This window comes from Hippichthys cyanospilos, chromosome 9, assembly GCF_059441005.1.
Source record: "Hippichthys cyanospilos isolate Australia breed blue-spotted pipefish chromosome 9, RoL_Hcya_1.0, whole genome shotgun sequence".
Lineage (NCBI taxonomy): Eukaryota > Metazoa > Chordata > Actinopteri > Syngnathiformes > Syngnathidae > Hippichthys > Hippichthys cyanospilos.
Genome location: NC_142377.1, coordinates 12,295,921 through 12,528,790, shown reverse-complemented (window position 1 = coordinate 12,528,790; position 232,870 = coordinate 12,295,921). Strand labels below are relative to the sequence as shown.

Genomic DNA, 232,870 nt, shown 5'->3' with positions numbered 1-232,870 from the left:
ACTCTTTTGCCCATTATAAGCCTAATGTTTATTTTTAATTCTCATATTTCATTTGAAAGGAAATTCAAACTACGCTTTCAATATACAGTACTGTACAGTATAAAATAAAATGGGACTGCAAAGCTATTACAATTCATTGCTGCTGTGTTCGACTGCCCTCTGCAGGTAAGAATCTATCACGAAGTGGCGCAGGGGACCTCACTTGCGAGAAGATGCTGTTCCACTACTGTATATATGTGACGCAAGACCATGACCCTCGATTGAAAATCTGGCATGTATGTTTTTTTTTTTTAAATCAGAAAGGCAGTGTTGTATTGACTCTAATGTCCAGTGTATACTGTAGATCAATTGCACAAGTAAGATAAGTCCAAGCTGATGACACTGGTCCTACAGAAAATGAGTTTATTTGTGATACAGCAGGAAGTGATTTGTCTCCATGCATTCAGCACTGAAACATGGTCGTCTACATGTGTAACTAGAACGGTACAGAATGAATCCTGGGGTTCTTCACTTTTCACATTCGCTTTACTGACATGGTCACATTTTTTTTTATTGTACACCCCATCCCCAATAATTCTTACAAATAAGACCTACCACTAAATATGGATCAAGTATACAGGCAAAACAGAAGCTACAGCAAGACAAACCTTCGTCTAATCATCTCAAACTACAGTGCACAAACCTGTTTTGACAGCGTAAGAGAGAAAAATAATCAATACATTATTTCTTATAAATATTCAGAAGCAAAAGATCAAATAAACGTCAGCCGTCACTACATATAAGGCCACAAAAACCAAATGATCAAACTCATGGTTGAACATAGAATCGATGCACGGATACACTTAAGCGTTTTCATTGTCGGCACAGACAAAAACCGTTTTAGAAGACTCAAGCCTGCTGGTATCAGTCGTTTGCTTATGCCCACATTTGATCAGCTTTACCCTGCTTTCGTTCCTATACTGACACATCACCTGTGTAAATAAATGACTTTGTGTAAAATAAATATACTGTACCTAACTGCCTTTTCTAAAGCCACACATAATATTCACATTCAGTAAACACAATTATGAGGTTGGAATGAACATAACATTTCTACCAATTGGACAAACAACAAGATTGACGATTTATTTCGAGACAAGTCTTTTTCAATATTCCCGCCCAAAAAAGGCCTTGTGTGACGAGAATGTGCTCATCTTGTACCTGATTGTATACATATAACTCAGAATGGTGTGTGATACTCCAAGCCGCCTGTGGTTGTATGTGGAAACACGTTTGAGGACTTATTTGATATACTTGATATTTAGCTTCGAAGTACAAGTACTCCTATGCTTTTTGTCTTCACCAGTTAAGGTGGTTTCTTTTCCGCTTCCGTATGATATTTCTGAAACTTTGGTACACCAGTCATAAGTCACCAGTGAGGTCAAACTGGACACTAGTTGACATCTGTGCATTACTAGTACAAGTGAAGCACTAAATGTAAATTAGAAGTATTTCATGCCACTAGCACTACTAGTACCGCACAGCTGTCCACAGCACTTTTTGCCTTGCTAGTAATATGTATTTGTCATGCTAGTACAATGTTGGTCTTGCTCATAAAAAATCAATAATTATGTTAATTGTTGTTGTAAATAGCATGCACATTAGCATAAGACGGTATGCATACGGACCATAAAACATGGTGCTGAGAAGGAATTATAAATCTGGTTTATCCATAAAAACTCCATTCAACCATGTTTGTTTTGCTGGTTGTATTGAAGCAAGCTGAAAACAGCTCTAGACAATTATTTGTTGCGATAACGTGCACACAGTCACGCTTCATGTTTTCGAAGAGAGGGTGCGGACATGACCTGGCCATGTTGACAGCCGACTTTCCGTCCATTTGTTACCATTCAATGTGTGTCATTTTCCTCTGCGCGCTGTGACCAATTTGAGTAAATCTCACAATTTTCCTCTGTCAATACTGAAAAAAAGGTCCTTCAATCCATCAGTGTTGTCTAGAAAGTTGTGAGACTTCATTATATTAGCCACTATCTAGGCAAGAAAATTACTTGCACTGAATGGGAGACGAAAGGAAGGAAAGACAGCCGTCAACGAGTCGTGTCACACGTCTACCCCCTCCAGGCAAATAAGGCTGTGTGCAGGTTGTCGACAAATGAGCTAATTTAACCTAGCTTTAATGCAACCGGTGAAACACAAAACACGTTTGGATGTAATATTTACTGATAAATCATTTATATTTTTTCTTCAGAGCACCAAAGGTACACTTTAAGATGGATATCGAATAAAATGCTCAAAGGGCTTGCCTTATTGGTTGTTGCTCTTAAACATGGTTTTGTCAGCTCATGGGTAAAGGTGAAACAAGACGACAATGAGCCTTATTGGGAAAACAAACAAGAATCAGCCTCTCTGCTGTGGTGGAGTCACGAGACCCAACAAACATACAGTACAGTACAGTACAGTACACTGCACGGAAAGACAAGAGGTGGACACAAGAAAAGCACATGCCAGAGTGATTTTTTATGGTTTGTGTGAGTGTGTTGTTGAAACTGGGCTCAGACAATGACAGAGTGAAAATGAAAGCCTTAAATCTCCAAATTCTTCGATCCCGGGCCCTCAGTCTCCAATGATATGAAGAATTAAAAAAAAAAAAAAAAAAAGTTGGACGGCTGTGACTGCCGGATGTTTGCTGTTTCCTACTTTTTGTTCTTGAGCTGATTGGCCAGCCAATCGAGGCCCTCATAGAGGCCGTCGCCGCTGGTGGCGCAGGTGGCCTGGATGTACCAGTTGCGATGGCGCAGGGAGTGTAAACCCAACTTGTCTGTGATCTCGGCGGCATTCATGGCGTTCGGCAAGTCCTAGAAAAGGCAATGGTTTACTAAGTGTATTATTGCTTGCAGTAAGTACCCCTGAGGGAGACAACATACATACTTTGAAACCCTTACAGTGGAAACACAATACATTAAAGGGGAAGTAATAATAATAATGTGTTTTATGCAGACCCACTTGTCTAAACTTGACAACCTGATTAATATGACCTTTTTTGGTATATGAATTAAGTACCAAAATCCACCAGCTTTCATTTATCTCGGTTTATAAACTTCAAGTCAGCAGCTGATCACTTATCACATTAAATCAATAACAATGTTGATAATAACATTGTTTAATTGATAATTGTCCAATTTCATATTCTCTTACTGTTATCTTTGTGTTGAATCAAAATAAAACACTTGCACACATTTGTTTTTACTTTGGAAAACGAATATCTATTTTTTTTGCCATTTGTTATGTTATGTCATGTTATGAATGAAAGCAGTAAGTAAATCTTAATTCCTTAATGTTTTGCATTTTCTGCATTGTCAATTTGAAATAATATCCAGTTTTTTTTTAATAAATGTGTCAATATTAAGATTTGCAATTAATCGATTAATTGACAAAATATTCAACAGATGAATCAATCATTAAAATAATTTTTACTTGCACTATATAATTGGTTATAATAAATAATTGACTGAACTGCCGTTCGCCATTAATTTAATGGCCACTGAGAAAATATTGTGAAGGCAGTGGGGGAAAAAAATTAACACAGTTTTTTTGTCGTGCAGGAAGAATTGTTGACAGAGCTCATGCGATGGACATGGTCAAAATGTGCAATTCGTGTTTCTTGCCTGTTTATTAGCAAACACAAGGAGCACTGCGTCTCTCAGCTCATCCTCAGCCAGCATCCTCATCAGCTCCTCTCGCGCCTCGTTAACACGCTCCCTGTCATTGCTGTCCACCACAAAGATTAAACCTAGGAGGAGGGGGGGTTAAATAAATAGAATTAAACATTCAAGATCATGGTGTATTGCTGGATTCAGCTTACCCTGTGTGTTTTGAAAGTAGTGTCTCCAGAGTGGTCGGATCTTGTCCTGCCCACCCACATCCCACACAGTGAAGCTGATGTTCTTGTACTCCACTGTCTCCACATTAAAGCCTGAAAACGAGTGCCCACAAGAGGTCATACAACAGCTACACTGCACATGGTGGGCTGTTATGATTCTAAGGACAGTGTGCTCATACCGATGGTTGGGATTGTGGTGACTATTTCGCCTAGTTTAAGCTTGTAAAGAATTGTAGTTTTTCCTGCAGCGTCGAGGCCCACCATCAGGATCCTCATCTCCTTCTTTCCTATGAGACTCTTCAACAGATTCCCAAAAATGTTCCCCATGATTCAGAGAAGCTTCGTAACGACTCTAGATGCCTTTGTGCAGCGTCTCCAGCAAGGAATTCGTTACAGAGGGCTAAATATGAGGAAAAAAAAAACAATATTCACTTACCACAGCTTTAGCTACACTTACATAAACTAATGAAACACACACAGGGGAACTGAGAGAATGTAGTAGGCAAAATACAGAGGAATCACCACTTAATACATTTTAGATTGTTTTTTTTGTTGTTTTTTTTACTTAAACTGTGATTGACATATTCTTTCTGACGTGTACACTAATAAAAAGGTATCTGGGGATAGAAAAAAAGGCCTCAGGCATTTTTTCTGAACCAAGATCCTCAAATTACTTTTGATTCATTTTAGCCCCTTTTTTGGTACAGCTCTTCTATTTGATTTCATTAAAATTGGGAAAATGCACCTCACAGCTTTTCAAAAAGTTGCAGTGGGTATAGGAATCGTAGCAATTGCATGAAATGGCATCCCAGCGGTTCATTACACAACTATCTACAGATTCAAATGGCATTTAGCAACTTTTCCAAACGTGACAAGCCAGTGTTGGGCCGACTGTCAACTATATGTTAATAATATGTGTTATATATGTGTGTGTCTATAGATTACACTGATTACAATGTATTGGAGTTGTTTGGGAATAGTTTTCATTTCTCTGGCACGTTTTATGGTCTATGGGATATATAGTCCTAGTGGTATTCCTTGGTGGAAATGGAAGAAGGATTTTTTTTTAAAACTCATTTTCCATGTATCCTAGACTTATAAACAAGTAATATATGCCAGAAGTTTTATTTAAAAAAAATAAATAAAAAAAATTGGTAGTGAACGAGTTAAAGGCATATTTAAGCATATTTAGCTATTTTCAGGAGTAAAAATCTAATATTTGTCTATAATTAATTTGATAGCCAAATTATTTGTCATGTACTCTATCTCTTTCAAAGACCAGCAGTTAGGCAGGTGGAATTTCCACTATTTTTTCTAAGCATTCCATGCAAACAATGAGAAATGTGCAAGCTCTATTCATCGCCCGCAGTGAGTGGAACAGAACAGAGGCATGTCAGCATTGTGGCTTCAGGCTGAGGAGCAATCTGTTTTTTCTCCCTCAAACATTCGCTTGAATGAATGCCCTAACTGAATGTCCTATATTCTCAAGGCTGTCGAGAAACCCTAACATTTAAAAAGGCTCATTTGAGCCACAATAAAAACTAAAACGGCTCCTCTGGGCTACGAATAAGGCTGTTCCTCAAAAACAAAGATTCATCCAGAATGACTGAAAAAATAGATATATACTATATTTGGGCCCTCTCACCTGACCCATTTGCAACCTTCGGTACTCCCGCACAATTAATGAATTTGCTCTTTGAATGTATACATTTATTGGATTTTTTCATTTTGTTTCTGTGATATACTAATACCATCCAACTGTCTTCTATATTTTGTATTATCAACCATCCATGCATTTTCTAGTTACGCTTATCCTCACAACGGTCGCAGGCTTTCTGGTTCATATCCCAGCTGACTTCGGGCAGTAGGTGGGGGGCACCCTGAACTGATTGCCAGCCAATTGTAGGGCACACAGAGATGAACAACCATTCACGCACCCAATCACACTTAAAAATAAATTAGCATGTGCAATATACCTGCCATGCATGTTTTTTGTTGTGTGGGAGGAAGCCAGAGTGCTAGGAGAGAACCTACACAGGCTCGGGAAGAACATTCAATCTCTACAAAGGAAGGCCGGAACGAGGTGGATTTGAACTCAGGTCCCTTTAACTGTGAAGCGGATGTCCTATTTACTGCACCACCAAGCTGTTTTTAAACTTCTAATTTGGTAAACCTTTGATTTTACTTTTGTACAATTTTAATGGATCATGATTTAAGGTTACTATTTTCCATATGGTACCATAAAGTACAGTGTTGAAACTGTGCATAAAATAGCAGTGGCTCACTAGTTTCAAATGAGCTTTTTAGGAATAAAACATCTGACTTGCTTTTGATGAAAACTTGAGGAGAGGACTACTGCCCTTTTGGCGCTGATAGTGGAATGTAATGTTTAAGTTTCCCTCTGTGTACTACTATGCTTCAGACTCAGTGATTTAGAGCATTCAGCACGTGTTACTCTCATGTTTTTTATGTAATGTGGGAGGTCAGAGCACATAGAGAAAATCCACACAAGCCCAGGAACAATCACATTTGAACTACGAGTGCATCATGTTGATTAATATAATCCTGAAGTTGTTAACGTATCTTCATATCAGTCATTTTCATTCATTGTCCAACATGATTGAAATACTTAGGTATTACACTAAACATTAATACTATTTAAAAATAAATAAATAAATAAATAGGAAGGAAGGAAGGAAGGAAGGAAGGAAGGAAGGAAGGAAGGAAGGAAGGAAGGAAGGAAGGAAGGAAGGAAGGAAGGAAGGAAGGAAGGAAGGAAGGAAGGAAGGAAGGAAGGAAGGAAGGAAGGAAGGAAGGAAGGAAGGAAGGAAGGAAGGAAGGAAGGAAGGAAGGAAGGAAGGAAGGAAGGAAGGAAGGAAGGAAGGAAGGAAGGAAGGAAGGAAGGAAGGAAGGAAGGAAGGAAGGAAGGAAGGAAGGAAGGAAGGAAGGAAGGAAGGAAGGAAGGAAGGAAGGAAGGAAGGAAGGAAGGAAGGAAGGAAGGAAGGAAGGAAGGAAGGAAGGAAGGAAGGAAGGAAGGAAGGAAGGAAGGAAGGAAGGAAGGAAGGAAGGAAGGAAGGAAGGAAGGAAGGAAGGAAGGAAGGAAGGAAGGAAGGAAGGAAGGAAGGAAGGAAGGAAGGAAGGAAGGAGGAAGGAAGGAAGGAAGGAAGGAAGGAAGGAAGGAAGGAAGGAAGGAAGGAAGGAAGGAAGGAAGGAAGGAAGGAAGGAAGGAAGGAAGGAAGGAAGGAAGGAAGGAAGGAAGGAAGGAAGGAAGGAAGGAAGGAAGGAAGGAAGGAAGGAAGGAAGGAAGGAAGGAAGGAAGGAAGGAAGGAAGGAAGGAAGGAAGGAAGGAAGGAAGGAAGGAAGGAAGGAAGGAAGGAAGGAAGGAAGGAAGGAAGGAAGGAAGGAAGGAAGGAAGGAAGGAAGGAAGGAAGGAAGGAAGGAAGGAAGGAAGGAAGGAAGGAAGGAAGGAAGGAAGGAAGGAAGGAAGGAAGGAAGGAAGGAAGGAAGGAAGGAAGGAAGGAAATGTGTAAAAATAAATAAGAATAAAGCCAGCAAGAGCCCTGTCCAAGGTCCTGAATCAAAGCCACATCGCACTTTTACTAAAAGATACATTGTCGTTCATAACCATAACTATTTGAAAACACACATACAGGGGTAGTTGCCAGCAGGGCCTCAGTAAGCCGGTGGGTCACATGATAGGAATGCGGCCAGGGTGACCCACGTTAGCTAGCCACCGATGCTACATGGTTAACATCCCAGCTAACTTCTCACAATTAACCCATTTACGTTGATCCCGCTTGCAACGACAATGTACCGAGAAAGTCGCTGCTTATTTCGCCATCCGCGCAAGAACACGCTCGTAATTTTGCGCTGTATTATACAACAATAAATCAAGTTGCGGAATCTATGAGACGTGTCGGCGTTAGCAAGTATCTCTTTCCACCCCATCCCTCCATTCATTCGCTCTTCTCATCCACCTCCACCGCAAGCATCTTGCTGTCACGGAGCCGTCTACAGCAAATGCTTTCCGGCCAAGAGTAACGCCGAACACACGCTACAAACCGGCAACTCGACACGAGGTTATATAACCAACAGCTAGTACTTACTTTGTCGGATTTTTGTAAACGTCGGCGGGTGCCAGTTAGTATGAAGGAGCCACTACTTACCTAGCTCGCTTAGAAGTCTCGCGATAATCCATCACGCGTAGGGGGTCTAACAAGACAAGGTCTCGCGAGAGTATAGATGACTCAATCGACGGTGGCGAGCCCCCAAAAGATGAGAGCCTTTGATGGGAATGAGGTCAACGAACTAGCTTTGGGTTGTATTTTAGCTCAATTCACAATGAGTTTTATAGAATTTTGTAAATACTTTGGTTAAATCATGCTCATTGGTGGTGATTCTAGTTATTTAGCTACATTTTGCATATGCAAAATGGAAGAAGTCAAGTAAAAAAGATCTTTGGTACACTATGTTCTATGCAGCCACACCAGTCCAAACAGTGTTCTGATTAATATTGGGTTTGAAGGAAATGAATTAAATCCACCCCTTTTGCCACTTGCTGTCAACTGAAAAGGACATCATATTTGCTCAGCGAATGGCCAACTGCGGCACAGCTGCCAAATCTCAAAAGACCACACTCAGAAGAAAGTGATTTTAATTAATTACATAAGAAAGTCAAATTACTGTGGTACCTTGACGACGTGCTCCAATTTTTTTATTAATTTACAATATGTTTTCATTGTGCTGTGAGCCAAACCATGGGTCCGATTCACCATCTGCCACTTGTCAAGTGACACTAAAAAATTGTGCAGCAGTCATTTAGCAACATACAGGGGTGAAAACGAGAATGGAATGATTTCAAAGCATGAGTACCATATTTACAGAGGTTTAGTACCGCTACACTACATTCGTGTAGTTTTTCTCCTTCAGGTATACATAGCAGACATTTGGCGGCAAAACATGTCAGCCCCCGTAGACGTGGTGTGAGGATTAGGGTTAGGGTGTTATATTACTACTGAGTACTAGAACTACGATCATGTAAAAAAAAATAAATAAAAGTAGGTTGATATGATAGAGCATAATCTTTTGCACATTATTGAAATTTGTAGTGGCCTTTTTAAATAAATGAAATTAATGAAATTAAATTGTACACATAATACCATTAAGCAGTGTTTTGCAAAGCCCCCTAGGAGAGAGAAAACATTACACCCTCTCATTCGCCGCAGTGACTAAAAATAAGATCATTATCTTTAAAAAAGTGTAAGTACACCTAAAATTGTATCTTTTTTTAACATTAACAGAAGAAAAAAAGCAACATAGTTCAACGTATAACAAATTCTTACGTTCTACAATTATATGGGTTAGTTTCAAACTGAAAAAAACTTAAAGAGCAAAGTTCCTGAAATGGAAAGTAAAAAAAAAAAAAAAAAAATGTCAATCGAGATTAAAAATTTTTGACCGTTTTATAAAAAAAATAAAATAAAATAAATAATAATGAATGTAAACTAATCTGGAAATTCAACAAAGGAGCCCCAATATCTTAAACGTCTTAACCTGAAGAAAAAAAGGTAAAAAAAATTGTGCTGATTGTTTTCGAAATCATATCAATCATTAAAACTCATGATTGACTTGAAAACGACAAAAGTGGATTCAGTTCAATCATCCTCATCATTTTGGAATGATCCATGCAGGAATCCATGCTAATGGGGATGGCTGACAAGCTACGTGGCAGGCCTCAAATACCACAGCGCCCCCCAGCGTACATAGGGAGCAGCGCCTTTCCTGCTAACGTGCAGATGTGGGATGTTAGCCGAAGGTCTAAGGCGGGCTCGTCCCACTGAGCCAAGTGTTGGGGGCCAACGTCCACGGGCTGCTCGGGCTTATCTCTGCACGCTTTTGAACACATCAGCATTAGCCGGAACACAGACACTATTCACCTGAGGGTCCAAGCAAACGAATTGGCGCGCGGCTGCCACGGAAATCTGCTTTCACAACGTCTGCTTTTTCTCCACCCTGCAGAAGTTCACAATGCAGGGTAGCTTTGTTTTGTTGCTGCTTGCAGCTTTCACATTCACGGGGGGACTCGTGCAGGGCGACGACAATGGAGCCGAGGAGGTGCAGGTGGAGACCTTGGTGAGTGGAAAACGATGATCCGTGCAATATAAACAATGCATCGAACAATAGCAGTACTAACGATCAACTATTTCGCCCGTAGCTGAAACCCGAAACTTGCTCCGTACTCTCCACAATGGGGGACACGTTGCAGATCCACTACACGGTAAGACGCAACCAGAAGCACTAGGATTCATTTTCAACACAATTCTAGCCAAATATGCTATATGCGTGAGTTTTGTGCTGCAACCAAGCCTCAGTATTGCGATAAGCGGGTCGACTGCCGTTGTGTGGCGTGAGAATGTGGGGGGGCCTTGTGTGCAACACGTCAGCAATAACACTAGAACAGATCATCCATCCACGCGTTCACATTGCCAGGCTGGCTATCTGACTAGCTGCCCCCAACACCGCATTTGTGTAGTCACACAAATGCAGTCCGCTAGTTATGTCGATATTTTTAAGAAATCGTCAGATTGCATTCATTCATTCTCTTTATAGATTAGTTGAACAGAGTAGTGATTTTCTTGCTGTTTTCCACTTAGACAAACAATCTTTCACTCACATTCACACCTAATGGCTTTTAAGAGTCTTTAATGAACCTAACATGTATGTTAGAAAAATAAAGAAAAGAAAGGACAGAGCCGTGATTTAAACCCAGAACCTCAGAGCCACTTCTAGCTCTATGTGTTGCTCCAGTTTAGTAGTCATTCTTTGTTTGATTAGTGGCATTTGTCAGCAGTTGTTACTACACTTTAGACGAGATCCAAGTGCTTCAAGATACGCTTGGCTGGTTTTATTCCTTTTTTTATTATTTCTTTTTTGTAAACCTAGTTTAAGGCAAGACATGTAAGTAATGTCAATGATGGTGGTGAACACCACAATAAGCAGAAGATAGTTTAGTGCTACCAAAACATAAAGCAAAGACAACTGCACATTATGTATTTAAGCAAACAACACAAACCTTACCTTACATACGTCTACTAGCGAAATACTAATAATAGATATAATAGATAACTGGAAGACATATAGACGGGCTAATGAAACTAGCATTGGTAATACAGCAGTTCAGAACAAACAACTTTTTATTACAAATGGTAACCAGACAAGAAGACAAGTGCAAACTCATGAATATATTTTTTATCCTCTGCAAAAGAAGTACCATTGCACTACAGCCTAGTTGCAATGGGCTTCTGGGTTTCATCATCATAAGTACATGTAGTATGTCTGCATGTACAGTGTAATACTCCCCCCTGGTGGCTAGGGTGCAATCCAGAAGGAGGCTAACAGTAAAATTAAAGCACAATATCAAGATTTCAAGCATGGAACAAATCACACTCATAAATCAAGGCATCACTGTACTATATTTCTTTAACGTTAGACATCCATTTTACTGTGCCCCTAATTACTCATCCATTAGATGAAAAAAAAATGCAACACCTCAAATAGATACGTACCTTTCTTTATATATACATTGAGTGGTAGCACCATGAGTCGCAGTGGGAGTCCCCCAGATCCAGAGCAGACATTTTTTGTCATACAGTATTTGTTGCCATATCTATTCTGTGATATTGTAATCAGCATTGTCGCCTGACAACATCATCTGTTAGCTTTCTCAGCGGGCTATGGAAACCTTTTCCTACAGGGACTGTTTCCATTCTTACTGTGGAGTAGGCTTACACTAAAGCAATGAAAAACTATGGGCTATTGAACAAATATGAGTTACTACATAGTATATTATGAACGCCTGTGGGTTAATTTCCTCTGAGATTTGTTTTTAGAATTAGGAATTACTGTAGTTATTTTGAAGCAGTAAAAATGTTCTCCTGCTTACTAGGGTAAACTAATGGACGGTAAGGTCATTGACTCATCACTTTCTCGAGACCCTCTAGTTGTGGAGTTGGGGAAAAGGACAGTCATTTCTGGTAGGTTAAGAGCTCGACTAGATTTGATCGCCGTGGAACACATAATAAATCAATAATGGTAAAAGAATGCAATGTGTCAATTGACTTTTTGTCCTTTGTTTGATATTCACTCTCAGGTCTGGAACAAAGCTTGATCGGCGTGTGCGAAGGGTAAGTAAAAAATGATTTAGCAATAAAAGGGTGATGATAACGTAATAGGGTTCATATTGCTTCATGGTGGAATCGACAAAATGCATACTCAGCTTTTATGATTTGTTTCCGTTTCGCTCTCTCGCAGGCAAAAGATCAAAGCCACTATTCCATCTCACCTCGCCTATGGAAAAAAAGGGTATCCTCCTACGATTCCAGGTAGAGAACACACAAAGCACTTACATTTTATCAGGAAAAAAAACAGTAAATTTGTATGTTATGAAAAAAAAAAAACTGAGTCCATAAAATGTGTTTGCTCTTATTTATTCACAATGACCTAATTCAAGCTTACGTACCGTGATAATAAATTTCAATATTTATGTATATGGACTTAATTCTTGTAGCATTACTACGTGCTCATAAGTTTTAATTTTTCAAGTGTGGTTCAAATTTGTCTCAGCAGCTTATTCATGTCATTCTCCAAGTATTACTTTTTAGTTGTACAAAATATGATTTTTTAGTTGCTCGTACTTAGAAAAAAATTAAATGAAGCAATTTTTTTTAACTTTGCATAATGTTAATTGTGCCTTTAATATTTGTTAAGCACAGTTCAGTTGTATATTTACATTTGAGTACAAAAAACCTTTCAAACTTTGACAAAAACCTTTGTGCAATAAATTTGAATTGAATTCTTATGTAAGTAAAAACATTTCCGTATTGTTCAGCATAGTATCCATGTTCAAAATTGCAATAATATTAAACAAGGTTTTTAGAACTAAAACCTCTGCCTCATTGTGATGAACACTTGGGTCTTACTACCTTACTGTATTTTAATGTTGGTCATTTTAGTGTAGAGCTGGGCAATATGGCCCAAAAAATAAAATCTCAAATTTCTTCAGTCACGATGAATGATTGAGATATGTACTGATTTTATTTGAACATACCAAACAAACACTTATTTAAGTTCGATTTGTTCCACTAGTCTAAATTCTGTGAGACTTTTCAGAAGCATTTTTATTTTATGATTATCACTCACTGTTTTGCTGTCATCTATTCATTTAAAGCAACTGTACATATAGTAACAAATGTCACTCTTGATGTGCACTAGGCGACGCTTCCCTTGAGTTTGAAGTGGAAGTGATCTCGCTGACGCAGCAAACGCCTTGGCAGAAGATGGTGAATGATGTTTTCCCCCTTGTGTGTTTGGCGCTGGTGCCCACTCTGCTCGGCTTAGTCGGCCTCTACCTCTACAACAAGGCCAAAGATCCAAAACCCAGCAAAAAGAAGGCAAAGGACAAGAAGAGCAAGAAGAAATAAGGACGGAACAAAGAACTATTTAAATAAATTTTTAAAAATGTGTTTTCTTTGTGTTGGTTTTGTAAAACATTCCTTTGTGAAGGTATGCTTAGAATTAACATCTCATCCCAGCTTTGTTGGCAGTGATGTTTTACACTGCCTGTAGATGTTGCATCTCTGACAGATTTTGAGCCTTCATGAGCTTGAATGAACTACGCAACACATCTAAAATTCAACAGACAGATAACACATCTTCCATTCCAAGAATTATTGTTTTATTGGACTGCATGTCAATGTTATGATCTGTTATATTGATTTGAAATTTGTTCTCCCAACAATTTACAATTCGTCCTTTTAGACTGTTTTACACTTTGCCGACCCCATTCTAAGACTTTTCTCAGCCAATCCCTTACCAGATGGGGAAAATTAAAAATTTGTTGTCATGAAACCCTCCACTGTGAGCGTCTTGGTCTTTGTTGGTGTTTTCCTTTCAAGCTGCCCATCACACGCGTCAAATTTATATTTAAAAGAAAAAAAAAGTAACATACTACCATGGAGTGGCCGCTTGAAAGCCATGATGCTTCAAAATACAGATTTTACTATCTCTGTTACTGAAGGTGCTCAAAATCAAACAATCTGATGTTAAATTAGTTTTGTGTCGGCATTCCATGATGGGCCACACATTTTTCATCTTTACATTATTAATATTAGTGAGGGAAAAACGCCCATTACACGGAGTAAAACATGTTTAATTTACTAAAACTGCATATTGATACACCTCTACTCCATATCAAAGAATTTGCCCCACAGTTCTGAGTATGTTTTTCCCTCTTTTGGTTTTTATACTTAAAAGTATGATCATGCCTAAAATCAATCTGATATTCCAGCTGTGTTATAGCCGCCTGCAACCCAGCCTATTCACTTGTGTTCACTGGAGTGGACTTTTTTGTGTCTACATCTTTTGACACGTTTGAGATTCTCAATTAGAGTCTATTGAGTCCTTGTGTGCTCAGTAGAGGAAATCCTGACCTTTCCAATGAAGTCTCAATCATGTGTTTGGCCTGCAATAAACTGTGCTGTCTAGCTGAGACAAAAATGAAAAACGCAAGAACACATATACATAGGCTGGGTTTCAGGAATATATGTGTTTTAAACGCTAAAATGTGTTAATCGTCACTGTGGGCAATTGAGCATCGGCACTATTTTATGTCGAGTGGATAAAGCTGTGGATAAGGCATGCACGCCTTATATCCTTCCGCATCTTCAAATTTGACATTTGATTTTTAATGTAAAATATTACCAAATAAAATGAATTAAAACAATATATTATCAATACAATAAAACATTGTGACCAATTTATATTTGTTTTAGTTTTAGGAAACAATAATTTGGTGCGCAGAGCAGAACGGAAATGCACCACGGCGCGGTGCAACCTTTTCCGGCCCTCTTTCCAGCTTCCCGTGCAACATGGTGAGATGACGATAATAGTAGTCGTTTGGCAAAACAAGAAATAAATAGATTTATTCCTCGAGTAACGACTCCGATTTGGATTTTTCTCATTAATAAAAACACAACGATCATCCGAGTTGCATTATATTGCCGTTTAAAGAGCGTTTAAACGTTTTTAAATGTGCTTGGGCCTACATACTAGCGGTTAGCGAGCTAACATTGGCGTGCATGTGTTCTCGTAGCGATCGGAGTACAGAGCATATCTTTCGAGACGAATACAAGTAACATCCAGGCTATGAAAAAACTATTGTATAAGGCTTTATTTATTTATTTTTAAAATTATTTGTCTTCTGTCCCACCAATATACACTACGATATTTTGAATAGACACCTGTAGTGTGTCACTCGTGTTTGGTTTAGTGTTGGCGTCGGGAACTAAAAGGAGTCATCATGTCTTAATGTATTGTACGTTTATGGGAATTGGTAACTATGTGTGCTCAAACTGTTAAATGGTATAGATATCCATATGTACGCATATGTATGCACTTTGAAAGTAATCTAAATTTTATTTTACTTTTTAGACCAAGAAGAGAAGGAATAACGGTCGTGCCAAGAAGGGCCGTGGGCATGTGCAGCCCATCCGCTGCACCAACTGCGCCCGTTGCGTCCCCAAGGACAAGGCCATCAAGAAGTTTGTCATCAGGAACATTGTGGAGGCTGCAGCCGTGAGAGACATCTCTGAGGCCAGTGTCTTTGATTGTAAGTGTATTTTCATGTCCGTATCACAAATGACAGTGCGTGGGCTACTGTTAATGTGCTTTTTCCCTACAGCTTATGTTCTGCCCAAGCTCTACGTGAAGCTGCACTACTGTGTCAGCTGCGCCATCCACAGTAAAGTGGTGAGGAACCGCTCCTGTGAGGCCAGGAAAGACCGCACACCGCCGCCTAGATTCAGGCCCAATGTGAGGAACCGCCACGAATAAATATTTCTCATTTTTTGAAAACGCCTAAACAATTTTGTTTTGTGTTTTAGGCTGGTGCACCAAGAGCTCCTCCAAAGCCCATGTAATTGACATGCTTTACACCTGAAGAATAAAAGTCATCACAAAGACTTCTAAGTTGTTGAGTGTATTTATGACTTGTTTAATCAGTCGACAAGAGAGGGTTTGACGGTTTTATTTAGAGTAAATCCTTACAGTACAAAACTGACAGTAGTTAAGTTCAAAGTAGTGAAATGCATAATTGATCACGTTTAAAAGTTCATTATTTTTAAGCGATAACAGGTCATTTACAGGAGGTGAGAGGCTTACAAAAACATTGGAGCGTTTCAAGAACCATACATTAAACATGGAGTAGTTGTAGGCTTAGAATTGGTAGCACATGCATCAGAGTCTGAAGCCACAATTAGGTCTAGAGTTGTACAATTACACCACCCACAATGAAGCCAAACAAGGATAGGTGATAGCCAGTAGCTCACTGAAATATGCGCAATATCAGATGCTTTTTTTTTTTTTCAATGATATTTTCACACAGCCAGCAAAAGTTTCTTGCCTGCAGGGAGTTTTCTTTGGCTGTTAGCAGCAGCATTATAGCCTATGGGCATGTGGTAGTAAAGTGTAAATTGGTTCTAGCAAGGGAAAAGCTGGTGCTGAGCATGTCACAAAGCTAGACTTTTACAGCACAGGGGTGAATAGTTCCCAAACTACTAGAATGAAGGCACATAATCAAAAGTACAAGATACAGGAAGCAAACCAGCGCAAGTTACTCATGGGCCTCTCCCATTAGTTACATCAAAACGTATGTTAAGCAGGAAACTTTATATTTAAAACACATAAAAGCAACAGTCTGTTCATTTTAACGTAAGGCAAGATAGCATTACTGGTAAAATGACTGATGGTGATCATTTCTGTTTGGAGTTGTGCTTGATCTCTGCACTTGTGCAATCATTTCTAGGATCTTTAAATTGTCCACAAATGACCTCCTAAAATGCTGAACTAGCCTTAGGATTAAAACAAGTGAGCAAAAAAGTTTTTCCTGCAGTTTGGTCAACATTGTATATTTACAAACATCAAATCTCACCGTAACTGCAAAACGTCTTTTTCATTGGCGCTACTCACGGAGCTTCTATTTTAGCCATTATAGGGTATTGGTTACTGTTCAAAAGGGTGAGGGAAAAAATACATAGGGCATGTTAATCCACCTAATCTTTGAGATTTCTATTTTAAGCAATCTTCTGATTTCTTGTGCAAAGTATAGCTTGAAAGTTGTGGGAACAGTCAAAATCCATTTAATCTCATAAAAATAATTCACCGCTACTTTCATATGGGAAGGCCCTATTCAAGAGGGACAAAGGCCTGAAAAAAAAAAAGTCGCCATCCACATTCAATCCTTTAAATTTTTGCTCGTGTCAGTATGTAGAAATCCTACCCATATGCATGTTAGACAACCTAATATTCTTTGGTAACTCGTTTGAACACAAATTTGTATGTTTGAGAACAAGTGTGTTAGTTCCTAGCTTTAATTCTAATTGAATTTCACTTATGATGAGGGAAGGCACAATACAAAAGTGATAGCAAAATTGTAACTGAATTTGTTTGATTTCTTCTGCAGATTTGACATAAAATCATAAATATGTCCCATTCTCAGGGCAGTGATATTTCTCATATTTTGAGATAAATGTGCAGCTCGTGAATGTATTCTATAAAACAGTTTAATATAATCAGAATATTCTGGCAAGTATCAGTGCAACAGAAGCAGTTATAGAACAAACAATTAAAAACAGACACGAAACACTAACAAGTCAAATCATTTGTGTCAAGGTCTTCATTGTACACGTTCTACTTCCAGAAAAAAAAGGGTGTCTCACATACACTTACTTTCATCACTTCACCACTTGATACAAAACAAAAAGTGCATTTATGATTCACAGACAACTTTTAAAACATTTGTGGACTTAGACCTGGCTCTTCCGTTTGGTCTGCACTTAAACCAAGGATTTCAAAACTTGATAGTGAATGTTACTGTGAGGTTTTTAAGCGATCTTCCAAGAGGCGGATGTCTGACTGATGTTTGCCTTTTTTGGGGGGGGTGAAGAATCTGTTAAAGTGCTCAAGGATTTTCAGGTCGGATTGATCAACCACAGTATGTGCATCAGGTGGGATTCCTGAATTTGGGCGCAAGGCACATGTGTGGATGGGAAAGTGCGTGTTCAAAGATGTTTTCAAAGTGCATTATGAAAAATAAAATGTTTCTTTTGTGCTGTGCAGACCAAAACCAAGCCAGGCCGAGCTCATCGAGACGGTTCCTCAGTCCAGGATGTGCTCTCCACGGACGATGTGAGAAGAAAATTCGTAGCGGTCTTGGCTCCGGTGGCCGCAGATGTTACACTCGAAAGGCTGGCGAAATCCGTGGCAGCCCATGTGGATGGTAAACATGACGTGGTCCAGAAAGAGCACACGGCAGTGGTCGCATCGGAAGCAGCGCACCGTTCGCCCTTCGCCGTCTACCACTCGCAGGGTCTCCCTCGAGGTAGACGACGGCGCCGTTGGTGAGCTGGGCATCGGGGGGAGGCCGGATGGAGGGGGCGCGTGGAGACTCCCGTCCTCTTTTTTCACCTCCCTGTCTTTGGCGTGGCTGGGGCTGTGTCCATCCCAAATCTTGTACTGCGGCGGAGGAGCCGCGTTGTGGAGATGATGCCCGTTGTTCCGATGCAAGGCTGGACCGGGAGCGGTGCTGTTGCACGTATCGTCCGGCATGCTTTCTGTGTCCGTAGAGTCCTGGCAACCGTTGCTAGGGGAGGTGGCCTGACTCCGACCCACGGGCAGATCTTCGTGACCTTCTCCCATCTCCCTTCTTTCCACAGTGGCGGCCCCCAGCCCCGCCCCCATGCAGTCCAGTCTCAGGCCGAGAGCGCCCGGTGCGAAAGCCGCGCCATGCATCGATCGGAGTTCGGATATGCATGAAGGGTGAGCGGTGGGGAGATGAATAGGTTGCAGGGTGTCGGCCATCCCCCCTCCGCCTCCTCCTGCTACACCTGAATACTCTCCTCCAGGGACACGTAGGCCTTCCATCTCTCCTGGATGGTTGTCCCCATCTTTGTCCAAAGCAGTATTAAGCTCATAAGGTGCAGTTCCACGATGTATGTGCTTCTGTCCTGCAATTATAAAACACAATCCTATTACATTGAAACACGTAATATTGGCATTGTCCCAAAATGCATTATTAGAAAAAGGTATGGCTCAGTTGAAATTTTCGGATGAATCCCAAGTGCGATGCAACCTTTAATCCCTCTTTAAAACCCCATTCTATATCTAAACTAAAATACATTTTTTCAATTTGTTTTTTTTTCTGCTATCAAACTTATTTGTAGATGTTTACTGACACTTCATTTCTTCTCTAGTGGAGGCCTAAAGGTTTTGTACTAAAATTGTTTTATATTTTGAACCTTTCATTATTCCCTTGTCTAAGCTAATTTCCCAAACCTCACAAAGCTGAGGCCAAATTCTCACCTACAAATTTTTGTGGCATGGATCTCTTGCGTTTGGTGACGGCGCCGGCGAGCCGAAGTGTCATCTTGTCTGACGAGGCGTGAAGCGGGGAGTCTGGTATGTACTCCATCTCCTTAATCTCCTCTCCTAAAAAACACAGAAAAAATAACATTAGCTCTAGTCACAGATCCTATTGCTAGATTTTCAAACCAAATGGTTATTTGCATGTTATAAAGTGGCTGAAAATAAGATGTGATTATTGGATGTAGATAATGCTTATGATGTTAGCCAAAATGTAAAACCCCCAAATCTTCATCTCTCGAAATTGGAATATTACATAATGTGTGTGTGTGTGTGACAATGGACTTATTAAATTTGATCAATTTATCAATTAACTTCAACGACACAATGTGCAGAATTTAGAGTTGCCTTTTGCCAATGTTACATGAATGCAGCCCGCACACTATGATGTCACAGAGAGACCATACTTTGGTGGCATACTCCAAGCAAGCGAACACAAATACAATTCGCCATTGGTTTCAGTGCATAACACGGCGGGATGCACAAAACCTGGGCAAATACATCAACACCGGTTAGGTACTCTAGGCTTCCACAGACATAAAGAAAATGAAAACAAAACTCTTATCAATCAAGTAGAATGCAAGAAACGACCAAGGCGCACCAAGATTAACAAGAGGCAACATCACAAACGCATGCAGCGGCCATCCGCAATAGAAGGAAGCCACAGGATAAGGTAAATTCTTGTTGTATCGTGATGTCTTTGCTGGTATTTGCTTTTGTGTTTGGTGGGTGAACTCAAACGTGTAGAGTAACTTAGTCATCCTAACTCCCAAACCGATCGTCGTGCACTGTCATGTAACTTGTTCTGCATGGAGTGGGTGCCTGGGCCCCCCTTTTCCTTCTTTTATCCACGATTGGCAAAAAAAAAAACCCATCAATTTCCTTTTTGGTTTTATTCGCGATTGACATACAAACCAGAAACTCGCTCAGCTGCACACAAGACACAAACTGACATCCAAAACGTGGTTTGAGTTACCTTAACAAAAGTTTTCCTCCTTCGCATTCCGTAGCTAAAAAAACATGACTGCCTCCATTTGAGTGGCATTCCCCATGTAATAGAAATAGCGATTACTAGACCTACGATTGTATACAAAACATATGTTGGCTGGACAGAACATTTATTTACACCTTATTGAAATTTCTAGTGGGTTTTCAAAATGAATAACTGTCTAAATATTACACATTGTCACTTTAATGGAACGCACAACAACAAAGAAGGCATTTGAGAAATGTGGTGTCGGAAGCTGACCACTAGGTGGTGCCTTTTAAACAATACGTAAAGAAGCAATATGAACGAAGTCTGGTGGCTATGAATAGGATGTTGTGTTACATAATTCTTTGCTCTAACTACATAATGTAGCTAATAAAAACAAATGCACGACTACTTTTTGAAAATAATGAAACTCACAAAATGAAAGTGACATACTGTATTGTGATTCAGATGAACCATGCTTACCTAGATGCTGTGCATTATTAGGCTGTTTTGACTCCACGCTCTGTAAATAGTTGTAGCAGCGCTCAAGATGCTCCTCTAAGGTGCTCTGTTGCTTGTAACTGCGACCACAGTAACTGCATTTATATGGCTTCCCTACAGTTGGAGAGGATACTGGAGACAAAGAGGAAGAAGGGCATTACTTTTGTCACCATATAAAAGAAAATGGCAGGGGGCAAGGCTGCACATTTTATATAGCCTAAATATGTACTACCGGCATGAGTGCGAAGATGGCCGGTAAGGGCGTCTCTTCTTCTACAAGCGTAACTGCACAAAGGACATTTAAAGGGCTTCTCTCCAGAGTGCAGCTTGATGTGACGGAGCAGGTTTCCTTTTTGAGTGAAGGAGGCACCACATTGATTACACTGAAACGGCCGCTCTCCTGCACCAAGATCAAATTGTTAGTAATGGCACCAACCTTAGATACTTTTCTAACAATTAACATTCAAAGCAAAATCATAGCATATCAGGTGTGCTATCACAAGTAGAATAATATAAATATGAAACATTTCTTCACCTGTGTGGCTACGTTTGTGCACCATGAGAACATTGGGACCGATGCAGATCATTCCACAGATGTCACACTTCAGCTTCCCACTGGGCAGTCTGATGTTGTCCTGATTGACAAGCTCCCTATAAACAGGTGGCTCCGTTGCCTGATCCACACCTCCATCCTCCACACGTTCCACTCTCTCGTCATCGTTGCTAGGTCCGGGGTCTTCATCACTGTATAACTCAACTTTAATGGAATTTGCTACAAAGGTAGAAAACAAGTCCTCTGTGAGTTTACAGAAACAAGGAAGACAAATTGTCGCATATTTAACACTCACCACTGAGCGAACGATGAGGTGAAGTTTCCTTGCTATTTGGAGTGCTTACTGTCGGACCACTGAGGCCCCCTGTAAACTCTCTTTCCATTGAAGAATCTCCACTATTAACTGTTAATACAAAAAAACATTAAACACACGTTTACTTATTGACTCAAATGATACAGTGGCTACACAACAATAAATAAATAACTGACCTGACAAGTAAGACTGGCCATTGCAGTCGTCAACATCCATACTAGACTCTGGCCCAATTCTGAAATGACAGTTTGGTCTCATGCGATATATGAAATTAAAATGGTTGCATATGAAAAGCTGGAGAAGATCGCAATGAGTCGAACAATGACACCGAACCGTTCAATTAGCTCCCAAAGATTTTAATGCATTAAAAACATGTTGTACATTGCATGCGTTAATAATGTGGACTTAATCACCCGGAATTTCTGTAGCTTTACTAGCAGCTACAAGACAGCTAACTTTTAACAATAAAGGCTACAGATCAGCTGATTGACTCACTCGCAATGACACCACTGCCAAACTTACCGAATGCTCATGTGCCACCAATAGGTCTTCCGTTCACATTATACACATTCAAATTTTTACATGCGTGTTCGTAATTCACTGCTTTATTCGTGTGAATTTACAGCTAAATCATCCAGTCGGCCTTGGCGGCTAAGGCTGGGCTAAGCTTTTCGTGTGCAAACATGACGCCGAGGAAGCTCAAACCAATGATAACGTTGCTATTTGTCGCGCTCGGTCTCTGAAAATCGCGGCTTAAATATTACGCAGCTAACGGTGCAATTCGAATTGTTGACATGCGTGACAAGTTATCGGGCTGGCAGATGCTATATTTAGCCCGCTATATGCTAACCACGGCGACCAGTGTTTCCTAAATGGTTGCTATGGCACCCGCAGCCTCGCTGAATGCCGTGACCAGCCAGCAACACAATTAACTAAATAATAACAATATCTCCACGTGTAACGGAACAACTGGAGGCATTTTAACGAGCCCACTCCCCGTATATGTATACAATGATGTTACCTTTGCCTGGAGAAGACGACAAGTGAGGTTATTCGTTTTTTTGCATCTGCTTGTTTGACTTTACAACGACGACATTCGAGGCAGCACAACCCCGCGCGTTGAATTACTTCCGGTTACGATTTCTCGTTCCACATTCACTCAGCATTAATTAATATGCACACAAATATCATCGCATGCATTACTGTGTTACACTGATGGTGTAAAAGTCGGTAATTGTGTCAAAATTGACCTGGAACCTACTACTTTTCTCGCATGGAAAATGAGCCGCGTGTGACAGCGTGTGAGTATTTTTGACACGTCTGACAGTTTGTTCTGGTATTTACGTTATCTGGAAAGGTCGAGTTGAACGTCGTTCCAAAACCCATGCCATTGGGTTGAAAGGCGCCGACAGCGACCCCCGGTGCCGTGCAGTAGTTTTGCAGCATCTGTGACGTAATAGCTGCTTTTACGACGGTGTGCTTACACAATGACACTTTCCGTTACCTTAGCTTTCGAGTTGTAAGCGCGTTGGAAAAAAGGGAGGCTTATTCTCTAAAATGTTCAAGTTCGGAAATTCGTTTTGAGTTTTAGATTCATCGATCGGCATCGTTGGCTTCACTGGATTAAGAACAAGCATTTTCTTCGAAAAAGTACAAGGCGTACTTCCTGTGGTAAAATTGCTTCGAGCTCGTACAGGCCCAGTCAGCAGAGAGCTCCCAGAAAGTTTGTTGTTGTCACGTGACGTGAGCCGAATGTGGCGATAAAAGTTAGATTAGAGCGTCAAACTAGCTTCGTGTACAGTTGAAAGGTAATCGACGCCGTCTCCGCCACAATGCCCCAACCCAAGTACAGAAAGATCGCCGTGATCGGATACAGATCGGTTGGTAAGTAAAGCTCCCGAGCTCGTTGCCGTGCTAGCTTCCTAGCTACCTTGGCTATCAGGCTAAAGTCCTGGCTTTGTTTCCCTTGTGTCAGGCTGACCTCAGCAACACGATCTCTGCTTTGACGTTGTTTCATTACACATGTGTTGTTCCCACTCTCAAAACTAATAATTGAACGCTTGGCTAGACGTAATGTTGTACTCCTGTTTACGATGAAAGCTACGTTTATTTCCTGTTTGGTTAAACTGAGCCACAATTATTTCCGAGGCGAGACATGTGTTACACAAAGTAAAATGTTAATTGTCTTGTAATTCGATAACAGCGTTTAAGGGAACGTCAAGTAATACATTATTTTTTAATGATTTCTTTTATGCGCCACCACTAGTCTAAACATGGTGTCCTGATCAATATTGTGTTTTTTTTTTTTTTTTTTTTACATCTGAGTCAAGTAGCAAAATCCACCTATTTTAATCAATCTCAAGGGATGTCGTTATTTTGTTATTTCTGTCGACTGAAAATGACATCACAGTTACTTCGGATGCGACCAATCGCAGCCTTTGGTCATGTGACAGTCGTAAAATGAGACAAATATTAGAGTAAGATTCGAATTTTTTGGTCCATGTCATCGAGTCTTACACATCAATGCTCCTTATTTACTGCAATATTCAACAGCTTTACATCATAAACATTCAACACTTTTTAGATGATATATTTTGTGCTGTTTGACTGTAGATCCAAAAGTGTATTTCTAATGTGTGTGTTAAAATCTGACATTCTAGGACATGTTAAATCATGTCAATTTTCCATCTGCAGGAAAGTCATCTCTCACAATACAGTTTGTGGAAGGACAGTTTGTTGACTCCTATGATCCCACAATTGAAAACAGTAAGTTTCACCCTGCATTTTAGAATTTATGTGCAGTGCAGTTTAAAATTACTAAACGCACAATTGAGTGGCTAGGTTGTTCAATCATCCTAGAAGTGTTTTCCCACCTTTTTTAGCCAAGGCACAAATTTTATATTACAAACATCTAAAAAAAAAAAAAACACCTACTTTCTTAATTCACCTATTGGTGAAAAAAAAGGGGTTATTTTGGACCCAGCGTATGACTTACCTAATCATAAATTGATGCATGAAGCTGATTAATTTGGAGATCAGTTTATGAAGAAAATTGGTATTGTTTTATGAATGTATTACCTGTATGATTCTCTTTCCCAGCCTTCAACAAAATGGTCAGTGTCAATTGTCAAGACTTCAACCTCCAGCTGGTTGATACAGCTGGACAAGTGAGTTCAATCAGTGCCATATTAACATACTGATTTATACTCTATCAATATTCAAGTTTTTAGTGATTATTAAAACTTGCAAATACAATGTCCTGTGACGGAGACTAACGGTATCCTATCATTTGCAGGACGAATACTCAATTTTTCCACAGTCCCACTCAATGGACATTCACGGCTATGTCCTCGTTTATTCTGTGACATCCATGAAAAGGTATGAAGTTTCATACTTACGAAGCTGTAATATGTAAATTAAAAAATGTTTATAATATGGATGTGTCTATTCTTTTTAATTAATGAGCTGTGCGTATTATTTTTTTAGTTTTGAGGTCGTTCAGGTTCTACATGACAAGCTGCTGGATATGGTTGGAAAAATCCAGTAGGTTATCTTAACTTTTCTGAAATTTAATACTAAAGATTGTCCCACCATATTTTTGTAATGTTTTAAAATGAATATTTTATTTTTAGAGTTCCAACTGTTCTTGTTGGGAACAAAAAAGATCTCCACATGGAAAGGTATTACTTGAACATTTCTGCTTATTTGAAAAATGTTTTTGCTTAATCCACTCATGAAAATCTGATGCTCAACTAGTTGCTATTGTAATTTCACAACCGGTGTTTTCACTGTCTTGTTTCTCAGGGTCATAAAGCCAGAGGAAGGAAAGAAGCTTGCTGATTCCTGGGGTGCTGCTTTCATGGAGTCTTCAGCCAAGGAGAATGAAGTAATCCCAAGCCCCGCCTCCTATTTCTATTTTTTTTTTCCACACTGACACTGTTAGCGTATTTTGACTGTCTACGTGCCTCTTCGTGCGTTACAGACCGCCGTAGAGGTTTTCAAGAGAATCATATTGGAGATGGAAAAAGCAGATGGGAATGCCCCGCCAGAGGAGAAAAAGTGTGCTGTGATGTAAGAGTGTCTTGAGGACATGGGAAAAGTCACTTGCTGAAGACAGGAGGTGCAGCTCCACCAGCATACCAACGAGAACCTCACCAACAAGATCGGGCAGTGCTGCCATCTTCAATTCACATTCAACTATTCCACCAAAAGAAGCTCAGGCAGAGAAGCACCTTCATTGGACATTTGCTTTAAATAGTTCTATCCTAATCTAAACTATGGATTTAACATTCGCTGTCAAGACACTTGAGATGCAATTTCTGCATTTAGTTTTTCTTGGCCCCTTGTTGCCTTAAAATACACTTGTCTGTGGACTATAATCACATATTCATCTTTTTCATCATGTAGTTTGTTATTTTTTTTATCAAGTGCTTTGCAGAATTAAGTAATTCTACAATGGACAGAGGCAGGTCATGCTGTGTCTTGTGCCTTACACATTTTCAAAACTCATCCATCTGGTTACCTTCATGACCAAAGGTGCTTTTACAGGGTTTCTTTTTCCGTCTGTTAACTTAATCTCATGGGTATTGATAGTGGTGGTGATGATGGCGTGCACAACATGGACGCTGATATGCCGATGACTGTCAGCGTTCATGCAAAACCTTGCTGTAAACAGTTTGTATATAAAATCTGTTACTCATTTGATGTGTGTTTTTGTCTCATCTTTTATTTAGGTACCCCCTATAAATGGAGACAAATATTATTCTACAATACACTTAACAAGGAAAATGATACCGTCTGTTCTGTTACACTGCCAAGTTGTTATAATAAAAAAAATGCTTCCACTTAGAAATAAGCCAAAAAGCACACCTTTACTGGTCCTTCCTGAAGTTAACCTCTAATTAATATGGTGACCTTCTGGTGGGATCATAAAAAAAGACTACATTCACACAAAGTTGTGTGCATTTACAATCATTCATAATACACAAACATAGCTTTTTTAGTATTTTCGAGTAATTTTCACCTTTAAAGTCCACTTGTACTGAACAGTTTGTCATAAAACTACCGTGCTACGTAAAGCTATACTGTATAAATTCTTGGCGTGGGGCCCAACTGAACCGTAAATCCCCGTGTTATTTATAGCGTAATTTGGCCAAACGCTTGCGACCACACATTTTGCTGCGCGAACTATACATTTATTACGGTAGTAACCTGCCAGGATGCTCTGGTTTGTCACGTAGCCGATGCACCGGATTTGCGAACCTTTGGCTGAAATTGTCGCACAAACGGAGCGGCCGCGGACGAGACCTGACACGAATGGAATATGGAGTGTGTAAGTTCCATGACTGATATTTTCCAGTTTGACTATTTCACAGTTTGCTCGGCTTCAGCTTCTGCGCCAGTATGAAACATGCTAACAGTAGCAAGCGATGCTAACCAAGTATTTTCGAAGTAGCTAGCTGGATATGCTTGGCATTATTGTGACATCTCTTTTGCATATACTTTCTGAAATAACGAGTTTAGTTAGTGATCCGAATACTTCTAGTTATGTTGAGCGACTTGAGTCACCTTGTAATGGTGATTTATTACCAACAGGCTTTGACTGGTCACTGCTAACGTCATTAGCTTGGAGTTGGAAGCAGAGTTTAGTAAAGCAACGAGTTTCATTATATTTCCCCAGTTGCTCAACATTGCCTTTTCAAAGCGATGTATGTACCTGTAAACACGCAATAATGTGAATTAAATCGCCGTTTAACTGTTATTTTATTGTGCAACTTGGAACAATTGGCTACACATGTTAATTGTGTTAATTACCAAGGGCAATAATCTTATTAAAAAGTGACAAAGAGGTCATGTTCAAACCATATTCTTTAGATGACGAGGTATACAACTACCTTGCACTCTTGCCACATGCCTTGTCTGAAAACAAATGCAGTGTAGCTCAGTTTCTGCCTAGTAGATTGATTAAAAAACAACTAATTTCCCTGCCTCTCCTTGACTTCAGATAGGTACAGAACTAAACCAAGTACTGTTGTTATTTTCATAGCATAACTGTCAATATTACAAACAGTTACTAATACACTTGCCTACTTGCTGCATTTACTGAAGAGTGGATCTCCTTACCCAAAAGAAGACTTAACCGGTAGCTGTTAAATGAAGAATAATTTCGTTCCTGTTTACTCAAGACAAGCAGTTTTTGTTTCTTGTGAGCTTAATCCATTGAGCCCACAGTAAAATATTATCTGAAAATAAATTATAAAGTAAAAAAAAAAAAAAGAATAATGCCTGTATTGTTTTCAGAAAGAGTGAAATTAAACTCAGTCTCAGTGTATGTCAATACAGAAAGTGTGCATAAGAAACACACTGCCAGTTCATTGTAATCAACCTTACTAGGGCCACAGGACACAATAAAGACCTTTGGGCAAAATGTTATGTTATTAAATGATCTGCATATTAGCCTGTTTTTAAAAACCTGTCTTGGCATGTTTTTTTCTCCCTTCAGATTCCGGCAACTGTTGAAGATCTAGAAAGTAAAAAGGATCCTCTCGTTGAGGGTAGGAGGCGAAATCACATAATGATGACATTTAAAATGACTTCTCACCCCTGTCTCACTTTTCCCTTTCAGACCCTGAGTACAATGTATACACCAGGTTCATGAAGTCCCATCGCTGTTATGATCTCGTACCCACCAGCTCCAAATTAGTTGTTTTCGACACCTCCCTCCAGGTTAGATAGTATCTATCATTCTTGAAGTTAAATTTGTTCTTATTTTGAACTGACACATACTGAATGATAATTTTTCTGGGAAAAAAACACAGTATTTGTCTTTTTTTTTTCATATATCACAGGTCAAGAAGGCATTTTTTGCCCTTGTTTCCAATGGGGTGAGAGCAGCCCCCCTATGGGACAGTAACAAGCAGTGCTTTGTTGGTAAGATTTAGTTTTTTTCATAACTACAGTAGAGTTTGTTCAAAACAAAACAGAATTGACCTAATGCTCTCTGCAGGTATGCTAACTATTACAGACTTCATTAACATCCTTCATCGCTACTATAAGTCTCCTTTGGTAAGTTAATGAATATACAGGTGTGGTGGTTTCCTGAGAAAGCGGACATTTAATCACAGATTTTTGTTGTTGTGAACTGTTTTTCAGGTTCAGATTTATGAGTTGGAAGAGCACAAAATAGAAACATGGAGAGGTGTGTATTTTATTTTATTTTTTTAAATTAACCTAAGTCCTTTAAGTCTTTCATGTGCCGGTAACTATTTTTAATTTAATGTGTTATTAAACGTGTTTTTTATGTATGCTTTCAATTTAACAGAGCTGTATCTTCAAGACTCTTTCAAGCCCTTAGTTAGCATATCACCCAATGCCAGGTTTGTATGTTTATTGTTTTTTGTGTTTGATTACATCTAGCCTCTTTAAGACCTTGCCCACTCCAGTTTGAACACGTAAAACCACGCCACTATATATATTGTTGGTAAAGACTGCATAACGTCTTGGATAATACAGCCTCAGAGTTTGGGAAACTCTTCTTTATTTTGGCATGATATGTATGCTAATATTTTATGAAGTCGGCTAATCACTAAATTAGTGTTTTTAAGCATACAAGCATCTGCTATTCGGCCACTAGGTGGTGGACCAGGACAAGCGATGGGGCTGTATGACACCATGGCTCTGGCGTAGCTTCTGCGGATGTTTTAGTCAACCTATTTTCAGTCAGCTTACCCAATTTGGTCAACTTTTGTTCTTAGCCCGAGTTATTTTGTTGAGAGTAGACAAAATCATTCCGATTTGTCAAGGTTGGTAACAACACTCTTCTCTGTTGTCAAATACAGGAAATTTATTTTCACTTCCCTTGAAGTTATTTTAATTGTAAGTGCCAAACAAAATCCCTTTCTCAATTTTGTTTCCAGCTTGTACGATGCCGTATCTTCACTGCTCAAGAACAAAATCCACAGACTGCCGGTGATCGACCCCTTGACTGGAAACACGCTCTACATCCTCACACACAAGCGGATCCTGAAGTTCTTGAAGCTCTTTGTACGTTTCTTTTGGCCTCACTTCTACCAAATAAGATACAGGACGATCAAAGCGGAACACCCTAGAAGTAGCACAATACCAACATTTTCTGAAAAAAAATATACCTCAAACGTCAAACAAAACTTGGCGCTTTGGGGGAATGAGTTTGAAACGAGAAGAACTCAGGCTTGTACAAACGTGCCTGCAAGCGAAGGACAATCTGTAACTGTTTTCAGATATCGGAGATGCCAAAACCGACGTTCCTGAGTCAAACTTTGGAGGAGCTGAACATCGGAACATTCCAGAACATTGCGGTGGTCCGCACAGACACACCGTTGTACACGGCGCTGGGTATTTTTGTAGAGCAACGAGTGTCTGCGCTCCCCGTGGTGGACGACAAAGGTTGGTGGGTTTACAAAGTGTATTTATTTTTATTTTTTGCAAATACCTGTTAGTTTCAGTTTCATCTATTGTCAACACTTTCTGGCATCTACGCAGCTGGATTGACATGATACAATGACAGCTACTCATACAAATAATAGCACTTACCTCTCATCACCATTGCACATAAATCGAGTGCATTATTATCATACTTTTCATTTTATTACTGATGCCTTCTCTGTTGTGCAGGTCGAGTGGTGGACATTTACTCCAAGTTTGATGTCATTGTAAGTTTATGTATACTTTACATTTATGTGTGTATTTATTCGGGTAAATTTGCAGTAGGGCTTCATCTAACGATTATTAGAATAATTCATCATTGTTTTGCCAATTAATTGGTGAATTGGATTTTTTTTGTTCAACTTCTTTTCATTTCTGACCATTTATTAAAAGCAGTATTTTTCTTTTTTAAATCGTTGATACAAAACCCCTTTTTTTTTTTTTTTATTAATGATTTGGTTGCCGGTGTCTATCAGAAAATTATCAGAAAAATTTATTTTCCCCCTATGCAGATGCTTGCAAATATTTTTATTTAATTTCAACACAATTTTATCAGTCTGCTCTCATATAGGGCTAAAGAAGTCTGTTAATAATTCCAGTTGAGCTCTTAATCTTAAGCATTCAGACACTTTTAGATCTCAAAACGATTATTCGGCCGCCAAGAATAATTTTCAATTGTCGAGTTATTTCCCGTTTAGAAGTAACATAGAACTAGTACATAGTACTAATACTTCCTCCAATTTTTAGATCAGTTTAGTGCATTTCACCCGAGTGCAATATCCATTTCATTACTTCACAGTGTAAAATGTTAATCTGTTCCAAATTAATCCGCACTCACTTAAAATTTTTCACAAAGCAAATGCAAAATGCTCTTAGTATTTTTATTATTATGAAACATTGTTGAGATTCCTTCATCCATGGAAGCAGCAGGGGAGATTAGTTAATGCTGTGTAATCTGGGTTGTGGAAAGAGCCTTTTAACGTAATTAGTTGAGGTGGATGGATACAAACGATTCAACCATGTGCACCTTGCTCCATATTACCATTCCAAAGACATGGTGTGGCCATGAGGCAATTTAAAGTGGTGAAAACATGAATGTGCTCCTTCCAGAACCTGGCAGCTGAGAAGACTTACAATAACCTTGATTTGACCGTGACCAAAGCCTTGCAGCACCGCTCTCAGTACTTCGAAGGGGTGCTGACCTGCAATCGCCACGAGACACTGGAGGCCATCATCAACAGACTGGTTGAAGCTGAGGTAAGGTCAGCGGAGGATTTTTGCCATGGATGAGCTGTTACCGTTATTTTGATACAAACTAGATGAAGCAATTTATGAAGAACTTGAGTGTGGGGAAAACTGAGAAATCAAAGGAAGAATGTCGAAGGCTTTGGAATCATGGAATATAATAGAATGATTTTGAATTATAGTATATGGAAAGATGTCATTGAGTCAGAGGTTCACGTAGAGTGATGATGTTTGTGTCATCCAGGTGCACAGGTTGGTGGTTGTGGACGAGCGGGATGTGGTAAAGGGTATCGTCTCCCTCTCGGATATCCTCCAGGCACTGGTGCTCACCGATCGAGATGAGGGTAAGCCGAGCGTTTGGCCGCACGGTAAGTCGCGCTCAACTCGATAAGTATAAGTTTGATTTTTCTGCCCATAGGCACCGCTTGATGCGAACGGTATCCACGTGGGAGGTGAGGCCCGAGCTAAGGGAGAAAAACGTGACATGAGGGAAGGAAGCGGGTGGGGGATTTTGACAGCAAATGAATGAGCTCGTCTTTCCTATTCACGACTTCATCTGTGCAAAAATACTTTGATGTTCACCAAGTTTTACAAAGTGAGCAAAACAGCACGTAGCACATTGAGCCAAATTTTACATCACAAGGGAGCCAAGATGCTCATTTTAATAATTAGTAATGGTCAGCTACCAGCAAAAGGAAAACATTCTTGGATTGATAAGATTTCTTCTCATTTGTGGTGAGGCAGTTATTCCATCCAACCACGCGCTAGTTAGATATTTTAATTGTCAACTAGGTTCATTTGATACTCCCCACACTCACATTTTATTTTATGGAAATACACTAAGACGTGATGTTGAGTTGAATTTGTCGTTACAACTAAAGTTGAGGTTTTATGGAGTAAGAATAAATTGAACTGACAGGTTCAGATTGTCAAGTGTTTAGTAGCAAATGAAGAACCTTGTAATCTGCCATATTAACTACTAACTGCATCCATAGACTCACTAAAGATGATTATAACATTTGTTGTATCCGTTTTTAAAAGATTTGACGTTTAAAATCCAAGACTACAACTATTACCTGTTTTTGTTACACAAACTATAAATTAAAAGGGATTTGTATTACTCATGAACGTGCTGTGTCATTGTTCTATTTGGAGAGTGGGCCAACACTGTAATAGAACTGGTCAAGCATAACCATTATTTCTTTGGGTATTTGTCATTTGAAACAACAACAACAAAAATATATTTCTACATTTCTGCTTTTATTTATGTTCCAAACGTGTATGTTTGAAACGTGTATAGAAATGCAATTGTTGTATAAACTGCAGCCAATTGTAAGGAGCAATAAATGTTCTTTGAGAATTTGTGTGTCATATATTCCTGTTCAGGTTCCTTGCGGTGAAGAAATACAAACCAAACCAAACCTGATCGAATGTTAATTTGGCTCATGGTTGGTTTCCCAAGGGGGCATGTATTTACATTGAATGTAAGACAAGTACAATTGGACAAAACAGCTTTCATTATTGCCTTTAATGTCCAAAGCTAGGTTCACACTGCAACCTGAAATGACCCAATTTGAATTCCAGTGTGAAGGACACAGATCAGGTTGTTTTTTTTTGGTCCCAAATACAACCCAGGCCACTTGGGTATGTGGTCCTAAATCCCATCCATATCCAATCTTTTGTCATGCCACTTGAGTCTGAACAGCCAGGTCGCATTCATCCAATTCGCTTGTAACAAACAAGCGACAAATGTCACAATCTTTGTATGATATCATACAGTATGTCCCCAATGTGCATGTGGGACAGTTTATGGCCATTGAGCATTCACAAGGTTAAATACAGCCTACATTTATACATAAATGTGAACAAACTCACAAAAAAAAAAAAAATTGGAATTGAGCATTGAGCCCTGCAGTGTGAACTAGCCTAAACACATAACCTGACAAGCCTTTACAGTGCATGTGACAACAAATATACATTGACAGTGGGTACAGTGGTCAGTTTCAGCATTTCCTCTCACCATTGTGAATTCAGTCATGTTAAAAACACATAAGTTACAGACAAGTGTGAGTCATGCAGCGAGGTCAGTAGTAATACACGTGAGGCCTTCTCTGGGCGGTCCAATCGCAAACAAATATAAATAAATATTGTTACAGCAAAAGACAAAAGTGCATCTGTTCCCTGAAACAAACATTTCTGAGAATTAGTTAAGTAGCACTCCTTACAAATATGCACAAAACAAGCTTTAATTTAATTTTAAATGACAGTGTCTGGGATGGAGATCCATTTTATTTTAAAACCTAAAGACAAACTTAGAGAATAATGTACGTGTGTGAGTCATTGGCATTGTTTTTTTTTTTTTTATACAAGCCTTTTAAAAAAGTTAGCAACGATAGGAAAACGCATCCCCACCCCTAAACTATGCTGTCAAAATGTTGGAACCAGTGGTGTCCTGTAAGATGCTGAGATGACATTTAAAACCAAAAAAAAAAAAGATGCGATCTGTGATTTGAGTGCATGTCTGACTACTGTGAGAAACCAACTACGACAGCAACACAAATCTGTGGGCAGTGCATACACTGCAACAGTCCATCCTTTACTGAAGCAATGAAGGGGGTTGTGCAGTTGCATTTGCACCCACGGGACCAGATGCGTTATTTTCCACTGAGGATCACTGAAACTCCCCATCACCTTCGTTATTATACATTCACTGTCACCGATTGCTTCCAAGTGCAGGGAAAGTCCCAGGATACTTTTAGTGGTGTGGAGAAGGGGAGTCCAGTCCGTCAGGTTTCTGGGTAGGCGAGGTAGGATTTGTCAGATATCAAGTGCCTTAAAAACTCCCAAAGCTACTTACTGTCTTTGCAGTCATCAATAAAGTGGTCACATATTCTTAGGGTGTCTGAGGAAGGCAAAATTGAAGATGTGACACTTCCATGAGCTGATTTCCACTGTTTGTCCGCCTGCAGAGATGATCAGATTTTAAAGTCTTCTTTGACAGTAAGCTGGGACAAGCTCTTTTTGATGCGCAGGGCAGTCAAGCGGGCAGCGCCATTGGCGTACCAACACTCTCTCATTATTTTGCCCATAACGCGCAAAGCCTGGAACAGAAGGAAAAGCAGAAATGAATTTTTGTTTTCAAATTAAGAGCAAATTAGTTGAAGCAACATGTTGTTGACTTCTGTTTTACTGATTTCTTTGCAAAATGTATGCCTTTATTTTGTTAACGTTTATACAGATGAACATTTTCGTGAGTGACCAAATTGTACAGCAGATGAACTAGAAATAAAACAGCTGATGTTGCATTATCTATTGGATTGCAAAAAAAAACCCACCTATTGATACCACGACAAATGTAGTTCCAAGGTTTCATAAAATAGACACATGGCTCAGCATTGGTTTTTAGTCTTTTAAGTGCCTGATCAATATAGATTTTTGGAGGCAATGGCATTTGGCAGAAAAAAAACAAACATTACAGCGTAATCTGCTCAAACCATTAGGTGTTGGTGTAGATATCCATTTTCTTTTGATGGATTTTCATTATTCACAGGTTAGACTGGTACCTATTCCCCGCCAGGGAGGTTTATGATTCTGCGAGTTCGATGAATTGTTATACGGTGGTAGAAAATATTCCATATGTTATTACCTCATGGCTCTGCCACCAATTTGAGATGTTGGGCCGTGTCTTTTGGTCACACACCACCTTTTTCATGTCTTCTACCGAAGGATCCGATGGCACCAGATCGTAGTAGGGCAGCTGATATTCTTCATGGATACCTGCCAGCACAGCACAACACAAAGTTAAGAGCTGCACTGCATGCACAGGGCTTGAATAACCCGAGTGAAAACAGATCGTGCGTCACCTCCGCTGTTACAGCGGCGCGCAATCTCCCAGTAGACCAGCCCCAAAGCGTAGATATCGGCACATTTGAACGAGTCAAAGTGTCTGGTGTTGATCGTCTCATCCAGGACTTCCGGAGCCATGTACCTGGAAGGAATATGTTTACCGATGGCCAGAAGTCAAGAGGAAAAACATGTTCTCCGAGCGACCCACCTCTTGGTTCCCACTCTTTGGTTGGGAGCGATGTCGATGGTGTCAGTGACAGAGTCGTGACGGACGGCTAAGCCCAGATCGGCGATGGCGCAGGTGCCGTTCTTCTTCACGAGTATGTTCTTGGACTTCAGATCACGGTGGGCGATGCCGGGCTTTCCTACAAAGTTTGAGAAGATGAGAATTGTTAATGTTAGAAGTACTACTTCCCCCCCCTAGTGGCCTACAGCAGTCAGTGCATTTTGTCCAAGGGGGTGCACCTTGCGTTCCGAGTATCTCCATGTGCAGATGTGCCAGGCCACTGGCAGCAGTCAAAGCCAATTTGATCATCCCTTCTGCCGTAACAGAGTAGCGGTTCAGGTAGTCGAACAGGGACCCGTACTCGTGGTAGTCTGACACCAACCACAGCTGAGTCCAAGTGCCATTGTCTGAATACCAAGACAGACAATAATTGCTCATTGATTTGTGTTTAGTTAAGTATCGATGTGTTGAAAAGTTAATGATGAGGAGGGTATGAAAGGCAGGTCACAGATGTGCCTCACATGAAACAAAAAGAAACATGTCCTCTTTTTCTAAAAAGACGGGCAAGATGTGCACCTTTGTTGTCGGCTGCAATGAAGCCAAGGATGTTCTCGTGGCGTATCATGATGGTCTGATAGATTTCCGCCTCGCGGAACCAGGAGCGCTCTTCTCTGGAGGAGAAGATTTTCACCGCCACGTCGCCGCCCCGCCAACGTCCTCGCCACACCTCTCCAAAGCGTCCCTTTCCGATGACTTCTTGGAGAACGATTGTTCTGGCTACCGTCCTCTGGACAAACAGAGGCAGGCCTGAACAGAACAACGAGAGGGAACGATGTGAACGGCGGACATGAAAGTTGACGTGCGGTCCGGGAATTACATTTTGCCCCTACCTGAGCCGGAACCAGACGTGGATAGATCGTAAATGAAGTCCTGCAGGCTCCTGTCGTTGGGCATGTAAAGGTGGTCGCAGGAGGGGTCTTCCACCTCGAGTCTCTGTCTGTGGCCACAGGCCCGCCGCTGGTATTGGCACACGAGAACTCCGAGCAGCAGCAGCAGACAAAGCAGGAGTAGCGGCCCTACTATCACGGCGACCAATTCCAGCAGCCCCCATGTCTCCCCTGGCCACAAACCGACATCGGGGCCGGACTGGGTGGTCACTGAAGAAAGTGAACTGGGTATTAGTTTAAATGGAATGCAAAACCTAACCAAGCCAAGAACTAGTCCTGCTTACTAATGTGCTTGTGGTTTTCTAAATAGGCAACTATGATGAATAAAAAAGATTTTTTCCAAGCAAAACTGGTTTCCTCCATTTTCTGCTCTGTATCAAGGTCCAAATTATGAAATGTCACAAATAATTCCCAAAATAACGGCTCAAATAATTATAATCTTATGACAGACTCCCCGTTTTGGTTCTAAATTAGATGTGGGATTCAGTTGCTGTTCAGCAGTTTTTTTAGAGTCTCTGGCTCTGTCTCTGGTATTCACTTCTTTAATACGTGAACTGAACTTCAAACTGAACAATTTTTGCGATTCCACAATATCCAAATCTGTAGAGCACTAGCTGCAATCCAAACAAAGAAAACAAACAAACCAACACTGATGAAATCATCCCATCCTTGGCAGAAGTAATTACATAATCCAGCAGACTGCAGTGAATATGTGTGGGTTGAGTTGGGTGAGGACACTGTGTCTCTATTTTCTGTGAGTCCACTGAACATGCAAACTTGGTCGTCACATAACATGTTGAAATGTGTCTTTCTCAGACTCCAAATGAATAATGTTGTACACTTCAGAAGTGGGTACAAGTTACATAAATAAATGATTCAAAGTATTTTAATTTAACAGTTTGTGCAATATTGCTTTAATTCAGTTTGTTCTGCTGCTCCTTTTGTTGTGCCTGCCTAAGCCATTGGAGCAGTATCATATATACTCTTGTCCTGCAGTACTCAAATTGTTGCTGTAGTGGTTTTCATTCTCACCAGATGGCACTTTGACGTCAATGCTGTTGCAGTAGTCAGTGTAGCAGCAGTAGATGTTGACTAGACCTTCTGCACTCAGACAGTAGAAAGGCTGTCCAGGAGGTTCAAGTTTGTCTCTGGTGATGCAAGTCCGAACGTGCTGATCTTGACCATCAATGAGGGACGTGGAGGCCATGCAGGCTCCATCCGTCTCGCACCAGAAGCCTGTCGTCCTCTCACATTCCGCAGTGGTGCAGTTGCACAGAAGAGCTGTGGGGATACAAAAGGCATGATTAAAGGCAGTAGCGCCTGAGACAGTCACAAGCTATGCCTGAAAAATCAAACAGATTTCATTTGAGAGTTTAAAGCATCATCATGCGTGACAACACAAGAGATGTCAGTAAGTCTCATGAGACTGGTTAGTTGCATATTTATAGGACCGCTGCAGAAGTGTATCAGTGAAGGAAATAAGGACAAAAAACGTTTATGCAAGGATCTTTTCCTCATAATGGATTCCACTTTTTGGTCCACAACAAGCTTTGTGTTTCTGTCAATAAGCATTTATTTTGAGCAGCACTCTGTGTTGCTTTTAAAGTACAAAACGTGCTTTGTGAAGCATATTATTCTGAAGATAAAAAGTTCCGGCTGGCAAACACTGAGGTGTCCCAGAATGCCTCTGTACAATATTTGCCTTGAAAGGTGTAACCTGTTTTTGCCTGGTCAACTGGGATAGAGATGAAAATGAGTCTTGCTTGGGATTTTAAGTGAATTGTCCCAGAATGCTTCTTACAATCTGATCCAGATGACTAGTCATATAAATTTATTTACTAGTTATCATTTAGACTTGAAAAATGTTGGGCACAGTCCCAGCTCACAGGTCAACTAGAATAGGGATGAAAATGAGACATGCTTGAGACATGAAGTGGATTTCCCTAGAATGTTTTTTATAATCTGACTAGTAATTCAAATCTATTTTCAATCATCATATACACTTGACAAAATGTTGGGGACCGTGCAGTGCCACCAAATATATAATATATTCAAGAAAAACATCTCTGCAAGAGATGATTTACTTGATGATTTACTACTTGTTTACTTCACTGTAAACAAGCGTTCATGACTTCTATTAGGTGAGATGAGTTCAGTTGTCACAACGTTACGAACGGAAACGTCATACAAGTTACCTGGTTTGAAAACAGCTCTACGTTAGCAGAACGAATGCACGCTCAGTCATGGGTTTATTGTAATTTTAAAAAACAACAGAACAAACAAACAAAAAAAGCGAGAGCCAACCTTGTGACAAGGCTAGCTCAACTAGCATATTGATGCTAGCGTCGAACGCCACAATGATTCGCCTTGTTGGTTCGGAGGGAAACAAAAACAAGATGCGACTCACCTTCACAGCGTCTGTACAGGACCAGAGAGCTAACGAACACCACAGAAACCCATATATTCGCCATAATGAACAAAAAAAAAAAAATACAAACGCGGCGTTTCACGACATCGTAGCAGGTTTTTGCTAACTAAGTTAGTTTGCTAACGTGAGATGAGGCGAGGACACATGACACGAAATTCTCCTCCTACAGGCAAGTACAACTCACACTGACTGTTTAGAAGCAATAGCATAACAAATGACATCATCTATCTATCTATCTATCTATCTATCTATCTATCTATCTATCTATCTATCTATCTATCTATCTATCTATCTATCTATCTATCTAATACAGTAGGCATAATGATTAAAACAAATTCTATACATTTGAGGACTACTGTGGAATCCTCTATTTTAATGTGTTTGCTACATATTTACAATATTTACATGTTTTGCATTGTTCAACAAATATACATTTGAAAAACAGCCAGCAAAATATATGTACACAATAATACAGATTCATATTACAGTAGGTCCATCCATTTATTTTCTGTAGCAGCTGAATCCTCATTAGGGTTGCAGGCCTGCTGGTGCCTATCCCAGCTGTTAGGCGGGGGTCACCCCAAACTGGTTGCCAGCCAATTGAGAGTTTATTGAAAAGACTTTGCACTCACGGGTTTTAGAGTCATAGTCAGAAGAAGAAAAAAACAAACACCCACAAATTTTGTTCATAGTCACAAGAAAATGATTCAAAGCCTCACATTTTAGACTCATACCATACATACAAGCTGTAACTTTTACTGATACGAATGGTTAAACTGCACATACGAATAATTAAACATACATATGTCTTTTTGACAGCAATCTTACTCCATAGAACTGGAGCTCAATTTTCAATTTCCAGGAGTTCACATGCACCTTGCACACCACTCGTGTGCACCCCTGTCTGTTATAACATGATTGTGTAGTACAGAGATTGACTGTAGATGGGAAAAAAAGTGGACCACATATTATACGAATGGCTGGGCCATCAATAAGGTTAAAAAAAAAAAGTTAAAATTGAATGTAAGACTAGTTTGTATATGTGAAGGTAATAATTCATACTGATTTTAACTATATTCATAATTTATTTTATACATTAATGAAAGGTATTTAATTGAAAATGCATAGTTAGAATTGTTTTATATGTATTTTTGTAACAATTGTAAAATACATAATTCAATATAATGAATAATTTAACATTGTTTTAGGAGATAAATGAATAAAAATACATTTTTAACTAACCTAATTTTTCCCTTCCCTGTTGTAGTCCCATCTGTGCCTTTTGAACTCATGAGGTAGATAGAGTAGATGCATAAAACAGAACTAATAAAACAGTACCAGTAATGATAACGATGATGGATGACATTAAAATGTGGACCCTGAGTTTTTGTAATCAAGCCTTTACAAATGCTCTGATTGAAACCTATACATAATGCAAATCCTATATAAAATGCTCTACCCACCCCAAAAATGAAGAAAAATGTACTTTAGTTAAACATACAAAAAACTGTGTGAAATAAATGCAAATGTCAATTCTAGAGATCAATTCTATGCCCTGAGATGGAAAATGACCTTGAAGAATGAGAATATCCACAACTGTTTTCAACTTTATGATAACTGGGACAAAAGTGGCGAAAAAAACACGTCAAATACTAAACTGTGCAAAAACCCACATGCCCAAAAAGTGACAATTTGCAGCTCAATAATTTTACTGGTTTGCAGCCGTGAGTGGTGATTGTAAAAAACAGCAAGTTTGTTTGGATGACGCTTTAGGAATCATGTTATTTTTTGGTCTTTGTGCTGTCCCTGTCTCTTTTTTTCTCATTTTTCTCTTTCTCCTTTTTCTCCTTCTCCTTTTTCTCCTTCTTCTTCTCATCCTTGATCTCCTTATATTTCCACTTTGGTGGTTCCAGGTAGCCTTTTTCCATCTTCTTCTTCTTCTTTTCTTTCTTTGGCGTGGCTTCTGTGGGTCTGTTGATATTGATCTGGGGGATGCATCCCGAGGGGAACACGCTGTTCCTCCGGGCCATGCTTCGGGGGATGAACTTGGAGGCCACCTTGGTAGAGGCCAGTGAGAGGATGCTGCCTCTCCTCTCGGGGTCAGCGCAGCAGGTCGTAGCAATGGAGTCTGCTGAGTGGATGGAGGGAATGATGTGTGACACGGAGCCGTTGCTGTGGCAAACGGAACTTTCCTCCAGTTCCTTCTCGGAGTGTTTCTCCATCAGCTCCGGTACGGCGAGGCGCCTTTTGCCCACCTCGGGTGGACTGGTGGGGCAGAATGGACGACAGCCTGTGGAAATGAGTGGACTGTGGATACTAGTGGTCATGCGCACCATATGGTCCATAACTCCATTGTCCTCGGGGTCACGAGGAAACCGGAATCCGAATGTGCTTTTAATGTGATGGGTAATCCTTTCCCGGGTGCTTTTTTCCGCCATGGCCTTTGCGACCCTCTCTTTGAGCTCGGGCCACTCCGGGATGTAACTTTCACAAAACTGCTCAGCTTTTGGCCTCATTTTGAGGCAGCGCAGACGATGCAGTGTCTCATAGCGACCTGTTTTTAGTGCCCAGTCTTGAGCGCACTTTCCTCTTGAGGTGTCTGTCACGTGTATGTCAGCACCTACACAAAGAAAGGGATGGAGCATAAAAGTAAGCATTACTGTGCAAAATGACTTCAGTAGGTACCACGATTCAACAATAAGAATCAATGAATTGATAATCAAATTAATTGATGATAGAGGTTTCATAATTCGTCGGTTAATCGACAAGTAATTGATTATCAAATTATTCAAAACTTATTTGAATAATCCAATAATTATGTAGAGCTTTTCTGATCACTGATTACCGGTGGCTCTTTTTTAGTGTGATAATATGTTCGGAATGATCCCTTAAACCGGTCTGGCTCTGGCGTCATACTGTGGCGGACAAAGTTAGCTGGCTTAAAATATGGACAGCTCAACAGCCTGGCCAGCTATTCTGGAACCGAACGTTTGGAAGTTAAAGGGATAATGGCCGGCTTTCAAAAAAAAGATCTGTGTCATCATAGTAGAGCAGCTACTGTATGAGTGAATGGTGTTGTAACTGCCGACCCAACTTAATCATCTTCATCAATAAATTTTGTTACGTACCTGCCATAACAAGCGCAGCAACCACATCATCGCGGCCAGTCATTGCAGCTTTGATGAGGGCTGTGAAGCCACGGCAGTCTTTTATTTCGGTGTCTATTCCGGGATAATAATTCAGGAGGTACATGACTGTGTTGACATGACCTGGAGATCAAAAAGAGGTACTTACAGACAAATTTCATAGATAATAGTGGAGGTTGTTGGGATGACAAATGGATGCATCTGTATTGTAGAGTTTAGTTCTGACCCACCTGCTTGGGATGCAATCATCAGGGCTGTGTTGCCTTCATTGTCCTGATGATTAATGTCGATAAAGGGACAGGTGTTAAGACTGTAGACAATGTCTACGAATCCTTTGCAGCAAGCCACCATCAAGCCATTCTGAAGAAAATAGTTCACAAAATACAAGGAAATGATGGACATTTGTAGCACCTCTTGAATGTGTGTACAATCTAGGCTGGTTTAAATAATTTTGAAATAATCTGGTGTAAATCTTTTTTTTTTTATGTTTGATTTTGTAAATCCTCTACTTTGTTGGTCTCAAACTCAAGGTATGGGGACCAGATCTGGCCATTTTATGTGGCCCATGAAAGCAAATCAAGCATGTTTACAATTACGTTTCTTGACTTCTGATGCCCAATAAAATATATATTAATATTTATCTGTATAGATAATAATATGACCAGATGATGATACATTAGTATGGGTTCACAGTCATAACGGCCTTCCGGGGGAAACTATAAGTACAACGTGACAAAAATGTTTAGGTTAATTTCTGGGGAGGTATTTTAAACTGCCCACCTCATTACTGTATATACCGTATATCGAAAGGTCTATGTGTGCGTCTTGGGTTTAACTAAACAACTGAATTAATCGACAACTATTTTTATCAAATTCATCTCTGTTTCTTGTTAATTGATTAATCGCTTCAAATACTTCATCTAAATCAACATTTCTCAAATTCTACAATTTTCAGCTTCTCAACAGTAAATAGCAGGAAAAACATGTGACCCTTACCCAATTATTGATGTCCAAGTCCATGACCTCCTCTCTTGTCACCCCTCTCTCCAGAACCCTTCGCAGAGAGACCGGGTCATTGCGAGCACATGCTTGGTATAATGTGGATGCCGCTCGCCCATCGGATGTCTCCGGCGTGTAGTCCGGCAGCACAGAGTCATCGGACAAAATGCTGTCGGAATCCCACCCTGACTGAGAGCTGTCCTCCTCCTCATCGGGGCCTGCGCCCAAGTGAGGGTCCTCTGCTGCAGTGGCCATATTCCCAACAGCGGTCAGGTGAGATGATGCTCTATCCTCTGGCTACATATACCAGAGAGTCAGAGACGAGATGGAATAATGTAGCCGAGGTGGAGACAATCATTACAATCCGGCAGTGAGGCCTAAAACACTCATACAATGGTTTGTTGTTGGAGAAAGTCGGTAGCAAGAGTCCACCTGTCAAGGATTATGGCTGTATTACCTGGCTGTCATGGGGTGGGGGTAGCCACGTGAAGGCCTTCACAGTTAAGTAACTGGATCAGGAATTAAAAGCCTTGCTGAGCGCACATGCCTACTAAATTAGGAATAACCCTTCACCAGAATAGCCTCAGTCACGGGTAGCGTCTGTCAACAGCAGTTCTATCTATCTATCTATCTATCTATCTATCTATCTATCTATCTATCTATCTATCTATCTATCTATCTATCTATCTGTCTGTCTGTCTGTCTGTCTGTCTGTCTGTCTGTCTGTCTGTCTGTCTGTCTGTCTGTCTGTCTGTCTGTATCCATCCATCCATCCATCCATCCATCCATCTATCATGCACATGAATGCATGTTTGGTATCTTCCAAATGCATGCATGTTGGGAATCTTCAACTGTCTGCTTAATTCGATTCAGATTTTTGAGTCTAAGGTTCTATTCAGAATCAACTCCATCCCTAATCAGCGATTAAATGCATTTTTTTTATTTTTTTTATTGACGGTGTGTGAAATAAAAATTGAATCACAAGGAGGAATAAAAGTTAGCTGGCAGCATCCACTGCTGCAAAGGCCATTCTCAAAATAAAAGTACCATTGCATTTATGACTGTGTTTTATTCTGTGTGTTTATTTTGAAGTTAGCCTTCACAGCACTCCATTGGCGTGTCACATAATGTTATTGTTTCTTCCTTTCTTCCTTGAAAGTACACGCTGTGTAGTTACAAAAAGTGTACAAAAGGGTGGATATGCTCAATTATTTACCTTTTTCCATCCAGTGGGAGAGCATATAACTGTTCTGCCTGCCATTACGTGTCACAGGCATATATTGTTAAACCAGATCCGGAAATTTATAAATTAAACAATATAGTATCATAATAGATATACTAAATAGTAAAGAATTCCTAATAATAATTCTGTGTCTTTGCATTTAACTTTTGTCCAAATGCTGCCACAAAGTTTCCTAAAACTTGTGAAAACTATATGATCAAGCAAGACCAGCAAAGTCTCATGCATTTACTCTGACGCACAATATTAATCCCACCAGTGAGAACCATGTTCCCAACAGATTGTTATGTTACTAAAATCACAAGTGCAAACAAACAACGGAATGTGTTTGTGTGCTGTGTGACGTTGAGGTTGACCACGAGATGGCGCCCTGTTTTTCATTGCCACACGCACAGACTCCTTACTGTGTGTTTTGGATTGTGATAAACATCTCAGCCTTGCCTTGTAGCATTAAGGAAGTAATGAAATAAATCAATTCGGAATTAAAAAAAAATATATATATATATATATATATATATATATATATATATATATATATATATATATATATATATATATATATATATATATATATATATATACACACACACACACACACACACACACACACATATGTGTGTGTACAAACAAGTCTTCATGGTCTGTGAGTCGAAGAACTTTTGAGGAGAATAACTTCGCAACCAAGGGTTGTTGTTTTTTTTTATTTTTTATATAAGACTGTAATAAATTGATTGATTGCATCACATTTAGGAATGTTAAAGTGTTACATAAACCAGTAAAGTTAATAAAGATAAAAACGACAACTAATGGCTTTTTCATATCTTATTTTCATTGGTAAGGTTTGTTGTGAAATCCAAGTTAAAGGTTACTGTGTACAAGGAAAATGAGTCTTTTCCGGCTTTTCTTTGAAAAATTAGAATGCTCTCGGGTCATTGCCTCATCTGACCTCTCTTGGACTTAAGAGGTGTTACCTGAACCCTTTATCCTCCTTTCTTGCCCTCCTCCTTTTGAAAAGGTAAAAACAAGTACCTCTAACCTATGCTAATCAAACATTAATGCTCCAAAGTGTCCAAATGCAGAAATGCATTTTCAGAGTCAATTACTGGAAGTATGTGTTTGCTTTTATGTACACTGTAGGTTTGTGCTTTTTGAAAATGTTAATTCAAACATGAGGACTCTGTGAAATCACTCCAGAAAGTATAAGCTGTCTAAACTGTCAGCTTGACATTTAACAATGGATGTTGATAATGATAGTTATTGGGGTTTACTGAGACAGTTCAAAAGCCGTCTGTGGAACAGAACCCGTGGGACTTGTGGGACGTGGCTGTGGGCCTGTCTGGACACATCAAACCCCCTCCCTCCTCTCCTAACTTGAGGGGAGATCTTTCTGCATCTGACCAGCTGTCCTCATGTGCCCAGGAGTAGAAAACGTTGCTTCTTTTGTTCTCCTGGAGTGAAAGTCAAACACGATGACTGACATGTTTGTCTAACTCTTCCTCAGTCTATTCAAAGAAGGTGCAAGCATTGAAGAAGATCTGGAGATGAACAGCAGACATTGATTTATGAGGAAAGGAGCAAGAGGTAAACAATAAAGACTTTGGCCGACGAACAAGTGAGGATTGACCAACCAAGGAGACAACACTGATTGAGTGAGTAGTCTTTGTCATGGAAATTATGCAAAATTTAAATCTTCAAAGTATTACTCCCGCAAATGCATTCATAATTTTGATTTGGAAGTTTTGTTTAGCAAATCTGGCCTTCCACCCATTTCAGTGATATTTAACGTATGTTTATTTAGTTAGTGCTAAGCTTTTAATTTGTCAGGAAGTTGCTCTGTTGTCTTGTCTCATAGTTCTTTTGGAAATCATGCTTATTTACCATTCAGCTTGTCTCACTTATGCTGTTAAGGTTAGAATGGTCAGAGACTTTCTGCTGATAAAATAAGAAGACAAAATTAGCAGAGCAAAAAAGTGCAATGAGAGATTGAACTACATTGAATGTGACATTTTTTAGCCCCATCGCCACACCATTTATACATCAAATGACTCCAAATGTCTCAAAGTATAAATGTAAACAAAATCATTTGTACATGTTTTCAGGAGAAAAGGGAATTTGTGTGTTCATTGAAATTTCTTGAGACACATTTTTTGTGACATTAAGGACTGCAGCAGAGAACCTGTTGACTGATGACAACAATTAACACACCAAGATGGAGTTCAAGTGGGCCAGGAGGTCCAGCGTGACTGGAGTACGCAATGGTAATAATCATAACGATAATACGGACTCCCACAGACAGTTATGTTGTGTTTTGTTGATCACAAAGCATGGAATTGTTGTTGATGTTTATTTCTTACAGCAAATTGAGTATCATTTCAAAATTGACAAATAGTCATGACCAAATATAAACACTGTTGTAGGGAATACAAATAGCAAATTTCAGATAACAATATTTTCTGACGAGATAAAAAGAAACACGAAGTACAATAGATCTTGATTTGCTTGAGTGGGCCACAAAAATCATTTGTTTGCCAAGGGTAAAATACATTTGAACTCGTATTTAACTACGAAATCAGAATGTAAGAAAATAGATGTGTTTAAAATATAATTTGGTTAACATGGCTAGCAAAGGGAAGAAAATTATTCCATGAGATTTTACACAGGTCACTTTATGATCAAGGTAGGAGTCAACTCTCATCTTTGACTGAATGATTAAATATTAAATGGTTAGACTTATTCAAATAGTATCTGATGGAAGTGAAGCCAACACTCTTCATTTACTTTCACATTGTGCTGATCAAACGTACACAATAATCAAGATGTTACATAATCCATGATGAATAAAAAGCTTACGCTTGTCCTTCACTGACTATTTCCATGTTTTGGTTCGTGCAAGTTTATTTGCATTTGAATCGCCCTAGCAGTCACCACATGACTGGACAGCTGTACTCAGAAGATCATCTAGTCATGAATACTTAATCTTGCTTTCGAGATTAAATCTGCCCTCCACCATCCTTACAGCTCATATCACTGCTGATATTTCCACTTGTTGCTCTTTCCACTAACTGTGGTCACAAAAGCAAGTAAGAGTAGATCTTATTATTCGGACATGTTGATTGGATGTGTTTTAAGGACTTTGTAAAATGTGGTTAAGATATGATTAAGAAGAATGCAAAAAGAAAAAGATTAAACAACTTCTGTATCTCGACCACTGTGGGGCACTAATACTAGTCATGGAGACGAATTAAAAAGACTTTACAATTACGTACTGTGACAATAAACGACTATGATTTAAATTAGTGTTTGTTGTATTGCCGGTCTCCATGTCTTCCTGCGGGTTGATGTACATTTGGGAATAGTTCATTTTTGCAATACCATAGTTGTATAGTTGTCCTATTTTTTTGTCTTTTTGGTAGATGCAGTTTCTATTCTTAAACAAACTGTTTATCAAAACAGAAGTCCAAAATCATAGTAGGGAAGCAAAGGAGGGTGATCAGGGGGAGGCAAGAGAGTGAGAGGAGGCGGAGCTAAGCTTTCCTTGTTGGCTCAGCCATGTCAGCGTGTTATCCCACCCTCATCACATATCCCACCACTCTCCTTCCCTTTCTTGCATCCCCTCAACTTCATATAGTCCTTCTCATCAAATCTTCTCTTACTATCTGAAAGATAGTGTTTCGGGCATTTTTGTCTGCATTTTTTTTTTTTTTCTGGAAAATGACGAGGGGACACTCTTTATGCCTTTTCCGCTGGGGATTACCACCGGAGTAGTGTACGACTTTGTCAGTGTTTATCCACCGCCATGCTTTTAATGGATGTGACTCTTGAATGTGCCAGTGGCAAAGGGTGGTCATGAAAGGGGGTCACCGGCAACGGGGATGCGGGTGTCAGCACCTGTTTCGAAAACTGCTCCCTAAATGTGGATGCTGCTTTGTCCAAGTGAGAGGTACAGTCGTTAGTTGCTTGTCTGAAAAACTCTACTAGATGTTTTCTAGTCTGTTTTCTCACGTTCTTTTATGTGACTAGTTTTATCTGTAATTTTAGTCTTAATCTGATTTTACATACCAGCTGTAAAATGTGTTATTTGGACTTAATAGACGTTTATCACGAATAGTCTTGATTGTAAATTGAAAGAAACTGAAAATCTGCAGATCAAGTTTGAAACATTTAAATTTGAATGAGTTATCCATATTTTACAAATAACAGTGATTTCTAAGCATAGTTCATTTAATTGTAGGACTGAGCAATATGGCTCCCCCAAAAGTGATACATTTTCTTCAATCATTCTGGATTATTATGGTTTTAATTCAAGAAATAAAGCCAACAAACATTTATTTAAAATTTATGATTTTTAAAATTGAATTCATTCCATTCATTGCCCAGCCCTACTTAATTGCTCTGAAAACTGTTTGCTTACTACAAATAATGTGTCTTTGTTCATCTATCAACATCAAGCAGGGACAAGCAAAACTTTGAAAAAAATTTCTACGACAGTAAATTCAATTGCGTACCCACTTTTGGTAACATTTTTGTTTAGTAATTTCCCATGAGATTTAGTCCCATTTATAAAATATGTGCCTTGGTTTCTATAATATAAAAATCTGAACATGAAATATCAAATATTCAGATAAAAAAGGGTTTTGTTTTGATCAACCAACATCACTATGCAAAAGAGGAATACTGCATCAATATTTAGTAGTAGGATTAATGTACAGTACATTATCTGGTGTTTAGTCCTCCAGTATAACATTGGTAATTTTGTATACACTGTGTGTGTGGTAATCAAAATTAATACTCATGACACTGTAGCACTGGTTGGAGCCAAAGCAACTAAACACAAAGAAAGAAACACACTAAGATGCACATGCACACACACACACACACATGCATTTTATAATCATCAATGTATTGACCCTTAAATCCTGTGTTTTTCCAGTTACTCACAAAGTGATTACAGATTACCTTTATGGATGGATGCTGAGAATGGATGTGCAACTTGTGAAAATAAGCCGAGCAGGAGAGGTTTTTTTTATGTATGGTTATAAAACAAGGAACAAAAAGAATTCGTGGAGAACCAACCACTAGGTCAGCTACTCAGAAAAAGAGCGTCTAATATCCCTAAAAAAAGAACAAACTCCAATGACGATTTGCTAAAGCAAAAGGCATTAAATAGTCTTAAGATTCATTATTCACCTTCATATTTAGATTTTTTTTTTCTAAACTGCTGCTGAAGTCTTGGAAAAAGACACATGGCTGCAGTCATAAAGCACTGCTTGCCAGATCTATGAATGGACAGGGGAAGTCAAGCAGGGACAAAGAGGCAAAAGAGGGAACTTACTCCAAAAAAAACGTCTGTAAGGATAATGTGACAAATATCACAATGAAACCTCTACTCTTCTTTTCACTAGGAATTATTTAAAATGAAGCTTCAGTACCATACAGTATCACACCAAGGGTCCTATTTTTGTGACGACTGTAAATGGCTGGCTGTCAAAATAGATGTCTGATTGTTATCCTTTTGAAGTTGAAGTCGAGCACACAACCAATTTAAAAGCAAGAGGTGATAAACCTACCTGGTGAGCAAAAATATGACTAATTCCATATCGCTTTTGTATCCTTTCAGTTGTCTGAAGTCCCTTCACTCTGTTTGCTAGTCTTATTTATGCGTAGTTCGTGGCAAAAAGGGAATTGCCTTTTTTTTAATCTACTGGTCTGCAGCATCTGTCAATTGGATTTGCATTCAAACTTCATTGCCCATGCAGAGTTGTTTATTTGTGGACCATTCAAACAAACCGACATGCGTCACACATTGCATTGTAACAGGATGAAATTTCTCAAAGGATTTTTTTTTTTTTACTATACTTTCATCTGGGGATTTGCTCCTATGTTGCAAAATAAGCAAGCAGCACAAACTACATCCAGAGCAAATCAAATGTCATTAGTTCTTGGCAGAGCGCTTCACTGAGTGCAAATCTGCGATGTGTTATATTTAACCATCCATTTCACCCCCCTGCAAATACTCAACAGGAAGGCTGTGAAAGGATTTAGTTTTAATGAGGATTTCATCAGCAAAATATGAAGCAGCAGTCGGTCATCAGCTTCCCGGCACACGTGACTCACAAATGACATGCGTACCAAATGCAATGCTTGTATCACACACTCAGTGAGGTTTTTCACTCGTTTGCTGCCGCTGACATCTATAAACGTCAAAGGTCCATTATTACTGGGATGACTGTGAATAGATTAACAAATTCACTCCCATTAAAAGCCATATAAGTACAAAAAATAAATTTAACTAGGCTGATAGAGAATGAGTTTATAAAATGCTGTACATCCTATAATGACCATTTATAGTCTTGTTGGGGTGTGTCTTTGAATCACAGTCAGCAATCTAACAAAACATTTTGATAATATACAGTAAATAGGTCACAGAACCTGCTAAATTTCTCTCATCGGAGCCAGATAAATTATGAAGTGAATGTTACAACACATTCTCAGATGTTCATGCATGCATAAATAGTGTATATTATTCCCAACTATTAAGTATGTATATATGCGGAATCTCTGCCAATTGTCAAATAAAATTCCTTAGAGCAAATTGCTGTTGTCAAATTCACAGACTAAGATTTCTATCAGAGAATTTGTGTCCTTGCTAATGTTTCTCCTGGCCACCTTTAATCCACCACAACATGTATCAACTGACCCGAGTCCCTAACAACTCTCACAAATCAGCTTTCGTTTTCTGGGGAAAGACTTAATATTACTGCTTCTGCCTATGTAGCCTGCATGCAAGGTTGAAATCCCTACAGTGGTGAATGCGTGCACTGCTGACACCCTCGGGTCCGGATGGACATCCAGCTGTTGCTCTGTGGGAAAATGACCCATTACATAAGCTCCTCAAACAAACACTGACTTGCACCTCAGCAGTGATTTGGACATTGCACTGACCATCACCCAAAATTTAGGACAGAAGTTTTGCTCCATAGCTTCGCATACTGTTGGTAAAGATGTGCTAAGCAGTTCTATATTGTTCTAGTTATTTAAAAAAAAAAAAAACAGCCAGGAGATAAATGTTCATGTGTAAAAGAATGAGAGAATGCAGACAGCAGACTGACGAGATAAAGAAAGGAACCAAGATATATTTGCTCTGGTCAGGCTTACTTTTTATGAGAGCCAGTAGGAGAATAACTGATACTATCAAAAACTCAAGGAGAAAGAATTTGTTTTTATTAGTGTTGAAGGTGAATCCATGCCGCTTTAAAGGACCTGTTGTTTGATGTTCAGATGAAGGTTTTGAACAAAAGCTTGGCAAATACTTGCAGACCTTCAACCAAACGTTTCTAAATCAAGAATTATGACAGTTAAGTAATTTTTCAAAAGGTGGGACGCTATTTTCCTTTCAAGTTTTCACCAGTAAATTAGATGCTTATGCAGCGGAACATGGCTGGCTAATGCATCTGCATTTGTACTTTCCTGTTCGTATGGTTTCTTGCTCATTGACTGTATGGTAGTTTGGACCAAAGCCCAGCCTATATTTTCACTGGCTTTTTGCAGGCTTGTCATTGTGATTAAAGCTTATATAAATGTGCTGACAGGGAGTAATGGCTTATGGCAATATAGTCCCAGGCAACTAAAATGAATGGATGACATGTTAATGTTAGGGTGGTTGATGGAAACACTGTGAGTGAAGAATGGATGACACAATGTGTAAGCTAAAAGGTGGAAAAGGAAAATCCAGCCGGCGTATGCATGACCGGATCATACAGTATATTGATTAATGAAATACTTGAGCGGAGATGTGACTGTCTTGAAATTTTTAATTTGTCTTGTGACCTTTTCATTAACATTGTCAATAGACTGGATAAAACTATTCAAAACCAAAGATGAAAGTAAAATTAATTTATAGGTCCATTGCCATTTTGCTTACCAGTCCAAACATGTTTAATTTCATTTTACTGTTTTAATCTTATGCTTAAACAAGTAATTAAATTTTTAGATGTTTCGTGACTTGAAGAATATTACAGCTTTTGTATATTATTGCAGTTTCAGGAACAGTAAAATAAAAAAAGGTATCTGCTGCATAAATTTACCATGATAATTGCACGTCTAAAACAAATATATACAGTCAAAATAACAGGTAGAATTTCCACCTGAATTTGTAGATGTTCCTCAGTAGAGCAAATCTGTATTTGTAATTATAATGTTGTACCGATGGGTACAGCAGTTGCAGTGACTTGAGTTTCAGTTAGGGCTCAGCACAGGAAATTGAACATTTTTGTGCAGAAATCTGTCTGAAGCTTGTGACTCGACAATTACCCTCTCTCTTCCCTGCAGCGGAGTCCTACTCTGTGGCGACTGTCGACGGTACCCTTAACCCGGTGCTGGGCCCACCGCCACACCAGGCCTCAGGCAGCTCCAGCCCCAGCTCTGGAGGATCAAGGCACCCCGTCAGCGCTTTGAAGAAGTGGCTCACCAGTCCGGTCCGCAAGTTAAACTCCGATGCCAGAGGAGGAGCCGGGCGGGTCGACAAGCAGATGTGCAGGTCGGACAGGAGGCAGCAGCCGTCGTTCCTCCCCCACAGCGGAACGCCGCCGAGGCCTTCGGACCTGCAAGATAGCAACTTCACCATCCTCTCCTCTGCGGATGCGGTGAGGTTTCAATTCCATTAATGTGTTTATTTATTTAGATGAAAGGTTTGAAGAAAATGCTTATGTTTTCTTCACAGATATGGAAAGATGGGCTCATGAGTTGCGAAGCTTCCTCTCCTGTGCAGACTTCCCATCAGGGTGAATTGTTGGACCTCCTTCAAGGCGGAGACGCACAAAGTTTTGTAATGTCTCTATTATAAAGTTATAGAAAATCACACGCATATAGAATAATACCACAAACGTAGTGCATAAAGCATCAATCATGCTAGATCACGTAGGAAGTGTTGTATCAGTAGCAGGATGTAATGCCAGAATTCGTTAACGTTAACTCCATCTTCATCTTTTATGAAGAATCATTCCCATGTGCTCCTTGATTGAACAGGCGCCACAGATTTATCCAATCACATTCAGACATCGATCAATTCATGTCCAGATGTCATCATAGCCTTACACAGTCAAAAATTGTAGAACTCCTACACCAATCCATTTATGTCTATTGCATATTTCATGCTTAAGGTAACTTTTTGAGCTCCACATTACCAAAGGCACAACACATAAAAGCGTTTATAGACATATCAGCCCAGGGCATTTTAAGGGAAAGCAAATTAGCTTTAAACACATTCACAAATAAGACATTTAAATGCAGATCAAATAAAAAGTTGCTTTCTAAAATAACTAAAAGATCATAAAATTAGTCTTAAAATTGGGGAAAGTGGGGCTCTAGGATACAGTACAGTCTAAAACTTTAGCTATGTATCTACTGTTAAATTAAGCAAACCTACTTTGGTGTTACATAGATTGTACCTCCATTTTGATATACAAAGACCTAAAAACAGTTGAGCCTTCTCTCCAATATTTTCAATAGGCCAAAGCTTTGATGGACTCTTGTGGCATTTTAAGGGTTGTTACAGAAGGGGCACAGTCTAGATGGTAATTATGGTAATAGCCTTTTATAATGCTATACTGTAAATGCCTACACCTTTGACAACTATGAATGTGTCACATCTGACTTTCAGCTCAAATTCCTAACTCTCTGTTTTTTAAATTAAATGGTGCCTTTCTTCAGCGATTAAATCCCTTAGTTATTCAGGTTTCATGTCTTAATGATGATTTATCTTAACACATACAAGCAAATAACAAGCACGCTCAGGCTATGAATCACCAAACATGCAAACACTGAGCTGTATTTGCATGTGAACAGCTTCATATTTGCACACATAATGCGCCTTTCCCTAATTGTGCCAAATGCACATTTCACCTCTGTCTGTCTGGTAACCTTAAACTGTACTGAGAGCTTTATGGGAGTCGAATCAAGCCGGCTGGCTTTTCCCTACAGCATCTGGATGTAATCAAGCAGCCAGTAGAAGAGCCGGTATTGAGAAGTGGGGGTGAGGGGTTTAAGTCCAAGTTAGAGCCTAGAGGCAAGGTGAGATGCAGGTCGATGGACATTTGTGGAGTTTGTCCCCGCATTTTCAGCAGTTTTTCTCTCAGAAAATCATGCATTTGTTTGAGGTCAGCGGTCAGTAACAATATGTTTTAGCTTGTTGCAATAATGCTGGATGGGATTCAAGTCCAGGGCTTTCCACACCAAATACATACAAGCATACCGTTGTGGACCTTGCTACAGTATTTCCACGAGGGAACATGTGCCAGAACAGAAAATGGTCTTCTCCAAACTGTTAAAAGTGTCTACATGTCTCATCTTACTAAAATTGTCTCCATGCCTCACTAAGATAAGAAGTTAAGATTCATGGGCAACAAAAAGAATCTAGGTCAACCCCTGATCAATTCATTATATTGATTTAGAGGTGCTTTTAAATTATGCTGACATACACAGCTGCATTTCTGTTTACTTTAGCATTTTATTCGTTGTTGCTCCTGCCCACGCCACAAACATCTCCTTTCCCCTTTGATATTAATCACGATAAAATTACCAATAATTATTGAACATGACTTTAGCTAAAAAAAAAAAAATAACACAAAAAAACATGCACATTACAATAGTGTACTGTATCAAACATACAGAATCAATATAAAGAAGTAGAATGATTTTTTGGAACATGATTATAAGGGGTGGGAATCTTTGACTGACACGATTCCATTTTGGGGTCTACGATTCATTCAGAATAGATTCTTGATTCAAAGCGATTTTAGATTCAAAATGAATGAATTCAAAATGATTTCTTAAATCTATAGATGTGCAAAGAATCGTCACAATCAACTCCAATCAGCTCTGCAATACAGAATGACAAATGGAGACATTAAAGTGACCTTTTTTTTTTTAACATTTATTTAGTTTTGACTTGGAAAAGTGCATTTTCTCACAAAAAAACGGTGTATTTTGATTCATTGAAATACCTATAACTGGAATGGAAGACAGAAGCCTTGTTATTTGATTAGGTATTGTAAACATAAATGGCTTGATGGACCCCTTACTGTAATTAGGTAAAATATCAAAGTAATTTAACACCCATCATTCTGCCTTAAACATGCCAGCTTTATAAATTTATAGAAAGTAATTGTTTAGATATTTGCAGTAATTAATATTAAATGCATAGATGGACCTTTTTTTTCGAATTGCAAATGTCCAACTGCATTTGACTGCACCATGGATTTAGGGGTTAGCGCTAAAACTGGAGACTTGTGCCATATTGCACAATGATGTCGTAATTGACTTGGTTTCTTAACATTCTTAATCAGCGTTTGAATATGATTTTTTTCAATTGCATTTTGTTCATGTTGCCAATCAACGGAGTCGCAAGGAGGAGTAAAGCTAGCTAGGAGCAACCACCGCTGTGAAGCCCATCTTCAAAATAAAAACAGATAACAGCATTTAGAAGGACAGTTGAGCTCAACTTGGCTGTTTAAATAGCAAAAAGCAGGAGATCAAACAGCAAAGTGCAAACTTGACCTACATAGTGTCTTAACAGAGGGATTACGAAGCGGTGTTCAGAGATAGAGAACAGAATGTAGTGAGACTGCAGTATGTCAAGAGGATTACAGTCAAATTCACATTAGATTAGACCGCTTTTAGGTGAAGAGGGACATTGGTTATATAATAGCTCTCTATGCCGTTACTCTCGCCAACCCCATCCACACCGCATTTTGACAAATCACCACCATCCGTCAGACCCCGGGCTACTTTTCTACATTTCTTTTATCCAAAAACCTCTCTCAGTAGCTATGAGATCCATCAGAAAGTGCTTTATACTCTCAGGTTTCCTGGGATTTGGTTATGACTTTCCAAAAGGATCAGCAAAAGCGCTGATAGCGGGTTAAAGTTGCACACGTAGTCAGTCGGTATTTTATCATCAATAGAAAAGAAGGGCCAAGTTAAGAAAAAAATCACAAATTAAGTTCCCCTTTAAAATTTATTGTGCATTTTAAGTTCCACTCAAAAGCTGAATATTCTCAACTTTTTGCAAGTAGTGTACATTTACCATATTGCTGACCAAAATGGTTAAATTTTAATTTTAGAGCCACAAATCCAGTGTGACTACTCTTCAAGATGAGGACAATAGTTGCAATGTGACTGAAGATGCTGGGAGCCAGTTATCTGTGGTTGTGGATAGCGAGGAAGAGAGAAACATCGCCTTTGAGAAGAGCTTGTAAGTATCTCCCCATACAAATTAGTGGGTAACATAACACTCGATGTTTTGGCTTAAACTTCATGTGTAAAGTTGGCTTTTGTTATTGAGAATACAGCCTCCCTTGTTTCCATGACAACTCCATGTCATCAACTTGAATGATCGTATTAGGAGTAGGTTTGTTGGACTAGCCTGGGCAAGTCTCATCTTGTCTTAGTTGGAGCTTCACTGCTCAAACATACTTTGAAGCACAGTAAAAATAATAATGTTTTCAAGTAAACAAACAGGTTTTGTGTTGGTATTCATTGGTTTCTTTAGCTTTTTATGCTATTGGTTGGTGTATAAAGGTTCCCGACATCTTTTTTTTTTTTTTTTTTTTTTAAACCTAGTCCTGCAAGCCAATTGTTTGAGCCATGGGTATTTTTAGTCCAGCAAGCCAATTGTTTGGCTCATGCGTATGTCAGTTACACACTTGTCATCGCAAACATACGATAAACCAATAACAGGAAAAATGAATTTAAACGTGGCAGAACATTGGTACCAAACATAAAAAGTTAGCTCATAGTGAGTATATTGGCCAATTTAGCGCTGTTAAACTGTCATCATAGCATTTCGCATTCACTAAAGTAATAACCACTGGTCATCAGATTGACTAGCGATTTTTCGATGCTGATAACCTTGAAAACAAAGCTTAATGCTAAGCTACGCTAACCTTTTTCTGCATGAGGCTTATATGCAGTAACGGATTTAAGTGATTTTGTTTATCTTGAATTCTTATCATTTGCTCACAATGTCATTTTCTCCTAGGTATGTGCTAACAGAACTCATAGAAACTGAAAGGTTGTATGTGGAAGATCTTGGACTTATTGTACAGGTAGAACTTTCATATCACATTGACATGTACCAACATCACAACACCTTACAATTTGTGGCGCACAGTTGCACTATACCACAAGCTTGTGAAACTACTGTACCTCACCAATAACCACTTGAATCTATTAATTGACTTTGTTCGACTTTCTTCACATTATGGTGGAATACAAAAAATTACTTACTCTCGCATAATACTTGGTGTTCCTTCATAAAATGACCCTGTGCGTATATATGCTTATGTGTAGGGCTATATGGCAACCATGACCAATCAGGGCGTTCCAGAAGAACTTAAAGGGAAAGACAGGATTGTCTTTGGAAACATCCATCAGATCTACGACTGGCATAAGAGGTGCCTGTTTGCATCTTTATCAGCTTTCAATTACTTTAGGGGGTTTGTTTCAAATGCTTGACTGACCTTTCCCTCTTTTGTGTTCCTCAGTTATTTCCTGGGTGAGCTGGAAAAATGTGTGGCTGATCCAGACTCCTTGGCCCAGCTCTTCATCAAGCATGTGAGCCTGTGCCTTCTCAATCTTTTCTCTTTTCAGTTTGTCTGGCGCTTGGAGGGTCTCAGATACTTTACAGCCATCCAGTTTTCCATTCATCATCAAATATAGCTAAACGCCCAATACTTTAAATCAATTGCTCAACCATCCAATCAACCAACAACTCCATCCAATTTACTACTGAGCAGTATTTGTAATATTTGACTTCATGTTACTAAATTAGGCCTCCAAATTATATTAAAAAATGAGCACTTCTTATCATGCAGCAGAAGAGCTGGGCAATATTCAATTACTTCAAAAATGGACATTTTGAAAATTTGCTAAATTTTTAAATCGAGGTTTTGCAAAAGTGGGGGAGGGCTGGATGGGTGGTAAACAAGACATGCTTACAATAGGTAGTAAAAGATGAATTGTGACATACAAAGGGATAGTCGTCCAGAATGACTGATTCCACTATTGCCACTTGCTGTCAACTGAAAACATGAGAACATGTTCTCAGGGCTCAGTAAATCACCAATCACGGCTCAACTTGTCAACATCACATGACCAAACCCAGCCCCACACTTTGATATTGTTTTAAATGATTGCAAACGATTCAAAGCTGTGATGGTGCATTTGCAGAGTTAATTATTACTTCTGTCTGTCTATATTTACTCCTAGGAGCGCCGTCTTCACATGTATGTGGTTTATTGTCAGAACAAACCCAAATCGGAGCATGTCGTCTCTGAGTACATTGAGTCTTTCTTTGAGGTGAGAACTTCATTCCATCGAGAACCGAGCTAGGCAATGCATAGTCACCATTGTACGCTGTCACCTGCCAGGATCTCAGGCAGCAGTTGGGTCACAGGTTACAGCTGAATGACCTCCTGATCAAACCCGTCCAAAGGATCATGAAGTATCAACTTCTGCTCAAGGTCTGCACCTTCTATTCACTGTACCTTCATGGGGCTTCTCTTAGAACTGTACAGGGGTAAAATTCTGCTACAGAAATTCTGTTTTGCCATCCTTAGGACTTCCTAAAGTATTACAGGAAAGCAGGACGTGATGTAGAGCAACTCCAGGTATTATTGTATTTACGCAGATATTTCTTGTTTGTGTTTATATGTGGACCATCTCTTTATTTGTTCCCTCCCAGAGGGCGGTGGAAGTAACGTGTTTTGTGCCTAAACGATGCAACGACATGATGAACGTGGGCAGGCTGCAAGGATTCGAGGTAAGGTTAAAACCTGCACACGTCCATGTAGGATCAGGATGTGAACATTGTGGTGATAACTGCAATGAATGGACTTGTTTCAGGGGAAAATCACAGCACAGGGAAAGCTCCTTCAACAGGATACCTTCTCTGTGAGCGAGCAGGAAGGCTGCGTCCTGTCCAGATCCAAGGAGAGGAGGGTCTTCCTCTTTGAGCAGCTGGTCATCTTCAGTGAGCCAATTGATAAGAAAAAGGGCTTTTCTTTACCCGGCTATACATTCAAAAACAGCATAAAGGTAAACATTGGCCAGGTCTAGTTATATACAATTGATTTTTAAATATGTTTGCTACACACCAGCAAAATTACAATAATGCCTCTTATTGTTTTGGAATCTGTACTATTGCCTCTTGAAAATTTTGTATAATTGCAGAGATAATTTTTTAGTAAGAAATCTTGGTATAATTTAGTGTTGTTCAACCATAGGAAGCATCTGACTTTAAATTGAATAATTACAGTAATGCAATACCTACAAAAATGTGGGGGACATTGGTTTTTCGGGTAACACTTCAGGATGAATCAAAAAAATGCTATTATAAATCTTAACAGGTGATGTCTGATACCTATGTTTCAGTACTTTTTGATCAATATACTTCCTAGTTCAATTAGAATTTGGATTTCAAAAGATTTTTTTCATCATGATCACATTTTGACACCAGTATCTTGCAACGCTTTCACCAATATATCCTCAGAGGGAAATTGTCACAAAGTGTCTCACCAGTTGTAATATAGCTATACATAGACATAAAAGTGGACCTCTTGGAATTGTTTATGCTGAGACAACGGCCCATCGCCTGTTGGGGATTTTTCTGAGCGCAAATAAGGTTCATTTTGAAATTCACCCTTAACTTTTTTATTAGCGTGTATGCAAACTGCCGGGACACCACTTTCTTCCACGGGCTTGCGTGAAGGCAAGGGCTGTGTGCCGCAGGTCAGCTGCTTGGGTGTGGAGCAGAATTCCGGCGAGGACCCGTGCGCTCTCATCCTGACGTCCCGCGGGACAAACGGCAGCGTGACTCGCTTCATCATGCAGGCATCCTCTCCGGAAATACAGCAAGCTTGGTTCGGTGACGTGGTGCAGATTTTGGAGACTCAAAAGAACTTCCTTAATGGTACCAAGCGGTTCATATTTTGACAGTAAAATGATCAGAAGTGGCCTGTTTGAAATTGTGATTTGCGGTTTTCACCCTAGCTCTTCAGTCTCCAATCGAGTATCAACGAAGGGAGGGCAAATCACACAGCCTCGGTAGGAACATGAAGTCTCAGAGTGGCCTGCAGCCTTACTTGTCGGCATCTATGGACCGCCAGCAGCAGCTCGGCCTGCTGACTTACAACACCTCCCTTCCGTCCCTGCATCCGCCCCACCATCACCCAGCTGCAAAAGCGGTAGGTGCAAAAATGACCTATTTTCCCCTCTCTGGTTGAGAACATAGTTATATGTTGTCGCTTTTTAATATGTGTAACTCAGGTTTCTAACCCTTGGGCGATGACTCATCAAGCGCCCCACCTTCAGCTCGCTTTGAGTTCTGAAGTAGGAAGTGGCCACGGGACGGCCATTTGTGTGTCTCCCCACAGCCAGCACAGTACGCAGGTACACTGACCCCGCCAAATTATGTTTATTATCTTGTGTACCTGTGGTTCTGAAAAGGAAACACATTTGAGGGGGCCACTTGTTTAAAATGCAAATTTTACAAAAGAGGGATAAACAGTCAAGGCTTCTTGGGGACACACCAAGAAGCTACGTTGAAGATCATTGTTTTCAACTTTTAGGAAAAAAAACATCTTTAAGTAAAGATAACCCTTCAATCAGAACATTACAGAAAACAACAGAATAGAAATGTATAGATCAATAAATACATAACTAAATTTAAAAAAGCTATAAGATTCTTGAAACATTGCAGTGCTTCACCTGAATGTCAATTCATTGTTAATCTATCCAAAAATTGTTGTTATTGTTCATATGTGTTGTGCACATGTATCATCTAGTAACTACACTAAGTCATTCAGATATTTGAAGATGTCTGTCTGCCATCTTGTAATCATAGCGGGAGAGGAAATGACACTCTTGCTTGCCTTAGCGAAATATCCTCTTATCTTCGAACCTTGTCATTCATTCGTGGCAAGCCGCCTGCCTTATCGTTTTATCACATTCCCTTGGACTTTTAAATTGTGCACAAATCCCAAGAGCCAATGGCATCTTCTGACTTTTGGATCGTTGAGATTCAGTTTTAGCTGCTTTTTTTTTTAACTCCAAATTTAATTTTGGTTGACCTTAGGAAGACATTGTTCAGAGAAATAATTTCAATGATTCCACTCATTTCATGTTTTGCATTTTTACTTTGTTTACAAACACTGTCTTCAACTGTGCATTTTCACCTTCTTTTAGGTTGTGACTACTTCTGTCCAGGCAACAAAACTTCCTGACAGTGAACATTAAGTGCATCAGCCAAAAACAGTGGCAGTTGAACACATCTGGATGAAGGGAAAGTTCTTGTTATTACGCATTGTACCTTGAATGCCAATCAGACTTTTTGGTTTGCTGCATACACATGCCAGCATTCATGGAATGTTTAGATGATAACTATTATTAAAATGCATCTTTTTGTATAGGCTTTCTGCTTTTTCCAGGGAAATATCCTCTTTTTGTTATTTTTGTAATGCATTATTTTTCACTGGTGATCAATTCTACTTCATTCCTCTAAAGAAGTGACTCCTTAAGTTTCCATTCTCAGTTGCATTAACTCTTTATTTGTACTTTGCTGTGTAGAATGGCCTAGCTGTATTTACGCTTTGCTGGCACTTGTGAGGACAAGCGCTTAAGGAAATGGATGGATGGATAGGGTGGTTTGAGCACAGTCATTTCAGCCTGATATCTGAACTAAACACATTTCTGCTTCTCACTGAGCACAAAGAAGAGAAAGGGTACAGAGAAAGCGATGCTCATCCATACGCCTGATGTATCGTGCAAGCTCAAAGTTATATATGCAGTTAGTTGTTGCTTTCTGTCCTTGGCTTTGTGCTTTAAATACAATTCAGCATCCTAAAGAAATATTTCTCATTATCAGTGTGCATTGGATAGTAGGAAACAGGTCGAAATACCTCTGTTCTGCCTGTGGTAAGTCGACAATAATAAACGGATGCAATGTCCATCAGTCGGTGAGTACCTTGATTTAATTTGACGGTGATAATACAACATGCGTATCTATAAATGTTCAAAATGGTGAGCCACTCCCCTCTCACAGAGTTTTAAATTATTCTTTCATTTAATGACAATTGACAATTGTATTTATGTTCGATATACAGTTGCAAACGTTTTTGGATGGTGAACGCTTGGCAAAAATTACGGTACAGTATTTCTAATTGAATTTACAAGGTCTCACGTATTACATTGCCAGGGCTGACACGAGCGTACAGTGCCCTCTCGTGGGGAAAAATTCTAATTACAAAATGTTGAAAATATAGCCCTTCAATATTTTCAGTTACTGTATATGCTTTTACTTTTTTAACGTTAAAGGAGGACAGTTCAACAAAAACTTCCTCAGCACTCACGTTTTAATACTGATTCCCGTCTGAATACGTACGTAAAATATTTGTAATAATGATCCAGTTTGTATGGTACAAAGGAGAATTAATTCAGTGAAAAAAGTGGTAAATTGCAAGAATTAAGTCAGGTTATGACAAGTAGTAATATCGCAAAAACAAATCACTTATAAAAACTGAAAATATTGCAGTCTTAGGGCACAAAGGAAAAAAAAATATGATTATGCACTCGATAGCTCAGCTACCGACACTAGTGTTTTTAGTAACAAAAAAAAAATGATGAACACAATGAAAAATGGTTGTGACCAAAGAATTTTCTTCATGGTGCACGTATGCCCTATGTCATACTGCTGTACTCTAGTGCTAACTACTGGTGATGAAGATTCACAGACTTTTTTTTTTTTTTTTTGCCTTATGTATCAAGGCTGATATCCGCGACCTTCATAAGAACCCGATGCAAATACCTAGAATAAATATTAAGCCCATTCCTAATAAGTGCTAAGCCCACCTCTAATATTTCTAAATAAATGCATTAGAATTAACCAATTAATAATTGTGAATGCCCAGAGGGGCAGACCTCTGATTCAAAATTTGGATCTTAGAATTTTCCTTTTTGTTCACTGTGCCATTAAAACTCCTTAATACTCCTTTGTAGTATCAAACCTGCATTTCTTTGAGTACTGTTCTCAACATAAATCTCTTCAACAAATAAATAGGATTGTAAACAGCTGAGTTCTGCTTCGTCAACCACTACAAAGTCAGTCATTTCTGCAGGTATAAAAACAAAAACACAATTACAGTCAGTGTTTCTTGGCAGAAAAAAAAATACAAAAAATAGTCACTGGCTAATATGACTTATGGATGGATATCCACTCATGCACCACATTAGATGCAATTTGATCCTTAAAATTTCCTTGAGTCTTTAACACGTGTGTGGTATTCCGTCCATCCTGTGATCTTTACATCAAAGACATTTCATATCAAGTGAGAGAATTGAAAAAAAAAAAGAATATGAAGCTGAAATTTCACCCAGATGGTGACAACATGTCAAAGTTAAATATGGCAAGACCACTTAGTTATCACACTACCTGGAGTATGCCATCTCTTGGCTAAAATACTGTGAGAATGATGTTGAAGAAAATGACCCAAAATGGTCAAAATACCACACAAGGATTAAAAATGCACTTTGGTCCGTCATTTGTCTGAGGCAGCAGTGATATGAGAGGCCATCAGGGAGATCATTTGGGTTTATACCTCAAACACTGCTGAAATGTTCTCAGATACACTGCAGTTTTTTTTTACGTGCATACATTACTGACATTCTTTCACGCAGCATACTTGAAATGTGTGCATAGAAAATGTGTTTTTGTAGTGTGCTTGACAATGTTTGAATAACGTGAACGTAAAAAATTCCAATTGTGTGTATTAGTGTTTCACTGGTGTACATTATGTAAAAGCATTTCACTTTCCTACTGTACTGTATGGTGGGTGGGGGTCAGTTAGGTATACAAGATTAGTTTAGTAGCTTCTGTATGAGAACTTTTTACTAGTGGATATCTTGCTGAGAACCAACCTATTCATTTGTGTCCACTAGAGGCTGACATTTTATCATAGAAACGTCACATCAAAGAAACATCTCCCTTGAGAATATGAGTGTATTTCAGCAGTGTGTGTACTGAATTATGCCCACAATGGCCTCTCATAATTTGAAGACACTCACGCACACATCCCACAGAGGCAGGCTTGATGATGTATGACAACTTCTTAAGCTCTTTAGGACATTTTACCAATTTACAGGATTGTCACTTTGTGAGCAGTGTCCCCTTTGGCCAGCCATAATGATTATATGGAGCGCCTGGGTTTGGTGTTGAAATTCAAAAATGGCCAAGCCTCATGTTGGTCTTTGTAAACAAAAAAGTGTTTATACTGTTTGGTTTGTACTATGTCGGTATTGTAAATACTAGTTGTATCTTTTCCATGGCACAAAAAAATGGTGGCAAAAGCATCCCAGTGTCCTCTTTGGCAAGTCGGGATGTGTGGAAAAAGCAAACTAATTACCCTGAGTCAAACACTGAAATCTGTTCTTGAAAAAGAGTAGGCCAAGTTTGCTTTGCGAGGCGTCAGAGGAGGCCGCCGGGTAACGGAATTTAGCGTAGGCCTTGTCGCTTTCTGATTGGCTGTTCCAGGGGAACTTGATTTTGCTGGCGTGGTTGACGATGACGTCGTCGCACGAGCCCACATGGAGAGATCCCAGACCATCGATGAAAAACTCTGCAAACACAACTTCAAAGGTAAATGGCTTTGAAGTCAACCCCAAGATTTTCTTTACAATATGTTCTATACAGTGGTAAGTAGCAGTTTTTACTTGCAATTGCAAGTCTCAAAAATGAATCCTAATTAACTCATTCAATCCCAAAGACGTATATTTAATGTTTTTCAGTTCAGTTCCTACAGTAAACCAATACTTGAATACATTTAGTGCCTAATGTACTTGATTACTTTAGGTACTACAGATACTTTAGGTACGGGTACTTTAGTACTTGAGTGCCTAGGTAATTGGTTACTTTAGTACATATTACCTAAAATTAGTTACCTAAAGTAATTGATCACATTTGTATCTTAGTGCCTATAGTAATCAATTACTGTAGTACTTATTGCACCTATACCTATAGCACCCTAACCCGATAATACTTAAGTACCTAAAGAAATCCAATACTTTATATCTAATTAATTAATGACTTGATTATTAATTCACCAGTATTTTTTAAACTCACCTTTTAAAAACACTTGGGTTTTTTTTTTTTTTTGTTTGTTTTTTTAATCAAGTTCCTTGAAGTGAATGTTGTGGAAACAGTAATAATATGTTTTGGGGATTGAATGAGTTAAAATTGGGTAAGCGTAATCCTGATGTGCATCTTTTTGGAGGAGGGTACTCACCCAGGTGAGCTACTCTATTGAGGCGCGGGTCAAAGCCGACCTGTTGGACTTTGTCAGTCCGAGCCAGGAAGAAGTTAACCACCCCGTCAGTCACCACGCAGTTGGGGAAGCCTTCAATGACATGATGGAATCCTCTCCTCAAGTGCAAACAGTCGCCATCCTCCTCCCCGGCCTCGATGGATATAGTCTGCCTGTAGGTGGTGCTATACCCCGTTACTTCCCGGACTGCACCGCCCACCTGGACACAAACACGTCCTCAGGTGGGCCGCTACCATCACTGGTAAAAGTGAGAGTGCACGAAGTACTTGTGTATAAACACTCATACAGAGACTCCAGCATCAGCCATATTAAATGTGGCAGATCTGCTCCAGCGCCATTGCAAGTACTGTATGGTAATTCATACATGAGTACATTTTCATGTTCGCGTTAAGGATTAGCTAAGGGTTTAAGTGCTCGTGAAGGTCTTTGTATGAGTGACATTTATACTTGTGTGTGCCTCACCAGGTCCAAAGTGGTCCTCTCTAAAACATCCACAAATTTCTCCAACTTGGTCTTGCTGGTGAAGATGAAGTCATCATCCACCCACAGCACATACTTGGTAGTCACCTGTGAAATGGCCAAGTTTCGACCAGCAAACCAGCCCTGCAGGACACACCGCACCAGGTTTGTCCCAGAATTCAAATTCTAACTTACATTGGCACCTTGAGAAATATATTAAGTGACCTTATTTACAGTCGCTCTCATGTTAATGCTTTCACATGCAAGCAAATGAGATAGGAGCGCTGTATCGTGACGGGCCGGTGAATCGACTCGTTTGACAACGAGCAGCACCCAGGCACATTGAATTTGTTGTATATTGCCACTCCCAGTTGACGTTTACCGTCTTACCTTTCCAAAAGGCATGATGTAATGTTCAATATATGGCCCGGAGATGCTTTGGGGATTTTGACTATCATCGGCGATAATAATGGTGATGGTTGGGTAGTATTTCCTCACGCTGTCAATGAGGTTTTGAAGCTTGTCGTAGCGCAGGAAAGTCTTGGTTGCTACGGTAACCAGAGCGCTCATGTTGTACTCTGAAGGGAGAGAAAATTATATAATTCTGTGCCATAATAGAAATAATAATGATGATGATAGTAATGATCCATTATTTTATTTCGAGACGACTTTGCGAGTACTCAGGGTCACTTTGCGACGCAGATAAAAACATACCCGTTTTCGTTTCTTTGTTTGTTTCTAAAGTTCCTGTGTTGTACAGTTTGGGTGTTACACCATGACGGATCTTGACGATGAAGTTGGCTTGATGACCCTCGGTCTCAAAGTGCACTGAAAACAACACAATACAAGGCGCGTTTGAAAAAACAAAAATTGATGACAATGAAATCTCAACTTCCTGTCTGAAAGTCAGGCCAAAACCTCACCTGTGTCTGCTGTGTTGGGGTGGAACAGCGTGTTGGTGTACGTGACAAACTGCAGCTGTCGGTTCAGTTTTGCCAGAAGGCCGCTTGACAAGGTCATGCGCATCTCGCCGTCACCTTGGATTTTAACCCCGTCCACTTCTGCGGCGACATTCAGCGTCCCCAGCGTGGCAGTGAGATTTATCTGCAGCAAATTGAATTCATCAAAAAATGTCTCCAATCTCATAAAATGACAACTTAATACTCACTGAGTAGTGGTCTCTGGGAAGCTCCTGCAAAGCCAATCCTGAAATAATCATTGAATGAAGATGTACTTTGACGGTTCCGGTGAACGATTCGGGTTTTTGCTGATACATACCTGGGATGACAATTGTTTTTAGAGGCCGCACCTCGACGCCCTGCGTTGGATATTGTAACGGATTGTTTGCCTCTGCAATAATGAGCATATCTGCAGATGTCTGCAGCCTGTCGACACAAAATATACAACAGCGTCATCTTGAAAACACAATTTAAAAGGAGTTAAGAGCAGAGTATATAGGAACCTCAAACAAGTTTTAGTTTCAATGTCAAGTGTCAAGAACAGCTTTAAAAAGAATCAAAAAAAAGAAAAAGAAAAACACGTCAGGGGATACATATTATATACTGAAATAATATAGATGTAACAATCATTTTTTATGACACCAGTTTATGTAACTGCTGAAAATGTTTAGGCAGTAGTGATGGGTAAATGAGGCCTTGTGAAGCGTATCGACACATAAGCAAACTGTATTGGTACTGTGTTGGCACAGTTAAATCAATTAAACTATTACATGCTTTTATTGTATGTTATCCAGTATTTGTATTTATGTTTTCGACTAAAAAATGGGCAGCAAACTTTTTGACGTGCAATTTGCAATTTTTATTGTCCAAACTTTAGTATAGCTGAAAAATAAAAAATATACTTGTTGTCAAATTGAACATGTTGCTGAATAAAAGGGCACTTATGTTTGGCTTAAATATATTTTTTTTTTGTTCTGTTTCCGCAAACATTTGCAAAAGGGGCTCCTTGGAAAATTTGCTTTCTAAAAGGGGTCCCTGAATCCAAAAGGTTTGAGAGCCCCTGGCTTAAGAGTACATAAGGTACAAAGTTGAAATAATCGGAAAATATCAGACAATTGGCCGATTATTTTGGCTGAGGTTTGAATCGTCTGATATAATCATCGGGCCCCGATTAAAAAACCTTTGTGATTCCGCTGTTTTGCTACAAAACATGAGATGATAATGATGACATACTCTATTTTTTGGTGTTTATTCATTACGGCGCTTCCCACCTTTTCTGAAGGCTTTTGAACTCCTTGTCTCGTCTCTTCTTCACCTCCTCCAGCTCGCTGGCCTGGAAAGCCGTGTGCAGCGGGTGAGCTGACACCCGTGATGTTAAGATTTGGAAAAAGGGCAAAGTCACCCCTTCGCTCTCACACACACAACCGTTCCGCGCCAATAAGCTGCCAAAGTCAGGACAGAGACTCAAAAGAAGCACTTGTATCATTTGTTGGGGGGGTGTGGGTTAGTCCTCCGCTTACCTTGCCACGCTCTCGCGTACATGAAAAGGGATAGCGCTCAACTGGGGATGCGCTTCTGGGAGCCGGTCCTCCAGTTGCCTCTCTAGCAGGAGGCCCGGTCGCTGCCGGACGTCTATCGTTGTGTAGGCCCGGGTAGGCCATGTGTGGATGAGAGCCAGAACCAGAACCACTGACACCAGGATGCCCAACAACACTGTCTTTCTCAGGATGCGCATCCTGATACCTACAAAATCAGGCGTGTCGCAGAGATTAGCTTTGAGTTATTGACAAAAGCGCTCATTTTGGACAGATGGACAAAAGAAAAATTCACAGTTTTTCGAATGACCAAAAATAACCTCCCTCAGATCACCAATTTTCATATTGACATTTATTTTGACTGGGTCTTTTAAAGGGATACTAAACTTATTTATCCAGTTTCAGCAGTAAATATTCATTAGTCTATAATTAATTTGTTATTATTTCTCATGTACAAGTAATATGTTTAAATGGATAGTGTCATTTTTCACGTGCAACTAATACATTTAAAGCAATGTTGTGGCAGAAACACCTTGCACACATCTTAATAATAAACATCCAAACAAACTACCAAAAAATTAAACCTCCTAACCCTACTAAAAAGTAAAAATAAATCTCTGAAAAAAAACACTGTTGAGCAGTCCTCTCTACAGCTTTCCCCTAAACAAAAAACAAAAGCTAAACTTTATAGTCTTCACTTCAATCATCCATCCATCCATTGATCTTAAGCCAAATTAAACTAATCGCACACCACGATGCCTATTGTGTACTCCCTCTGCATGAGACATAAACAAAGGCAATAAAAAAGTAAAGTCCACTCGGGAGCATACACACCAAACAGCATGTAGCATGTGTGCAACGGGTCATTCAAACCCGCCTTCAAACAACTTGCCTGCTTGGTGAGAGACATAGTCAAAATACAATATTCCCCGTATTTAGATATTTTCAGCAATAAAACATTATTATTTTGTTTAAAGTTAATTGCACAAGGACATGCGCAAGGAAGGCTCAGGTAACAACCAATCATGACTCACTTGTTTTCTGGGGTTGGTCTTATGACATTCACATACTGAGTCGTGATTGGTCATTGCCTTCAGCACATGTGATGTCATTTTGAGTTGACAGCAAGTGGAAAATTAGTTTTCAAAGGTATTACATGTACAAGAAAAATGATTTAGGGAGCATATAAATTGAAAAGGAGTTTGGCACTTTTTATTGCGAAAAATGGCTGAACACAAATGTCAATACAGTATATTATATTTTAAAGGTGTTTGAACTTAAATGATTGTTTTCTGCCCCCAAAAATACAAGTCATGTGTGTGTGTGTGTTTTACAGTTTCTGAATAATCAACATTTTACCTTTACAATACAAAGCAAAACTTGAGTAAAGTGGTATTTTTTGACGTGCAATGCCATATATGTATATTTAGGTCTTGTAGTGCTTGGACAATGACCATTTGGATTCATTTTGATGCTGTTAAATCCGAACCTTGTAAAATGTTACAAGGCCCTTGGTAATTTATTGCCAGAGGTAGTGGAAACAATGTGAAACGATAGTATTTGTGTGGCTTTGACTAGATCGATTAAACAGACAAACAACAGTTCGTGCAGCAGGGAATAAACACGAGCGGGTTACTTGGACAATGCAGATTTAAGTTGTGTAAAGGAACTAAATCAAATACAAGTATGTTTTCTTCCCGCTTCCACTGCTTCCTTTCTATGAGGATCAGAATCTTTCCAAGCAAGTAAAAACATTTTCAAGCTTTCCTCCTACCTTCCAGCAGTAAAACCCCTTGAAATGTATTTCCGCTGTAAGAAATATGTGTTGTGGGGGCTCCACGATGAAACCAATGTAAACTATGACCAGATGAATCATCGCAATGCCCTAAAACTGAAATGTTCTCCCTGGCAGAAACAACACGTTTTTCTGACAATCTGTCAGGAAAAGAGCTTTGTACAAATCTGCATTCCCAGGAAGCGTGGAGCCAGCACTTTCCACTTCTGGGAAAAAGAAAGAATGAAGTAGTCACCAAACATTTATGCACGCTTCTTGCGCCATTAAAAGTTGTTGCATCACATTAATACTTGCAGCTGCCTGGAAGGCGTTCCCAGAGGAAAACTACACAATATTAAACTGTAAATGACTACCGCTTCCTGTCGTCACAAGAAAGAGCCACAAATCTTTTCACGTAAGCTGAATAGATCCTAGGGAAAATCAGACAAAATAGTAACTAAGACAAAACACTTGTATGTAGTATTGTTGTATATTTTAAAAAATAAAACAGACTGCTCCCTTTATTTCATGTAAAATACAGTGAAAATGCAGTGGCAAAAACAACACTGCTGGCAATATTTTCATAATCAGCGTAAATCCTGCGCAACACACACTGCATTTGGCACTGCCACCACCACGGGGACAGCCGCGCTCATTGTCCACCAGACTTTTGACATATCAAAGTGGTTGAATATTCTTGGAATGTATTTCCTTTATTTTATACCATTTCTTTCATTTGGAATTTTGACATTTCTCAATCACTGCTCTGCAAAGTATAGTGTGCGTGAAGTGGTTAAATTACACTAAATTTAAAATATATGTAAGTTGTTGTTTTTTTTTTTTACATAACAAGCTATTTTCTAAAACAAGTTATTTTGTTGACATACAGTCAGTATGATGGGGGATGAATCAGGACCAGATCAATGGCTACTAATGAAAAAAATTACATGACTTGTCTTTAAATGTTTTTATTCTGTAGGATGACTTCATTCGTTCTTGGTATCTAAAGGGTTAAAGTGGAAGTCAAACTTTAAAAAAAAAAAACTGCCCCTTGAGACTAATATTGTTTGTGAAACATGATTGAACAGATTTACTGCCATCCAGTTGTTGTTGTTTTTTTTTGGTGGTTTTTTTTTTAATGTAGATGTCAACATCTATAACCGTCAATGCCAGTAAATCAGTTAGCAAAATCCAGTTTTTATCCATCTCAGGGAGTGTCCATTTTGCCACTAGCTTCTGAACAAAAATGGCGTTACATTTGCCTAGGCCACAGATCATGACCAATCACACCTCTGTGCAAACATCGGCATTACCAAACTCAGAAAATAGGGCTACCATTATCAACTGGAGTAACTAACATTTTCTCTCTTCTGTTTCTTGATTCATTCTAACAGACAACAAAGCTATTATTGTGGTTTTATGTTGTTCCAATTCAAACACCACCCATTATAAGCACATTACTTACAGTAAGTATGACACTACGCAATTTGATTATTTAAAAGTATGACAACATTTGTTTTTAAAGACAATAGGTCTACATATGCTATTCTTTAATCTATGTTTAAAGGATATTTTTTCACGTATTGTTCATCCATTTTTTGTCCTCATGATAATGATCTAGTGAGCTGGATTCTATCCCAGTTGACTTTGGACAGAGGTGGGTTACACCCTGCACGGTTGCCAGCCAATCACTGTACACACTCAGACGAGCAGCCTCTCTCCTTTACAGTCACACATTTGGACAACTACTGTATTCAATAATCATTGTGTATGTTTTGCAAATGTGAGAAAACATGCAAACTCAACACAGGAAGGCCTGAGCCCAGATTCAAACCTGCCATTGGACACTATGCTTATCAATGTTTGTTGTTTTGTATGCAGTTTGCAGCATTTTTTTTTAATCTGAGAGCTATTTCTAACGTCATCACTTGGTTTGATTGCAGGTGTAAAGTGGCAATAATAATAAACCGAAATGTGCGAACGCTGAGAGTCGCTAACCAAGAACAAATCGTGGCACACAGACACTGTGTGTTTATAGCGGAGGCTGTTTTAATTAAGCGAGCAAACATGGAGCAGAAACAGGCGGCGAACATACTGTCCATATATGGACACAATAGAGGCCACTTTGAGATGTTCTTCCTTCCAAGAGAATATAATACTGATACCTTTGCATCTTGCAAGCCATGTTATTATTTGAGGTGTTAACATTAAGAACGACGACACCGGGCCTGTTTGCTACACGCCAGAATAGGGTTGAAAAAAAAAAGAAAAAAAAACACTTTCTTAAATGACAAGTTGGTTAATTGCATGACATCAAGAAAGGGCAATGCCCCTCTTAGTTTGTATGAAAACGCTCTTACCTCAATTTAAAGGCCCATCGCAGCGGGTTCTCCTGTAGGCTGTCTGCAAGGAGGTCGCTCCTCTTAATGGACCCGCCTCCTCCTCAGTGCTCCGGTAAATGGATGCGGACGCCGAGGAGCGGCGCGCCGTATGTGCACCCATGCTGCTTATTGGCGCAGAACGACCCGAGCACAATTCACGCACTTGACTGGGAGACAATAGTGTCATGCTTATCCATACTTCTGCCGAATTAATCCAATGCGGCTTATTATCGCACACGTGTGCACTGGGGGAAAAAAATGCTAGAACGTAAGGAAGACACCCTGTGGGGAAATAAAGAGGTCCATTTGAAAAGACCATTTGATATTGATGTGATTTCAAATGAATCCCAAACACCTTCTAATATTTACGTCACTCATTTTTCATTTTTCAGACATCCACACCCGCAAGAAAACGCTTGATCAAAAACAAAATATCATGTAAGACTGACATGCAAGTCGGCCTTTCGCAGAAAACCACATCCACCCTTTCGACCAATCCGCTCTCAGAATTTTGCATTACCCACCCCACTGAGATCACTCGTTGTTAAGGTTTAATTTTTCCCCTTACGTTATTATATTGTCACGTGGTAATTGGTAAAAATACAATCACAATATTATATCATACAAACACACATCAAGCACTGAATGCGGCTACGTCATGCAACAAAGGGAATCGCCATCAATGACCACGTTTGATTCGATTTCGAAGCGTAGAAGAAGAACGACAACTCGACGAAGAAGAAGAGGATGAGGAAGAGAGGTGGGGGTGTGAGGCAATCATGGCTACTCACCTAATACGGTGGCGAAACAGATTATACGTTTTTTTGTTGTGTCCAGTATATGTCTTTTCTTTCTTAAACTTGGAAGAACTGAATGAGATGAAATATGAAATTCAGATTCTACCCGATCCGATCATCATGGGACAGGTGAGAGACCATTTACAGTAAGCTAATGGTTTCGCTAAGCTATCTTTTGATAACGACTATTTACGTTATTTAGGCTTTTACGAAATAGGTTAACATGCGTCGTGCTGTTTCCTATTTGCTTTGCTCTATTTTTGTTGGTGTAATGTGCAAGAAGCTTTTTAAACGTGCTTCAAAACGCAGCAGCTTCCTGACAGATGTCACAACAGAACTTCCAACAAACAAAGTGCCAATGAGCATAGATTTAATGATGTATCATTTGTTTCCCCGTAGACTAAGACAGATGAAGTCATGATGGTGTCTAGCAAGTACAAACAACAATATGAGTGTCGACTTCCAGCCCAGGCAGTCCGCTTTCACCAGGACCCAGTTTCAGATCCTGACTCACAAGGATACACAGGGCCGGACATCCCTGATCTACTCAGTCCCATGCGAGAGTCGCCTTGTTTAGTGTTGGTTGGTGTACACTGCTCTCTTATAATACATTGGAATAGATCTTATTAATTACAATACTTTGAAATAGATCTTAAAGTGTTGCTTCAAGTGTGGTATAAACAACAACAGCCTCCTAATTTTAAACATGATTGATCCCAGAAAATCTAGTACTGTGCAAAGGTTCCGGATCAACATTAAGCTTTTTGTTTTATCAACAATGTTGAAGAAAATTGTCAGAAAGTGGTGCTCCGCCAAGACTGAATGCTTAGAAGGATCCTTCTTTGTTATTCCCACTTAAATTGAAATCCATAGCCTATTTATTCGAGCCTATTTAAACCTCTTTGGAACATTACTGTCATGCAAAAAAAAAAAGAGGACACCAAATACACACTATCATTGTTCTCTTTGATCAGCCATTCTAGGGTTTCGTTTATATTGCATTGTTGTGTGTTTATCTTTAAACATTTGCATTTTATTTTTCCCTCAGACAAAAGACTGGTGGACGTATGAGTTTTGCCATGGTCAGCATATCAGACAGTACCACCTCGAAGGTAAGAGATTTGTTGTCCACATTGTTTTCTCAAGGCTGTTCCGTAGAAGGATTTTTGTCATTTTTCAGACTCAGAAATCAAAGGGGACATTCTCTACCTGGGATACTATGAGTCTGAATTTGACTGGAACAATGAAACCGCAAAGGTAATGATTATCATTTGACTTTTCTTTGTGACTATTGAAATTGTACAACAAACTCGTGTGTTAAATTATGTTGTCATTATGTTGCAGGCCTCCAAACAGCACAAACTGAAACGCTTCCACAGTCAGACTTATGTAAATGGATCGAAGTGTGACATCAATGGGAATCCCAGAGAGGCAGAAGTTCGGGTGAGACTTTTGAAACGACATTCAGAAGACAATTCGTTTGATACTCCAGCACCATACAATGAGATAATTAGATGGGAGATATAAATTCAGAACAAGAATATAAAAAAAACGTTGTTGGCTACCGGTCCAAGTTGTATCCCACTTTTCCTCCAGTCAGTTGAGCTAAGCTTACATATGGCCCCAATGAGAACAAACGTTATACAAAATGAATGGATTGACAGTACAATGTTCCACATGATATGGGTAATGAGTGGACTTTATCTTTTTTTTTTCTCTCACTTCCTCAGTTTGTGTGTGAAGATGGCTCGGGTGACTACATCGCTCGAGTGGATGAGCCACAATCATGCCGCTACGTGCTGACCATCCATACCAGTCGCACGTGCCAGCATCCCTTACTGCGACCTCCGTCCACGGCCAAACCCCATGGGATCATATGCCAGCCGGCACTAAGCGCACAACAGTATATGGACTATGTCAAAGCTCAAGTCTGTGAGTTGCCATAAATCTTCAAAATCGTCACGGTGATGCAGCATCGTGAACGCATATTGCATTTACAATTTGAAAGCAGCGGGGACCTGGAGTGCTACTGAATTAGTAATGAATAGTATTCAAAAGATGAAGATCAAAGACGATGTCCGCTTGAAATGTTTTATATACATAAATGCTTGTTTCATTTATCAATACCTATGTGGAATATTTTCTTAAATGATTTATATCCTGATTTAAAAGGCTTTTCTTCCACTTGTCCCTGATTTGTGTTTGTTTGCTTGATTTCCAGCGGACACAAAGCGTAAAGTGGAGCAAATCTCAGAGGAGCTGAGAAATTTGGATGAGATGTTGGCTGGTAACGAGGAAGAAAAGCCACCTATTCAAGGTGGAACAACAGAAGAAACCTCGCCAGATCCCAGCCAGTCAGATCAAAAAGGTCCGTCTTAATTAATTCAAGAGCAAATAACTTGTATCTTGCCCTCTTTTTCTCTCTTTGAATGTATTTCTTGTCCGGTCTTTACCAGATAATGCTGACATGTCTGAGGCTGCAGAATCAGAAGACCCAGAGGATTCTGAATTTTGGGAAGGAATTACGAAACCAGCGAGTTCAAAAACAAGCTCTTCTCATGAAGAGAATGAGGTACCCATTTTATTGTGCAATTTGACATCATTTATTCATTTAACGCGTGCAATCATGTTATGTCCTTAGCAAAGTGACAAAACTATCACACACTCCTTCGACAAACATTGTTATCCCTATTTTTGCTGTACCTATTTTGTGGCAGCAGGGTGAGCTAGTGAATACGATATCTGCCTTTGAGTAGTGAGATGACTAGTGGCTGTAAAGGCGTGAATTGAGCACGATAAAGGTGTTGCAAAAATCCTCTGCAGAAAAAAAAAATAAGATTACTAAAGTACAGGACTGATTCTATTTTCTATGCTGCTCTTATACATGTTTTCTTCACTCTTAGCAGCATCTCATAGTGAATTATGAGTGCAATAATTGAAGCATGCACACTACAGTGTCTCAGAAAGAGACAACGCCGTGAAGGCTCATGCTTTAGAGCAAGACCCATCATTTTGTTAATTATGATGATTCTTTGTGGAAACGTATTTGTACTGGCTCGTTAAAATTAGTAAATGAACGTTCATGTACCGCTAGAGGGCGTGATTTGACTTTCCTTGATCTGATTGTTTTCTCAAAAGACAGTTGACGATCGTTCCAACTCACAGTCAGACAATGAAGTCACAGATGATGGAAATGAAGGTAACAATTCACTGCTGACTCAAATTTCCCTGCTGTTGATTTCATGTTTGTATTGAAGCATGAAATATTTTTTTATTAAATTTGTGAAATGTGTTTCAGCCGAAACCTTCAACTTTAAAATCATCACTGACCCATCAGACCTGATTAAATTTGTCCAGCATCTCAGGGAGAGTAATAGAAAGGTTGGCTCTTAAACGTCACAACAGCGTCGGTTTCCATCTTTGCGGTGCCTGTATATTCCATTCCTGTGTGGTGTTTGTTTCTCTGCAGAAAGCACAAAACCGGGCAGAGGAACAAGCAAGGAAAAGCGAATCCGTTAAGCGCCGGAAAGACGGCGGAGAGGATGAAGATGGTGATTATGATGATGAAGAAGAACGTCTGTTTCAGGAGCTGGAGGATGAGATGGCAGACGTCTCTGTGCCGGCTGATAAGACTAACGAGATAAAGGAAACGATGCAAAAAGAGTTCGACAACATCATAGATGAGGTATCAGACAAACAAATTATTCCCTTAGGAAACCATGTGACTAGCAGAACTGTATTTTTTTTTTTCTCGATCAAACTTTTGTCACCATAAAACTTTTACTACTATATGTGGCAGCAATTTAATTGTATTTCCCAAAACTTTGTGAATCCTACTCCTTTTAAGTTATAAACAAACATGGGTCACCAAAAGGCTTCGACTTTTTTTCCTCCTTAAGGCACAGCAGGAATTGGAGACCGAGGGGCTGAAAGGAGAGTTTGATCGCACTCAGGCCACGCAAGCACTCGAGACAACGCTCGATAAGCTTCTTGACCACTTGGAGGAGAAAGACGAGCAAGACCCAGAGCATCAAAGTACAGGCGCTCAAAGAGCCAACGATCCGACCCGGGGCAGCCCCAGCTTGGCTCCAAACCAGCCCGGTAACCTGGCCTGGCGTAGTCTGACGTCTCTTTGTTACCCCGTCTCCATCGTTATCGCCTTCGTCTCGTGTGGACGTCAGATGTGGTTGTTATCCATCCCATAAAGGCACACACATGGATTTGATGAGGCAATGAATCCCCCAATGATAAAATGATAAGCAGGGGACACATCTGGATCTTTAAGCCCTTTTTTTAGGATTGCTAACACTCCATGTACAGAATCGGTCCAATGTTTGGAAACACCTCGAAATTTAAGGAATCCATTTTAGTCACGCTTTGAAAATGCACATCCTCGAACTGAATGCGCAAAGGCTGTCATCTTAGCAAAAGTTGCCGACTTTGAAGAAATTAAAATGTAAAACATGTTTCGGTGACATTTTTGACTTTGAAAATGGTAATGGTTGCTGCATAGTCGGGATGACTTGAGTATGAGTTGGCAAAATCAGGGCAATCAAAACATGACTTTTTGAAGGCGTTACTAAACTTTTGACTGGTACTGTATGATGAGGCAAAAATCAGAAGATACCAGTTTAGTGCTCTCTTTAAAAAGATTTCAAAAATACAAACATGTTTTTGAAGTTTAGTTTTACTAACATTTAAATTCAATTGATATATATTAACAAATATCTTAAGGAGCTTTCCAACATTTCAAATATCAAGATTAATGCGCTTTTGACTTTGGAAATTACTTCAAATATTACAAAAACATTGCAAACCTTGAAAACATCTCATATCTAGATTGCATTTTTGTCATTTTTAGACTGCAAAATATCTCGTGAGACAAGTTTTGCTTCTTGCATTGTGTCCAGCAACAGGATAAACATGTCGCTTTCCAATTGTCTACAGCACAATCTGGCTGGAAAGAACGCAGTTGACTCCAAATGTGACTTTAGCGTTAAACGGGTTTCTGCACTATAGAAGGGAAATCACACTTTTGCTGACTTAAACCGTCTCAATCATCATTATTTGTGAACACCACATTAGATCAAGATCTGTCTGTCTCCGTGAGGATTCTTGTCTCTGACAGCCAGTTTGTTTGTCCCTCTTTTGTCTCGTTACCCACCAGACCAAGATGCCGATGACCATGTTAAGATCAAAATAACTAAGTATAAGGCAGGCAGCAACTCTGATGGGGAGTTCAAAGTACAGGAGTTGGGCAAAGGAGATCCCCAATGGCAGCACATAAAGGACGTGGTTAAAGAACAGCTAGAGAAAGCGGGACTGAAGGCCGAAGGTATGATTGGGGAGTGCTAACATACTCGTCAACTTTATGGCGTCCCCCTCCATCTGTCTCTTGTTTCTTTAACCTACTTTAGCCACCATAAATGATAAGTCATATGACTCAGGTGTTTCTCTCTCTCCCCTTTCCCTATTTTAATTGGGCGAATATTTTGTGAATTTGGTGATGACACTGAAATACTGTTGCATTAATTAGACTTTGAAAACCAGGCCACAGTGGCTTGAAGTGAAAGTTATCCATGTGTGTGCTTTGGCAGGTGTCCATTCTTCATTCCAGACATGCTGGGCATTTTTAAGGGGTTGTTTATATTTAATAGGAGACATCCCCACACCCTCCTGTTTTCTTCTCTAGGTAAAATCGAGGTGAAGATCTTGACGCGAAAAAATGCAGACGAAGCAGGTGATCAGTGGCTGACCGAAGAAGACACTAAGTCATTTCGGGAGCTCCTCATAAACCTGCTGGTAAAATATTTGAAGCTGTTATACCGTCTAGGCTTTTGTTTTACTGCCATTGGTGAACCTGAATGGATACAACTGTGCTTGTGTTTCTTTTCAAAAGAGGATGGGACAATACAACATTTTTTGCATGGCTAAGATGTTCTCGTTTTACACTATCATTTTCGGACCGCAAAATTGTGTACTCCTGTTGCAAACATGAGATGGTAGCGTGCCAATGTAAAGTATTTTTTCAAGTATTTGACGAATTTGGTTTGAGGCTAATTTGTGACAATAAGCACTAAAAGTTCAGTCAAATTTAGTGCGTGGGAATAACACTTGAGTAATTTTTTTATAGGTCATAGTAATGTTTGATAAATGTATGTATAGCCATTTTAAGCTACTACAGTAACTACTACCTGAAAGCAAATCCCCACCCCGCCCTTTTTTTTTTTTCTTAATTATCGGAAATAAATTCAGGCTTCAAGGCGTTAAACGTTAGAGAAAAGCAGTAACACTTTGTTCTTTTCGGTGACAAGACTGGAGGCTCGGAGGAAGTCCACAAAGAGCAAAAGCGACAGGAAGAGTTGGAGAACAACTATAGGTTTGTGTGGGGCGAGAACCAAGAGGAGTCCAAATCTTCCAACTCAGACTCAGATGACGTGGATTTGTGAAGCCGCCACTGAGACGCTGCACTTCGGGTGGTGATGAGCGACGCTGGCAGACTCTGAAGCGCATCCCCCAATTCACAAAATGATTAATTTATTGCTGTTAAAAGCCAGCAGGTGATAAGACCTCACATTTGCACCTTTGAAAAGCTTGTATGGAGTCTGCGATGCATAGGGGGCACATAGGTTTATGTTGTATGACAGAATCACTGTCAGCTCTACTTGAATGAGTTATGCATTTTCCATTCTTTTCCTAAATGGTTCACAAAAAACGATGAACAATGACAACCTTATTTCTATCCATTTTTTTCATGCTGCCTATTTTGCATGGCAGTCATCCATGTTGTCATTCACTGAGGTCCCCGGCAGTGTTCTACTCAGTCGATGTGTACATTGCACATGCTGTGGCACTTTGGGATTTTTGGACAAACACCACCAATGGGCTTCTTTTGTGTTATCATTTGTAAGAGAAACTCTGAAAACTTAGTACGTTTGTTGTTTGAGTTTGTTCTGTCATTAAGTTATTTAAATTACTAGTAATTGCTCATGAAATATTGTGTACCAAAAATTGGTGTAGATTCTCAGCCAACTAAATCATGGTAAGCCGCAAAAGCTAAATTGAGGTAACTGTATTCTTGATTGTTAAAGGTGTTCCACATTTAATCCAAAAACAGCTTCTTCTTTAGTTATGAATGCCAGATGGTGAGTCGTCCTTTTAATAACACGCTACCACTCCTGGCAAAAAAAAAAAAAAAAAAAAAAAACAACCTTTGAGACTACACCCTGGAAAACCATTCACTTTCTTGAGCCGCTTCTCCTCACAAGGGTCACAGGCTTGCCAGTACCAATCCCAGCTGACTCCCAGTAGGCGGGGGACACCCTGACCTAGAAGGGAAGCCTTTCACATTAACTGTGAACCATCTTAATGAATAACACTGACCAAGCCGCCTCAATTCAACTTTTGTGGCGTATCAAAAATCAAACAAAAATTCTGCCCATCTTTGTGGTGCATCTAAAGGGCTGAATTGTGGACCTGTACATAATTATGGCTTGACCTGTATATAGTTTCTGAGTAATTTTTGGTTAGGTTTATGTTAAGTGTTAGCACAAACACAAGAGGTTGCTTCAAGCTGAGTAATGAGTGCAATTTTGATGCAAGTCAGTGTCAATACATTTTGAGCAAATAATAGAACACCTTCCTACTCTATGAGAGAAAAACTGAAAGGTGTGTATATTTTGGTAGTGTTCATGGGTCTGTATTTCACCTCTTGGCTTCAGGAGCTAAAGAAAAAATGTGATCCACCTGAACTACTTTGTATGAAATCTTAAAAATAAAAGTACCTCTGAAGTCAGGTTGATTTACACCGCTTTAATGTTGAATTATTCTGTTCATGCAAGGGTGTCCAAACTCGGTCCTCAAGAGTCAGTGTTCTATATACAGTACAGTATTTTTCAGATTTCTTCCTCCAACACACCTGATTCAAATGATCAGGATGGTTGTCACGCTTCTGCTGAGCTTGTTGCAGAATACCCACCCCGAAGACCGAGTTTGGACACCCCAATGTTAATGGGTATTATTATTTGAACGGCTTGTTGGAAATTCCGTTTCCGGTCTTTGGGAGACACGTTTTACCAGGATTTTTTTTTTTTTTTTTTTTTGCGTTATAGCAGGATTCTGCAGACCTTGCCGATCGTATGACGTCACAAAAGGTGCAAAGTACGAAGGAAAGGTAGACTTATTTTGGAACAATGTACGGGCATTGCTTTTAATATTATTATTATTCCTGTATCGTATCATTTGACAGAACTACCTTGTTAGTTTTTGTACTTAAATGATATAAACCCACCTCCTCCCGCCCAAATCGACGTGACGCACTCTCGTTTGCTCGTTCCGGGTTAACACAACAAGCAATCTCATTGGATACCAAGCTGTCAATCAATTTGCTTTAACAAGCTCTGATTGGCTATCTTTGTGGCACATTCGTGACCGTGTGCAGAACTGAGCGCGTGCAGAGGATAACTCCTGCGAGCAAGAGCTCGATGTTGAGCAAGGGAGGGAGGAGTATCGCGAGCTAGAGCGAGATGTTGAGCGAGAAAGGGATATCGCGAGCGAGCAAAAAGGAACTTTATTTCCGTGCTCAAAATCCATCGGCGCTCGCTCGAACTCTTGTCATTGCGCGCTCTATAGTTTTCTTCTCCGTTCAAAATCTGATTTCGCTCGCTCGGTTTTATTTTCTGCGTTCATTCTTTTCCGCGCTCGCGATTGTGGCACAAATATAACGCCGTACTACGCTACCTGGGATATAATGTCTCTTCTGGGTGGTCGCGCTATTACGTGGCCGTGAAGGCAACGGCTGCTATGGTGTCTACGGTCCGTTCGGCTTGTAAGTACAATAAACCACACCTTTCCAACTGGAAGTTGACAACCCTCCTCTGACGTCGGCATATAAGTTTTTCGAGGCCTTCCGCTGACTTGTGTACTTTCCCCTTAAGCTCTTGGCTGACGGCGACGGCGACACACCAGCATGAAGTCCCCAGTGTCCAGAGTCTCCTTCTGTCTGGGTTTCCTGGTTGGATTCTTCATGCTCTACCTATTTCTACGACAAGTGGGCCTCGAAGACGCTTTCTCTGTGTACCCCATCCACACATCCGTTGAACACCATCAGCACCAGCAGAATGAAAAAGAAGAGGAAGAAGACCAGAGGTGGAAGATAGAGAGGTCTGCCCTCTTCAATCTCAAACACCCTCATCATTCAGGTAAACGCTCCTCTTTCCAACAACAGCAAGCAGAGGTAGGGAGTAGCCAAGAATTGTACTCAATGAAGGCGAAAGTTACTTTAAAACCCACAGGGTTCAGCCGAGGTTGATGCCGTGTGTTTGCCATGTATATTATACTCTTTCTTACTTTGTGTTGTAAATCTGTGGTCCCCAACCTTTTTGATCACCGCATATTACTGTCACATCATCTTTCTCACTATGTATGTAATATCAACAGAGGCGGCGGCAAAAAACAAAAGATCAAGGACAAACGTATAAACTGTTGTGCTACGTGCACGCCGAATCGTTCGCCGAAGTTTTCTGTCGCTGTTGAACTTTTTGTCCACTTTTCTGTCGGGAGAGGAGAGGGGAGGGGAGTGGAGCGAGCTTGATGTGCACTTTACGGTAGATCCGGAAAGAAGAGCATTGCTGAGAACTTTCACTTTTCTGGGATGTGACAGAGCCAATATTTTCTCCGACAGCACCTTTATTATTCTTTTTTTCACAATACTCGCCTGTCAAAAAAGAAAAGTTTCAATGTCGCAATCGAGTGGTTCTCCTTGTACAATTATGGTACAAACTACACGGCATTGTTCTGAAATCGCGTTGAATGGCAAATCAGGATGCTAACAAAAGACTTATTTATGCTGACATTGACACTAACGTATGACACCAGTGTTGATAGTAAACAGATAATAAATGTGGTTCAATACTACCCACCTTTTAACAGTAACTTTAGGATGCTAATTTGAATCAACGGTATTGTTAATTGCATATTTTCATATTACTGTCACATTCACACAATCAATTACCGGAGGGAGGGTTGACAATAACATTATTTGTGACCAACCCAACCTGCCGAACCTGCTTTGTGTTTCCCAGCTTTTATTTGTACAAAGGCACATTCGTGGTAACTTTAAGTGATGGTAACTTTTAATAATAGAATCTTAATTCGTTCGGTGACCCAGCTCATAGAGGTGAATAGTGCACGGGTGGTACGGATCAACTAGCTCCCAGATTATCCTGGACAACCAAAATCCCCTAATCATCTTCTCTGTATCCGCAGATTCATCCCTGCTTCATACCACTGTGTCTGAAGTTGTTGGACTCTTAAAATAGTCCTCAGGGTTAGGGCTTATGGATCTATTCCCTCCGTAGTTATGAATACAGCAGTAGGTGAACAAATGAGATTACTTGGGCTGGTGATGATTTCGGAGTTCTGAGAAAGGGTAATTAACAGTGTTCTAAAAAGGCTGTTTTTTGTGTCTGTTGATTAAAGATTGATCAATTGTCAAGATTTGTACACGTCAGTTCAAAACGACTAATTTGCAAACCTTGTTCAAATTTTGAATTATATACCACAAGTAGCGTGGGCGGCTCAGTGGAAAAGTGGTTAGCACGCCCTGATTTTATGTCAAGATAGTGTGAAGCAAATACATATGTGTTTGTAAGCGTTTGTAATCTTTTGGTTTCAAATATACGGCTTTGCTGTATCTTATGGGGGACTACTGGTAAATGTGCACTTTAAAAAAGAGAAAAATGCTGTTCTTTGTTTTTTTCAGATGAGGATAGCAAATTGGCAGATGAACTGTACAAAAAAGTACGCATTCTTTGCTGGGTGGTGACCGCACCTAAAAACCTGGAGTCGAAGGCTCGTCTCGTGAAGGACACGTGGAGTCGGCACTGCAACGTTATTGTCTTTGTGAGCTCCGTAAGCGATCCCGACTTCCCGACCGTGGGTGTGCATACAAAAGAGGGCCGAGACCAGCTTTACTGGAAAACCATCCGGGCCTTCCATTACGTCTACGAGCAGTACGGCAACGACGCCGACTGGTTCCTCAAGGCGGACGACGACACGTACGTAATAGTGGACAACCTTCGGTGGGTGCTCGCAAACCACACCCCGGACGAGCCCGTTTATTTCGGTCGAAGGTTCAAGCCCTACACCAAGCAGGGCTACATGAGCGGCGGCGCGGGCTACGTCCTGAGCAAAGAAGCTCTTCGACGATTTGTACAAGGATTTCAAAACAAAGTGTGCACTCACACCAGCTCGGTGGAGGACCTCGCATTGGGTCAGTGTCTGGAGAAAGTCGGGGTGCTGGCAGGAGACTCCAGGGACACTTTCCAGCGGGAGACATTTCATCCCTTCATCCCTGAGCAGCACCTCACTGCGGAGTTCCCCAAGAGCTTCTGGTATTGGAGCTACTGCTACTACCCCATCTCAATGGCAAGTAAAGGAATTAATCACGTGAGATAAAATGCTCTGAATCACAGGCGTCGAACTCCAGTCCTCGAAGGCCGGCGTCCTGCATGTTTTCGAACCTTCTCTTTCAAACGCATCTGATTCAAATGATTAGGCTTATTTTCAAGCTCCTTCAGAACTTGCTCATGCGCTAATTAGTTGAATCGGGTGCGTTGGGAAGAGAAAACCGGAAAACATCTCTAAATCACTTTTTCTGTAAAAATAATTGAGACAAGATTTTCCGGTTCAGTGAACGGGAGAGATGGGTGCTTGCTTAACGTGTTCCATATTTGCAATTCAGCACGATTAGACACTTTATGTAGTCGTAAAAAACAAGTTCAAAGAAAACACGTTCCCTTTTACGATCACAAAGAAAAACATCTTGCTCCGCTTGTCCAGTGCCCTAATTTAAGATTCAAGATTTTATCTTTGCGAGTAGCAAAGATTTTCAAAGATGAGCGCATGAAAAATGGAATAATGAACATGAACGCGGTTACACAGATGAAAGCAAAGAGCACCATCATTTAGTCTGCCATAGTTTTTTTTTTTTTTCTTTTTACACTGTATCGTAACAACCTTTTTATATATATATATGTTTCCTCCCTAGGGTCCAAACTGCTGCTCAGACCTGTCTGTGTCTTTCCACTATGTGCACGGCAGCAACATGTATCTGTTGGAGTACTACGCCTATCACCTGCGTGCCTTTGGCTACAAATACCGTTATCAGCCTCCCACCCCGCTCAGCTACTCTTCTGAGTTGACAAACTCCAAGGAAGCTGCTGCTGTTGAGGTCGCTGACAAAAAGAACAAAGAGGATTCTCAGGAAAAGAAGCAAAAGGAAGAAGTCAACAATGAAAAGAAAGCAGATGATTCTCTGCCTCCAGTCGCCAAACAGTAGGAAACAAAACAATCGGATGAACAATGAAGAATCTGTTGGCTTCTATATTTTAACGGCGCGTTGAAAAAATTACCGAAAATGTGAAACATCAATGTTTTTCTAGTTTGGCAAGTCATGCCGGCGCAGACTAAATCAGCCGCATTCTTTTTGAAACGTAAAAACAGCACCTTTTCTATCTCTGTGAATGCCAGCTCGAGTTGTGCCATTGTTCAAAACATTTCTTGAGATAACAAACCCGGTCGCATCTCGTCCCTACATTTGTTATCGTCGCCGCTACACACCCTGAACAAACCAAACAACCGTTGCGCCAACTGCAGCAGGTGTCACGTAGAATGAATGACCAACAATTGTTCACACACTTTATCATGGCCCTTTATCCATTCGGCTTTCAACAAGTTCTGCTTAGGGATGGGCCTTTTGGGAGCAAAGAATCTGGACACGGTCTAGCTAACAACCCTTTAACTCATTCACTGCCAACCCAGTTAAATAGATTTGATGTCTATTGCTGTCAGTGGTGGCGAATGATTAAATGTATTCATTGTAATCCCAGTCAAAACCTTGAACCTTTGACATCTATTGTCGTCATTGGCAGTTAACTTATTCATCGCCAGCCCAGTAAATGTAGAGCTTTGATGTCTATAGCTGTCAATGGCAGTGAATGAGATAAACACTCATTGTTTAGTTTGTAGATGAAAGGCAAACACTGTAGTTAAGGTTTTTACAAAAGGTCACCGACATGCGTAGCACCCAGAGTGAGTAGCCCATAGAATTGGCTCATCTGTGTTGGGAAATGTTGACTGCCTAGGAAAGTTGTAGAAGTGGATCGTAAATTTTTGCCTAATGGGATTTATCCATTTCCTGCATTATGATAATTGTGAAAAATACACACATCTTCACATAGATCATTATTAATAGTTTATTCTAAAATGTAATTGAAGCAAATTTACGGTATTATTTCAGGAGTATTTCTCAAACTGCTACCCAAAAAGTATCTTTTTTTCCAAAAGGGTTGGAGACCCCGAGTTTATTCTGTGTTACAACAGAAAATGCCTGGTAAAGACTTGACTTATTCCAAGCTTCTTTTCTTTCATTTCATTTTCTTCAAGGTTGAGGAGATCTGACATTTTGTTGCCTTTTACACAGAACCAAGTGATGGATTTTGTCACATAGCCACACACAAGAAACCGAAGTTACAATTAGGACACTTTGGAAATGGTAATTACATTTCAAACAATTAAGAAGTATATCATCCAGACACTTTGATTATCAAAAATGAACAAATGTATTTATTATAGCCACCTCAAGTTGCACTTTGCTTGCTGAATTCTGTCAAGTTTCCGTCCAAACCACACAAAGATTTACACCATCCATCAGAACGTCTTGTTTGTCCGACCAGGCGAAAAAAACGGAACGTTCTCGCTCGACTGCACTCTTTCAGGATGTTGATCCGTCTCTTAAGGTTAAGCAAACCTTTCCACTGGTGCGTTCTTCCAAAAAAAGGAGGCCTCAATGAAACCTGTCGTGTCACATACTCACTCGGCTTGCACCACTTGTGAAAAACGACTAACTTGGACTAAGCACGAGTCGTGTCCGTGGGTGCGTGAGTCGGCACGTATCGGCCACGTGCGGGAATCTGCGCTGTAACATCACCTTGGGGGTAATAGTGGATGAATTCAAGCCTTCCAATGATCGCACGGCCTTTGCACGCCTGTGCTTAACTTCACCTTGTGAGCATTTCAATAAGGAGGGCATGTTTTTTTCTGTAATGGATCTTTAAAATGTGGTTGACTTTATTATATTTATTTTGTATTTTTTTTTGCTTGTGCAATTTAGATAAGTTGTCATGTATTTTCCAAAAGAACCCACTCAATGTATTCTAGCCACTAACTATGTATTCTCCTCACTGAAATAGAACGTATTGCTATCTAACAGGGATGGAACGAGACACAAATGCCACAAGATGAGTTGTCTCATGAGACTTGAGTTCACCAAAACAATAAGTTGTTTTTTTTTTGCAAAATGTGTATACAATATTGCCTAATATAAATTTTCCAGTCTTTGAAACTTTTTCTTTTTATTGACCAGAAAACAAAAATTGTTCAAATGTTCAGTGTTTTTGGTGTTTGGATAAAGAAGAAAAAAAAAATATATCCACAGAAGACCAAATAAGCCATTTACACTTACCTAAATGACCAACTTTTCTTTTCTTTTTTTTTTTTTTTTTACATAAATATTCAACTGGGGTTTGAGACAGTCTAAAACTCTAAAATTCTCTCAAAACACTCAAAAACTAAAATATTCAACGTTTGAGTCTGCCTTTTGTGTTCAAAAGTTATCAGTAGGAACTGCAACTCTGTGAAGCTGTTAGAATCAAAGGCAGTAGTGACGTCTATTCATCTGCCTAATAAAATCAAATAATGCATCCTCTCTGATCCAGCGCACTTAAGTACTGCTAATTTTTCCCTAGATGCTGCGCTAAACGCTGGCAACAGGTGACGTACAATTGAAGGTCAGCCTAATTTAGTCCGTTTTATAGTCCTGAATTGGCAATTGAACATAATTTCAGAACAACTTTGCGTTTATGTCTGGAGTCGCGCCTCATTCAAAGTCAAGTCGGCAGCTGTTGCAACACCTTGGACCAATTTCAAAATGAAACCTTTGTGTCCATATATTGTTTGAGATGGTATTGTTTCATATTTTCAATTTGGCTGGCCTTCTTATCATGTTTGCCGGTGTGTTTTTTACTGTCATACAGAGCAGTAACAAATGTGCAAAGCATCTGTGTACCCCATTGCAAAAACAAGAGCCAAAACAAAGGAAAACGTGCTCTGCAGGAATGAGAAATCTTGTGGTGTTCAAAATCTCGCGAGATCTCATCCCATCCCTTGTATCTGATCAAACGCCTTTAAGAAACTGTACCCGCACTTAATTTTGTCCAGCAGCACACATCGCCAACTGGATTTCTGTATGTTGAGAGAGCTTGTATTCATCTCGCCGAGGAAGCAACCTTTGTACAAATGCAGTCATTTGGAAAGCTTTTTTTTTTCCTTGCTTTCTAAAGCAAACATAAAACGGATAAGAGCATGACCATTGGAACAATGAGGCTGCAGTACGGACACATGTAAGACTGCATTTAAGCAGTTTGTAATTGTTGCAATTTACTATTCAAATTCTTTTGTAACCGTTTGTTTATCACTTTCCAAAGTTTATCTTTAAAGTACCTGCACCTTCCCTTGATGTTTCTATTTTGAACAAGCATTTCAGATTTATTTAAAATGTTGTTTTTTGTGACAATCTTCGCCCGATGAAAATTGCTCTCAAGGGAAAGGTGTACAGTAATGAGGTTTTCAATGTATTTATGACTGTAATGATGTTTTGAATTGAGTATTTTTTTAAGTGTGTGAGTGAGTGTGTGTCGTCAAGCAATTTGCAGTGACTGGTACTTTAATCACTATAAATAAATTGTATTTCATTGTACATATCTTTTATGTTGACGTTTTTTGATTGCAAACGCAAGTAAGCATTTACAGGTTTTCATGTATTGACATTGAAGGTTATAAAATATATTACTGCAACTTCAAATTTGAGATTTTCAGAGCTGGAATGAATAACTTTGATGAAAATTAAGTTGTCAATTATTTTTTGTCATTTAATTGGTTTTATTTTGTTTTTTCCATAATTTGTTTGCCAGTTTTGTCGATAATACGTCGGAAAATCGTCAAAAATTTAAATCGCTTTTCCAAAGTAAATGGAAATTTTTGGGTCTTGAAATTATTAATCAATTAGCACAAATTTATGGTTGAATTTGGTAATCGATTAACTGTTGCACCTTTAGAGATATTCCTGCGCATGTTCTACAGCTTTCTAGTTCTGAAGATGGGATGTAGCACTTTGATGAAGACAAAAGCAGTAGGCAAAAGTAGGCATAAGCCACGAAAGCGATTTTCTACAATAAACGAAAGAACAGACGGTCAAAATAAGATGAGCGGACGTATTCAATATGGGGGTCTTCACCTCAGTTGGCCTCCGTTTGCCTCAATTCCCTTTCAAACCGCGGGGGATAAATTAGCTGGCGGCACGAAGGGAGCGTGCTTTCAAGTATTTGGGTCAAAAACAAAACTGGTGAGAGGATGAGAGGCAAGCGTGACAGACAAACAAAACGGCCTTAGCAAAATGTGGACTTTTCCCCACGTGAATCAATATTCCTGACCTTGTCTCCCTTGTGAGCCACGGGGCCAGAAAGAAGAGCGAGCTGAAAAGACATATGAGGTGGAAAGAGGAGGGCTATGGGATGTCTTTTAAAGGAAGGGTCTCTCATTGGTGATCCAGGAAGACATTCATTGCATGGAATTTGAAGCAAACCCGTGGAGAGGAAAAAAAGCAGAATCCTATCATCGGCTGTCTTTTCAGTCATACTCCAGTTTGCTCTGTGGACTCTCCTTCTATAACCGAGGTAGGTAAATACTTATGGTAGGACTCGCACTATATTTTGTATATAGCACAGTTCCTGTAGACTGATCCCAGATCTGCCAAAAGTATTTCAGTTGAAGTTGCCTATGTTTTCTTCCTTTACTTTAGTATCGTCTATAAAACTGAAATGATGGCCTCCAAGTTGAAGTGGATGATTATGGTCTTGCTCCTGCTAAATGAACAAGCTCTATGTAAGGCGCAACCCTCTCCGTGGTCACCAGCCAGTGGCATTCCTGGAGCTGGAGAGACAGCCACACTAGATCCTCAAATTCAGCCACAGTTTGCTCCCCCGGCTGCACAATCCGAATCAACGCTTAGATCTTCAGAGAAGAACCTAAATTACGCCAAACGCATTGTATCCGTACTCATGGAAAAACTACAAGAGAAGATACCAGATCTCCACAATGAAAGGAATATAAGCTGCGGGGAGCTACTGTCTGTCAGTGGTCTGGACGACCCTTTATCCTCCAGGTTCCCACAGGAGCTTCTGGGTCTGTCTTTGGTTCCGGTGTTGGCGGTGGCCGGCTGCCCACGGGAGGCGCACGTCCTTGTGGTCAAGTTGTACGGCCTGCTGGGGGTCGCCGATACCGACGAACTCCTCCTGGAAGTGGAAGGCACGATCGAGAGGACGAAGTCACCAAGTCCACCTGCGTCATCCACTCGGAGCGAGCGAGCGGAGCGTCGTCTCGATGCTATCATGTTCAACATTCAGCAGATGGCTACCTTGGGAAAGGGTTCGGGACAAGCGAAGACGAGGCAAAATTGCCACGGTTGGACTCGGGTTAATGGTACCATGCTGCTTGGAGCGGTTGTCCAGGAGACCGATGGTGGGCTGGAGGAGGCTATGGACACCTGTGAGAGGATGGGGGTCATGTGCGCTGGGGTCACAAGCGGTGGACTCCCTGGAAGATATCAGGCGGTGTTCAAGAAAGGAAGTGGGATCCTACCATCTCAAGCCACCGATAGTTGGATCAAGCAGTGTAGCGCAGAGATTTCATTCTCCAGCCCTTCAAGCCGACGGCTAAGACGTGACCTCCAGAGGTCCTGCATCAACCAAAATGAGGAACGCGTGTACAGAGTGATGGAGTGGATCCCTGCAGTCAGCACCCTCTACAACTTGGGCACAGCCGTGTATTACGTGTCGGTCAACTGCTCGGAAACGGCAAAAGAAAGAGCCGTGCTTACTGCCGTGGATCTCGGCACGGACGCCCTGATGATCGCCACGGGCGGCACTGCCGGCGTGGCCGGTTACGCTCTCGGGGCCGGGCTCAAGACGGGCGTCAAGGCTGGGGTCAAGTACCTACTCGGCTCATTGAAGAAGGAAGATGATGTGTTGGTCAACCAGTCCAGATGGGAGGACGGTGTCTTTACAGTAAACTAAATGAGCCGTGACAACTATCCCTACTGTGATGTCCTACGTAATACTACATAATCTTCTCGTGTCTTCTTCTCTACAATGTTTTTAAGATTTCTCAATAGTAGCGGTCCTCGAATGGGTGAGTACCTGGGGGTACACTTCAGGGGCTAATTGAGATTTTAGCAGGATTTCTGCAGTATCAGGAAATCCAACATAATGCTTTGTAATTTCATGATAGAACATTGTAGTTTCTTTTCAAATTTTTTCTGCATACCCCCTGCATGGACGGATCCCTGTTTGGGAAAGATTACATTAGGGAGTGCAATCTCATCATAAGAGCTAGCCCCTCTGTGTTGAAAAAATAGTGTTTGCATAAAAGCAAAGCCTTCTGTTTAATATGTTCTTTTAGAATTTACCAAAATAATTGATGTTTTGCCAGCTGCTGCCTGTTACAGACTGTTCATGTTACAGTAAACTAGGGAACCAGTTCAGGGTGTATCCCGCCTCATGCCCAAAGACAAATTGAATTGGCTACAGCACATCCACGTCACTTGTGAGAATAAGATATCAAAAGCAGAAGCAAAAAGGTCATACTGGACCTACACAAGAAAGTGTGTGACCAAATCTTGTGCGGTGTGAGCATCTTAAAAGGCTAGCGCAAACATTTTTGTTGATCCCTGCATATAATTCATTTCCATCTGTTTTACATTTTGGTAGAATTTTATTCCAGTCTATAGATTCACATTTGTTCTTAGAGAATGAATTCTCAAATAGCAATAAAAGTACTCCTGCGGGAACATAAAGGCACTTCACGGGTTACAAGTGATTTTAACAAGGTTTCTGCAGGTATTAGGACATGGAATTTCATGCTTTTTTGAGAAATAAAATCGACATCAAACCTGAAAATGTTGCGCCCATGTGGTTATTTTTTGACTAAATTAAATTATTGAATAGAAGTGCTAATCGTATTTCATTAAAACTAAATTAGAGACATATTGGGACATGCATACTGTACCTCTCTGTTGGTGAATATTGTTTTTGTTTCTGACCAAAACGAACAGGTGGGCAACGTCTGTCAGAGAAGTCAAAACAAAATGATAGTTTGTTGTTGTTGTTTTTTTTTTTTGTGTGTATATCGAATCGGTATTTTTAGTGAGACTAATGAATCCAAAAATAGCAATGAATGCATTTTAGTCCTCCACCTTTTGGGTGGGAAACGTCACACGATATTTAACCATGTAAAACTCATGCGATGGATTAAGAACCAAGATTCTAGGTCCAAGAAAATGTGGACCATTCATCTGTTCACACGATGACGTTTGAGTGGAAAAAAGGGAAATCCTGACATCTAGCGGTTAAAATTTTCCGAGTAAATTTTTGGGAGACCAACCCAAATTAAATGGTTGTATTAACGTATACAGTTAATAAGTGGAAAAGTGATACATGAAATAGTTTGATTAATTTATAAAACTGCTCGAAATTACTTTTTACAATATCATGAAACAAACGATTGAGGTTGTAGGGTTAGGTTCGTAGCGTTTAAACCGGACGAGAAAAAAAACTGCCACATGTAATATGGCGGCCGCGCTGACGTATCGTAAATTGTATTGCATGTTATCGTACCGTTAAATTAAGAGGAGCGTTTACCCACATTTTGGCGGGGTTTGTCGTCATCGTGACGTTGAACGTCCGTTTCGGGTGGGAGTGGCTTAGGGGGCGGACTGGGTCCGGTGTGGCGGCAACCGGGTTGAGTGGGTGAGAGGCGGCTAGTCGACAGAAACCGGAGCGGAGCCGCCGAGATTTGTGTCACGTTGCGCTCGATTTGCAACTCCCAACTCTGTCGATATGTCCGACGACGAGCAGGAGCAGACCATTGCCGAGGACCTTGTGGTCACCAAGTACAAGATGGGAGGCGACATAGCCAACCGTAAGTGTCCGCCTTACGAGCCTCATTTCATGTTGGCCTGTTCTTGTGCAGCCATGTGCTTTACGTGCCAAGCACACGTATGCTACGCCAGCTAGCCCGTAGCATGCTAAGCAGTTGGCTAGCAGGTGCAGGCAAAGCTCCTCAAGCCTCGTGCAATCTCTGTGCTTTTTTTGGATTTGACGCCAAATGGAGGCAAACGTGCTAAAATAACATGATACGAATTGAGTGCTAATGGAAAGTTAGCTTCTTCATTCAAGCAACGCGCTACACCTAAATGTACAACCCCAACATGCTCTTGCACTTTCACAACGAACTCAATTTTTTTTTGACAACTTTTACCTAGAGGAAGCAATGTTAGTCTTGAGAATTTCAAATGTGGAATTGTTTCATGCTTGTCCGAATTAGCATTTGTACATGCTTGAATGTATAAGGTCGAGTGTAACGGAGATCATTTAGTGGATTAAAGCAGTTTTACTATTTTAAATTGGGTTCATCGATGATTCTATGTTATCTTCAGTTGTCTGTTGATCAGTCTTAAAATGTTCTGCGTGTCATATGTCGCATAGATTGATCAACAAATATGCATGATTAGTTCGTAATAAACTGCTGAAACAGCTCACTTGAATTCAGCCAGAAGTTGTTGACAATGACATCAACAAATGCATTTTAGTCTACAGACTCTGCAGCTCTTCATTTTTATTCCGTGTGTTCCTCTTTTCAAAGCTTCTTACTTTATTTCTCTCCCCGCTCAGAGGCTCTGCGTCTGGTTGTGGATGCAGCCAAGCCTGGCGTGTCTGTGCTCAGTTTGTGTGAGAAAGGTGACGCCTACATCATGGCTGAAACTGGAAAGGTGTTCAAGAAGGAAAAGGACATAAAGAAAGGTACGCCGATCATATAGCAAGATGTTTGACGTCCTGTATGATTCTCAAACGAATTTTCTTGATGCGTTTTTTTTTTTTAGGCATCGCTTTTCCGACAAGCGTCTCAGTAAATAACTGCGTTTGCCACTTCTCCCCCCTGAAGAGTGACCCAGACTATACACTGAAAGATGGAGACCTGGTAAAAATGTAAGCACCGTGTCACTCACACTTTCACTTTAATGGATGGCTTAAAGGAAAATGTATAGTGACTTTTTGCACACGTCTGCGTTTGAATAAAAATGATCTTTTATCTTTGCTTTTCCAGTGACCTGGGTGTTCATGTAGATGGTTTCATTGCCAACGTTGCTCACAGCTTTGTGGTGGGAGCTTCTAAGGTGAGGGCACTCTGACTTTAAACATAGTGTCCTAATTATTCTGACCTTGTGAACTTTATTGACTTCCCTGCAGGAGAACCCTGTGACAGGACGCAAAGCAGACGTCATTAAAGCAGCCCATCTGTGCGCCGAAGCCGCCCTGCGCCTTGTTAAACCTGGTAACCAGGTACGCCTGCATCAGAAGTATTCTGCGGTCACCAAAGAATTCCATAATATTGACCGATTTTGCTCAAATGCAGAACACGCAGGTGACGGAGGCCTGGGGGAAGATCTCCCAGTCGTTTAAATGCTCACCTATTGAGGGTGAGGACCCCTAAAAATTTCAGCTTTTTAATTTGATCTTGAAGCTTGCTGGTATATCTTGATATATCTGTATTCAATATTGACGCATAAAGTCTTTTGTGTTTTGAAGGTATGTTGTCTCATCAGTTAAAGCAGCATGTCATTGATGGAGAGAAGACCATCATTCAAAACCCAACAGACCAGCAAAGGTGATTTTCTTTTTCAATTAAAATATTTTGCCATTCACATCATTCATAGTGAGTGGAAGCGTGGTTAGCACATCTGCCTTCCTGTGTGGAGTTTGCATGTTCTCCCCGAGCCTCTTTGGGTTTTCTCTGGGCACTCCGGCTTCTTTCCACGCTTCAAAAACATGCGTGGCAGGTGTATTAAGCACTTAATATTTCCCTTAGGTGGGGTTGAGTGTGAATGGTTGTTTGTCTCTGAGACAGCTGGATAGGCACCAGCAAGCCTGTGACCCAAGTGAGAATAAGCGGCTATAGAAAATGGACGGATGGATCACTCCTGTTATTTTTCTCATGTTTTGTACGCTCATTTGTATATGGGGGCTGGCACACCAACAATATAAACATACTAAATGAATTGGTTGTGTTTGCGTTCACGCTTTGCTGCTGGCAGGAAAGATCACGAGAAGGCAGAGTTTGAGGTGCACGAAGTTTACGCTGTGGACGTCTTGGTCAGCACAGGAGAAGGGAAGGTCAGTGACACTTAACGCTGCAATGAAGCCAATCTTCCACGTAGCATGATTGCCTCAGTTCATATTCTTATTTTTTTGGGAAAACAAAAATAAAAGCATGTGTAATTTCCTCTGATACTATATCAGATCAAAACGATTACTGTAGGCTCCATCATATCGAAAGTGAAATAGTTGTGTCACGACACTCGTAGTAACTGTGTATTGTGTTAATGCATACATGTGTCAACTGATACACTGTGCTCCCTTAAGAAAACTAAAATGCTCTTCGCATCTCCTGTCAGGCCCGAGATGGTGGTCTGAGGACCACCATATACAAGAGGGACCCCAGTAAACAGTACGGTCTGAAGATGAAGACTTCGCGTACCTTCTTCAGTGAGGTTGAACGTCGATTTGATGCCATGCCCTTCACTCTTAGGTAAGAAAACAACCGCCTGTTTTAAATACAAAAATAATTCCTGCTAAGGGAGCATGTGTAATTTTTCGCATGCGCCTGTGAGGGCTTTATGAGGCATTACGGTAAATGTAGCAACACCCCTCCCCCCTTTTTTTTAAAATATAATTTAATGATAACTAGAACTGCGATTATATTGAAAACATACTGTTGGTCGTTAACTCATTTATTTGCAAAGTTTTGAAATGTATGATTATTGAATTTATTCATTTCTAATGAAAATGGTCTAACTCTTACACATTGTCACTTCCATGGATACCGATAGGTTACAAAGATCCATTCATACTGGGATCCATTTATACTGGGCTGGCAATGAATACGTTTACTCGTTCACTGTCATTGACAGCTATGTATATCTCCCTAAAACGCATTTGTGTCCATTGTTGAAGGCTCATATCATTTGACTCATTCAAGCTACCTTACTAAGTCCTTGTGTGCTCACTAGAGGACATTTGGAATTCCCAATGGTGTCTCATCCATTCGGGATGCATGCAATTAACTTTACTTGCCTTACTGAGACAAAATGGACGCAATAACAAACACAAAAAGATAGCCCATGGTTCTGGAGGCTGCAAGTCAAAAGATAAGTTAAGATAGTTAAGACCAGATACATTTGCCTTGTTTGACTCAGAGCTTTTGAGGATGAGGCCAAAGCCCGGCTCGGAGTTGTGGAATGTGCCAAGCATGAATTACTGCAGCCCTTCAGCGTGCTCCACGAGAAAGAAGGCAAGGGTTTTTTATTTATTTATGTATTTATTTTTAAAATGTGTTGTTTGATTCTGCAGCAATTGGTTGAACTTCTCACTGCTCTCATCCACTTGTCTTTGTCACAGGAGAATTTGTAGCTCAGTTTAAGTTCACGGTGCTGCTGATGGCCAACGGACCTCACAGGATCACCAACGGGCTCTTTGAGCCAGAGTTATACAAGTCAGAGCATGAAGTCCAGGACGCAGATCTACGGGTACGAACGGGTTACATACACATGAGTTTTGGTGTCTGGCATCCGTTACACTAGTATGCCTGTAAAATATAGGAATGATCTTAGACTAACACTTGCCTGTTTTCCAGACTTTACTACAGAGCTCTGCAAGCAGGAAAACACAAAAGAAAAAGAAAAAGAAGGTATTGTCTTAATTGAATTGGACTTTTACGCGCCATTTTTTTGCCCCATCAAGCTAGTGTACTTGACTTTTTGTTTTGTTTTTTCTTGCTGTCGCTTCCTTCAGGCCTCAAAGACAGCAGAAAATGCAGCAGGGCAGCCAAGTGAGGAAACGGAGGCAGCGGAATAAATGACCTGCCTTGATGCCCATGCAAGAAAAGCCCAAAGAGAAGCAAGAAAACTAGCCTGCTTGTCCTACAAGTCATTCTCGAGCCGATTTCACAATTTTTCAAATTTATAAAAGCAAGCGCTGGAAGTGAAAGTGAATATTTCATAAGCGACGTTGTTTCTTGAACTCACGGATGCCTAACCCTTTACTGCATTACAGAAGAGGATATAAAAGAAATAAACGAGTGTGTTTGTTCCTAAAAACGAATCCCCCTCACCATACTAGTTAGAGCTGAAATCCACCATCTCAAACTTCTCAGTTACATTGGGCATTAATGGGACTAACAGTTTATATTTTTGATGTCCAAACCTGATTAAAGAATTACTGGAGCTTTTGCTCTCGGCACATATCCAATTGGCCTGATGAACTAAATGAATGAACAACTTGTTAATAACATGTCATTTCCGTTATTCTGCGGGTCATCTGCAATTTGTTCAATGGACATACAGTAAAGGGTTATATTTGGTGCTCGTCACTCCTGAAAATGGACAATGTTAGAATAATTCCACAATTTTAGAATGTAATTGACAGTATTTACAAGGTTTGTAGTGTCATAAATGTGATATTCTGGTTAGATCATATTTTTTCAAATAATGTTCCCACGTTTAGAAGTTAAAGGGAAAACAGGTGTTGGGGAGCAAATGCTAAAATAACTGCCATTAAATTGTGATGGAAAAAGCTATGCAGGTTTTATGCTTCTGAAGAGACCATCTCAGATTTGAGTGGAGACCTGGATCCAGATTTGTCCCAATGTGCAGTCCTGCAGTGTACCTCATTCAGTGGGCAAACGGACTTTTCAAATAACTACAATAAACCTTTTCATATTTGTTTGTTTTCAATAAAGGCGCATTTATGCCTAACATTTACTATCATTTATTGTGGTGTGCATTTCTACGCATTTCCAATGGTCATAAATGGTTGCATAAGCACAACATGCTCTAGAAATAGCATAGAATGTAAAATTAAACATACTATAGAAATAGCATAGATTGTAAAACACATTTTTGTGACCTTTTTAATCACCGCAATTTTATATTCTGAATCTTAAATCTTTAAGCGCCAAAGCAGAAAAAAATGCACTAAGCAACATTTATAGTGTTTCTTTATCTCTAACCGATATCAAGCTATAACTATTACAAATAGTGATATAAAAAAAATCCAAAACAATTCTGACGTCCAGAGGTTAAATATAAGCTACCCGGCCACATCAATGTCGTTCACGGTGAACATTTACGTCACATATCATTTCCTGTCAGAGGTACGCGCGTAAACTGCAAAACTACAACTCCCGTCATGCTAACGATGGCACACAATAAACGGCGCATAAACATGACGTCACCGATTGTATAAATATGTCCTTCATCTGTCGTCACATCCTCTTTCCATTGCCCTTCTCGCTGTGAGGTATTGTATCAATTTTCCTCACGTTACAATCTAATCGAATCCTTTAAGTTTTCCCATCATCTATGAGAACTAACAGTGTTGTATTTATCTTTTGAACAGACTTTTCTCCACACGATGAGAGCTAAGGTAAGATCGTTTTGTTTACCGCCATCGTTGAGAACCGCTAACAAAAAAAATGCTATCTTAGTTGCTACGTTTTGGTTTCGGTAAATATGAGCGGTCGCCACTTTTGAATTGCTTGCATTTTGTTTCTAGTCGGTATGCAACACGTATAATTGCGAACAAATTAATTGTGGAGCAAACCCAAGTGAAAATAATTGCGGAAATGCTCATGCTACACGCGGGCCCAATTGTGTCGTATGCCTGTAATGGAGAACAAGTGAGCAGTTTATTTGCCGTGTATCCAGTCATGCGTCATGAAGGAAACTATAGTAATCTTGACAATATTGAGTTCGGTTTTGCGACTCGTAGATGTTCTCGAACAGGCATAATCAGCAGCACATGTAATACACGTGTTGGTGTACAATAACCATTTCTTTTCTTACAGTGGAGGAAGAAGCGCATGCGCAGGTAAACACAATCTGTTTTTTAATTGCAGTTGTTAAGTATCTTGCGTTTCACTGTTATGCCAAGGTCTTGTGGGCTATAGTTCAAAGTGCATACTTGCCTATGGTGTCAGCTTCTTACAATGCATTGGATTGTCCAAAATGACTTAATACGGTTAAAAGTGTATTTAATTAATGATTCTATGATTCATATGTGTGTATGTGTTTTTAAAAGATGACTATAAACTTGAAAATGTGCATACCTTGGAACTGTGATTACCTTGTATCCAACACTTAGAATGTTCCCCCCTCCCTTCTCAGGCTGAAGCGTAAAAGGAGAAAGATGAGGCAGAGGTCCAAGTAAAGCCATAATCGTGCCGGCTGCAGCCCATTGGACTTTCTTGTATGACTGAATTGGATGCATGGGCCAACTCCAACTTGGTTTTTTTGACAACCACACGGCTTCATCCACCTACCTGGACAGTCTTCAAGAAGGCACCGACTTGGCGTGAGACATCAGATGCAGCCGTTTATGTTCATGGACCATGAAACGTCTTTTATCTGGCAACTGTCATTGGTGTATTGAACAATAAATGAACACTGTTCCAAACTTTGCTACAATTCAGTCTTAATTGGTCAAATTGTGATTGAACCTGTAAAGGTTACAATAATGTCATCTTCATGCTAGTCAAAGTGGTGGTCTAAACACGATAAAATTAAATTGATTAGTTATGCCTGAATAGGTTTGTGACCTTAAAGGGGGTAACAAAACAATGCATGGGTCCGTTTTGGACAATGGACAAATTGGTGGTTGGCGTTTCCTGGGAACAGCACAACCAAATTTTAAAGGTTATTACAGGAGCTGTTTGCCGCGTGTTTCAATAATGCAGTATTGCATAGAAAACAAATTAAGAGACTTTTTTTTTTTTTCAAATAGAACTTGAATATAAAACCACTCATTTGCTATGTAAGAAGATTTTAAACCCCAGACACATTGGTATTTAAATAATGTTTTGGCTAAGAAGCTCTAAAAATGATTGGTACTGTATGATTTATTTAATCTCAGTTAAGTACCAAAGTAATGTTATTTTTAGGAAATACTAATCTATTGGGTAAATACTGAAGTATTTTCTTAAGAATTTGATTATACAAATCAATAGCACGTAATGACCAGTACTGAAGTACTAATCAGTAATAAATTACTTAGGTACCTAATTTATTTATTACCAGCTATTTTTAGAGTACTTCAGCTAAACGTGTGAAAGAAAACAAAAACATTTTAAAAATGAAAATACCTTGGATTGAATGTCTCATTTTTTTATAGTTCACTGCAAGCGTTCTTTTTCATTATGCCGTTTGTCTGTTTTGGGTGTCATCTCGACAGAGGGCGCTCATGCCGCGTCGCACAGCCTCATTCCGTAGAAGAAGAATGCCATTGTCATTTGTAAACAAGGCTATGGCTGACGACAGGGGTGGAGGCGAAGACAACATAAACGAAAACATGGGCAATCATCTTCAGCTCTTTCCGGGTAAGCTGTCAATTTGCCAGCTCGGGGGAGGGATTCTCAGATCGGAATCTCCCTGGAGAAAAGAGTTTCCAACGAACAGATAGGCTGGTTTTATCGCAATAACACAGGCCACGTTCGGTCACAACACACTCGCTTCAGCTGCTTTCTCCCATCTCGCAGTATAGTTTCATTTTCTCTCTTGGGCGACATATACCTTGTTCACAGGCCACGTAGAGGAGGAAGACGAGGAGGAAGATGACATGGAGACTGAAGACCGAGACAATGAGGAGGCAACGAAGCTCAGCATGATCACCTTCGACCCTAGTCTACCTACGTCACACGCCGTGAGTGACTTAACAGCATTCACTTTTCTTTTTTACCAAACTCATTTGGTAACAATGTTGCGTTGACAGTACCTGGGCTCGGACATGGAGGAGTTTCACGGTCGCACCGTCCACGACGATGACAGCTGTCAGACCATCCCTGTGCTGCCACACACGCTGACGCTGGTGCCTGGGCAGACCCTCCCCCTGCAGCTCAGTAGGCCGCAGGAGGTCAGCATGGTGAAGAGTATCATTCAGAGAGATCGAACCTTTGCCGTGCTTGCACACAGGTACGTAACTGGCATCCTCCTTGGTGAGGCAGGTGTGCTCAAAGTGTACATAAAAACACACACACACACACAAAAACTCTTTGGTATGCAAATAATCATGTAACACACTTGAATCTGGTGAATAACTCACGTTACTTCATATTTGTGGAAAAATAATGTGTCATTGGGCGCAGGGTCTAATGTCGCAATTTTTCACCGTCTGCCTCCCATTTATCTGTTAAGAAACGAATAACAATTGAATCTGTACTACAATAAACTTTCGGATTTACCTCCTATTTTTTGGGGGGTGATGCTTTCGCTAAACTAGAGGTAAATTAACCAATTAATATGAAAGACAGCTTTTCTGCTTCAGTTTGAGTTGTCAAATACTAAACAGTTTTGACTTGGTGTCTTTTCAGCATTCACTATGACACCCTCACAAAATTATAACAGATAAGGATAATATAATTCTAAATTGCTATGCTATAAGTCAGATCACATCAGTAGTTAAAAAAACTGACGGGTAGTTCAACTTTTTGTATTTCACAAAAAAAATCTGTAATTGTAAATGTGTGTACTGTAATTCTTAAGCATTAGACCCTGCTTTATAGCTGGAAAGATGTGTGTGTGACAAGGGATGGTCATAGCTTGAATGGGACCTTATTTAACCCCCCACCCCACCATACCCCACCCCTGCCAGCTGCCAATTTACTTTTAATTTATCATGTTTTTTATCATAATTTTCCATCTTGTGTGAATCTTATTTTCTATTTACAAAATCAGACAAGGTATCTCTAAAAACAACCTTATTAAGGTCTCTATTTTAATTTCCCAGCAGAACACAACTTTTTCCCAGCAACACAAAAGTTCAAATTGTTGTAAAACTTAATGAAAATAAGACATTTATAGCCAATGTTAATGTGTGTTTTTAGCTAACCTCGAGCAAGCGTTCTAGTCCAAGCAGCCTGCTACAAATTAACCCGGCCGGAGTTCCTCGCTCCAGAAGTCATTCAAATATGATTTATATGAATTGACATCACAACCAATAAAAGTGGAAAACACCATAATGTGCAGCACAACATCAAACAGAAGCCAGAGTGAATGATGGAGATACGTACTACTGAATATTTATACGACATAAGTGTACAGTACCTGCCCTTTCATGCGCATCCACTAGTCTAAACACAGTTTCAGTTATCCGCAAGTGACAAATGGCCGCTCGCTGTGATGAAACATTTTCATCTTAATTCATGTCCGACAAACACAATACGTATTCATCAGAATGTCATGTTGTAAACTAATAGCGGCGCATAGAACACATTATCGTCAAGGAAATCTTTGGGTTTACTCCCTTCTGACTTTCCCCATGCACAGCATGATTACTTTCAGTTAGTTTGTGATCATAAAGATTTTTTTTTTTACAGTGTTGAGACACTAAAATATTAAGCACCTTTAGTAGCTCAATCATAACAATAAAATATTATGACATTCATCACACTGCTAATCTTGACTCATTTTATTTCAACTTTCTCGTAAAGGGAAAAAAGCATTCATAAAAAGTGCCCAATTACCACACCACAACAATATTGAGACATCAGGTGCATTCTATTTAATAAATATGAAAAAATACTCTTGCCTCCAAACATAATGAATGTATAAAAAAAATAATTGTATGTATATTTCTTTTTGTAGTGATGCAGAAGAGCTGGAGCCCGAGTTCGGAACCACTGCAGAAATTTACGCATACCGCGTCGAGCAGGAGTACGGCATAGAGACGGTCAAAGTGAAAGCTGTGGGTAGACAGAGATTCAAAGTTCATGAAATAAGAACTCAAGCAGATGGGTAAGTTTGAATAACCTCAGAAATCATACATCACAAATTGCATGTGTACAGGTGGATTTCAAATTGGGCTTGGATATATGGCCCTAAAATAAAATCTCAATTTTCTTCAATCATTTTTGAACCATTATGATTTTAGTTTATTTTAATGGTAGAAATAAAACCCCCAAAACTTTAATTATTTAATAAATATCCCGTGGAAAATATTCAGAAAAAATTAAAAATCTGGATTTAAAATGAGTTTGAACATAACGTTACCATCGTAGTTTGTGCTTTATTTTCTTAAAGGGATAGTCCATTTATCTAGCCTTTTTTAGCTGTGAAAAGTTAATACATTGTCTTAATAACTAAAGTATTTTTAATGTAGTTAAAACCTCTAATTACATTTTAACGTATTGAAACCCTTTAGATACATATTTTCTCTTATTCTTTTATGAAGTAAAAGTAAAAGTGTTTTATTTTGATTGAACAAAAGATTCTGCTTTCATTGAGGATGACAAAAATCTGAGAATATTGTTGAACGGCTGGAATTTCGAAGATTTCATAATGAAATCCATACAAAACACCACTAGGTGGCAGTATTGTGTTACAAAAATAGTCATTTTCTTCTCCATTTAACTGTCAGGTTCTTTAGTTTTACTTAATTTTATTGTCTTTCATTCATTTCATTTTTATTTTCTTTATACTTTGATGATATTTAAGTGTTGAAACATACTTCAAAACATTGCCAGTACGATCAAAGGTTTTATTTTGCTGACAGTTTGAGCCTGGAAAAAACCCTCCACAATTTTCAATGTGGAATTTTGATTGAGCATTACAACAGCCAGCTCATGCTGTACATACGAATGTCCGCTATATTTCTGTTAACACACAAAGTTAGGAAAAGAAAAAAATAGCAGTTTAACGAATAGTAATGAGTATAGCTTATTAAGACTGGGAAGGACATGGACAGCTCAAGTGCTACTATTGTGGAATTGGCGGCTATTGAACAGAGACACGTTAATACAAAAGTATGAATGCATTTTGTGTTGCTTCTGTGAAAATGTACATGTTGTGCATCATGTAAGAACACTTAGCGGATAGCGTTCTTCAAAAATATTGTACAAAGGTCAGTCTTTGCAGTGATTTTGTTGTAATTATCCTCTTTGCTTCCTGATGCACTGTATACCATCAATGAGGAAAAAAAACTGTACTTGTTGTCATCATCATGTCTATTCTAAGTACAAATGTTATAGGAAGTCAGGAAAGATCATAAAGACATATTTCTGCTATTTGCGAGTGGCGCCTATACTGCTCACAAATGAGCCTGTCCCAAGATATCCCGTGGACCCTTCGTCATACTGCAAGTGGCTCCAGTGTGACGATAAAGCTGTCATTCACTTCCTGTACAAATTTCTTAAATGGAATTAGCTGATATGCACTCACGGCGAGGTGAAGTTTTCATAATGTTTTATGAGTTTTTTTGTTTTTTTTTAACGTTGTTATGACATCCGAATGCAATCACTGGTATTATAAACGGGTTGTTTTTTTCCCCCACAGGATTCGACAGGCCAAAGTCCAGATCCTTCCAGAACGAATTCTTCCCGATCCTCTATCTGCTGTTCAGCTAACGCCTCTCTCCAGGCTCAACGTGCCCCCTTCCTCCAGGCCCCCAACGCAGAGCTCCAAACAGGTCAAATCCTTGGGGAATAATTATCAACAGGTCAAATTTATGTTTCATTTGTTTTAATTACGCAGTCAGAACTCAATTTATTAAGGATTTATTTATTCATTCATTTATTTTTTTAACAGATTTCAGGGAGACTTTGGGAAATTGGGATTCATATCTCTTTTCCCGAATATGAATTTGGCCGCAAAATCCAACCATTTTTGTATATCTCGGGGAGGAATGTTTTAGGATTTGTATTTTATATCGAAACGGATGACTTAAAACAAAACAAAAATTCCCACAATAACTTCTCTATTTGCACACATACAGTCATGGTTGATATTTTCAACTTAATGGCCGTCTGTTGTTGATCTCAGAGGAAGTTTCACTGCGCCAGTTTGACTCCATGGCCACCGTGGGTCTACGCCCTCTACGACTCTGTAAGCGGCTCACAGTCATTTATCAAGTCAAGATCGGCAATCGGGGCGTGAACATCAATCGCGTGGTCTCCTCCCACTCTGCAGGTGTTGCTCATGAACCGAGTGAAGAAGCACCTCCACGAGTGGGACGAGAATCTGTATGAAGGCTCTCTGCCTAAGAACGCCATAGGTCCGCCCCCAGCACTGTTTATTGCACAAAAAGTACACTTGCAATTCGTCTCTTTGTTTATGTTCTCTCTCCTTCTCCTGTCTGGTTCCAATCAGACTTCTCCTACAGAGTGGCGGCCTGTCTGCCCATAGACGACACGCTCAGGCTTCAGCTGCTGAAGATCGGCAGTGCTATTCAGAGGCTTCGCTGTGAGCTGGACATCATGGATCGGGTAAAACAAAAATTCAAAATTATCACCTTTGAAGTTTCTCTTGAGAGATTATTGTCCCAAATGAACATTTTAATAAGTATCCGACAATGTTAATATTTCTTCAAACATCAGAAGGCATCACTTAAGATGGCCACCTTCAAAGAAATCTCACCAAATAATAAATGGTCAATTTAATGACTTTAGTTAGCTTTTACTTTGAAGTTGAAGTTTGTTTTGGTACAAGCAGAGCGGCTAGCTTGACTCGTCCTCCCAGCATCAACATAGCACCATAAAAAAAATAAACAAATCATATTGAATTCAAAACAAAACAAAACAAAAAAAGCTCTTCAATGTCATTGTATAAGGCACGAGTCTTCAGTGTTTTACCACAAAAAACTGGAGCACTTTTAAATTAGTTCCCTTGACAGGCATTCAAACACTGAACAAAAATAATGTTCTGAGCCATGGTATGTCATTTTTTTCTCCATCAGTCATCCGAGGTTTAATGTGTTTCTACATATTCTCTGCAATGTGCTTATGTACCCCTGGTTTGGAAAGACTGCATTGGATGGCCTAATCTCATTATAACAGCTGGTCCACAATAATGTTCAAAGCCTTTTTTTTCCCAATGTCTTCATTCAAACCTATATAAAATAATGACCTATTTTGCAAGCTGCTGCTTTTTGCAGACATGTCAATTGTTATAGTGAAATGTTTTACAAATATATCTTTAGTCACCGTCAATCTTTACATCATATACAATTGCAAGAACTCCTCCACAGTAAGCTGATTTTAGCTTGTTCCGTTCGCAAAGCTTGACATTTTACATACTTGCATAGTTGCTTCGGTTTTACTTGCCAAAATAAGTTTGTTGTGCTGCTGCCTTTTTTGCAACGGGCTTCGAACAAATGTTCCAGCTGTACTTGCTCCACGTCTGTCGCCGCAAACCCAAATCACTTCCAAACAACTGACTGTATAACTCCCGTGTTTCATAAACAAATGGGTCTCTTTATTTAGCCGTAGCTGTGTTACACGAGTGTTTCGTTTGGCATGAGTCTGAAGGAAACGAAAGAAATTTCGGGAGCTACATAACCTCATGAGGACTAACCGCACTGCAGCAAATGCGGGGAAAATACTTTTGTTTTTAAAATCATAACAGAAAATTCAAATTACTGGTAATTAAAAAAAAAAATTGTATATATATATATATATATATATATATATATATATATATATATATATATATATATATATATATATACACACACACACACACATATGCCAATTGACAGATACACACATTTGTTTACTGGTGGCTTGCAAAAAAAAAAAACATGCACATTAGCCGCACTAGACTATAAGCAGCAGGGCTCAAATCATGAGAAAAAAGTTGCGTCTTTCAGTCCGAAAAATACGGTAATTGAATGTCTTATGTGTATTTATTTTCAAACATTATCCTTATATTGTATGAAATATTGATGGGATTTGCATCATTATATCAGAATACAACTGTGTTTAAAGGACATTTAGTTTGGCCGTGGCTTGTTTTAAAATGAGAACATCAATGTTTTATTAGTATTATGCAAGATTAATCGAGTAGTATGCAGCTCAAATTCAGCTTCTTCTGCTCCCTTCGTGTATCCCCACTTTCATATAAATCAAGCAACCAACATTTTTTCGCTATGGTGTTACTAGAACCTTTGCTTTTTTTTTTTACTTTTTTTTTTTTTTTAGTTCAGCAGTTTCAACTGCTTTTGTTACTTTGTGATTGAAGGTAATATGCCTTAATGGGAACATATTATGCTCACCTTCACCTCCCCGCTGGCTATTCTTAGACTCTTGTAGAGGTGTGTGATGCGCACGCAAACGTCAATCAAAAGCTGAAAAACCTCTCAAATTCCATGGACTTGAGAGTTTTTTTCCCCATTAAGACCATTTTTCTTAGATGGTAATTGTATAGCCGTGCACCTATTTACTGTTCTGACTTTGAATTATTTTTTTTAAATTACCCATGCTGTATCATCCTCAGTGCACATCACTATGCTGCAAGCATTGCCTGGACACGGAAATCACCACCAAAGATGAGCTCTTCAGGTGAGCCAATGTGCTTTACGGGTTATTGAAATCTCTTAACACAGTGTTTATGTGATTAGATTTCACAAGATGTTATTCATCGCCTGAAGTCATAAGCTGGGCTAATAGTACCAGAGAAGCAGACCTCCTACTGGAAGTCTTTTTAATTCACTTATTATTTTGATAATAAATGGCAACTGTTGAATGGCAGTTGTGCATGTACAATTAAAATGTTGAATGAAATGACCAAACCCAGAAAACAGCCCTGATTGGCCGTTACCTGACACTTAAAAACATGTGATGTTAATTTCAGTTGACAGCAAGTGGCAAAATGTGCTTTTTAAAGGTAAAGTCAACCCAAAAACTTTCTTTCCAATAAAATGTTCATTTAATGACCATTTAATTAATAAAGTAACATTCAGTGTTCAAAGGCGATACCCTGATCAATAATTGTTTTTATTTATGTTATATTGTAGTTATGTTGTGCGGTGTCAACTTGTAGCTGTTTTCATTTTGGTGCTTTTTATTATTATTGCATTTGTGTTGTTTTCAAAATTTGTCATTGTTGTGATTGCATCTCTTTGCAATGTGTTTATTTAAATGTGTTACATTTTTTGTTTGCGGCTTTTTTAATCCCGGTGTGGCTTTTTTTTTGTGCATTTATTTTGTTGTAAGTTTGCATCCATTCCCTGTTTGTGATTTACAATTTTTTTTTCTCATATTTCCTTTTTGCGTTCGTAGCGTTCCGTGGGTCGCAGTGCCTTTGCCCCCATCGGCCACTGTAAAATGCCAACCGGGCAGCAGACAGTTGAAAGAATACTGACGAGAAAAAAAACATGGCATTTTCTGTATATTAATAACATGATTTTCCACAGTCTATGTGCTGAAAACCACGTTGTCGACATTGTAACCGCACTTGTCAGATGGGGTCATTTCTCTTAAATATCTGCTAATGGTCAGTTTGCACCAGCCTTAACTGTGTTCCTTTGTCACTTCCATCTTGCCAAAGGACATGGCTGTAATCAGGCAAATTACAGCGACATCAGAAGTCATTAGTTTCCTGGGAAGCTGAAGTTATATTCATAACGCGATCCGACCTTATGTAACAGAGATGTGACACTTCATTTGTGTCACGCGCTTGAAAATGTCCAGACACACACTGCGGCCAAACTTCATGAACTTGAATCCATCTGGAATAATTACATTCAATGGCTGCTTATGCATATGCATTTTTTTTTTTTCAGGAAACTTTTGAATTTGATTCATTCTTTCAGATAATCATTGTTTTCCTCCTCATGATTGTTTGTGTCCAGCTTGTCTCTGTACGGCCCCATGGCTGCTTATGTCAATCCGCACGGTTACGTCCACGAGACTCTGACTGTCCACAAAGCCAACAACCTCAACCTGGTCGGAAGGCCGTCCACGCTCCACAGCTGGTTTCCAGGGTAACTTGCTCTTTGTAGCGCATGCACCCCGCTGCGTCCTGTTAATTCAAAAACTCAAATATGGCACCTGGCTTTGAACTGCGGCACCTTGCAAGTAGCCGCACGCCGTTTTTGAACATTTGAAAGCCACCATATCTGCCCCTCAATTCACATATATAGCATGGACTGTTAGGTTTGCTTGTAGGTTTTTATCCTTCGAGCCATAAAATTGTGTCCGAATGTTACAGAGTTCCTCGTCTTGAAGGTCCTTTCATAAATCATTCATATAAATTGACAATAGTAGAAGTCCACATGTAATTGCCGTCTATTGTTACGCATTGGGCGGAAACAAAAGCTGTTGTTTTCCTTTATTTATTTATTTTTAATCATTTGCCCAAGTAATCAGTATTTTTTCTGTGAAAAATTGGCCTCAAAACATCAAAATCGGTCAGGCCCTAGCAATAGATAAATATAACACTTGATGATGACGTTAGCAAGCTGAGCCATGATTGGTTCAAGCCCTGATTACATGTGACGTCATTTTCAGTCAACAGCAAGTTGCAAAATGCGTTTCGAAGGTATTAACCCTTGAGTGGGCACGGCGGCCGCTTTCGGTCTAACAGGCAAAATGGCCGAAAGCGCCCGTTCTAACCTAGCCCTAAATTTCTCTAAAATCCTGAAAATTTTTGCCTGACTTAAAAAAAAAATGTGCCTAACGAAGGCCATTTTTGCCTGTTTAGACTATCAGCCAAAAGCGGCCGCTGTATCCCGTAAAGGCTTAATTTTACATGAAAAAATAATTTAGTTATCAAATTAATTATCAATAAAAATGTTTACTTTTTACTTCTGATCATTTAAATCAATTTGGCATTCCTTTCAACAAATCTTGACAAAAGAAAGAACCAAAGCTCTGTAGTGGCTTAGCTCCCTTCAGAACGGTCTTTTTCATATGTTTGTACAAGGCTGGAATAGCTATATGGAAAACCGTTTTGGTTTTTCATTTAGGCACTTCATACTGCGTAAATCCTGACCTTTTTTTAACACTGATCTCATTTAGTCTAAAGGACGTAATGCTTTTAGTCAGGTGTTCTAATTGCCGGCTGTCAGGAAATGGATCGCGTCCAACGTCCTGCTGTGTTTTTTTAATTCCCAGCTGAAGAAACTGATGACTGTGTTTGAGGTTTTGCTTTCTGCATACGGTTGCGTCAGCGCTTGATAGCGGGCTTTGCTTCTTCATCTGGTTTGAATCCAAAATGTTCGCACACCGCTGCAGCATTAGGATTTGGAAAAAAAATTCCATTTGTCACTCAACTTTCTGTGATTGCACCACCGCAAAATTATCTTCAAGGATGGGGGAGCGCTGAACGGATTCTGAACTTGTGCTCAGGTACGCTTGGACAATCGCCCAATGCCGAAGCTGCGGCTCTCACATCGGTTGGAAGTTCACCGCCACCGAGAAGAACTTGTGTCCGCCTCGTTTTTGGGGTCTGACCCGCTCGGCCCTGTTCCCCCGTATCCCCTCGGACGAGGGCGACAACGGGCGGGACGGCGCTCGCCTCTTCCGCCTGTGACATCTCCCATCCTCCTCGCGTAAAAAAAAAAACAAAACAAAAAAAAAACTCCTGCCTGGTTGCATTGCCTCCAAGTTATCACGACATCACACGCTGTCTGTCACCCTTGGCAGTAAATCCATCATATTAGCAGAAAGGTCACCCAACCTTTACCTGGCACATATGCTATAGCGGGAAGGCGGATTGTTCTTTAAGCTTCTCTATATGCGGATGCGCTCGTGAAGACAAGAAACGTGCTTCCACTTTGAGGTCGTTTAAGGTCATTTGAGCATGGGCATCTGTCCAGCTGGGAGCGGGCACACTGACAGAAAAGCAAAATGAGTGTCAAGCTTTGGGGGTTTTGGCGCCGGAGCAAACTCTGAACATTTTTTTGCTTTATGTCTAATTGAGTCTGCGCAAGCTGTCTTTGTTGATATTTTTGAAACACGGAAGGAACGCGGTTGTATTTTTGTACGCAGAAAAGTTGGCGATGACTGTGAATATTCCGAGAACCTTTTGTGTGCTCTGCGCTCTAATGGTGGTAATGACCCATTTTAAAGGTCAGAGCTCATTTGGACTAAGTGGGAGAAGAGCATTTAGCCATCATTCAGAATGTTCCGGCGGATGAACCATTTTCTGAACGTTAAAATGTACAGTATGTTCATAAATGGAAAAATGACCCTTTCCGAGTCTATGAAAGGATGGCGTTATCTTGAGGTTGTGAAGCTCCTGTTTCCAGCATTGGCGGAATCGGCTGCTAGATGCTGGTTCATGTTCATAAATGATCTCAATTAAAATTGCACTGAAAACAATATGCCGTTGCTTAGAGTGTGAATAATATTTTGGCATGATCTGACCTTTTTTGTTGTTGTTTTTTAAGCTCCAATGATTCACCAAACTGCGCTGCAATAATATATTAGTTTGAGCCTTGTTACTGGATACACACCTGCTGCAAACATACACACATATGTATAGACATACAGTTTATGGCTACAAAGACTGCTTTAGCTGCAGCATTGTGTTTGGCATTTATATATATGTTTTTTTCAAAATAACACAAGTTTAGCCCATCAATTGGTTTTCAGTAGCATGCATCAACTGCTTCATTATTATTTGTATACATTTTTTTAAGGATCTCAAAAACATTTATTCCAAAATCTCATCATTAAAATAATATACTGGTTAAAAACAGCATTTTTGTGGTCCACAACCAGTATTTTTTTTTTTTAATGGGGAATCATAAGGAGCCTGAATCGAATTTAAAATAAAGTCACGTCAATAGTGAATAATGGTTGAGCAAACCAATATTTTTACCTTTTGATTTCAAAACTAGCACATCACTTTGTTGTGCATTGTATACATAATAATATGGGGAAATGATTAAACATGTATATGACTTCATAGTCATAACGGCCCTCCAAGGGAAAGTAACTACAATGTGGCCTGCGACAAAATTAGTTTGACACCCCTGATATAAGCTTTTAAAACAAAAGAGTGATCTCTTGTCCATTCTGTTCATAAGCAACCACAAATACTTCTCATCTAAACGTTGAGGAATAATTTACCCCCCCAATATGAAGTGTTTGTGGTTTTGGGTGACAAGCATCCAACAGAAAGAAAAAAAAAAAACACACGAGGATGGCTGCTGTTTTCATGCCCTTGATCCAGTTTTCTGTCTGGCTTGGTTATCATGCAGCCAGTTGATCAACATACAGATTGGATATTCATTTTAATTCAGTGTACGGGTGGAACCTTGAAGGTAGAACACGCTGTTCCCGGTTCAGTTTTAAAACATTTTTTCCCATAGGAAATAATCCGACTGTCGTAGACATAAAATCTTTATTAGCTCTGTGAAATTGAAAGCAAATTTGTAAATTTTCCCTGCGAGGATACATGATGTTTTCTGAATGTAAAAGCAATTAAAGACTTAGCTTGCAAAACAAGTTACGTATATGATAAAATTGTAGTCTTACTTATTTCTTTGAATAGCACGCCGCTTCCTTCTTATTTTCCAAAGTATTTTCTTCCTCTTTTCGTTCGGCTTCAGAGGTTCACCTCCACTCGTCTGTTTTGGTGGGGTTGTTTTGACGTCGGTTTTTTGAGATCTCCCAATTTTTAAATGCCACTGAGTTGATATTTACAGTTAAACTCAACATAAAACACGGAGAATTACGTCTGTTTTAAAACAATTACTTCGCAAAATCTCAAAGTCCATTTAGCTAAAAGGTAACAAACAATACAAAAGACCATAAGTCATCATCTCCCAAAGAACACCATAACTATAAATAGCTGGAACAGAGGCCAGAGACAAGGTGTAAGGAATTATAAACAGTTCCAAATAGGGATGGGATTGCAATACTTAATTCTGAACACAGCCAAATCCCAGTTAACATGGGGTATGTACACTTATGCAACTTTTTTCCTTACCCCCTATTTTTTTATCAGTTGAGTTTAATTCATTCACATTAAAGTTGGAAAGAAATTATAATAAAAACCTAGCATTTGAACAGTGGTATAAACAATTTTTGTATCCATTGTCGCTCCATAGCTGAGACTAGATGACCAATATTGTGGCAAAATTATGTTTGAGTGTATATTGGTATTTGAACGACTGAAAAATAAATCATAACAATGTAGAAAAAAAAGACAAAGCAACAATATATTCTTTTTTGAGGCAAGTTTATTTGTACATGTTCATTTCATTGTTCAACCACATATTTATTACATTTTTTTATACATTCAATACGGAATATATTAAATATCCACAAAATCATGCTAGGCTCACCTTTCGAGACATTTAATGAGGTTTAATAATCAGATTTTTTTTTTTCAAGATAATACTGCTCATGCTTGATTGATTGTGCCTTGGAATAACTGTACAGGACAATGGTGCCTCGAGATACAAGTTTTGTTTTTTTTAAATCTCATTTGCCCCCCTGACTTTTTGGATTGACTCTGACAGTTAATGCTTCATTTTGGGCTAACTCATTTATATTGGGTGTAATTCCCATATCGACCACTAGATTGCAACACATTTATTTAATTCATCCATCCATCCATTTTTTACAGTCGCTTATTCTTACTACCCAGCTGTCTCCTGGGACTAGGCAGGGTACACCCTGAACCGGGTACCAGCCAATTGCAGTGCACACAGAGACAAACAACCATTCACACTTACAAACACATCTAAGGGCAATTTGGAGTGCCCAATAAACCTACCATGCAAGTTTGTGGGATTGCGAGAGGAAACCGAAATACCCAGAGAAAACCTTATGCAGGCACAGGGAGAACATGCAAACTTCACACAGAAAGGCTGGAGCCGGAATCAAACCCACAACCTCCACTTGGGAGACGGACGTGCTAACCAGTGTTAGACTGTACGACTCAAACCAGAAGTAGTCTTCCACTCTACAAATAAAACAGGAAGTAATCTTTCAGCGCACTCGTTTTTCTTGAACTTTAATTTTAAGTTATTTGCTGTATTCTTGCGTTTTACACTTATGAAATGTGACGGGTAAAAGTTAATTTTATAGTGTACATCTTTGCACATATTTCTTGATATATATTGTTAAATGTTAAGTTTGTTCATTTGTCAAATATGAGCTTAATTTGGTGTAAATACGTTGAAGGATCGATATTTACACACTGTACAATAATTTGTCTCATATTTAAATGTGTTTGTATTGTGTAATCCCTGCAATGGGGGGTATTACTGTCATGCCATTTGCATTCAATTGAAAGGGGAAAAATGTTTAAAAATGGGCGATTTGAGTTAAGAACAAGGTCTGGGAATTAGTTAAACTTGTATCTCTGGGCACCACTGTATTTGTTCTTCATCATACAGGTGGCTGCTGAATGTTCTGCTACCCAAGTGACACTATAAAAAAGGAACAGAACATGGTTGTTCACGGAGACTGTTTGTCTTTTCTGGCACCTCACTCGGGCACGGTTGCCCTCATCTTGTGTTCGTCCAACATCCTGCTTCTGGAACACACATTCCCATTCAGGCCACCCACTTCTGCTTGACGGAGAGATGTAGTATTCAAAATATCACATGTCAGTGACAAATGCTATTTTTCCAGTTGGGAGAGACGGCAGAGGATTAGCATCAGCACGGCATGCTGCAGCCAACCCCGACATGCTTTCTTCACTTGTCATTGGTGAGTTTTAAAATGACTGTAAAAGGTGCTGACCAGCGTGGTTTCGTCATGCGTGGAGTCCTTGGCGAAGGAGCGCCGCTGGCACACGGGCGTCAGGAGCCTCCAAGGAAGAGGACCGCTGAAGATGAGGTAGACAATGGGGTTGGCGCAGCTGTTGAGACTGGCTAGCAGCATCAGGATGGTGAAAGTGGCGGCTGTGACCACAAAAGCTCACGACATTAGGTACTTCTTTATGGAATGTGACACTTCTGTGATTTTGAAAATCTAAAATGCACAATCAAAAAAAATGGATGCATTCATCCATTTTCTGTACATCTCATGCTCCTGAGGGTCGCGAGTATCCAAAAATATATGCCAAATTGTTCAGAGAGCTGATTTGCAAGTCGAACAGTTGGGTCGTATGGTCAGCAACACGGTTTACCTGGCTCAAAGATGGCCGCTGTTATAATTTTATATCAGGGATTGAGCGCTCTTGTTTTTCTTTTATGAAATTAATAGCGCATTAGTTGCCGACCCAAATGTTATGTAATTTTGCCAAGGAGTACAATGTTCTTGCTGTCTCATGTTTTTTTTTTTTTTTTCTGGTGCATTTTTTTTTTGCCTTCCTTTTATGACAGTTTTATTTTAAAACAAAAGAGAAAAGAATGTGGAAAATATAAATATCTGTGCCTGTTTGAGAACATAATGTATTAAGTGCATAATGAGGGGTTTAACAAGCCCAAAGCTTATATTATAAATGAAAAAAAATGAAGACATAGTATAATAAATGACAACAAAGTCAAAAGGGGGAAAAAATCCAATCTATAGACCTACTTCACATTCACTATAACTGCGGGTATTTGTTGAACCCATTGCCCGCGATAAACGAGGGAATACTGTAGTCCCCAACGCAGAAAACTTACGTCACCTACTGTCCGAAAACGGTGATCAACGGTCACTTAAGATTATTTTGATAGTTCTACTTGTGTTTACTTTACCCTCGGAAAATATTTGAACTGTCAGACAAAATCCATACCGCTGATAAACAACATTCGTTTTTGCAATCCAGAATTGGCAACATAACAGTCGCGCACCTGTGTGTAGCCTTGTTTTTTTCTGTACATGCGGGGACCAAATAGCCGCTATTTAATAGCGGGTTTTACTGTCTATGTGGGCACCACGTATAGTTTTACCACTATGTTTTATTCAACTTGATTTGGATGGAGCGGAGCTTACTTTCTTTGGGTGCGTTGGGGTCCCACGCGGACCACAGCTGGACGGTGAAGAAGGGGGACCAGCACACCACGTAGGCCAGCACAATGACCACGGTCATCTTGAGGGTCTTCACCCTGGCTTTGGACATGCCGGCCGCTCCGCTGGCCCTGGGGGGCAGCGGGCCGGCAAGGCCGCGCCTCGCCTTCCGGCGCAGGTTCTGCTGGATGGCCCGGCAGATGCGCACTTGGCAGAAGACGAGCGTGACGACGGGCACCACGAAGATGACCGCGGTGGTCCACGTGATGTAGGTCTTGAGCCCCCACGGCTGGACGAACTTGGCCCAGCAGTCGAAGACGCCGGGCGCCACCTCCACCCGGGAGAAGATGAACACCTGCGGCAGGCTCCCCACCAGCGACACCCCCCACGCCGCGCACACGGCCGCGTTCATGCGCCGCTGCGTCCGCTGGAACTTCACCATGGGGTTGCACACCGCCTGGTACCGGTCCACCGTCATGGCCACGATCATGTAGGTGGACGAGAACATGCCCAGAACTTGCAGGTACTTCACCAGGCGGCACACCAGGTCCGGCCCGATGAACCTGTCCGTGATATCCCACATGAGCTGCGGGCACACCTGGAAAAAAGTGACCACCAGGTCGGCCAGCGCCAGGTGGAAGACGAAGACGCGCATCCGGCTCATGTGCTTGCGCTGCCGCCACAGGACCAGCAGCAGGACGCCGTTCAGGACGGCGGCGCTGGAGAAGATGATGGCCAGCAAGGTGATCTCCACCCTGGCCAGGGTCTCGTCCCTTGGGTCCGCCTGTTCGCTGTCGTTGATCGCCGGCGACATCCTCTCTGCTCGACGTGCGGCCGCAGATGCTCCGCTGAGTAAGTCCACTACACTAGTGCGTGGCTGCCTTTGCACTACTTCCAAAATCGAGAGGTGCAGAATGTGAGTGAGCTCGGGCTGAAATCATCAAGTGTGTGCGCCGCTGCTTGATGTGACGCTGACATAAGGGTGGAGCTTTCATCCACCTTCTTCCTTGGACAAATGAACATAATCGGCAGCAACACATTCAAATAAAACATGTTTGTGTGTTTCTTTTATTTTGGAAAAACCTGTTGACCTGTTGTGTGCTTTTTACACATTTAACTTAGCTAATGAGTACAGTGAGTGCTACATGAGTGCAGTGCGTTTAAACATCACTTGACATTTCAAGTTTACTGGGTTATGGTGTTGCGATACATAAAATACTGTGTAAGGAATCATTTGCTAAAGTTATGAATAGTATTCAAACTAGCCCAGTGCTGCTCAATTATATTTTGCATACCCCCCCAGGGGAGAGAAAATATTTCACACACCCCACATTTGCCACGCCGACCATGAACAAGATTATTGTATATAAAAAATTTTAATTGTTTAAGTATACCTTAAAATGGGATCTTTTTTAATATCGACACAAGGAAAAAGCAATAACAAACACTTTCAACGTCTTTTAACTCCTCCTTTTAACTAACTGCATTTATGTAGGTGAATATATATATATAATATATATATATATATATATATATATATATATATATATATATATATATATATATATATATATATATATATATATATATATATATATAAGTATATTTAGGTGAAATGTTTGCGAAAATCTTGTTATCAAACATACGGCCTGGGGGCCAGTTCTGGCCGAGCAAATGGGTTTAATCTGGTCCGTGAGATTATTTTATAAAGTATAAAAATTAACTGATTTTTTTTATCATTTTTTTTTATCATTATTAGTGATGTTGTGTTTTTACTTATTTGGACAGTAATTAAAAATACTAATACATTTGAAGTTTTTGTTTTAAAGTTATAATAATATACACCATGATTTGTCGGGTTTGCCTCTTTTGGGAATAGAATTTCCTCCATGAGGACCATGCATCCCTGTTCTGAGCATAAAAAAAAGCCCAGATGTATCAAAGTGCCTGATAAAAAAAGGCACTTACACTTTACATAGCAAAAACAAATATAATCTAGCACAATTTGAATGATTTTTTTTTTCAAAATCCGACTGAGGTTTCAACCTTAAAAGCTGTCTTTTGAAAAGGGGTTTGTAGTCTTTTTTTTTTTTTAATGCCCATTGCATCTCCAGACAGACAGATGCATACAGACATTTACATCCATTCACAATCAGAACTATGCAGTTGCAGAAATAAGCTCATCCACGGTGTTTGAAAAGCTGTATTTGCATATTTTTAGTTCTGTGGAGGATGTTGAATAAGACATCGAACAAGTCTGTTCCCACGTATTTTGATTGAACTGTCTTTGATCCCAGCTCCAGTTTATGAATCATCCTTCTGAAATGCCGCCACTAATTTAGTGTTTTGATGTCTGTGACGTGAGTGTTACCTCAGGGACTGGTTTAAAATCTCACGCAGTGTAGTTAGGTGCGTTGAGATAAGGTTGTATTATTCACAACATCCCCATACACGGCAGATATCTTTGTATGATTTGTTAGTCAAATAATGTTGTGCAGACAGTTTAATTTATATTGTTCAATTAAATCTAATCATTGGTTTACAACTTGCGCTTCTAGACAATTGACTCCACACAGGAAAACCGAGATTTGAAACTGTTGGAACTGGTGTGTCACGATACATTTATTTACAATGAATAATGTTTGTTGATCTACCTATGCCAATGTATTGTGACGGGGAAAACATGTAAAAATGTTACATAAAAATACTTAAAAAACTGTATTGTTTAACTTCGTTACAAAGCACATTTAAATTTCCACATTTTTTCCAATTAATTTGGAGCAATGAATGTGGTATTTTGATAAAAGCATTAATAAATTTAATAAATAAATAGAATCCTTTTTTCTGGATTATTTTCAACAAATAAAACAAAATATTCTACCAGGCAATCCTGACATCCTTTTCAAAAGTATTGTAAACAAAATCACCTAATTTCTGCCATAATAAATTTACAGACAGACAATACCAAAATAAATGAACAGTTTCTGGCGATTTATGACAAACACTACAGCTCACATCTATGTTTTTTTTTCTTTTACTTAAATAACATTTAGTTGGGTAGAATTTATATACTGTACTCAAATTACAGGGTATGGGGCTGTCAGGTTCCAATCTGACGTCACGTTCCACTCGCCCACTCAAGAACATGACTTTCGTCACGTGACTTCTAACCGGATGTGTGGAATTTGTAAACATACAAATTGAGGCGGAAGGTGGCTACATTTTCTTGTTTTATCGTGTTTTTACTTTCGTTTAAATCTACGTTTTAAATGATACAACTTATTTGGTGTACTTGAGGAACAGGCGTATGATTTTCCCTCCCGATAGTGTGTTGAGGAAAGTTAGCGTTTGCTAGACGCGGCTTGCCGTAGTCCTACAACAAGTTAGCATTAGCGCTCATTCGCCAGCATTACCGATGTCGCAAGATGGAGATGCGTCTCTACCCTTAGTACGCTCCCTACACACTCGCATTCCAATGAGTCTTGTGTTCTGCAACCGGAGTCCGCGAGTGGTCCAGCCTCTGTGGATTGATTTCCGCGGGGAGCCACGACCCTACAACGAGTTACAGCCTAGAACGGGACGAATAATGAACACCTACGTTGGTAAGTTTTTAAATCTTTTGTTTTTAAAGCAAATAAGGTGACAGTCAAATCGATCATTTTTTCTGACAAATTAAGTACAATGATAATATTTCCCAGCATACCCATTGAGTTTTATTACCTAGTGGTTAGAAATCACTGCTTTTATTTAAGAATGTTGTTGATGTATGCATACGAATATGTCCCCCCATCCTTAGGCCACCCGTGGATGTTCAAAGATGTAGGAAGTGATGATCTATTGAGGGTAAACGGCAAAGAGCTCTTTCTGCCTGCTTTGGCCGATGGTGGAAGTGCTGCATTTGTAAATATCACCCTGCCAGGTAAGTTTACGCACACACTGTTGTCCACTTATAAGAATAAGGGTTTTGAGTGCCATTTGGCCAAACCCCACCTTAATACCAATGTTTCAAGTTGTAGCAGTGCCCGACCTAATAGTTGAAACTCATGAAAATATTGCTGTCAGGACAAATGAAAAGTTCCTAGAAATGGGGGCTAACCTAGGAGGTGGATGTCAGTTAGCTTTTAGCAGCCAGTGCCTGTTGCCGCTAACAGCAGCTCATGTTAGCTGAGGTGGTTACATCATTATTTTCAATATAAGAAGAGAGCAGACTGAACCAATGTCCAAGTCCACCCTTCTTCAAACACAGAAATATTACTAAAACAGAGAAAATCATGTAAAAGTTATGATGTCTCCATTTGATTTAATTAAGAAAGATTTTCCATTTGGCTCATTTATTAATTGTGGTTTCTGGCATGTACACAAAACAGTCATAAACTTGGTGGAATACAGATGGTGCGGGTATTTATGGCAAAAAGAACTGATTTTAAGGTTTCGCTTTGGAGCTATATCGCCCAGCCTAAACTAGAAATATGTATGCAAATTATTACAGTTCCAAGCAGGTATTTAATTTTCTTGTTTACACAGTTTACAGCCTCAAGGAGAGGGCCCTTCAGGTGATCCGACGCTTAGTACGGCCGGAGGACTATCGCAGTTTGGAAATAGCTCGATGCCTCATCGAGGAGCTAGAAGACCCGCCCACTTTTTCCAAAAGCCTGCAGAGACTGAATCAGCGAGTAGAGCGCCATCTACTGGACAGAATTCAAGGCCAGGGGGAGTGATTAAGATTTCTCCTGGGCTAGAGGATTTTTGCTCAGCAACATGGCAAGCAGACAAAGACTGAAATTGTCATTATCGGACCGTTTCAACAGGTGCTACAGAAAGGGCTTCCTTTTATTATGGCAAAAGATACCACAACAGTAAAATGTTGGTATTTTTCAGCTTGATTTCCTCTCAGTTAGAGGAGTGTGGGCTGTTCGAGATTAAAAAAAAAAGAAGAAAAAAAATATATATATGTATCTATATCTTCTGTGAAGCTGCATTTTAATTGGTCCATTTAACACGGGCAACCTGTCGCCTTCATGAAAGGTGCTTCACCAATAGGATGAACACATTTAAGAATAACAGATTCATATCCGATGCCAAAATGCTCTCTTTTTTTTAAATATTACAGTATGGTCTTTGCTGATGACGTCGTAGACTTTGAGACAACTCTATTAACATGCAGTAATCTACATCAGTGTCTAGCCCATGCTATCCAAACGGGATCATTTTATATTATTAAACGTTCTTCATAATTATGATTAGTTTTAAAACATCAACATTTCTTCATTCACAGATAGAGGATACTATAGACTTGGTGCCTACAAGATGGCTCTGGGATTACCCAGTCTGAGAGGATTTTTAATTTCCCAAACCTGTGCCTTGTGTTTAACGAGTTTAATAAAAAAAAAATCCACATAATTTCGTTATTGCAAGTTTGACCTTGCAATAGATTGTTTCCATTATTTGCAAAGGAAAAGCTAGTCTTAAAGTATGAACAGAATATTTCTCACAATGTTTCTCTTGTGTGTTTGAACGAGATTTTTGACAATACTGTATATTGTTTGGATGCACCTGTATGTGACGACAATTTAGTGGATCTGTTTGGTAAAATTCAATGCTGGCTTGTTGTTGATAACATTTTGCCCCTCACTTGTGAGATGCGTAAATTACCCAGCATGTCCAACTCGAATGTTACTTTGAGTGACTGTATATTTCTTTTACAATGGGATGTCTCTGAAATCCTTTAAAGGAATTACACTCTAGTGTGATTGTTTTGTTATCCAATGTTTGTGAAAAGTTTGTTAATTTTCTTTCCAGTTGGCCATTATTGTTCATGCTTCATTTATTTCTTTCCAAAAAGTATCAAACTGCATAGTAAATTCTCATGGCCTGGCTTACTTGAGATTGCAGTAACTGTAACATTTGTACTACTGGCTTTATATTATGTGAGCTTTGTCTGTGTGTGTGTGCGCTCGCTCATGTGTGCATGTGTTTCTTTATTTATTTCAGACAGGGTGGGTCACCATTTTACAGAAAAGCTGTGTTCCCAAGGAGACTTTCCAGTGTAAAAATTGTAGGAATTAATGGAATAAATACCACATTTTTTTAAAATATATTTTCTAACATTGTCCAATACATATTTTTCCCTTAGGGATGGGAAAGGTACTAATAGCCAGGAATAAATCAAATCCAGTGCTATGTCTTTATGAGAAACTCTTTAATAGCATAAATCTACTGTTTAATTGACGTTCCAAAGAAATGTGCGCACCTGTTCTCTCGGTCAAATCTCGCGAGACTGTTCCCATCCAGTGTTAAAAACACGTTATAGTCAAAAGAAATAAAACGTCTGTCTTGTTAATTTATCGTCTCCCTAAAATCTTTCTGATTGACAGCGACTCACTGAAACGAAGTGGACACAGATCATACAAATCTACCGTATTCACAAATCTTCTGACTTCTGAGCCTTAAAAACAAAAATCACCAGAAGGTAACTTTCGTCGCCTAATATGACATTTTTCTTAATTGTTTTTTTTTTTTTTACCCACGCTTTGTCTTTCATTTACATACCTACTGAATTTACGACCATAAACGTAGGTTAATTTTTTTTCTGTTTTTTTTTGTTTTTTGTAAAAAAAAAAAAAAAGTCACGTTTGTTGTGTGTACATGTAGCGGGAAAAGATGACGATGTTGAGCTAGCTGCTTAGCTAGGCTAACGTGAGACTTACCTGGATATTAAAAGTTTCACTGGAACTTAACAAGTTCAGTTTCTTGGTCTGTTTTACACTTCCACACAGTAAAATAATAATAATAACAATAATTGATTTGTTCCTTCGTTTAACGGCTTGTGCTTCGTAGAACCTGTCTGTTCAATTTTGTAGAATGGCATTGCAACATTTACTCATCCATCAATCTAAGAAACGTGTATGTTCAGTTTTATCTATCTTTCTGTCTGTCTGTGTGTGTGTGTCTAGGCTAGGCTATATAACATGGACAGCAACAGGAATAAGGTGGCTTTTAAGATAGCAAAGCTTCAAAGAGTTTCCTCCCCAACTCGATGTCTCCGTCAAAGACATGCAACAACTACGCCCAGCAAAGTGTTGCCTGAAGCAGATTTGCCCCTCAGCGTCTCGCCAGGACCTATGGGCTTGGGCAAGCTGAGTCTCAACACTCCAAAGAGGAAAACCAAGGCGCCCCCCGATGCTGGTGACTCTCAAAGCAAAGCTGAGTTCAGGAAGCGCACTAGGAAACATTTTGAAGCATTACCATTCCTGGTAAATTGTGCAGAGTGTCATTCTGATGAATAAAATTGTTCTTTTTTCAGTTCATTTTTAGTAACAGAAAATGGAAGATGGGGAGAAGTGCTGTGTATGATGTGACATGGAAATTCTGTGACTTAAAAGATTTGACTTTTGTTTATGGTCTTCTCACAGGACACAAATCAGCAGGAGTCGGCACAGGGCAAAATATCCCCTCCTCCATCTCACGTTTTTGCCAAGAAAAAGGACAAGACGCCAAAAAAAGGCTTCAAGTTAATCCACAACAGGGCATTATCTACAGCTATGAGTAGCAGGGAATTGATGAGGCTCCCTACAAAAAATAGCCCTGACACCGACTGCCTGTCTCTGCCACCTGCAAGCCCCCATGTGAAGACAGAAGAACACAGCCAAGTTTCACTGATAACTGCTTACAGGTCGCCACAGCTGAATTTCAGTGAAGAGAAGTGCTCACTTTCTCAGGCTGATGTGGCTTCAGTTGGCCAACTGGATGATGCCATGTCACAAGTGGACAAAAGGGTAAGTCCCAAATGACCCATCGAAACAATACTTGTCATAAATGAGCACATTACAACAGATTGCTTGGAGATCTTTGAGTGCCATTTCTGAGTTCTGAGTGTGCACCCTCTGCCCATATACTCGTATCAGCTGAAAACAAGATATTTGCAGGACAGCCTTTGATGTTTTTACAGTAAATGACAGCAAAACAAATGCTGGCTTTTATTAACAGTGGCTTTTATAGAAAGTGTAAACAAACAAATTAGTGATACAGGGTGAAGCAGTGGGCAGCGTTCCACTGCTTTGGGAGCAGTTTTGTAAATTGGTTGCTCAAGGGCACCTCTGCCATTGTGGGAAGGGAATACAGCGGCTCATTTACTCCACAAGCCCATATGGTCAGGCAAATTTGGATTCAGGAGTCTTAGGATTGGTTGAATAATTTGAGTTTGAATGCAATCTGTTAACCTTTGAAGTAGGAATAATCAATTCTGTTTAGCCTGGCAAAGCATTTATCAACGGTACTGACAGACACTTTTGAAATGTCCAATGTATCCAGTTTTATTTGTTCAAAGTGTACATTATATCATTTGTGAAGAAAAAACATTCCCACATTCATATTTGCCAGGAGGCCCATTCAGCTAAATTAATCAGCTAGCCGATTAAATCACTGAGTGTGGTCTTTCAAACGTTGCCCAAAAATAATAAGCCAAACGATCAATATTTGTTTACTGTTTCAACTTTTTACCTTTATGCACCCTAACCCTTTTAGAGCAGTTGTGTAGACGTAACAGTGATGTCATTACTTTACACATACATCTGTACAATAAGGGTGGAGCAGTGGTTAGCACGTACGCCTCACTCACAGTTCCGGGACCAGAGTTCAAATCCACCTTGCTCTAGCCTCCCTGTGTGGAATTCCTGTGTTCTGTACATGTTCTGTAAATGTTAGTGACATTTTATTGCGGTTTCATTACTGTTGCATTTCAGGACATTATTATGCTGGAGGAATTTTCCAAAGGTCGTTATTACCTCAAAGACAACAAGTGCGCCTCAAAATCTGAACCTCAAGCTCAGGAGGCTGAATCTTCATTACCTCTTTTTGAGTATTTTGATGATTCCCCGTCTTGCTGTGTGAATCCTCAGGATGAGCCCTCTGATGGCTGGAAATGCCTGAGCCCGCCATTGGATTCCAGTTTTTGTGCGACATCCTCCTTTTCATCGCCGAGAAAATGCAGTGAGAATTTCAAGAGTTTAAAAATGACTTCCGCGATGTCACAAAGTACAGTTTTTTCCCCGGACAATCAGCAAGTACAAAGAATTACTACAGCAGTGCCCAGAGTGGATTGCACATCTCAAAACCCAAAGACTCTAGATTTCCCAGACCCTTATAGTCTGCCGTTGTATTCGAGTTCCGGATATTCTTCCACAGCCGCACGCAGACACTCCTATTCCGGCTCTTCCATCCATTCCCCCCGTTACACATTTCAGCATGATAGCGCACCTAATCCCAGACGGTCCATGGGTGCGCCTCAACACCAATGGTCAAGTTACCCCCACGGCGCTGGCGGCTTCATCGACTCGCACTGTCATCTTGACATGCTCTACGGCAAACTGCGCTTCTGTGGCTCCTTCCGCAGTTTCCAAAGCAAATACCACAACAGCTTCCCAACGGAGTTTCAAGGTTGCATTGCGGACTTCTGCAACCCGCGGCTCATGTCCAAAGAAGCCCTGTGGGAGGGTCTCTTAAGTGAGGATATGGTCTGGGGGGGTTTTGGGTGCCACCCGCACTTTGCTGACGAGTACTCCAGAGTCCATGAACACGACATACTGAAAGCCATGAGGCATCCAAAAGCCGTGGCATTCGGTGAGATGGGGTTGGACTACTCCCATAAAAACTCCACACCCCACTACAAGCAAAAAGAGGTTGAGTCTGAATTTTTTTTTTATCTTGCACCGGAATTCAAAGAAGCTTGAGTGTCCTTACAGGTTTTTTTTTTGTTTTTTTTGTCTTGATTTGAAGGTATTTGAGCGACAGCTGCGATTGGCTGTGACCATGAACAAGCCTCTGCTCATCCACTGCAGGGATGCTGATGATGACTTGATGACCATCTTGAAGAAATGCGTCCCCAGAGATTACAAAATTCACAGGTTGGTATTCAGATGGTCTCGTTGGCTCTTGACATTCTCTTGACTTCAGCTCTGTTCAAAATCCAGTCCTTGCACAATTGGCAGCTTTCTGCACACGTTTATTTATTTATTTATTTTTAACTCTTTACTGGGCACAGCGGCCGCCTGTCCGATAGGGCAAAAACGGCCTTTAATAGGCACATTTTTTTTTTTTTAATTTTTGAGTCCTAAACAGGCAAGATTTTAGAAAATTTTAGAATTTAAGCAATGGCTGTTATGGACACTTTCGGACGTTTTGCCTGTTTAGACTAGAAAGTGGCCACTGTGCCCAGTAAGGGGTTAAATGAATTGAATAATCGATGAGACCACACTATTTTGTTACATTACCTCATTTAGTCCCAAAGACATATTTTTACATGTTTTTTAAGAGTCCAGGCATCTGTTGTAAAGTGTCTTTGAGAGTCTACTGTCCAGAAACACAGTATATAAAACTGATGAATTATTATTATTATTAAATCCCAGGTACATATTTAATTTTTTTTTTATGTGTTTTGCAAAACAAGAGTATAAATGCTGGTGCTAAATCAATGAAGAGCTAAAGTAATAACTACATTAGGAAATTCATCGCCAAAGTAATAAATTACTTTAGGTAATGAAGTACTAAAGTAATCAATAGCAATTTAGTGCTAAAATATTCTATCATTTTTGGTACTTACAATAAAGTGGTCGATTGCTTGACGTAATTAAGTAGTGATCCATTGCTTTTGGTATTTTAGTCCCTTCATCCATCCATCCATCTTAGCCACTTATCCTCACTATTGGCCGCTGGCTTGCCAGTGCCTATCACAGCTGTATATGGGCAGTAGGCGGCGTACACTGTGAACTGGTTTCAGCCAATACAGGGCAAGTATAAGTATATGGAACATGGCATTCCTGATTAATATTGTGTTTGTACAATGTACTGTAAATCAAGCAGCAAAATCCACTCCTTTTGATCCAGATAAGATGGGTGGCCAATCACAGTTCAACAATCGTCTGTGTTTTGTTCATGTGACATACTGAGCCATGACGAGTTTTTCCCTCAGTACTTGTGATGTCATTTTTAGCGACAGACAGCAAGTTACAAAATGGCCACCCCCTGAAATTAGTTAGAGCAAGTGGGTTTTGCTATTTAATTAATACTCTGCAAAAGCAATATTAATCACATTGCCATGTTTAGACTAGTGGGGATGCATGTCAACTTTCAGTATATTTAAATGAAATTAGCTCACTGCAAAACACTTTGAAATAGCCTTGAACTACACCAACAAATTCCTATCCTACCTTTTTTGTCTTTGACTGTATGGATTGATTTATTTTGGGTTGCAGGCACTGTTTTACAAACAAATACAAAGTGATCCAACCCTTCCTGGAAGAGTTCCCCAACCTGTATGTGGGCTTCACGGCTTTGATCACCTATTCCAGTGCCAAGGACGCCCGAAATGCTGTCTGCCACGTCCCTCTAGACCGCATTGTGCTGGAGACAGATGCCCCGTATTTCCTACCAAGAATGGTATGTTCAAATTTACAACCGCTAATATGTTTTGTAATGACAAACTAAGCATAGTTCCTCATCAATGTTCAAGTATACCAAAATAATGACATTCATTAAAGAAGCCAAGTTAAAAAAATAAATAAATAAACGTTCACAATAATATATTTTTAGCAACGTGAAATTCTGGTTAATAATGCAATTCTGTAATATCAGTAGCGCACCAAATTCTACTCCGTTTTTATCCATGTCTGGCGGCGGTAATTTTTCCTTTTTCTAGTCGCAAGGATTTATTTGTTGTTTAAATATTATCCATTCACAGTTGCTTTATCACAGCACCCTAAACAAATTGCCTAGTTTTACCTTTACTCTGTCTGGAGGTCACATTCTTAATTACATTTTTTCCAATGTGATAGGTGGACAAAAAGCTCTGCAAATTTTCCCATCCAGGACTAGGCATCCATGTCCTGCAGGAGTTGAGTTTACTAAAGAGGGAAGATATGCCCACTGTGCTCAACACCATCCGAAACAACACCACCCGGCTTTATGGCATCTGAGGCTTTAAAGGTTACCAACTTAAATGTTCAGCTTTGTTGATGCTTTTCTTTGTGGCTTTTGACTAATATTTTCAGTTTTATATGTGCATTGTGAGGTGCATGCTGTTATGGTATAAGTAGTTATCTTTTTCTGGTTTTATTGATTCACCGTGTTTTATGTGGTCTGTTCTGCCTTGCTTTCAAAGCATGTCAATTAAATGAAATCCCTCAATTCTTGTGGTTTTGTTTTTTGACCGAGCAGTGGCCACTAGAAAACATAGCATACTCTTAAGATGTGGAAGCGTAACATTCAAGGCACATCACTGATTGGGAGAATGAAGTAGCTCTGAAGGACGAGCACATTTCCACTAAGATGTTCAATTTGAGTGCTTTTTTATTTTGAGGCAGGGGAGGTCTTGAAGCGACATTGATGTGTCTTACGGCAAACACGTGGGGATTGCTGTTCCCACTTTGGCAATAAAAACAATCCCAACAAGTAGGTCAGAGCACACTTTGTTCCGGATGCAGCAAATGTGCCCAGTGCATGCGGTAACACAGCTTCCACATCTCATCTGACCCACCTGCTCCAGGTGAAAAAGTGTTATGTAGCGAATCTCTACATGCTTGCTTTTTTTTTTTTTTTTGTTGAAGTAATTGATTTTCATACAGTGAAGAATGCAAGTGAGTGCAAGTCCAGTGGAATGGAACATGTCACAAAGAATCAAAGCAACACGCAAATGCTGTTAACATTTAAATTATCATTTATTCTTAAAAGCAGTCTACAAATGAAACTTATCACTTCTTTAAAATAATTACCTAAGCTATTTCATACTTTTTTTTTTTTTGCCTCAATCATCTTGATGTCGGCCAGTGGCCACCCCTTGTAAAATTACCTACAGATAGTGCCATTCTTGCTCTTTAATAACCTTGCCTTTGTTAAGAGTGTGACTTAAGCAGTTTTATTATGCTTAACTGTTTTGCCAATAGTAAGTTACATAAGTAACCTATGACATATATTACAATTTTACAAGCTTTTCAAATGGCAACTGACATTTCCTTCATTCCTCCCATGTTAGTAGATGAATGTATTTACTATGAAATATGATGGGGTATAAATATTGCACAATATTTGATCTTTTCTGTCTTTGTAGTAAACATTTCAGTTTAGTAATTTATAGCTAAAAAGTACAAAAATGAACAGAAATTTGTTTTACAAGTGAAGAGCTGTTAACCTATGTCTTGTCAAACTATTAGAAGTAACAGTATCGTTTTTGTCTAATTTTATCCACTTTGCATCATCTGTTTAGAAAGATTTCAATACCATATGGTAATCTACTGTCTAGATTCGGAAAGGAATAGCAAAGGACCGTTTTTTTCTGTTCTTTTCGCCAATCACGACAGTTATAACAGCAGTTGCCTATTTATATACAAACAAGTTCAGTCTAACATGGAACATGAGAGAATGAAATGACCTAGGCACATTTTTGAACATGCCTTTGTAATTTAGGCAATTTTAAAATCTTATCTGTCAAAAATAAAGCATAACTAACAAAACATAATGCTTGAGGAAGTATGTGCGTTTATTTGCTTTTCCTTCCAGCTTTCCCTTGCTGGGTTCTTGGCTGATGCCTGTTAGTGTGGCAAAATGTCAGAGTGATGTCACTCGACAGGCTTGATGGATTTCATCGACTGGAGGTCCTGGAACTTTCTTCCTCCGGAAAACATGAAAACTAATGGAAACCAAAGGAACGTTTTGTCTTTCTAGGTAACTATTCTGCTGTAGTGTGATTCAACACTTGGCAGGTCCCGCAACCAATTCATAATGAAATCAGGGTCAACCTTTATCTGCTTTTCGCTCTTAGGTTCAGAATTTGACTGAGCCTCTGTATGTTTTACAGGGTTTAGCCATTTTGTAAAGGATCTTTCAATGTAGTGGGGGAAAATAGTACCTTGAACACACATATAAGCTTGTTCCATCTTCAAGCTTCAGTTGATAGGACAATTATAAATTGACAGACCCTTCAGCAATTTTATTTTGATTTATGTTAATTTTGGTGACCAAAGGGGTGACGTATATCCGACTTTCTTTCCAAATGAAGGCGTCCAAATGTTATTTTTAGTTAAAGAATTCTAAAAGGGTAGTCTTTAGGCTAAAAAGCAGGTGCAGTTGATAAAAGTGACCGCCAGTTGGCGGTATTATACCATTTTTCAGCTAGCAAAACTGCAGAGGAAGCTTTGAGCTGATTTGTGTCCTCTGACGATAGACGTCTCAAAAGTTTACGGAGAAAATCTTTTAAAATGGACAAAAGGAAGAAACCGTTTGACGTGACTGCCTCTTCGGTAACTTGTCTTTTTTGTGAGCATACTATCGACGTCGTGCGACCGTAAATGTCGCGAGAAATTCAGATAACGTTAACTAACATGCTACATTGCTAGCATTAGCTCATGTTCATTTACTCAGCCTCAGATGTTGTATCAAGTTGACTATTGAACACCCTATGCTTTCTTATAGCTGGTAGACCTTAAAGCTGAGCTGTACAGAAAGCAAGAGCAATTCAAACAGCAGAGACTTGGACAAGAAAGTGCTGGCGCTGGACATAAACCAAAACCTAAAGTTAAGGTATGTTAAATGTGAATTTTAATTTGAACTTTTCTTTAATCGAGCTTTCTACTTACATTTCCGATTCATCTACTGAGTAGAAACCAAATGTCTGGGTCAAGCAAAACTCAGGAGTTTCGGCAAGAGCCGAGAAAGATGCCGAGCAGCTGGCTGAGGAGCAGAGAAGCCTGGATACTTCTCGGTAAGTTGTCAATTCTGAGAGGTCTAAAACATCTCTCCAATGAATACATGTTCAAATTTGTTTTATCAGGAGCAAGTTGGAGGAGAAAGCCAAACTTTACGAACAGATGACAAAAGGAAATTTTCCGGGTCAGCTATGAATAACACCACCACCGCTGTATATGTGATTTTAAATGGTGCCTTTCCTAAAATGATATTTTTTACCTTATCGGCAGATGAAGAAACAGAGGGATTGTACCTCGTGGATTTTGCTCAGAAGATTATTGATAAAAGAAAGGAAACACAAATACAGAAGGATGCTGCTGACAGTGATGAAGAGGAAACAACCAGATTATCCCCTCCTCCTCCTCCTCAGAACCCAGATGAAGAATGGTAATATTTATTCTCACTTGTTTGATGAGTTCATGATTGATTGTCGCGTTGACCATTTAAGTCATCAAAAGTTAACTGTCTTATCTTTTTTTTGTTGCAGGGTGGACTTTGTGGATTCTTTGGGACGATCGCGAAGATGTATGAAGAAAGACTTGCCGGATTTTATGAAAATGGATCACAACTTCACCGGAAATGCGTAATCTAATGCAATTCACTTTGAAATAAATTAGGCAATGCGTGGTGACCTGAACATGCGTTTGATCCTTGTAGAAAAATCCCCACTGACCTGCTGTCAGAGGACATGCGCAGAGAGCTGCAGAGGCAAGAGTGGGAGCGAGAAGAAGAGGAAGCCATGAAGAAACCCGTTGGACCTGTCCACTATGAGAACATTAGGGCTCAAGGTTAGCTTTTGTCGGGCCTCCACTGGGAATGCAACTGGGAACGGAAAGTTTGCCTTCATGAACTGATTTTGTGTAATCTCGCAGAGGCTCGGGAGCTTGGCGTGGGTTATTTTGCCTTCTCTCACAATGAGGAGAGCCGCAGAAAACAGAGGGAGACTCTGGACATGCTCAGGGACCAGGTGAGCTGCTCATTTTGAAACTCATTCTTTTCATATACTGTTGATAGACTGTAGTAGTATATTACAAAATATTACAGTGCCCTAATATATTTTTTTTTAATCCTGTACAATACACATTTTGGGTTAGGTGCTTTTCAGTTGTACTGTACTTAACTTGATTGTACAATAAAGTTGCGTTTGAACCCTTTAGAAAACTAATATTGATGTAGTTGCCTGATGTTTTTAGTTTACTTTCTACTGGAAAACCTTGAGGCCTTACCTTAGAAGGTCAAAATGGGATCATTTTTGGTTGTCGTGAAATGCAAATAAAATAGATCAAAAGACTGTCAATAAATTGCTAATATTTCTTCTAATCATGGCTCAAATAGATTCCCCAGTTAGTCAATTGTTGTCCAAGTCAATAAACTCAGAACCTCAAATGGACGCCGCTTTATTTTTCCTTTGGAAACTGTATTCTCTTTGTTCACTTTACACTTGCTGATTGTATACCCCTTCATTACATCATTTTTTTGTCATTACATTCTACATTCTATGCTTTTACAAAATAGTAGTTAGTAGTAATTAGACTTGACACAACTGAATAATATATGGCACAATATGTATATTTAAATAACTTGGTTATTTAATGCTTATAAACCGGTATGCTGTTTTAAAGTGTAAACCAAAATGTGTACCCAAATATTTATAAAATTAAGCATTTTTGCCACGGTTTAATGATAGTTGTGATGGCCAAAACTGACAAAGATGCACAGGAAAGAAAATATATCATTGACCTCTGGAAGGCATTAAAAAACTGTCCAGATGTGAAAAAGTTCAGTTAGGTAGAACAAAAGCAACTTGAGACAGAAATAGTGGATGCAACTTTCTGTAATTAAATTATTGTATTGGAATAACATTTCCTCTGCATCAAATAGCAAACAACAGTCGCACTGTTACAAATAAAAAGCATAATGTTGCTCTGTATTAGATTCATACAACATATAATTTGCAGAACAAATCAACGGCATCATTGATCACTCGGCAAGTTGACGTTACAGCCGATCGCTTTGCTTAAAATGACAAATATCGGCCAATCACAATGAAGCTCACTCAGATCGTTGTAAAGATTAGTAGGAATATTCATTGCCAAAACAACCCTCACCCCTCCTGAAAAAAAAGACGGCACCTTGGTTTTTTTCCAGACTACTGACCAGCGGAGCAAGAGAGAGCGACTGAAAGAGAAAAAGAAGGCCATCCTGCAGGCACGGCTGGCCAAAATAAAGCAGAGGAAGCTGAAGGCCAAGGGAGGAGTTGAAGAAGAAGAGCAGCCTGAGCAGGAGAATGAAGGTTAAATTCCATCACAATGTTCAATTCTGGTTTGTTTGTTTCATATGCTCAAAAATTCTTGTGTGGTCTACGTTGCTTTGCAGATGAGGACGTGAAGGCACCGTCACCTTCTCCTCAGGATCCACCAGAGGTCAGCATAGTAAAGAAAGTGGAAGTGGAGATTCAGGAAAGGAGGGACACCAAACCTGGAGTTCCTCATGTGCGAGAGTGGGACAGAGGCAAAGGTACAGTTGTGTATTACTTATGTTATTTCAGCATAAAAACAAACTCAACCTCCAGCTGTCACAAGGCATCAAATGTCTTTAGTTGTGTGACACTGGTGAGAAAACAGAGGGCTACAATGCTGTCAAAATACACCGTCACCAACAGTGAAATAGCAAAAGAGTCACAGAAATCTTTTTATGGTGGTAAACATGCTGTAACAAAACATTATGTAAAAAAAACGTATTTCTTATATGAAATGGTCTCCAACACATCAAGAAGTCAAGCTATCTAAAACTAATGAACTTTTGATAATGCACAGCTGTTAACTGAAAGTCATTGCGGCTCGTAAAGCATCACCCACATCATAAAACTGACTGAGAAACTGCCAAGATTTGCTAAGATGTTCACTGCACAAAAGCTGACTATTTTCAAGATAAATTATGAAATAAATTATGAAACAGTCACTTCTGATTAACAAGTGTGATTAAACTAATAATTCATCAATATTTTCTTATTGTCAATGAAAAAAGATAAACTGTTAACTTGTGGTTAAGAAGCTCGCAAGCTGTAAAAAATGGGGGGGGGGGGGGGGGTCGGGGGGGAGCAAATTGTCATCAGATACATTCATATATTCAACACACGTGACATTCTGAATTTTTACTGTTTTTTTTTTCTCTTCAAATTCAAGAGTCCATGTTTAGTGAGTGGAAAAGTCGTCGGCAGTCTGAGAGAGATTCCGAGTTTGCGCCTCCCTCCATGTACTTTACTGACCAGAAGCGCCCGAAACTTGCAAAGCCACAAATGTCAGAGAAGAAAATGTTCCCATGGTCATTTCCTCCGACACGAGACCCAAGTGGGAGCACTGAGAACCAGGATGAAAATCCACACCCCCCACCTGCAGCTGCCCCCTCACATCCACCGCCTCCACAAAATCCCCCAACCCAGCCACAGCCTGCGCCCCCACGTCCCCCTCCAGCACCTCCCGCCAATCTTCGGTACCCGCTTCCTCCTTTTTACCCTCCGTTTGCTCCGCCACATGTCTGCCCGCCTTACCCATTTCCTCAGTTCCCTGCACGCTATCCAAACCAATTTCCCCCTCAGTGTCCGCCCCCGATGCCAAGCCAATTACAGCCCCAGGTGCACCCCCAACCCGCTGTGCCCCACCTGCCACCCAAACCCACAGAGCCCAACCAGCCTCAGGCACCTCAGCAACCAACAGAACCCGAACAGCCTCAGCAGTCACCTCAAGTCCCCTCTCAAAGTCTGGATGACATGTTGGCCTTCTACAGGAACGCCACCTGATTACTGTGTGTAGAAAAAGATGAAAAAAGGTAATTTTATGCATCGAACTTACACCTGTGGTATGCATGAGGAGCATGCTGTCACAATTTAGCCCTCTGGCCATTTATGGCCATTGTGAAATACAGTAATACTCTTCTGTGGTTTAAATATTTAATAAATAGACGGATTTGACAAAATTGTGACTTGGTTCATTTTGAAGAATTCCAATACAGGAAGACTTCGAATATGGTCTGTGCACCACTTTAGGAGGTACACACCCTGTCCAGTGAACTCTTAATACAAGAGCATTCTCGTGACATACAACCAATAAGGCAAAAGTGTTGAACATGACTTCAAAATCAAAAATGAAATCAATACGTCAGAACTTAGCTTCTTCGTTTTTTTGTTTGTAGGTGTCCTGCGATTGACTGAAGTTAGCTAGGCGGAGCTCTGGCTCCACAACCCAAATGAGGACAAGCGCCATAGAAGTAAACCGGTGGATGTGGATGCCAGTACTGTATTCCTGACAAATTCATGACTATTTAAACCAACAACCACTAGATGTCGCTGCTATCAAATTGTTTATCGCGCTGGAGTTAGTTACAAAGGGGCATGACTCTGCCTTTTAGTATTATGACATGATCATCAGAGACGTCACCACTAAAAGGTGCCTTCTGTGAGGCAGACGTTCGAACCAATCTACCACTTTGCCACCCTCTACAGAAAATACATGATAAAATTATTATTATTTAGTTTGTGAGAAGTTGTAACAGTAAAAATAAAATGCAAATTAAGTATTATTTCATCACATTTGTAACAAGCGTGTATGAGCATTTTGGACTTATCAAAATCATGTACGTTTGATGGAAAAAAAAATCACATTTTAAGAGACATACTGGTTTGTTGGTTCTTATAAAAAGACTTCAGACTTTAGTTATTTTGCTGCGTGTTCATTATGACTGGTTGATAATGACGCCAAACGCACTTTAGCTTTGATGATAATTCAATGCCAACCAAAGAACTCTGATAGCCCATGTGATGCTCATAGCAGCTTTATATTGCTAAGAGAATTGTCTGAAATACAAGTTTTAGCACACAAAAGAAATGGCACTCCGCAGCCATTACGCTCTTCTCCACTAATGAACTAATACAGATGTGACAGTCCACCATGTGCTCAAGTGGGGACCTGCTGACTGGCCATTTTCGTGCATGGAATCACTCATGCTGGGGCAGGTGTTGTAGCGACCGATCCCCTCCGCACCCTGCCTCTCATAACGCCTCCATATTGAGAAATTATGTCAGCGCACGGATGTGTCACTTAAATCCAACCAAGCCTTCCTGCTGTTTTCATAATGGGGGAAAAAAATGATGGTCAGCATGCAGGCGTCCATCGGGACTGGATGTCCATTGGTGTTTGTTCTATGATCATTTTTACAGTGTTAATTTAATCATGTTTTAGCATCTCTATGTGAGTTGGCGCCTGTCGTATTAACACTGTTTTGATGACTATTTAAAATTAAAATAGTGAGGATGTGTTAGCATCACATATTTTCCCGTGACATTTTGAGGAAATGGACTTGACTAAAGTATGCTAAAGACTCCGCTTATGACTTTATTAAGGCCTCACAAACATCCTCAAACCTGATGTTAAACCTATCGGCTTTCTTTCAAATACCATCTCTTAATATCCCGAGGCGCTTTTGTAAATGTGTTTGTTGCCTCAATATGCTTGATTTAACCAGTTGAGTCTTAATGACCTATTATCCCTAATGGTACTTTCCGTATACACTCCACTTGTTTTTATGTTCATGGCTTGCAATTCAACGAGGAATCCTAAATTGTTCCAAAAAGCTCATAATGTATTTTTGTCTTCAATTGGCCGCTTTGTAAAATTGTGTTTGTTGTTCAGGTTGACACATTCGTGCCCTTGCCGCTCAGGGAACTTTGCAGAGGTGAGCAATTTATAGCTTTGATGTGCACTTTCACTTTGTTAAGTTCACTTTCTGGCCGGGCCATTAAAGTGCGGCGTCGTAAAAGTGCCCTCAGGCTTAATTAAAAACCCTTCACCGTTGAGGACCTTGTTTGAGCTTGAACCATGACCAAAGTGTCACTAAAACTAGTCAAACAAAACACTTTGAACAGGTTATGTGTGATGAGCCATGTACGTTAGTCTCCCATAGTGACATTTAACATTTACATTGACACCCTTTTTTGATTGCTCTACATTACAATATAGCAGCTGTTTATGACCATTTATAGATCAAACCTCAAGGGTTATTGAACTCAATTGTCAAACGGCACAATGGGGATTCATCAAAGCTATTGAGTCAGTCAGTTCATGTACAAATGAACACAAATAAATGCAACAAACAAGTTGTACAAATTATCAGCCAAAGCTGTAACTATTAATGCAAAAGACTAACATGCTCAATCACTTTCACTGGTCTGTACTCGTGGCCTCCGACAAGGTGCGAAAGTACAAACTAGCCAGTGCTTCTAGTGTAAAAGAAATACGTGGCGGTGCACCCCTTATTTGGCTGTTGTCAGGTAAATTAGGCGGTGGGTAACACAGTACACCATATGATTAAGCCAATTATTTAAATTATAGGCAAATCCATAATAAACACTCCAGTTAGCGGGTAGCTGCTAATGGGCTACCATGATGGTGTGATTACCTTGCGTTTGATCTTTTTTTTTTTTTTTTTTTTTTAACTTGAGTTACTGAAGGAGTCCGTGAGTATCGCAAAGTACAAGGGAGACATGTGACTAGACCTGGTACTATGTGGACTTACGTGAAGCCCCTTACATCGTAAAAAGTCCCGATAAACTAATGGCTGAAATTGAAAAGTGCTGGTACGCTGCACTGCTGTGTATCGGTCCACTTGAAGCACTGCAACTGGCGCAAAACCTTCAGGTTTTTGCTATAATGCAAAAATATGCCAGAAAAGCCTACTAGAACATCTGATTTTTTGGGGGGGCTTAATCAAAAGCACTTGCAATGGTGCTCGGTGTGTGCTTTTTTTTATTGTAACACGAGTTGAAATATCCCCAGTTATAAGAGAAGATGCATAATATGTGGGTTTAAATAGCCCTGATTAAGTGTAGACAAGGCCTAAAACTTGGCTTTGTAATCTGATATGAACTTATTGTCCCAAAAATATGGTAAACAAGCAAAATCCATGCATTTTGTTATATCCTCCAAAAGAATTTATTTGAAAAGAATGTTACTGAAGAACTTTTGAAGTGTTCAAAATGCTTTCGCATTTATCATGTCTATGGCGAGCGATGTGAAGCTCCATGTGCAATCCTCACAGTGGCGTACGTGTACAACATTAGCCGGCCACTGTTACCATCCTAACGGCTTCATCAATAGCGCTCTTGAGCAAAGTAAAGCCGAAGCAAAAAGGAATTAAAGTGACTTGGTGTTGTGTGCCCAGCATGCTGGCTGCCTGCTGTGAACAGATGCAGCAATGAGTCCGCCAAGCATTCTTTGACATTAAGCCTGATGCCGCTCGTCGGACCTCTGGGGGTCCTTTCTTTTATATGCTAATTACTCACGCAATACTGGTCTTGAAACTTCTCGCTTTTTGGACACTTGTGGGAGGTGGGCGGGGATGGGGCAATCATCTCATAGTGCAATGCTGCAGTTACAGACTGAAGCCTTAATTTTAGTCAGATTAACTCTTGTTCAGTATTTTGTACAATTCTGGACATTAAAGGTGTCGTTCTCTGCAACAATTTTAAGAATTAACTCCCAAGTGACTTCAGACGAGATCTGGGGTACACTCTGGACTGGTTCTCAGCCACTTGCTGTGCGGAAACATTCACGCTCCGATTCCCACCCTTTGGTAATTTAAAGTCTTCTGGGAACATTAAAATGAATGATTTTGGAAATGTTTTGCATCGGGGGAGGCCGTATTTGGAGATTTACCTTACCTTATCTTACCTTACCTTAGATTTACCTTATCATAAATAGGTAGCCCACCATCTAAAAATACAGTAGATGCTATTTATTGTGCAAGTGTATGCAACATGTTTTTGTGGTATTATTATATTTTGATAACTACTGTCCGTACACAGTGACTAAATTCTTGGACTAATGTTGATTGACTATGATGTGCATGCTTACACTTAACACTTGGTGCCTGTAATGATTGAAAACCTTTTTCTACTATTCTTGGAGTTTTACGCACAAACACTCACTCCTTTTTTTGTTTTTGCACTTTTCCTTTGTAAGAAGACATGTCATTGTGCACATGACCTGATAGGGCACAAAACAATCTCCCAGCTGTGTTTTTCCTATGTGAAGGCCGACTAAATTTAGACTACTTATTGTCAACAATATTTCAGTAAACAGTTCTTTCAAAGAATAGACACCTGCGATTATGTGTGGCGCTTTCTTACTTCCAGCTAAGTTAAAAGACATAAGCACTTTTTAGTCAAAAATAAAAAGTCACTCTGAAGCCTGTTCTGTTGCAAAAGTTAAAAAAAAAATAAAAAACTACCAACAAATGTGATGTTATAAGATTCATGTGACCCATTTCAAAAGGTTTTCAAAGTTTGAGATAGGTAGCTCAAAGCTAACAACGCATCAGCACGTAAGAAACTGATATTTGTTATATATATAGTTATACATATATATATATATATATATATATATATATATATATATATATATATATATGTTATATATATAGTTTTGACTGCCTACGTTTACATTCTTACATTGGCATTATACCACCCCCAGGTGGCCAATATGTGTACATCAGAAGGAGCCACACAATCTTCAGTTAAGTGAAGCAAAATGTGTTTGGAAAACTGTAATTCTTTACATTTTATTTAATTATGCCATGATGATTACTTTTTTTAATAGTACAATTCTTGACAGTGCTCTTTTTCGAATGAACAAAAAAACGTTCTTCAAAGACAATTAATATTAATAACAATTAATAATGACTTCCTCACAGATATTTTCCAAAGGCTTCCATAGAAATTTCCCACTTAATGAAAGTTAATGTAAGACCACAGGGGTCCATTTTCATCTTTTAAGGTAGATGACCACTGCTTCCTCCACTCTCTCTGCTCCAGTTTGAGTGAAAAACAGCAAAACAGTAACAGGAAGGAGTATATCAAGATGGAGTTCCTTTTTTAAGCCTTTCTTATTGTTTCACCTCCGAGGAGCCAGGAGGAGGAGACACGCTCCTTCCGCGCATGCAAGACACACACATAAGACACACGGACAGAGACGGACTACCTTTTATATATTCCTCTGAATGTCACTTTTTTTTTTTTTTTGTAAAAGCAAGTTTTCAGAAGCTGTAATGCCATAAAAATGACCAAGATAAAAACCCCTGGGTGGTTATTTTATAGTAGCCATAAATTTTTACCTGCAAAAAAGGCAAAAATTGTGACAGACCACTCTTGGTCTCAGTGCCTCAATTGTCTAAAATGGCTTTGAGAGGTTTCGGAAGCATTTTTAGACAATGTTAGCACCCCTTATTGCTATGGTTTGTACAACTAATAACTCCATGGAAGGAGTTGAGCTTTATTTCCGCCTTATTTTGCTAAATTATCTATCCTACTTTTTTCAACGAGGAAACACAACCCGTCGGACTGAACAATTTTGCGATATAATCTACTGCACTTGCCGTTCTGCCTCTCCTCCCCCTTAATATTGTGACTGATTACAGTATATTCTGTACAATAATGATGACTTCACTGGTGGGCTTGCACTTGTTCAGCTACCGCAGGAAGTACATCCTCTTTTTTTTTTTCTACTCCTGTTCCTCCTCGAAGTAAAGGCTGTTCCCATGAAGGGTGTGTTGTGTTTTCACTCTTCTTCTTAAAGAATCACTGCTATATATATATATATATATATATATATATATATATATATATATATATATATATATATATATATATATATATATATATATATATATATATATATAGTGTAGCTTATAATAACCAGAATACACAATATAACAAATTGAGTGTATTATACAGGCTAAGTAAAAAAAAAAAAAAAATCAAAACAATATGGATGACTTCACTGCTGGTGAGGCACAACTGCACTACAGGCTGTTTACATGTGAACGTCATGTCTGAAGGGATGTGAGGTTTACTTGTTCAGGAAACAGGGAGGGCAGCTTCCTGTTATGTGGATGGTTGTTTGCTAATCCAACTGTCAGATGTGTCTATAGGTTTCTGTGGGAAAATAGGATGGATTAGCGAATCATGTTATCCGAACACAAATGGTCTACTGGTCTAGCATATATGAATGTAGGCTGACTTTATTAGACTTTTTTAGATTGTTTTCCACTTTCACATGATGATTTGTTCCAGACTTTCTCAACATTAATGTTCCTTGCTGGAAATAAAACACAGAGTTGTAAAATTAGGCAGACAATAAAACGAGAATAAGTTCTTTTGTGCACAAGTCTGAGAGTGGCTGCTGGCTTTGCTAAACTAAGAAGGTTTAAAATGACAAATTTTGTGATCATACAGTGATATTTCTCTCACACATACACACACACGCATACACACGCACACACACGCGCGCGCGCACACACACACCTACACACACCTACACACAAACACACACACACACACACACACACACAAGTAATATTAACAGGTTAATTCTCCCGACCTTTCACCACAAGCGTCTGACTCCTAGGAGAGTTTGTCGTTTAAATGTACTGTATAAAGAAGTGATACTAATAGTGCAAGGGGCCATATAGGGTTACTGCCGTAGAAAGCAGGGACACCATGTGACCTTTCCTAGCCAATCAGTGATTTAAAAAGGCATAATTATGATTACAAGTTGGAAATCCTTTTATATTAATGTATATGTAACGTATAAATTATTCATCTTTTTAAAAAATAAAAGTGACCAAGCCAAAATCAGTCTTATAATGATAATGAATTCACGGATTTTCTCAAACGAATAATGATGTCAATTTATAATTACAAATTCTCTTCATTACTATCTCAATCGTCGTGTTGTGTAAATGTCAAATGTGTTATTTAACATTATGTTGAATTTTTAAATTGAGCGGTCAACTCACACTCAACGCCGACACACACGCACACACGAGTCGCACGCGTGTGTTTGCGCGCGCGCGTGCGTGTGTGGCCATGAGAACAGCGGCGACTCTTAAATAGTGAGGACACAGCGAGCACCAACTGAGTTTCTTTTCCCACTGTGCATGCGACATTTGCACACTTTATTTATTCTTTTAATGATGTTCAACATTTGTCTCGTCTAAATCTGCTCCGTGGACGACATGTGGAATACATTAGCTGCGTCAAAATGAACACAGGTAAGTACAATATTTAATTGACGTTCTTGGAAATGATACATTCAGAATGAATTTCTAATTATAGAGTTTTCCTTTTGTTTTTCAGCACTGTAGATAAGTACACTCAAATTTAGCAAGATTTAATAACTCATTAATTTCTGTCGATTAACTTTCCAACAGCACGAATCCATTTGACACAGTAAGTAGCCTTTTGAGTTGTTTTTTTTTCAAATGGAAATTAAGAATGCCATTTTAGTGCCCTCTCCTGAGAGTGTTCATGTTTTCTAAATGAAACACATTTATCACATTTACACTGCTCTCCATTTGTCACTGTCTATACAGTACAGTGCATTCTAAATGCATGAGCAGTTGCTTTAAGGGGCTTTGAATCACAGGAAGCCACTCAGGGAAATCCCTTCCATCATTGTTCCTCCAAAGGGTGGACAAGCCTTTTCCAAATATACCTTAAGGACCAAATGGAGACTGAAACTTTTCAGTCACACATTTTGATAAGGACTGTCATTAATATGCACACACAAGTTACAATTTGACATTTCAGGGACACCCCTCGTGAACTGTAATCTATTTAAGGCACATCAACTTACCGTTTCCTTTTCCTGTTGTTCCTTCAGACTGCGCCAACAAGCCCTGTGTCGCTCCAAAGTCAACACTTGTTTGTCCCGCCCGTGTGACACTAATGTCCTCCGTCAGGGGTCCCAAACCTTCCGTTGCCCCTAAACCTGTCCTGAAACCCAATTCAAGGGATCGCCGCCTATCAGGTATCCCAGAAAGATACATTAACGGTGATCTCAGTCGAGAGACAGGTCTCAGCAAGGAGGTTTCTGAGTTAGATAATGTGTTGTCACAAGGACGAACTGTAAGTAAAAAAGAGCAGGATCAGGAAGAAGAGATGGTCCCAAGGATGGACGAGGACTGGAGACTAACGGACAGTGCCCTCACGGAGGAAGTGGACTCCTTGGAAGCGCTATGGACCAGTGATGACCGGCTCACCACTGACTCGGAGGACGCAGTGGAGATGATTGACACCACAGACGTGACGGAGGACATGGACGAGGATGCGGGCGAGGCGCTCGCCGACACGGATGGCCTCTCGATGGGAGACATTTCCGTTAACAGCTTAGATGAGGAAAAAGGAGCTGGGATGGAGAAGATGCTGCCAAGACAGAAAGACTTAGAAGGCACAGAGGAGTCTCTAACTGGTGATTTCCTGAGTAAACCTAGCCACCAAGCATCCCCTCCTAAAGATGGATTCCCTAATTGCCTTAAGGAGGACCTCAGTTCATTTGAAGAAGATCGGAAGAGTTCAACTGATGACCAGAAGTGGATCTGTCATGAAGTTAAGAGGCACATCGCCTCGGAAGACGGTCAAATCCACGAGCCCTATTATGTGTCTCCAGAGGACATTATCAAGAAAGAGATGATTCCTAATCAGAATAAAGCTTGTGGTGTTCCAGGCAGTCCACTCTCATCGAGGCAAGGTGGCGTCTTAGCAGGAAAATATCATTGGAGTCACGACCAAAAAGGTCCTGTCGGATACCAGAGAAGCAAATCCGTTACAAGTGAAGAGCATCGACGAGATGCCTTCTTGAATCGTTTGTATTGCCAACCCAAATTCCATCTACTCTGCAACTCCGATACCTTGTTGACGTCTTTCACGGGAAACCAACTGATCGTACCAGGAAAGTCGGAGTTCTTTAAGCACGCTTTGGGCGATGACGTCACCGACTCGGACGTCGGCGAAGACCACCTTTACGAAGATCCGGGAGATGATAGCTCGGAGGGGGAAAATGTGTTTCCTTTGAGCAGGAGCACATCAGGAATACGCTCTCGCTCACTGTCACATCACATTGACAGCGAGGCAGGAGGACACCTCGTACATGGACCCAGGTTCAGTCAGAAAGGACCCGTCATGAGCAGTAGCCCCATGTTGAAGGGTTATCCCAAACCTCTCTATCTACCCCTGTACCCTGCATCCTCCACGTCCACGCCTGGTTGTGCTCACAGAAACCCTGAAGCCTCTCCTTGCGGACGATTCTCTAGATGTCCACCTCTGTCCAGCGGTTTGTCTACACCCACATCTGTGGTGGACATTCCGCCACCTTTTGAGCTAGCCTACATCACCAAGCGACCCATTGCCAAGAGTTCACCTTCGCTCCACATTGACGTGGACTCCTCTGAGAAAAATCGAAAGAAGAAATCCTCTATTAAGCGCTTCCTGATGCTGAAGTTCAGGCGGAAAGCGGAGAGCAAGCCTTGTAACGTGTCTTCATCTGAATCCTCATCAGAGTCCAGCCACTTGACACCCAGCAGATTCCCAGATTCGAATCGACATAGCGTTGCCAGTTCTCCGCGCCTCCTCAATCGCTTTGCTTGCCAGCCTCAGGCATCACCTGAGACGGCGCCTTCATTCTTGTTCTATCCGGACTCCACAAGGACAGGAAGCTCGGTGGCCTTCCTTAATCGCAGCGTGGTGCGGGTGGAGTCTTTTGAGGAGCGCACCCGTGTACCTTTCTCACCGCTTCCCCTCACCAAGCCTCGCTCCATCTCCTTCCCCAATGCTGATACCTCAGACTATGAAAATGTTCCTCCTGTTAACTCGGACTACGAGAACGTTCACGTCTCGCAGTGGAGAGCCGTGCGACCGCGTCCTTTGGGAGACTTCTTTGAGCGTCCCGCGCGGATGCTGTCGTCTGCCAATGAGACGGATGGTTACGTTGACATGAGTAGCCTCCCTGGCTTTGACGTCAAGGCTAAGTCGTCTGAAGAGGAAGCCGAGAGGTAAGTAATGAACTCCATCCTTTTGTGAACATCAAATTAGATGAGATTCCAATGTAATGTACTGTGTGTACCACTAGTATAACTAAAAACAAAACTTCCACAATATCCCCAAAACATTTTTTAAGCTCTTGTGAGGTAGTTTTTCAGACATGTTGAAAAAGAATTATTTCGCAAAAGTGTAAATAGAAACGCTTTGTTTTGGATTACGTCTGATCAGTACTTGTGTGACTTTCATTTTATGTACCGTACTTCTTTAATAATGCCAAGGGTTGTCATAATGGCCTGTAATTCATAGACTAGCAAGAAGCTCATTACATTAAGATACATATGTAAATCACATGTCCAGTCAGTGACTAGTTCATCCTTGTTCATCCAAATACAGAATATTCATTTTATTGGACATTCATGATTTTGATGAGATTTATTTCTTTTGAAAAAATATAATATTTGTCATACTTGAAATAATTTCCTTTGCTAAACCTTCTATGAAAACCCTGTAAATTTGCAATCTAAATGTTTACTGGTCATCAATTCCACAACATATGTACATTCTCACCTTTTTGGAATGGAAATACCTGGTCTTTGGGTAAACGTTGTCGTTCATAAATCACTTATATGAGACAGCTGAAAGAGCATTTATTGGTATGATCAGCAATGCTGCACTGACATTAACACCCACCACCACCCCCACCCTTTCTCGCATTTTCGTTGGTTACGCCCATGCAGTCATACAATCCACTCAGAATGATTAATAGCCAGAGCATTTTGGTTCTATCGCTCTTCTTAGTCCATTCAGGAACACAAGATTGTATCTTCTCTGCATTCTTCTGTGTTCTGGCTAGCATGATTTGTTTGCTCTAGGAAAGCAAGTCTAAGGCTTTCAATTTAGTAGTACAGGCACATCAATTGAATGTTAGGGTTGATGCTTGACAGTTTGTCTTGTATTTGAGTTCTTGCACTTTACGCTAATACTTCAAGTAAATGTAAAATGATTAAAGTAGCTCTCCTTTCTTTGTTTTACATCTGTCCATCAAATTTCTGTAGAACTTTGTCCTCAAGTATTCACATTCCAATTTACACCTTTGGACAATTTAGAACAGGGATATTCAAAGTATGGCCCAGGGGCGATTCGCCGCCCTCTGTCCATATATTAGTGGCCCACGGTAAATAGTACAAGTACCTTTTGACATGATCACATTACAATTTTGCAAAGTAATGAAGAGGTTTGGGGGTATGCGGCATTATAAGTGGAAAAAAAAATCCCAAGTTATCTCATCATCTTTAACAGAAAGACTTGGCGTTTTCAGTTTATTTAAACACCTGCATTAGAAAATGTTTTGCTTGTTTTTTTTTTTTTTATAATGTTTGGATGGTCCTTATGTTATTCTATTTTTCTGTATTTGGCCTTCAAAGGAAAAAGTTTGGGCGCTCATGAGTTAGAGACTTAGGTCAAGTTAATTATTTTGTACATGTACAGTATGTACAGTATGTTTGTAAATCTGGAGAAAATCCGCACAAGCATTGGGAGAACATGCTCCCTCCAAATATCTGCTACTTAAAGGATCAAAACATGACCGGGATCAATGCTATTTGTTAGCCCTACTTTTAGTGCTTTGAATTGTATGCTAGTGTTAAGCTAGTAGACTTTCCTAAATCAAAGTTATGCGGTTGTTTTAAACGCACACCATCTAATTCTGTCTGTTTTATCTTCAGTTTAACGGTAAACTGCAATTTAGCGTGATAGCAAGCAGCTTGAATTCTTTTTTTCACCTAGAATTATACACTATTTGGCAAAATGCTGTTTACTGTGGCTTGTGTTGAGTTGGTTTTGCCGTCAACATCTCGTGCTCCTGTCTAGGGTTGCAAATTTTACTCGTATACAGTATTCAAAGCCTAAAATCCTTCAATTTTCTCAGAAGCTAACAGATCCAAACAGTCTTTTAATGTAATCTAGTGGTTTAAAAAAAAAAAAAAAACAGCTGTTTACTCATTTTTGGAGTTAACCGACTTGTGACAACGCAGGTTTACATTCTCTTAATCAAGCTCCATCTAGTGGATGAAAAACGCGACCTCAGCCATTACTGTAGCTTCTATTCTATGCGCCTTATAATGCGGCGCGCCTTACATACTGTAAGAAAATGGTTTTAAAACGTCATTTGTTGAATGTGCGCCATATAATCGGGTGCCCCTTATAGTGTGGAAAATACAATGGCATAGTTCGTGAGGCGCCTTGAAAAGCTCTGTGCAAAGGATTAGCTGCGCAACAGCCTGAAATCAAACTATTAGCATCTGTTTTAAGCTATCAATGTAGCTAACACACTCAGCCATGAACTCCAGGCAGACGGAAAATGAATAGTTTGTCTCTCCTTAAAGATTGTATGGCAGTATGTTTTCCTTTGTGTCTGCATTTAAGAAGGTTCAAGATCAGCAATAGACTATTCCAAAAATATAGATAACGTCCTCATGTTGTTTGAGGTTCGCGCAACCTTTGGTGTCTCATTCAAAGATTCGATCTGGTAGTCAGTAATGAGCCGTGGCGCTGTAATGATGCTCACATATGTCGTTCATATGTTGCTCATTTGCATCTCAGTGGGGTTGAAATCCATTGATACTTGCCGTGATCATTATTGCATCACAGCTCTAATGTAAAGAGGCATTTCATTTGCATACGGCGTACACTTCCTGTCGAGCTGCAGCCAGTCAGCACGTACATCGAGGGCTCCCCGTAGAGGACCAACAGAATTTGCTTGAGTCGGTTGTCACTCCACGCCTTGCTGGGGCCGCTTTATTGGTCACAGTAAAGCTGCAACGTTTCAACTATTCACGCTCGCTACTCGCACTCAAAATGTTTATTGTGGTGATATTTCAACATGGGGGAATCACAAAGGCCTTGTGTGGCTTGTAAAAATGATCTGATTTATTGTCAAATTAGAACATCTTACTTCATTAGGCACACCTGCACAATTTATTGCAATCAGTAAAAGTATTATGGCCAAATTATAGCAAGATTCTGCCATTACATTACAAATACTATTGTTGTGGTTATAGCTCAACTCAGCATTCAGGTTAGAGTAAAAATGTTTCAACACGTTCCAATATGAGCCATTTCAGTTTTATACAGTAATAAATGAGAACCTCAACATGAATACCTCTGGATGAGTAAGTAGATGTATCTAATGTTAAGGTTAATTTTGGTGATCTTTATGAATAATTCATGTATCATCCACCCGACTCAAAAGTAAAAAATGGATGACTGGATGGACGGATCGATAGAAAATTAAGTCTTGCTTAATTTGACATTATTAAGGTATACCTGTGTTACAGTCTTGTTAATATTAATCAGTAAAGATTTTTTACCTTGAAATGCCTCAAAAATAAATAAAATAAATAATCCTTCTCTGTCATCAGTCTTCATTTTCTCCATTTATTTTAGATTATTAGATTGGCTTCAATTTTGCCACCATCAAGGCTTGATGTGTCACAAGTACAAGGCAGCAAAATGCAAAGTGCATCTAATTCAAATTGCATAAGCAGTATTGACCGTCTTAATGATCACTATCGCAAGCTTACATTTATATTACCGTAGTTCAGTATTTTGACCTTGTGAGATGAATGCTGTCTTGGGCTGCAAAATAAATCAATCTCGGACTTAAAACAAAATATATAAGCATCACTCTATCTTTGCAGTGCCTATACGGAAGCCTATAAAGTGTGTTCACTAGCTTCTGGTCCACCAAGTGGTCCGGGTAGTATTGTCAACGGAACCACAACAGCTGATGAAGATGCCGGACGCACATCAGAGGAGGAAGATGCTTGTGGCGAAAGCAACTATGATCGACAGGTACATTTGGACATTTTTTTTTTTTAAATAATGACTTCTTGGTGGAGTTCACTATAGTATATGCTGTGGAATTTGCCTAGAACTGTGAGTGTCTTTTTAAGAGATTGAGAGATGGCATAAGTCCCTGAACCTTAAAAAAAAAAAAAAAAGTTATGATATATACAATATGTGCACCCAGTTTCGAGTTGCTGCATGAAACTGGTGTTGAAATCCATAATAGCAATTTTTTTCAAACTTTGCACAGCATTTGCAAAAAATGTGAGTTTTTAGGCAAAATGAGGCCCTTAAAAATGACTCATAATGTTCCTGCAACAAAAGCCAAAGGCCGGCAACAAAGCTGTTATTACGAAGTATTTACATTTTTTGGAAACTGATGGACTCAAATTGCAACACTTAAATTTGACATTTCGTATTACAATCTCTTTCCAGATAGACGGTCGATCCCGAGCTTTTTACATTGCAGTGGATCTACTGGACACTGAGAGGCTGTAAGTTATCTCAATTATTCAAATCTAAGTGTGTTCTTGCTCTGATCATTTTGTATTTTTTCTTTTATAATAATTCTAATTATTTTTTGTTTATAGACATGTGAAAGCACTCAAGCTTCTCCAGGAAGTAAGTGATGGATCAGTTCATTTTTTTCTTTTCTCTTGATTTGACCCAAGCATGAAGTCCCCTCAAAATGCTTAAAAAGCTAAAAATAACAGACGTATTATGTTGACAGATGTCCAGATGCCAACATGCAGTACATACTTTATCTTTTATTTTTAGTTTGTTGTCATTTAGGGACATTAGAAGAGACTCATTACCAACGTTAGCTTCATTTTCTTAATGAGAGCTTAACAAGTGACTTTGTTTCTCTTCCTTTTAATTCTGCTAGTTAGCTTAATGAACCGGACCTCCTGTATTGCAGCAGACAAAAGAAGTGAATACACGCAAAAGAAAATTGTGCCTTAATTGGGCATTTCTTAATGAATAGTTTGCACATTTTTAAAAATAAGCCACCCCCCGTGTCGCAGGACTTTCGGGAAGCAGTTGGGACCGCAGTGACGGATGACGGAGAACCAGTTTTGGATGAAAAAAGACTTTGTGAGATTCTGAATGAGCTGCCTGATGTTTACCTCCTGCACCGCACAATCCTTGCCGAGCTAGAGAATCGGACTCGGCAGTGGTGAGTTGTGCAACGGTTTGAATTACACTCACATTACACGTGTAGTACTAATGTACCTCGGAAAGCATTCCATGTACATTTCTTGGTCTGTTTACAATGTAGGGAAACTTGCCAGAAGATAGCAGACATCTTCCTCTCCAGAAAGGCAGAGTTCTTGCTGTTTACCAACTACATCGGGCACTACGACCGGAATATGAAGCTGCTGGAGGAGAGCTGTCAAAACTCAGACGCCTTTGCTGCCATTGTCCACAAATTTGAGGTCAGCGCATTCCCGGCACGTACGACACAAGTGCTACGTGTTAGCATGCTTCTATCAAACATATTGTACCGGTCAAAGGTTTGGGAACTCTTTGAAATTCAAATGCTATTAAAGACATCCAAAGATCAGGAAATTCACACGGTTAACTTTTAAAAATGCAAAGCTGTGAAATGAATGTCATTCCAGGTGATGAACCAGCATCCACATGCGCAAACCCCTGCTACATGAGCTGCCCTATATGAACAATAGGTTGATATTTTAAAATCGTACACTTTCTATTTTGTCCATTTTTTTATGTAGACAAATGGATCAGTTCATTTGTAAGATCCCTGATCCCATCATTAAAAAAAAAACAAACAAAAAAACACAATTCTGTGGACTTCACCTAACATGTATCTGGCTGTAAAAGGGCAAAGATTATATGAGGAGAAAATGTTTTTATAATATTAATATTATTTTTTTACGTTTACTATTTTTATAATAGAGCACATCTATTAACCAACTGTAAAAACGAAAAAAAAAATCATTTTAATTGCATTTTAGGGGACATGGTTTGTTGGTTTCATTTATGCAACTAATCTTTATTTACTTTACTTATTTAGCTGTTATCAGCAGTAAGTGTTTTCTATTATACAACTATATATATTCATGTTTTTTGACACATTTTACAACTTGGCATGCTCAGGGCTCAGGTAACAACCAATCATGGCTCAGCTTGCCGATGTCACATGACCAAAGCCAGAAATAATTGATTGTCACTTGATCCCTGAACAACTGCGATGTCCTTTTCAGTCGAGATCAAGTGGCAAATGCCTTTCCAGAGGTATTAACTGCACGTGAAAAATAGTGAAAAGTTATAGAAACTTTTTGCTGCTGAAAATGTCTAAAGAAATAAAGTGCTTCTTTAACAGGACGGAGCTGGATTAAGCATATAGATTGGGTCATTTGTGGCCTCGAGGGCATACATTGCCCACCTCTGGAGTAGCGCCTACATAAAAATACAAAGTTCATTCCTCCTCGGTACACAAAAAAGCTTAAATTGAATTTCCTCCAGACCGTCAAAGGGCACCACTCAATAGTTATTCACTAACAGCTTGTTGCTTTTAATGCAGTTGACATTTCAACATCCACGTGCATACTGACTTTTTTTTCCTTTGTTGTAAAGGTCTTTTAACCATGAAGAATGGTGTGTCTCTTCCTTGCTGCCTTTTTCTCTGCACCAGACCTTTACTTTGTATTATTAGGCAAAAAACACACTCTGCAAGAAATACAGTTTTGCTTTTTTATTTTGTGCAAAAATGTGTAAGCAAATGCAAATATAAATGAGTCTCAATGAGAAGATGTTTCCAAAAAGAAAAACAAAACAAATGGATGGAAGTCATTTTGTAACATTGGGCCGTCCATTTATTTCTATCATGCTGAAATATTATGTTGTGGTAAATTTTGTGTGAAAAGTTTCTCTTTGTTTTTGCTATCCATTTTTGCACATTGAGCAAGCAAACGGTCTCAAACTGTTTTTATTGACCACACTTAATGTGATATTCTTATGTAACTGCAATGCTATAGAGAGGATGTTTTGTGTTCAAAGCAGCAGAATCCATCTGGCCAAATAGTTTCTCTCAAGCAACAACTCCTGCAGGTGATCGTGCGCGTGGCTCAGTACCGCATGATTCTTACAGGTGACTACACTCATATATAGAAATTAAGTTTGCTTTTTTTCATTTTTAAAAGATTTGTCTCTCTGCCTTCAGATTACTTGAACAACCTCTCCCCCGATTCACAAGAATACGAGGACACCCAAGGTACAATAAACATGCTGAATAAAGCCAGTATGGACACAAGCTGTTACTCACAAGGGAGACTTCGCGGCCTGTATTTGTTTGTTGTTGTCCATGATTTTATGGGGAGGTGGCCTTGAGAGAGCCAATTTAGATGACTTTACTGGAAAGAAGGTGAACCACCAGTGGTCATTTTTGCAATGACGCGAAATCATCGCAGTGGCAGAAAACAAGTAAACAAGGTGCTTCATGCATAAAAGAATCCGTGTGGAAAAGCCAAGCCATCGGTTTGTTATAGCGGTCGTAGTTTGCAGCAGTGTGGCACTGCACTGCGTAGTAATGAGAGCAATTTCTAATAATTTGGTTGTTTTTGATAAAGTTTGGTTTTGCAGTTCATCAACCCCTTACACTACAACCACAATATTACACTAGGACAAATCTAATGTAATGCTTTTTAATGCAGCGGCAGGAACTATTTACTCTTCTTTTCAAATTAGGAACAAATTAATTGGAACACAAGTTACTTATCATTAGTAGTCAGAAATAAAGCAGACGATGTTACATGATCGGGCTGAACACATTTAGTGAATTACATTCATCCACCAAAATACTATATAACATAAAGTGTACATGTGTACACTGTACGTGAAATATGGCAAAGACCCACACAGCTGAAAGAAAGAATGAGTCATGGGATGGCCAACCCCAACCCCCCATCAGACAATCAAGCGTAACCTTTAGCTTTATTCCCCAGTGGCTAAAAAAATGTTTAATGCAGACATGACATGTATTGTTCTCACCCTCCCTCCTCCCTTTTTTTTTTGTGCTTGACTTGATTCAGCTGCTGTCGTGATTGTGGCAGACATTGCAGACCAGGCAAATGACAGTCTAAGACATGGGGTGAGTGATAAGTCTTTTTTTTTTTTTTTTCCCATCAGTCTGATTGACCGATTATTGGCCAGATATTATGTTCTGGCGCTCACAATATGGTTTATTTTTTGCCCTGTTCTTCATTTAGGTTTTTACATTAATTTAACACCTCAGTGTAAAAAATGACCGCACTCATAGATTTTTTTTTTTTTTTTTGCTTTAAAGCGTTTGACTTATTTATTGCATATTTGTTGGCCGACGACATTGAGCGAGCGGGATGCTGCACCCAGAGTTACCTCTCCAACAATACACCACTGCTATGAGATGACACATTCACAGCTCTTTTCTCTGCTTGACTTTCCCATGTGAGCTGCTCTTTTGTTCCCAGTCGAGAAGCAAGCCAAAAAAATCCTCGCATTTGGGAAACCAGCTTGCGCTTCTTCTAAGTTCTTATAACACTAGTATAAGTTCTATAAGTATAAGTATTATAAGTTCTAGCACTACATATTACCTCCGAAATGACCATTAAGGGAACAGGTCACCAGAAGAAAGCACAAGTACAAATAAAATGATGGTTCTCTTACAAGAGAACTCAGCTGACCTCATGAACGCCATGGTCATCGCTTCTGTGAGAAGTTATAATGTATATGTGGAATAGCTAGAGGATTCTCATTTCGTTGCTACAAATCTGCAATGCTAGCTGATGCTGTACCAGGATTGAATGTCTTACCATTTGCATATAATTTTGAGGAAAATAATCAAGCAGTTTTTGGTTATGAATTGAATGCAAATGTGACTTCCTTAGTTAGGATGTTATGGCCAAGTTGTCCTTTTGTCATTGTTTTATTTTGTATTTGTGCGTATTAGGAGAACTTGCTGCGCCTGGTCAACATCGAGTATAGCGTTCACGGCCAGCGGGACCTGCTGCAGCCTGGTCGGGTACGACTCTCATAACATTGCATTGTTTCGATTCACGCAGTGCCACACCCCTTTTGGCATTTACACAATTACTCAGCTGGGAAACACCTGTTGGCCCGAGTTGCAATAATATTAATAACAGTTTTAATATAGCTGTGTGTCATTTTTGTTGTGTTTCTTCTTGCTAGGTGTTTGTGAAGGAAGGCACTTTGATGAAGGTCAGCAGGAGGAGCCGACAGCCTCGTCACCTATTTTTGGTAAATGTTATTGATGTTTGTTTCTGAGGTCAAACACATGCTACCATTTGCTTTTGGTATTGAACACATTTTATTGAATTTTATTGTCAAACTAAACATTAAAACCAAGAAAATTACACATTGTGTATTCAAACCAACCACAACAACTGTGCCTTAGCCTAGATTGCTAGTTTATTGCTAACAATGCTAAACAATGGAAAATGCCATAGCCAGGCTAACAAACAGAATCTACTGTGTTTAGTTCTCAGTGCTTTAGTAATTTCAGTACCTCGGATCAAAAATCCTCTAGGATTTTTGCTCCAGATACCTGTATATTAGTGTAGCAGTCAGAAAGAAAATGTCAAGCTAATTGCAGCACCAATTGTTGTTGCTCTGCATGATGGTAAAACACACTGGGAATGTGGTGAGAAGACCAATTTCAATATGAACCTTTAATATTGTACCAAAACTACGTTTAATTGCCAATTCAGGATGCTAACAAACAACTTAATTTTCATGTTTTTTTTAATCGACATACGCCACCTGTTGCCAGTGTTTACCAGCAACTCAGACTCCGTTATAGCTGGGTCTAGCATTTATTAGCCATTAGCTAGCAGTGTTCAAGTGCTCCATACGGGCTGGTATGTTAGACATAAATAACTGCCGCCCTATTGTTTTTGTCATATATCTTTAAGTAAGACAATATCTGAACACCAAGGATGACGCAAATCAGGTAGCCAAGCAATACTGCAACATTGTAAAGTGTTTTTTTCTTCCGATTAAAAATCATACAAAACTTTAAATTAGACTTTAATGGTGGCCTTGAACAACTTGAAAGTATTTCTAATCATTTCAATGAGGAAAGATGAGCAAAAATCCAAGTGTTGTGAGTGATGAGCCTTGCCACAGACTGAATTGAACTTAGAAGTCAATTCGCAACCGTACTGTATTTGCTTCATAATGCAACCATGTTCATGGAGATACAAAGGCATACAATAGCTAGTAGCCAGACATTTTTCCTCTGGCCTATTTTATGTGCAGACTGCTCTTTTAAGAGCAGAATTTCCTGACAGGATGTTTCTGGATGCTGACTTCCTGAGACACCTTTCGAAAATGGGAACACCAAAATCAGCACCTTAGAAACTGAAGCTAAAATGACTTGCAGAAGCATAACCGTATCTTCCAGTATGCTAGTCACTTTTATTCCGATTTTGGTCAAATGATAGCAACGTTAAAGTTTAGTGCTTTTCCTTCCTCCACAGTGTTTTTTTAATATGTTGTCATGATTTCGAAACACTAAAAAACGCTCGTAAAAATTTTGTTGCGTCTGTCTTCTACCCCGCTGGTGTTTCCACCTTGACGGTGATCAATTTTTATCAGCTCTTATTAATAGCAGCATAATAAAACATGCCTGCTGGAGCCGGAGTTTCATGACTCACATCAAAACTCACATTTACTTGATGTGATACAGAGGTTAATGTTTACGTTTTTATATGTATCAAATGATCGTAATGATATGTGGCGAGAGATTAAAATGTGTCCTAAATTTCTGCGTAGTACGTAAAGGGTGCGCATTACACAGGTACGGTTATTGAGATAACATAAAGGAGCTCACATTGCCACCTAATGGAGATCAGCTTCCTTTTCAACATTTGAAATAACGCTTTTGAGTTTTAGACTCATTTTTCCTCTACTCCCTATATATTGGCTTATATTTTTTATGTTTGTGTTTACAGATGAACGATTTATTGCTGTACACCTATCCACAACAAGATGGCAAATACAGATTAAAGAACACTCTGTCACTCACCGGGTTGAAGGTAAGTAAAAATATAGTGCAGATTTTTTACAACTCTATAAGTACAGTACTTGAATGCGACATTAGTAAATTAAGTCGACAATTGGTTTAAAGTTGCAACCTTTTTAATACTCCGCGGATGAGAAATATTCATAGCTGGTCTATGATGAAGTTTAAATGATCTTAAAGAAAACACAGTGAAATTAACCACATTCAAAAAAATGTCACTTCGATCACATGCATCTTTTTTAACTTATTACTGATTTAAAATTTTGTATTTTATTTGTTGTTGTTCAGTGAAAGAAATAGAACTCCTAAAAATTCCAATGGAAAATTTGAATGTTTACATCCCTCCCAAGCTATCTGATTATCTTGTGTGGTATATATAAAGTACAGTATATATTATAAAGTGAATGAACAAATGTGGAGTTAGATACTTAAAAAAAGTGATATACCTGGAAACATATTTTATAACCCTTTGCACACTCTTGGCATTCGCTTGATGAGCTTCAAGAGATAGTCACTTAAAATGCTTTTTGCTTTATCATGGTTAAGTAGTGGAATTTCTTGCTTTCTCAATAAGGTTGCAACCTTCACTTGTGTTTTGCAGAAATCAGGTTGATTGATGGGTGACAGTCCTATTGTTAAAAATTATTTTATGGCCAGAACCAATCAGCTAACTTCAGAAATCGAGTGGCCATCATTATTTTACACTTCAAACTGTCCAAGAGAATTAGTATGTAAAATGTTTTTTTTTTAAGTTTCGTTCTGAACATCATGGATCATTTTCCTCAGGTCAGTAAACCAACAATCGAAAATGTTCAACATGTACTGAAGATGGAAGGAAATGACATCTCCATTACCTTGTCTGCAAGGTGAGAGATCCTTGTCCAACCCCTGGCAAAAAGAAGGAATCAGCAATATTGGAGGATGTTCATGCAGTTGTTTGATATCGTCGAAAAAGCAGATCACACAGACATGACACAAAACTAAAATGATTCATGTCAGTTCACTTGGTGGACAGCTCTCCAAGGGTGTGATCACTCATGTTAAACTATAGACTCACCAGCAGATCTGGAGAGTTTTGAGAATGAAAATTTGCAGAGTGATTCCATATTTTTTTTTTTTCTGTTCGCTCGGTCTAAAAAAGTAACTGTTACTGACTACCACATCTTTTTTTCGTGCTTTCATTTAGTGCTTTTTAAAGCCAGAAAGTCGACATTTGAAATGTCTTTAATTTTGTGACGTGTCTGTGATCTGCTTTTTCTGTACACAATTAAACAACCAAACACCCTCCAAGACTGGTGATTCCATATCTTTTTTTTTTTTTATATAATCATTCTTTCTAGTGGCAACCAATAAAAGTTTGTGTTTTTTTAATATGTGATATAGTAAGTGTGTGTATAATTTGACAGCTCCTTCATTGAAAGAGAGGACTGGTTTTACACTTTGAATCGCACTGTGAGTGAACACAATCGAGGATCTGTACCCTTCAACGACTGCTCAGGAGAGGTAAGAGAGCTACACTTTGTCACGAAATTATGGTACGTGATGGGATGAACTCACTAATGTGCGTGCGTGTGCCCAGACCAGAGAACATATGCGTGTCACCTTAGGAGAAAAACCCCCCACGCTAGTTCCAGTTTCTGAAGTCATGATGTGTATGAACTGCACGTCGGACTTCAGCCTGACTCTCCGTAGACATCACTGCCACAGCTGCGGGAGGGTGAGTAATAATATTGCATCTAATATTTCCATATTTACAGCGTTTATGTATATGCTCCCTGTGGTGCAGATTGTTTGCAGGAGCTGCTCCAAGAATAGATATCCACTCAAGTATATGAAGGAGCGTTTGGCCAAAGTGTGCGACCACTGCTTCAACGAGCTCAAGAAGAGAGGTGTGGAAAGTTACACTACAACACGCGCGGTGACATGAGGCTAGAACTGCACTTGTTCTTATGAACACTAGACGGCGCTGTGGAATTACATAACTTTACAAGGGTATACTGTATTATTCAAGCCAGGACGTTCCAATAATGTGAATAACCACTAAAGGAAAAAGGAAAAAAAAAACTGCTACCCTTTTGGACAATATACCAATAAAATAACAGTTTGTAGTTTGAGTTTATTAGAAAACCAATGAGCTTGTCAAAAAAATGCGTGCAATGTAAAGGGCATGGTGAGCGTGTGCCGGTTAGTGCTGATTCTGTATGCTTAGTTACCAAAACTGAACATTAGCCAAATGCGGTACTTAAAATACCACTTTGATAATGTATCAGTGCAACTACCATATTAATCAGGCCGCATTTGTATACCGCATATATATATATATATATATATATATATATATATATATATATATATATATATATATATATATATATATATATATATATATATATATATATATATATATATTTATTTATTTTTTTTTTTGTACAAATAGTACCAGCTTTAAGTTTACCTTCAAGTTGTAATTGTTTCAAAAACATTACGAGGTGAAGAACTCTGGATAGTGCACAGCTACAAAGTGACTGTCATTGCAGGTCATAAAGCATCATCCACATCATAAAACTTGAGAAAAAGCAGCCAACTTGAAAAAAATCTAAATAATGAGACACATTATTTTAACATTTTTTGTCTCACAAATAAGTCGATCAATATTTCTTCCGATTCTTAAATAATCTGCTGTCAAATCTGTAAATCAAATCTACCTGAAGTACCTATTGTTGTGGCTGGTGTGTGCATATGGCAATTTGAACACCCAATTCTAAATACAAACAAAAAAACTACACCTATATATTTGATATATTTGAAATATTTTTTTCAAGTGCATGTGTCTTTAAGTGAGAGCTAGCAATGTTGTCCTAGAAGGGCAAAGAACATCCAGCGATTTCCTTCTTTTAAGGAAACGTGTGAGCTAACAAAGCATTTATTTAAAATTTTCAAGGAACTGAAAACAAACTGCATCACAAAAAAAATTAAACGGAAATAGTGCAAAAGAAACTGGTCCCTGCTTAGTCGTCACTTCTTTTTTTCTCCAAAATAATCGGTGTTCAACTGAACTACTTTTCAGAATAGCAACAGGAAACAAAATATATCCAGAAAGAAAATGAAACAGTCCCCGTTTAGTCATCACTTCCGTTTCCTTACAAAACTGCTAATATTTCGCCATTTTTGCCTCAGTACGTAAACGTCCAAGCACAACTGTAGTGTTATCTACACTAGAAGAAGTGACTCTTCAATTTGACTTTGTGTCCACTGCAGGAGAGGACACGTGCGCCCTTCCGGCGAAGAGCAGCCCCCGTGCAAGCCGCCCCACCCGTCCGCTCTCCTCAGTGTTCCAAAGTATCCACCCTCCAAACATTTGGAGGCATCGCAAAGGCATGCTCACCTTCAACCAGGTGCTCCTCGACTCTCGCTGACCTTTCCTTGTCATCACGGACCCACTGATGATAAAACCGAGTGGCAGCCAATGCAAAACGTCTTCTGCAGGTGACCGTCTCGGACGAGGGCTCCATTAGCGGCAGTCTTCATCGTAGCAAGAAGAGCAAGAGGAACTGGAAGAGATTGTGGTTTCTCCTAAAAGACAAGGTGCTTTACACCTACAGAGGCCAAGAGGTGAGGGGACACGTGCAATCCCCTTTAACCTGAATATAGCTCATGACAAGGGAAAATAATGAATTTGCTGATTTATGTTCATTATGATGATGTGTTCACAGGAGAAGGTGGCGTCGGAGAGTTTACCATTGTTGGGCTTTACGGTGAAGCTCCCAGACAACCCCCACGGAGATGAAGACACCTCCAATGTCTTCCAGCTGTATCACAAAAACACTTTGTACTATACGTTTAAAGCGGAGGACAACTACACAGCCCAGAGGTGAGAAACATGCGCCATTGTCTACTTGAAATGACGATGACTGTCATTACCGCCAAGCACTTCACTCATTTAACACACATTTATAAAGAATGTCAGAAGAATTTAGCAATGAAGAGTTGTTCTTTTACGCTCAGTCATTATCGCTGATGGCAAAACACATCAAGGATCCATTTTAACTGTGCTGACAGTTAAAAGTTCAGTGCCATTGACAGCTACAGTATATACGTAAATAAAAGAAATAATTTTAACTTGGCTGGCAGTGAACCAATTAATAAGAAAAAAACCACTGTAATGTTGTACTTCCTAAAAACTGCAGCACATTGGCCACCAGGTGGCAGTATAAAGACTACTGTATATGGCTCAGTAAACTGCAGTAATAGCGGTCGTTTGTGTGAGAAAAAAGTGAATATCTAACTATTTGACTACATGCGTTGCTCAGATCTGTCGCTTAAAGTTATTCTAAACATTTAGCCATTTTCAGCAGTAACTCGCTAATACATTGTCTATCATTTGTTTTATAACTATATTATCTTTCCTGTTCAAATAAAACGTTAAAAAACATTTTATTCCACATTCTGTCAACTGAAAATGGCGTCACAGGTGCTCAAGTCTTAGGTAATGACAGCTCAGCTTCTTAATATCACATGACCAAACCAGCAAACAAGTGAGTTATGGATGGGTTTTGAGCCTTGAACACATATGATGTCAATTTTCGTTGACAGCTAGTGGGCAAAAATGTTTTTTAAGGGTATTATTTGTACATGAAAAATAATTTAGTTCTTAAATTAACTACACAAAATATGAACGTTTTACTGTAGAAAATGGCGAAATATGTTTGCTATCTCTTTAAAGGGTTAAATCCCTGACACATATTTTTCAATAATAATAATAATTATTATTATTATTACAATCTGTTCCTCGCATAGGTGGGTGAACGCCATGGAGGAAGCCACCGTGTTATAGCGCCAGATCATTCCACCCTTCGAAAAAAAAAAAAAAAAAAGCAACAACAAACTGGAACGTCCCCAGCCAATACTGCAGGAAAGTATTGAAAAAAGACAATGTGTCCTTTGCGAGAGAGAGGACATTTTTTACCTACTGCTGCAAACTTGTGATGCTGTGCACCACATGAAACGCTGGCCCAGATACCTTTTAGTCATGTGACATGAGCGCTGTCTCTATCAGCAACAGATCAGCACACGAGCCAGCGCATGCTGGGTTATCGTCACCGTTTTGACTGGCTGAGGAAAAATGCACAGCTCTCGTAACAAAACATTTTTAGAAAGTGTAATCTTCCTCTCGATGTTGTTTGTCTTTATGATTGAATGACTGGTTTCATTTATATAACATGGAGCATCTGATTTATTATCTTGTACTGTAATATCTGAAGCTTTTTTTTGCACTGACACAAAAAATACATCAGAAAAGTTTTACCTGCATTATAGAAGCCATATTCCTCATCCATTTTGATGTTGACCATTTTATTGTACTGTATAGTCTAGTCCAGTGTTTCCAACCTATTTTGAGCCAGTACATATTTTATGTTAAAAAAAATAAATCACAGCACACAGCCCAGAAAAGCCCTATCAAGTACCTGTAGTATATATATTATATGTTACTGCATTTCTCCGTGTACAGTAAGCCCCTGTATATTATGTGCACCCTAGATTGTCCAATTTAGATAAAAAAAAAAAACAACCTGTGCCCATACATAATGGCATACAAGATTTTTAACTCAATATATGCCATTGTTTTGATTGCAGATCTGATTCTTCTTTTTCCACAATCTGATGTACGATTCATTAACATCAAACTTGCGCGCTGCTTCGTGGTTTCCAATTGCATAACTTGCTCATTTTCCCTATTACAATTGAGGTCTTGTACAACTTTCTGTGCTGCTTTTAAACGTGAGAAAAGCAATTTGATGTCATGTGGAATGAATGGTCCAATTCTGGTTTTTTTTTTTTTTTCTGTTTATTTTGACTCAAAATTCTTCATAATTTGTCGAGCCCGTGAACAATGGTGCATTGTTTTCTTTTCCCTGTTCATTTTGACTCCAAATTTTTTATAATTTGTTTTGACCGGGTATAATTATTTAATGAACATTTTGTATGAAAAAAAAGTGCCCTATGGGAAAATACTGTAATCGAAATTGAAGGATTTCCTGCAGCACTTGGTTGGGAATCGCTGGTCTATTCTCTGCAGTGGAGCACATGAATGACACTACTGATGGACAGAAGCAGCTCTTTGGACTTTGAATTGTACTTGCTGATTTATAGAGCATATTTCCAAAACATTAAAGCAAAGAAGAGCATAACAATGCTAACCAATCTAAGCCCTCTTGATGACTGTTAATCTTAATATTGACATTCCCCAGGCTGTTATTGACTTAACGGCAAAACACAGGCATGTTATAGGGACAATATGGAAACCTCCGGCCGATGCGCTTTTAGAAGCCCTCATGGATGTAAACGAAAAGGCCACGCTCTGCTTCTCTGCTCCCCCTGAGGCTCACTGACCCAGAATATCGTCAAGCGAGGCCTTCTTTTCTGTGGCGGCTGAGAAGTTGCTGATAAGCTCGTCCTATATACCGTAGAGGGCAGATCATTCATCACTTCGCTCTTCATTTCTAGGCCCCATTTCTGTTAGTTTTTATTTGGATATTTTAAAAAAGTTGCCTTTGTGCTCGTTGCCTCTACACTCACTGGACAAGTTATTGGGTACATCTGCATACGCTGATGTGGGGGTGAGCACACTGGATATCATTATAATCTCATGATCTCAAACTTAAAGGACCTAGATCATGATTTTTTTTCTAATGATAATGTTAAAAAGTATACAGGTTTCAGTATATTCATACAATTATACACACATTTTCACATTTTGGGTATTTTCTACAATGAATAATTGTAACTGATGAATGAAGATTTGATGTTTACTTGGTCAACTCGGTGAAAAATCTCTCCTCCACAACTGTGGAACTAAAATGAAATTAAAAGACGTGGACAAGGTCAATGTTTGTTTACTCTTGCACCGGTGCTGCAGGGGTGGTGTACGCGAGGTACACTTTTCTTCTGCCGTCAGGTTTTCCGCAATTCATGTTTACCTGCTCGGGCAGGGCCGGTGTGAGAGCGTAGAATAAGAAAGGAATGTTTAGAAATGCACCCATGAAGGAAAAAAAAAACACTTTGGGGGTGTTTAGGGTGGGAAATCAACATTCTAGCATGGTTAAAAACTCCAACAAGTTGACATTTCATGATAGGGTCCTTTTAAAAGGAAACTAGTTTCATACTAAAATCCAAGCTACCAGGTTGGCTCACAGGTAACTGCCAAAATCTACAGTATAGGGAAATTACAATCTAATTGGCTCTATGGCTAAGTGATGTGTGGACAGAGAATTTTTTTCCCCCTAGTACCACAGCAGCATGAGTGATCATCCATGCCTACTTCCATTTTGCCGCAGGGAGAACCGATGCGGAGAGTTACAAATAATCAATGTCCCCTCCACACACATTCACACACGCACTGCCTACTCAATAACACTGGACACATTCTTGTGGAATGCACTCAGCTTTGAAATCATTAACAACGGTTGCAACAACAACAAAAAGGTGAATTTTTGTCTTGCTCTCATGCTGTTTGAGAGGTGGGTTTCTTGTTTCATTTGCCAAAAATACAATGTCTGCTTAAAAGGATACTAAACCTATTTAGCTATTTTCAACGGTACAAAGTTATTTTTTTCCAATAATTATATTTTCTAATTAAATTATTTCATATGGACAATGAATATTTTTTAGAAAACAATTTGCTACCTGCTTTTAACTGAGAAAGAGATCATATGTTCTCGGGGTATTGGATAACAACCAATCACATTTCACCTTGCAAATGTCCCATGACCAACCCCAGAAAACAGGGTAGCCGTGATTGGCTGTTACCTGAGCCTTGAGCTCATGCAAATTGGAAAAATGTGTTTTTAAAGGTATTAACTGTACATGCAAAACGATGTAGTTGTATTGATTAGATATTCGCTTCTTACTGCTGAAAATGGCAAAATAAATAAAGTGTTCCTTTAAGTAGATGTAAGGGTACTTGTGTTTATTGTATATTGCAGCAGATTACTTATCCAGGTTTGGGTGAAATGTGGAATATTCACCTCGAGAAAAAAAATCCCCATCCTCTTTTATCAAAAGATTATTTTCTTTTATTTATTCGTTATCCAGTTGTCGACAATATGGTTTACATGAATTAGAACCATGAACGTACTCATCAATAAACACGATTTGAGACCCTTGCCCTAAACTTTCTCTGTTCCTGCCTGAAAAGACGCTTCAACCACATTGCTTTTCATCTTGCATTGGCGTGTGTGGGTAGCACTTCCTCAGGGTAGAATTTGAAGATTATGTTACATAATGGCGGAAGGGATTTAAAGAACTTGATGTTGCCTTGACGTTTCTGGGTTTGTCTTGTGCGACCCGTCCCCCTCTCATGTTCCACGTTGCAGCCCACGCTGCCAAGGACGATGTTGCACCTTTTCCACCTCCCCGGAATCTTTAAATACAACTCTCTCCTTCCATCCACAGGACACCGAGTGGACAACCCACACAGCCTTCTGTTCTTCTCAGACGGTCTGTTCTGATGTGACCGTTCTGTCATTTCCTGCTAGCTGGGCATCACTAGCAAAACCAGCAGGAAGCATTTAAGCTCAAATCAACATATTTTAAGAAATGGCTTATTTTTGGATGACTGAGGGGGCGTTTGGTGCATATACAATGAGTAGTGCATGTGGCAGCACTATTTCCCCCGTTCCTTCTTCCATAACATTCACTTTAGTCATTTTTTTGGAATACTTGTAGGTCTCAGAATAGTTTTAATGTAAAATATTTTTGCTTTTACTTAAACTAATTATATATTATTCTCGTTTAATGTAAAATTATGGCTTGGCTTGGTGAGCCTACACACGTTAAACGCATTTCATTTCATTTACCATTTGTTCGGACTGACTTATGTTGCGTAAAGTGATAACTTCAATCAATATTTGAATTTTCTATTTTATATTGTCTATATTACATTCATGTACTAAATGTCTAAAAAATGTCTCTGACAAGCATAGATTCTTGTCTTGAGGCCTTGCATACAAATGAGAGGCAGACTCTTCCAAACAGTTTTTCCTCATCAAACTTGCATAAATATTTAACCGCATGTTAATTGGTGAAGGATACAGTACCACTTGAAGGGCGCAAGATAGCCGGAGTAAAAGTCCTTTGTTATACCTACAAGATCAAATTGCACTCAACAGTCCAGTTATTATGAACATATATGCAGTTGTTGCAAATGCATATATGTGTTCATTTATGCAACTTGATAAACATAGACTAAATTATTATACACAAAGTGTTTGTGGTCGAATGGAAAAAGGTGTTTTTGATCCTTGAAGATAAAATGAAATGATTGCTGGCATTTTCCACTGGTGCGTGAGCTGTCCGGGCATGAAATCGAATGTATTGGGAAGACATTTTATTTATGTGCAGTGCAAGAAAAGACAGCCAAATCTGCCACCTCCTCATTAGGGTTCAGCAACTGTGTGGCGTGTGATATGAATTTGTGTCTACGTAGTGCGGCCTTGTTTACTGCCAAAAGCTCATCCACCACCCCCATAAACGCTATATGTAATCCTTTAACAGCAAACACTCACTGGCTAGAACATATAGTATGGACAGCGTCAAAAACAAATCAGTTGCAATGCAAATGTGCTATCAGCGATTCATATTTTGAATGATGACAATGCCTCACTTTTATTTAGACTGATGAAGATAGAAAGCGTAGTAAAAACATGTACATTTGTACAGTGTCTGTTGCTAAATATCTGTTATTACGAACTGCAGGTACAATGTTCAATACTGTGTGTGCTACAGTATCTGTAGCTGCGGGTGTAAGTAACGCAGTAACTGGAAAGAAAAAAAAAACACTTTACTATTGCACTACTGTGTGTCTGACAACCTACAACTATTACTGCTAATACAATACCTATTACAAACACTAATGTTAATATTAATATTGTGCTATCTGAAATAGGTCCACTACACTATATCAAATATTAATACTGACAGTAACTTTAGTTCTACATTAAAATTACTTGTACTATTACTACAACCTCTACAACAACTACTACTTCTTCTGCTACTACTGGCAGTCGTAGTACTGCTACTTATAATGCACTCTTAGGTATACTATGACTACTAACTCATTTTTACACAAAAATAATACTGTATTAACATAAACATGGCCTGAAGCTAACTGCTTTTATCCTATACGTCTTCTACTACTACTATTACTACGACTAATACTTTTAGTATAACTACTAATACTACTAGCAGATAGTATGATAACTTCTCCCACTAATTCTTACACAAACATAAATTGAATTCCACAACTGATATAAATGTGGACTAAAACATTTTCTGTGGCTTTTATTACTAGTTACTACTACTTCTACTACTGATACTACAAATTACAACAAAAACTAGTAGTAATACTACTACAAATACAGTCTAATGCAACAGTGAATGTTAAAACTGCTCCAATTACTGTATAATGCTAATACAGCAAACATTTTTTTAATGCTAAAACAAACACAAATGTAATTCTTTAATAATACTAGTAATTCCAAATATTAATATTCTATCTGTATTGCAGTAGTACTTCTAATATTAACACTAGCTTTAATTCTACAATAATGCAATTTATACTACTAATTCTACTGATGCTAGTCATAGTGGTACCACCACTAATATAACCTTAGTTATTCTACACCTCTTAACATACATTTTTATACAAATATGAAATATAATACCACAACTAACATAATATGGACAAAAAGTATGTTATGCTGCTTCTGCTATTTTTACGACTGAACACCAATAAATACCAAGACTACTATTTCGACTATTAATTGTCTGTTTTGTCAATACTTTATAAAGCTGATAAAAATGACAACAGATAATGCAACACAAAATAAAAATTAAGACAAAGGCTGACTGGAAACCTAAATAGTACCAGATTTTCACGTGGAGTATACATGTGCTTTTACATAATTATTTTTTTACATCTTCCCTTTTGTTGGTTTCTTTTTTGTTTAAAGGTGTCCATAGAAAACAAGACTTTTCCCTTCTCGTCAGAAAAAAAGATAACAGTACAACTCGTCGAGTCAACTATGCGCGCGCCAACTCAGTGGGGCGCGCCTCCGCGCTCACGTGAGAGTGTGCCAGGTAAACGTCACTATGCCGGGAGGGCGTCGGGAGCGCGCCTCGCCGCGCAACACTTCCTCAATCGAGAGAATCACAAGAGTGGAAAAAAAAGGGGGCGACGAGAAAGAGAGAACAACTTTGGTCCGTGTGGCCGCGTCGGAACAACAGTTTGCCGGACGAGGTGAGCTTGTCCGTGACTATTTTTTGTTTATCGAGCTTTTCGCGGAGTGCGTGCTTTTAACGCGTGTGAGTGAAAAACCTCCCTCGTGTATCCTTTATAGGAGCCTCTTCATTTGTTTCTCATTTAAGGTCTGATGTTAGCTAGCTTCACACAAGAACAATGCGTGAGCGGGCTGCTTGTTAAAAAAATGCTAAGTTTGTCCTGACGTTCTTCTACGAAGTTTTTGCTTAGTAAGTACGCATATGTGAGCTGTCACATCGTCAACCGGGTCGAATACGGGGGGAAAAATACTCCGCCAAACAAACCGAACAAACCGGCCGCCAACTTTTGCCATTCGCTTTCAAACTCATCCTTGTTCTCGATCTAATTATGCCGACTGCTTTTATTGGCCAGCTCCGAGAGATGCAATTGATTTGTTTTGCATTCCGCTCACTGCACTGTATTGTCAATTGTGAAGTAGTGGAAATAGCAGGCTTGCAACACCCAACGTGTCTGTGCTTGAGGATGGGCTGCGTGTGGGTTTCAGAAATAACAGTCCAGATTGACGCGTGGAAGCATCTTCTTGATGACGTGCTCCAAATTACACTACAGCAAATTCTCAATCACTGGCTCATGAGAAATTGCCACGGTCACACAATTTCCCCCCAAAATACCTACACTTTCCATGACAGTGACGTTTTGTGACAGCCACCGCTGATACAAAATGAGTAAGCTTACAAGGAGCGTCTGACGCCACTCATTAGGCCACACCCACAACAATATATAGTGGGCCCTCGGTTTACGAGATTAATCCGTTGGGATTGTAACGCGAATTTGCCGTCTGGCAGGCAATCCAAACCTATGTTAATTAGCTAATGCGTGTAAAATCCCAGGTAAAGATATCAAAATTGTATATACACATTAAAAATTGGTATCAAAATAGGATACTAAGTGCTACGTATATGTATAATACATGCATACAATTAAATAACATCATAAATAAAAAATGTATAAAGGATTTATTTACCTTAGCGTGACGCTTGTTAAGGCCATATTCCCTAGGTAGTCTAGGCTAAGATAGCTCAGCCTTTTTCGTATTTCTTGATTATCTCCAGCTTCGTTTCCGTATAAATCATCTTCTTACTTCTCTCTTTATCACTATCAAACCTTGGCACCCATGGCTAACCAATTCAAGTGTAAATTAAGCACTACAATGCACTCTCAAACGAGATCAAGTCTTTAGGCAGCCATCTTTGTGACCCCGTGTGCCAACCAATAGCAGTCCACTGTAAATTGATTGTACACTTATTTAGACATTTTTAGCAGTAAAGAGTTATTATTTTTGGGAATGTCCAGATCTGAATCACATGATCAGGAATTTGGCTGGTCACATTATATTCAGCTGATCAGAATCAGGAGGAAAAAAATGGGGTTTGGAAAATATGATTTTATCATATATTTTTTTATTTTATTTTAAGGGCTAGAAAAGTACACATAAATTTCCAAAATAAGTTATGTCCAAATACAATGACAAAGACGCCTCCCTCATCCTCCATGCATTCCAAGAAGGTTAAAAAAACAAACAAACAGTGATTGCCATCTAGTTATTTTCAGACGTGACTTGTTGAATAAACTCAGCAAGCATTAGTGATGACGTATCACCAAACTACACCACACTTCCATCAATGTACACTGTGGAGCACAGACTAAGAAAATAATCCTCCAAAATAATAATTTGATATATATTTAAAATAGATTTGAATGTTATTACCTGCAGCCCTTAAATTTATACAGAAAGCATGTTAGTTTGACTAGCATGAGCATGAATTTTTGTTTTTGATTAAAAAAAAAAAGAGCACTTACATTTGCCGTTTTGGCCATTTTCAGAGCCGTCTCGTAAGATCCTAAAAGGGCACAGAGGGTGTGCTTTAAGGTCATAACATGATTTTGATTGGTAAAGTTTTGTCCAATCATCTCCCAGAAGTGGGCAACATGATCAAAATTCTGCATATTTATTATTTTAGACACATAGTGTCAAAGTCCTCCATTTTCAGTTGACAAAATATGAACGTTACTGCTGAAAATGCTAAATAAGTAATATAAATATCCCTTTTAATGGTGTTCAATCTTTAACTACCTTGTAACTAAATGGCGACCAATCTAGGGTGCGCGGCACCTCTCAACAAAATCAGCGTGGCTCTAACAACAGGTTTTTTAAAGACTATTTCATATACTTGGCAGAATACGATTGAGATAACCCCCAAAATGGCCAACATGTACTGTATATCAGGGGTCAGCAACGTGATGCCCGCGTGCACCAGGTAGCCGCCAAAGACCACATGATTAGCCCACAGGCCTGTTCTACAAATAGCTAACAAGAGATACAGCATTGTTGATTTTTATTACATTTACAATACATATTACACTTATTTATATATTTACTACATCTTATGTAAAAAGATTTTAAGATCGGTGAGCACGGCGTGATGGACTGTAGAGTACTCTATTTTGTCTGTGGGGGACCACACAATAACAGTGCAGCAAGTACGGAATTAATGAAGTGAGGCTTATACTTGGAAACACTTCTGTTAAGAATGTGCTAATTCCGTGTTTAAGAAGCAAGTCGGATATATAGTGTATACCGTGTATACAGGGTATACATAAGTGGTGCACTGGTATGCATGCCTAGTGAAAATAATCATGTGTACACCAGATTTGACTGTGTCAGTAATTACGTATTTGAGCATGAATGATTTTGTATCTTAGTATGCTTGACTACAACCAAGAATGAAATTCAAGTAAGCCGTCACAACGTTTGGTATCAAGAGCCACCTTCAAAATAACGGTCACCTAAACCTAATCTATAATAATATGTATCCCCTGTGCATAAACATTTTCCCACCCTTAGCATGTAAATGATTAATGCACTTAAATTAAGTCAATATTTAATTCATTTGCTGCCAGCCTAATCATTTGCTGCCAGCCTAATCGATGTTTTTTTTTTTCAATCTTGACATATTTAGGTGGAGTTTTCAAAGTGATGCACAATAATATAAAAAAAAACTTTTGTCCTTTTAAAGAATAAAACCTTTCTTTCGTTTCTGATGAACACTTAGATTGACTGTCATGTTGTCCACGATAATGACACTTCAGAGATAATTATTTTTACAGGTGGTAATTTTGTTTGAGAACAGCCTCACACTTCATTGGATAAATACATTCTAATTTTCCAAACTGTTGTTTGTTGTAATCGTAAAACCTGTTAGCTAAGATTGTCTGTGCAATGATGAAGAAACAGTCCTTGCCAGCAACCACACTTTTGTGTCATTTAGTCAAGACATTATTGGAAAGAGGCACAGAGTGGGAGGAAGTTGGTGAAGAGAAAGGCACACAACTTCTAAATTCAACTGAGCGGACAATTTAGAACTTCGTATGCTCAACAAATCAATCTGGACTGTCCTCAATCACATAGCCACAGTGTGTATATTGATTATATTCCAAAACACTGTTGCCACAGTCCATGAGTGACTTTAGGGTCACACGCGTGTGCATAGGCACACAAACACACACACATACACACTGAGTTTTTTTGTGAGTTACTTTGCTCGTCTCTGTGTGGGCGTTTACGGGTTTTGGAATTGCAGAGCTTCCTGTGGCGCGCCAAGTGCTTGTGTTGGAGTCAAGACATGTAGAGGCTCGTTTTGTCGCGGCAGGCATGTATTCCATCTTTGCAGTTGCTTTCTTTCACAGAGAACAGGAATATGTGAACTAGTCGCAGAGATCTAGTAATGACGCATTTGACATTAGAGTGGTACACAAAATCCAGTTTCCATCTCAAATGTGGTATAATCTGGAAAATAATACACCCCAAAAGTCAAAACAAACTTGAAGTTGTCAGCACATTATGTGCGGCTTCAACTAACTGAGCATTCAAGGATTCACTTGTTGTACACTACTCACCTTAAATGAGGACATTGTCTTGAGTTGTTTGAAAACAGTGAATTCAATTAAATGTTTTCATGCTTCTCACTAAACCTAAAAAACAATGACCATTTGTTGAAATTTAGTTGTATTAGACATTTGTTTTCACACAAGAAAAACAATCGAGCAAATTTCACTTTGGTCACAACTCATAAAATTGAGCAATTAGGTTTGTTTGTTTGTTTGTTTCTTTCTTTCTTTCTTTCTTTCTTTCTTTCTTTCTTTCTTTCTTTCTTTCTTTCTTTCTTTCTTTCTTTCTTTCTGTCTGTCTGTCTGTCTGTCTGTCTGTCTGTCTCTGTCCACTCTGTCCGCCTGTCTGTCTTTTTTACTTTGTAGTGGCAACAGATAGATCTGTAGCTTGTATCTTTCATTTTCTATCATCTATGGAAGAGCATTTAATTGTTTTGCCAAGCAGATAACTAAGGCATCATCTGAGATCTCCCTTTGGGTAACACTCTTTTGTCTGTATGTATTTGACAGCAGTGGACTTTTGGGGCTGTTCGCCATGCCTCCTTTCTTGAGGATTGCCTTCAACACTTTCGACCTGGGTGCTCTGCCCGCCCTAGCTGACCCCCCTTTCTGTGCAATCAAGATGAAGGAAGCCTTGACAACCGGTGAGAAAATTATTCACTTGAAGTCGACAGTGCCGATGAGTTTCAATTCTGTCATCGCTCATCAAGGCTATTTTTATCATTCCTTCTTCTTTTTCCTAGAACGAGGCAAGACTCTAGTTCAGCGGAAACCCACTATGTATCCAGCCTGGAAGGCCAGTTTTGATGCCCACATCTACGAGGGCCGTGTGCTGGAGGTGCTGCTGATGAAGACGGCGGAGGAGCCGCTGGCAGAAGTGACGGTTGGCGTGTCTGTGCTTGCGGAACGCTGCAAGAAAGCCAACGGGCGAGCTGAATTCTGGGTAGCTCGCCTCACTTGGTTCTACTAAGCTGCAGCGCAGCTTTGTTTTTAAGTGTGTGTATGTTCCTTCAGGTGGATCTTCAGCCTTCTGGGAAAGTGATGATGGCAGTGCAGTACTTTCTAGAGGGAGTGGATTCAGGTGAAACAGACGATAAAAGACCAGAAATGTCTCAAATATTACAGTGAGGCTTGAACGTGTTCATGAGAGAACCCTCCGGTCTTTGCATGTGGCTGATTGAGAAAATAGGTTTTCAGAGCAAGAGAGGAAAGTGGGTCTCCTAACTTGAGCATTATCAAAAGACCATCTTGATCAGTCTTATCCGTAGTCCTGCTCATAGAAAAACAATGACATAAATAATTACTTTAAAAAAATTAAGAGAATAAAGAAATCAGATTAGAGTCCAATCAACACATCGTATCTGCAAACTGAACCTTGTTTCTTTGCATGTGATAGAGAACAAACAAGCAGCAAAAGAAGAGGAGGCTCCCACCCTCAACCGTAGACGAGGTGCCATCAAGCAGGCAAAGATCCATTTCATCAAGAACCACGAGTTCACTGCCACCTTCTTCAGGCAGCCTACATTCTGCTCCGTTTGCCGAGATTTTGTCTGGTTAGTTCAGCCTAGTTTCTGCTGCTATAAACAAACCTTCAGGGGAATTAAGGGAAACTTTTCAACCAACTACGATACTTCTCAGGCCATTGATAGCAGCATTGGACGAAATTGTTTTGAAACTCTTTTTGGTCTCACTTGGCAGGAAGTTGAGGTATCAAGGAAGCCCGGTTACACAATTGATCACGGGTTAACTAAAGCTGCTCATTATAACACATGAAGAATTAATCATCAAACACTTAAAATTGGGGTGGTTAAAAAAAAAATGGAATTGACTTTCTTTTTGTTTTTCTTTAAGGGGACTCAACAAGCAAGGCTACAAATGCAGACGTGAGTCAACAGTTGTTTTACAGTGCCTTGGTATTTGTTGTGACTTTAAAAAAAAAAGTTGTAGCAAAACTTTTATGCCCTCCTTTTCTAAGTGGGTTAAACTGTGTTGTCGTTTTACTTCTATTATGCAAGATGGCAGTTTTACCTGGTGAAAAGAGTAATCACATTAATTACAGTATGTGACGTCACGGCATGTTTATTGTATTTAAGTATCGAGTTGCGTAAAAGCAAAGTTAAAACGTGCTTAAAGTCTGGTTTGTTTTAGAGTCTTTGCAAGGTGGCAATTATTAAAACAAACTGTATTTGGTGTCATATTTCAAAAATAATACACAATCTCATATAAACACAGGCAGCTAATGTCATGCGTGTTTATGGTTAGCGGTATTTGTCAACTCTAGCCACGATGCTTTCGTGGGCAGTGAAAATGATGTCATTGTTTAGCCAAGGAGGAAAGATACTACTTGCGAATGCTTTTATTACTTCAGAATATTGGATGGCTGAAACAAGATCAAAGCCTTCTCTACTGACTTAAACACGGTCGTAAGCTCTGACCCACATTTACAACATTGTCTTTTACTTACTATCACTATTTTACAAAAAAAGTATGAAACTTTTCCATACATTCTGTTCTCTTCATTTTGTAGCATTTCTCTTGGGTACATTGATTACTGAGGATGGATTATTTTAATCCAATCAGATTTCAACCTCTGTGTTTTGTTGTACCAAAAATATTAAATGTCTTAAGTATGATGTATTTTATTTCAATCTCTTGTGTTTTTGCCATGTCATTGTTCGATAAATATTGGTTCTTAGCAACTCCAGAGTGTGCATGGAACAGTTGTTTATACAACACGGCATTTGAGTATAGTTTTATATTTGTCATTATGAGATTATAAGAATTTTATTAGGGTACCACTAAATGTGGAGGTACCCCCTACCGGTCAAGCGTAATCAAAGCTTAAGCATGGCATGGTATGCCTATTGTGAGAGGTGAAAAAAAAAAATAATTCTTTACATTCCTAAAATTCCACAGTACTCATGGGGGCATACCAAACTGTTTAATAATTTCTCATTTAAAATATGAAGGGTATGTATTTTATTTTGTTCACTTTGTCACTATTTGTGATAAAATTACTTTTTGTTTTTTTAACCAGAATGCAATGCAGCCATTCACAAGAAATGCATCGACAAAATCATTGGCAGATGCACTGGAACCGCTGCAAACAGTCGGGATACTGTGGTATGTAACATCTATCTCTTTGTAATACATAATATAGCTGAAAGAACATCCTTTCATTCTGTTGTTCTGTGTGTAAAAATCTTAAAGCGAATGGACACGTATGATGGATATTATTGAATTATTGTCATGTTGTCAGGTCAGAATGTAGGACAAAGGCAGGGTCCACGACTTGGTCGGTCATCAATACTAAAGGACAAAGATGTTCAAAGACCAACTGAGCTAGATAAGAAGCGAGATGCAAATGATCAAGCACACACATCCAGACAGCGGGGAAAGCAAATGATCAAGCACACACATCCAAACAGCGGAGAAGGCAAGATGGGATTAAGTTCCATGAGATGCAACAGGCACAGCAGAGTGATGAAACAAGAATTTTGGTTCTACAAGAGGGTTCAGAAAGGATTTAAAATGATGAGGCATATTTGCAAAGCTGTAAAGCCACTTTTGAGGATTTCTTTGCCACGGCTTTCTAATGGAGAGGAGAAATCGCGTTTCTTTCTGCAGTTCCAGAAGGAGCGCTTCAACATTGACATGCCACATCGTTTCAAGAGCCACAACTACATGAGTCCCACGTTCTGCGACCACTGTGGGAGTATGCTATGGGGTCTTGTCAAACAGGGTCTGAAATGTGAAGGTACAACACAGATATCATCATGACATTTTTCTGTATTTTTGAACGGGAATTGTTTTTTGTAAGCCACATTATTGTGTTTGAAGATTGTTCCATGAATGTTCACCACAAGTGTCAGCATAAAGTGGCCAACCTTTGTGGTATCAACCAGAAACTTTTATCTGAAGCACTTACACAAGTGAGCCAGGTGAGTTTCCGCAGCATGTGCATGTGCGTGCCTATGTGTGTGTTTGTGTGTGTTAATGGTCTTTTTTTCTTAACATTCTATCCCAAAAAGATATTTTTCATGTTTTCCAAGCATCCAAATATTCAATCCCGTAATGAATTTCTAAGCAATTTTATATCTTTTTTATTTGTATTTCAAAATGAGCTATTTCAACTTCCTTCTTTTTGCTTGTCAGAAATCCTTCACTCGTCGCTCTGATCCCAACCTTGATCCAAACCTATCCGATATCGGAATCTACGACGAGGTCAATAAGCTGTCTGAACTGGATATCAACGGTCAGTGAGTTTGAGCATGTCCTAACAATGTCTCTGCTACTTGCAATACAATATTCTAGTTGTACTTATGCTTCAATAGTAATAATATACTGTACCTTGTTTGTTTGATAGAATCAACCCATTATAGCAGAATATGGGACGGCTCCAGTCCGCGGCCTCAGACTCGTCTAACACACCTCACCCGCATCAACGTGGACGACTTCGTTTTCCACAAGGTCCTGGGGAAAGGCAGCTTTGGCAAGGTAAACAACAACTGTGTCTTTTATAACATAAAATGCCATGTTTTAAAATTTGACATTCAAATTGACTTTGTTTTATTCACTTGTAAACTGGGTTTAAGTAGACAAGTTTTGTCTTTGTGTCAGGTCCTCTTGGCGGAACTGAAAGGTCAGGAGAAGTACTTTGCTGTGAAGGCCCTGAAGAAAGATGTGGTGCTGATGGATGATGATGTGGAGTGCACTATGGTGGAGAAGAGAGTCTTAGCTTTAGCCTGGGATAACCCTTTCTTGACACACCTCTATTCAACTTTCCAGACTAAGGTAACCCCAATTTTAACTCCTTTGTCCTTACTATATGATGAAAACTAAAAGACATTTTTGACTGCAGGAGCATCTGTTCTTTGTGATGGAGTATTTGAATGGAGGAGACCTAATGTTTCACATTCAGGAAAAAGGACGATTTGATCTCGTCAGATCCACGTAAGAAAAAGAAACCAAGCTCCTTATTCATTAGGACATAGACACAATGTAAGATCTAATGGGGAGCAGACACAAGTCAAATAGAGCTAATGTTTATTCTGTGTGTATTCCTTACCTCTTTGTGTCCCAGGCTTTACTGGAGTTTTTTTTCTTTGAAACTTTGAGCTTACTCTATCTCTATGGGCTGAGGCTTGGCTGTCGTCCGTCCGTTGGTGCTCAATGACCTTGTAAGGACTAAGCTTGCCTCAGTGCCTGTGTACTGTTTGGAGGAGCTATCTGTTACAGCCACCCACCTTTCTCCTTGCCGCTGTGGCGTTCCCTTTTGCAAACTTAGACTGGCGCTGGCACAGTGGTGACAAAGTGGAAAAAGTCTGAAACTGAACCAGCCCAGTGACCTTTCCAAAACTCACATTGACAAAGACAGCGCTTTGAAGCTAAGTAGGTCTTAACGCACAAACACACACAACAGTGGCACACTAAGTGAGTCGCCCGCCGTCCCCGCTTTCTGTACAACATGGGATGGAAAAAGCGAATGCGTCTTGCCTGGCAGAGAAAGTTTGCCCAGAAATGGTGTATTTTAGGGCCCTATGGTCAACTTAAATTTATTTATGTTGCCCTTAATTACAAAAGAGTCTCAAAGGGCTTTCCAAGTCCACAACGACATCCCTTTTAAGCCAGTGGTTTTCAAATGTGGGTACCGGTACCCCTGGGGGTACTTGAAGGAACTCCTGGGGGTACTCGAGATTTTAAATAAAACAAACAAACATGGAAAATCTGTTTTAAATAATTATTGAAGTAATTGTAATTGTAATTGTATGTTCAGTAGGTTATTCAAGTCCATTATTTTTAAAACCCAGATTCTCTCCCATTCGAGAATGGTTTGACTCAACTTCAAGCCTTTTGAGAAAAGGTCTGACGCTTTATGTTGAATATTTTTTTCTGGGTCAATTTGTATTAAAAGTTAAATCAATGACTGATTTTCATGAACAGATCTCTACTTTAATCCCAAAAGAGAACGCTTTATGTTCAAAATTTTTCTGTGAACAAATATTTATGTGTAATTATTTCTTTTTGAGAGCAGAACCGACACTTTATGTTGATTATTTTTGTAGACAAATATTTTGTAGACAAACATTTATTAATATTATTATTAATAATATTATTAAATATTATTAAATAAGTCTCAAGTTGGGTTTTGATATTTCTACTGAAGTAGAGGCTTTATTTTTCATGGGTAGGGTATTCCAGAGCACCGAAGCTCCAATAGATTGTGACAGAATTTACTAAATGCTAAATCAATGAAATAGGAAGTTAATAAAACAAAATATTTTATGAGTCATTAACAAATTAGAAGTGGACCGGAAGTCATTGCGTGTTGGCTAATATTGGGGCAATATGATTGAACTTTCTCATCTAGCTGCAACATTTTGTTTTCCTGCAGACTTTTAATACCGTACATGCTAAGACCAGAGAGCAATTCTTTGAAGTAGTCGAGACGAGACGAAACAATCACATTGATTCTGCTCTCTGCATCACAAGCAGATGGAATGGGACGGCTCTTAGAACACTATATCCTCAACTATTATTCAATTTGAATGCAGCATAACAGCTCAATGCCGCGCCACCGTGTTTGCTTTGAAATCTGGACTCCATGCAATGACCAAAAACAACCAAACGAAAAAAGACAGCCTCCCCCCTTCAAGAAAAAACAAACAAACAAACACAAAAAAGCAAGAAAATGAAACCAAATCGAAGTAACAAATGGCTGAGGCTGCTCATCAGGTCACGTTTGAAAATCATTGTTATGCCTGCATACTTATGTCTGCTTTCCATTAAATCATATGCACTCAAAATATGTAAATACGCATCAGGCTCAATGTGTGCTCAAGCTGTCACAGCAGAGCGGAATGTATCTGCTTCGTTTGGTTATGCAATGTTTTTCCTTATGCCACGATTGAACAGCTTGCTGAGTTTTCAGTGGCCTCTCACTCTGCAGAGGTACCGTTTGAACAAAAGGACAGTGTAAAGGACAAGCAACCTCATGCAGCTCAGCCTATTTAAATTGATTTACATCAGCTTCACAAAAACAGCTGGACTTAACTTCAAGGCTGTTCTTAACTAGGAGCCCATATAACGCTTACAAAACAAGTGGACTTTAAGTTCAAGTTTAATGACGTTTTTCAAAGCAGTCAAGACAACTAATGTAATTTAGGAGTCTTGTATTGATAGTATTGTACTGAGTAGCTGAACCTTTTCTTACGTCGTAAGATGCATGTGGTTATTCCACTTTTCCTTTTTACCACCACTAGTATGTTTTATGATAGGGTCACACGAAATCATAATACGTACTTAAAAAATATACATCAAACTTTAATACTTGCAAAATCTGCATTAAAAATCTGCACATTAATTTTTCCAGTTCCGTTATTTCTTCAGCCCTATTGTCAGTATGGTAGTTGGCTTTTTTTTCCCCTCTGTACATAGTCCCTTGTTCTCCCTGGCACAGGTGACAAGCGAAACGGGTCACTCGAGACACTCGACGCGTTATGGCTCGCAGCCATACTCGGCTTTCACATGATAGCAGCGTTATTTGCCTGCCTACTGCTCCATACAAATGTCCTTCTTAATAATTCATGTTGATGCTGAAAGACCCCCCCCCCCCCCCCCCCCCAATCCCCCCCTGTCAATGCCAGCGTTGGGCTTCCCTCAGCTGGCATGTCACTGACATCCGTCCATCTTTGTCATTCCAGGTTTTACTCTTCTGAGATCATTTGCGGCCTTCAGTTCTTGCATACCAAGGGGATCATCTACAGGTCAGCAAGCTAAGATAGCATTTAAGTACTTAAGCGTGATTTTGTAACGGGAAAACAAGTTGCAAGTGAAGATGAAATAAGAATCTGTCTTCACACTTCCTGATAAGCCACCAAACATTTCACTGCACATTCACTATCTTGCATTAGGTGTAACCATCAATGTTCATGGGTCATGTTAGGATGATATTTAGGTTAGCATGTATAAAAAAATATATATCTATAACCACTTGTTTTCTGTTTCTAAAGCTGCTTCATTTTGTTCTTGCAGAGATCTAAAATTAGACAATGTGATGCTGACTCATGAGGGGCACATTAAAATCGCAGACTTTGGCATGTGCAAAGAGAACGTCTTTGGAGAGAACCGGGCCACGACTTTCTGCGGTACACCTGACTACATCGCTCCTGAGGTACTTTGGTCGTCATCCTGTACTGTGACTGCAACTAAAACAGCAGTGTATTTAACTTGTATGTGCTGAAGTTAAAAAGAAAAAAAAATGCTGCACAAATTGTGCAAGGCAGGAAGCCAGATACAGGAACTGCAAAGATGTCCTAGTAGATAATTCCCCGAAAGACTTCAAATTATATATAACATCACTGCACTAACCACTGGTGCATATGGCATTAAAAAAAAAAAAAAAACATTGTTAACGTTAGCATAAAAAAAAAACATTGTTAAAGTTTACAAAATCAAGACATTAACTCATCCATTTCTACATTTGTCTACAATAGGTTTGCAGTGGGTAAACCTTAGACGAGTCACCAGCAAAACACTGCCTACATCTAGACCAACAACCATTTCCACTCACATTCATAACTAATGATAACTTAGAGCAAGGGTGCCCAGAACTTTTACCAAGATCCATTTTTCCAGCAGTCAATCTCCAGTGATCTATCTTTTTTCTTTGGGTTGGGGAAAATCTTCCTTGACATATTAGTCTACTAATGTTGTAAAGGCATGTACATTGTTTGTAAAAATAATGATTACATTCTGGAATGGCTGCTTGGTGGAGCAGTGGTTAGCACATCCACCTCACAGCTCAAATCCACCATGCTCCGGCCTTCCCGTGTGGAGTTTGCATGTTCTCCTCTAGCCCGTGTGGGTTCTCGCCGGGCACTCCGGTTTCCTCCCACACTCCAAAAACATGCATGGACATCCTAAATTGTCCTTAGTTGTGATTGGGTGCGTGAATGGTGGTTATTCTCGGTGTGCCCTTCAATTGGCTGGCGAACAGAACAGGGTGTCCCCCATCTACTGTCCCAAGTCAGCTGGGATAGGCACCAGCATGCCTTTGACCCTTGGAAGGATAAGACTTGCTATGATTTAATTTTTACATTTAACTAATATGGTTAAGACATTTAAATTTTTTGAACAGATCTTGCTGGGCCAGAAATACTCTTTCTCAGTGGACTGGTGGTCATTCGGCGTATTGCTGTACGAAATGCTCGTCGGCCAATCGCCGTTCCACGGAGATGATGAGGATGAGCTGTTTGAGTCCATCCGCATGGACACCCCCCACTATCCCCGCTGGATCAACAAGGAGGCCAAGGAGTTGCTTGAGCGGGTCTGTATCACCACAACATTACATCCTAGAGCAGTCTTTTATCCATTAGTTCAACAATGGTTTCTTTTTCTCATTTGTTTCCCTCCAGTTATTTGAAAGAGATCCCACACGCAGGCTTGGGATCACGGGTAATATCCGTTTACACTCCTTCTTCAAGGCCATTGACTGGGAAGCCTTAGAGAACAGGGAGGTGGAGCCACCCTTCAAGCCCAAAGTGGTATGAGACTCATGCACACACACAGACACACGCACACAGTTTGAGAACATCTCCTCACTGCGTTTGTAATGGCCGCAGATGCTTTTTGCTCATGCGAGAAATTTGCTGTTGATTACAGAGAGCACCAAATGACTGCAGCAACTTTGATCGAGAGTTCCTGAGTGAGAAGCCCCGCTTGTCCCACAGTGACAAAAACCTCATTGACTCCATGGACCAGTCAGCATTTGCTGGCTTTTCTTTCATGAACCCCAAAATGGAGCTCCTCTTAGAAAAATAACTTGAATGAACAATGAGACTGGGTATATAAACCCCGTGTTTAGGTGCAGTTCACTTATTGTGTCACATGGTTAAACCTGCCAAATAGCTAGGTCAGCAGCAGAATTTGCGTGACCTTATTTTAAGCACAAATTACTCTCCATGGGTACAAGTAGAATTTTTTTTTTTTGTAGAACATTTATGGTACTGTATAGATTAAGCCCATTGTGTTTGTGTGCATGCCTCTAGCTATTGTGTAGCCTGAAAGAACTAATAATACATTAATGCCTGTGATAAATAATAATAATACGGTAATGATATCAGGATGGCACGTCGAAAACTCTTACATTCCATTTTATGTCACTACTGCCATCTTGTGTGTGCATTTCATAGTACGTAATCAGTTCAAGCCAGCAGCTAACAATTCTTGATTTATTGTATCTCAGGTCAACCTTTGTGTGTTGATCTTGAATTATAGATTTGAGTAATGTTTGCCTATGACATCACTTCATCGACTGAATAGATGTCTAGATGATTAACATGGAATTGACTCGCTAGTCTTCCGTTGCAGGGGTGAGCAGCTTTTGGCCCGTGGATCCGATTCAAGAGCATTTGATCTGACCTGTTGTACCAATAGTCTAAAAACAAATAAAAGGCACAACTGTTGTTTAAAAAAAAACAAAAAACAAAAACGTGGTCCTTAATATTAAAAATTAAACCAAGTAAACATGTTTAGGCTTACATGGTACTTAGAATTCCCACGAGCTTTATGAATGTTGCTCGACTATTGATAACGGATGGAAGTCGCTGAAATTGTGTATATTAATGTGTATATTAATTAGTGTAGCATGTATATTGGTACTTTGTGGATTTTTTTTTAACTCTTTCCATCTTTTACATCTAATTAAAAAAACACGCCTTCAAATAAAATAGTTTCTGTGTCTCATTATAAAGTACAAAAAAACGAGGATGTGTGTATGTTGTAGTCACTCAACACATGCATTTTTATTTTATTTTAATTTTAAACGGGAGTTTGCCCGGAAACAAAATACGTATCCACCAATGGTGTCGCACGTGATGAATGACGTCACTACGCACACTACGTCTGCACGGAAGTGGAAACGACGCCGGATACCCGTCATGTGTACTCTGATTGCTTCTTTCTCTTAACGCGGACCGAGGAAAGGAAAACATTTTTGCATTTAATGTCAAAATTTTGAAATCTAAACTTTTCACGTCAGACAAAAAAAGGTCCGAAATGAGCTCTCAGGACGTACTGAAGAACGCGACCACTCTGGCGTCATACAATGTGTTGCGACAGGTGAGTAAATGCTAACTTTTTGTTTATTGGATGAAGTGCTTCTTCCTAATGTTAATATTTGATGTCAGGTTATGTTCCGTATGCTCACCTTCTTCTTGAATGCGTTCACACTGCGTTTTGTGTCCAAAGAGCTAATTGGAGTGGTGAATGTCAGGTAAGACAAGTGCTTCATTATTTTTTAATTGAGTGAGGCATATAATTTTCACCTCTTCTGAATTCACTCACACATTTATTGAAGCAGATAGAAATCTTAAGTAGTTTAGTGTTCAGTCTGTCTGTATACTTTTCTGTCAAAGATATGTTATCAACCATGAATAATTTATAGCAAATTTATGATCTTCAGACCAATTTAATGAAACTGGATTATTCCCATAGCGCCTATGATGACGCCATAACAATCCAAATGTGTGTTGTTGTTTTCATACGTCCAGGCTCACACTGCTGTACTCCACGCTAGTATTTTTGTCCCGAGAGGCCTTTCGTAGAGTCTGTCTTAGTGGCTCTGTTGGGGGGAAGCGCAACTGGAGGCAGCTTATCAACCTGCTATGGCTGACGTAAGCAATCACCAACTATCCTGTTGTTATAGTTTGAACTTCTCGATAAAACACTCTTTCTTTGTCAGGGTGCCTCTCGGTGTGCTATGGGGAACCCTTTTAGCTGCCGTGTGGCTGTGGCTCCTGGAGGCGCCGGATCCTAAAACGGTCCCTTTCTACGGCCCCGCTGTGGTGCTGTTTGCCCTAGCTGGGGTGCAGGAGCTCCTGTCCGAGCCACTTTGGGTGCTGGCCCAGGCACACATGTTAGGGAGGTTAAAAGTGGTCGCCGAGAGCTTGGCCATGTTGGCAAAGTGCAGCGTGACGGTGGCGCTGGTGGTGTCTGCCCGGGAGTGGGGTCTCTATATCTTCTCTGCTGCTCAAGTAAGGATCATCTCAAAATCCTCTGTGTTATTGTTAATTCAGATAAATAACTTCCATCTGTTGGTATGTTTTAGTTGGTGTACACAGGAGTCCTGGTGCTGTGCTATGCAGTTTACTTCCTTCGTTTCTTGTCGTCCAAAGAGGCGACGAAGAGCAATTTCCCTCTGCACAACATTAGAGATCTGATGCCTCATACAGCTAATGGAGAGGTAGTGTGTTCATTATCGCTCGTTGGGTACAAGCTATTGTCATGCCTGTAGCAAGGCTGTGTACATTTCAGCATTTCTTCATTAGATTAATTTGAATTAAAGAAAGGGGAGTTGAATTCAATGCAAAACTAATTGGCATCACATATCAGAGAGAATGAGACTGTATTTCACATGTGTGCACGCAACCAAAATGCTTGGGCTTCCATTTTGAGGCCTTTGAATAAAGGCAATAAAGTGTTCTATCAACATGTCAAACAATTTCAAAGTTTTGACACATTTAAGGAACTGTTTTATCTGTGCTTTTAGTGAAAATAAAAATAATGACTCCACTTCATGATTCACGTATAGTGCACTATGGGTGACCAATTAATTGGCTGGCCTATTATGGTCCTTCAAACATGGGCCAAAAAATAATCCCCCAGTTGGCTATTATTTGTTGGTTATTTTGAATTTTTACCTTCATGTATTCTAACAATTTACAGCAGTGGTATACAAGTCACGCTGGTGTCATTTTTTTTATTACACAAAAAACTATGCCATAACCTTGTACTATTTAAATAAATACCATATATACAAAAACATTAATTGATGACGTCATTCTATGGAGCTACCATGCAAAACAAAGCAAATCTGAATTTTTACAAGCAATAATAAGGTGACTAATGCAAGGAAGTTGTCTAAAGAACTGACCTGGATGTCACTAATTTAAACATAATAGTCACAAAATGTGAAAAAAATCAAAGTGACGTAGCGCAGCATGAATAACACAAAAACACATGATGCAGAGTGTCATTCCGTTTGCAGCCGATGGTGGACAGGAACATGGCCCGGCTCACCTGGAGCTTCTTCAAGCAGTCGTTCCTCAAGCAGATCCTGACCGAAGGCGAGCGCTATGTCATGACCTTCCTCAACGTCCTCAGCTTCGGCGACCAGGGCGTTTACGACATCGTCAATAATCTGGGCTCCATGGTGGCGCGCTTCATCTTCCTGCCAATCGAGGAGAGCTTCTACATCTTCTTTGGCAAAGTGCTGGAACGAGGCCGCAGCGTGAAAAATCAGAAACAGGTTTGCACAGGCGTGTTTTCTTGTGACTAAATGTTGAGTCGAAATTCATAATGTGATTGTTGTCTTTTTCAGGAAGATGTTGGCGTCGCGGCAGAGGTGCTGCAATGCCTGCTCAAACTGGTGCTGGTGATTGGACTCCTTATTGCTGTCTTCGGGTACGCCTACTCAGGATTGGCCTTGGATATTTACGGTGGATCTATGCTCAGCAGTGGGTCAGGTAAGATAAACGACGAAAAGGTTGCTGGAAGGTTCTAGCTTCAATCCCAACCACTGGTGACTTTGTTGAAGTGTTTTTGAGCAAGGGATTGTATGCATATTTGCACCTAGTGTTGGCACTCTCCCTCTATTGGTGTATGCATGTTTGTGCGAATGGGTGGATGGGAGTTTTCACAAAGTCCGTGGGCATGTTGGAGCCTGGTCATCAGCCAGTCGCTGGGTACATCGAAATAACCGACCAGTCGCACTCAAAAACGCATCTTAAGGCAATTGAGCATGCTCGATATACTGTACCTGCCAAATGTTTTTGTATTGTGGGAGTAAACCGGACTACCTGCAGAAAAGCCACAAGGTATAGGGCGAACATGCAAACACCACACAAGGAAGGTCGGAGAGGGAAGAGAACGCACAACCTCCGCACTGTGAGGTGGACATGCTAAAAAGTCTTTTTTTTTTTGTCCTTTTATTGCTCACATCAACAAAGGTGTGAATTATAGGCAGAAATCTGACTTTTAACAGTACTTTAAATAATTGTGTTAGTATAATGTAAACTTTTAGGTCCAATTTTTCTAATATATTTGGTAACTGTTGCGCCTTAAAAGGCATCGTTTGGTGAATTTTGGAATTTTGTCAAACATCTGTACCATTGGTCTGTTCACATTTTCTGGGTGTTATTTTATTCATTATTATTATTATCATCATTATTTATTTATTTATTTATTTTACAAATTATAGACCGATCTAAGGTGTTGAAAGAAAGAAAATTGTGCCCGATGCCAACAATTTGTGTAATAATTGCCAATTTTCCTCAGTATAAAAATGTTTTTCTTTTTAGATCTTGAAAATGTTAGTTTGAATACTACCATAATGCATTTCTCTCTGTTCAACACAAAAGGCCCCATTATTAGGTGTTTGATAATGTAGTTATTTCAAGATTTCAAGTTTTATTGTCATTTGCATAGTAATACTACACAATGAAATTCTTATTCTGTTCACTTCCCCGAGCAGACTACATTCCATAATGGAGCAAATAATGAAGTAGGCAATTAAAAAAAAAAAGAGTAATAGAGCAGTAAGGGCAGTAGTAATGAACCACTAATAAATGAACTTAATTTGGAAACACAAGACAAAAAATGACTTTAATTGACCAGGAAATTATAATGATCATCGTGTGGAAAGTATGTACATCTGCATGTTTTCACACATTGGGCGATGTCATGCGATCTAACAATTCTGGCTTTGCGATCGACCGGTTAAGCCTGACTTCGGTTGTTCCAAGTTGGCAACTTCTGCCCAGATAACAGCTTTGCACATCTTTGTATTTTCACTTAATGATGTGATTGATGCTTTGTGACCTGGAATGATTTTCAGCTGTGCATTTTCAGGACTATATAGCTTGAATTATGCTTGAGACCTTTGATTTCGTATAATTACAAAATCTTCACTGGTACTGATGTAAGCAAAAAAGAATTTCTAAATCACTGCTTCTCGCAGGTCCTTCTCTGCTGCGATGCTACAGCTGCTACGTCCTCCTGCTGGCTGTAAACGGCGTGACCGAGTGTTTTGTTTTTGCTGCAATGAGCCAGAAGGAGGTTGACAAGTAGGCACAAATACAAATTCACCAGATGGCTTTTAACACTTAACAACATTTACCGTACGTACATCGCTGCCTTGAGATCCGAGTAACCCTTCGATAAAGATCATTTGCGGAAAGTGTGTTAAACGGATAAAATTCGTATCTCCTTTCATTTCCAGGTACAACTTGGTGATGCTGGCTCTGTCTGCATCCTTCCTCTTCTTGTCCTACATGCTGACGTGGTGGGCAGGCGGCGTGGGCTTCATCCTGGCCAACTGCCTGACCATGGCCCTCCGCATCGCACACAGCGTGCGGTACATTCGCCGCTACTTCCTGTCCAGTCCGTGGAAACCCCTGCGAGGCCTGCTGCCCTCTCCGCTGCTATGCGTGGCGCTCGCCGTCAGCGCGGTGGCCACCGCCCTCAGTGAGGTACTTTCACGCATTTTACTACCAATATTGAGTTCTTAATGGGGCTTGGATTAAAAACAAATGTTTTTGTTGTCGCAGGGTGCTTTCTGTTGCGATGGCGGCTGGTTCTTCAGGTTGGTCCACGTTGGCGTGGGAGCGGCGTGTCTGCTTTTAGTTTTTGGAGCTGTTGTGCTCACAGAAACTCAGCTCGTCGTGTTTGTGAGGACTCAGCTTTTGCCTCAGTACAGGAAAAAACACACTTAACTAAAGACAGTAACAAGTGGTTTTTTTTTTGTTTTTAATGTACATTGGAAGCAAGTGCAGGTGCATTACTATAATTTAGAATCTTGTAAGAAAATGTCAAAGGCAACTTTATTTATATAGCCCTGAATCAAAGAGACTCTAAGGGCTTCACAAGTGAAAAGTCACAGAGAACATCACAAATGCACAACAGCATTCTCTGAACAAAGCTTCCAGCAGGGCAAAGAAAAACTCAAAACCTTGCGAAGGGACCATAACTGTGAAGAGCCCCCTTTCAGGCTCAATAGATCTCGAGTGCTAAGATTACATATTGAGCCTCATTCAACAAAAAGTGTCCATTACGAAGATGATGCCGGGAGATGCCTTCGGGTAAGGGTCCCCTAGATGTTTGGCCTGGTTGGTGCATTTCCAGGTGGCCCACCTCAGAACTCGCTTCACTTGGTCAGCGCGAGTCCGCGTTGCAGCTTTCAAGTACTGTAGTTCATTGCCAGAGAGGAAGCTGCAACCAGATTGGCGGCTCAACTAAAACCAATGAGTATAAAAGTAAGCCTTTGGTCGGGTTTTAAACATTTCTACTGCTCTAGTATCGAGGTCACATGCTCAAGCTTCCTCATCCTCGTCAGAAGTCACATCGGGTAATAGTACATTTATCAAGATTCAGAGTGGTTTTTAACAGGTACCGATGATGGGCGGGGATAATACTCAATGCCTCTGTTTTACTGAGTTTGAGAAGTAAAAAAATTGGGAGACATCCTTTGCCTAATCTCTGTGAGAACGGGCCCCATGCTACAGCAATTGCATGGATTTGTTTTTCCAAAGGCATGGATTTGTTTTTCCAAAGTTGTCAGAGTAGCAATGAAAACTAAGGTTGTATTTACTGTACGTATAATATCACCCAGTGGGAGCATGTGGATGCTAAACAAAGTAGGGCCAATTATTGACTCCTGTGGTACACCACACGTTACATAAGAAATTCAGATGTCACATTGTCATGAGAAACACATCATAATACAGTAGTTTTTCATTCATTCCTACAAAGTGAAGCTCATATTTATTCACTGCCAGCCCAGTAAAAATGGAAATTGATTTCTTTACCTGTCGGGGCGGCGCATGAGTTCAATGCTTAATAAATTACTTCTCAGAGGGCAAATTCCTAATTTCTATTTTCATAATAATTTTTTGTGGTTTCTTTTAGTGCGTAATATGCAATTATCAAAGGATTTTCCCCCCCATTTAGCTCAAAAGAAATGAATCAACAAATAAAATATTTCCCTCTGTAAGAAGGGAATTTATCAGTTAAAACTGATTCACTACCAAAGCAAAGTAAGTTTTCTTCTATAGTTTTAATTTATTTAGATGCACCTGTATGTGACTATGTCTATGATAATGTCACTGGAATTCCTGTTTGTACATATGAAGAAGTGAGCTCCGATCGGGCACAATATTAGATACACCTTCCTGATTTATTTATACTTAACAGACATTGCAGGTTTTATTCATATTGCCTGGGATCTTATACTGAGAATAATGGGTATACTGTATTTTGTAAATAGCATTTTCTATCTATTTCTATTGAAAAAAAATATTTGTATAAAAAAAATAAAACCTGTACGTTGTACAACAAAAATAAATGTGAGCATATATATATATATATATATATATATATATATATATATATATATATATATATATATATATATATATATATATATATATATATATATATATTAGTGTGTGTGTGCGTGCGTGCGTATTTTAAATTGAAAGAATGTTGGGAACTCTCATTTCAATGTCCATTTTATATTAAAATAATGTGCTGCCAGGGTGTATCTTAATGACCGACATCATGTGTACAATATTTTTGTTTATGGAATGAGCTTGCTAAGAATGTAACTTCGACCCTTGTGATAAGCTTTATGTTGTGCAAGGGATTTCAGATGTGAGATAATCTAATGTATGGTTAAAATTGATTCTCGTAGATTTTCGTGGCTGGGTTTGTGTATAATGATGTTTTTTTTTTTTCTCCTAATTTTGCGAAGTGTACCTCTATTTAGCATTTTTATTTTTTATTTTTAATTCTTTGACTTTTCAGCAGGAAAACCAAGTGTTTGTTTTTATTGCGGAACCACAAACTCCGAACTTGGCTCAACTAAATGAAGCATCCCTCAGGGCTGGATAATGATGTCATTATAGGGAGTTAATGAGCAAAAAGGACCGGAAGCAACATTAAGTCCTTTTGGCCTTGTTTCCTCCTCCATGTGTGCAATAAAACTTTCATCCGAACATACAGTTCAATCCGTTTATTTTTTTTCCAGTTTATTTTTTTACTTTAAATCTGGATTAATTAGCAAACGCACAAACTGCAGGAGGAGCGTTTACACTCATGACGTCATTTGTTAATGTAAAACAGATTTACTGTTCACTTGTGAGTCAGACCATATAAAAACAGGCTGCAGTGAGGAGTAAACAGCTGACATCGGCAGCATGTCTCAAGTAAGAGCAATTTTTTGACCGAGCGTATGCTGTCCAAAAAAAGCGTAAAGATTGGTTACTGTTTTTTGTTTTTGTTTTTTGTTTTTTTTCTCAGCAACCGCAAGAAGAAGTGCAGCGTCCTGCGATGAGCCAGGAGGAGCTGGCTGAGACAAAGAATCGTCTTGGTGGAAGTGGACCAGCGAAAAGTAAAACTTTTGAAGTCATGGAGGAGTGTGGTGAGCGCACACCCCAATGCATACAACACGTGCAGGATATTAGTATGTTGTTGCCTGAAAGGAAAGGAAGCAGTGGAACAAATGCGTTTTAATTTGACACTAGCAGTAAGTTAGCTTATGATGTAGAAAGTTTCCACTCCATATAGGGAGATGAGACGGAATGTTGTAATGATGGAAGATTTGTCTGTTTTCCCAGTGGAATCAAATGTTGGTGTTGTTGACATGAGATTTTCACCAGATATAGGGAACAACTCATTCATACCAAAAAAGCAGAACTAATATTATTAATAATAATTATTGTTGATTATTAAACAAAGAAACCGGTTTTGTATTTATTTTATTCGAATGCAGTACAATCTCTGGTGTGAGGTTCAATTTATGTAACCTAAATACTTGGAATGAAGGCTCGTTCTAAATATTTAAAACAAAAAAGTAAAATTACATATCATTTCGGCGTATATAACATCGGATCAATATTTGGAGAGTATATTTTAGTTGAAATTTCATTGTCGGAAACGAACTCAATTTTATGGTGAATTTTTGATTTTAATTAAAGTTATCACCCCAAAATAATTGTTTTATTTCTATATTGCCTCAAACAGCATGAGCTTTATTTTTTGAATTAAGACTACAAAGTAATACTTGCTATTTTATTTTTTAAATACTAATAAAAGATTAAATATGTACAGGAACAGTATTTGTTCAGTAATATTTAATGTATCAGTCCACCATTTAATCATGTTTATTGGTTAGCTTGGAGAAATCACAAAGTTATCGCTTTTTATGGTGTGACACCCATTTGAAACTTAAGATGATTTGCTGCTCTTGAAAACTGTACAGAGCATGTGACAGGTTGAGTTCTGAATAATCTTTTTTGTTCATTTGTCCACAGAGAAAATGGGTAAAACTGCTCCGTCCGTGTTCAGCGGCGTGAGGTCAGGAGGAGAGACGGCTTTGAGCACCCGCTCAGCTTCAACTCGACCCGCCAAGAAGTAGACCAAGACCACAGAGTGGACTTTTTTTCTAAACATTTCATAGCTTCGCCTGTGGATTATCATAAGGTACATTTACACCATCTAATGAAAGATGTCCTGACTGTATTGAGGATTACACTTGTTTACAAAATAAAGCACAGCCAAATTACTAGGAAAAACCAGATCTCTTTATTCAACAGCTGGAAATCAAACAGAATCAAGAAAAGCGCATTAAACTACGCCATTAAGAAAAGATGAGAGTCATGACGGAATTGAAAAAAAAAAAAAGATTTGGAAAAGAACCGCACATCTAACACTTTACTTCATAAACTTGTGATGCTGATCCTGGAGAATCTTTGCCGAGGACTTGGCGTCGTAAAAGAGCTCGTTGATTTCTTCCACCTGCTCCCGCTCCACCGTCTCTTTGCCCTGAACGCGACCGAGCAGGCTGGCCGGCGTCAGGAGCTGAACGCCGTACCTGTCATCAAATGGGACGGTACATTTACCTGTAAGGTCAATATTTGACTCTATTGCAGTGGTCAAGTGATAAATGACTTTTATGCTAGATTTGAGGGCTGTCACCATCAAATCTTTTTAGAATTGATTTTCCTATCGATAATTCCAGCGAATAGGCGAGTATTTTTAAAATACTCTTCTAAAGTTGAACATGAGTTGACGTGTGCTGAGCCGGGTACGTTTTGTATGTGGCTGCCTACTGCTTAAAATGTGAACACAAAACTGAGCCGCTATCTGTTGTAATGACGGGTTACATTGTCATATGTCATATTATATTGTAATATATTATATAAGTTTGAATATTGTCAGCCCGCTAGTTACTAAATTGCAAGTATTTTTAAGCACACAAATTGCATTAAGCGTTCGGCCACTAGGTGGTGCACCAAGACAAACAATGGATTTGTAGCTGGAAACGGTCCAGCACCCTTGCACCCTTCCTTCTGGCTAGATTTCAAATAAAATTATTTTGAATAAGAAAACAAATATTTTATGTTACATCGTAAGAAACAAACAAAGAAACAAAAACTGTCTAACCTAACCTGAAAAATTGGCTGTTGAGCACAAGTTTGTTTTGTTACCTGAGGGTGGTCTTGGCACCTATTTCCGCAAGGTGTGCAAGAGCTTCCTCGCTAATACTGAGCCCTTCAGTCTGAGCCCGAATCTTTATGATCTGGGGAAGAAATAAAATCGGTATTAGTTTAAAAAAAAAATGGATGCATGTAATCAGAGTTACCGTCATTTGTCCTTACCTGCTTCATCTCCTGCGGCGTGTACAGCATAGTACGGATGATCATCACCCTGTCCAGGAGGTCCAAGGGAATCCCGTGGGGTGAGCTGATGTCCTCGGTCCCCCTGAAGAGCAAATGTCACACTAGGTTGGGACAAACATCTCAAATTCAGCATGAATTTCAGCGTTTATGAACTTATTCATGGATATTTTTCATGGGAAATAGTCAGTGAAAAGGTCAGAGAAAAGGTTACACAATTACCGCCTAATAGCTAATCATGTGACCATTCCCACTGAACTGAAAAAGCATTTTGATACTTGTCCAGTTTGTGTCATAACAGTCCACCTGATGAGGCAATTTCCTCTGTTGGAGGCAAACACCACGATGGGGGCGATGGTGCTCTCCAGCGCTCGATGGAGATACGTGAAGCACTCGATGTCCAGCATGTGGACCTCGTCCACAAAAAGCACGCCGGGCACCAGCTCGGCGACGCCCTGGTCGATGTAACGGTTGACCACCTTGTTGATCTCCGCTCGGAGCTTGTCTGCGGAAGGGGGGACAAGTGAAAGGGCGGCTCGGAAGTGCGGAGGCAGATTTGCCGGCGCCGATGCCAACCTGTGATTTCCGTCTTTTTGGGCTTCATCAGCTGTCCCATCATAGAGAGAATGTCCTGGCCTCCCTGCGGTCTGGCATTCGCCACGTCCAGGTCGTGCAGCGTGACATCTTGGACGATCTCCTTCTTTTTGTGCACGTCTCCCTTTGGCAGCGGCACATATTCCTCGGCTTCCAGGTCAAACTCTGTGGCGAAGGTGTCACAGCGACCTTGTCTCTGTAAGAACACAAGGATTCCTGTGTTAAAAAAAAAAAAATCTTTGGCAGTGCAGGTGGGCCAGAAGATCGGCAGACGGATGAAGCACATTGAGAGAGATCTATCAACAAGAGACATGCGTGGCACACTCCTCTCCTTATTTGGCCACCTGCGCCGAATAAAGAAACCATCATTCCGACCTGTCATCGAAAGCCGCAAGCCTCACTGCAGAAAAGGAGGCATTTTGGAAGATGGAGAGATAGCGAGGGGGAAAAAACACTTGGAAAGGAAGCAAACGTTGTTAAGAGATGAAAGTTGAACAAAAAAAAAGCTTCAATGCAATGAATGAATTGTATCAAAGAAGCTATCAGACCTATCGGCAAAACCGCGTGTTGATACCTTGACGGCTCCACTGTTTGCTTCAATGTAGATGACGTCTCCCACCTCCACGCGCTCCTTCTGGAGACTCTCGTAAATGCTGGGATCCAACTTGGGAACAAAGACAACCAGAATTGGGATGAGAACAGTTTGAAAAAGAGACAAGGTACTTAAGGAAAACAAAACCAAATGTTATTTAGGAAAATACTGCTATTCATGTTGATGATAAAATAATTAATTCTACCAAATGATTTTATTTGTTTGCCTTAAAATGGGATCTCCGTTAAGTTTTCAATGGCGAAGACTATTCTTCCTGGACTCCCTTTTACAAACAGTATTATTTGCCACATCAAAATCATCTTGGGTTTAGGCCTTCACCCGAACAATCCATACCACATAAATAAGAGTATACAAAAATGTAATTTGCCTTTTAAAAACAATAAGGACAAAAAACTAGAACCTCAGTATTTCACTGCACTACCATCGCTCGACAACCTATGACAATCTATTTGTAGTCACAGTTACGGCTGGAATGCTGATTTCTTTCACGTTTTTTTTAAGTTTCTTTTTAACCCAGAGTACTAATTACGAGAAACAACATCAATGGACACACTACTGAGGAGTGCCATTGACACCAATCGATGCCAACTACCGGTAAGTTTTTGTTTTTTTTTGTTTTTTCATGTGCACAGAAAAACATTGTTAGAGTTCGGAACCAACTCTTAACTATGAACTTGTTTCCTGCCAGCCCAGTTAATTTTTTTTTTTCTTTCTCATAATCTCATCAGACCTTGAGCTGCTTGGTGCCTTTCCCCGTCCTCAGACCAATGATGACGTGGCTGATGGTCTTGCCGTAGCCACCCATCGGGTTCTCCGTCTCACAGGGGGTCAGCTCTGTCACCTCGCCCTCGTACACCTCCTTCGTCTCTTTGATGCGCAGCCCTGAAAGGCGAGTTGACGTGACAATCGAGCACGTTGACCGCAACGGAGTGAATCGGGTCTTTGTTGTTTGCGTCCCCTCAGATCTTGCAATGTGCACGTGCCCGTGAACATTCCTGGCTATCATTCCTGAGAGACCCCCGTTTTGCATTAGTGCAGCACGAGGAAGTGCTTGCAGGTGGCCGTGGCTCAGATCAGAGGATGGGCAGTGCATAGGGGCGCTCTAATTGGCACGGTGGTGACAAGCTCGCAGGAATCTCCACCTCTGACTGGAGATCGGGTTCAATGGGAGGAGCAACAGTGCTCTCCATCTACAAAAGCTCTATTTTTTCTTCATGACATGTGCTATCAACCGGGGAAACTATCCAGAGGTCAACAGGACACAAAGCATAGCGCCAAAGTCTTTGGGGTATGATGTTATAAAATAAGAGCTACTCTCACCAATGGCCCTCCTGAAGTTCTCCATCAGTACTTCAGTCTTTTTAATTTCAGACGAGTAGACCTCACTGCCCACCATCGGGCAAAAAGGCACCTTGTTTCCCAGCTCCTGTGCTATGGCCAAGGCGAGGGCCGTCTGCAAGGAGAAACGACGCGTGTGGGTGAGAAATCACAAAACATTAAAAAAGGCTGAAATATGGACGTTACCTTTCCAGTACCAGGTGGTCCGGCCAGTAAAACTGCCCTTCCTGCCATTTTCTTGGAGCGGATGAGCTCCACGATGATGCCACATGCCTGGATTGTAAACAATTGGGAACAGTTTGAATGATGCACGTGACTTTAAAAATCGACACGGGCAATTGTGATGTCTTGATGGTGATGTTCTATCGCCAGCTATATATAAGCAGACATGGAGAAACCAAGCTCTTCCACTAGATGGCGAAGGTACTCCGCTAGTTGTCATTCGACAACAGTAAAGCATCTTTTTTTCCTTTAAAGCGGCCGCTTGAAAAGTCAACTTTTTGGATCATGTTCCAATGTTGACATCTCGCCCTAATCACAAAAAGTATTATTTTCCTTGCTTTATCTGCGCTCAGATGAAAAGGGCTTGAAGTTTCCCAAAACCTCCCTCTCCCGCCTATAGCAAGAAAAAATACACGCCAACCTTATCCACGCTCTGAATCATCACAGTGCGCATGTTGAAATGCCGTAATGCTACTAAATGTACCACATTGTGCAATTAAATATTACTAACTGCACCTTTAATTATACAGCCGTAGCTTTCAGTAGTACGCATTTATTTGTACTGTACTGCAATGTTACTTCACTGTAGATATACTCTTTCCTCAATTATTTTGGTAGTGTTCCAGTGATTTATTCCTATGTAAATTTGGTATCATGGCTAAATAAACGTTGAGAATTGTGCACTAAAATCAGGGATTTTCTGATTAAACGAGTTGTAGTGAGAAACAGCGAGTCCACGGGCTAGCAAGTTTAGCTTAAAACGGACGATGGACATTCAATTACACAGGATCATCGTTTTATGAATGTTAAGTCATCTAAGTGTTAAATTCAAATAACAGAAGAATATCACCCGGTTAACATTTACCTCTCTGGCGGCTTCCTGGCCAACCAATCCACACGCTGTCTGTTTTGCGTTACCGGCCTCGTCCAAGCCCAGTCCTTTGACATGACTGTGTGAGGCGATCCTTTGAGTTTTCGTGGTGCTCTTCACCTCCTCGATTTTCATTATTGCTTCTGTCGATGTGTCGCAAAACCGTAACGCGATTTAAAAACGACAAAATTATCTTTGCACTTTTATTAGCTTTGCTAGCGTGCCGCCGCCGCCGAAACTCAAAACACAGGAAGAATGGTTTCCATGTGGGGTTACTATGGAAATATGGCGGAAGTGTTACCTCAAAAGCCCCGCCCTATTTGGTATTTTAAGCACGCCTATTGGATAGGAACAGTGCAAGTAAAATTTGAATTGGCTGTAACTCCCGTCAGTTATTCTGTCACAGGAAATTCCACCCCTAGCGTTTTCATTTCCTGTAGTGAAGTTGTCTGTCAAAAGTGGAAACTAGCAGAAAGATACCCGTGAGTTAAACAATTATCAAATAAGAGGAAAACTTTACTATGTGGTTTTGACCGTTTTGCGATTATTTTTATGCTCCCTTCTACACACGACGCAATCACAGTTGTCAGTGACCTCGCTGGAGCCACTGCAAAACACGACTATTGGCTCGAGTTATACATAAGGGATGACGTGAATGACTGTTTTTGACATTCAGTGCAATGTATGTAGTGGAATGATAAGTGAATTTAGCTTTTAATTTCAGCTGCAACAAGTCGCTTCCCGCTGGGAATCTCGGGTCCATGGTTCGAAGAGATCAGTCGGAGCATTTGACGTGAGACCGCTTCAACATGGCAGACTACGTTCGTGCAACTTTGAATTTCAACATCGGGGTGCTCGGCCATGTGGACTGCGGCAAGACGTCGCTGGCTCGGGCGTTGAGCAGCACCGCGTCCACGGCTGCCTTCGACAAGAACCCTCAGTCTCGCGAGAGAGGCATCACCCTCGACCTCGGTTTTTCCTCTTTCACCGTGGATGTGCCGGAGCAGCTACTGGAGTTCGCAGGCCGGCGATATGACCACCTGCAGTTCACCCTGGTGGACTGTCCGGGACATGCCTCTCTCATTAGAACCATCATTGGAGGTGAGATGCCAAAGTCTGCCGCCCTAAATTCAAAGCACCGACTTGCATGTACAACCTAGACTCTAATATTAGCTTCATGAACTATATTCTATCGCGTTTCTTTTGACAACGTATATGTTTCTGTTGCCATGGCATTCCGATTTGCCAAGGACCTTCAGAATTGATAGTTTTGACCAGTTAAAAGTGTATCAAACTTGTTTAGCAATTTAAGCAGTGAAAGGGTAATGTTTTCGCAATGGTTAATTTGATAACTACATTATTTTTCCATGTACAATTACCGCTTTTAAAAACAGTTTGCAACTTGCTGTCGCCTAAAAATGACGTCACGTGACCAGGGCACTCAAGGCTCAGCGTGTCAATGTCACATGACCAGCCCAGAAAACAGGTAAACCTTGGGCACATGTGATATCATCTTCATTTGACAGTAGGTGGAAAACTGTTTTGAGAAATGTATTCATCAAATGATTAATGTTGGCTGATATTAATTATTAACATTAAACATTCACGTTTAACTTCTCAAAATTATTCCACATCACTTTAAGACAGTGGCACAGCTGCCTCACAGTTCTGTGGTTTGGGTTTTAATTCTTAAATCTGCCTCACTTTACGTAAATTACTTTGGCTTTTTTTTACATTACAACAAAGTTAGTGCAATGCAGACTCTAATGTTTTTATATTTGTGTGACTGTGAATATGTCTTTTGTGCAAAAATGGATCAGGTGGGATAAGCTCCAGCTCAGCCATAGAGCTATAGAAAATAGATTATATTTGTGTTTGCTCTGGTAACTGTATGTGAAAATGCTATTTAGAAAACCGATCACTCATCATCTGTACACTTTTATACAGATGAACTTCATCCCTGACCCGGTTGAGGGGCACATGTTAGAAATTAGGCTTGGAGGGAGAAAGTCGAAATTGGGGTGTCTATATTAAGCTCCCCCTTCTCTTGTCCCAAATGGGGAAATCACAGGAAATAGATGGAGCCAAGTTGGAAGTAGAGAAAAGAGTTGAGCGCAGGAAAGCAAAGTCAGGAAAGGAAAGACAAGCAAGCGTGCGGCAGCTCTAGTTTCAAGCCTCTAGCCCTTTTACTCTTGTTCACTCCTCCCGCTGATGTTTGTCTCCTTGTCCATTCTTGTTTGTTTTGCTGTCGTCATTCACCATCACACGTTTATGCATAAGTAAATAGACAAAAGCCCGTCTTGTATTTACAGCTAATTTCACATAAACATGACTCAACGTTTGTATGTTTTTGCATCACTTAGGGGCACAAATCATCGACCTGATGATGCTGGTGGTGGACGTGGTGAAAGGGGTGCAAACTCAAACGGCAGAGTGTCTGCTCATCGGAGAGCTGACCTGCCCTCGTATGGTGGTTGTGCTGAACAAGACGGACCTCCTGCCTGTCAGCAGGAGACAGGCCGCAATTGAGAAAATGACCAAGAGGCTTCACAAAACGCTAGAGGGAACCAGGTCAGGAATTAGATGAAAACACAGCGGAGTACGTTTCCTAACAGACCCAACTGGGATGATCCAATAAAACGTTTGAGATTTGCTTACATTTTCTGTTTTTACCTAGGTTTAAAGACTGCCCAGTGATTGCAGTGGCAGCCAAGCCTGGCGGTCCAGACGCTGATGACTCAGAGGAGCCAGAGGGAATGTCTGAGTTAATCGAGGTGAAATTTTGCATACTGAGAGCTTACATTTGTAGTTCTCAAAATCTTTTTTTTTTTTTTGTGTTAGTCTTAGGTGCTACTAAAATTCCACATTCTACTAATGACATTTTTTTGTTGTTTTTTTTTTTAGGTTGAAATTTTAATGCGTTACTTTTATTGCTATGATGTCTTCAACCACAATATTAAATACAGAGTGTTCCCGAAGTCTTGGGCACATTGCAAATCCTTTGTTTTGACAAATGGTGCTCACATTGAACGTTTTTAAACATTACTTGTAAAATTTGCGATTAAATGCTTTCAGAATATCTCACTTTCTTTTTTTATATATATCCTTAATAGTTTTTAAGATTCCAATGTCAAAATATGCACAAATCCTTTGAAACACTCTCTACATTATTTAAAATAGCTTTTGAACTATATTTAATAATTTCTATTTTAGCATTGATATTACAGTTGATCAGATTAATCTTTAGTCAGTCAAACTGAGCAGTTATGCACACAAAACCTGTAATATATGCTGGATTCATTTATGTATTTTTCTTTTTGTTCATTATTTTCTAAATATATTTGTTTCATTCATTAATTGGCGAATTGGTTAATTGTGGTATAGGAAATGGTGGCTAGATTTATTTTATAGTACAGGATATTTCTACCACTGTTCCGTGGCACAGCACTTTGAGACAAAATCTTGTGGGCTGTTAAACGGTGTTTACTTGCTTGTTTATGATAAAACTTTGATTAGAAGTGGTAATATAGGCTACAAAGTTTAAAATAAAAAAAAACAATTAGGCTAGTGTGACTCACAAACTGAGCAATCATTGCTCCTTGCGCATGCAATTTCTTTTTTCATTTTACAGCAAGTGGCAAAATATATGTTTAAAGATATTTATTGTACCCGACAACCAATTCAGCTTCCAAATATGAACTAATAACTTTTTACTGCTGAAAATGGCTAATTACTTTTAATGTCCTTTTAAGTCTCCTGTAGTACGAGGTTGCTCGTGTATGTAAGTGTTTCTGTTCTGTTTTCCTCTCTTGTGTTTCAGCTTTTAAAATCCCAGACGTATTTCCCACGGAGAGACCCACGAGGCGACCTGCTGATGGCCGTGGATCACTGCTTTTCCATCCGCGGGCAGGGAACTGTCATGACCGGCACTATCCTGCAGGGGTCAGTGGCTATCAACGACATGGTGGAAATTCCAGCACTGAAGGTACAGTGCAGTGTGCGACGCACTCTTACCTGCAGTTCTCATTTAGACCTCATGGTGGCAACAGAGGTTTTCAATTTAAAGTATTTTGGAGGTTTTCTTCTGTAACGTTACACTCTGCTGCTCCTGTTGCTACTCAATGTGTCGCCAAAGAACTACAGTATAGTAATGACACAATGACATGAATTAATTGGTAGTTATCTTATCATGTATATCGTGTGCATTGTTTTGAAGGCTTTATTTCCAAAATGAAAACTAACGTCTATTGTGTAGTCTCACCCAAAATACAGCCATTGTAATGTTTATTTAAGGTGAAGGTGACACTTTTGCATTAAATGAAATAAAATATGCAATGATATAGTGTCTAGAATGTTGATAATAAAATAAAACGTTGACAGCAGTATAGTGTTTTTTCCCTCTACATTTGATATTATTGTTTATTGTGATTTCATTATGTAAATTCATCAAACAATTTATTTGGCAATGAGGTAAAAATAAAATCATAACAAAATACAAATACATCAAAGTTCAAATGTTTATTTGTATGTTAGGCCTGGGTGAAGAGCAACAAACAATCTCATTTTTTTCAGTCATGTAGGTCGATTATGATTTTAATCAAAGAAACAAACCCAACAAACATTTGAAGAATAAGTGATTAATTCTTCATTAATGGCATTAATTGGCATTAATTTAATTTATTCAATATCTTGCCCAGCCTCCATGTATGTAGTCAATGGGTGAGACAAAGATGCCACAATAATTCTCTTTTTCCCTGGCATTTATAATTGATGTAATTAAAAGTAATCCATTCAGTCCAATCTGTCAATTATTTAATGTTAAGAAAAGTTTCAAACTAAATTACAATTTTTTTTGAATACACACATTTGAAAAGAAGTGGCTGATTGATGCAACAAATTTTACAGACTTTTAATTATATGAATATTAAGTGGGCTGGTGGAAAAAATGTCACAAGCCATTCTTTGCTGATTTACACGCATTACTGTCGTTTGTTTTTGTTTCTTTTAACTTTATTGTTTTACATCTAGCTACATAATATTTTATTATGTATGTGCGGCACTTGTTGCAGCTGTGGTTATATTTTAGAAGAATAGAACAAACTACACTGGAATGCTTCTTCGTGGGAATTATTTTGTTTAGTTTACCCTGAATTGTGTTTAGACTTAAGATGTGTTATTCTGTCACATGTCTCCCATCAGGTGACTAAGAAGGTAAAGTCGATACAGATGTTTCGGAAGCCAGTGTTGGGGGCCATGCAGGGAGACCGCGTGGGTGTGTGCGTGACACAGTTTGACCCAAAGTTGCTGGAGCGGGGGCTGGTGTGCACCCCGGGCTCCCTGCGCACCGTCTTCTCCGCCATCATCTCCGTCAAGAAGATCGGCTACTTCAAGGGCTCGCTTAGCACGCGGGCCAAGTTCCACATCTCGGTGGGACACGAGACGGTCATGGCGAGGGTGACCTTCTTCGGACTGCCGCCGAACGCGCCTCATCCAATGATCCCCTCGCCAGAAAGGGCCTTCGCCTTCGACAGGGAGTACCTCTACCAGGATGAATACGTCCAGGGAGAGTCCGGTTCGGGACCCGACCCGGAGCAGTGGGCTTTGTTGGAGTTTGAGCGTCCCGTCCCGTGCCCCATGCTCTGCTTGGTGATCGGCTCCAAGCTGGACACGGACATCCACGCCAACGCCTGCCGATTGGCGTTCCAAGGGTGCCTGCTGCACGGCTTTGAAGATAAAGGCCACACTGAGACTGGCCTCTCTCGCCTGCTCATCTACAAGACCAAACACAAGGAAGGCCAAGTGGACAGGGTGAGTCATCGCTCGAAATCCTAAATTGTGGTGAGTGCAAACCAGACCCTTCCACATTTAGCCATCACAAATTGTGTATTGTACCGCTCCCACCTGTTGTAACCACATTCAGAGTACAGTAGTTTAAATTGTAAATACTGTATATGAAAAATTGTGATCCCAAAATAATATAGCCCTAGCTGCAACAAAGTGCTGCACATACATAATAAAATATTACATAGCTAGATGTAAAACAAAGTCAAGTAGAGGTGCAACAATTTATTGATTTATTGACAACTAATTGAATTTATCCACCCCCCCCCCCCCCCCCCCTCTTGTTTTTTCAAAGCATGGAAATTATAGCATGTTTTTTAAAGTCTAATTAATTGAGAAAGTAATTGTTAGTTCTTCTGTCTATCTTAACTGCTTGTCCTCAAAAGGGTCGCTGGTGCTTATCCTAGCTGTCTTTTGGCTGCAGGCAGGACAAACCCTGACCTGGTTGCCAGCCAATCGCAGGGCATGTTGAAACAAACAACCAATCACACTTTTAAACACACCTAAGGGAAATATGAAATGTCCAGTATACCTACCATGCATGCTTTTGGGTATGCAGGAGGAAATAGAAGTATCTGTAAAAAAACCCACACAGACACAGGGAGAACATGCAAACTCCACATAGGAACGGCAGAATTGAACCCATGACCTCCGCATGTGAGGCAGACATCCTATCCAGTCTTCCAACGTGGCATACATTGATTAACAGTTAGCACAAATTTCAAGCTCATCTCACATTACCGTGACAATATATGGCCAAGTAATAGTTTGATAGGGTTTATTATTATTATGTTTTTCTTTTAAGCCCTTGTGGATTTTTGGCACAGAAAAAGATGCCATGTTAATTGGATGATTATCAAAAAAAAAAAAAAAGATAAAATACCATTTGTTTCCCTCCAATGCATTTCAATAGGAATATATGCAGATTTTCACTATTCATCAGCTGGCTTGGTACCTATTCCCAACGAATGTCACAACTTTAATTTTCAGTTCCCAGAATGCATTGCACGACATAATTAATTTACTTATAATATGAATCATTTTCAAATTTGTTTGTGGTACTAGTTGTTGAAATGGCAATAATTGTCTGATTTTATCGGTTGGGCGTGATTGAAGACTCTCCGTAACTTCCGCTAAATGGAACTACTCCGCAGCATAAAATACTTGTCTGCCATCAATTTGAATCGGGATTTTGTGACGTTATTGACCACCCGTGAATTGGTATTGGATTGGAATTTTTCAGTGAACTAGTAGTAGTAAGTTCATCCCAAAAAATGAGGGTTTGAATGGTGAGCTTTGAAAATTAAGGTGAACTACTGTACTTTCCCTTTGCGTCTGTGCCCTCTCGCTCACCCTGCAGTCCTCTTGCTGCTCCCAGTGCTTTGAATGTTTCTCATTGCTGGTGGCACTGGAGCATGGCTGGCAGACAAAGCCCGTATTGTGTGTTCACAAACAGACACGTACACACAAACAAGCGTGCATCGGCAGAAACGTGTGGGTGCACATGCCTATGACATGGAGGTGCATGCGGGTGGCCGCCTGACGCCACTCGCCCCGTCTAGCTGTCAGAGACTGGCGCTGTTTGGACACACCTGAGTGGCACAGGAATACCCACACCGGTGGGTGTTCAAATGACTTATCCCACGGCCTCTCTGGATCAGCAGTTGCCTCTGTCTCATTTTCAACGGCCATTACTGCACAAGTTTAAATGTCTTTACACGCTAAAACCATAATAAGAAGGAGATGCAAAAATGAAACTGTGGAAGTGTTGCTCATAGGCAAGGAATTTAGTTTCACAGTTGGATTTACTGTTAGTCATCATCGTTATGGCACCACCTCCGGGAAGTAGTATACCCACCCATCCATTTTCGACAATATGGCCGCTTATCCTCACATCATCATCAAACACAAATATGATTTTAGACTATTTTATTTTCGCCTTTGAATTTACTATTCATTAATTGCCAAAGCTGACCTAAATTGACAAAATTGGCATTTTTTCTGTAATAGATAATACACCAGCACGCATGAAGACTATTTTTAATCACTATTATGGTTTTAATGCTAAATATAAATGCGTTATTGTTGTTTTTGATATTTTCAAGTTTTACAAGAACCTTTGTTATTTCTTGAGGATATCAAATTCTAGCAGTTTGCATTCCTGAACATAAAAGGAGTCCACATTAAAGCGCTTCATGATGCTGGGTGGTCACCACACATAACAGGATGTTTTATTACTTGAGAACAATGACCAGCTGAAAACATTTTACAAACATGGCAGATTTGCTTATTTTGCCATGAAAACAAGTAGGAGTGCATATTACTGTAAATGTAGTATATTAAATCACATTTTTTTTCTTAAAGAGGATTAAAATCACATTTAATCATGAGGGTCATTTATCTTGTTTCATTCATCCATTTTCTCTTGCGGTTTTTTTCATTGGGCGAGCAGAATTACATATGAATTATAGGGAATTATTAAGCAGATCTGAACAATTAATCAAAAACTAAGTACAGATCATTTTATTGCTTGTGTTTAGGTTGCAAATAACAATTATTTAAATTATTGATTAACCTGTCAACTTTTTCCCATTAATCAGTAAATCAGATTTGATAAAATATGTAAAATGTTTGTACTTTTGATTAAACACAATAATAATCCTTGTGCTTTCATAAAAGACTAAAAACAATCATATTTCGATCATTATTTGTTAATATATATGATATACTGTATGTATGTATGTATGTATGTATACATATACTTATAATACATATAATACATAAGAATTCATTTTAAAATTACAATTATTCATTAGTTGTCAATTAATTATTGCATCTTATCATGTTTGTCAAGAAATACACAGCAAGAAGACCTTGAAAAATTGCAATCACAATACAGTCAAGAAAACAGTTTTTAAAAAAAAATGCTTGGTTCTTGTTCAAATGTAAGTGCTTTTCTTTTTCATTCCCTTTTGATACAAACAAATGATCAAATATTGGAATTAGGGCCCGACTGGTTGTGTTTTTATTCAGGCGGATGCCCATTTTTGGCAGAAAAAAAATAGGGATTATTGGCCATTTGGGCTGATTATTTTTGTCCGATCTTTGAAATGATCATTATCGGCCGATTAATTCGGTGGGTCTGTAATAGAAATACTTCAAGAAACTGTGACAAGAAAATCAGTATTTTGTCACAATGTGAGCGCCTTGTTCACACAACGTCAGAGAGACACACCATACATGTTGTTAAGTTCCGTTGGTGTGTTGCGTGAGGTGAAATTCAGGTCGCGGGTCAAGTGTGTAAAGGAGGTTGCAACTCAAGGTGTTGACATCTTCAGTCCTCAAGTCTCAAGCCAAACGATGCATGCAGGAGGTCAGACTGGTCGTCATGTGGCCTTTGCCAATTATCAGCTTTCAAGTTCTAGTTCTTTTTTTTCCTTAGCAGGACACATTGCCGTCATTGTTGAGATATGACTATTGGTACGGTCTGTCGGACGTGTATAGCCACTGTATGTTTCTTTTTATCGGCGCATCAGTCACGCTTGAGGGTCAAACGTTCACGAGTGAATGAGGGTGAGGCAGAAGAGAGGACGAGCTGCTGGTGGTGCTGGAGGAGGCTCGGAGACAGAGCGGTGCCCTCTTCTTATCAGATTAGTGATGGATGATAAGCGAGGAATACAAACAAATGGCATCAAATGTGAAGGAACGAGGAAGCAGAGACAGCCAGGCGGCGAGACTCCCAAGAATGTGCCGGCGGTGGGCTTGATGAGGGCGCAGGACGTGGGCCGGGATGGCCTCGCCGTGCCTTCGCGGCTGACAGTTTCTTAGCCGTAGTAAGTTTGGTCTACGCGCTGTCATTCAACTGTTGGTCATCTTTTGTCATGCGCAGGTGACAGACGACTACACTGTGATTGGCCGCAACCTGTTCAAGAAGGAAACCAACCTGCAGGTCTTCTTGGGCCTAAAGGTCATGCTGTCAACAGGCGAAACCGGCGTCATCGAGGGCGGCTTTGGACAGAGCGGCAAGTTCAAAATCCGAGTGCAAGGTAAGGAGCACACATTTCCAAGTGGCTCGGTTAGTTTGCTGCATTGGATACGAGATGTCTACCCCAAACGCTTGTTTTTGCGTTTTCGGGGCTGGGCGGGCGGATTGTTTTCAGGATGTGGTAAGAGTGCTGGGGCTGACATCTCCAGCCACATTCCCAGGATTCCTCCAGGGATTGCCTGTGTTCCGGGGGAAATCTGTTCTGTATTTATTTTACCTTCTGTTGCTCCAAACCCACTGTGTCGCATCGGGAGGGGAGAGAAAACAAAAACAGTTAAAGAACAAGAAGCCACACCTACATCCTCTTCAATGATTCTCACACACACACACACATTTATGTATACTTGTGAGGACATACGATGACTTAAAGCATTACCTAGCCCCTAACCTTAACCATCAGAAATGATTGCATAACTCTAACCCTTACCCTAATCTCAACCCTTACCTAATTCAAACCTCCAAAAGCAAGTCTTGACCCTCTAAAAGAGGTCTGAATAAATGAGGACCGGTGCCACCCCATTGGCATGTGCATTTCCTAGCCCCTAATCCTTAAGCATCACAGTTGATTGTCCAAGTCTAACACGTAGCCTAACCTCAACCAAAATCCAAATCAAACCTAAACTCTAAAACCAAGTCTTGACCCTCAAAAAGAAGTCTGGACTAGAGCCCACCAAAATGGCCGCACAAGAATAAGAGGTTCCCACAAAGATACAGTAGTAAAAACCCGAATATGAGCAATATGTAGCAAAAAACAAAACAAAGTTTTGGACAAAGATACGGCTTGTAAAAGTTTTAATCAATGAAGAGTTGTGCTTATTTCTACAAAGTCATTATCATGACACTGATTTTTGTTGCTAGCATATCACTGATGTCCAAAAAGCATCAATAGTTTGCATCACTATTCCTGCTATGAACAACTGTCATGGTTTGAGTGTTATCATAATCATAATCATGATCAGGGATAAACCTTTTCCACCTGTGAGATGAATGCGTGATGAATGCGTGAACAGGAGGATCATTTCCTGTGCATAGGGGTATTAAAAAAAAGTGCTATTATCACCATAGCAAGTTACAACCTGATCTGATGAGATTCGATGTATCAAATAGGATTGTCTGCGTCAATTCGCATATGGATGACAAATGTAAAATGTAGATTAGTTCTACATTGAATTTATTATGTAACTCGTGATGCCGCATAGGCCAGAGTGAATTTCGTTAAAATCAGTTACAATTGCGCAAAGTTGCTTCTCTGTGGTGAATTCCCACCCAAAAACTCCTTTAAACTCAGACATATTAATTACTTATATAAAAAACATCACCTGTTTGATAAAAGGAAGATCTAAAAATATCTTCTATTGAATTAAGGACGAAAGTAATTAATTACTTCAGGTAATTAAGTCCTGACTTAACCAATTATGTTAGTACTCAATTACCTAAAGTATCCAATGACCTTAGAACATAAGTACTTAAAGTAAACAATGATTTTAATACCAAATTACTAAAACTAATCCATTACTTTAGGTCTTAATTCATTTCGAACCGGCCATTTTTAGACCCTTAGCCAAACACGAGGAAATAAAAATAGGAAAGAAATGTAAATATGTATCTAGGATTGAATGTGTGGATTAAAAAAAAAATAAATAAATAAAAATGTGTCTTTGTGATTTGAACGACTTGAATAATAAAAATGCCGAGCCATTATAAAAGGAAAATAAAACACTGTCAGATGAGGGTGTTTGTCCAGCCAGCTCTTATTCTGTTAAATGTGTTTACGCTTTATTATTCTGTGAAAGCACAATTAGCCAAATATCGCATATTGTGTCTCTTCAAAAAGTGACCAATACTCCTTTCCTCTAATAAATGCCATGTCTCATTTGGTGGTTGGGTGCATCTTCCACTTCAACAAATAAATGCCCTTTTCTCAATAAATGGTTCCATTTTCCCATCGGTTCACACACAAAGATGTATTATGCATTTTCCCCCCACTACTGAAAGCAGTTCTTCACTTAATGTGAATAACACGTTTCATTAAAAAAAAATTCTCACAAGCAAGAGTCTGTATTTTGTAAACTTAACGTCCCCTTTTGACACGCTAGTAGAAATCCTCCAGTTTATAAAGTGTGATCCTGTTTTGCTCACCCTAGCTCCCCCCTGCACAGCCAATGCCAACTTGAACTTGTGTTTAAGAACTGCTGTGAAGATGAGTGCTATGCCGTCTTAGTCTGTTTTATTACACTTTGGAACCACATTCATGATCAAAATGGCATACAATGTTTTGCAAATGGGTCACAATAACACAATTTAGTTGCTTAAGTTCCAATTCATCTGTTCTTAATTTGAAAAGGAGAACGTGCTGTTCCTGGATTTTACATTGGATTTACTGATACCTGCAGATATCCTTCTAAAATCTACCATACCCCCTGCTTTCATGTGTTCCCATTTGACACCCACTGCTTCAATCCAAATAAGCAAATTTAAACAGAAAATCTTTTAAATTACCATTGCTTTTTGAAAACCTTTACTTTGAATCTTTACTGGTTACTTTGTTTAGTATTCTAAAAAAATAAAAAATAAATATTGCCCTCACAATAGACAACCGACCACCTGCCCAAAATGTTCCTCCCTCCATTCAAGAGTCAATAGTTTTATTTTCATATGCATAGTCACACTACACAATGAATTTCTTCTTCTCACTTCCTGGAGCGGACTTACATTCCGCGCAATAGAGCAAATGATAAATTAAAGCAATACAAAAACAGTAATAGGGAAATAAGGGCAGTGATAATGAAGCACTAATAATCGAATAGACTCACATTCGGAACATATCGTGGAGTAGATGGAGTGGAAGATGCTATGCAGCTATACATATGATGATGACAGTGCAATATATCATGTAATGTAAAATATCTGTCGTTTAGAGAATTAATTAGTCAATTAATTATGAAAACACGGTAAGGTGTGTGCTGTGTGAACCTGTCATGAACGTTTGATTGTAGCACATCACTAATAAGGAAGCCAAATTTTCAGTTGGAATGTTGCATTGCAAGATTATCATCCCTCTGTCATGATAAAGAAGTTTTTTTTTAAATTTCCCTGTAAAAAATATGATAAAAATGTATTGCCTGCACACAAAACCTAAATTTTAGGAAGCCTTTATGTGTACAAATTTATGTTTGGAATATTAATCAAATGTAACTAGTACAGTTCTGTTTTTTATGTCAAGCAAAACTGGACTTGAATGGAAAACTACTTGAATGCTCAGTGCTGGTTAAAGTTCCTAAATAATGTTAAAAAATATTTAAAGCGGCTTTTTTCTTTTTAACCACACTTATGAATGACTTGGCCTGTCTGCGATTTTTCAAAATCAAATGTACTTCAATGCCAAAGATCTTTGAGAAGGACTCAACTGCATGTTTTTGCACGTGAACACGAGTTCATTCAAGTTTGCGCACGCTGTTGTAGCCACAACTAGCGGAGCCATATCTCCCAGCATAACAAGCCTTACATCGGCGTAACGATAACAACAAGAATGCTGGCGCCGCGATGCATGAGGCCAGACAGACAGCGTGTTAAGCCATGAAACTAGAACATTGCTTACCTTCCGTGTCCAAAACCGCAGGCGAAATTAGCAGCCAATTTGAACAGAGGGCATAAATAGAAGCACAAAAGGGGCAGAAATGTGACTCAGCCTGATGAGCGTGACTCAGTAGCTCATAGTTCTCAGGAAATTAAGGTCAGGGCAGACAACAAACGGCCAAGCGTGGCGTTGGAGTCAACGTCGGGATGCCCGGGACGTCTCCTTGAGCAACAGGGATCTGTTTTCGGCACATTATCAGCTGTTAATTTTGAAGAGTGAAAGCTGCAGGTCATGCGGAGTTAGCGCAAACACGTGCTCCGGTGAACTTCACCAAAATGCACACTCGCCGGCGTAGTCTCTCGGCTTGGATGAAAGCCTGTTCAGTTTGCGATCGGAAGTGGCTTCACAAGAGGACACCGCAGCAAACCGGACTTTTGCAGTAGAATTAGACATCCCTGATCATATCATTGTAGATATTTTTTGTCAAGATGTTAAGATTGCTGAGGTGTACCTAATAAAGTGTCCAATTAGAATTGGATGCAGTGTGGAATAGGGCTGAGCAATATTTCCCCAAAATAAAATCTTGTTCCCCCCCACCAAAATTATTTTGGACAATTACGAATTGAATCGATTTTAACGGAAGAAGTCAACCCAACAACCATTTATTTAAAAAAAAAATCTTCAACAAAAATACTGATTTGAAATCAGTTTTGACGCAAACTTAACATTCGTAGCTAGTGCGTGACTTGTTTAAAGGGATTGCCATTTATTTTTGCCATTTTTAGCAGTCAGATGTTAGTAGTTTGTCTACAATTAGTTTGTCGTATTATCAGTTTTAAGAGCCATTTTTGACAAAAACATTTGAAAATATTTGAAAAAATATCATCACCTACCCGTTGACAGATTGAAGTCAAGACTCTTAAAAACATCAAATTACGTCTTTGGTATTGAATGAATTGAATTGGATGAATTGATTTATTTGACAGCTGAATTATTTTCCATGTGCAATTAATACTATTAGAAACACATCTTCTATTTGCAGTCGACTGAAAATAACGTCACCTGTGCTCAAGGCTTGCGTAACGACCAATCATACCTCAGCTGTTGGTCATGTGACATTCATAAGGTGCACCATGATTGATTGGTTGTTACCTGAGTCTTCAGCGTATGTGATGTCATTTTCAGTCAACAGAAAGTGAACAAATGTGTTTTTAAAAGTATTACGTGGACATACAATATCATTTAGCTGCCAAATTTATCATTCGACTCATTCCACCGCAAAGATGTAATTTAAGAGTTATTTAAGAGATATTTTTTCAAATATCTTTAAGTGTTCTAAAAATATATGTTACTAAAAGGGTTAATTATAGTCAAAATATTGTCTTTTTGACCCCCAAAAATGACTGTGGACTAGTCCTTTAAATGCTGCAGTTAATCACCAATTAATAATACCAAATGTTAATATTTTTTCCAGCATTCTGCCACATTTGTAAGATCTCAATTTCACGATTGAGATGGGTTTCAATTCTTCGATTTTTAAAGTAAGGATTTTAATCGAATTAATTTGATTTATTGCCCAGTCCTAGTACAGAGTCCTCCCTTGGGAAATCCTCATAAAGGTCAATGGGTTCTTAAATAACCATCAATGGAAAATAAAATTAAAAAAACATGTCTGCGGATCTTCTCTTCAGAGGGTCTCCGCCCACAAACCAAGCTGATGCTGTCCTGCGTCACTTCCAAGAAAAAGTGGAAGGGAGTCGGCAAAGTCGGCGGCATGGCTAACGAAGACGAGCCCAAAGTGGATGCCCAGCCTGTTAGCATTCACTTGTATTTCAAGCGCTTTATTTTTGACCCCCACAAGAAGATCGTTCAGGTTTGACCTCCAACTGCCATTTCAACATCCAACAAGACTCTTTGTTCTTGGAGAGCGACTGTGCCGACGTAATTTAATAGGAGTGGAAAAAGCTTAAATGAAATGATGTCAAATGATATACGTATGAGTGCTGGGGGGGGAGAAAAAAGTTTAATCTCACTATGCGGAGATGGACTTGATTCACTCTGCTGACAATAACGCTTTTTTTTTTTTTTTTAGCTTTTAAAATCCGATTTGCAAATAATTGATTTTTCTTTGTACACATCTGATAACGGTGGATTTTTAAACCAGCTGAGTATGAAAAAAATATTTGGTGTTATAAAGCAATCATGTTCTTATCTCTCTCTTGCTCTGTCACTGGGGTCAATGATTAATCATGCGGTAATTTTCTGTTTGATATTATTTCTTGAAATGACAACAGTGGAAGGGTTTTGACCTGCAATTATATCAGATGAAATGGAAAAGTCACACAAATAAAACAAACCACTATCAGAAACTCCCATTTGCCGTTCATTATTTGTACATCTTCACTTGTGATGTGCTTTATTAATCGTTATGTGTTTTGAATGCAAACGCAAGGTTCAAAGAAGGGGAATTAATTAGCAATGGTGTTAAAATGCCATTAATTTTTTTCTTTTTTTTTCTACCTGTGTCTAAAACGCACAAGAATATTGGCCTTTTATTGGACAGAAGTCGTTTGCACCTTAATATCAATGTGGTGCTCAAAACGCTTCACAAATATACTGTGCTTTATTTTTTTAACCGTAAAAACGTGGTTCCATTTAGGGATGCACCAAATTTTCGACTACCAAAATTAGGGGGCCGAAAATGGCAAATAAAAATGAATATTTGGTTTTTTTTTTGGCAGAAAAACAATCAAAATGAAAACAATACATTCTAAAAAGGACGTTGTGATGGTGTAAGCAAGCACATGCCGGAAACACGGTGACAACTTCAAAATAAAGCTTCGTTTCCATAGTAATCATCTTCTTACCTCTCCCTTTCACGTCACTAACGATCTTGGAACCCGTGGCTAACGAACTAAAGTTTGAATTAAGCACTAAAATACACAATAAATACAATATCGTAAGCACTCACGCAAGATCAAGTCTTTACGAAACACACGCAAGATTTTGAACTGAGCGAGCGATAAAGCGAGAGAGAAGTATCTCTACGGCATTGCCGGAGGGATTTCGGCCAATGGCGTATCGGCATCTCAGTGACGCCGACCAATAACAGACCAGCATCTTGGTGACGCTTATAGTGACATACGAGCGTGCTGTGAGGCGAGTGAGTTGTACACACGCGCACTGGCCACCAAGTTTGAATTTTGGAAATTGTTGTTGATGCCGTAGGGCAGAAAAAATGCCGTAACAAGGGGTTGAAAAAACTTCGTATTCCACTTCATAACGTGAAAAAAAAACGTAAACTAGGGACGCCCTAACCCTGGGGTCCACTTTATGTATTTTGATGGGCTGTTGGCAACGATAGATCGGCAACAGAGAATCTCCACACTTTGCTTTCTAGCCAAAGTTTTATATGAAGTAATATCGTTAAGCATCACTGTTAAACACAATACTGCATATTCAACGGTGTTCCAGCGGATAGCTGGGTTCACTCAGGGTTTGCTTCCGTAAATGGTTATTTGTGACAGCAATGTGGCCCTGTACTTAAGCGTAATTATTATTATTATTATTTTATCATGATTTTTTGCATTTGATTGCAGGTGGCCTAACTGAATAAATAGAATGATGGTTTTATTTATCAGGAAATTGTAGAAAAAATGTCTTTAGTAATGGAAACATACATCAGTCTGGCTGAAAACGTTTAAATATGATGTCTCTAATATATTAGCTGTGAGCTTTAAGGGGAGGAGCAGAAGCCTCTTACTATGTAGCGGATGATGTCAGCAAGCGGCTGCTGTGAGCGGCGCTTCTATCTTAGCAGGAATCTGAGGAAATTGGAGAGAGCGGGAGGAGCGGGAGCAAGAGGGGACACTGGAAGGTTTGTTCCCCTGAGTGACAGTCCTTTTAGTCTTATCTCCTCGCGTTCCTCTTATAGAAAAGGAGGCAGAGAGGGGGAAAAATATTCGTTTTACTCTTGTCTCTCCAATTTCACTTTCTAGAAACAGTCATTCGCTATCCATTGTAGGTTATATTTCCATCCGTGATGTGTTCCACGACTAATTAATCCCTGATTGCACACATTAATAGTATTGTGTTGTCAATTAACTTATTCACTACCAACCTAGTTAAAACTATTTTTTTTTGTCTCATGTACCTGTCATTGGAATCCAGTCAAAATGGATTTTTGACATCTCTAGCCGTCAATGGCAGCAAATCAGCTAAACTTCACATTCAATTGTCAATTTATGTGTTAAACTTTCATCTGAGGTCTTTTGATTGAAAATGGAGGGACAATATTGGATAAAAGTGCATAATACAAAACAGAATTGGAAAGCTCCAGAAATGCTCAAACTATAGGGACATTGTCATAAAGCTATTCATTTGACAATATGTTCATTGCTAGTGTATAATAAATGGTAAATGGACTTTCACTTATATACCGCTTTTCTACTTTGGATACTCAAAGCGCTTTACACTAACGAGTCATTTACCTACTGATGACGCAGCATCAGGAGCAATTGGAGGTTCAGTGTCTTGCTCAAGGACACTTTGACATGGTCTTGATGGTCAGGGGAATAATACAGAGAGCTTTTTCAATAAATGCTGAAAAGTTAACAAAAAATAGGCCTTATTATACAGTGCAGTATTTAATACGATAAATTATAAGGGTAATTCTAGAATTGGAGAACATTTGATGTCCCACCCATCAAATTTAAAAAATCCACATACAAATGACTAAAGCATGCAATTTATGAGTACATTTACATGTCCTGAAATCAAAAATAAAATAAAATAAAAACTTTACTGGAAAACGAAACCTCTAGAGGGCCAGTATTTAGCATTTTCACTCACCTTTCAAGGCCAACAGAATATTGTGTGCTATCTCACTGTAAATATGGGTGGTATCATATGAAAGATTGTGTTCCATTCCTTACTTTGAATTGCATGTAGGTAATATCTGTGGTGTATGTGAGAAAAACACTGCCATCCAATGGTCACAGTTATCACAACAGCGCTCGATTGGCTTATGTTATGTAAGCATTAATCAAGGGTGTCAGCTACCGTCCCAAAAAAGTATTTGTCGATAATTTTATTATTTATCATTGTTATTATTATTTTAAAAGATGAGAATTTTCATCAATGGCACTGAATGAGTTAATATTATAGTTTTTATCATGTTCCAAATGCACATTTGCAGTTAATTTTCAGCGCTGTTGTTAGTGCCTCTGGTCGCAATTTCATGCGATCTACAAAAACTACCTTCGCGATGGACTGGTCGACCGCCATCGACACGTTGAGCACCCCTGCATTAGGCCCACCCGATAATAGGCGCAGTGTAGGTTTTCACCAAGATTAAAAGATTTTAAGTGCGCCTTATATTCCGAAAAATATGGTACTTCTAACACTGCTCAGGAGCAGCGATCATTATGTTTGTAAAGGTCGAACTTTCAATACATTTTTTTGTATTACACAGCATGTAATTAGAAAAAGTGTACTGACATTTGCATATAATCACGAAACATATTGAAACAATCATAAGACACCAACCAATAAATAAACCAAAAGCTATTTGACGTTTTGAACTGCATAATTGAAAAAAAAAAAGATAAAGCTCAATATGCATTATTTGTCAGTACGTCTTAGGAAAAAGATTATTTTATGAATCCTCCTTGTCTTGATAAAGAACATCCTCTTTTCTCATTAAAGCGGACACAGGAGTGGCGGATTGCTGCAGTCCCCCCCACCCCCTCCTCTCGTCAATCTTAACATGCATGCTAATCCTGTTGTGTTTGTATGTGAGAGAAGCCTTCCGAGCTTCGCTAAGGACGCTTGTGTAATCTGCTTTAAAATGTAATGAGACTTTGGCAAGATGCTGAAGCACAGGGAGGTTGTGGGACTACTGCAAGGGAGTGTTTTCTCACCTGTACATACACAGGAACACATGGGACGAACACATGATGTCATAAATAGTTGGGCTGCATTTTCGTTGCAGATCTCATGACCAATTCAACTTTTCAGGAATCTGATACCTGTTTACTCAAAATCAACCACTGTGCAGTGTCAACATCAGGCAGTAACATTCACACAATAGTAAAAAATATTTGTGTGCAAATCTAAAACACGTGAGTCCGTTTTTCGCAGTAAGTCCCTGAATAAACTGAGCCCCAAAAGGTAAACATACACATTAAAACTACAGTACATGTGCATGTTAAATTGTTAGATTTACTTTTCTCCCATAGAAATATGATCATTTTGATGTCAACTTAAAATCTTACAAAACGAGTGAATCACTGCTTGGGGGGGGGGGGGGGGGGCAAGTCAGATAGAAAATGGAATATAGAGAATTTTTTTTTATAATAAATCAGATTCAAATGTATTTGATCAGCTTCAATCAATGTAAACACATACACTACAGATTTAGTTATTTCCCCCCCTTTTCCTTATCAAAAATTAATATGCTCAAGCTTAAGGAACTAAAAAAAAAAAAAAAAAACAGGAAACAAACAGATCACATCCTATTCCTTGTTATGCTTTTTTTGGTTAACCCTAACCCTTATTAAGCATACGTTTATGTAGGACTAATAAATAGCAACGTTAAGGTATTAAATGTGTAAGTAAGTCCCTTAATAAACTATAGCAAAGTATCGGGTAAAGGTGTACATTTGTAGAGTACATTGTTATAGAAATGATTTGAAAATGTTTTTTTCAATCAAACTTGTCTTATGCTTTTTGCGAATAACAAACAGCTCAAGACAGGCTCAGAAAGCAAAATTTTCCTCTGTTAAAGGTGTAAATGTGTGGAATATTTCTGAAAAAGAGTTGAAAATGTGAGGTTTGATCAGTGCGTTGAAAAGAATGTTTAAGCTAAAAGTACTTACTAATATATATATATATATATATATATATATATATATATATATATATATATATATATATATATATATATATATACAGTATATATATATATATACTATATATTTTTGGGGTGTGGTTGGTGGTGGTTGTGAATCAAAAGTAATTGTGGTACCGATGCGCTATCCTTAGTGGTATATTGTTAAGTGGTATCGAATATCTTTAATTGGCGCCTATATTCAGCGTATACATAGTTTTGGATATTTCTCAAGGTACTTTAAATTCTTTTTATTTTATTCAATTACAGTATTGAAGTTAAATTTATTCAACAAAAATGTTCGGGGTAAATGGTTCAAAAACAAACAAAAGCACGCATCATTCGCGTTGATATCGGATCGATACCAGTGTCGCACAACACTCATGGCTGCAATCTTGGTAAGTGTAAATCCAGTCGAGTTGCCACGCTTTTTTCATTCAGGACCACTTTTACAGCCCCTTTAGCGATAAGACCCCGGCGTGATGATTTTCCATCCATACGCCTGTAGGCGGGTATCCTCCAGGTCAAGACAGTAGCCGCGGGTCAACCTCTGAGCGGCCCAATGTTTACAGATGGGAAACGAGCGTCGATGTGCACAGATAACAGGCGCTCTTCTCCCGAGACAGATGAACGCGGAGGAGGGGGTAATCGACAAGGCTGAGGAGGAAGGCGACAGAACCAGTTTCAAATGTGTCTCAAGGCAGATGAGATTGAAAAGACTAATTAGCCGCCGTTTGACTGATAAATGGCTGCAACATTAATTAGCTATTTAACCACTGGGGAAGCTCCTAACGCGCTCTCCTTGTATTAATGTCTCGTTCCAAATTACATTCTTTTAAGGTTTATTTGCCTCTCCAAAACAGTAAAACTTTATTCACATCAATCTGGGCTTTAAGTGCCACGTCGATAATCAGCGGGGAAACGAAATTGCTAGCGTCGGTGATATCTGTTTAGTCGGAAAAATGATCATTTCTCGAAAGTCATCTAATAATGAGCAAGGAAAAGTTAAGAGTCCCATTTTCACACTTTATCACAGGCAAATAAGTGACCACATAGGGTAGCATAATGTCCAGAGTCATTTTTTTGGATAGCGAAAACATTTCAATATCAATAAAATATACAATTATGTGGTCTAAAACTTGTCATTTCCGAAAACATTGAAACATTAGTTGTCCAAACTATAGCCTGGGGGCCATTTATGGCCTGCAAATTCCCATTTTAGTGGTTTAGTTCCAGCCTCCTATGTGGAGTTTGCATTTTTTCCCATGCCTGCATGGGTTTTCTCTGAGTACTCTGTTCTCCTCCAAAATTCTACAAACATGCATGCATGGTAGGTATATTGAACATTCTAAACTGTACTTCAGAACAGCTCAAAGACCGCTGGCATAGGCCCCAGTATGACCACTGTAAGAACTGTCAGTTAAGATAATTGATGGATAAATGTAACAAGGTTCAGAATGAGGCCATGCCAAATAGTAATGACAATTATATTAATCATAAAAATGAACTGAAATATTTGTTCAAAACTACAGACTGACCAATTTGTATTTTTTTTCGGCCAATGCAATTTTATTGCAGAAAAAAAAAAAATTGCCAATTAATTGGCAGGTGTCAATTAGCCGGTCTGGTAGCAGTTAAAATAATCAGGAAATATCGTTTGAAAGACCATAATTCACCGATTAATCATTTGGGTCCCACTTAAAGCATGAACTATCCACAGCTCTAAGCACCTGGATTAATAAACTTAGTAAGCGCAACCAGCTTTTATCTAGACAATAGGACTTTTTCTTAAACGTACATAGTAATTGGGTAACACACAAGTATTACCATGAAATTGACTTCAAATTAATCACGTGTGCTGCACACAATTTGTTTTGTTCAGAGAGAAAGTGCATTGACCGTGAAAGATTATCATACGATACCAGTGTACCTGTGATTACACTGCTTTTCCTGATATTTTATTTGTTTGCCCTAGTATCAAATACTTTATTGTTCAATGTCCGAATTTCAGCATCTTGACAACACTTTCCTGTCAAATATTGCAAATGTGACTCCCTGATGAATTGACAATAAATGCGGCGTGTAGCTGAGACCATGCCATGCCAAAAAGACACACACGCACGCACACATATACAAAGAGCGATAGAATCACGCGCAGCCCTCTCAAACCTGGCCTTCCAATGTAATTAGCTGTGATTAAAAATGGTTGTGGTTTAATTAATAGCGCCACCGCCTCTTTCAATCCACCTCTCCCATTTCCGGGACTGGTTATCTCCCACCTGGCCAGCTGCGCAAATCTTTTGTGAGTTGCGATTGGGAATAAATGGTCTACGTGGTGTCCACTTGGTTGATTGCAAAAATGTTGCTAGTGAAATTGATGCTAGGAGAATTTATGCATGCGGTTATCTTCCTGCGACTTATGTCCTTTGCAAATCAAACGAAGGCTAATTAGCTGATCTGTACTTAAATCTGCAAGGCAAAACCAAAATGCCAGCGTGAAAGAAAAGCCCGTAAAGATTGCCATTGTTGCTCCGTCACCGCTCGAATTGTCTGCGTGTCCGCGCCTGTCTCGGTCTAAGCAGCGAGACAACAAAACAGCCATGCAAACGAGCGCTGCCAATTCAATAAAGTGGCATATTGATAAAGTGTAGCCATATCTCCGAGTCATTCACACGCGTCCACAGCGATCACGCCAAAACCAAAGGCCTCTATTGTCTTTGCCATCCCATTCGTCACCTTAGGACAGCGGCGACGGCCGTTGACAGGCGCAATAACGGACGATCATTACGGCTGAGCTCAGCAGCGCGGGTCAAAGTTCATTTACGACGTCACCTCCGAAAATACCGGCCAATGTTTTGTCTGTTGTCCATATCGCCTTGTCATTGTCTTGCTCATTGAGGAGAGCAGTGCTGCGCTCCTCAACCTTTTTTCAATCAGGTGAAGTCATTTTTTCATCCAGGGATTGATTCCCTTATGAGCGTAAAGCATTTTGGCATGAAAAAATAAATCATCAGAGTTCTGCGCCATTCTGTCGGTCGGTCTGTCTGTCTGTCTGTCTGTCTGTCTGTCTGTCTGTCTGTCTGTCTGTCTGTCTGTCTATCTATCTATCTATCTATCTATCTATCTGTCTGTCTGTCTGTCTGTCTGTCTGTCTGTCTGTCTGTCTGTCTATCTATCTGTCTATCTATCTATCTATCTATCTATCTATCTATCGTGTATAAGTGGCTGCTAATAGTTAAATCGGGTCCCAATGTAATTGATTACTTTAGGTAAATAAGAACCAAAGTAATCAATTACCTTAGTTAAGTGCAAAGATTCTAGATCAGTTTTGGTAATTCAGTACTCAAGTAATTGAATACCTCTGGTAATTAAGTATTAGAATAATTGAATACTTTAAGTACTAAGGAACTAAAGTAACAGATTAGGAGCTTAAGTAATTGATTACTTAAGTCCTAGTTCATTTATTACCAGCTACTCTTTATATTTTTCCACACACTTGAGTACATTTTTCAAGTATAAATCGAATATCTAACAAGAAAATCATGTCTTCGGTGCTCCTTTTCTCCAGAATGACAAAAGCCAGCGTGAAGCATTGTTGACTTGGTCAAACCTCACGGCTGACATAGGCCAATGACACGGAGCCTCGTGCTAGCTGCAGTTGCACTGTAAACGCTCATGGGACTGCTGTAAATAATATCGGAGTAGAGGAGAGGTCAGCGTCTCTCAATATGTAAAGTGCCTGGGGGATGTGGTGCCATACAAATACAATTGACTTGACACCAGAAACCACGAAACTAAATGCATATCGATGCAAAATGGTTACAACCTTGACTCGGGCTGGATCGAGAAGAGGGTACCTGTCTTGGGCTTTTAATAGAGGCGTTTGTTTCAGCTTCAGATACAATATTTTCATCAACCAGTTTTGCAACTTGTTTCCATTATGCAGATACTGTAGTTGTTAGTTTTCATGCTTTCTTTCAGTCTCTTTTTAGGTATGTTTAGTTCCACTATGACTTTTGCAACATTCCGCATTTTTCTGCAGGGTAATCAGTCAGGGTAGCGTATTCACGGAGAAACATTCTTCAACCAAGAGTAGTCCATTTGCTTCGATTCAACAGTTTGGTTCAACGTATTACAGCTTATTGTGCTACTTAATGACCTGAGGTCCATCATTCAAGCAGAGGAACATTTAATGGTTGTTAAGTAAAAATCCTCTAAGGATCCTTGCGGTCCTCCCCTGAATATTACACTTTTGGAACCCGCAATACCCTCCAAGCCCCTTTCTGTCAAAGCAAACACAAGGATATCAGATTAAGAGGTATTTATTGTACCCTGAGGGTTCTATAATGTTCTGTAATGGCCCAATGTATACAGAAGGAATCCTGGACTGACAGCCAGGGACAGTGGACTTCTGATGGCTTTGGGCCGCGGCTAATGGGGTCCCGGCGGCGACCGGGGTTGTGCGCGCCAGCCGTCTGAAAGCGCAGCACTGTCAGACTGAGCCAAACACTGCCTTGATGAGGCTTTTAGAAGAGCGGAGTGACTGACGGAGGTTTAGAAGAGATGTGACACTGCAGCCTGTGGTGCTGCTGTTTATGTATGTCTGCGAGCCCTCCCAAATCTATGTTTATGATAACAGTGGCCCGCTGCCCATCTGATAGCCACGCCGCGCTTGGTAAGGGACAACTCCTGCGAGAGCCCGGCGCAGACACGGAAGGACACGCTACCAAAAGGAGCGTAACGCGAGGGCCACATGCGTCTTAGATGCTTGCTAAGGCTCAAAACTCTTTAGTCCTCGCCTAGCACTTTGTTGGAGCTCAAAGAAGAACGCCTCTCAAAGTAATCCCCCCTTCCCGTGCCTTTAATGTGATTTCTCCCCCCTTTTGTTGGCCCTTCGGTTGTCTTCCTTCCTAATTAGCTCATATCCCTCCGCTTTGCCAGAGCCGGAGTGATGACATGCGCACGGCACAGCCCCAAATCAAATATATGCACATGTGTGTGCCTTGAAAAGGCGCCCAACACGCGCGCGCGCAAAAACTCACCCACCGCTCCATGAAGGATCCGGGTGCCCTGGTTACTTGCATTTATCTGATCCGGGTGCCCTGGTTACTTGCATTTATCTGCTCTATTTTATTTGGAAACTCACAGGAGAAAATTAATGGATTGGAATTTAGTTATTCATTTCAATATATATATATATATAGCTAGCATTGCTTGAAAGCAGTCTTGTCGCTGCCGAGTTTAAACGTTCCTGTTCTGCCTTTCAGGCAAGTTTCAGTTAATTTGTTCTAGCCGACTGTTGTTTTGAAGCTATGCTTTTATTTTGCCGCAAACTGTGTAAACAGGAAGTGTGGTGAGCTTGCGGGCGTGGGAGTTACTCAGTTGGGAAGAAAGTGCTTAGAATCCGTGCGAAGCAAGAGACGTATTAAACCCCTACAGGGGCAACGCCTTTATGTATAATGTCGTTAGTTAAATTGTTCAGGCGATAATTGAAAGCTAAAGTGACGTATGATGTTAGTTTAAGGTAATTGCTCTGGAATTGTCAGCTAATTTAAGTTTCTCTTTTACACCCGCTGTGAAAGTGTGGTGTCGTAGAACGTGTCTGATTTGAGTTACCTTCGTCATTGTTGAATGGTCCGTGACTATAAAAAGTGAGCGTTATTATCTTCGTAAAGGCAGAATTTCTGATTTGGTTGTGAGTATGGCTGACTTCATTTTTGTGCATCTTCTTAATATTTCCTTCAAGTTTACCTCAATTGTCCTTGATCACTTAAGTCCTATCAAAGGAAAGCTGCTTTCCCAAGTTCATATTTCAAATATTTTAATTGCATTACGCAGCTTTCGTTTATTTTCCTAATAATCCCTTGAGGCAATTGCAAGACTGTTTACTCCCTTTGATTTGCAGTCCTGTTACTTTTTACTGCGAGTGTTAATTAACCTTCAAATGAAGAAATTACAGCAGGCGCACAAACGAGCCGCGCCACCATGCACATACCCACACAACAATAGACGAGAGCCTTTCCCCCCCCCCCCCCTTTTTTTCATCTGAGATCTCCCTGCATGTGTCTTTCTCTCACTTTACTTCATTTCCATCTTCTGACACACACATTAGACAACATGCCAGTCTGCATTTCTTCTTCAGTCCTTGTTTCTTTTGTGCGCCAAAGTCTTGCTAAATTCTCCATTCTTTCAACTTCTGTCGGTGGGAAAAATAAAACATGAAAGGTTCAAAGACAACAGCTATCTGTTTTCTGTTCAGAAGCACTTAATCTCCTTTTTTCCCTCCCGCTCGTCTAGCTCTTCCTTCTATATGTCGTCCACGTGGGCCTTTTTTTTCTTTTTTTTGTCTTCCTTCTTCACAGAGCTGCGCCGACATTCTATTATTTTGATTATAGCCTCTCATTAGCTGCTCGGTTTAATTAAAAGAGCTCATTCATATGAAAATGAAAATGGGAGGTAGATAGTGATTTTTCTTTCCTGGAAACAATCGCTAACCTTTTACGAGGACTCTTAATTGGAAGCCTTTTTTGATTGGCACTGAACATATATTGGACACATAAGGACTACGGAAAAAGTGCTTAATGTCTTTCCCTTTATATAACAGGCTATTTTTCTCACTAAACAATGATTAAAAAGAAACTTTTATTTCTAATGTCTGCATGTCTTCTCCATTGAGTGGGCTAATTCATGCGGTGTTTACCTCCCCCCCAAAATGACTCCCACCAGGTCTTTGTCTCCTCTATTTTCCCTTTATCAGGCATCCATCTTCCCGCATGTTTATCATCAGGTGTGTGTATATAGCATCATTGCACAGAGGGGAGACAATGGCGGCGATGAAGGCAACCAATGGAGGATGACTGATGGTGCACACTCAGTGATCCCTTTGTCATCTTATTATTATTCACCATCTGCACCTTTTTGTGGAAAATCTGCATTTCATCATGTGACGATTCTAAATGAACTGGGCCTGCAGTTCATACTTTTGGAAGAGTAAGCACACATTTGGAAATAAGACTAAATAAAGAGAAACTAAACGGTGAAACTTTGGTTTTCGCGATGGAGCTATGACAGGGATGGATGGATATTTCATAGAATTGATTTTTAAACAAAAATTGTGTGAATGACTAATGAGTGAGGAAAGAATTCTTGACATTTGGGTTGAATGATTTTGAAAAATAATCTACTGTAAAATTTTGAAAATCATTTGTTAAAAAAAGGTGTTTATAAAGGGGGCTTAATTCTAAATGAAACATTTTCACTTTACGTAGACATTTATCATTACCCAGACAGCACCTATATATACACACACATTACCCAATTTTGGTCCAAAAAAAGTAACAATCTAATACAAAACTTTCTTGGTTGTTTTGTACATTACAAAACACCCAATTTTTGAGATAACAAAAGACCATTTTTTAAATAGTTTTGATTGAAATTGACCCACATTATTTATTTTTATTTAGTTATTTATTTTATCCATAAGAGAGTGTAGAGTTTTGGTAAGATATCTTAATGTGTCTTAGTCACAAACTTTTCATTTGAATCAGCTGTGTTGGTTGAAGGGAAAAACCAAAAACAGGCTGGATTTTTGCTGTCAAGGACCAGACTTGGCCACCCCAAGAATCTAGTGTCTTATTTACAAACTATATATTTAGATTTTTGACGGATACATTTCCTTAAAGAATTGAAACGTTTAATGATGGTGAGAATTTGACCCTGGAATTTTTTTTCTGATGGGAAAATCCAGCCAAAACATAATTGTAGTTTGACCAGTGTAGCAGTTCCACTTTAGCGTGAGATGATAAATTGTCTATTAAATAGAGAACGATCACATTGCAAATATTTTCACAGATTTGGACATGAGAGCAACTGCTATCTTTTTGAATTGATCCATTGAGAGAAAATTTAGATTCCTCACGCATCTCTTGTTTGGTTGCACAAAACTTTTCAAAGAATAAACCGGGCAATACTGAGAGTTGATGTAATGTTGTCCTTGTTTTCGTGCTTTAATATTACATAACAATTTGTTCCAGACCAAGCTAAAGTAAGATGTTATGACAAAGTAACCATAATTAGATTTTTGTGGTATCCTCGAGTGCAACTGTTCTTGGAACTTGTGCAATCCACATCGAATCAAATAGTGATGAGGGCTTTTGGTTTGAGTCCACATTTGCAGTTGTCAATATCGTTTTGTTATATTTTGTAGAAATGATTATACTCAGTAAGAAAGGCTAAAACTGACAAACCAGTTCACATGTTGTCTGCGTTTCACCCTTTTTGTTTTCATTAAATCACAGTTTGATACCCTTATATAAGTTCATTCATTGGTTAAGAAACATGGTGTAAAGCTATGATACATTGTAGATTAAAAAAAAGTATTTTAATACATATGTTTTCATGTATTTTTTTTATTTTACTTTAGTTAATGTATTAGTAAAGGTGCACAATTTTGCTATTATAATAAATCCAAAATACCATTCCCTTCAATAATATTAAGTGGCAATGGGCAAGTATTGATACTGAGTTATCAAGTCGATAACTGGCCTTATTTCACACTAGTATCGTCCACTCATTTGAAGCAGAAGTTACGAATTCGAAGAATAGAAAATTGCCACAAATTTCCTGAAATTTTAAGAAAAATGCTACATTGGAATATGTACCGGATTTCTCCGAGTTAAAGTTGAGTTTTTTCCCCCTCATTTTCATCCCCCATATTAGGGGGGGGGGACTTCTAAAGTTTTCTTTTTCTGCTGTTTGCCTTCTTTTGCTTTGGAACATGGCCTCATCATTGACTCATCTAGCACAGCACCACCTGTTTGTGTGTCAGAGTGTGTGAATGATGATGATCAAATTCGTGTCCTTACGAAGCATATATTGCAACGGTCCAGATTATTCACTCCAGGCCCGCCATAAACTATAAACAGGTGTGAAAATGAAAAGAAAAGAGTATTTACTTTGACGTCCATCCGCTTGTATTCCCAATCAGTGGGTGTAATGTGTGTTTTTGAAGAAAATGATACAATTTAGTGGGGTTGAAGCGCCCAGATCAGGTCTCCGCTGCCGGGCCCAAGGCTTAAAAGTAGTGTCCCACGGAAATGAGCCATTAAAATTGAGGATGTATTTATTTTTTCTGCTTCCCCTTTTCCTTCTTCGCATTTGGCACGGGCTAAGGGGCAGACTGTTTGGGAATGGTTTGGGGGGACAGGACAACAGCCATTAAGGCCGGTTCCTTGATTATTATGGCTTTTATATTTTATCAGTAATATCTGGAGGCAGAGTAGAGTGTCTTGAACGCTTCCTCTTTGCCCAGACGCTAGTTAAAGCGTGGAAGTGGTGCTCATGTTCTCACAGACAGACGCTGCGTTATGAAAGCAAACCTGATTAAGTGAATATTGGCTACTCTGAATGAGTTTGTCATCCTGTGTGTTGTGAAGCTGGCTGATCTGAATCATAAAGTTTAGTCAGGCTACAATACAATCTACTTGAAATGCACACACGTTCATGACTGACGTTTGGTATTATTTTCTTTGGTGGCATAACCATTTTCAGAAGTACTGATCAGTTATCATTGACCAACATTTTCGCATTTCTTGAAAGAAATTGTATTTATTTTTTAGGAATGTTCATTGCAATCAATTATTTACAGTGATAGTTAAATTGCGAAAGGAAGACATGAAAATGGAAGAGCATATAATATTTGTGAGGAGCTGGTTTACCACAGAAGCTGGTCAAGCTTAGCCTACTACATAAATGCAAAGCACCTAGCTGCAAATACAGCCACAGATAACGCTAGGAGAAAAAAAAAAAAAAAACTAATATTGGGAAGTATAGCAAAGGTGAGAATTAAAGGAGATAATTATTAATCAATCTTTTTTTTATCTCCTGACATCACGATTTTTTTTCCTCTTTTTATTTCCTTTGACCTGCTTTCAAGAATGTGACATTCAATCGCTAATTGTGGTCACCTCAACGCACTTAACGACAAGCAGCAGTTTTGCAGATTAACAAAAACGGAAAGGAAGTACTTTCTAAATATACAGAAAACAAAGTGAATTATCCATTGTGTATTCAACCAAATTGTGTATTCACACCGCTAGCTGCAATGCTAAACACCACAGATAATGATGATTTTCAAAAGTGAGCTTCTATGCACCTCTTGTAGTATGTGAAATTATCATTCAATATTGTTACACTTGCAATACTGTAGTTTTGTTGTTCATAAGTTTTGTCATTTGCAATCTTATGAGAGAATTTAAAGGTAACCAGCAGGATGTGATTTCTGACTGACTTGGGAAGTTGATTCAGGGCTAGATGATGTCATCATTTTTCCTTTGATTTGTCGGCCCGATTGAGCCAAATTTGACTTGCAGAACAAGTCTGCAGTGATCTGCACACATACAATTGGAATAATCCACATATGTGTGTGTACAATTCATTTTATTACACCTGAGTTTTTTTGTTCGGTTGTCGTATTCATATCGATTCTAAACTGCTACAGATGGCGTACCGTATGTGGCCGACATTCATGCTGTTGTGTTTTGTTGGTTTCTATACTTGTGAAATGGTGGTATTAAGAAGATTTGCGCCTGGTAAATCCCCGCAGAAGACCTAGGTACCAAATGCCCAGCTCGCCACCGTCAGTGTTATCGAAGGCCTTTGTCGCCAAGCGCAGCCTGCTTTTCAGAAGTGAGGGATGTGGTCGAGGTTACCTCCGAGGTCTGATTTGCCGACTTCAAAGAGGCCACCATGGGTGCGCCTTGTTCATTTTTGACGTCAGCCGCCATTGGGGAGATGAGGTGACACCTCCCACGGCAGCAACGGGGGGGCGTTGAAGATCAGAGGCTGAACAGAAACCCAGACGAGTGGTGCATAAGCACCCTAGCAAAGTCCGGCCACAACAAAGAAATGTGTCTCATGTCATGGCGCAGCAAAAAAGTGGGTCACTTTTTGTTCTTCGGGGAACACTGGCACTTGACATTTCTGGATCCCCCATTGAGAAAAACTGACCTCATTTTATCACTGCTCACAATTTTTTTTGTTTTTTTTGTTTTCAATTGCTTTTCAAATTGATCATTTATTTGTGCTGAGCCGGAGCCTAGCACAGATGGTTTTCTGCAATAGGTCGGCGTATACCCTAAACCATCCATCCGTCCATCCAAATCACCCCCCCCCCCCCCCCCCCACACACACACACACACACTTCTGTACAGTATTTACAGACTATTCTATTTTAAATAGTGAAAAACTGCAATGAAAAGGAACTTAAAATAACTACTCTGTGTCAACAAATGCAAGTCCCACTAATATTTTTTAATAAAATTTAGGCAAACAATCGAAAGAAACCTGCAGACAGATCAAATATGGTATTGTTTTCAAAACAACGAAAGTACTTGTGTTGTGTGATACCAATAACAGATAGAGAGCTTACTGAGGGGAGACAATGCTAATGTGACAAATACAAACAGATGTAACAGATCTAGTATCAACATCTCCTGCATGGCTGAACACGCTTGCTACTTGCTGTGTTTTCTGTCAACACATTCACTCAATTGAGTTCAGTGAATGTTTTTTTTTTTTCAGTGTGATTGCCCCGCAGCTGTGGAAATTTTCGCTTGAATATTAATTTTTGATGACTAAAGTGAATAGTTGATATTGGCTTAGAAAATACTGAACTTCCAAATTACTTGAAATAATGAGATGGATGTTTTTTCACTCTCACGTGAAATAAATTCAATTACCAAAGTAATGTATCACCATAGTGGCCATTTTAAAAATACAGTATTTAAATGATGATTTGATGAACTAATTCACTACCATTGATGACTATAGACAGCAAAGATTTCTTTTAACTGCACAGTAATAGAAATAAAAAAAAAATCAAAATATTACTTGATGACTCAATATTGGCAGCCATTTTTAGACCCTACTTTAGCCAAACATTTAGGGAATTTTTTGACAAAAAATATGACTGTGTAGGTGCAATCTCAACTCTTAAAATACATAAAAATACACCTTTGGGATTGAATGAGTTCCAATGTATATGACAAAAATTAAATGAAGCTTGTGTTTGGGTAAATATTTAAAAGCAAGATTTTGGTAAGTGCAATGGTGGTTCACAAAATGCACTCTCTTTGAAAAGTCAAAAAAATAACATTGGCGATATGCACTGAATTTGAGTGAGCCTCTCTCTCAACAGTTTCTCCAGTGTGCAAAACCAATTGCGCCCTTTCAGTAAATAATGACTTTAGTGACTCTTGATAGACAACAGCTCTCTGCTAATTTGGACCTGGACCAACTTGTATTTCCAAATACCCAGCTCCTGCATATTTATTAGTCATTGAGATTCAAGCTTTATTACCTCTAGCAAGGAGTTTATATTTTCAACTCCATTCGTATGTTTATTTATGCAAAGGATTATAGTGGATCCTGGTTATTACAGGGAGTAGTTTCAGGTGAAAATCTGTGGTATTGGAAACATGTTTTAAATTTTTAAAACACTAATAAGTACCATGTGCCCCCAATAGTTTAATCACATCCTTCAAATTAATATTACGTTTGTGGAATATGAATTAAATAGGAAAATCCACTTTTTTATGCGTCTCAGCATGCAGCCATTTTGGCCTATGATGACTCACCTGTTTTCTGAGTTTATTGATGTCAATTTTGCTAGCTGAGCTGTGATATGTCATTACCTGAGCCCTGAGCAACAGCAAAATGGCCGCTCCCTAAAATTGATCAAATTAATTTTGCTTAATTCATATTTCTGTTTTACAATAACGGTCAGATTATCACGTTTAAACTAGTGGGCCACATATTACATATTGTAAAGAAAAAAAAGAGAAGCTTTTTGACAAATACATATTAAACATACTTTTTAACATATGGTTATGGCCCTACCAATCAATTTTTTTTTTACATTTTTTTATTTACCATTTACAACTGTTGTATAGAGTAACACTGGTGTCATTACTTATTACACATAAATATAGGTAACTTTCTATTCCTAAATATGTGTAAAAAAATTGTCGTTGAGGTCATTCTGTGGACCTCTCATTCAAAACAAAGCAAATGTTTATGATGAGACGAGCAACGCAAGGAAGATATGAAAAAAAATGGATGCCATTACACACAACCTAAAGTCACAGTTTGTTTACAAATTAAAAAAAATCATAAACTGCATAGTGCAACATAAATTAAGTATTAAGTTAAAATACACCCATTCAACTACTAATAAGACAAACACATCTAGCAAGAATGTATGTCTGTATAATTTCATTGCTTGTGCCATGCAGTCCTTTCTGCAAAGAAAAAAAGGATTTTTTTTTCAACAATATAGTTAACGTTGAACCCTGCTTGAGTCAAAAATTGTGAAAATACTCGTATAATTCACACCTATTGAATTGCATTGTGAGAAAACGGATGCTATTTTTTTCAGAAAACAAAAATGGGCATGGGCATTTGCCTAAATAAATCCGTATCAGTCGGGCCCGACATATTTTAACTGTATTGGAAGAAATAAACATAATGCAAGCAGAGAGCACATAAAAAAGACCATTTGCTTTTTTGTGTTCATGCATTGTGTCTTGGTGAGAGCTGTGGCTTTCCATTCCCACATCAAACTAAGAGCATCACAGTGAGTACGTATAGTGTCAAAACACATAAAAGACCCCCCTCCACCCCCCAAAAAAACATGCTTCATTGGGGGCGTGAACGATGAGCCATGAAATAGCGCAGAGCAGAATACTCGAAACCGCACACTTTCATGCAAATGGTGTCAGTTTTTATTTCAACTTGGATCAATTTTGCGCGGACCTCAACTTGTTCCATATCAGCCTATTTTAGACCCTATTCAAGCCCAAACCCCCCAAAAAAGAGAAAAATAAATGAATCACGATATTGGCTGCCACGATTAATTAAGCTGACCCATGGTGATATTAACATTTAAAAAGTCAAATCAAGCACCACCACCAGGGGGCAATATTTCCCACGTTTGCTTGACTAAAGCCTCTTATTTTTTCACCCCAATATATTATTTACCAGTGTGAAATGGCGTTGAGTTTCTCACCAGATTCCTATAAAAATTGAAATAAATTGAGTTTGAAATGACCGAAAATGTCATTTTGAATGCTGATTGATTCAAATTTGACTAAAAGTAAATAATATGCTTGGTTCTAAATAGGCTTATTTTTTTCATTGGTTTGCACTCAGCAAGTAAATTACTTGTGTTGCCCTGTGTGTCAGGTTTTTGCCCTCCATTATTATATACATTATTTATGTATTTTTGTTTATTATTATTATTTGTAAGTATCAAAACTTGAAGCCTTGTTTATATACAGCTTGTTTAAAAAAAAGAAATAAATAGACAGACAAACAATAGACAAACAGACCAAACATGATGAATAATCATGATGAATAATTGTGATTTCAATATTGAACAAAAAAATTGTTATTATTATGTTATTATTATTATTTTGGATATAATCGTGCAGCCACAGTGAATGATTTAATAACAAAATGCATACATTTTGAGGAAAGCATTCTTGTTTCAGGTGTACAATTGAAGCATTTAATACTGTTTACCCTGCAAAGCGTCCCAGAATCTCACAATTCTGACAAAAAAGGCTGGATCCGTACCAAAATGAACATATTCTTCCTCAACCCGCTTGTCTTCCCTCCACAAGGTTTCATGGAAATCTGTTATAAGAATTGTTTCCCATCATCCTATTTGCTAACAAAGGTTGAGGAAAATATAACCTCCTCACTTCAGCTGCTTGTGAAAACACTGCAGGCGAATTTTGATGAGATTTGAGAGCGTCTCACTGCGCTGATTGCTAACACGGGAGCAGACACATGTAGATATTTACAATCAAATTATACTGCTTTGATCCATCAGTCCACTCCTTCAAGCTTTTCAAACTTCCCCCCATATCTTAGCTACCACCAAAGCGTGGTGGTCACTTGAAGAGTATGATCACAGTCTAATGACGCAAGTCCCGCCTGGAGAACCGAAGCCAGGAGCAGCCTTTAATACCCAGATAAGGCAATCATTACGCTGGCGTGGTCATTTCATGGCTACTGCAACAAAAGCACTTATTGGGGCTTTTATTGTCATGAATGGGGTTGGAAAATAAAAACTACAAAGGTATTGATAGGCCTGATGCCACGGAACATTTTGAATGGTTGAAAGAAAAAAAAAAAGAAAAAATTACTAATTTATCACACCTCAAAAGCAGAGACAATTTAAAAAAACAGTGTTTACCCCACCGCCCCACTCCCACACTTTGGCCAATACAAATCCAGAAATGTTATTTTTTTTAAAGATAGATACTGCATATCTAAATACAGCTGTGATGTCACCAAACATTTTGAAATGGTTGAAAGCACCTCAAAAGCAGAGAATTTTTCTTGAAAAGAAAAGCAGATTAGGCTATTTTCATAAAAACTGCCAATGCAAAAGAAAATGGGTATGCAACATTTTTTTGGGGAAAAAAAAGTTATTAAATTGTTCAAAGCTTTACTGTCATGGAAAAAAAAAAAGCACACATCAAAAGCAGCGTCATTGTTTTCAGAAAAAAAAAACTCGACCTTGGTGGGCCACAATATTCGGGGGCACGCGGGTTAAAGAAGCAATACATGTTCAACCTGCCTGACATCTTCAGTATCCATTACCGCAGAGAGCAAAAGCGAGAGTGTAACTGGGAGATGAGATCAATAGAGCCAGAACGCAGGATTGATTCGGGCTTTTAGATCTTTCAGATTAGTGCCTCAATCGGACACAAATATGGAGGCTTATTCATGCCAGCGCAGTGACAGTCTCAACTAAGTGTACGTCAAGTGATTAAAAACCAAATACAGCACCGATGCTAAGATTTGGAAAGCGATGATGGCGCGCTGGATTTACTCTTCCAGGACAATAGCACTGAAGATTTCATACTTACTCTTTTTTAGTGAACGGTCAGGCTATCAGGCGTAGATATTGACACAAGTGTTTGCAGAGAGAGGCTGGAGGATGTTTTCAATTCTCAGTGACATGCCGAATGACCTCCTGTGTTTATCTGTGTTATTGGAGTACATGTTCCTAAAATTTTGGTAATTGACTAAACACTACTGGTGCAATGGATTAAATAATAAGTTACCTACATTTTTTATGCCAAAAATCGGCATTGGCCAATCCGTAGCGGTCTGGCCCTAATTTTAACCCTGGGCAAAAGCCAGTTATTGTAGTTGCCTATTCAACTTTTAATAAACTTTGCAGAATGCAAAAGCATTCCTGAGCTAAACACGTTTTATATAGGAAAGTGAAAATTAAAATGGTGATTTTTTTTTTTTTAATTTCACTTCTTCCCCTGTAAAATGGAACCAACATCATGTACAATCACAACAAGGCTACGTTCAGACAGCGGTTTCACAAAACAAAACAAAAAAATCATAGTTAAGTATGGAGCCCTGCTCTTGAATATAGCCTAGAAGCCAAATAACTAACCTATGTAATGTATGTAAGTGTTCATGTTTGAAAAGAAATTCGCCCGTTTTTCACCTTATAGCAGCACATCCAAAGGCAGGAGGATTAGGTCAACCCTTCCTGTCATCTTTCCTATTTGCAGACGCATTGTAGCCTAATAGATTGTTCAGGCCACTATTAAAGCTGTTAACATATCCCAATTTTGCTTCACAGAAGAAATATTTTAGATCCTGACATGATCCATTTTCTGTTCTATTAGAAGCGTGTTCTTTAACTCTCTCGTTGTTAAAAGTAATATATCATGTAATAAGCCCATTCCACAATGTGCACCCCTCACAAAGGAGCCCCAAATTGGATGCTAGCACTTTTAGCGTGTGTAATTAGCACTTCCCGGTTTTCTAATTAGGCTTTTTAATCACATTTCCCTGATATTATTTCATCACTTACTGAGTGGCTTTATCAAACTCTTGCACATGCGGTGTTTATTCTAGTAAGAAAAGAGGTGTTAATTCTCTTTAATGCTTCTAGTCCCAGTGACGGCGACGGTGCGGAATAT

At 39.4% G+C, this 232,870-nt stretch overlaps 25 protein-coding genes and 2 long non-coding RNA genes across 40 annotated transcripts; 19 read left to right on the top strand and 8 right to left on the bottom strand.

Annotated features, from left to right (window-relative positions):
- Window positions 1-388: 388 nt before the first annotated feature.
- On the bottom strand, window positions 389-8,068 carry arf3b (ARF GTPase 3b). Of its 2 annotated transcripts, none has more exons than XM_088424654.1 (5): window positions 8,047-8,068; window positions 4,060-4,280; window positions 3,863-3,973; window positions 3,666-3,790; window positions 389-2,855 (listed from the first exon to the last, which is right to left on the bottom strand). In XM_088424654.1, the coding sequence occupies exons 2-5, from the start codon at window positions 4,205-4,207 to the stop codon at window positions 2,694-2,696; spliced, it is 546 nt and encodes a 181-aa protein (XP_088280780.1). In that variant the 5' UTR covers window positions 4,208-4,280; window positions 8,047-8,068; the 3' UTR covers window positions 389-2,693. The 2 variants fall into 2 exon arrangements, with proteins under 2 accessions (XP_088280780.1, XP_088280779.1); XM_088424653.1 differs by having other exon boundaries at window positions 7,987-8,065.
- A 1,569-nt stretch (window positions 8,069-9,637) lies between these two features.
- fkbp11 (FKBP prolyl isomerase 11) lies at window positions 9,638-13,791 on the top strand. The gene is made up of 6 exons (XM_088423541.1): window positions 9,638-10,012; window positions 10,095-10,157; window positions 11,826-11,913; window positions 12,030-12,063; window positions 12,191-12,261; window positions 13,151-13,791. The coding sequence occupies exons 1-6, from the start codon at window positions 9,908-9,910 to the stop codon at window positions 13,357-13,359; spliced, it is 570 nt and encodes a 189-aa protein (XP_088279667.1). The 5' UTR covers window positions 9,638-9,907; the 3' UTR covers window positions 13,360-13,791.
- A 124-nt stretch (window positions 13,792-13,915) lies between these two features.
- On the top strand, window positions 13,916-15,897 carry LOC148418912 (small ribosomal subunit protein eS26-like). Its single transcript, XM_088422786.1, is given in 6 exon segments — window positions 13,916-13,955; window positions 14,710-14,758; window positions 14,760-14,808; window positions 15,368-15,545; window positions 15,618-15,748; window positions 15,820-15,897. Coding segments are annotated over 6 exon segments (483 nt in total). The 3' UTR covers window positions 15,856-15,897.
- Window positions 15,898-15,946: 49 nt separating this feature from the next.
- Window positions 15,947-23,773, bottom strand: LOC148418911 (zinc finger protein Eos-like). 5 transcript variants are annotated; one of them, XM_088423530.1, is made up of 8 exons: window positions 23,625-23,773; window positions 21,871-21,929; window positions 21,677-21,784; window positions 21,364-21,600; window positions 21,061-21,228; window positions 20,811-20,960; window positions 19,295-19,420; window positions 15,947-18,939 (listed from the first exon to the last, which is right to left on the bottom strand). In XM_088423530.1, exons 2-8 carry the CDS (start codon window positions 21,908-21,910, stop codon window positions 18,092-18,094), a joined length of 1,677 nt encoding a protein of 558 aa, XP_088279656.1. In that variant the 5' UTR covers window positions 21,911-21,929; window positions 23,625-23,773; the 3' UTR covers window positions 15,947-18,091. The 5 variants fall into 5 exon arrangements, with proteins under 5 accessions (XP_088279656.1, XP_088279657.1, XP_088279653.1 ...); XM_088423531.1 differs by having other exon boundaries at window positions 23,676-23,694; XM_088423527.1 differs by lacking the exon at window positions 23,625-23,773 and adding an exon at window positions 23,039-23,394.
- rhebl1 (Ras homolog, mTORC1 binding like 1) lies at window positions 23,144-26,396 on the top strand. The gene is made up of 8 exons (XM_088423533.1): window positions 23,144-23,578; window positions 24,389-24,460; window positions 24,794-24,861; window positions 24,990-25,072; window positions 25,181-25,237; window positions 25,327-25,374; window positions 25,499-25,580; window positions 25,677-26,396. The coding sequence occupies exons 1-8, from the start codon at window positions 23,527-23,529 to the stop codon at window positions 25,767-25,769; spliced, it is 555 nt and encodes a 184-aa protein (XP_088279659.1). The 5' UTR covers window positions 23,144-23,526; the 3' UTR covers window positions 25,770-26,396.
- A 482-nt stretch (window positions 26,397-26,878) lies between these two features.
- Window positions 26,879-32,762, top strand: prkag1 (protein kinase, AMP-activated, gamma 1 non-catalytic subunit). Its single transcript, XM_088423119.1, has 13 exons — window positions 26,879-27,026; window positions 28,197-28,248; window positions 28,320-28,420; window positions 28,543-28,624; window positions 28,701-28,759; window positions 28,847-28,892; window positions 29,016-29,070; window positions 29,611-29,737; window positions 29,953-30,118; window positions 30,347-30,384; window positions 31,268-31,414; window positions 31,647-31,746; window positions 31,821-32,762. Exons 1-13 carry the CDS (start codon window positions 27,018-27,020, stop codon window positions 31,829-31,831), a joined length of 993 nt encoding a protein of 330 aa, XP_088279245.1. The 5' UTR covers window positions 26,879-27,017; the 3' UTR covers window positions 31,832-32,762.
- A 153-nt stretch (window positions 32,763-32,915) lies between these two features.
- Window positions 32,916-39,021, bottom strand: LOC148418908 (activin receptor type-1B-like). The gene is made up of 9 exons (XM_088423117.1): window positions 38,829-39,021; window positions 37,454-37,702; window positions 36,365-36,631; window positions 36,051-36,281; window positions 35,714-35,881; window positions 35,457-35,613; window positions 35,266-35,390; window positions 35,049-35,179; window positions 32,916-34,503 (listed from the first exon to the last, which is right to left on the bottom strand). The coding sequence occupies exons 1-9, from the start codon at window positions 38,890-38,892 to the stop codon at window positions 34,378-34,380; spliced, it is 1,518 nt and encodes a 505-aa protein (XP_088279243.1). The 5' UTR covers window positions 38,893-39,021; the 3' UTR covers window positions 32,916-34,377.
- Window positions 38,780-62,241, top strand: arhgef25b (Rho guanine nucleotide exchange factor 25b). Of its 2 annotated transcripts, XM_088423113.1 has the most exons (19): window positions 38,780-39,018; window positions 43,046-43,267; window positions 45,736-45,883; window positions 46,395-46,492; window positions 52,563-52,876; window positions 52,954-53,058; window positions 56,354-56,484; window positions 57,271-57,337; window positions 57,582-57,685; window positions 57,776-57,845; window positions 58,500-58,589; window positions 58,661-58,753; window positions 58,850-58,900; window positions 58,975-59,052; window positions 59,136-59,327; window positions 60,021-60,201; window positions 60,282-60,475; window positions 60,558-60,680; window positions 61,476-62,241. In XM_088423113.1, exons 4-19 carry the CDS (start codon window positions 46,444-46,446, stop codon window positions 61,524-61,526), a joined length of 1,893 nt encoding a protein of 630 aa, XP_088279239.1. In that variant the 5' UTR covers window positions 38,780-39,018; window positions 43,046-43,267; window positions 45,736-45,883; window positions 46,395-46,443; the 3' UTR covers window positions 61,527-62,241. The 2 variants fall into 2 exon arrangements, with proteins under 2 accessions (XP_088279239.1, XP_088279238.1); XM_088423112.1 differs by lacking the exons at window positions 38,780-39,018; window positions 43,046-43,267; window positions 45,736-45,883; window positions 46,395-46,492 and adding an exon at window positions 47,799-48,174.
- Window positions 39,223-43,481, bottom strand: ankrd33ab (ankyrin repeat domain 33Ab). Its single transcript, XM_088423118.1, has 4 exons — window positions 42,992-43,481; window positions 42,226-42,355; window positions 41,978-42,118; window positions 39,223-41,469 (listed from the first exon to the last, which is right to left on the bottom strand). Exons 1-4 carry the CDS (start codon window positions 43,247-43,249, stop codon window positions 40,631-40,633), a joined length of 1,368 nt encoding a protein of 455 aa, XP_088279244.1. The 5' UTR covers window positions 43,250-43,481; the 3' UTR covers window positions 39,223-40,630.
- b4galnt1b (beta-1,4-N-acetyl-galactosaminyltransferase 1b) lies at window positions 62,235-72,853 on the bottom strand. Of its 2 annotated transcripts, XM_088423115.1 has the most exons (11): window positions 72,693-72,853; window positions 68,544-68,766; window positions 68,295-68,465; window positions 67,343-67,449; window positions 67,233-67,270; window positions 66,988-67,168; window positions 66,779-66,892; window positions 66,455-66,642; window positions 66,068-66,208; window positions 65,567-65,804; window positions 62,235-64,900 (listed from the first exon to the last, which is right to left on the bottom strand). In XM_088423115.1, exons 2-11 carry the CDS (start codon window positions 68,756-68,758, stop codon window positions 64,680-64,682), a joined length of 1,614 nt encoding a protein of 537 aa, XP_088279241.1. In that variant the 5' UTR covers window positions 68,759-68,766; window positions 72,693-72,853; the 3' UTR covers window positions 62,235-64,679. The 2 variants fall into 2 exon arrangements, with proteins under 2 accessions (XP_088279241.1, XP_088279240.1); XM_088423114.1 differs by having other exon boundaries at window positions 67,233-67,449.
- Window positions 72,854-73,452: 599 nt separating this feature from the next.
- On the top strand, window positions 73,453-81,317 carry os9 (OS9 endoplasmic reticulum lectin). Of its 2 annotated transcripts, XM_088423110.1 has the most exons (15): window positions 73,453-73,639; window positions 73,910-74,092; window positions 74,559-74,622; window positions 74,691-74,767; window positions 74,855-74,953; window positions 75,241-75,442; window positions 75,732-75,878; window positions 75,967-76,082; window positions 76,649-76,709; window positions 76,809-76,891; window positions 76,980-77,195; window positions 77,410-77,611; window positions 78,678-78,845; window positions 79,203-79,312; window positions 79,825-81,317. In XM_088423110.1, the coding sequence occupies exons 1-15, from the start codon at window positions 73,493-73,495 to the stop codon at window positions 79,957-79,959; spliced, it is 2,010 nt and encodes a 669-aa protein (XP_088279236.1). In that variant the 5' UTR covers window positions 73,453-73,492; the 3' UTR covers window positions 79,960-81,317. The 2 variants fall into 2 exon arrangements, with proteins under 2 accessions (XP_088279236.1, XP_088279237.1); XM_088423111.1 differs by lacking the exon at window positions 78,678-78,845.
- A 676-nt stretch (window positions 81,318-81,993) lies between these two features.
- On the top strand, window positions 81,994-89,331 carry c1galt1lb (core 1 synthase, glycoprotein-N-acetylgalactosamine 3-beta-galactosyltransferase 1, like b). The gene is made up of 4 exons (XM_088424367.1): window positions 81,994-82,337; window positions 82,447-82,710; window positions 84,273-84,937; window positions 85,560-89,331. Exons 2-4 carry the CDS (start codon window positions 82,479-82,481, stop codon window positions 85,848-85,850), a joined length of 1,188 nt encoding a protein of 395 aa, XP_088280493.1. The 5' UTR covers window positions 81,994-82,337; window positions 82,447-82,478; the 3' UTR covers window positions 85,851-89,331.
- A 727-nt stretch (window positions 89,332-90,058) lies between these two features.
- apof (apolipoprotein F) lies at window positions 90,059-92,583 on the top strand. Its single transcript, XM_088424638.1, has 2 exons — window positions 90,059-90,303; window positions 90,429-92,583. Exon 2 carries the CDS (start codon window positions 90,448-90,450, stop codon window positions 91,699-91,701), a length of 1,254 nt encoding a protein of 417 aa, XP_088280764.1. The 5' UTR covers window positions 90,059-90,303; window positions 90,429-90,447; the 3' UTR covers window positions 91,702-92,583.
- Window positions 92,584-93,391: 808 nt separating this feature from the next.
- LOC148418901 (proliferation-associated protein 2G4-like) lies at window positions 93,392-98,507 on the top strand. The gene is made up of 13 exons (XM_088424590.1): window positions 93,392-93,604; window positions 94,357-94,485; window positions 94,566-94,671; window positions 94,790-94,859; window positions 94,933-95,025; window positions 95,099-95,162; window positions 95,272-95,350; window positions 95,778-95,856; window positions 96,138-96,271; window positions 96,939-97,033; window positions 97,141-97,268; window positions 97,376-97,429; window positions 97,534-98,507. The coding sequence occupies exons 1-13, from the start codon at window positions 93,523-93,525 to the stop codon at window positions 97,594-97,596; spliced, it is 1,176 nt and encodes a 391-aa protein (XP_088280716.1). The 5' UTR covers window positions 93,392-93,522; the 3' UTR covers window positions 97,597-98,507.
- A 471-nt stretch (window positions 98,508-98,978) lies between these two features.
- On the top strand, window positions 98,979-100,194 carry LOC148418900 (uncharacterized). The gene is made up of 4 exons (XR_015866628.1): window positions 98,979-99,039; window positions 99,139-99,165; window positions 99,587-99,609; window positions 99,906-100,194. It is a non-coding gene; the product is annotated as an uncharacterized LOC148418900 (long non-coding RNA).
- Window positions 100,195-100,967: 773 nt separating this feature from the next.
- crbn (cereblon) lies at window positions 100,968-111,829 on the top strand. Of its 2 annotated transcripts, none has more exons than XM_088423121.1 (11): window positions 100,968-101,113; window positions 101,318-101,436; window positions 101,506-101,705; window positions 103,377-103,526; window positions 105,063-105,195; window positions 105,549-105,611; window positions 105,696-105,780; window positions 105,876-105,991; window positions 108,000-108,064; window positions 109,357-109,488; window positions 110,855-111,829. In XM_088423121.1, exons 1-11 carry the CDS (start codon window positions 100,978-100,980, stop codon window positions 111,036-111,038), a joined length of 1,383 nt encoding a protein of 460 aa, XP_088279247.1. In that variant the 5' UTR covers window positions 100,968-100,977; the 3' UTR covers window positions 111,039-111,829. The 2 variants fall into 2 exon arrangements, with proteins under 2 accessions (XP_088279247.1, XP_088279246.1); XM_088423120.1 differs by having other exon boundaries at window positions 105,063-105,225.
- A 1,857-nt stretch (window positions 111,830-113,686) lies between these two features.
- On the bottom strand, window positions 113,687-117,339 carry LOC148418898 (oxytocin receptor A-like). 2 transcript variants are annotated; one of them, XM_088423122.1, is made up of 2 exons: window positions 116,393-117,339; window positions 113,687-115,371 (listed from the first exon to the last, which is right to left on the bottom strand). In XM_088423122.1, exons 1-2 carry the CDS (start codon window positions 117,219-117,221, stop codon window positions 115,172-115,174), a joined length of 1,029 nt encoding a protein of 342 aa, XP_088279248.1. In that variant the 5' UTR covers window positions 117,222-117,339; the 3' UTR covers window positions 113,687-115,171. The 2 variants fall into 2 exon arrangements, with proteins under 2 accessions (XP_088279248.1, XP_088279249.1); XM_088423123.1 differs by having other exon boundaries at window positions 113,687-115,295.
- Window positions 117,340-119,427: 2,088 nt separating this feature from the next.
- On the top strand, window positions 119,428-122,151 carry vhl (von Hippel-Lindau tumor suppressor). The gene is made up of 3 exons (XM_088424308.1): window positions 119,428-120,009; window positions 120,204-120,326; window positions 120,932-122,151. Exons 1-3 carry the CDS (start codon window positions 119,823-119,825, stop codon window positions 121,123-121,125), a joined length of 504 nt encoding a protein of 167 aa, XP_088280434.1. The 5' UTR covers window positions 119,428-119,822; the 3' UTR covers window positions 121,126-122,151.
- tatdn2 (TatD DNase domain containing 2) lies at window positions 121,182-128,587 on the top strand. Of its 3 annotated transcripts, none has more exons than XM_088424307.1 (7): window positions 121,182-122,876; window positions 123,366-123,660; window positions 123,820-124,182; window positions 125,305-126,084; window positions 126,182-126,309; window positions 127,657-127,840; window positions 128,236-128,587. In XM_088424307.1, the coding sequence occupies exons 2-7, from the start codon at window positions 123,376-123,378 to the stop codon at window positions 128,374-128,376; spliced, it is 1,881 nt and encodes a 626-aa protein (XP_088280433.1). In that variant the 5' UTR covers window positions 121,182-122,876; window positions 123,366-123,375; the 3' UTR covers window positions 128,377-128,587. The 3 variants fall into 3 exon arrangements, with proteins under 3 accessions (XP_088280433.1, XP_088280431.1, XP_088280432.1); XM_088424305.1 differs by having other exon boundaries at window positions 122,310-122,876; window positions 125,149-126,084; XM_088424306.1 differs by having other exon boundaries at window positions 122,310-123,103; window positions 125,149-126,084.
- A 1,983-nt stretch (window positions 128,588-130,570) lies between these two features.
- On the top strand, window positions 130,571-135,754 carry ccdc174 (coiled-coil domain containing 174). The gene is made up of 12 exons (XM_088423699.1): window positions 130,571-130,695; window positions 130,868-130,975; window positions 131,056-131,156; window positions 131,226-131,284; window positions 131,371-131,527; window positions 131,628-131,723; window positions 131,798-131,928; window positions 132,013-132,107; window positions 133,289-133,433; window positions 133,517-133,657; window positions 134,326-134,968; window positions 135,332-135,754. Exons 1-11 carry the CDS (start codon window positions 130,654-130,656, stop codon window positions 134,937-134,939), a joined length of 1,689 nt encoding a protein of 562 aa, XP_088279825.1. The 5' UTR covers window positions 130,571-130,653; the 3' UTR covers window positions 134,940-134,968; window positions 135,332-135,754.
- Window positions 135,755-142,233: 6,479 nt separating this feature from the next.
- Window positions 142,234-164,063, top strand: fgd5b (FYVE, RhoGEF and PH domain containing 5b). Its single transcript, XM_088423470.1, is given in 21 exon segments — window positions 142,234-142,243; window positions 142,855-145,021; window positions 148,709-148,862; window positions 149,292-149,350; window positions 149,447-149,477; window positions 149,882-150,033; window positions 150,136-150,292; window positions 151,881-151,971; window positions 152,044-152,094; window positions 152,912-152,970; window positions 153,808-153,879; window positions 154,047-154,115; window positions 155,831-155,914; window positions 156,688-156,767; window positions 157,308-157,448; window positions 157,450-157,618; window positions 157,688-157,790; window positions 159,160-159,296; window positions 159,388-159,513; window positions 159,615-159,772; window positions 160,699-164,063. Coding segments are annotated over 21 exon segments (4,107 nt in total). The 3' UTR covers window positions 160,736-164,063.
- A 3,008-nt stretch (window positions 164,064-167,071) lies between these two features.
- On the top strand, window positions 167,072-181,857 carry prkcda (protein kinase C, delta a). Of its 2 annotated transcripts, none has more exons than XM_088423295.1 (18): window positions 167,072-167,197; window positions 171,641-171,771; window positions 171,871-172,070; window positions 172,142-172,208; window positions 172,524-172,680; window positions 172,979-173,010; window positions 174,165-174,250; window positions 174,755-174,884; window positions 174,968-175,068; window positions 175,283-175,382; window positions 175,494-175,624; window positions 175,748-175,921; window positions 175,989-176,080; window positions 178,831-178,893; window positions 179,162-179,300; window positions 180,267-180,455; window positions 180,544-180,672; window positions 180,791-181,857. In XM_088423295.1, exons 2-18 carry the CDS (start codon window positions 171,663-171,665, stop codon window positions 180,947-180,949), a joined length of 2,058 nt encoding a protein of 685 aa, XP_088279421.1. In that variant the 5' UTR covers window positions 167,072-167,197; window positions 171,641-171,662; the 3' UTR covers window positions 180,950-181,857. The 2 variants fall into 2 exon arrangements, with proteins under 2 accessions (XP_088279421.1, XP_088279422.1); XM_088423296.1 differs by having other exon boundaries at window positions 167,182-167,197; window positions 171,638-171,771.
- A 202-nt stretch (window positions 181,858-182,059) lies between these two features.
- rft1 (RFT1 homolog) lies at window positions 182,060-188,545 on the top strand. Its single transcript, XM_088423629.1, has 10 exons — window positions 182,060-182,248; window positions 182,317-182,402; window positions 182,680-182,802; window positions 182,871-183,162; window positions 183,237-183,371; window positions 184,176-184,436; window positions 184,509-184,653; window positions 186,147-186,252; window positions 186,408-186,657; window positions 186,736-188,545. The coding sequence occupies exons 1-10, from the start codon at window positions 182,186-182,188 to the stop codon at window positions 186,898-186,900; spliced, it is 1,626 nt and encodes a 541-aa protein (XP_088279755.1). The 5' UTR covers window positions 182,060-182,185; the 3' UTR covers window positions 186,901-188,545.
- A 124-nt stretch (window positions 188,546-188,669) lies between these two features.
- Window positions 188,670-190,766, top strand: mustn1a (musculoskeletal, embryonic nuclear protein 1a). Its single transcript, XM_088423161.1, has 3 exons — window positions 188,670-189,390; window positions 189,485-189,605; window positions 190,498-190,766. Exons 1-3 carry the CDS (start codon window positions 189,382-189,384, stop codon window positions 190,599-190,601), a joined length of 234 nt encoding a protein of 77 aa, XP_088279287.1. The 5' UTR covers window positions 188,670-189,381; the 3' UTR covers window positions 190,602-190,766.
- Window positions 190,746-195,777, bottom strand: ruvbl1 (RuvB-like AAA ATPase 1). The gene is made up of 10 exons (XM_088423159.1): window positions 195,495-195,777; window positions 194,594-194,680; window positions 194,390-194,522; window positions 193,800-193,951; window positions 193,031-193,120; window positions 192,439-192,652; window positions 192,169-192,367; window positions 191,845-191,947; window positions 191,674-191,765; window positions 190,746-191,057 (listed from the first exon to the last, which is right to left on the bottom strand). The coding sequence occupies exons 1-10, from the start codon at window positions 195,633-195,635 to the stop codon at window positions 190,898-190,900; spliced, it is 1,371 nt and encodes a 456-aa protein (XP_088279285.1). The 5' UTR covers window positions 195,636-195,777; the 3' UTR covers window positions 190,746-190,897.
- Window positions 195,778-195,905: 128 nt separating this feature from the next.
- On the top strand, window positions 195,906-211,332 carry eefsec (eukaryotic elongation factor, selenocysteine-tRNA-specific). Its single transcript, XM_088423158.1, has 8 exons — window positions 195,906-195,982; window positions 196,225-196,601; window positions 197,864-198,071; window positions 198,178-198,274; window positions 199,321-199,485; window positions 200,700-201,308; window positions 205,231-205,387; window positions 210,655-211,332. The coding sequence occupies exons 2-8, from the start codon at window positions 196,310-196,312 to the stop codon at window positions 210,840-210,842; spliced, it is 1,716 nt and encodes a 571-aa protein (XP_088279284.1). The 5' UTR covers window positions 195,906-195,982; window positions 196,225-196,309; the 3' UTR covers window positions 210,843-211,332.
- LOC148418889 (uncharacterized) lies at window positions 203,544-209,256 on the bottom strand. The gene is made up of 2 exons (XR_015866583.1): window positions 208,985-209,256; window positions 203,544-205,623 (listed from the first exon to the last, which is right to left on the bottom strand). It is a non-coding gene; the product is annotated as an uncharacterized LOC148418889 (long non-coding RNA).
- Window positions 211,333-232,870: the final 21,538 nt, after the last annotated feature.

Excerpts from the sequence above, each read along its gene's own strand:
- arf3b (XM_088424654.1), bottom strand. The coding sequence starts at position 4,207 with ATGGGGAACATTTTTGGGAATCTGTTGAAGAGTCTCATAGGAAAGAAG. Across the intron at positions 3,974-4,059 it reads CACCACAATCCCAACCATCG|GCTTTAATGTGGAGACAGTG; the intron begins GTATGAGCACAC and ends ACTCGTTTTCAG. Across the intron at positions 3,791-3,862 it reads CTACTTTCAAAACACACAGG|GTTTAATCTTTGTGGTGGAC; the intron begins GTAAGCTGAATC and ends CCCTCCTCCTAG.
- fkbp11 (XM_088423541.1), top strand. The coding sequence starts at position 9,908 with ATGCAGGGTAGCTTTGTTTTGTTGCTGCTTGCAGCTTTCACATTCACG. Across the intron at positions 10,013-10,094 it reads AGGTGCAGGTGGAGACCTTG|CTGAAACCCGAAACTTGCTC; the intron begins GTGAGTGGAAAA and ends TTTCGCCCGTAG. Across the intron at positions 10,158-11,825 it reads CGTTGCAGATCCACTACACG|GGTAAACTAATGGACGGTAA; the intron begins GTAAGACGCAAC and ends CCTGCTTACTAG.
- LOC148418911 (XM_088423527.1), bottom strand. The coding sequence starts at position 23,085 with ATGGCATGGGTTTTGGAACGACGTTCAACTCGACCTTTCCAGATAAC. Across the intron at positions 19,421-20,810 it reads TAATAATGCACAGCATCTAG|GAGAGGAGATTAAGGAGATG; the intron begins GTAAGCATGGTT and ends TGTGTTTTTTAG. Across the intron at positions 18,940-19,294 it reads CATGCCACAAAAATTTGTAG|GACAGAAGCACATACATCGT; the intron begins GTGAGAATTTGG and ends TTATAATTGCAG.
- rhebl1 (XM_088423533.1), top strand. The coding sequence starts at position 23,527 with ATGCCCCAACCCAAGTACAGAAAGATCGCCGTGATCGGATACAGATCG. Across the intron at positions 25,073-25,180 it reads TCTGTGACATCCATGAAAAG|TTTTGAGGTCGTTCAGGTTC; the intron begins GTATGAAGTTTC and ends TTATTTTTTTAG. Across the intron at positions 25,375-25,498 it reads AAAGATCTCCACATGGAAAG|GGTCATAAAGCCAGAGGAAG; the intron begins GTATTACTTGAA and ends CTTGTTTCTCAG.
- prkag1 (XM_088423119.1), top strand. Across the intron at positions 28,421-28,542 it reads TTTTCGACACCTCCCTCCAG|GTCAAGAAGGCATTTTTTGC; the intron begins GTTAGATAGTAT and ends CATATATCACAG. Across the intron at positions 28,893-29,015 it reads CAAAATAGAAACATGGAGAG|AGCTGTATCTTCAAGACTCT; the intron begins GTGTGTATTTTA and ends TCAATTTAACAG.
- LOC148418908 (XM_088423117.1), bottom strand. The coding sequence starts at position 38,892 with ATGGCGAATATATGGGTTTCTGTGGTGTTCGTTAGCTCTCTGGTCCTG. Across the intron at positions 36,282-36,364 it reads CACGTCTGGTTCCGGCTCAG|GCCTGCCTCTGTTTGTCCAG; the intron begins GTAGGGGCAAAA and ends TGTTCTGTTCAG. Across the intron at positions 35,614-35,713 it reads GGAGATACTCGGAACGCAAG|GAAAGCCCGGCATCGCCCAC; the intron begins GTGCACCCCCTT and ends CAAACTTTGTAG.
- ankrd33ab (XM_088423118.1), bottom strand. The coding sequence starts at position 43,249 with ATGGCCACTGCAGCAGAGGACCCTCACTTGGGCGCAGGCCCCGATGAG. Across the intron at positions 42,356-42,991 it reads ACTTGGACATCAATAATTGG|AATGGCTTGATGGTGGCTTG; the intron begins GTAAGGGTCACA and ends TATTTTCTTCAG. Across the intron at positions 41,470-41,977 it reads TGCTGCGCTTGTTATGGCAG|GTGCTGACATACACGTGACA; the intron begins GTACGTAACAAA and ends TTCTTTGTGTAG.
- arhgef25b (XM_088423112.1), top strand. The coding sequence starts at position 48,057 with ATGTGCCAGTGGCAAAGGGTGGTCATGAAAGGGGGTCACCGGCAACGG. Across the intron at positions 58,590-58,660 it reads ACATTGAGTCTTTCTTTGAG|GATCTCAGGCAGCAGTTGGG; the intron begins GTGAGAACTTCA and ends GTCACCTGCCAG. Across the intron at positions 60,476-60,557 it reads ATCACCCAGCTGCAAAAGCG|GTTTCTAACCCTTGGGCGAT; the intron begins GTAGGTGCAAAA and ends TGTGTAACTCAG.
- b4galnt1b (XM_088423114.1), bottom strand. The coding sequence starts at position 68,758 with ATGCGCATCCTGAGAAAGACAGTGTTGTTGGGCATCCTGGTGTCAGTG. Across the intron at positions 67,450-68,294 it reads TTCAAAAGCCTTCAGAAAAG|GCTGCAGACATCTGCAGATA; the intron begins GTGGGAAGCGCC and ends TTGTGTCGACAG. Across the intron at positions 67,169-67,232 it reads TTCCCAGAGACCACTACTCA|ATAAATCTCACTGCCACGCT; the intron begins GTGAGTATTAAG and ends AATTTGCTGCAG.
- os9 (XM_088423110.1), top strand. The coding sequence starts at position 73,493 with ATGGCTACTCACCTAATACGGTGGCGAAACAGATTATACGTTTTTTTG. Across the intron at positions 75,879-75,966 it reads CAGCCAGTCAGATCAAAAAG|ATAATGCTGACATGTCTGAG; the intron begins GTCCGTCTTAAT and ends GGTCTTTACCAG. Across the intron at positions 78,846-79,202 it reads AGCGGGACTGAAGGCCGAAG|GTAAAATCGAGGTGAAGATC; the intron begins GTATGATTGGGG and ends TTTCTTCTCTAG.
- c1galt1lb (XM_088424367.1), top strand. The coding sequence starts at position 82,479 with ATGAAGTCCCCAGTGTCCAGAGTCTCCTTCTGTCTGGGTTTCCTGGTT. Across the intron at positions 82,711-84,272 it reads CAAACACCCTCATCATTCAG|ATGAGGATAGCAAATTGGCA; the intron begins GTAAACGCTCCT and ends TGTTTTTTTCAG. Across the intron at positions 84,938-85,559 it reads GCTACTACCCCATCTCAATG|GGTCCAAACTGCTGCTCAGA; the intron begins GCAAGTAAAGGA and ends TTTCCTCCCTAG.
- apof (XM_088424638.1), top strand. The coding sequence starts at position 90,448 with ATGATGGCCTCCAAGTTGAAGTGGATGATTATGGTCTTGCTCCTGCTA.
- LOC148418901 (XM_088424590.1), top strand. The coding sequence starts at position 93,523 with ATGTCCGACGACGAGCAGGAGCAGACCATTGCCGAGGACCTTGTGGTC. Across the intron at positions 94,486-94,565 it reads GGAAAAGGACATAAAGAAAG|GCATCGCTTTTCCGACAAGC; the intron begins GTACGCCGATCA and ends TTTTTTTTTTAG. Across the intron at positions 97,034-97,140 it reads CGTGCTCCACGAGAAAGAAG|GAGAATTTGTAGCTCAGTTT; the intron begins GCAAGGGTTTTT and ends TCTTTGTCACAG.
- crbn (XM_088423120.1), top strand. The coding sequence starts at position 100,978 with ATGCCGCGTCGCACAGCCTCATTCCGTAGAAGAAGAATGCCATTGTCA. Across the intron at positions 101,437-101,505 it reads GTCTACCTACGTCACACGCC|TACCTGGGCTCGGACATGGA; the intron begins GTGAGTGACTTA and ends TTGCGTTGACAG. Across the intron at positions 105,612-105,695 it reads TCTACGCCCTCTACGACTCT|GTGTTGCTCATGAACCGAGT; the intron begins GTAAGCGGCTCA and ends CCCACTCTGCAG.
- LOC148418898 (XM_088423122.1), bottom strand. The coding sequence starts at position 117,221 with ATGTCGCCGGCGATCAACGACAGCGAACAGGCGGACCCAAGGGACGAG. Across the intron at positions 115,372-116,392 it reads CCCCAACGCACCCAAAGAAA|CCGCCACTTTCACCATCCTG; the intron begins GTAAGCTCCGCT and ends TTGTGGTCACAG.
- vhl (XM_088424308.1), top strand. The coding sequence starts at position 119,823 with ATGTCGCAAGATGGAGATGCGTCTCTACCCTTAGTACGCTCCCTACAC. Across the intron at positions 120,010-120,203 it reads AATAATGAACACCTACGTTG|GCCACCCGTGGATGTTCAAA; the intron begins GTAAGTTTTTAA and ends CCCCATCCTTAG. Across the intron at positions 120,327-120,931 it reads TGTAAATATCACCCTGCCAG|TTTACAGCCTCAAGGAGAGG; the intron begins GTAAGTTTACGC and ends TTGTTTACACAG.
- tatdn2 (XM_088424305.1), top strand. The coding sequence starts at position 123,376 with ATGGACAGCAACAGGAATAAGGTGGCTTTTAAGATAGCAAAGCTTCAA. Across the intron at positions 124,183-125,148 it reads TGTCACAAGTGGACAAAAGG|GACATTATTATGCTGGAGGA; the intron begins GTAAGTCCCAAA and ends GTTGCATTTCAG. Across the intron at positions 127,841-128,235 it reads CGTATTTCCTACCAAGAATG|GTGGACAAAAAGCTCTGCAA; the intron begins GTATGTTCAAAT and ends CCAATGTGATAG.
- ccdc174 (XM_088423699.1), top strand. The coding sequence starts at position 130,654 with ATGGACAAAAGGAAGAAACCGTTTGACGTGACTGCCTCTTCG. Across the intron at positions 131,929-132,012 it reads TGAGAACATTAGGGCTCAAG|AGGCTCGGGAGCTTGGCGTG; the intron begins GTTAGCTTTTGT and ends GTAATCTCGCAG. Across the intron at positions 132,108-133,288 it reads TGGACATGCTCAGGGACCAG|ACTACTGACCAGCGGAGCAA; the intron begins GTGAGCTGCTCA and ends GTTTTTTTCCAG.
- prkcda (XM_088423295.1), top strand. The coding sequence starts at position 171,663 with ATGCCTCCTTTCTTGAGGATTGCCTTCAACACTTTCGACCTGGGTGCT. Across the intron at positions 172,209-172,523 it reads TCTAGAGGGAGTGGATTCAG|AGAACAAACAAGCAGCAAAA; the intron begins GTGAAACAGACG and ends TGCATGTGATAG. Across the intron at positions 175,383-175,493 it reads GTCTGAACTGGATATCAACG|AATCAACCCATTATAGCAGA; the intron begins GTCAGTGAGTTT and ends TTTGTTTGATAG.
- rft1 (XM_088423629.1), top strand. The coding sequence starts at position 182,186 with ATGAGCTCTCAGGACGTACTGAAGAACGCGACCACTCTGGCGTCATAC. Across the intron at positions 182,403-182,679 it reads ATTGGAGTGGTGAATGTCAG|GCTCACACTGCTGTACTCCA; the intron begins GTAAGACAAGTG and ends TCATACGTCCAG. Across the intron at positions 186,658-186,735 it reads TGGCCACCGCCCTCAGTGAG|GGTGCTTTCTGTTGCGATGG; the intron begins GTACTTTCACGC and ends TTGTTGTCGCAG.
- mustn1a (XM_088423161.1), top strand. Across the intron at positions 189,606-190,497 it reads TGAAGTCATGGAGGAGTGTG|AGAAAATGGGTAAAACTGCT; the intron begins GTGAGCGCACAC and ends ATTTGTCCACAG.
- ruvbl1 (XM_088423159.1), bottom strand. The coding sequence starts at position 195,635 with ATGAAAATCGAGGAGGTGAAGAGCACCACGAAAACTCAAAGGATCGCC. Across the intron at positions 194,681-195,494 it reads GCCAGGAAGCCGCCAGAGAG|GCATGTGGCATCATCGTGGA; the intron begins GTAAATGTTAAC and ends TTTACAATCCAG. Across the intron at positions 191,766-191,844 it reads CGCCGCAGGAGATGAAGCAG|ATCATAAAGATTCGGGCTCA; the intron begins GTAAGGACAAAT and ends TTTCTTCCCCAG.
- eefsec (XM_088423158.1), top strand. The coding sequence starts at position 196,310 with ATGGCAGACTACGTTCGTGCAACTTTGAATTTCAACATCGGGGTGCTC. Across the intron at positions 199,486-200,699 it reads TGGAAATTCCAGCACTGAAG|GTGACTAAGAAGGTAAAGTC; the intron begins GTACAGTGCAGT and ends GTCTCCCATCAG. Across the intron at positions 201,309-205,230 it reads AGGAAGGCCAAGTGGACAGG|GTGACAGACGACTACACTGT; the intron begins GTGAGTCATCGC and ends TGTCATGCGCAG.